Genomic DNA, 246,091 nt, shown 5'->3' on the forward strand with positions numbered 1-246,091 from the left:
AGTTACATTACCACATCTAATTTTGTTGGGTTTAGCCAATTCAACTATGTTCTTTCTACACAAAGTGTTTGTGTTGAATATTACATAGTAATTTTAAGTTAAGAACTAATTTCAGACATGTGGAACTACTGTCCACTACTGAATCAAGTTCAGCCAAAGAGCTTTTTTTTTTTTTTTTTTAGTGTACGTATCGAGCAGCATCTTTTTATGCTTCATTTTGTACTCCTATTGTATTATAGCAACTTTCAATTGGTCAATGATGTGAATTAGCATGTCCAGCAAACTTGAACCCCACACAAAAGTAGTGTTGGTAAATTTTGTCACCACCAAAAGTCAACCAACTGAAGATTTTTGCCTAAAGAAGGTTTCTTAGAAAAATTTTGATGCCAACCTTTTGAAACAGATATTGTGTTGGGTATGCAGTGACTTATAACAATACAAGATGCCAGTGATTGGGCAGTTAAGAGTGTGTGTTTATGTGTGTGTATTTGTGCTCCACATCTCTTCTGAGGCCTCCCATCTGGGCTGGAGCAGTTTCAGAGAGAACGTTTGGATTGATGTTGTCCGACAGAAGGGTCAGACCAACAGCCCTGAGCTCATGTTATATATTAATAGTTTTGACCCAAATAAGCAAACAACACAAAACTTTGGAACGGTTTATAGTACATAGCAGACTGAATTCTCTGTCCATCTGCAACAGTTTCTTGATTCTCTGCGTAGTTTTATCTTTATACATTATGGTTTGGCATTTCAAGGTCACCCTGAATTGTGATCCGAGCTAGTTTTCCAATGAAACCAATGCAATACTGTAAACATGAGTTTTTGCAGATGTTTATTAATATAATTTTATGCACTTTCTGTTGACATGCTGATGGAAATTGTCTCTAATGGTATCCTAGGCACGAAAAAATACACGTTTCGATGTTGCAGGTTTATCATGTTACATTTTGAACAACTCTGCTCTGCAATCTCATTTGTGGTTGTTTTTAATGCTAAATGGAATTAGTTCTTGCTTGTTTCATAACCAGTTGTGATGTGCCAATTTTGAATATTTGTAAGCATGTTCAAAGGGCCTCAGCAGTGGGGAAGATTGTTAGTGAATGACAATTTTGGTCTGTTCCATGCACAAATCTATCGTATTGTTTTCTGAAAATGTATATAAAGCACATGAGCTGTATGAGCTGTAATTTTATAGTATGTGTTCGGTGCTTTTTTCCACATTTTGGAGCTTCATAGTTTTTGTGTTCCAAGGAAGAAAGAATATCATATGGGTTCAAAACTGTTTTTTTTTTTTTTTTTTTTTTTTTTTTTTGGTGAATTATGCCTTTTAACGGTATGTTAATAATCTCATAGTCTTCAAGACCAAAGCTGTAAAGTCCCTTAGTTTTTATTGACTTTTCTGAATCTCTCTAATCTCATGTACAGGCCTCCTGTGCTTCTACTGACTGATTGTACTGTTCACACCTCTAAAAAGGTCGTTGTTTGGGGGGGTTTTTTTGCTGATGTTTTTAATCTGTTTGATTATATCTTCTGCTGAGGCTGTTTTATCTTGCAATCTCTGAGGAAATAATATATTGAAAATGTTTTTCTCTGTGTCTGATAAAACTACTGTACATTTCAGTGACCAAAATCTGGTTGACCTCAAATCTTGAGAGTAACCGCAGAATCAAGACATCTAAACAGACTTTTGATTAATAACATTTCTTGTGATTTGAAGCACAAAAGAGATTTTATCTTTTTTTCTTGAGTTTAAAAGCATTCAAAAATATATATTGTTAGTCAAGATTCATTAAATATTTGACAGTAAACATAGTAAAACAATATGATTCCCCTCTCCCCAACATCAGGGAACACCAAATGTTAACAGGTTTTTCTGATAATTTTACCAGCTTGTTTGAGAGATTGGAGAGAAGCTGTCACAATACAATTCTTGGCCCAAATTAAACCTTCATCTTAACCACTGCTGACAAGTCCTATGTCAAATCTATTCATGCTAGTTTGGATTTACATGAAGGGATGATGATGGTCTGAAGCTCTGAAGCACAGATGAATATATGCCAGAATGCGCGCGCACACACACACACACACACACACAAACGGAGCCATCTGTTCCTCCATGCCTCCTCCACAGCTGGTTTCTTAGTCTGGTTGTATGCAGCTGGATGGCAGCATGGAAAAAGAACAAAACTGGAGATATTGGTTGTCTTCAAATCTGGTGTACAACAAAGATTAATAAATGCTGTAAAAATATATATTTTTCATTGTTAGTTCATGATACCGAATGCATTAACTAATGTTAATGAATGGAACCTTATTGTAAAGTGTTACCAAAATATATTTTCATATAGTGCTTTAAAGTATAGTTTGGATATAGTTCTGCCTAATTTTACCCAGTATTTGTGTGTGCTATGTAGTTTTTTGCTTTTAAAGGCCGAAGTATACTTCAGCTGTGCACATGCCACTATGCAAGGTCCCTTTCAAAGCAAGTCAGTCCACTCCGTGGCCATCTTTGGAACACTCCCAGGCAGCTATTTTCTATGTAAACAAGCGGCATAAAAGTACATCTACTATTAACTTGAATGGGGAAAGACAGAAATCTCCAGAATGGTTGGTCATGATTACGACCAAAGAACATATTTCAAATCAGCAGTAAAATCTGACAACAATGGTATCATACATTGTGCTTCTTTTTTTTTTTTTTAAAAGCTAAGATCAAGCTAAAAAATTATATTTTCAGGCTGGTTCAGCTAATGTGTATGCCCGTTCTTAAGTTGACTGACAGGTGATGTCAGTATCTAAAAGGTTATTGGCTGTTTTACATGTAAGGCTGTACTTCCTTTTCTACATCCGTTGGCTGTTGAGCATTTCAATTTCACCCATTCATTTTAAAACCATTGGTTCGTCTCTGCTAAATAGTCTCTGCCGCTATGTCTTGCGCATAGTGTACGTGACGCAGATTTTTGTCATCAGCCCAGTATTGCCCAGTTTTTCTAGACACACGTACGTGCAGGCTCACAGTCAAAAGAGTATTCTTTGAAAGGCTAGAATGCTGAACTGTGTGCAAGATGTAAGGGCATGTAGAAAAGCGAAGTATACCCTATCCTTAAGTTTTAGCATGTTAGCTTAGCAACATGCTAATGTCAGAAAGGTACGTTTACATTAACCTTCTCATGGCGAAATTCTACGGACGAAATAGCCATCTCAATGGGAATCCACACAATCATGAATTTCACGCGATGGACTTCCGGTGGCGAAGAATTTCCCCTCACGCGTTTCGCATGAAGTTCAAGTTTGGTGAACTTTGACAGGCAAATTTGCTGTGTTGACCAATAGGAAGTTGTTTGGTTTGGCAGTGACCTCTGTGTGGACGGTGCTTTGTGCAGAGCTACAATGAATATTCACAGTGGACAAGGATATCATTTTTAACTTCACTCTCCCAGAGTATAAATTGCAGCATTGAAAAGAGGCTGCTTGGCAATACGTTTTTTGCTAGTTTCACATGCACTCAATGTGCACCCGTGTCTTCTTCACCCGCGGAATATCATGCTGCAGAGGTAAAAAATAAAATAAAATGTGGGACAAATTGCAAGGTTAAATATGGTGGTTGTAGGAAAGGATGTCCCACCTCTCAGATAAAAAAGCCAACTGCCTTTTTGAAAGAGACATTGCCTGCGTAATACAACTGGTGAAATCATAAGATATCATACAACATTTATTCCCATGTAGACCAACCAATCAACAAACAGAATTTCAAATTGACACAATAAAAGCATCACATTTTAGCTAGCCTCTTATCCAACACTTTATTTTAAGCATTGAAACATCAGTAAACAAATTTTGTTACTCATTTCATATTTATTTTTGCAACTAAAATGACTGATGTATGTTAATAGTCCGTAATTCACTTTCCTAATCATGTAATCTTGTTCCAACCCCCAGTGTTTTCTTCTTTGTGGCACACAACATGATTTTCCTATTACAATCATGATTAGGTTTAGAGTTTGGATTAGGGGTTAAACGTTACGAAAAATCGTAACAACATTTTTGGTTGGTTCGTTATTATTTCTCTATGGGAGTAAAAGTCATTTTTGTACAAGCCAACTCATACAATTTCTTACGATTTTTGCCATCTCATTCTATTATTAAGACTTGTCATGAGACTTGCCCGTTTTATTTAATCTAGAACGTTAAATGGACCATCCTGAGCAATGTAGTTTTAGCTAAAGGAAGCAAAATTTGTTCTCAGGCTTTCTTTATGATTTGAAATGTTTTTTGAAACCTGATCTTGGCAAACATTTTTGGAGATGTCGGTCTTTCTCCATTTAAGTAAATAGTAGCTGTACTTGTATGCCTGCTGCTAAGATAGAAAATGGCTGCCTGGAGGCAATTCCAAGATGCCTGTCGAGTGAACTTAAAGTGAACCTTTAAGGTGCTTTTCTGCATTAGTCGAGTATGTCATGTGGTTCGCATAACAAGTGCTATTTGCATGATGCGAGAGAGTGGCTGTTTGCAAAGATTCCCATGTCAAAAACTTCAGTTAAGTATGCAGTTGATGTAAACAGCTGCCCATGTGGGACAGCAAGTCACCATTCTAGGTTTTGACCCACAGCCATTGTCATTGTAAGTCTAGCGAAAGTGTTTCAAGGGAATCATTCAGACTGTATACGCATGATATAAACAAAGACAGCACATTTAAAAGTAGTTGGTAGTGTAAATGGACTATATGTAATGAATTAGAAGAATAGAAATATGGACTTGTGTTCTTTTGTGCATTTACTGTCACATGTCAGGCATATTTCTGTGACATTGACACGCTCCTTTTATTTGCATGGAAAATGTGGCTCTCGTCAGGATAATTAAGCTCCGTTAAATGATAGAGAATGTAAGTATTATTAATAATTTTCATCTACTGACACACAAATCATGGCTAGTATTAACGATTGCGACTGTTTCAGAATGCACCTCACTTCTGATCGATTTTATTAAATGTACTTATTGAAACACGAAAACATAAAAAAAATCTAACCAAATACAAACATTTTACTCTATCCAACTTCTACACTGGTGCCTTTTGCAGTGACTTAAAATCTGTCACTCTGTGACAACAGGTGGAAAAATACTAATACAAATTACATGAATACAACTGTAAATTTAAACATAATAATAATAATAATTGAAAAATAAACAATGACCTAAAAATTGTTTAATGCAAATATAATATTTGTTTCATAAAATGGCTACAACAGTGATGGTCAGGAACATTATTTGATGTTTCACTATATTTTCAGAGTTTGGACATTAATTTTATTAACATCTGCTGGTGGAATCTCCAAACTGCAAATGCAGGAACTTATTTTAGACTTTGCTCTGAGATTATCCATGCTTCTCAACCATCTTAATTTTTTTTATTTGAGGTAAGTCCCTTATTTTGATCTTGTTTTACCAGACCAAGTCCCTTGTTACTCTTGTTAGATCTGGCAACACTGCAACTGATACATCACCCAGCCTTAGCACAGAGTACTGTCATTTTAAAAAGAACGTTATTAACCATTCTTTTATTTCATTCTAACCGGTTACCAATTGGAAAGGAGGCTGAGGAACACCGGAACCGGAACGAAAAAATACAGTTTCTGCTCAGAACAAAGCAAAATGAAAAATATTTTGTTTTTAGTCACTGGTCCAGAAGTAAAATCTCCATTCATTTTCTATGTACCAATTGTTTTTTAACAATAACTTAAAAACCTTTAAATAGAGACGTACTGTGAGTATCTGTTGAAGCCATCAGTCTAAATTATTTAAACTTCATAAGAAAATAAAATAAAGAAATCATGTTTTTTAGTATAATTTCTGGTGAAGAACTACACTGCATGATCCTAAAGAGAAAATATTCACCAATCGGAGGATCGTGGCTAACAGAGTGCACCAAAAGACCTCTGCAGTGACCGCCCACTTCCATGATGCGAATGATGAAATCAAGTCAGATTTTTTTAAACCACTAATATGTTTATTTTAATATTTTACATTAAACAAAATATATTGTTCTATACTTATAATCAACAACTTTAAATATTTTTGTATACTTTTAATTCAAATACGTCATTCACAATGCTTAATGGGATTGTAGTTCATGCCCTCATGAAAGACGTTAAGTAGATTTTTAAATACTATTTTCACATCTGTGCTGGTTGGTTTGGTTCATGGCTTAGAATGCTTTTATGAAGGACCTTATGAAAATACTATGGAAAACATGAATGGAAAAAATATTTCTGGAACCTAGATGGCAGAAAAAGTGGGTGGACACCGTTGCACTCTATTACCGTGGAACGCACATTCTAATATAAAAATGTATGGTAACACTTACAGTAAGGATTCATTTGTTAACATTAGTTAACATGAACTAACAATGAACAATACTTTTACAGAATTTATTAATGTTAGTTATTGTTAATTTCAACATATACTATCTACAACATATACATTTTTTAAATCAAGAGTTAAGATTAGTTAATGCACTATGAATTAACATGAACTAACAATGAACAATATTTTTTATTAACTATCATTAACAAAGTATAATAAATGCTATAAACAATATATTGATAATTGTTTGTTCATAACACCTAATGCATTAACTAATGGAAGCTTATTGTAAAGTGTTACCAAATGTATAGCTTGAGTGCACTGAAAGTAATGCTAAAAAGCTAGCTATCAAAGTTCTCCTTTGATTCAGCACACTATGGATGCGAAAGAAATGCAAGATTGTTATTCCTTGCAGCATTTGTATTCTGCACCAGTGTAGTGGAGAATGAGGACACACATTTTCTTTAGGAGGAAGTGCCCCGGAAAGTTGTTGATTGACCAGAGTAATTAACAGGAAGTGAGGAGTTCAGGTTGTTGGATGAAGAGCAGTGGCAGTCGTTACGATGATCAGTCATGCAGGAGGCAGTGAGCTGTACAGGTGAGAAAAGGTCCTGTCTGTTTATTTCGTGCAGAGTAGAAAGTGTCGACAGGGTCAGTCTAGGTGTATTATGTAACCTCTAGCAACATGCCCTTTTACAGAGGCTTGATTAAATTATCAACAAACAAAGAGATAAGAGAATTTGTTCTACATTCAACTTTGTCCAGCCTTCTTATATCAACAATTTTAGAAAGATGCACACAGATGGCTAAATGCGTACATGCACAGATTGCGGTTACAGCGCTCTGCATATGCGTCAAGCGCAAGGAAGTGTAATCAAGCTTCAAATCATGATCGCACAAAGGGGACTGCAGATGTCAAGATTTAAAGTGAAAAAAGGAGTTACATTTTCATTTGTTTCTCACTCAAAACTGATCATATCACTTCAGAAGACATGGATTAAACCACTCGAGTCGTATAGGTTACCTTACGGGACCCCATTGACTTGCATTGTATGTACAAACACATCACATATCTAACAAAAAAATCTTTGTATGTGTTCTGCTGAAGAAAGTAATCTGAGTTTGAGATGACATAAGGGTGAGTAAATGATGAGAGAATTATCATTTTTGGGTGAACTATTCCTTTAATTACATTCTATTTTACCCAAGTCAGGTATGAAGTGTTTAAATGCCAAGAAATGCTTAAAGATAACTATAGACTGTCCAACAAAGATTAAAATGCCCAACGGATGAAATAAGCAGGGTGTAGAGTTAGGAAACGGTCACTGTGACTGAAGGAACTCCCTGCCTCCGCCCCTCAGAATGACACTGTTAATTAATCCTGCAACACGTTACCTACAGTATTTCCAACATGAGTATTGCTTGTGACTCAAGAAGGTTATGTGCTTTGACAAACTGTGCCCTTGCAGCACCAATAATCTGCGAAGTTGATTTGTTGAAAAGCTTTGGAGACTCTGAGCCCAGGCCTTGTTTTATAGTCATTATTTATGGCTGCAATGTAAAATGTTTGCCTGTCTGAAAATCCTTTACTTCGTTTTCTTCATCTGCTACTTCATCCATGCTGAAGAATGTGGATTTACGCCCGCCATTCTCGTCCAGCCATCGTGGAAACCGATACTCTGTATTGGTGCCCAGGGCCAAAGGAGGACATGCAGGTTAAATCATTTCTAATACAGGCTGGCATTCCATAGATTACCCTTCAGTTTCGTAAGTTCGTTTCAGCAAAGCTAACTGCTCTACAGAAAACCCTTGGAAAGTTCTGATTTAGGCGTTTTGCTTCGACCTTGTTGTCACATTTGTTTTGATGCCAAGTCGAAAGGAAAGCTGATCGAAAAGGTTGTAGGGCAGAGGTACTCAACCCTAGCCAGTTCAAGAGCCAAGCTGACAAATGTAACTTGTTCGCAAGTGTCACGGTTTGAAATCGCTCTCTGAACACATACACTGAATGTTGGGTGCCTGTTTCATGGTGTTGTTTAATATTAATCTTTTAAACTCAATGAAGAAAATGTGAGTGGTGCTTGCCTGTGCAAAACTCACTGCCTTGATGCTAGGGTGTTGCTGGGTAGTTGCAAGAGGGTTTGGGTGGTTCCTTGGTTGTTGCTTACTGTCCCAAGTCAAAATAGCCCTCTGTGAAATGATCTATTCTGGTATCTATGGCTCAATGTAAATCTATGGGATTTTTTCCCCGCTTGTTTTATCGTCCACCAGGGAAAACATTTTAAGTGTGATTGCTTAGAAAAGTAGAAGCATACCTCTCCTCATAAAGCTGGATGATTTGCAGTATCATTCATGTTTGTATAGGTGAAATACATATTATGTGTAGCGAAAAGGATACTTTGTGATTTTGTGTTTTGTACTAACACAATTGAAAATATGCTGAAATGTTTGAAAAAAGTGTATTTTTGATGATCTGTTGTGAGATTTGTACTAAGAGTTTTGAAAATGTACCACTCATTTGTGAAAATTGCACCAAACCAATTAAAAAAAAACTAAGTACCACAAAAAATGCGATTAATCTAATTTTATTTTCAATTCTGAATTTGACTTCCAACGATTATGAAAACAAGATAATTGAGATAAAATGATTATTGTGCCGCATTCCATTTTGTAATGAAACACGTTATATCTTTAAAGCATCCTTAATTAAAGTTCAAATAATAAGGAAGCAGGTTATGAAAATAAACTCAGAAACTGGCATTTCTCTGTGCGGTCAGCGTCGCAGACCACAGAGTTGTGTGAAGTGACCGGGGAAGAGATTGAATCTTCTCCCGGCTGATGGACACTATGGTGCTGGGACGCTTGTCACTCACACGCATTTGCTGCAGCTAGATTGTAACGTGATGGCTCGCGACGTAGTGAATCATAATATATGTGTCACTTGCCCAACCGGACAAGCAGACTGATTAAAATGTCAATAGCAAAAAAATAACCGGCTATATTTGTGATAGTCTAGGCCTGTGTCACTTATTAGAAAGTTCTTATTCTGCGTTGAAAGTAATCCAGAGTGCGTAATTCGCTAGCGATCTAGTAACAGCTGCGCCCTGTTTGATTGACAGTCGGCGTATGTGTGTGTGCTGAAGTCTTACTCAAAGACATGTAGTGCCCCTAAAATTACTTGGGCACTTAAAGGAATAGTTTACCCAAAAATGGCAATTCTTTCATCATTTACTCACCCTCATGCCATCCCAGATGTGTATGACTTTTTCTTCTGCTGAACACAAACAAAGATTTTTAGAGAATTTCTCAGCTCTGAAGTTTCATACAGTGCATGTGAATGGTGACCAAAATTCTGAAACTACAAAAAGCACATAAAGTGAGCATAAAAGTAATCAATAAGACTCCAGTGGTTTAATCCATGTCTTCTGAAGCGATCCTATCGGTTTCATGGTGAGAACAGACCAAAATATAACTCCTTTTTTTACTAAAAACCTTGACATCAGCAGTCTCCTTGGCTATCATGATTTTTAGCTCAATTAGCGCTCTGTGCATGCGTCAAGCACTAGGAAGTGTAATCGAGCTTGGAATCATGATCATGCCTAGAGACTTTAATGGCAAGATGTACATGTAGATGCGCTTCTGCTGTATTTCTTTACAATAAATGCCACTTGTTTTTATGTGTTATGTAATGCAAAGACATTCACAAATGAATAAGTGTTGGTTAAAATCTTATAGTTTTTGGGGGCCACTTTACACAAAGTAAACAACAATCAAGTAATCAACTGTCAGTCTCTTCTTGCTTTGGCCATATCCTTTCATCTCTTCAATGAAATGTTAATGCATAACAAGTTAGTGATGCAGACAGACAAGCGCACTGATCAATAAAGCCAATGCCTTCCTCCTGTAAAAGGAAGAGAAGAAAAGAGTTCATTAAGACACCGGTAATAGCTTACAGCTCTACCGAATGACCAAACGTCACTGTGGAACAAATACAAGGAAACATAACATGATGAAGCTCCTATCAATATTTTCACTTTCTCAATGCCCTTGGTGGAAAATCAATTGCAATAATTTCAGAATTTTCAGTATTACTATAAACTAGATTTTTACACTTAGAAAAAAATTGAGTGGTGCTTGCCCATAATAAAGTCGTTGTCACATTGCCACGGCATTGCTATACATCTGCTAAGGTGTTCAGAGTGATTTTTAGTGTGTTGCTACTCGGTTGCTAGGCCATAGGTGGTAGCTAGTGTGTTCTGGGTGGTTGTTAGGTGCCTTAGCAATAAGTATAACTATATTTCTGAAAACATTAATAGGGTACAGTATAATGTTTATCTCAAAATGCATATTTCTTGTTATATGAGATAAAATATATAGCCGTATGTTTGTTGAAAATTTTATTTTGCTTTAACTGCACTGGCATACAGATGAACCCTCTAAATAGAGGTGTCTGTGGAATGAAAAACAGTGCCCTTGGTAATAAGATTAAATTAGATTTGAGACCAGAGGTTGCTTTTGTATGTCAAGGACAGATAAGCTAATCAGAACACATATGCACGCATGTTCATATTCTCTTCTGCCTAGGTGCTTAATATAATGAATTCAGTAGCCAAATGCTTGGTAAAAGAAATTTACATTAGAGATCTTGTCCTTTAAAGGCAATCAATGACACTGAAGCTTACTGACCAACAAATGTTTCATTCAAACATCTTATGGAACATAAGCTGTGGTTTTTGGAAGAGTCTCCTCTCTTGCGAGAGAAAGAACTTTGCAATTGGTTACTTTTTCAACAACAAAAAATCATTTTGGCTTTTCTGACATAAGTTGGATTTGTGGTGTCAGATAAATGCCTGGGAAAAAGTCTTTCTGCAAGCAGAATGAAACTCTTAAACATTTTATAGGATATTATGTAATTTCCCTGATGTCAAAGCAGTAAATGTTTTCGCCGCTAATATTCTGACCGCTCAATTTCTAACCCCCCTTTCTGTCTAACTTGTAGTAATTCATGGAATTACATTAGATTGATATAATGAGTCTCTTAAGGATAGCTATTTTGCTCTTCCATAATCACTTAATGTACGAAAATTATTCAACTCTTTAAATAATGCTTTCATGACATGGCATAAAAATATCTCTCCATAGAAATGAGCCATTTTAGGTAATTAAACAACCATAACCTAAATGGCCTAATTCATCATTTCATGTTTGTTTACTCTTCTTATGCAAAGCATTCTGTGTATGGAGAATTCTGGTCATAAAACATCAATATTTACACATTAACATAATGATACTATGTGGAGCTCCTGCGTGCAACAGGAAGCGACCTTTTCGTTGAGATCTTGTTTGGCGAGACTTGGCGAGAACATTAAGAAACTAATGATTGTACATTTAAGTGTTTAGCAGAGCCTCTGAGGATCAGGTGTGATATTGAGATGTATAGATTGTCTCTATCCAGTCCTAGTTCACATCCCTGCCAAACTAATGAAGTGATTAACTGAATAAGCCTTCATCAGGTGGCGATGATGATATCCGCTCATGTCAAGACAAAGACAAGACCCATTTCCTTGTCTTTGACCATTTTAAGCCTGTCAGGTGTAGGCTGAATAAATCCTCTAATTTGAAGAGGTGTTTTGGGGAGCTGGGGAATAATTAGAGTTTTAAAGGAGAGCACAAGTTTGGAGAGACTGGTTCTGTTAGTTGCTTTTTATTTTGAGTTGGTTAAGTGGGTGAAGTGCTAAATGCTCTTGAGGGAACAGCTGTGCATGGATCAATCCTTGGTGGTGTTAGATTTTTATCGTGATTAAAAGCTCAAAGGTTGGATATTGATTGTCATTTTGTGTACATTTTATGTAATGCAAATTTGACTTTAAATATACAGCTGTCTGTCTGTCTATCTACAGTATCTATCTGTCTATCTGCAACCCCAATTCCAAAAAAGTTGGGACAGTATGCAAAATGACAATAAAATTTTTTTTTTGTAATTTGTAAATTCTATTCACTCTGTGCTGTGTTGAAAGCACTACAACAACACATTTGATGCCCTAAAAAAGTTGGGACAGTCGAGCGTTTACCACTGTGTAACATCACCGTTTCTACTAATAATACTTATTAAGCATTTGGGCACTGAAGACACAAGATTAAGTTTTGCAAATGGAATTTTCCCCCATTCATCCATTATGCAGGTCTTCAGCTGTGCAAATGTATGGGGCCTTCAGTGCCATATTTTGAGCTTCATAATGTGCCACACATTCTCAATTGGAGACAGGTCAGAACTGCAGGCAGGCCAGTCTAGTGCACACAGCCATGCACTTGTAATCCAGGCAGTATGCGGTTTGGCGTTGTCCTGCTGGAAAATGCAGGGACATCCCTGGAAAAGACAGCATCTGGATGGCAGTATATGTTGCTCCAAAATTTTTACAAATATTTCTGCAATAATGGTGCCCTCACAGATGTGCAAGTTACCCTTGCCATGGGTACTGACACACCATGACAGACACTGGCTTTTAGACCTGACACAGCTTGGATGGTCCTTTTCCTCTTTGGCCCTAAGAACACAATAGCTGTTTTTTCCAAAAACTATTAGAAATGTGGACTCATAACACGATTCCACTGTTCTGCTTTCCATCTCAGGTGAGACCGAGCCCAGAGAAGTCGGGGATGCTTCTGGACAGTGTTGATGTAGGGCTTCTGCTTTGCATAGTAAAGCCTTAACTTGCATGGATACAGTGGTGAACAGTGTTGATTGACAAAGGTTTACTGAAGTTTTCCGGAGCCCATGTCATGATATCCATTAAATATATTCATCTATATATACATCATATATTTTTAAGACAGTGATGTCTGAGGGATCGGATATCACACACATTTAGAAGTGGTTTTCGGTCTTGCCCCTTATGCACAGAGATTTTACCAGATTCCTTGAAATTTTTCACCATGTTGTGTACTGTAGAGGATGAAATGCCAAAAAATCCTACCAATCTGTTTTTGAGGAATATTGTTCTGAAAGTGCTGGATTATTTGCCGCCACATCTGTTGGCAACTTGGCGGGCCTCGACCCATCCTTGCTCATGAAGGAATAGGCTTTTTTGGAGGCTCCTAATATAATATAACATAATTGCCTCACCCATTTCAACTTTTTCATATCACCTTGTTATTTCAACTTGTCAGAATGTTATTAGTCCTAAACTGCCCCTGTCTCAACTTTTTTGGAATGTGTTGCAGGCATTATTTTCAGAAATTACATATATCTTGAAAAAGCAATGCAGTTGATTAGGTAACGTACGTTGTCTTAATACTGTTTTTGTGTGAATACAAGTCAAAGTAAATTTACAAATAACTCCTTTTTGTTTTTATTGTCATTTTACATACTATCCCAACTTTTTGGGAATTGGGGTTGTATCAATCTGTTGGTCGGTCTGTCTGTCTGTCTGTCTGTATACAGTTTCTGTCTGTCTGTCTGTCTGTCTGTCTATCTATCAATCGATCTATTTAATTACTTATAAAAAGTACAGACAAACACGATGTGCTTAAGCTAACAAAACACAAAATTCACACTAATGTGAAAAAAGTAAGTGAACCCTTGGAGTTAATAACTGGTTGACCCTCGTTTGGCAGCAATAAACAGAGGTCATTCCACAGCATCTCTATTGGGTTAAGGTCTGGGCTGTGACTGGGCCACTCCAAAAGTTTGATTTTCTTTTTTCGAAGCCATTCTGTAGTGGATTTACTTCAATGTTTAGGGTCATTGTCCTGCTGCATCACTCAACTTCTACTGAGCTTCAGCTGGTGCACAGCCACCCTGACATTATCCTGTAAGTTATCTTGATAAAATTGGTGATTAATTTTTCCCTCGATGATGGCTAGTGGTCCAGGCCCTGGAGCAGCAAAGCAGACCCACATCATGATGCTCCCTCCACCGTACTTCACTGTTGGGATGATGTTTTCATGTTGGTATGCAGTGTCCTTTTTTACAGCCATACGTAGGGCTACGTGTTCTTCCCAAACAATTCAACCTTAAGTTGATCAGTCCCAAAACATTTGGAAAACTTTAGGTGTGAAGCAATGTTTTTGTTGGAAAGCAGTGGCTTCCTTTGTGGTGGCCTGCCATGGACTGTTTAATGTTTTCTATATAGTGGACTCAGGAACAGAGATGTTAACCAGTTCCAATGATTCCTTCAAGTCTTTAGTTGTCACTCTAGGGTTCTTTTTTACCACACTGAGCATTCTGCAGTGTGCCCTTTGAGGCATCTTGGCTGGATGGACACTTCTAGGGAGAGTAGCCACAGTACTAAATTGTCTCCATTTACAGATAATTTGTCTAACTGTGGACAGATTCATATCTAAGCTCTTCAAGATAACTTTGTAACCCTTTCCAGCTTTATGCAAAACAACAATTCTTGATCGTAGTTCTTCTGAGATCTCTTTCTTGCAAGGCATGGTCCACATGAGCAGATGCTTCTTGTGAATAGCACCCTCAAAATGCTTGAGTGCTTTTTATAAGTCAAAGTAGCTCTAACCCACACCTGCAATCTTGTTTCATTAATTGGATGCCAGGTTTGCCAACTCCTGACTCTAATTAGCTTTTGTTGACATCATTAGCCTAGGGGTTCACATACTTTTTTCAACCTACACTGTGAATGTTTGAATTATGTATTCAATATGTACAAGAACAATACAATAATTTGTATGTTATTAGTTAAAACAGATTGTGTTGGTTCATTATTGTAATGTAGATGATCAAACCAGATTTTAAGACAAATTTATACACAAATGCAGGTAATTCTAAAGGGTTCACATACTTTTTCTTGCCACTGTAATTATCTATCTATTGATCTATCGTCCATCCATCTGTCTGTAGTACACACTTCACCTTTCACATGGAAGAGGTACGATTTAACACTATACGCTTGCTTGTGTTGTGCCTTGTTAAGACAAAGTTAATGATGTGTGCCTCATCCATTCTTTGCATTTCAACACCTCCTTCCATTAAAGCCTTTTCGATTTGCCAGAAGACAACTGATCCTCCTTCCATTCCTCTGTCTCTCTTAACCACACAAGTCTGAGCCCCTCTGTGGTCTAGGACCAGGCTGAGAGCTTGTTCGCCTCTTAATCAAAGCAACAGCTGTGATTAGTCTGGAGTGGGTGGCACAGTCTGCTCTACCCCTGGGTAATCAATTTGCAATAGCAGATGCTCACTAGGGTAAAACTTGCATGCTGCACAACAGCTGTTCACAAATAAGTCTTGCTTTGAACTGGGGTCAGTAGTATATTTTACTTTGTAGTCAAACATTCTGAGATCAGATTGAAAATGGATGCCTGGCTGTCGAGCTGGTTATGTCACCCTACCCAGCTGCTACTCCTAATGTTTTGCTCTCCACAGCAGGGCTGCATTAATGTGCAGACTTACCTGAGCTTTAGCTCTGGGCCCACAGGCTTTCTGAAGAAATGTATGACATTAAAATTGAGAAGTACAGTTTGTTGGCTGAGTCGTAACAATTTTGCTGTTATCACTTTGGTTTGAGTGTGTGGATGTGAGAATGTGGGGGTGGGGGTTTGGGGGGGGGGTGTATGAAGTTTAGCATTTAAAAAATGTGGAAACTGTAAACTAGCTGTGATGATTTGAGACTCTTTCGGTTGTCTAAGAAACATACTTTTAGTTCCTGCTAGAACTGCAGAAATAAAGACCTGGGGCGGTTTTAAGGCTCAGTGGATATCCGGGGCTTGGCCCAAACCTCTGTGGATACTAGGGGTGTAACAGTACATGTATTCGTCCCAAACCGTCACGGTACTGACGTCATGGTTCGGTGCATGCAGTCAGACGAAGAAAACATCTGACACAGGCGATCCACACTCCAATTCAGAAGGGGGCGCACGCGGTAATGCAACACTGTTTGCTAACTGCCACAACAGGAAAAAGAGCAGAAGAAGAAGAGACCATCTCTGCACCAACCCAAAACAAGAATGGGGGGGGGGGGGTAGTTGCTGCTTTTGCCAAAGTTTGCAAGGTTTGTGTCATTGTCTTAATAAGGGTTTTGAAAAAAAAAAAATGTTCTGGCTTGTGACTTAAAGTTTGCAAACCCCTTGAGCACATCTGTATATTACTCTCTGATTTCAGGGTTATATCTAAATCTTTATTACTTATTGCATCTGGATGGATGAAGTCCAATACCTCACCAAGACAGGTATTTTGACCATTCACACTGGAAAGCAGCCGCCAGACAGCATATGGTCGCTACACTGAGTTGGTCAAGAGAACACTGCTATTTTTGCACCTACAAAGTAAAAGTTTTCCCGGACTAAAAATTTTGATGAATGGCACCGGTAATTAAAACAACAATAGATTGATGGATAAATTAAGAGGAAACGATGATCAGGAATAAAATCTTCTCAGTGTTAGAGTTCTCATTCATGATTATGATGAATGGAAAGGAAGTGTGGGCATGGCTTTGCTCTTCGAGCAGCTGCTGATTGGAAAAGAGACATCAGCGTTGAGTTTCACACAATCTGGCAAGTTACTGCCAGCACTGCTTACCTTGGCTTACTGGAATTTTTAGCATTACACTAAAATGCAATTATTTCTACTTTGCTTGTCAAAGCACAGCAAGAGTTTGACAAATGATAGCAGGCCATTTGCAACAATGTTCATCCATTTTAATTAGGGCATTGGGCTTGTGAAATGGCACTTTAGTTGGACACTAGTCGAGGAGAGTGTAGTGGCACAAAACCTCTGCCCAGTCAGGAAGAATGTCTCAATGCAGGAGTTTGGGACAACTTGTACTCTGCTTTGTCCCCCATAAAAAAAAAAAAAAAAAAATACAAAATTCATTTAAATCCAGCTTTTATTTTGGCAAAAAACTGAAGGAAGCCATTTTAGTTTCTGTGTGTTTTGGAAGATTTTTCACCTCTTTAAGCAGGTCGCTACATGACCCAGTGTGATTAATAAACCGCAAAAAGTTTGCAGTTTAATTAAATATAGTCTGTATGTGCTTTGCGCTAAAAAGTGAATGAAAGCTCTGCTCTCTGTTGATTTCTCTCTGGTATTCTTAGTGTAAGAGGGGCTGGCTTCACACATTCATTTTGACTCGTGCAGCACATGCAGACTTTATTTAATTAAATTGCAGCCTTTGTTGTTTAATAATCACATTAGGACACATCATGATTTTAATTTGATTAACTGTGCATTCAAACCTTCATTTTTATTGCAAATATATCAAATTCCATTTAATTTAGTATTTTATAGTTAATTCAGTTTTTAAGACTGGTTTCTGAAATCATAGAGCCCTATATGACTTCTTTCCTCTGTGAAACACAAAAGGAAAAAAATCTCCTTTTTCCAAATTGAATGGTGACTGAGACTAACATTCTGCCTAAATTCTCCTTTGTGTTCCACAGAAGTAAAGTCATATGGGTTTGTTACAACATTACAATTCCAAAGGGTTCACATACTTTTTTTGCCACTGTACGTAGTCACCATATTTGATTTAAGTGCTTTTTAAAGGATTTTATTTTATTTGATAGTGAATAACATCTTAAGTTTCATTCTATTCATCATGCAAAGTGATCAAATGACTTAAGAAGTCTTGGAAAATAATTCACACCAACTACTTTTATGACACTTTTGGGTGCTTTTTTAAGCTTTAAATCCTCTAGTTTATTCTACTATGAATATGTTTTGTATGGTTCTTCAATAGAAAACCAGGTTCACTATTCAGCTCAGGTTTAATGTCAGAGATGTCACCAGCTTTGTTACCTAGAGTGGGATAATAAATTATTTATAAAAGCAGAAGAATCACAAGGTTTAGCTGCCATAAACGTTCTCAAGATAAAAAGAAAATGAGATAACCAAAAATGCCACTTTTCAGACTTCCAGTAAAACTTGATAAAGTTTAACAGAGCCTGTGACATTGGTGTTTGTTTTATCTCTAACTTGTGTGCTAGTGCTTTTTTTTACCACGCAATCTCAGGGTTGTCAATAATAGCAACCGTCACTTTCTAGGAAAATTGCATCATGATACATCTGTCATTGAAACTGACATCCCAATAAAACTACATGCCTAGAGGACAGATATGCCATCCATTTATATCTAGCTATGTTGTTTTATGTCAAACAGTCTGAGATGGTACATGATGACACAAACAGAAGACATAAGTTTGTGCTGTCAGTCAAATATAATGCCAGTTTTAAAGGAATAGTTCACCCAATATTGAAAATTCGGTCATCATTTACTCACCCTCACATCGTTCCAAATCGTTATGACTTTATTTCTTCCACGAAACACAAAAGAAGACATTTTAAAATCTCCAAATATCAATAAAATATCGGTTGATAGTGACTCACTTTGAAGCTTAAAAAGCAGCACGCAAAAGTGTCTTAAAAGTAGTCAGTGTGACTCGTGCATAATATTCCAAGTCTTGTGCGTCTCCTGATCATACGTCATGTTGAAAGGACGTCATTGATGTTTGGTCACGAGGGCGCATGGACCAATGAGGTTTGATATTATCTACAGTGGCAAGAAAAAGTACGTGAGCCCTTTGGAATTAACTGGTTTTCTGCATAATTGGTCATAATATGTGATCTCATCTTCATCAAAGTCACCAGTATAGACGAACACAATGTGCTTAAGCTAACATCACACAAACAATCATAATCTTTCATGTCTTATTGAACACATCCCATTAAACATTCACAGTGCTGTGGAAAAAGAAAGTTAACCCTTGATTTTAATGGTCAATCCTCCTTTGGCAGCAACAACCTCAACCAGGCATTTCCAGTAGCTGTGGATTAGACCTGCACAACGTTCAGAATGAATTTTGGACCATTCTTCCTTACAGAACTGCTTCAGCTCAGCCATATTCTTAGGATGTCTGGTGTGAACGGCTCTCTTGAGGTCATTCCACAGCATCTCTATTGGGTTAAGGTCTGGGCTCTGACTGGGCCACTCCAAAATGGTGCTGGTGTAGACAGTGCTGGTGCTCTCTACAGTGCTGGTGTAGAATCGTTTGAGGATGTGGCGGTTCATTCCAAACTTCCTCAGCCGTCTCAGGAAGAAAAGGTGCTGATGAGCCTTCTTCACAATGGTCTCAGTGTTTACAGACCATGTGAGTTCCTCAGTGATGTGGACACAGAAGAACTTGAAGCTGCTGACTCTCTCCACTGGTGCTCCATTGATGGTGATGGGGCTGTGTTCTCTTTCTCTTCTCCTGAAGTCCACCACAAGCTCCTTTGTCTTGCTGACGTTGAGGGAGTGGTTGTGCTCCTGATACCAGCATGTCAGAGTGTGCACCTCCTCTCTGTAGGCTGTTTCATCATTGTCAGTGATCAGACCTACCACCGTCGTATCATCAGCAAACTTAATGATGGCATTGGAGCTATGTGTTGCTACACAGTCATGTGTGTACAGGTAATACAGGAGTGGGCTGAGAACACAGCCCTTTGGGGCTCCAGTGTTGAGGGTCAGTGATGAGAAGTTACTGCCCATTCTAATCACCTGGCGTCTGCTTTACAGGAAGTCCAGGTCCAGCTGCACAGCGAGCTGTTTAAGCCCAGAGCCTGGAGTTTCTCATCAAGCTTGGAGGGCACTATGGTTTTGAATGCTGAGCTGTAGTCTACAAACAGCATTCTCACATAAGTGTTCCTTTTTTCCAGGTGGGAGAGAGCAGTGTGTAGTGTAGATGCAATGGCATCATCAGTGGTGCGGTTGTTGCGGTAAGCAAACTGCAATGGGTCCAGTGAGGGAGGCAGCACAGAGCAGATGTAATCTCTGATTAGTCTCTCAAAGCATTTGCTGATGATGGGGGTCAGAGCAACAGGACGCCAGTCATTTAAGCAAGTGATTTTGGATTGCTTTGGTACAGGCACAATGGTGGATGTTTTGAAGCATGTGGGGACCACAGACAAGGAGAGGAAAAGGTTGAAAATGTCCGTAAAAACACCAGCCAGTTGGTTCGTGCATGCTCTGAAGCGGCCCAGAATGCCATCTGGACCTGCGGCTTTACGGATATTCACCCATCGGAAGGATTGGGTTACATCCGTTACAGAGACGGAGAGTGAACTAACCTCTGTAGCTTCGGCCGCGAGAGCTCTCTCTGCGAGGGCTAGCATAAAAATATTTAGCTCATCCGGGAGAGAGGCAGCGGTGTTCACGGTGGAGTTTTTATTCCCTTTAAAGTCCGTGATGATATTAATTCCCTGCCATATTCTTCTAGAGTTGGTGGTGTTAAACTGTCCTTCAATCTTGTCCCTGTACTGGCGTTTGGCTGCTCTGATGGTTTTGTGGAGGGCATAACTGGCTTGTTTATGCTCCTCCATGTTCCCGAATTAAAAGCGGAGTTCTGCGCAACAAGTGCCACGCGAACATCACTATTAAGGTTTCTGGTTATTGTTTTGGTCGGAATAACATCCTCTATGCACTTTCTGATGAAACATGTTACATTATCAGCGTAAAGCTCGATGTCGTCATCAGAGGCGGACCGGAACATCTCCTAGTCCGCGTGATCAAAACAGTCTTGTAGCGTAGATTCTGATTGGTCCGACCAGCACTGGATCGTTCTGAGGGTGGGTGCTTCCTGTTTCAGTTTCTGCCTGTAAGCGGGCAGAAGCAGAACGGAAGAGTGGTCTGATTTGCCAAATGGTGGGCGGGGGAGGGATTTGTAGCCATCCCAGAAGGGAGAGTAGCAATGGTCCAAAACCCGGTCCCCTCGTGTGTTGAAACTGATATGTTGGTGGTATTTCGGTGTGACTGATTTGAGATTGGCTTTGTTAAAATCCCTGGTCACAATGAACGTGGCCTCAGGGTGCGCGGTTTCCTGCTTGCTTATACTCCCATACAGTTCCTTGAGTGCCTTGTCTGTATCGGCTTGTGGCGGGATGTACACAGCTGTGATAATGACCGCTGTGAATTCCCTCGGTAGCCAGAATGGTCGACACAGAAGCATGAGAAATTCCAGATCAGGAGAGCAGAAAGACTTGATAGAATGTACGTTCCTCTGATCACACCAGGATTAGTTGATCATAAAACATACACCGCCACCTCTGCTTTTACCTAAGAGGTCTTTCGCTCTGTCCGTTCCCTGCGGGTTCGATGGCTGGGTCTGGAATCTCCGCAGACATCCAATTTTCTGTTGGGCAGATAATGCAGCAGTCCCTCATCTCTTGATGGAAAGAGATCCGCGCTCTCAGCTCGCAGAGCTTGTTGTCCAGAGACTGAACATTTGCCAGTAGAATACTGGGTAGTGGGGGTCGATTTGCTTGACGTCTTACTCTGATGAGAACGGCGGCTCCGTTTCCCCTTTTCCTTCTGTGTTTTTGTGGCCGGGCTGCCCAGACAAAGGGCTCCGCTGCAGTGTTTGTAAACAGCGGGGTGGCATTGAGGAATTTGAAGTCTGGTTTACAGTGTGTAATTGCAGAACCAATGTCCAAAAGTGTTTGTCTGTCATAGACAATAAGGCAGACAAAATCCAAGACAAAAAACATAAGAATTGTAAACAAAACAAACAAAAAACTACAATGTTGTGTCGGAGCTCGCAATGCAGCAGCCATACTCGGCGCCATCTTGAGTACACTCAAGTGGATTTAATCCACTAATTGGATTAGTGGATGTACTTCAATGTTTAGGGTCATTGTCCTGCTGCATCACTCAGCTTCTACTGAGCTTCAGCTTGCGCACAGCCACCCTGACATTATCCTGTAGGATATCCTGGTAAACTTGTGAATTCATTTTTCTCTCGATGATGGCAAGCGGACCAAGCCCCGGAGCAGCAAAGCAGACCCAAATCATGATGCTCCCTCCACCATACCTCACCATTAAGATGATGTTTTCATGTTGGTATGTGGTACCCTTTTAACGCCATGGAGTGCTGCGTGTTTTTCCCAAAACATTCAACCATAGTTTCATCAGTCCACAAAACATTTTCCCAGTAGCGTTGTGGAGTATCAAAGGGGTCTTTGGCAACTTCAAAGTTTTTGTTGGAAAGCAATGGCTTCCTTCGTGGTGTCCTGCCATGAACACCATGGCTGTTTAATGTTTTCTGTATAGTAGACTCATGAACAAAGATAACCAGTTCCAATGATTCCTTCAAGTCTTTATCTTTCACTCAAGGATTCTTTTTTTACCTCATTGAGCATTCTGTGGTTTGCCCTTTGAGTCATCTCTGCTGGACGGCCAGTTCTAAGGGAGAGTAGCCACAGTACTAACTCATCTCCATTGATAGATGATTTGTCTTACTGTGGACAGATGAATATCTAAGCTCTTCGAGATAACTTTGTAACCTTTTCCAGATTCATGTAAAGCAACAATTCTTGATCGTAGGTGTTCTGAGATCTCTTTCTTGTGAGGCATGGTCCACGTCAGCAGATGCTTCTTGTGAATAGCAACCTCAAAATGTTTGAGTATTTTTTATAAGTCAAAGTAGCTCTAACCCACACATCTAATCTCGATTAATTAATTTGATGCCAGGTTTGCCAACTCCTGACTTTAATTAGCTTTTTCTGACGTCATAAGCCAAGGGGTTCACTTACTTTTTCCACAGCACTGTGAATGTTTAATGGGATGTTTTCAATAAAGACATGAAAGATAATAATTGTTTTTAGCTTAAGCACATTGTGTTTGTCTATACCTGTGACTTTGCTGAAGTTGACATGACATTTTATCACCATTAATGCAGAAAACTAACATATTCCAAAGGGTTCACATAATTTTTCTTGCCATCCTATTTGATTTAAATGCTTTTTTGAAGGATTTGATTTGATTTGAGAGTGAATAACAACTTAATATTCGTTCTATTCATCACGCAAAGTGATCATGCCTTCAGAAGACTTGGAATATGATTCATATTGACTAACTTTATGACACATTTGGGTGTCTTTTTAAGCTTTAAAGTGAGTCATTATCAATTGCCATTTAATTGAAATCTGAGATCTAGGAGTGATTCCATGATTGCAGTGCCTTTGCGTCTCACTGACTTTACATTTGCCTGTATACAGTATATCTAAAGTGAATTTAAATCACATTTTAGAATTAACATACATGACCTTCATTGTCCATTTAAAAAAAAAAAAAAAAAAACACTTGCAACATATAACAACATTGCATCAGATTTTCAAACACACTTTTTGAAAGTTTTAATGTATATTTTCTAAGATTAAATGTTGATAAGTTCAGTTTTCAAAGAGTACAGGGGCCTAAATGGCACCACAATCATGGAATCAGCCCTAGACATTCTTTAAAATTTCTTCTTTTGGGTTCCGTGGTAGAAAGAAAGTCATAGGGGGTTGGAACGACATGAGGTTGAGTAGATAATGACAGTTTTCATTTTTGGGAGAACAATGCCTTTTTAAGATAATCATGCAGTAAAACTCTGGTTGGCAAAGAGCAGCTGGTCTGAAAGGAGAGAATCAAGATGTGCTTCTACTGATGAAGGTCAAACGTGGCTATGGCTAGAGAGAAGGGAATCATGGGAGATTTGTGTCTGATCATTCCCCACTGATAGGGAGGTATAAGCACTCTAATGGACCATTCCCTTAAAATGATTTCTCCAAGGGAGAACAGCAGCTTTTTCTCATAAAACTTCCCGGACCTGGTAAATGTTCATAATCACTTTTTACCTGCCCCGTTTTATCTTCTAACCTCTACCTTTCCTGCTCTCTCTACTCCTTTCGAAACTATCACTTTCCATTGGTGCAGTCAGGCCTTTTATGAGTCAATTTTCACATTTCAGCAGAAAGGTGGATCACCGATGAGGGGGAGTCATGTTGATCTCACAGTACAAACAATGGGTTTTCTCTGCTCTCATCTCACATCTTGCCAGGAGAGAAGAAAATTAATGTTGGTCTTCTGTAGAGCGGGTCACTTCCTTCAGGTGTGCGGCTCTTTATTAGGATGCTGTTCTGGCTAGAGGAGGCTGGAACAGAATCTTGATTAGAAGGGTGTGTGTTTCCCTGGATGGTACCTGGTAGATCCCAAACAAATCACCCCACGATACTGGACAAGAACTGTGTGTATGTATAAATGGGTGTATACTGGTCTCAGCTTTATTCATAGTTTTTTTTATTAATAGTTTTTCATGGCAGAGATATGGCAGGGTAATCTATATAACCCTACTTTTTATACAAGTGTTGATATAAAAAACAGCTTTAAGTCATAATTAGGGTTGCCACTTTTGAAGTTGTAAAATAAGGGACACTCAAAATGGTTTATCACAGCCCCTTACCACATCCTCCACAGTTTTAGCAATAAATGCATTATTAATAATAAATATTGCATATCTTATCTTGTATGTTAAATTAGAACTTTCCTTACCCATGACTTATATATAAAAAAGCATATTTTATTAATAAAAAAAAATAAATAAAAAAAAAAATATATATATATATATATATATATAATTTTTTTATTATTTATCTTCTTTATGTATACATTTTGGTTGGTTTATAAGTATTTTTTAAAATAATTTTTATTAATTTTATTTTATTTTTTCTTCACCTGTACTACTTGTCTTTATGGCTCAGTGATTGTATTCAGACATTGTTCGATCCGTGTAATTTTGTACATCTTATAGAACATTTATATAGAAAAAAATCCACAGTTTTAGCACAATGTGTGGACTTTTCAGACGGTCCCTTACCACACCCTCCACAGTATTAGCATGTTTTAGCACAATGTGTGGACTTTTCAGACAGTCCCTTACCTACTGTAGGCAAAATTTCCATTAATGTTAAATTAGCAATCTGGAATGATTTCACTGACCTGCTTAAGCACAGGACAAATATAAATACGGGACGCATCATTTCATCTTTTAGCATGTTGCTATGCAGTTGTTACGGTGTTGAGAGGTTTTTAGTGTGTAACTAGACAGTTGCTAGGCTGTTGCCACACAATTGCTTAGGTCTTCAGAGTGTTTAACGTGTGTTGCTATGTGGTCGTCAGGGTTTTTTTGAGGGTTTTTAAGGATGTTGCTATGAGGTTGCTAGGGTGTTCTGAGTGGTTCTTAGTGTTGCTATGTGGTTATTAAGGTCTTCAGAGTGATTTAGCTTGTTGCTATGTGGTAGCTAGGGTGTTGCTATACGTTTGCTAAGGTTTTCTGAGTGTTTTTTTAGCATATTGCTACAGGTACGCGGTTGCTAGGGTGTTGCTTGGGTTTTCGGAGTGTTTTTTAGCATGTTGCTATGCGGTTGCTAGGGTGTTTTGTGTGTTTTTTAGTGTGTTGCTATGTTGTTGCAAGGGCATAGCAGCCACAGGGGATGTGGGGGACATGTCCCCGCGCTCTTTAAAAAGGTGATTTTTGTCCTCCGCACTTTTTCAAGCTAAACCCATACAGAGTCCAAATGGTGGATGTCCAAATGGTGGATTTGCATCAGCATTCTTTGCGTTTTGTTACTTTGGGCTGATTGAGCAACCATCCAGCCAATCACAGATGAGTTTCATGAGCCGAAACAACCCTTACATAATAGGCCATCAGTCAGACAGTCTAATCAATGCGGCTCCGCTCATTTCTACAAAGTTGCTTTCAACTGCTCATTTATTCATGTTTTTTATCGGCATTAATGTTGATCTAAATGAATAATCTAGAGATGAGGAACACAAGCAATAGTTATTTATCGGCATATCTTTCTTGATTGGCAGCATTACGTGAAATGCACTGCAGAAAAAAAAAAGGACAATCCTTCTTTTAAGCACACATTGTATGTGGAGTTTATATCAGTGCATGAGTCTTCATTAAGTTATGCTTTTTACATTATGTTTGTGAGGTAATAGTTTGATCGGATGTTTTTGCCAATTTAAGCAGATTACTAGATCTTTGTTAAATATATAAAGCTATTTTTAATATCAGCTCCTGTTTTTTACCTCTGTGTTGGTGTGACATCGATAGTTTTTTAGGAAAAAAGATAGATCTGCTGTGTTCTTAGCACACTTATGCATTTTACTGAAGTGAAATAGATATGTAGACTTGCTTTTTTATACATGAAATCATAAGGACGTTATAGAAACTCTTAAATATTATAAGACGATTATTGTTGTCTTTTGATAAAAGTCATGCTCAACAGCTCACAAACTGTAGGGAAATTATAGATTTTCTTTATTCTTATAATGCTTAATGCCTCTCCTAACGTCTCTTTGTAGGTCTGTAGTAGGCCTGTCACGATTATTAAATAACCGATTATTGGGCATTCAAATTCCAATCACATTTTAATGTCTAAATAAGGGAATTTAAAGCTACTGGTAATATACTGTATAAATGACATGAATGGCGCGTTTGTGTGTCATTCAGTTGAACTCCGAGCCACTGAGCCGCACCTCAGAGGTCAACCAGCTCATGACCTGAAGAGCATGTGAAGCGCTCTGATGTTCACGCTGTCAGCAGAGGCTTGCCAAACTCCCACGAAAATGTAAACAAACAAGTATAAACTTTGATAAAGAACACAAAGCGCTCCGGTTTCACTTTAAACTATCGTGTAATGGCAAATGTTCAGTTGTCATTATTATAATTTATTCAAGGACCAGCTTGTCCTCAGTCTTTTATTGTCATGTGGGAAACAGAAGCAAGTGCTCCACAAAATGCCCTTTATTTTTGCAGCTAATTCATTTGCAATACTTGAATCTTTAAAATACTACAAATATTAAAAGTAAATAATACATATATATATTAATACAATACTTATAAGTATATATTCATATTACTGTAATATATTAATACTGCACTTTAAGTGTTGGGTCTGTGCCAGCCACTACTGTCAGCTGTCACCCCCAGCTGAGTGGTTGCCAGGTTGGCGGTGGTTGCTATGTAGTAACTAATGTCTTCTGAGTGTTTCTTAGCATGTTGCTAGGGGTGTTCAAAGTGGTTTTCAGTGTGTTGCTATGTAGTTTCTAAGGTTTTAGAGTGTTTGTTTTTTTTGTTGTTTTTTTTTTATGTGTTGGTATGCTAGGATTGTTCTGGGTGGTTTTTAGTGTGTTGTCATGTGGTTGCTAGGGTGTTGCTATGTAGCTGATAAGGTCTTCAGAGTGCTTTTTAGTGTGTCACTATGCAGTTGCTTGGGTTTTCTGAGTGGTTTTTAGTGTGTCGCAATGCGGTTGTTAGGGTGTTCTGGCTGGTTTCCAGGGTGTTGCTATGTAGTTGCTAATGTTTTAGAGTGGTTTTTAATGTGTTGCTATGCTTGGATTGTTCTGGGTGGTTTTTAGTGTGTTGTCATGTGGTTGCTAGGGTGTTGCTATGTAGCTGATAAGGTCTTCAGAGTGCTTTTTAGTGTGTGTCTATGCAGTTGCTTGGCTTTTCTGAGTGGTTTTTAGCGTGTCACAGTGCGGTTGTTAGGGTGTTCTGGCTGGTTTCCAGGGTGTTGCTATTTAGTTGCTAATGTTTTAGAGTGGTTTTTAATGTGTTGCTATGCTTGGATTGTTCAGGGTGGTTTTTAGTGTGTTGTCATGTGGTTGCTAGGGTGTTGTGGATTGATGCCAGGGTGTTGCCATGTAGTTGATATACTCTTTAGAGTGCTTTTTAGCATGTTATTATGCAGTTGCTAGGGTTTTCTGAGTGGTTTTTAGCATGTTGTTACGTGGTTGCTGGGGTGTTGTGAGTCATTGAGAAGGTGTTGCCATGTAGTTACTAATGTCTTCTTAAATGATTTTTAGCATGTTGCTATGCAGTTGCTGGGGTTTTCTGAGTGTTTTTTTAGTGTGTTGCAATGTGGTTACTAAGGTGATGTGGGTGTTTTTTAGATTGTTGCTTTGGGGTTTCTAGGGTGTTCTAAGTGGTTGCCAGGGTGTTGCTATGTAGTTACTAATGTCTTCTGAGTGTTTCTTAGAATGTTCAGTGTGTTGCTATGTAGTTGCTAAGGATTTAGATTTGTTTTTTCTTTAATGTGTTGCTATGCTACAATTGTTCTGGGTTGTTTTTAGTGTGTTGTCATGTGGTTGCTGGGGTGTTGTGAGTCATTGAAAGGGTGTTGCTATTCAGTTACTAATGTCTTAAATGGTTTTTAGCATGTTGCTATGCACTTGCTAGGGTGTTCTGGGTGGTTTTTAGTGTGTTGCTATGCTGTTGTTTTGGGTGTTTTTTTTTAGCATGTTGCTATGGGGTTTCTATGGTATTCTGAGTGGTTGCCAGAGTGTTGCTATGTAGTTAATAATGTCTTCTGAGTGTTTCTTAGCATGTTGCTATGCGGTTGCTAGGGGTGTTTCGAGTGGTTTTCAGTGTGTTGCTATGTAGTTGCTAAGGTTTTAGAGTGTTTTTTTAATGTGTTGCTATGCTAGGATTGTTCTGGGTGGTTTTTGGTGTGTTGTCATGTGGTTGCTAGGGTGGTGCTATGTAGTTGATAAGGTCTTCAGAGTGCTTTTTAGTGTGTCACTATGTAGTTGCTAGGGTTTTTTGAGTGGTTTATAGTGTGTCGCAATGTGGTTGCTAGGGTGTTTTTAGTGTGCTGCTATGTGGTCGCTGGGGTGTTCTGTGTGGTTACCAGGGTGTTGCTATACTGTAAAAAAATTAAACTTCAGATTGACTAAATTTTTGATTAACTATCTAATGTAGTAAAAGTTAGGTTACTTAAAACAATCAATAAAGTCAACTTTTATGCCATTTAAGTGAGAGCAACTTAACATTTTAAACAGTGAGCATATACAATGTCAAGTTTGGTGGTGAAGGTAGAATTTACAGGCTTATGAGCATGCTCAGTTTAATCACGAATGCTCAGTCCAGAGGAGGCTATTTGTGGCAGAAGTTCTTATACTATTAAGAGTAAGAATAAGGTCTATAAGGTCTTATTTTTATACCATATTAAGAATAAGGTCAGTTATTAAGTTTTATTTTGAGTAATTGTTATCTACACCATTTTCAGTGAAGTTGGACCAACTACTTGGTACTTTGGTGGGGCTGACACATGACCTTATGTAGAAATGTAGATCATCTTAATAAAGAATATATTTTTATATAAAGAAAATTGAAAATTATGGACAGCTGTAATTAAATAGTACAAGTTTATTGAACTTAGATCTACTTGTAGAAATAATATTTTTAAGGTTGCTGAACTTATTGTAAGTTCATGGAACTTACTTCAACTAGAACTAAGTTGGTACAACTAATTTGCTTGAAGTTGAGTAACTCAAAAAGGCTGTGCAGCTGGTTGCTTGACTTTTTTTAAAGTTTACTCAAGTTTTTAAATTTACAGTGATTTAGTAATGTCTTTTGAGTGGTTTTTAGTGTGTTGCTATGCTAGAGTGCTCTGGGTGGTTGCTCACTGACTAAAGACAAAGTAACCAACCCTCAAGTTTCTATGATTTTATAGTCACTCATTCAATGTCTGCTGTATTTTTTTTTTTTTTTTTTTTTTTTTTGGTGAAAATCATAAGTTTGATTGATTAAAAAAGGTAAATGCTCACCTGTCATCAACAAGCCACATTATTTGAAGAAGGCCTATCATTCACAAAGTTTAGTACTTAGGGTTAGGCATGTGTTCAAATCCCCAAATATCCCCCCAGCATAGGTTTAAAGGAATACTTGCACAACTATTTTACATTTGAATTCATTTTAGTTTCAACCTCCTAAATTACACTTTAAGGCCAGCCAGTGCAGCTTGTTAACTTTGTGAAGTGGAACAATGAGTCTGTGTGTTACAGCAGATTAATGTTTCTCCCAAAATATCATCGGCTGTATTTGGCCTTGTGAAAGAAATTAATGACCAAATTTATCTGAAGTCAACCGTATGTGGTGTTTAGCTATTGTATGTGTGTGTGCTAAAAGGTTTGTGTGACGGTTAGGTTTAGGGGTAGGGTTAGAATATAGAACATATCATTAGATTGAGTATAAAAACAATAACAGTCAATGGAAAGTCCGCACTTTGATAGAAAAACAAATGTGTGTGCATCCTGATTTGATGCAGGTGAGTGTAATCAAAGGAACTGATATGCTGCAGTCAAAAAATAGATTGATTAAGTGGAGTGTGGAAAACCATGCATCGGACAGTGTTGACAGATTGAAACATGGAGAGAGAAAGAGAGGTTAGGACTGTTTGTCCTATTAGTACAAGTAGTGTGAGTAATATGTTCACACGAAAAAATGCAAAGAGATATAAGTGTACTACGAGTACCCGGATGATGTATGTGTTTAACCAAAAACAAAGTGTGCAATATTGGACAATTTATGCACTTAACACTATAACACACTTACAGCTATCCCTACAAAGTAGAAGAGGAGGACAAAAATTGTAGAGATGGTGGATGTAGCAACTACTGAAATGTCTGTGGGAACAACTTCACCTAACAAATGTAAGGTGAATGTTTTACCATCACCCTACTTTATGTAATATACATTGATGAGCCAAAACATTATGACCACTTGCCTAATATTCTGTTGGTCCTCCGTGTGCCACCAAAACAGAGACGACCCGCCGAGGCATGGACTCTACGAGACCCCTGAAGGTGTCCTGTGGTATCTGGCACCAAGACATTAGCAGCAGATCCTGCAAGCCCTGTAAGTTGCAAAGTGGAGCCGCCGTGGATCAGACTTGTTAGTCCAGCACCTCCTACAGATGCTAGGGCAACACCTTGAACTCTTCATCATGTTCCTCAAATCATTCCCGAACAGTGTGTGCAGTGTGGCAGAGCGCATTATCATGCTGAAAGAGGCCACTGCCATCAGGGAATACCATTACCATGAAGGGGTGTACCTGTTCTGCAACAATGTTTAGGTAGGTGGCACATGTCAAATTGACGTCCACATGAATGGTCGGACCCAGGGTTTCCCAGCATGCAAGAACATCACACTCCAACCACCGGCTTGTCGTCTTCCCACAGTGCATCCTGGTGCCATCACTTACCCTGGAAAATGGAGCATACGTACACAGTCGTCCATGTGATATAAAAGAAAACAGGACTCACTGGACCAGGCGACCTTCTGCCACTGCTCCAAGGTCCAGTTCTGATGCTCACATGCCCATTGTAGGCGCTTTCAACGTTGGACGGGGGTCATCATGGGCACTTTGACCAGTCTGCAGATACACAGCCCCATACGGAGTAGGGTGCGATGCACTGTGTGTTGTGACACATTCCTCCAGTAACTATAATAAAAAAAAATGTGTGACTTGTTCCACAGTAGACCTTCTGTCATTTTTGGACCAAACAGGATAGCCTTTGTAGCCCTCATGCATCGATGAGCCTTGGATGCCCAACACCCTGTTGCCGCTTTGTGGTTTGTCCCTCCTCCGATCATTGTCTGTAGGTAGTCACCACTGCTGACCGGTAGCACCCCACAAGCCTTGCAGTTTCAGAGATGCTCTGACCCAGTCATCTGGCCATAACAATTTGGCCCTTGTCAAAGTCGCTCAGGTCTTTACTCCTGCCCATTTCTCCTGTATTCAACACATTAACTATGAGAACTGATTGTTCGTATACTATCTAATCTACCCAGACCTTGACATGTGGCCTTATCAGGAGATGATCAACATTATTCGCTTCACCTGTGATTGGTCATAAAGTTTTGGCTCATCAGTGTATATATAAAAAAAATTTTGGCCACTTGTTTCTAATTTGGATTAAGGTTAGCTAACGTGATAAAGCTAGCAACAATTCCAAACGAAAAGGCATGTGTTTGAAGCATAATTTCCCTCAACATAAAAACAGACAATGTTTCTGTGTAGTAAAAAAAACCCACTAGTGTTTCATTTGAGACAATATTATCCTTCGAAATTAATTTGTTTAATGGCCGTGTACTTAGTGTATAGTGTAAGTATTGTAAGTGTACAGTACATCATTTGAGACACAACTCATGTCTGTTTGATGCCTGTAGATATTATTTCTCAAGTAACGTATAATTAAACCATTGTAACACTTGAGGAATTTAAGAGTGGTCAAATTAAGTAAAAGTGAAATAACAGCTCTGGGTAACTAATGGTTGAGCATATTAAACAATCTGGTCTTGTTTACTCTCTGCCATAATAATTAGTGGGAACCACAATGTGTGAAGCCTGTGGATGAATGTCGAGGTGTTATTCACTTTATCACACTGACTGCGTAAATGTTTCGAATGTAGCCAGTGGCCGTAAGGCAGTTGTAGGAACGAGGTGGATCATTAAACAATCATTATATCTGCCTATCTGGAAATTAATCGCAGATCAGAATAAGATTTTTATAGGAGTGTAATGAAAAAACGAAAGCAAATGTTCATTAAGATGCAAGCAGCAATTACAGGCTTAAGAACTAATATGACAACCTGTACATTGCACCAAGCATGATCCAAAGGGCCCAGATAAGGCAGAACTACAATTTTATACAGAGCAGTTCAAAAGTTATGAGCATATTTAACACCTTTAGTAGGCTTGGCAGTCAAGAGCTTCAAAGAAACCATTCAGGCCGTGGACCCAAATTAGATTTCATGATGGTTAAGTTTATAATATATTTCAATTACCAACTCTCGATAAACATCTTATTATTTATATCGTTATTCCAGGAAAAAATCAATATAGCAATCCAGAAATCACTTTATTTTCTGTATAGTCACACAGTACAGATGCGATAACTCAAACCACGTCTCCTGTTGAAGTCACACAGCAGCTCGGCTCACCTCTCACACACACATAATGTGAAACAGGTGATACTCTTTGGATACTTTGTTGTTTTTTTTATGTTATTTCTGTAAAGGGAATTGGAAAATTAGCACAGTCCACTCAATAGCAGGCTAGCAGCTACAAGTTTGTTTGCTAATGGTGGCTGTCGACTCTTCGCATTTCTCATTGCTTTGTGCGTCATACGTGTTTGACCAATCACAAAAAGTAAAAATAAAAAAAGTCCCTATAAAGTCCCTCTAAACAGCTAAGATGGACTATAGTTCCGCATATGTGGAAAAACTATGAAAAGTACCGAAAATTGGCTTTAGTTCCTGCAGTGGGAAAGGGCCTATAAGCTGTGTTTGGAACCTACTACTCTTACTATTTTTGCTTTATCTCCAGCAGAAATAGAAAGAGTAGTATGGTAGCATGCTATTCCAAACACAGCAACATCATTTAAAAATATTAAGAAGCATTGCCTAGATTCAGCGTCATTTCCTGTTTGGTGGCTTCACCATCAAATTTGTTAAAGATTTTTTGGAGAAAAAAATAAATAAATACCTTTGGGGTTATTCTACTGAATGCCAAATCAACCAAATTTCAGAAACTTCCCAGGCTGACATTTTTGATTTGTTAATACTTTTTCTGAAGAAAGATGAACAAATGATGAAAGTCATAATATTAAATGCCATGGATCATAATTATTTTTACAAAGAGATAGGTAGATCTATTACTAAAATCAGTTGACTTCAGCACTCCTTGTTGCATTATGTGCCAATGGTGTGTGTCCAAACATATATATAAAAAACTTTTTTTTTTTTTTAAAAGTCGGCATGTCTGTACCTCCAGAAGTATTGAAAATATCTTAATATCCTCTGGTTCAGAACACACTTTACTTTTTGTATCTTTCTTTTTAAGGCCCTAATTGGTTAAATCCCAGAGATATGGGGTTCTCAGTGTGACTCCATCCATAAATTTTACCAATTTTTAATGGTCGAAAAACCATATGTGGGTCACATGGTTTGAAGCTAGTTTTTCTTGTCCAACAAAACAAAGGTCTGAAGTAAAAATAATGTTGAAACTAGAAATGTACCTTTATTTATTCACATAAAAACAGTATTGTCGAAATCTTGATTTTTGAGTGTCCACAAATACACTATTATTAAGAATAAGCAACACATGTGACTCTTCGGTTAGTACAATACCTTTATCTAGTTTTTGTATTTTAGAAATGTATATCTGCAAATCTCTGAAATTAATAGCGACAAAAAATGATTAAAAAAAAAAAATCGAGTGTTAATTTTGGTCACTGGTTGTGAATCTTGACTCGTGCATGAAAGCGAAGTGTTCAGAAAAAACAAAACAATTTGGCCAATATATTATCACAGTATCACAGAGTGAAGTGTCTACAATAACATAACCATGCATGATAATAATCGTGGTATACCATATTACCGAAGACCGGCACATGTCTAGATACAATAGGTAAAAAAAAATTATAATAAGTGAATAAATATACAGTATATAGTATGTACCCATGAATGTGGAGGGACATTAACATGTTTTTCTTAATCAGAGCTCCCTGTAATGATCGTACCAGGCTGAGTTGTGGTTGTTGGTGTATGACTTGGAAAAGATGGATTTAAAAGCTGGCGGGAGGATTTCTATCATCCATCCCTCCGACCTGAGCCCACCCCAGTCCATCAGTAGACACACATGTCCACCCATATAGGTATGTATGTATTTATGTATCCACGGTTCTCCACACTCAAAAGATTAAACCCAGTGGCCTTAGGCAGCTGGACGCCTGCCTGGTGTTAGGCTCTGTCATATGACCTGGAACAGTTGGTTGCCTCGGCGTTAGGCTTCAGTGCCACATAAGGACATTAGGGCTTCCTGTATCACTCAGCTAATGGTTTCCAGGAACCCCCGCTACGATGCTTTCAACTCAGACAGCATGGACTACAGAGATGATAAAAGTGAGCAGTAATTAGATTTCATGCTTACACTATGCAAATAGAAATCAATCAATTCTTACATCAGCGGGACTCTTCAGAAAAGTTCTATGAAGTCAGTAAGTCAGTGTATGCCATATTTAATTTGTCTTGAATGAAAACGAGACTGTGAGGGTAGATATACAGTCCATTCAGTACTGTATGTTGTACTGTTGTGTGCAGTTTCTCAAGAGTAAGTTTTTGAGACAAAATTAGTTTTTCCACATATTTCCAAAGAACAAAACTTCTGGAAATTAAATGAGTAGGACCATAAGGTAGTACTTCATTCGTTTTCATTCATGCACTAAGACACCTAAAAAGCGTACGGTTCAGGGCTTCCAGTTATTGTTTTGAGTGAATTATATTTCTATGGTATTTTTTGTAATAGCTTAATTGACCGGGATAAAAAAATAAAATAAAATAAATAAATAAATAAATAATGAATGTCACGTCATTGACCCCTTCCTGAGCAAATCTCCTTAAAAAAAAAAAAATCTACACAAATTATTTTTTCTCTGGCAAATTATTTCCTTGTCTCTGATTTTTTTTTTCTCTGAAATGTTCTTAAAAAAACTTCTCAAGAAGTAATACATTAGAATTTTTTTCCTGCTAGCTCACAATTACCATGTGTTACCAACCTTGGCCCCCAGGTGCCACTATCAGTAAGCGTGAAATCTTATGCTGGCAAGGTGACAGAATGTGATGAAAGTCATTAAACAATCAGAAATAACTGCCGTATGAAACCAATGTAACCTGAGGTATATTCATTTAATTGTGGGATTTCATGTATTAGAAGTCTTTCTAACATTTTTTTTTTTTTTTTCTTGATTTAAGTTTTGCAAAGCATTCTTGTTATTGTATTATAATTTAACTATAAATGTATAAAATCAACAGATAAAGTACCACAGACATTCTGTCATCATGTCAGCATAAGATTTCATGCTTACTAACAGTTGCACCTGGTGGCTGAGGTCGGTACCATATGCTAATTGTTAGCTAGCAAGAAAAAACAATTCTCATGTGTTGCCACTTGAGCAAGGGTGGGCAGCTATATTGGTACAGGGGCCACATTGGGCTTAAGTAGTGCACAGGGGGGCCACATTGTACTCCTTTTGTGAAACAATGTTCCGCATTGATTTAGTTATGTATCTTTTAAGCCCAGAAGTAGTTGTGTATTCAATTTTCTGAACTGTATATTTGACTGATGGGACTATTCTGCAGTTGCCTAAAGAACTGTATTGCTCTACAAAGGCAGATACTTTCCTATCAGCCATTAAAAAAAAAACAAAAAAACGGAATAAAGGCTGAGCATAATTATAAATTATTTATTTTACCATCTCTACGTCCCTGCTAATTTATTATTCAATTTAACACTTTCTACATCAGGGATCTGTTTTAATAAAAAATAATAATAATAATTTAAAAAAAAAATCGTGTTTTACTTATTTACAGTTTACTTATTTTATTCTCAAAACATTACCCATTTATGCGCTAAAAGGGTCATGATGTGGGTCTCGTCAATAGATGTATGCCCAAGGTTTGGCTTTCCACTCAGCACACAACTGAATAAAACAGGCTGCATGACGATGATAAATGATTACTGCAAGATTTAAATTAAAATACAAGTGTGACTCGCAAGGGACTTAAACATTTCTAAATTGCACAAATAAAAAATACATTTTCATCTCTCACTTACTTTTGCTCGCATGTCAATGATTAACCCTCTGTGTCGATGCCGAGATCTATGTTTATATATTTTATTAAAGTTTTTCACTGAGAAGGTTTGCTCGCAAACGCAGTAGCACCAAACTGCACAAGCAGCCTCAAGAATGGCACGAGGTGGCTGTATAACACTTTTCCTTGAGCAGAATATCGCACTAGAGATCGCTAAGTTTGTTCAAGGGGAAAGCGAGAGCTAGAAAGAGAACACTCCCATGCATGGTTGCCAAATTGCACAAAATACGTATAACATTAGGCGAAATATTACCAATTTGCATGTATAAATCTCTAACTGGGGGGTTTGCATCTTTTATCTGGCAACCCTGAGCATGTTAAACGCTTGTTGAGGCGCTAGGTCCCAATGCAACATAAATGAGCCGCGGGCCAGAGTAAACCATGTAGAGGGAATAATCTTTTTGATCATATCTTAAAATAAGCAGTGAATTTGTTTTTATATTAATATTTGAAAAACTTATCCACCAAATCAAATGGAGTAACCCTAAGAAAATTGATTGATATTTGTGACTAAAAAATATATTAAATGATATTTGAAAAAATTATTGTTACCTTGAAAAATATGTTTAAAAACATTTTTGAAATGTTTGATTAAACTGCCTACACTCACATGTGTTCAAGGTGCAAGGAAACATCAACACCACTTCACACAAACACCAACACCTCCTGCAACCCCCCTCCTCCCCCCTCCTGATACTCAAACTGCACTTAAGATCTGTGAAGATGATGTGAGCCGCGTCTTTCGGAAACAAAAGGCGAGGAAGGCTTCAGGCCCAGATGGTGTCTCACCAGCGTGTCTTCGATCCTGTGCTAACCAGCTGGCCCCCATCTTCACACAGATCTTCAATAGAGTCCCATGCTGCTTCAAACGCTCAATCATTATTCCTGTCCCAAAGAAACCAAAAATCACAGGACTTAATGACTACAGACCTGTCGCCCTGACGTCTGTGGTTATGAAATCATTTGAGAGACTGGTGTTGGCCCACCTGAAGAACATCACTGGACCCTTTCTAAATCCCCTTCAATTTGCTTATCGAGCAAACAGGTCTGTGGATGATGCAGTCAACATGGGATTGCATCATATCCTGCAACATCTGGACAGATCAGGGATATATGCAAGGATCCTTTTTGTGGACTTCAGTTCAGCTTTCAACACCATCATCCCAGCTATACTCCAGAAAAAATTACACCAACTCTCTGTTCCCATGTCTATCTGTCAGTGGATTACCAGCTTTCTGACGGATAGGCAGCAGCTTGTGAGACAGGGGAAACTCACTTCTAGCACCTGTGCAATCAGCACTGGTGCCCCCCAGGGATGTGTGCTCTCCCCACTACTCTTCTCCCTCTACACCAACGACTGCATCGCCAAGGACCCCTCTGTCAAGCTCCTGAAGTTTGCAGACGACACCACTGTCATCGGCCTCATCCGAGATGACGATGAGTCTGCATACAGAAGGGAGGTTGAACAGCGGGCTGTCTGGTGCAGTCAAAACAACCTTGAGCTGAACACGCTCAGAACGGTGGAGATGATTGTGGACTTTAGGAGGAACACCCCAACACTGTCCCCCTCTCCATTCTAAACAGCACTGTGGCAGCAGTGGAGTCATTCAGGTTCCTGGGCACTACCATCTCACAGGAACTGAAGTGGGAGACCCTCATTGACTCCATTGTGAAAAAGGCCCAGCAGAGGTTGTACTTCCTTTTCCAGCCGAGGAAGTTCAACCTGCCACAGGCGCTGCTGATACAGTTCTACTCAGCAGTCATTGAGTCTGTCCTCTGCACTTCAATAACTGTCTGGTTTGGTTCAGCTATGAAATCAGACATCAGAAGACTACAAAGGACAGTTCGGACTGCTGAGAGGATTATTGGTTGCCCCCTGCCCCTCCTTCAAGAACTATACACTTCCAGATTGAGGGAAAAGGCTGGAAAAATCACTCTGGACCCCACTCACCCTGCCCATTACCTTTTTGAACTGTTGCCTTCTGGCCGACGCTTCAGAGCTCTGAGCACCAGAACCGTCAGGCACAGGAACAGTTTTTTCCCTCAGGCTATCCATCTCATGAACAGTTAAATTGACCCATTGAGCAATAACTATGTGCAATACGCAGATTAGTCTTTTTTATATTTATCCAACACATCCAACCTCTTCTGCCATTTCATTCCTCTGAAAAAAAAAAAAAATGTGCACTGTACATAACAGATAACAGATTTGTATTAGATTGCACTACGTATGTGTATGTGTGTATGTATGTATGTATGTGTGTGTCTGTGTGTATCTGTGTGTATATGTACGTATGTGTATAACTATTTTTTATGCTGCTGTTTTTGTACTGTTTTTGTATTGTTGTACACTGGAAGCTCCTGTCACCAAGACAAATTCCTTGTATGTGTAAGCATACTTGGAAATAAAGCTGATTCTGATTCTGATTCTAAAAGTATTTTAATAACTTTTACTTGGTGGTTACACCACTTGACATTTCTAAAGTCTTTCAATAAATATTTTTATAGGAAATGCTATAAATGTTTTTTTTTTAATTATTATTAGATTTTTTTTATGAATCCAATATGGACACAAACATTATATTTCTATGAACATGACACATTTTTTAAAGTAGATTTTTAAAAGTTTTCTAATTTTCATCACCATAGACAACTTTATCAACGACCCTCGTGTCAAATTAAGTGCACCCAAAAAAATAAACAAATTCTGTCATTATTTACACTACACTATCATTCCAAACCTGTGTCTTTCTTTATTCCATCTTGGAAACTTAAAAGGAGATTTTCTCACAATGTATCTAGCTCTAAACATTTTGATCTGTTTCTCACACAAGGTTATCGTATTGCTTCAGAACACTTGGAATACAGAGAACAAATCATATAGGCAACTTTTATGATACAAAATTTGTCCTTTTTTGTTCCACGGAAGAAAGTCATGATAAATAAATGATAGCAATTTCATCAACTATTCCTTTAAATTATGCACCGAAAATCTATAAATGTAACCTTTGAAAGCAAGGATAGTCCACACATAGTCTTAACCATTACTGAACGTGCAGTGGTTAAAGCCCTGGCCTGATAAGCCAAAGGTCCTAAGTTCAAACCCTGGAAGGCGTGATATGAATGAGTAACCATGTGTTGCAAAGAAATGTTCATGCTCTATTTGCATTACAAATGAGGTGGACATTCTTGGAAGTTGTACAGATTCTCTCGGCAGACTCCTTGATGTGTTTGATTCATTGTGAATACATACAGTGTGTGTATATTAATCTTTGTTTCCTTCAGTTTGTTGTTTGCTGAACTTTACTGTCCCCTCCTCTTCTCGCATCCAAGCCTCAAGCTGTTTCTCTCTCTTTCCTTGCACACTCCTCCTCTACTGATAGCTATTCTCAAGGTGACTCTTAACATCTGGGAAAATTTATGGCGTGTGAGGTAATTTATTCAGGGAGAGGATGTGCGGGGAATGCTGCTTCATTGTCACCCCCTCTATGGAGAATATCAGTTATTGTATGTGTGTGTGTAGCTCTCTGTCTCATGGCATAGAGAACAATCATGAAATTAACATGTGATGAGATGACAGAAGATCACCAGGGTGCCTCTCAAATCCAATACATCAGAACAAGTGTTTAAAAATGCCACACAGGTTAACTGATGAAACTTCTGGTAAATTGACAGCATACCACTTTATGGAGGACATTGAGTTGCCAGTTTGGTCATTCATAGAGGCACAGCACACTGTACACTGTATAATTCTAATAGATGGATGTTATGGCTCCCATTAGTGTAAATTATATAATATATCATTATCGTACTAGGAATTTTTTTTTTTTTTACCCAGATTTTACATTGGACATCACATGGTGACCCAAAACAGTACCAAAATTGTTTATCATACCAAAGTAAAAAAAAAAAAAAAAAAAAATATTTATGTATATTACTTTGACCTTGCAGAGTTTTATTTTATTATCAAGGTTTTGTAGATGAAAGCATGTCATGCAATTTGGCCATGTTGGCATCTGCCTAATTTTGGGTGACGATCAACCAGTTAAGAATCACTGTTACATGGACCAGAGAATGGGTAACAGTACCTTCAATTATGAATTTATTTACATTCCTCATATTTTGCATATTATTTTGCTTAAAGGTGCTGTAAGCTATTTTAGCCATTCTACTTCCATGAGACTGGGCCATTGAATTAGCCATGCTCCTCTTTCCAAAACCCCACTCTACAAAGATACCAAATAAGCTTTATTGAGACCGACGTCGTGCGGAAACGGTTGTTAAAAACAACAGCAGCAAAATAGCGCCCACTGACAACTGTTATGAGCAACATGGCCTAAAAATGGCATTAAGCCTCAATAATTCGTTGCAACTACAATACTATGAGAATGTGCAAAATGATTGACAGGTCAAAAGCGTCAGAGACCATGGCCCGTGGACACATTTTTGTTTGCTGTTTACGGAGTCTAGAGTTGTCACTGAGACAGGTGAGATATCTTACGACACTTATTTCATTAATATCTTTCAGGGATTAGAAACTTTTTTTGCATTCCTTTCCATGAAAAAATAGCTTACAGCACCTTTAAATCAGCAATGAATTTATCTCAACTGCTATATATTACAATTTCTATCCAAACACCATTATTCCATCATCAGTGGTTTTTGCTAAGGCAAGCATCACTATTACTGTTGCTCATGTTAGGATTAGGCTGAACTGCCTGACCATAGTTACGAACATGAATGATACCTCAAATCATGTGGCTAGTTGATGAAAGGTATGCAAATTCTGACTGACAACTTTTGCATAGCGGATGACCATAAATCCCATAGACTTAAATTGAAGGACTAAAAAAAAACACTCTGGCCTAAGAAACCTTAAAAAAACACAACATGCTAAAAAAACAGAACATTTTAGCATCTGCATAGCAACACTTAAGCTTTTGGAAAGGCGCTATATAAATAAAATGTATTATTATTATTATTACATGCTAAAAAAACAACAACACTTTAGCAACCTCAAACTTATAAAAAGAAAAAACACTTGCAACCTCAATGTAACATGCTTAAAAAAACTCCGTACCGCATAGCAACATGCTAATTAACACTCAGAATACTTTTTTAACTGCATAGCAATATGCTAAAAACACTGACAACACTTTAGCAACTGCAAAGCAACATAATAATAATTAAAAAAAAACACTCTCTACCTCAATGCAACGTGCTTAAAAACACTCCGTACCGCATATACTAATTAACACTCAGAACACTTAAGCAACTGCAAAACAACATACTAAAAATGCTCAGGGGTGCATTTTTCCAAAAGCATCCGTACCAACATAGTTAAAAAATGTGGTGTTTCCTAAAACCATAGTTGTAACAAACATTCGCAAACAGCATCACATAGTTGTGTGGTTGGAACTACAGCTCTCAACATTTATAGCAATCACAAAACAACATACTAAAAACTCTCAGAAAAATTTAGCAACTGCGAAGCAACATGCTAAAGAAAAACTCTGTACCGCAAAGCAACATGCTAAAGAAACACTTTATCAACCGCAAAGCAACTAGAACTGCAACTAACAATAATTTTGATAATTGATTAATCTAACGATTATTAGAACGATTATTCAACTATTCGGCGATTATTGCAACGATTAATCATTAGCTCTTAACCAGTTATTCAGCTTGTGTCCCGAGGTTGTATTAAACGTGCTTACTAACAATAAAGAGGACAAAATCATCTTTTAAAAATACCTCTAAATGACATTCACTGAATTAATGGGGGAAAATACTTTTTATTAAGTTTAATACAGTAAAGAAATTCACTGCAAAAAATCCTATTGTTATCAAGTGTTTTTGTCTTGTTTTCCATTTAAAATTGTCTAAAAATCCTTAAAACAAGATACATTTACTTGAGAAGCAACATATAAGATATTTAGACTTGCTTTAAGAGAATGTATTTTGAATATAAGTGTATTTTGTGTATAAGTGTATTTTTTCACTTGGTTATACTTTTGCGAGTGCAGTAAAGACAAAATTTACTTATATTCAAGATCTATTCTCTAAAAGCAAGTCTAAATATCTCATATGCTGCTTCTCAGGTGAATGCATCTTTTTTTTAAAGGATTTTTAGATATTTTAAAATATTTGTATTTTTAATATTATATTCAATATTCTCAGATAACAATTTTTTCTTCTGCATTATAGCTGCTAAAGAAAATGTATGTTGTTTTAAATGAGTTTTAGATATTTATATTGAAAACAAGCCAAAACAAAAACAAATCAAAAATGTATTTTGTTACAGTGTGTAATAGGGCAAAGACTACCCTCTCTCACCTTTCTGTTCACTTCAATCCATCTTTAACTCACAAAAAAACAAACTCTCCCTTATTGATAAAGCTAAGTATTGCCAATTTTCTTCACGATAAGAAATGCATAATGATATACAGTATATTATGATTCAATAAGTCGCGAGCCATCACGTTATAATCTAGTTGCATTAAGGGTGTGTGCTCGAGGGATGAGCGTCCCCGCGACAGAGAGTGCATCAGCCGGGTGCAGTTTCAATCTCTCCCCCTTAGATCGGGACACTTCATGCAACTCATAGAAGAGGCACTGACCGCACAAAGAAATGCCAGTTTCGGAGTTTGTAGTTATTTACATGATCTGCTTCCGTATTATTTGAACTTTAATAAAGCTATAACGCATTAAATATAACTGCATTAAAGATGTAACGCCGTGGTGTTTCCTTTAAAGACACTTGACACGCAAGTTTTGTTTCAGCGGCAGCTCTAGCTCCACTTATTCCACAAAGAGAGTGCTTCTGTATTTACTTTTTTGTATTTTTGCATTATAATTCCCTCATACTTTGCGATCTACATCACCTGAAATCACCTAAAGCTGTTTGGAAAGTTTAGAGTGCATCTGGACAGTGAGCTGTGTAATTCTTCCTCTCCTCAGTCAGGCATGAACTGCAGTGCTGCTCTCGCGCGTCATCATTTGAGTTTCTCATGTTACGTTAAATGAAATCAAACGACTATTCAACAACGAAAATTTTTGTTGACAATTTTTTATTGTCGACGTTGTCGATAACGCCGACTAATCATTTCAGCCCTAAAAACAACATGCCAAAAACACTCTGTACCATATAGCAACATGCTAATTAACACTAAGAACACATATGCAACCGCAATACAACATGCTAAAAACTCTCATAACACTTTAGCAACCACAAAGCAACATGCTAAAAACTTTCAAAAAAATTTAGCAACCTCGAAGCAACATGCTAAAATACTATCAGAAAAATTTAGGAACTGTGAAGCAACATGCTAAAATACATTCTGGACACTTTAGAAACCGCAAAGCAACATGCTAAAAACTCTCAGAACACTTTAGCAACCACAAAGCAACATGCTAAAAATGTTCAGAAAAATTTAGCAACCGCAAAGCAACATGCTAAAAACTCTCAGAACACTTTAGCAACCACAAAGCAACATGCTAAAATACATTCTGAACATTTTAGCAACCGCGAAGCAACATGCTAAAAACTCTCAGAATACTTAAGCAACTGCGAAGCAACATGCTAAAACCTCTTAAAACACCCTAGTATAGTGGTGGTATGTTTTGCATGCGCAAGTTCCACTCACATTTTTTGAACAAAATCTTCTCATGCTTTAATCTGTCCAGTTTTTGCCATTTTGTTCATTATCCCAGATGCTCATCTTATATGAGAGAGATCCAGTTGAGTGACCAACAGAGATGAACCTCCCTATGGGAGCAAGACCCATCTGCAAGCCCATAATAATGGATGTTGAAGATCAGATGCCATCATGGTCCGCAATCTGCTGCTGCCCCCGTCCTTCCATTCACACCAGCTTTACTGCCCATGTGCCACCTAATCATGAGCTGGCCAAGATGTCATGGCATCTGCCCACAAAATCGAGGCTCATGCCAATCCCCACAGAGAGGGCAGTGGCTATAGTTTGCAGCCTGGGGTCTGTAAGCACCTGGGTGAATGCCAATCAGATTATGGATGAGGCCTTAACTACAGTATCTGCACTAATATGCCAGAGTCTGGCTTATATGGACAATTTTTGTTTTATATGTGATAAAGAAACACCTCTACACATAGAGCAATCCAAATGGGCAGTGCAAGACCAACAAAGAAAAGTTGTAATGCATATACAGTAAGAGAGTTTGGTTCAGAAACCTGTATACGTCAAGGTGCGTTTATACACAACAATTTGCAGCAGCAAGTGCAGCGATGTGGGCATGTCCAGTGTGATAAAGTTGAGAAAAGTTCAGTTATGCAGAAGAGTAGTGGCACAATGTGGCAACTACTAACTGAAGTGAAGACATTGGAGTGTACATCTGTCCTGGGTAAGATACTGTAGTCAAGTGCAGGAAGTTCATGTTACTTTGAACAATTTTCCTGTTGTATTGATTTGTATTTGCACCATATAATTCAATTAAATATAATTATATTTTTAATATAAAAATGTTACAAATTATATAAAATTAATATTTGATGATTTAAATTACATTTAAATAATGATTTATATCAAATATAATTATATAATTCATTTAAATATTGAAAAACAATAATTAAAAAAAAGATGCTACAAGGAAAACCATGTCAGAAATTGTTGCCATGCTAAATAGTTTGATTCATGCATTGATACTTGTTCGTGAAATGATGCATTATGCAGCGCTGCAATTTAAATACAAGTTCCCCTCCAGAACGTTCATTTATAGTGGCAAATAAACATATTAAAAGTTAGGTCATAAAATTACATTTACATTTGTGATCAAAAGCGATGGCTAGTTGTGCAGCCGGCCAATAACGTTAGGGCAAGCAGCAGTATGAATACCTGCTACGACCAAGAATGCAGCGATAAAATCGTTTGCCAATTTAATTTGCAGAGACAAATAAGCCATTTATAGCTTGATTTCCCTGAAAAGAGTCCAGGAAACTGCAACTCTATTTGGTGATGATAGTGGCGCAGAAATAGCACACTTTCTCTTTAATCTAAAAAAAAAAAGGAAATCTGTTGTCATCCGGAAATATATTTTCGACTCTTGATTAGATTGTTCGTAACATTGTAGCATTCACTCTCTATACAATAGAATTTAGCCTTCATTGATCACATCCTTAATGTCACTGCATTATCTATCTTGTCAAAAAACCCAGCCTTTCTTATTAGACACAATTAAATAAGGCCTCTTAAATCCATTATTCACCTCAGTGCAGTTATGAAAAATGATTGCTGATATAGGCTTAAAAATTGATCACCCCTCTAAAGAACAAATCAGTCATATCTCAAGCTTTGATAAATCTAATCTTTGAAGGGCTTTCCTTCCTTCAGAGGTTAGATGTTAAAGTGCCCCCATGTTTACATAGACACGTTAAAGAGACAGTTAACCCAAATATGAAAATTCTGACATCATTTACTGTACTTACCATCATATCATTCCAAACCTGTATGACTTCTGTTGTACACAAAATTATGTTAGGCTGAATGTCAGGGAATGACAGGCTCAGTCACCATTCACTTTTATTGCATCTTTTTTCCCTATACATTCTGCCTAACATCCTTTTGTGTTCTACAGAGCAAAGTTTTGCAGATTTGTAACTGTGTGAAGTAACTGTGTGAGTAAATGACAGCTTTTTTAGATGAACTATCCCTTTAATACTTCCTGATCGTGCATGCACATTCATGAGCTTCAAAGTCATCTAACTAGTCATTCCAGTGTCCACATCTGTCTGCCAATATCCGATTATTTATGTTGTGGCTCAGACAAACACCATCATGGGGAAGCATAGATCGGAGTGTGGAAATGAGAAGATAAAGCCTCCAAAGGATTCTCTTTACCAATTGCATTCTCTCTTTGAGATAAAACAATAAATCTTCCGATTGGGAAGTTGGTGGATAACAATTGTCTGATAACAATGCCTGGAAAAATGAATTGCACACATTCACAGTGCAAATCTCCTTTAATGAAAAGCCTATGCCATCAGCAGCTTTGAATGACAGTGTAACATACGCTATACCTGACTTTCAGCGTTTTTTTTACACAGTAGTTTTTTTGTTGTATTCAAAGTTTTTGTCTTTAGATGAAAATGTCTTTTAAATGTAGTCTATATTTCAAATTCTAGTCCATTCAACTAAAATGGCATATCATTTTAGATGATGAAAACCATATTTTTGTTACGTTATCATAAATGAAATTAAAAAAAAAACTTTCGTCAATTAACATTTCCGTGAGTAATTTCGTTGACAACATTAACACTGCTCTCTCCCACCACCAACTCTCCAAGCCCCTACACCAAGGTACTGCTGGAAGGAGAATTCAAGGTTTCATGCTTCATTCAAATGCCTTGTCTTCATGGTCACCATGTGCCTTTGTTACTTTTCCATCTTGTTCCATCTCAAGGGGACTAAATGAAGAAGGGGTTGATGCTATAGGTCGATATCGTGTCCCTGCTGATTGGCACAGTGCCCAGATATGCATCATCCTAAGCCAGCATGATTAAACATACTATTCTCCAGGGTCAATCAGCCCATTCGACCACCCTATATTATACTGACCTTTGCACTTTTTAAGGTGCAGAGCTGGAGCCCTGCCAGTCCTCCTGGGGCCCTCAAGAAGAGCTGAGACCATAGCAGTGCTTAACGGGACAAGATGAATGTTAGCAACCCACATCACATCTTAAAGACATAGGAAGGTGAGAGAGATTAAACTGCTCTTTGGAATCCTGCAACCACACTGAGTCAGCATTTAACTTACTCAACATGCGCCGACTACGCCATGGGCTGCTCCAAAAATAGGGGTCAGCAAATAAAAGACCAGTGCTTAGCGTTACATTGTTTGCTTAAAGGAATAGTGGATGACAAGCTCCAAAAGTGACAAAAAGCACCGTAAAAGTAGTCCATAGGAATCTTCTAAAGCCATACAATAGCTTTGTTTGAGTAACAGACTGAAATTTAAGTTCTTATTAGCTCTTAAATCTTGTTCTCGCTTGCTCGATATTCAAGCGTGATGCAATTGGTCAAGTTTCTTTTTTTGGGTGGATTATTAGTTACTGATTTCCATTCGGTGGTGCAGAATTTGCAGATGTAATAATACCTTGCCATTTTGTAAGTGTGAATTGTAATGCTTTTGCCACTGTGTAGAGGGAATCAAGAGTGAAATTGTATTCATGAGACATGTTTCCTTGGTCATAATTAATCTCAGCCTATATTTATGTGGCTATACAGTTGTCTAGACTCTGCGTTACCAAGAACGTAACATTGTGGGAGGAGCAGAACATTTAAAATTGAGTGTCTATAACATAGTTCACCGGTCACAGGATTAACAGTTAATTGCATTGCAAAATGAATGAGATTTCAAAAAGCTGTACATTTCTAAGCTAGTTTGTCTTTTTTAAAGCGTTCTTTTTTTGAGAGTAGATTTGTAAAAGCATGCCGTTTTTCACACAGTTATTAAGCACTGATGCCATTAATCTGTCTTTGTTCTACTGGAAATCAGATTTACACATTTCCTACATTGCAGCTTGCCTAACTCACTCAGGAATCCTCATTACTTCAAAGGAGATGAGATAGCACCTTACGTTGATCACAGAAGGCCTTTTGGGACATTGTCTCTGCAAGAAGGTGTTTGATCTTCTTATATTCCAATTGTTTGGCACAACACAACAAGATGATCAATGACTATAATGTGCTGCTAAGCTTGATTAATCGTTTCCAGTTTACTTTGGATTTTCTTTAGCTAAAGTCACAGACAGGAACAACAACAGTCTTTTCCAATTGGCCCTCAGGCCATTTCATCATTTATTAAACAGTGAAATAGCTGTGGAACTACAGATGGCGAATCACTTTGCTTTTGCATCATTCTTAAAATCAGAACTGAATTGAATTGGTGATGTAACGAATTTCTACAATTAATCATGGCTTTCTCAAACCCCTGGATTTATAAAATTCTTGGAAGACATTTTTGTGTGGATGTTAGAAAACTCTCCAGTTTATCAGAATCCAGATTTGTATTAAACCATCCTGATTTAAAGCTGCCTTAAGACATGCTACATCTGATTGTTTGCAAAGAATGAATGTAATCGGTATAATGGCATTTAAAAACAGTTTGAATAATAATCAATAGATTATATATTAAGAACAGTTAAATATCAATTTAACTCTTATTTTTTCAAGGTACACTTAAAGAAGTCTCCACAGTTATCACTTGTACATTCCCCCTGTTCCATCCCTGTTGTCATATTGTATTATTGCACTGAGATTGTATTATTCCACCTCTAGTCCTCCATCAACTTTTTTTGCTTGACTCTGTATAGCAGTTTCCAGTGTTTTTCTCTCACAGTTTGAGAGACACTGTCTTTGAGTCTGGAGATCTCCTCCATGGATTTCACACCTCAGACTCCAGACTTGACACCCTACCCCAGGGCCTTGGGGCATAAGGGCTGTGAACATTCCGTGCCACCAGAACCTGTCTGCGGTCCCTACGAACGGAAGAAACTGGCACAGTGTGCATTGACTCCTCATTTGATCGCCCAGCCCCATCAATAGCGGTGCTCTGGTACAGTACATGTCTGCTTCCTAACCGGGGTACCAGGGCAGCATTATCTGGGCAATGGTTGGTGCAGGAAAACAGGTGGCACATGTCTTTGGAGTGCTCATGAAAATAAGCGGGCCCCTGCGGTAGAGGACTCAAGTACACAGGCAGGTCCCTGTATGAGTTCAAATATGTCGAATATTGTCCTTGCACTAGTGTGGAAGAAGAACGACGCAAGGCTGCCGTATTTTGTAGAATTGCTTCCCGGTATGAAGGAAGGCGGATGGACTTTGAGTACTTGACCTTCTGGGGCTTGTATGGGTAGGAGCCCATGTGGGCTGGGTCTAGATAGGCTGGCTCCACCGCCATGTTGTAGCGAAGGTTATTACCAGCACTTCCATGCATCTTTGAAGGCATGGGATTCGTCACTACTACTCGAGGGAATAGGTCGGGCATGTTGATGCAACCGGTAGAAGATGCAGAGGTGGAGGGCTTCTCATCCAACTGTCGGATCCTGTCTCCACCCCAAGTGGCCCTGAGAAAAGAGGCACGGCGATTCGGTTTGTCCTTGCCCAGTAGAGGAACATCTTCCATGTCCGGTTCTAGGTACAACTTTGTGCAGGAGTTGCAGCTGGTATTCGGTCTCTGGTAGTGGCTTCGCATGCAAGGTGTAGTATGGGAATGGTTCTCCACAAGGTGGTTGCTTTTAAGCTCAGCTAGACAAGACTGAGGAACATCATAGTCATCTCTCCGGCGAGTTTCTGGAGATGCTGCTACATAGCTGTGGGATCTCTTTTTCCGACCCAGGCCTGCCATGTATTGTTTATGGCTTCTAGAAGCTTCCTGGTGTTCCACAAAGATGTCCGGTACCTGAAAATCATGGTAAGAGACGTAGCGAGAGGTAGGGTGGTGACAGGACTGATCTACAAACACGTGGGGTTTCGGGGCTGTTGGAGGTGGAGGGTCTCTTATCGCAATATGGGGACTGCTGAGGCTAGATATGGGTAGAGTTCGTTCATAAATATGGTGGTGGCTTGTGCGTGCGGGGAGAGTGTATCGCAGCGAGGTAGGCCGTGCTCCCACGTGAGGCTTCTCTAGCAGGTGCTGAGTGGTGTTATCTACGTTATGAGGGTAGGGGGAGTGGTTGCCTGTAACACTGGAGATGCAGGGCAGGCGACTGTGGCTAAAGTCAGCTCCTATGAGGCAGGTAGGAAGACTTGGTCTTGCTGCCTCCGGATCTCGTCGACTCCAGTTCTCTATGGTCTTAGTGGCATTGTCCAGGGAGTTTTCCACTCTTGCAGATGAAACAATGTCCTTTGCGGTTTGGAGCATCTTCAGCATGTTGGCTTGAGTGTAACTGGTGGTGACATCTGGGTTCTGCATGTTCCCTTTACGGTCCAGGTCCTCCACACCATTGAAGCAGCTGTAGATACCCTTTAAGAAGCAAAAAAGAAAACGAGTTTGGCAAACAAGCATCTTGGAGTGCATTCATCTAAAAAGTTCTTTGCTGAAGCAATAACAATTGCAAGTCTGATTTTCCACAAGTTTAATTTACTTTGCATTATTGTCTTCACCTCATATGACCATAAAAAATTCCATCTATTGTGAAAATTCTTAAACAATTGGCATAAATTCTGCAATGACCTAGATCAGGGGTGGGCAATTATTTGGAGGGGGAGGGGGTGGGGGGATACAATGTTCTGTATTGATTTGGTTCTTGTATCTTTTAAGCCCAAAATAGTTGTGTACAAAATTTTCTTAAGTGTATATATGACTTATGGGACTATTCTGCAATTGCCTAAAGCATTGTATTGCTCTACAAAGGTAGATAATTAAGACTCCCAACATCAAGGGTCTGTTTTGATAAAAAAAAAAATATATATATATATATATATATATATATATATATATATATATATATATATATATAGAAAATTAAAGAACTTTTCATGTTTGTCACAAAGCGGTCAGTTTACTTATTTTATTCTCAAAACATTGCCCGTTTACGTGCTAAAAGGGTCAGGATGCGGGTCTTCTCTAAGCTTTGTCCGCCAATGGTCTGGCTTTCCATTCAGTACACAACTTAATAAAACAGGCTGCATGATTATAACAAAAGATTACTGCAAGAGTTAGATTCACATACTGCTGCGAGTAAGTTAAACATTTCTAAATTACACAAACAAAAATATATATTCGTGAGGAGTCGCGTGGCGGCATGCAAGGTTCAGACATGTGAATGGCGAGCTCTGTGCACTTTTTAATACTTTTTGTGTCATAAACCGGTGAGATTCTATACACCCTGTTCCATAACTGTTCTATGTAGACAATATGTCAAAGAATTAATTTTTTTTCCCTTTTTTCTTTGTTTCTTTTTGTGCTGGTTCTGCCTAGCGGCTGGAGTTTGTTTTGTGGAAGAACACACCTTCGGAACAGTTATGTGGATGAATCTACACGTCTTTGTTTTTATCCCGCCTATTGGCTGGAGTTTGTTTTATAGATTATTTTCTGTTGTGTAATTCTGTCTCACAAAATTTGTACAGAAGCACTGGACATGAGCAATCCGACAACAAAGTTGTCGCGGGGGCTCTCGTAGGTGTAAATGGACTGTTTAAGTTTAGAGGGATAGACGCCGGTTGGAGCTGTCGTGCACGGGGTTAACGCACACATTTTTCTTTTTTCTGTTTGTTTGGTTCGGGGGGAAGTTCACCATTTGATTGTTGCACTAATGTTGAAATGTGGTCTTTATAATTGTATTTTTGACACACAATCTATTTTTTCTAAATGTCATAATGTCAAATGTTAATATGAGTGGATTGTCTCTCTCCACGTGGAATGTGAATGGATTGTGGCACCCCATAAAAAGAAGGAAGGTTAATTCTTTTCTTAAATGTAAGAAATATGATATTGTGTTTCATCAAGAAATGCATCTTTCCCCACAGGAAGCTAAAAAATTTGGGAAGACATGGGGTGGACATGTTTTCTTTAGTGCTGGCTCAAGTAAGAGAAGGGGAGTCATTACATTGATAAGAAAACATCTACAATTCAAATGTCTCAAACAGATTAATGATAAATTAGGAAGAGTCATTATTGTTTTAGCAGAAATTCAGGGGTAAAGGTTGAATTTGGCTAATATTTACACACCTCACGTTGATGATCAGGGCTTTTTTATAGATCTTGATGGGATGTTGCAAGCCGCTGGCACCCCTCATGATATAATATTGGGAGGACACTTTAATCTTTTGATGGACTCAGTCCTTGATCATAGTGAAGCAAAAGTGTGTAAACCCCCTAGAGCAACATTGACGCTTCACAGGATGGGTAAAAATCTTGGTCTCACAGATATTTGGAGACTTTTGAACCCACCTGTAAATTTTTTTCATCAATCCATAAGATTTATTCTAGAATAGTTTTTTTTTTTATATCTAAGTCCATCATTTCATCTGTTGTGGATTGCTCAGCTGGAAACATCTTAGTCTCTGATCACACCCTGGTGAGTTTAGAGGTGTTGCCACATACGGAGAAAAAGAAATCATATAGTTGGCACTTTAATGTATCCCTTTTGCAATATCCTGAATTCCAACAAATGTTAAAGGCTGAAATCAATGTTTATATGGAGACCAACTGGTCCTCAGTATCCTCTGTGGGCGTAGCTTGGGAGGCACTTACGTAAAGCGGTTCTTAGGGGTCGGATCATACAGTATGCCTCATTCATCAAAAAGTCCAAAGCACGAGAACTCGTGGAGTTGGAAGGGAATATTAAAAGTGCCAAGGCAGAGATGAAGCGCCGAATGTCATCTGATGGCATCAGAGAATTGACCCGATTGAAATAAAGATATAATACTATTTTGTCACGGAAGGTGGAGTTTTGGCTATTCAGTCATACTTTGAGTCGAGGGACAAAGCAGGGAAGCTTTTGGCTAGATATTTAAAGCAGAGAGAGTTTTTTTCTACATTCCCTCATTGAAATCTACTGGTGGTGAAATTTTTACCTCGGCTATTGATATTAATAATGCTTTTAAAGAATTCTATCTTGATCTTTATAGTTCCACATCTTCGTCTACTGATGAAGATATTAGAAACTTTGTGGAACCATTAGAACTCCCTAAACTGACAACTGAGAAAATTCTCTTCATTCTGAGATAACCTTGGAGGACTTAGCGAGGTAATTAAGGCCCTGCCTACAGGCAAGGCTCCGGGGCCAGATGGCTTTGAATATTTTAGATCTTATGCTACAGAACTGGCTCCACTTTTGCTAGAAGTTTATATGGAATCATTAAAGAATGGAAAGTTTCTGCCAACCATGACACAAGCCCTGTGTCTGATACTTAAAAAGGACAAAGATCTAAGCGAGTGTAAGAGTTACCGTCCAATTTCCCTGATCCAGCTAGACGTTTAAATGTTGTCAAAAATTCTGGCTAATCGATTAATAAAATTATGACATCTCTTATACATATAGATCAGGTGGGGTTTATTCGGAGCTGCAACTCTTCTGATAACATTAGGCGTTTCATCAATATTATGTGGTTAGTGGCGAATGATCAGACTCCGGTCGCTGCCATCTCACTTGACGCCGAAAAGGTGTTTGATATGGTAGAATGGGATTATCTTTTTAAGATTTTGTAAATATACGGGTTCGGGAATACTTTTATTGGATGGTTTAAGTTACTTTATAGACAACCGGTAGCGGTGGTACAAACAAATGGATTAATTTCAGATTATTTTACTCTGGATAGGGGCACCCGGCAGGGTTGCCCTCTTTCCCCATTATTGTTCTGTCTTGCCCTGGAACCATTAGCAGCCGCGATAAGAAAGGAAGATGATTTCTCATGAATGTCTCACATTTGCACTCAGTAGTGTTTAATTCTGACATTTATTTAAATGTTGTCTCAAGCATATGGCTGAACCCCAAATTATGTATTAATAAGTCCCCTTTTTGCTGGTCAGAGTGGATCGTGAGGGGGGATACTACACTCGGTGACCTATATGAGAGTGAAGTATTGAGATCCTGAGAAATTTGGTTCAACATTTTGGGATTCCCAGATCTCAGTTCTATAAGTATTTACAGCTGCGCCACCTGCTCTGTACCATTTTTGGGAATAGTTTACACCCCCTAAAGTGGCAGATACTCTGGGAGTGGTGAATACTGCTTTTGGAAAAGGTCATGAGGTATCAGTGTATTACTCCCTGCTAATTCTGAGTCTGGGGGACGGAGCTTTAACTTCTATCAAGAGATTATGGGAGAAAGATTTAAACTTGGTATTGGAGGAGGGAGTGTGGGCTAGGATTCTAAAAAACATTAAGTCTGCATCTAGAGATGCAAGGGTGTGCCTTATGCAATTCAAGATTTTACATAGATTCTATTGGACCACCGCTAGATTGAATAGGCTTGGTCTTAAAGACACACCCACATGCTGGTGATGCCAATCAGATGGAGACACAACCCATGTCTTTTGTGGGTGTGTTAAGATCCACGAACTTTGGTTGAAGATTCAGAGTTTTATGTGTGAGGTATTGGGCACTCACATTTTATTTTGCCCCAGACTCTGTATTTTAGGCGATGGGGCGGTCATCAGTATAGAGAATAAGCACATAAAAAACTGGGTCCTAACTAGCGTTATGATCGCCTGATGGATAGGTTTAAGGGGATGGAAGTCGGCTGGAGCGCCCCCATTTCAGGAGTGGTGCTTGGAGATGGGCAGGGTGGCAGCTTTTGAAGAGGGGTCATCCAGAAGACTGGGGAATTTAGACTTGTTTGTGGGGAAATGGGGCAAATATCTGGCATTTTTGGAGGGCTCTCGGGGAGGGACAGTGAAGAGAGAGGTGTAATGGATAATGTGTGTGATTATTATATATTGTTTAGTTTTTTGTTTGTTTGTGTGTCTATAATCATGTGACCACTGGGGTTGGGGGTCGGGGTGGGGTTGAGGATTGGAGGTGGGGGGTATTATTGGGGGTTAAATATTGATTCTGTTTGTATATGTTTTGCTTTTATTTGTTAATAGATTAATCAATTAACAACAAAAACAAAATGTTAATCATAAAAAGAAAAGGACAGATAAGTCAAAAAAGAAAAAATATATATTTGTCTCTCGCTTGCTTTTGCTAGCGTGTCAATGATTACCTCTCAGCATGTCAATGCCAAGATCTATGTTTGGATTTTATTCAGGTTCATTACTGAGAAGGTTTGCTGGCAAACTTAGTAGCACCAAACAGCACAAACAGCCTCAAGAATGGACACGGAGTGGCCATATAAAAACTTTGAGCAGAATATCGCACTAGAGATCGCTCAGTTTGTTCAAAGGGGAAAGTGGGAGCTAGAAAGACCACACTCGCATGCATGGTTGCCAGATTGCACAAAATAAATATTACATTAGGCGGAATATTTCCAATTTGTGCAAGTATCAATTTGGGGGTTTGGATCTCTTAGCTGGCAACACTGAGCATGTTAAATGCTTGTGGAGGTGTATTAGGTCCCAATGCAAGACAACTGAAATATCCAATGAAAAAAAAAAACACTTTTTAGGATAAATGAGCCATGCCCGCGGGCCTTATTAAACCATGTGGAGGGACGGATCTGGCCCGCAGGGTGTAATTTGCCCATGTTTGACCTAAATGAATAAATATCTTGCATGATTCACCTTTATCACATCCATTTTCGATATAAGCTCATGTTACAAACTAAGTGTGATTAATTACCTGGAGAACTGTCAGTGACAGATAAGATTGTCAAAACTAAAAGTGTCTGTAATTAGCCAATAGAAAAGTATCAGCCTAAGCATTTGTTTTTTGTTTTTTTTCCCTGACTGTTGAATTTTACCTTTAAAGCTGGTCTTAAATTAAAGATCTGCTTAAGAAAAAGCTTAAGCTGCTCTGCTATGACCCAGAGATCCAAATTTAAGTTTAATGGCTGTGCCCTTGACATTTGGTTCACGGCCTGGAGCTCCCACTGAAAATCAATTTTCACCAATATATATGTTTCTAAAGTCTCTGCTAAAATTTCAAGGTACATTTAACCATTCTTAATACAATTCTCATTGGCACTATTTTCTTGTTAGCACATTCTGTGGTAAAAAAAAATTGATGTTTATGTAAACATTTATGGGTGAGTTATTAATTATTATACACCAGGCAGTGGAATAATTTGTAATTGATTGTTGAACCTTGTTCAAAGTAATACACATTTTACATTAAAAAATATAATTAACATTAAAGAATAAAAGTGAAATTTCCACAGGATAACTTAAAAATGCTATAAATGTACCCTGCTAATGGCCAGTAAGAATTCCAAGCGTTCAGACTTGCGGACAGAATGTCGTAACTTCCAGTAAAGCAGATGTTCCCAGGCAAACACCAGCAGACTGAGACCCATAGCAACTAGAAGCATGTAGAACACTCCAGCCATGTTGTCTATGTCAAGCTTCGAGCTCATGACCTCCTTTTTCTCGTTACGACAAATACCAGTCAGCCATACCGTCTGCAGTTTCTGAGTGTCACCTGTGATACATAATACATCTCGGTCAGAAATCATTATGAAGCAGAGCTCTTTTAGCTGAAATGACACGGACAGAATATTTTAGAGGGAAATAATGGTGCGTCATCTACACAGTATTTTCACGTACTGTTCTGTCTTCAGAATTTCACCATTTGAATGTACAGAGGACCAAAATATGAATTATAAAAGACTCTTGTACGCTTTGTTGACTAAAGGCATTACAAAGCTCTGCGACCATGGAATTGGATCCAATCAGAGGAGCTAAGTGAGCTTACCATCAGCAAGGAACTGAAGAAGAGCTAGGTCTATGGGGCGCTTCCAGCGAGATTCTTTTTGAAGGGCGATACCATAGCCTGTGGTAGCAAATACCTTCCCGCTACCGATAGTCACAAGTTTACACCCTTCATCTTTACCAGCCATGTAATTAAGCACAGCTGCATCATATATGAAGGCATCCAGCTTCCTGTTGCAGTAAAGAAACAACACATTGTCAGATTCTACCACTGTTAAGTTACTAATACATTTATGTTTAACTTTAAGGTTACAGTCAACAACTGTTCAATGTGCAGTGAACATACCCTGTCTTGAGACTGTTGAGGGCATCTTCCACACCTTTCTGGTTGTACTTCACCATGTGGGAGTGCATCTCCGGATAATTGCTCCGTATGTTGCGCTCTGTGCTGCCATTGGGCACTGTACCAAACCGAAATGGAGGATACTGGTCTTGCGGTTTCTGGAACTGAAATCAAACATTTTAGCAAGTTAGCATATTTAGCTCAGAAACTGAACTTCATTGGAGGAATATTCTGGGCTCAATACAAGTTGGTTATGGGTGCAGAGCCAAAAAAAAAGTGCCTTTTGGTAAGAAACCTCTGTTTTTTCATTGAAACCTGTTTGAGTGTAAAGAGTAGCGTCTCTAGTTTTGTTTGATATGCCGCTTTAAAAAAAATCATTCATTTTTCCCGCACCAGCGTGCTGATAAACATGATGTCCACATACGTGGTTTGTGGGACATTTTTCTCTCAAAAGTTGAAAAAACATGCAAGTTATTTTGAATAACTTCCAACATTAACACATCTTTGGGTTATTTTGCTTCATTTTACTATACATTTTATTTTGTTATCACTGTACAATACAGTTCTATTCATTAACATTAGTAAATGCATTCCTATATATTTACTGTGCAATTTCACATTGAGAATCATTGGGTTCATCCAAAAATTTTGCTTTCAGAGGCTTTATATGGAGTTAGGATGAAAATAAGGTTCTGAGTAATAGAACTATTCCGAGACCAGTGCAGCCAGACAGCACATTGGAGGTTAAGTCATTCACTAAATAGGGAGCAAGGGAGCATCCTATTGCTCTCTATGCAGCTAAATGTATTCAATCCAAACTTCCAATCAAAAGTTCAGTTTCAGGCTGCAGATGATGTTTGGACCTCTCAACATGTTTGGCAGACATGGGACAATGGTAATCAGTACATGGATTCATAGACATAGATTACTTTGAATCAAAATTAATTATGCTAATTTCTGATGTAATGTCTGTAACATCTCAAACATATGAATAACCAACACTCCTGGAAACATCATAAACAATTTGATGAAAAAAAAAATTCTAGACTTTCTATAGCTCTATTTAAAATTTCACAGCTTAGTTCTGCTGTCCACATATGTGGACATACATTTTTAGGAAAACTATTTTCTCTTAGAATTATTATTATTATTATTATTGTTATTGCTTGTTTATTAGGTGCTACTAGTTACAAATCAAAAAGGGAAATGGAAAATGCACACAACAGTCACGCTCGGGTCTCAGGAGGTTAAACCCGGAATATTCATTTAAGTCAACATATTTCCTTAACTCATTTATCTGTTCTAAATGTGAATTATTCGCTGTTGCATGTTATTCCAAAGAAAGACATTGTTTGTTTTTTGTCGAAATGTAATATCTAGCACTTTAAAACCAACAGCCAAATAGCTATTTAGGCATTTTTTAACAAACTTGCAATTTCACAATTCAGTCAATTCCCAATGGATAAATTCAGTTCTCCCACATAATTTTTTCCTCATTGAAAATCCATATTTTACTTTGAAATACGTCACATTACATAATTAAAATGGGTTGTGAATGGTAATTTAGATTGTCTTTAAAAATGTACAGTCAAAGTGTGAGCTCAAGATTAGAAGTGGTAAAAAATGTGTTTTTGGATGAGTTACTAAGTTAAGAATTAGTTGAACATTTTAATAGATTTCTTCACTACTATTCGATAAAACAGTATAATGGCTTTGGCTGGGAACACTACTGTATGCTCCTGAAAAGAGTGATTAAGCTTTTCTTAAAGCTGGATTTCTGTATGTGAATTTCTCTCATCCAAGGATTCTCACAATTCTGTATCACCAAATGCCACATTAAACCCAATCTAAATCCAAGCAGCAGCAAGAATATGAGAAGGATTAATCCTCAGAAAAACTGGGGAAAAAATTGACTGCAGTGATAACTCGGACAAAAGCCATATTGGGTCATCAACGCTCTTTCTGTCTCAACCCCCAAGTGCTTCTCAGCCAATTAATTCCCTGCTCTGCTCAAATTCTGACATTTGAACCTCAACTTGTGTTGTACAACGAGTGGAAATGATCTCACCTACCTGGCCAAACAACCTGTCTTAAATCTCTCCTCATTTAGTTTTTACATGATTCCGGTCAAGTTCATTAAGTGCTGTTAATGTAATATCAAATAAATGCAATACACTTACTAAGACAGAACTTTAGGACTCAAGGCATGAATAATTGTTCTGTAATGTAGGTAACCTTGGTTTAGTGAATGAAGGAGAACAGTCTCTAAGGAATAGGTGGAAGTGATTGTATTCCGGCTGAGTGTGTATGACAGACTCCAGTTTCAGTGAATGCGTCATTCTAATAATTTTTGCTGTCGTTCAAGGGAAGAGAAGAGCATAAGTGTTCTTTTTTTTTATCTGTCTTACAGGCGCTGGCCACACCAAAAGTTATTTTGCTAACTAAGAAAAAGTATTGCAGCACAGAACTGTCTTCAAAGGCATTATGTGTCTCCATCTGTTTTGAAAGCACTGTGGTGTGCATTAATCTCATTTAGATTTATGCAGCATTTGAGTGATACATCCATGTCACTTGAGTTACCATTTTCTTCCCATGCAATAATAAGTGGTTTTTGCTAATACACTATTACTATTGCTAATACTTAGGTTTTAGACAATTAAACATTGGTGCATAACTTGTCCCGCACCATTTGTGCTACAGACATGAATGAATCCTCAAATTGTGTGGCTTGTAGAGAAAAGGTGTGCTGTTGATTTTCTAAACAATTGTACTTAAGATTTACGCCTGGCAGACCATAAAACAGGCAAAAACATCCCATAGAATTACATTGACAGTGGGATCCGAGTCATATCTAGGGACCAGAGACTTGTTTGGCTTATAAAAATCTATTAAAATATATAAATAATTAGAGCTGTCAGAATTAAAGTGTTAACGCATGCAATTAATGAAAGTTTAACGCATTAATTTTTCTTAATCGTGATTAATGCGTTTGCCATTAATACGGCATAGACACTGGTTGGAAGGGTGGAACCTTTGTAACGTGTCTTCCCACAGTCATTACACTGATGCACATTTCACAACACACACAACAGCGCTTTCATGCTAGTGATAAAATGATGGAGAAAGGACTTCCTAATGCTATTTGTTTTACAAAACAAGCCCAGATGGAACTTGTGATAGAAATCAAATATTTTTCTGCCTAAGTAAGGCGCATCTTAGTTAACACAAACACGTCAGGTTTTAACTATAATCAAAACGCAAACTGAGACGTTTTTGTCTGCAGACACTTTTCTGTTTGTATACGTACTCCGGGGGGGGGGGGTACTGTATAACAGCAGTATAACCAACCCCCACCCAAGCGGTCCTGCTAATATAGGGTATCAAGGTAAATAAAAAATATAATGAAAAAATGAAAAAACCCCATAAACATCTGCACAGTAGTACATAAGTTCTGCTACTTGGGATTTAATAACCTAGATACTGTCTCTACGGCATTACTCCAAGCTATTAAGGTTGAAGATTTTGCCTTATTGATGCGAGCAGTGGAAAGCTCCAATAAAATTATATCGTTGAGTTGTTTCAACCATTGTTTCAAACTAAGGGTATGTGGGAGGAGCCACCACTCTGCTATATATATATATATATATACAGGTGCATCTCAATAAATTAGAATGTCGTGGAAAAGTTCATTTATTTCAGTAATTCAACTCAAATTGTGAAACTCGTGTATTAAATAAATTCAATGCACACAGACTGAAGTCGTTTAAGTCTTTGGTTCTTTTAATTGTGATGATTTTGCTCACATTTAACAAAAACCCACCAATTCACTATCTCAAAAAATTAGAATACATCATAAGACCAATAAAAAAACATTTTTAGTGAATTGTTGGCCTTCTGGAAAGTATGTTCATTTACTGTATATGTACTCAATACTTGGTAGGGGCTCCTTTTGCTTTAATTACTGCCTCAATCCGGCGTGGCATGGAGGTGATCAGTTTGTGGCACTGCTGAGGTGGTATGGAAGCCCAGGTTTCTTTGACAGTGGCCTTCAGCTCATCTGAATTTTTTGGTCTCATGTTTCTCATTTTCCTCTTGACAATACCCCATAGATTCTCTATGGGGTTCAGGTCTGGTGAGTTTGCTGGCCAGTCAAGCACACCAACACCATGGTCATTTAACCAACTTTTGGTGCTTTTGGCAGTGTGGGCAGGTGCCAAATCCTGCTGGAAAATGAAATCAGCATCTTTAAAAAGCTGGTCAGCAGAAGGAAGCATGAAGTGCTCCAAAATTTCTTGGTAAACGGGTGCAGTGACTTTGGTTTTCAAAAAACACAATGGACCAACACCAGCAGATGACATTGCACCCCAAATCATCACAGACTGTGGAAACTTAACACTGGACTTCAAGCAACTTGGGCTATGAGCTTCTCCACCCTTCCTCCAGACTCTAGGACCTTGGTTTCCAAATGAAATACAAAACTTGCTCTCATCTGAAAAGAGGACTTTGGACCACTGGGCAACAGTCCATTTCTTCTTCTCCTTAGCCCAGGTAAGACGCCTCTGACGTTGTCTGTGGTTCAGGAGTGGCTTAACAAGAGGAATACGACAACTGTAGTCAAATTCCTTGACATGTCTGTGTGTGGTTGATGCCTTGACACCAGCCTCAGTCCATTCCTTGTGAAGTTCACCCAAATTCTTGAATCGATTTTGCTGGACAATCATAAGGCTGCGGTTCTCTCGGTTGGTTGTGCATCTTTTTCTTCCACACTTTTTCCTTCCACTCAACTTTCTGTTAACATGCTTGGATACAGCACTCTGTGAACAGCCAGCTTCTTTGGCAATGAATGTTTGTGGCTTACCCTCCTTGTGAAGGGTGTCAATGATTGTCTTCTGGACAACTGTCAGATCAGCAGTCTTCCCCATGATTGTGTAGCCTAGTGAACCAAACTGAGAGACAATTTTGAAGGCTCAGGAAACCTTTGCAGGTGTTTTGAGTTGATTAGCTGATTGGCATGTCACCATATTCTAATTTTTTGAGATAGTGAATTGGTGGGTTTTTGTTAAATGTGAGCCAAAATCATCACAATTAAAAGAACCAAAGACTTAAACTACTTCAGTCTGTGTGCATTGAATTTATTTAATACACGAGTTTCACAATTTGAGTTGAATTACTGAAATAAATGAACTTTTCCATGACATTCTAATTTATTGAGATGCACCTGTATATATATATATAATATAGCTGTTAGGCTGGCAAGCCAAATCATCGTTTGTATTTTAGAGAGGTTCCATTTGGAATCACCATTTAACAGGAGTAATATTGGGTCAACAGGAATAACAAAACCAATCAGCTCAGATATGCTAGAGCAAATATCCTTCCAAAAGACCTTGATATTTTCGCACTCCCACAACATATGTAAGAAACTACCTATCTGTTGGTGTGGGCATAAAGTACAGTAGGGACTGATAGAGCTGGGAATAGGTCGTCGTGAGACAGGTTATGAGTGAAGCTACCATCTGTGGCATTATGACTGAACTCCTAAGTCAGAATCCCCCCTAAACGTAACAATATTGCACTCTGATTGGCCTGGGATAGCCAGCCCACGAGGGCCCGGTGAGGAGAGCCATTCCAGACGGGGCCGGGGTGTGGCTAGATGAGTGCCGTCCCTCTCCCATCACCGCACGTTTGTGGAGAACCTGGTGTTAAATGACTCGTAGACGACTTGATTTTGGAGCGATTTCGTTTAAGTGGTGTCCAGTATGTCCTTATTATGACTGAATGCCTCTAAGTCAGAATCCCCCCCAAACGTAACGATACCGCAGCGCAGCGCGACTCCGATTAAACCGGGTTAGCCGGTCTGTGAGGGCCCGGAGTCGAGAGCAGTATGAGACGGGGCCGGGGCGCGGCCGGATGAGATCCGCCCCTCTCCCATCACGCACCGCACATTTGTGGAGAACCTGGTGCTAAATGACTCGTAGAGGATCGTGGAAAGTGGTTTCCAATATGTCCTGTGACATAAGTTAAAGTTAATTAATTGGTGATTGATGAAGTAAAGATATTTTCCCACACTGTCTCCCAACCTATACCACCCACCCCCACCTCTAATTCCCTTTCCTATATTCGAGGAAGATGCAAGCGCTTTTCATGTGGAGTTCAAAGCGGCGCTTGACGCTGGTGCTGTTGTCCTGACGCGAATCATGAACGCGGCTTTACAGTTGCTCTAACAATGTGCCTTGCCACAGTCTATTGGCTGATTAATATTGTGGAGGATGAGAGTTTAAAAGATTTGATGCCCATTGCAATGAATATGCAACATATGGGGAGACTAGTTCTTTCAATTTGTCAACCTCCCAATTAGACTTAGTGAAACGTTTAATGTTACTTTAATTGGTGCTATTTTTGTGCATTTCTATCTTTATATTGTGGAAGGCTTTGTTTGGAAAATGTAAATAAAGCATTTTATTGTTACATATTGTTTTCTTCATGGAAATATATGCATTTTGACAGGAAAAGATGCATATATAGTGTCAAATTTCAGCACTTTCAAAATCTGCGATTATTCACAATTAACTACGAAAAATGATGCGATTAATAATGATTTAAAAATTGACTGACAGCACTAGTAATAATGTTAAGATAATATTAATATAAAAATATTCTTGTTATATAATATAAAATTAATAAAATATAAAAATTAAAATGTGGCAGCAAAAAAACTGCTGCTATTATCAAAGTTTAAGCAGTTTGAAAGCAACAGTGCTACTTAACTGATCTGTAAGATTTCTTACCCTAGGGATATATTTTGCCTTTCAGGTATTTTGTTTAATAGTGCTTTCCAGGCATACAATTTTAATTGTAATTGCCGGTAAACAACTGGAGACGAAGGTAAAAACAACAGTAGTGGATGTGCACATCAAGAACACGTGTATGGAGGTAAATTCATGACTAAAGTCTTTTAAGCATAAAAGCATGTTGAATTGCTCTAATTGAAAAAAGAAATGCATTGTATTATCAGTGCTTGCATTTACAGTGCTTGCATTTTGGGAGACTGAAATTTTAAATTGTTGTATTTTTAAGCATTGAATACTTACTTTGGAAACATTTCACAACTAATTTCATTATTAAAAATTCAACCTTAAATATTCAGCATCCAAAGTTCATTTCCAAAATATTCAGTTCATTTAAAAATACCATCTAGATTTTTTGACAGGTAAAATTCAGCCTGCACAATTTTGAACTAGGCAATCATGCGCCCTATATTACATCTTGTGCGAAGAATCTTGGATTCCTGTTCAACAGCAGCCTCAAATATGATAAACAAATAAATGCTGTGGTAAGGTTGAGTTCCTTCCACCTTCGACGCATGGCAAAAGCTAAATCTTTTCTCTCTATGAAGAACTTTGAAATTGTCTTCATTTCATCATGAGACTATTCTAACTGTCTCTATACTGGCGTAAACCAATCTTCTCTATCTCGTCTTCAAATAGTCCAAAATGCTGCAGCTAGACTTCTGACGAGCATATGTAAATATGAACATATTTCCCCAATTTTGATTTCACTGCATTGGTTACCTGTTAGATACAGAATTCATTTTAACATTGTATTATTTGTCTACAAACCATTGAATAACAAGGTGCCTCCATATCTCTCTGATTTGCTGCACCCACACAATCCTTCAAGATCTCTTAGATCTGGGGATCTCAGATTGCTCTCTTTTCCTAGATTAAAATTAAAGCACAGAGGTGACCGAGCCTTTGCCATAGCCGAACCTAAGCTCTGGAACAGCCTGCCGCTCCCTATTAGAGCTGTGGCATCTCTATCGGTTTTTAAATCAATGCTTAAAACATATCTATTTTCATTGGCCATTAATTTAACTTGAACCCTTACACTGAAGTGTTTATATCACTTTTATCTTTCTGCCTGTGATTGACTATTATTGTCTCTTTTTATCTGCTCTTATCTATACCTGCTTTTGTACAGCACTTTGGTCATCCCTGGTTGTTTTTAAATGTGCTTTATAAATAAATGTGACTTGACTTGACTAATATGAATAGTCTATTAGAGGAACACATGGAATGGTGTTTCTACAAGAAACATGTTGACTTCAACATCTTTAAGCTTGTTCTCTTCAAGTCAATCATCTAGATAAAGGACTCACATGCAAGACTTGTCGGGCAAACAGAATAATATTTTGCATTTTATTTGAACGCCTCTCAATTTCTCTTGCTCTTGTTTTTGCGTACAGATCATTAAATTATGGATTGCGTCTCTTGAGCGCAGCGGCATGATAGGGTGCGGCACACAGCGCAGAGGGAACATTACATCAGATGCATTTCACACGTTTTTTGTAGCAACGCTGTCAATATGCCACATTGATGGATTTTCCAATATAGAAACAAAGATTATCGCTCACATGTGAATGGGTTCAAATTTCTAATCGTACATTTTTAATTGCAGATGTGAGCGCACTGCACTGCTCTGGGCCTCGTTTCACAAAAGCATCGTAAGCCTAGATCGTACAATACATCTTATGATTCATCTTAGTTTTGCCTCCCATTTCCCAAAGCCATCGTTACTTAAGTAGTACTTACAAAAGCACGTAGATTTATGAATGCTCTGGAGTAATCGTACAGAGCTAAGTGCATCTTAATAGACAAGGCCTGGGTTTCCAGATAACATTGCAACTTAAGCTTTAACAATCATCTAAACTAACATCGCTTGTTATTTTAAGATGGAGTAATGCCTGTTTCCCGAACCAGCATGTAGATCGCTTGTTATATAGTAGAACTTAAGTGCTTCGTTATGGGAGCTGTCCAGTCCAAAGGTGCTGATTACTTTGGCAAATATGTCCAGAGTTTGTCTTCTCAAAATGAAAATAATGTGGAAATACTGATAAACATTGAAGTTGTTTGTAGCATTGTCAAGGTGCTGAAATATATTACCTAACTATTACAGAATTTAATTAAATAAATAATTATAGCTTTAGTAAGACTGCGTTTCAGATGTATTGATGCTCAATCATAGAGATGAATGAAAGTGATTCAATACATGCATGTAACGTGAATGTATTCTATGTGAATCATAAGCGGCTCTCACGTAGCCTAAATATTTTTGGCTGGAAACTGAACAAATGTTCAGTGGATGTTTAATGTTCTGAACAAGTTCAGGTTTTAAAGAGGTGACTGTTACAATGTTTAACATTATTCCAGATTGTTCTGCACCAAGCAAAGTTTCAGCACTTGATACACGGCAATGTTCTAGTGTGCTGAAGGGCTGCCATGCCTTGTATGTTTACTGTTACTGTAACAAATGTTGCCTACGATGCTTACATAAAATACAGCCTTTTGCAACATGGTGAATGTAAAGTAAATAAGACAGAAATATATTACGATTGTATACAACAAATCCACAAATTAATAATAATAATAATACTGTTTCAAATTATAATGACAAACTGGATAACAATAAATAAATAAAACTATTGTTGGGTTATAATAATAATAAATAAAAACAGAATTCCAAAATGTTATAGAGTGTAGTAGATTTTGCACATCCTGTTCATTAAAAAAAAGAGTGTTTTGTAAAAATTATGTAGATAATATTTTTTTTTTTATCACTGTATTGTGGAAAACTGGAAAACATGCATTCATTGTCTTTAACTAGATTTTTATGTTTCAGTAAACATTTCGAATGTACTTGGGTACAACGGCTGATAATATTAATTTAAAATTCTGATTTAAAATGAGTTTAATGTTATTTTTTAAGCAAAAGCTTTTTATAAATGAGGCCCCGGGTTGGTTGGTTGATTTGGGGCCTCAGAAATCCTAAACCCGCCCCTTCTCACATATGTCTTCTTAAATAATCTGTTTAATAAGAACATATCGTCTTTCTATTGCCATTGTACTTATCAAAGAAGGCTAATATAATGTTATACTGCATTACGTGTCTTGTAAATTTAGACCTATCACGTCGCATGCGCAGACTGCAGAGACTGCCTATTGATTTTTCAACACTTTTTTTATCCTCTAAAATATTTTACTTTATTTATGGCTTTCCAATGATCAAAATATATTAATACAATTTATTAAATGTCCCATTGTCTTTGATAAACTGTGAAAGATGCCAGAAAGATACGTTTAAGTTGCACTTAATGGACTTAAGAGTGGTTCAAAGCTCTCGTTAATTTACAAACTTTTTTACAAACTACTTAAATAACGATGCATTTAGGAAATGCACTTTAGAGATTTAGTACCACTTAAGTGCTGCTAACGTTCTACTTAGTGCTTCGGGAAACCCAGCCAATTAATTTTCTCATCATCTCCTCTTCCTTTCTGACACCCAAGGGCACTCTCGCCTGCACCACGTATTGTGCAGCACCACATTTCTGTCACCGTTATCAGCTCTAGGAGTAAAGAGCAGACCTCTCGATTGGTGAATGTCCCTAAAGCACAGGTTCCACATGTCTCCTTGTTTGGTGCTCCACAATAACAAGGTGAGTTGTATTCAATTAATGTCATTGGCAGGACTATACAGCCTCCACTGTGTTCATTGATCCTGGAAGCTTTCATCTCAACCCACAGTACAAATTTGTGAAAATTAAACATTACAAATGCACATGAATGTACACCTGATGAACAAAACATTGACTGTGTAAAATAAATACACATTAGTTCTGCACAAATCTATTGCAAAAATAAATGTAATTATGTAGTTAATTAGGATGAATATTTAAGAAAATATCTTTAAAAATTTACAAGGAGGTAAATTGCAAATGTTTATAAAGTTACGCACAAATATAATGATGTTATAATGACGAGCAGCACTTAATGGTCACATTTCATCACCTCGCACATGGACAGCAACTCTCTTAAGTAGCACTTAAAACGCATCCTGGTGCACCCAATCAAATTTGCCAGAATATACTAATAGTTTGCAACTGCATTTTGTTCCATGAAAAATAGCTCACATGATAATCATCATATTCCTGTTACAAAATGTTGTTAGAAATTTTTTTTTTATTTAAAATAACAATTGATATGTTTTTGGTGAATTGAAATGGGTCGTGTCGCGCTTCTCACCGAGTCGGTTTGTTCCGCTCAGCAGATAATTGATCCACGTTTTGTCTCTATCAAAGTAGGCTACTTAACATCCAACACACAAACAATAGCCACATATGAGCAGCGATTGGCTAACCGCATCCTCTTTTACCTGAGCCTGTCCTTTTCTTTTTTTTTTTCGAGCTTCTGGTCGATCGTCTGGCATAATCAATGTTGCTGTCTACACGGCTCTTCGCGACAGGTGCCGCGAGAGAAAACAATATTTGATCTTTTTCTGAGCGTCTGCGGCAGTCATTGAAAGGTTTATTATTCACAGCCAGTCATACAACAATTTACTGAGCTCATATCAGATTGCTGAAAACATGGAAGAAAAGATACATGTCATTAAATATGAGTGCACAAGTAGATTTGCCAGGTTAAAATAAACTGCAAAATGAAACCTAATTTTAAAATTAACTGATTTCAATAGGTGACATATCATCAAAGCTAATCATAAACCATACCCAAAAATATTTCACTTAATTCTAATTGTGAAGTGCTGAAATCTGACCGGATAGTGTCGCTCATTCATAGATTTGTGCATAACTTTATAAATAATTTACCTCACCGAGAAAAGTTCAAGTTATTTTCTTAAATAATCAAACTAATTAACTACATAATTAAATACATTGTTTTGTAATTATTTTTGTGTTGGAGGCTACGATCTACTGTTTTTACACAATCTCTGCTTTGTTCATCAATGTTTCATTTATCATCTGTGGGTCGACCATCAGGGTGCAAGCTTCTAGGGTCTGTGAAGACAAAAAAAAAATATATATATAAAGAGGTTTACGTGTTGGCAGGCCTATTTCATGTGCACAAGAGGGCGGTGGAAGCACTAACATAGGGTAAATGTACAAACATTCACTGATTAAGCGGAGATCGGAGCTTTGCGCCCAAACTGATACATCAGTGCATAACAATGTGCATGTGACAGTGCCCTTCGGTGTCGGAGAGGAAGATGAGGAGTTTGTAAAGAGAAGGAATGTGGTAAAACGTGCCAAGATTCCTCTGTAAATACAGTAAAACATCAACATCATTCCTTCTTAATTTAATACAATATCATGCTGCCACTTTTTACCAACTCATGCACAAAGGTAGGCCTATTGTTTATTGATTTAGGCCTAATTAATTTATTAATTCATTCATTATTTTTATTGTAATATATTCTTTTATTTAATCTTCTTGTTTTTGCTCATTTCTTTTCAAATTGAAAAACAAACTATCAAAACCTACACAGCTGTTCTCTCTACCTGTAGTTTTGGTCTTCAGCAGTCAACACCCGATAGCATTTCACCACCTACTGGTGAGAATGAGTAGCATCAGTTGGAGATTGTGCATCGGTACTCTGCTGCTTTTCCTGCAGTTCCCGGATGTGGAAGGTTGAATTTCCAACTGAATTTGAACCACTGAATTTGAGAAAGCGAATTTTGTTAAGCGAAATAGAACAGGCTGAATTTTACCTGTCGAAAAATCTAGATGGTATTTTCTTATATATATATATATATATATATATATATATATATATATATAATTTTATCCCCTTTTTCTCCCAATTTGGAATGCCCAATTCCCACTACTTAGTAGGTCCTCGTGGTGGCGCGTTTAATCACCTCAATCCGGGTGGCGGAGGACAAGTCTCAGTTGCTTCCACTTCTAAAACCATCAATCTGCGCATCTTATCACGTGGCTCACTGTGCATGACACCGTGGAGACTCACACCACATGAAGGCTCATGCTACTCTCCGCGGATCCACAGCCAACTTACCACATGCACCATTGAGAGCGAGAACCACTAATTGCGACCAGGAGGAGGTTACCCCATGTGACTCTAACCTCCCTAGCAACCGGGCCAATTTGGTTGCTTAGGAGACCTGGCTGGAGTCACTCAGCTCGCCCTAGACTCGAACTTGTGACTCCAGGGGTGGTTAGTTGGTGTTTTCAAATTAACTGGATATTTTGGAAATGAACTTTGGAAGGTGAATATTTATTGTTGAATTTTTAATAATGAAATTAGTTGTGAAATGTTTCCAAATGAAATGAAATATTCAATGCTTAAAAATACAACGTTAAAACATTTCATCCTCACAAAATGCAAGCACTGTAAATTCAACGCATTTAAATGCAAGCACTGATAATACAATGCATTTATTTTTCGATTAGTGCAGTTCAACATACTTTTATGCTTCAAAGACTTTAGTCATGAATTTACTTCCATACGCGTGTGTGAGGAGGTCAGGAGATACCTGCATTTGTATAACTTGAGTCTAAAGGAATATAAAGACATCTTTATGGGTCTAAACTTCTGAAGAGAAATAGTCCAGTATCTCATAGCAGTGCACGCACAGTCAAATGAAGGATACTTTGAAAGGTGATGTTTTGACTGTATGCAGATGCTAAGCATTTGTGTCAAACCTAATTATACTTTGTGCTTTAGTGATTAGGTGTGCAGGAACTTGGATTTGATTTTCTCTATTTCCAACTTCAAAATTTAGTAATTCTTAATCACACTTAACTCTCCATCAAACTATATTTCATCAAGAAAGGTCACTTATCAACAGATTTGATAAGGTGCACATGTAGTTCCAACGACTGACAGTTTTAATTAAAAACCATGGCAGTAAAATTTCCATTTGGCTAAGAAAGAAGCTGGCAGTTTTACTGTTCTTACCTTTTTGTCGCTCAGTCCAGAGACAGTGTCGATGTATTGCTCCTGGATCATGAAGGCTGCCAGGTTGGCTGTGTAGCTGGCCAGGAAGATCACAGCAAAGAAGGCCCACACCAGCACCATGATCTTACTGGTGGTGCCTTTGGGGTTTTCAATGGGGACTGAGTTGTTGAAGACAATCCCCCACAGTAACCACACCGACTTTCCGATGGTGAACGTTGGCCCACCTGGATCTAACAATGAGAAAATGATACAACCTCAGGATACTTGAAGACATCAGTTTCATTTTAAAACTATATCTGCTGTATCTACTATCTATCTTGTCTTGTCTGTTCAAAGGAAGAGGAATGAGATATGTATCAACATTTACATTGGTAATAAAATTTTCTGTCAGGCTGGTCATGATTGATTAGCAGGCTTTTAGGTTGGCACTATTTCTGACAACCATCACATTTCCTGGAGTGTTAGCTGAGACAGTGAACACTGACCTTTGGCACTGGTCAGACTACGGTTGTAGCCCACAGGACTGAAGTATTCAAACACAAACACAGTCACTGCCACTACAGTAAGACACATGACGAACATCATCACCCACACCGCTGGGCTGTAGGGCTCTGAAAAAGAGCAGCAAATACACAGATGAAGCAAATTATGTAGTTGTTACTCAAGTAGGATTACAAAACCTTTTTAAATTCTGATTCTTGGAGTAAATAGAGGAAGTAAGATATAAGTTTTCTCATTATACTGTAGCTGCAGCAAAATGAAGCGCAAATTAAATATGCATGATTCATATCGCATTAAACAAGCGAAACACTGATTAAAAACAGTTTCTCCTGCACAGACGAATGAGCCTGCACTGTAAACAATTGCTGCAATTTAAGAATACAAAATACTGTATTAAATAATTAATATAAAAAATCTGTTTATTCTATTTTATTATGGATTCTAGGAGATTGTCAAATCTTTTATTAATTTTTATAGTTAAATTTACAGTAAGATCACAGAAAAATATGCACAAGAATTGATGGAATGGCTAATGGATGGCACCAACACTGGTTTATGCTACTGCAGCATAGTGGTTAAAGAACTGGGCTGGTTACCAAAAAGGTTGCACTTGCACTTGATCAAGACAAATTAACCTTAGGTTACTCCAGGGGGCACTGTCCCTGTAATGAATGTACTGTAAACAATTTGGATAAAAGGATGAGCTACTGTAAATGATAACCTATGCACAGGGTTGGGGAGTAACGGAATAATGTAATGGGATTACGTATTTAAAATACAAAATATAAGTAACTGTAATTTAAATCATTGGTAATTAGTTACATTCAAAAAGTATTTGGATTACTGAAGAGATTACTTTGCATTTTATTGTCATTTGTTTCATTTAATATTTAGTCCTTTCAGATAGAAAACATTTATACATATAAATGATGCGATCCAAAGTGCATTTGAACAGCAGTGAAACACTTTCTTAAGATGTGTTACATTCATACGAGCAGACAGAGAAGTACGTTTGAAGTTTGGAGCAGAAGAAATAGAAATAAACCTTGTGTAAATTGTCAGCTTTACGCTAAGCTAAAATGCTATTTCTAGCCATTTTACATGCACGTTACCAGGCACGATCATATTTTTTTATCAAGAAAATTCACGTTGGATCATAATTTCCTTTTTTCTAGTAAGACCTTTGATAATAGGGCAAAAATCTTATTCTTGATCAATTTTTTTTTTTATTGTTTTCCTGTAAAAATATCTAAAAATCCTTAAAACAAGATCAATTTGATTGATCTTGTTTTAGACACAACACTGCATAAGATATTTAGGTTTTTCAGAGAATGTATTTTTAACATGTGTATTGTGTCTTACTGTACTGGCAGAGTTTTTATAGTCAAAACAAGTGAAAAAATCTACCAGTGCTGAAGAAGTAATCCAAAGTATTTAAAATACGTTACTGACCTTGAGTAATCTAACGAAATACGTTACAAATTATATTTTACAGCATGTAATCTGTAATCTGTAGTGGAATACATTTCAGAAGTAACCCTCCCAACCCTGTCTAAACATTATAATTACTGTAATGGTAAATTGTAATTAAAATAATACGTACAGTATACAAATTACTTTATATTTACAGGAATACTGTTCAAGTTTTACACCTGCTGTATGCATTTACTGTAAAATCTTGACTAATTTTACTGTAGAGACAGCAATACTGTTTAAGGTAAGTGGGTAGTTGACAAACATGTTCATGAGGAAAGGAAAAAGAAGGAAAAGTGTATGTTTTAGGTGTTATTTGGGTGCTTTTTCAAAAAAATGTAAATGACTAAGCGTTTTTGCAGTCCTGTGGTGTGACAAATGAGCTGTTCAAATAGTTCACATAGTCTCTTAATTAATCAGTTAATAAAAATGGCATGTATACTAAATATAAAAACTGTACTATAGTTATAACTGTATATATAACTGTACTATACTATAAAAAAAGGCTGAAGTATGTAACTTTTTCTGTGTTAAAATACTTTCTCATATCCCAGCTTAATTATCAAAAAAAAAAAAAAAAAACATTATTATGTAAGCCATTTATAGGTTAATTTTCTCAGAAACTGTATACACTGTGTTTCTGTTGTGCAATGAATATTGCCCTATTTTGAGAGACCTTCTTAGACCCGCCCCAACTTTACTCTGTCTGACTTGTTTGAACAACTGCAGATGGGGTGCATATTCAGAAAGCAGAAAGCAAAGTTTATTTTGCAATTCTGTTTGGTGGCTCTAGTGTCGCAAAAATGACATACTTCAGCTTTAAGCTGTGTTATTCTATGACCTGCAGGTTTAATCTCTCTCGTGTCTCATTGAAGTGGTTATGACCGCTCTGAGAAACAACTATGTCAGAGTTTGCATGTATTTATATGACACATTTATTCATTAATGAACTATGGGCCATGATATGAATACACACATAAATCAATAAAAACTGTAGTGCAATATATAAATATATGATTGTATTGGCACAGCCCGGTTTTACAGTAATTTTATTGTGCAAAGTAGGACATTGTATTGTATTAGCTGAAAGTTCTTACCCAGGAAGGCTGAAGGAGAAACAGTTCCATTGCTCCGGGCCACCATCACACTGATGCCAGTCTCCACAAAAGGCACAGAGAAGTCAATGATCTCAGAACGCTCCTCATTTATGGTCAAAGAGCCAATGGCCATGTCTGCTCGCTTATAAAATACCTGAGAAGAAAAGAGCAACAAATGACAAAAAATATTGTCTAAGTTTGTTATGCAAGAGAGCCTAATTGTGAAATATCTAGATGTCTGTATTATATTATATATATATTTTTAAATATAAATAACATGCACTAATGACTTGTTTATAATAAACCAGAAAAATGTACAAGGTCAATTTGGATTTTATGTTGATGAAATGTTTTCTCACCTCTCCAATCATACCGTTCCAGATCCCACGCACGAGTTTGCCATGTTTGCCGTTAGTGACCAGATAAAGATCGTAGGAGAACTTGATGTTACGAGACAGCTTTTTCAAAATGTCGATGCAGAAGCCTTTGCAGCATAGTTTGGTGTAAGGTTCAGTGTGTCCGACAATCCTGTTGAAACAGAATGGAGAAGTCTTTGCTAAATTGCTGATAAAAACACTAAAATCATACACCATTCAAATTATATAGCTGTAAAACTCACCAAAAGTAATACAAGGCATCTTAATAATTACCAACAAAAACAACAAGAGAGCAACACTGGGATACTTGATCAACAAGCAAAGAGTTATCTCATCTGAACGGGTTCATATTATTACAGCATTTCTGTCTTAGGCTCGGTGTGGGCTAGTGGTTTAATAACTGGGGTGTTAACAGAAACATTAAACTAAAACTGTAGGTTCTATCTCCATTAGCGGCAATCCATAAACAATAGCAGTAAAATTAGCAGTACAAACATGACCAATCTGCAGTAAAGATAAAGGACATTGTTGTTTCACAATACCTATTTTATTGATTAAGTAGCAGGATAGTGTTGACAACATTTTCCCTTGACAATATTTCAGCAGTCAAGTTGTATGCCAGGTAATGTCTGTCAGCTTTTTAGTATCAAATGACTAGCGATGTCCAATTCCCGAATGAACCAATTCTTTTTCATCAGATCTTATTTCAGTTAATCTGTCGAATAATTTGGTGCATGAGTGAGCTGTCTAATTGAATCAAAGTGTACCCATTCAGTCTGAGTCATCCGTACACATCTGAGGGGACAGCTTACTCATTCACCAAGTAATTTGACCAATTCATTGAAAAGATACAACTCAAAGGATTCATTCAGGAATCTGACATCTCTAGTTCTGATTCTAAACATTCATAAGTGGAATATTTACAACAATCCATTGAAATCAAGCTTGCAAATGCATCTTGTCATGTTCAAGAGCTGAAGAAGACCCTTATATAGAATTAAGTTCAACACCTGTGTGTCTTGTTTCTGAATGACTGTAATACACTCAAAGGCATAGTCCATCCAAAAGAGTAGGAAAACAGTACAAAAAAGCACCATGACATAACCATGTTTTGTTTTTTGTATAACATGTATGACATGTTATTGACATGTTAATGGTAGTACAATGGTATTCTTTGAAGTACTGTACCTTGGAATACCATATAAATAAATACTATGGTACCTGAATATGCTAATCATTGTATATGATATCAGATATTGATATATCAAGAATATATCAGAGTACCATGGTATTCTCATCTGATACCATTGTGAAAACATCTTTTATAGATGTCTTTGGTAGTATGCATCTTGTCTTTTATTTACCACTCACTTTCTCTCATTAACATACACACAGTAGTGATATTATTCCCTACAAGCAACTTCAGCCCTTCGCTGTCATTAGTAAGGAAGAGCTAACAAAACTTACTAAAACATCAAAAGCAACAACATGTATGATAGACTCAATACCTTCTAAACTCCTGAAAGAGGTGTTTCCTGTAATCTCAGAAGCTAATCTTAATATTATTAACTCCTCTCTCATCTTTAGGGCATGTCCCAAGAAACTTTAAGCTGGCAGTTATCAAACCCCTTATCAAGAAACCAAAGGTTGATCCTGGAGAGTTGACTAATTATAGACCGATCTCAAATGTCCCATTTATGTAAAAAAAAAAATACTAGAAAAAGGAGTGTCCTCCCAACTATGTTCATGTTTCTCAGAAATATTGCTAAGTTATGACACATGCTCTCTGTTTCTAATGCCGAAAAACTAATTCATGCATTACTGGGAGGATGTCCTGCAGGTTCAATAAATAAACTTCAATTGGTTCAAAATGCAGCAGCAAGAGTGCTTACTGGAACCAAGTAATATAAACATATCAGCACCATTTTATCGTTGCTACATTGGCTACCTGTTAAATTTCGTAATAATTTTAAAATGCTGTTAATTACTTATAAAGCTTTGAATGGTCTAGCTCCACAGTATTTAAGTGACCTTCTATCATGCTATAATCCATCACGTTCCCTACAATTGCAAAATTCTGGCCTGTTAATAATACCTAGAATAATAAATTCCACTAAAGGAGGTAGATTATTTTCTTATTTGGTTCCTAAACTATAGAATAGTCTTCCTAGCATTGTTCGGTACTCAGACACACTCTCTCAATTTAAGTCTAGACTAAAGACTCATCTCTTCAGCTAAGCATATATCTAATTTATTCCTCAACTCAGGTCTGGCAGAACCGGAAACACTTTTCATATTCTATAAGTCTAAAATAAAGTGAATGGCATCAATGCTCCTACTGTATTATTCTATTTGTTTCCTGGTCTCAACCTCAAAATACATATTCTGAGGTTACTAGATCTTGCCAGATCCAGCTCAGGTCCTGCCTGATTTCCAACTCCCACTGCAACGTGTTGCTGATGACTAACTGCAGCCTGTGCCAGCCAGAAAGTCTACAATGATGGGCTTCACAGAGGATGAACTACTCCCAAATCCAACCGTAAAACATCATACTTCACTAGCCACTGCCTGAACCTTGGACTAAGGATGGACTTGAACATTGCCACAAGCTTCCAGTCAGATTGCATTGCCACTTACTGACCTCTGCCTGCATCATTTTGGTCATAGGATGGACTACACTCTCTTAAAATGGAACACATAGACAATAAATAAATTGCCAACTAAAGCCTTCATCAACCAAATAACAAAAGATAATCTGTGCGCTCTTCCGCAGTTAATTCAGGATGGACTTCAAAGACTTTGTCATTAATCTTACAGTTCATACAATGATGAATTTTAGACATTACAAACATTACAGCTTCATTTTCTGTTACAGCATAATTTTCTATACAAAAAATTACATGACTACACACACACACACACACACACACACACACTCAGAAACAGCAACTGGCAATAGGGTTTGTCTATTGTACTTAATTTGAAGATTATTTTTTATCAACTTACAGCTATTTTATTATTATTTCATATTCATAAACATATGAAGTAGCTACTTTCTCGAAATGATACCTTTCATCTTGGCTAATATTTCTGTAAAGTAGTCGGTAATAGCTTAGCTAGCTACTCACCCAGCACTGCCTGCAATCTGTAGCTATGCATACCAGTTTAGCCTTTTGTTAAATTTAGGATTTTGTGCAGCGAGAACTAGAGTTGGGATAATCGAGTTTGGACTTGGACTCGAGTCCGTGTCATGAGTCCAATCTTAATGGACTTGGACTTGTCACAGACTCGGATGCATTTTTACCAAGACTTGACTCGGACACGAGCCTTTGGGATTCAGGATTTTTTCCCTAGTCCAGCCGATTCCATGACATTTGTGATGCAATGAAATAAATAAATAAATATGTAACAAAACTGAAATTAACGAACACATCTCTGTCTGCATGCAGCTTTATTAGCCCCTAATGTCATAGACATAGCCAGAGTTGTTTTTCTGTGTTTAAGCAAACACACGCACACACACATACATTACGTGCACAGGCACACTCATCAGTCAACCAATACGCTTGAATGTTACTACAGAGACTACTGTATAACATCGACTACCAAGGTGGCTGGCACGACGAAAACATAAAGAAGGGTATGTATCCAATGTAATAGAAACTAAACAAGGCAGTTTCACATGACACGGGACCTGACAACTGGTAAAATTACATGTGCCGTTTGTGCAGCCAAGATGATGCTCGTATTGCGGTTTCATCGTGGTTAAAAACTTAAAATCAAGAACTTAATTGAGTCAAGTCACCCACATCATGTCTCTCACAGTTTACTAAAAACAGCACATCGAAATAAAAATACATAAATATAGTATTAATATTGGATATTAAGTCTTTTTAGGCGTAATGTACACATGTAGGCTTCTGTAGTCTCTTGTGGTCCACACGGTGTTGTCAGCTTGAACTGGTCCATAATAGCATGATGAATTAACTGTGTAACTTTTTAAATAGTCGAGGAAAAAAGCATTATTGCTAAAGCAGACAGCAATTCTAAATAGATAAACTGCACCTATTTATTATTGATTAACTATTTTCAAAGCATTGACGAGCTGCTTAAAATACATTCTTTTACAGCATTTGTCCACCATTCACAACATTCAACCATATTTTGGGCAGTGAAATGTTTTGTTTATAATTTAATTATAGACTATAAAATAAATGTATTATTCGATGAGTTTGTGTATGAAGCTAAACTTCATGTTACGAGATGAATTTAGTTGGTTATGACATTTTTATTTTTATTTTATTTTATTTTTATTGTAAACCACCAGGTAACTTATTCATGTCTTTTTTTAGCCTACATCTCTGACACTTTTGAGGGACAATTCTGTTAAATGTATGACTCAAAATTATTATTCTCCATGTTTTTGCAGTTAAAGAATAGCTCAATGAAAGTTTCTTTGGTTGGTATTTAAAGATTTCAGACTGATTGCAGACCAACAGGGCTGCCACTCAAGCAAATATAATAATTATTTTTTTTTTTATCTTCTGTGGCAGCTGCTGTGAGATGCATACGGACACATCAGGGATTTAGGTATATGAGCAGCACGCTGCCCTGCATTGTGTGGTTTTCCACAAATGAACTAGAAAATCATGTCCGTGACAACATGGCCGTCAGTGGGCTTTTCCAGTGTTTTTGGAAGTAGCATTTGCAGTCAAATCATGAGACGTAACTTCTCAGCTAGTGCTAATTACTACTGTGTTGACTCATTTGTACAGTATGTATTTTCTCAAATCAGTCGGCAGATAGAGAAAAAAGATTCAGAAAGAAATCTCAGTATAGACTATTATTTCTTTAGATAGGGATAATTAAAAAAAAAACGAAATTAAATTGAATTGACAAATTGAAAATGAAGTAGAAATAAGAACGAAATAAAAATTTGAAACAGTAACCTTGGTTGTAATGACTAACGCAACTTTCACTTTTTTTAGTCAATGTTTGAGTGAAGGGAAAAAGCAACAAATAATTGAAATGTCAACAGAATGCAACAAGAAGTGTGACAGTTTTGTCTTCATAAACCTAAAGCATATGCTTTCATTCTGAAACCATGAAGTTTGTTCAGCAGGATACTAATTATAAAATATATTTATGAAAGGCAACAGAGGTGTTTTTGTTACATTTATATTGACAAACCTTTTTTTTAAGATTAAAATTGTTATTGATTCATAGAAATGACAAAGAAAAACAAAACATATTTACAGTAAATCAACATTTAACTCCCATTACAACCCCACCCTGACCACCAATGAACATCCCCGTGGTCTCATATAAGTACACACACACAAAATAAATCGATGACCGCCCCATCGCCCAAAACACAGAGTCTGGGGCAAAATGAAACCCGAGTGCCCAACACGTCACACACAAAACTCTGAACCTTCAACTAAAATTCTTGGATCTCAGCACACCACCAAAAAACATGGGCCATGTCTCCATCCTCTGATTGGCATCGCCAGCAGGTGGGTGTGTCTTTAAGACCAAGCCTATACAATCTAGAGGGGGTCCAATAGAATCTATGTAAAATCTTGAATTGCATAAGGCGCATCCTTGCATCTCTATATACAGACTTGATGTTTTTTAGAATCCTAGCCCACACTCCCTCCTCCAATACCAAGTTAAAATCTTTCTCCCATCATCTCTTAATAGAAGTTAAAGCTCCGTCCCCCAGACTCTGAATTAGCAGGGAGTAATACACTGATGCCTTATGAACTTTTCCAAAAGCAGTAATCACCACTCCCAGAGTGTCTGCCGTTTTAAGGGGTGTATGCTACTCCCAAAAATAGTACAGAGCAGGTGGCGCAGCTGTAAATACAAGTTTAAAAAAAACTGAGAACTGGGAATCCCAAAATGTTGAACCAAATTTTCAAAGGATCTCAACACTCCACTCTCATATAGGTCACCGAGTGTAGCAACCCCCCTCACAATCCACTCTGACCAGCAGAAAGGGGACTTATTAATACATAATTTTGGGTTCAGCCATATGCTCGAGGCAACATATAAATGTCCGAATTAAACACTCTGGACACTTTTGTCTATACCGAGTGGTTAGTCTGATAGAAAGGCTTTGCAATTGCGAAATAGGGGCAAGAACTTCCTGTTCAATACAAAACCAGGGAGGGGCTCTCTCAGTTGGAAGCGACCAATGAGCCAAATGTCTGAGACCAAATGCTTAATAATAAAACAAAATCTTGGGTAGGCCTAGCCCACCTTTGCCACCTTTGTTACATGAAATGTAATCTGGGATGCTTACCATTCCAAATGAAGGACTTTGCTATGCTTTCAGATAGCTTGAAATAAGAGAAGGGGACATCTACAAGAAGAGATTGTAGCAGGTTGTTGAATTTTGGAGTACAATTCATTTTAATAACATTAACCTTCCCAATCATAGATAAATGTAATGAAGCCCACCTGCCCACATCACTCGAAAACCTTTTTAATTAAGGGGTCAAAATTAACTCTGACTAAATCACACAAATTTGCTGGGAATAAAATGCCCAAATATTTAATGCCCTGTTTGGGCCACTGGAAGACACCCAGCTGAAAAGCCGTTGCTGGGCAGTACGCTGTCAGAGCCAAAGCTTCGGACTTAGACCAATTGATTCTGTATCCTGAGAACTTAGAAAAGGAATTAATAATTCTGTGGAGGCAAGGCATAGATCTAATGGGGTCAGAGATGAATAATAAAATATCATCTGCATAAAGCAAAAGCTTATGTGCAATACCTCCCACCACCACCCCTGGAAAATCATCTTTCTTAACTTTCTTCCTTTCTTATCACAGCTGCTAATGGTTCCAGGGCAAGACAGAACAATAATGGTGAAAGAGGGCAACACTGCCAGGTGCCCCTATCCAGAATAAAATAATCTGAAATTAATCTATTTTTTGTACTGCCACTACTGGGTGTCTATAAAGTAAATTCATCCAATAAAAGTATTCCCAAACCCATATATTTCCAAAATCGTAAAAAGATAATCCCATTCTAACATATCAAATGTCTTTTCGGCATCAAGTGAGATGGCAGCGACCGGAGTCTGATCATTCACCACTGACCACATAATATTGATGAAACGCCTAATGTTGTCAGAAGAACAGCGGCCCCGAATAAACCCCACCTGATCTATATGTATAAGAGGTGCCATAACTTTACTTAATCGGTTAGCCAAAAGTTTTGACAATATTTTTAGGTCTAGCTGGATCAGGGAAATTTGACGGTATTTCTTACACACGCTTGGATCTTTGTCCTTTTTAAGAATCAGACTGATTCGAGCTTGTCATGGTTGGTGGAAGCTTTCCATTCTTTAATGATTCCGTATAAACTTATAACAAAAGTGGAGCCAGTTCTGTAGCATAAGATCTAAAAAATTCAGCGGCAAAGCCATCTGGCCCCGGAGCCTTGCCTGTAGTCAAGGCCTTAATTACCTCTCCAAGCTCCTCCAGTTATCTCAGAATCAAATGAATTTTAATGCTCAGTCATCAGTTTAGGAAGTTCTAATGGTTCCACAAAATTTCTAATATCTTCATCAGTATCTTCGTGCTCTAATATCTTCATCAGTAGAGGAAGATGTAGAGCTATAGAGATCACATTTTTTTTAAAGTATTATTAATATCAATGGCCAAGCTATAACTTTCACCACCAGCAGATTTCACTGAGGGAATGGTAGAAAAAGACTCTCTCTGCTTTATATATCTAGCCAAAAGCTTCCCTGCTTTGTCCCCCGACTCAAAGTATGACTGTCTTGCCCTGAATAGCCAAAACTCCACCTTCCGTGACAAAATAATATTTCAATCAGGTCAATTCTCTGAGACCATCAGACGACATTTGGCACTTCAGCTCTGCCTTGGCACTTTTAATATTCCCTTCCAACTCCACAAGTTCTCATGCTTTGGATTTTTTGATGAATGAGGCGTACTGTATTATCCGTCCCCTAAGAACCGCCTTAAGTGCCTCCCAAGTTACGGCCACAGAGGATACTGAGGACCAGTTGGTCTCCATATAGACATTGATTTCAGCCTTTAACATTTGTTAGAATTCAGGATTTTGCAAAAGGGATACATTAAAGTGCCAACTATATGATTTCCTTTTCTCCATATGTGGCAGCACCTATATCAGCACATATATATATATATATATATATATATATATATATATATATATATATATATCTATTCTAGAATAAATATTATGGACTGATGAGAAAAATGTATAGTCCTTACCAGATGGGTTCAAAAGTCTCCAAATATCTGTAAGACCAAGATTTTTACACATCCTGTGAAGCGTCACTGTTGCTCTAGGGGGCTTACACACTTTTACTTCACTATGATCAAGGACCTATTCCATCAAAAGATTAAAGTCTCCTCCCAATATTATATCATGAGGGGTGCCGGCAGCTTGCAACATCCCTTCAAGATCTATAAAAAATCCCTGATCATCAGCGTTAGGTGCATAAATATTATCCAAAATCAACCTTTGCCCCTGAATTTCAGCTAAAACAATGATGTCTCTTCCTAATTGAGCTTTAATCTGTTTGAGACATTTGAATTGTAGATGCTTACTTACCAATGTAATGACTCCCCTGCTCTTACTTGTGCCAGCACTAAAGAAAACATGTCCACCGACATTTTTCCTCAAAAAAGAAAAACGTGCGCATTAACCCCGCGCATGACAGCGCCAACTGGCGTCTATCCCTCCAAACTCAAACAGTCCATGTACGCCTACGAGAGCCCCCACAACAACTTTGCCGTCGGCTTGCTCAAGTCCGGTGTTTCTATACAAATTTTGTGAGACAGAATTACACAACAGAAAATAATCTATAAAACAAACTCCAGCCAATAGGAGGCATAAGCACAAAGAGCATGTAGATTTAACCACATAACTGTCCTGAAGATGTGTTTCTCCACAAAACAAGCTCCAGGCACTAGTGGAACCAGCACAAAAAAAAAGAACAAAAAAGGCCGTTCAGTTTCCTCGAGCAATCAAACGAATGTTCAGTGAGCCGGCTGTTACATGAGTGTGACAAATGACCTAATCACTCCAATGCAAGAAATTTTCCACCAAAAAAAAAAAAAAACTCCAGCCAATTGGAGGCATAAGCACAAAGAACATTCAGATTCATCCACAAACTGTCTATTCCACAAAACAAACTCCAGCCGCTAGGTGGAACCAGCACAAAAAGAAAAAAAAAGGCACTCAGTTTCCTCAGACAGTCAAGTGAATATTCAGTGAGTCAGGCCCACTCGGCTGCAACATGACCACCACAAAATAGCTTACTCACTCCATTGACTTGATAAAGGACAATGCTTGCTGTGGGCATGTAAATATTTTGCAGCCATCCTTAGTATCTATTCTCAATTTGGCCAGGAACATCAGTGCAAATGCGACCTTCCATTGATGTTAGAGTTTCTTGCATTCCTTGAATCGATCACGTTTCTCTCTAGTTGAATTCGTAAAGTCTGGGAACAAGAACATGCTGTGGTTCTTCTAAGAAATCCTTCCTTTACCCCTCACCTCACATAACACAAGATCTTTATCGGATGATCTCAGATATTTGGCCAGAACTAATCGGGGCCTGTCTCCCTCCGTGGATCTCCAAGCCGGAACTCTATGAACTCGCTCGATTTCCAGCTTATGGCCTGTTATGTCGAGCAGACTCGGGAAGAGCCCGTCAAGGAATTTCACCATATCTCGGCCTTCTTCATCCTCGGTAATTCCAACAATTCGGATGTTGTTTTGCCAGTTACGATTCTCCAAGTCTTCCAACTTTTCCCAGACATGCTCCAAGTCTGCCTTGGTCGCTAGCAGGTTAGCAGCTAATTCCCTCTCCGATGACTCCAGATAACTGATCCGTTTCTCAACATCCGCCACTCTTGTAACCATCTCAGTGAATTTCATCTCCATGGCAGTGATCGATCGACATATTACAGCAAGATCCTTCAAGTTAGCAACGACCTTCGTCAGCATTGCCGACACGTTCATCAATTGATTCCGAATTTCCTTTACTTCACCACCAAATTGACTCCCGGGCTTTCGGCCTGCTGCTCAGGGGCTTCATCGTAAGTGTCTTTTAATATCTCAAGAGCCCGAGCATTTTAATTCTTTGACATATTGTCTTCCTAGAACAGTTAAGAATCAGGGTGTATCAAATCTCACCGGTTTATGACACAAAAAGTATTAAAACTAGCAAAGTGCGTAGAGCTCGCCGTTTACACGTCCGAATCTCGCATGGTGCCGCGACACTTGACAACCCTTTTTTCTTAGTTGTGAAATTTAAAATAAGCTTAAAATATTAATTTTGAGTTTACGGTTAAAATTTTATTCAGATTCATGAACAGATTCATTCGGACTCTTGACTCGACTCAGACTCGGCCTGTGATGGACTCGGTCTTGAGTCCAACTCAGCCCCTTTTGGATGCGGACTCAACTCGGACTCGATTGTTTAAAGACTCGGACTTGACTCGGACTCAACTAAGGTGGCCTTGAGCCCAGCACTACCGAGAAGTTTCAAACAGGTCAACCATAACACAAGAACAAGATAAATCATTTGATTCCTGCATGCCACTAGTTACTCATGCTAGTTTTTTAAATTCTGTTCAGTACCAATCCATTTTCCACCATCAAGAAATAAATATAAATGAGTCCATTTTTGTGTAAATGTATGACATTTACACAAAAATGAGAAAATATCTCAGCAGTGGTTGTGCCTCATTAACATTACATTGTTTCCCCACTCTTGGCCTGTTTCCTCTTTTTGTTGATTATGAATGTCAAGTCGAACTCGCATCCAATCATGAGTGATTAACGAGAGCTCCAATAAATCCATTCACACTGTCTAATGGCAGTGATGGAGGCTGTCTGTGCTTTTCTATAGCCAGTCAGAGAATAGCACTGCATTCTGAATTTGTTATACAGAGTATTTATGGTGATGGGCTAGGTTTGGCTGGCCAATTTTAAATAAGCTTCACCCATACATGTATTAGAGCTTTTTTTACATCGAATAAATGTAAACAAGTTGCATTGTAAATCCACCATGCTCAAAAATCTGAGACACGTGCTTCTGAATACGAGCAAATGCAAAGATTGATGGCAAGACGTGAGAGGATGAGTGACGTCAGCAGTGAGTGGGCGGGTGGGTAGTGGCCGTCACGGCAGGTCCTTGTGTTTAGTCGCAGCTGTGACAGATGGAAGGACAGCCAGGCCGGGCCAAAACAAATCCAACTCAAATTAATCACAAACAAATAAAGGTGGGAGAGAAACAGCGTGCTGGATCACTGGATTTGGCCAGAGAAGGGCTTTAGCTCACACTGGATAAGAGTTGTTACAGTATAGAGTCTGTACACATACTGACATCAAGATGAACCTCATGCTCAAACTTAGGGCTCATGTTACAGAATGGGTTATTTGCTCAGTTATTTATATGTAAATAGAATTGTCATACTATAGCTATAGTCTGTTGGTCTGTCTGCATATCTTATACTTCCATATCCTCACTCTGTCTCTATTTTCCCTGGTTACTTTGTGTTCTCTCAGCCTTGTGGCATTGGCTACTTTACTTCTAAGTAATTTAGAAAAACTTTGGAGCTGTGGCCTAACAGTTAGTACATGGGTGACTGTGATTTCACCAAGACGTGCCTTAGAAGCAACAGTAATATCCCTGTATGATACGTTGAAGCCATATGGCAACTATTTATTTTCTTTCACTTTCTCACCTTTCAGAAAAAGCTAAAACATAATGCGTAGTTGAAAATAAAAGGGCAGTCTTTAATGTAACCAATAATATGCTGTTTTAAAGAAACATGACATTTGTTTTAGTCTCTAAGACTGTTTTTCTTGGAGTCACCTTTATAGGGGAGACATCTGCGGCATGCTCCACAAATTGCTCTTTTAAACAAATTTCTGTATGTATCTTCTACATTATGTTTTTGTTTCTGCATCTTTGATATGTTAGTTACATGTTGATGTTAACTGATCAACTTTAACATGTTTTTACAGGAAATTGAGAATATGAATGTTGTCATATGGTAATGCTGCATCTCAATGAAAGAATTGCTATGTTGCCACATGGAAACTACTACAATGTAATTGCACAAATGTATTTTCTCACTGGGAATTTTTTAAGATGATGTCATCTATTATATTATTGCATTTATACATTTATTTAGAAAGATTATTTATTTACCATAATTGCATTCATACATAACATCATGAATTGTATTTCTATCAGGAAGACTTGCAGACTTGAGTGAAATTCAAGATGACATTTATTTGATGAATATAAAACAGAAAATGGCGTCTCTCTTTGGCATAAGCCCCGTCTGGTGGTCCGAAGAAGTTGTACTCGGAACTGTCATATCCTGCCGGAGATAGGAGGCAGGGGTGAGGAGCCTACCCCTGTGCAGGACGGGACTTGACTGGTGGTGGTGGGGTGGTGGTGGAGTTTGCTGTGTTAGCACAACTGAAACAGCAATGTGATAGAATGTGAGCAGACTTATAAAGCAATGGCTTACATGTGATTGGCTAGGAGTTACCTAGTTAATGGTGCGATGATGTACAGCTGTTAGTCTTCCCACTAGAACTACGCTGCGCTTACATTTCTTCTTTACAGATGAAAATAAACACAGCAATGCTTTATGGAAAGGGCAAGATGAGTCCACAGTTAGTTCTGATTGACAACAGAGAGGATAAACTTGGCTTAAGTGACAGAAAATCAGGTGGTACACTGTAAAAAAAGAATTGTTGAGGCAAAATTATGCAGTAAGATTTTTGATTTCTCTCAACAACTGTCTTAATAATTGTCCTCAGTAACATTGCCTTAGTTTAGTCAATGTGAATTTGTTTGTTCATTAAATGCAAAAATTCTTGTTGAGTGAACTACTAATTTCAAGGTCAGCCAACTATCATTTTGCAATAAGAGAACTTTCATTTAGTCACCATTTAAATTCCTTTATATGAAGTTAACTGCAATCTTTTTCTTAGAAGAGAGGTACAGTGCATTCAGAAAGTATTCAGACCCCTTCATTTTTTCACATTTTGTTATGTTGCAGCTTTACGCTAAAATGCTTTAAATTATAATTTTTTTTTCACATCAATCTAAACTCCATACCCCATAATGGCAAAGCAAAAACCAGATTTTTGATAACCTTGCAAATTTATTAAAAAGAAAAAACTGAAATATCACATTGACATAAGTATTCAGACCCTTTGCTATGACACTTAAAATTTAGTTCAGGTGCATCCCATTTCTCTGGATCATCTTTGAGATGTTTCTACACTTTGATTGGAGTCCACCTGTGGCAAATTCAATTGATTGGACATGAATTGGAAAGGCACACACCTGTCTATATAAGGTCTCGTGCCTGAAAATGTATATCAGAGCAAAAACCAAGCCATGAGGTCAAAGGAATTGCCTGCAGAGCTCAGAGACAGGATTGTGTTGAGGCACAGATCTGGGGAAGGCTACGGTTTTGTTTTTTTTTTGTTTTTTTGGCCGCATTGAAGGTTCCCAAGAACACAGTAGCTTCCATAATTCTTAAATGGAAGAAGTTTGGAACAACCAGGACTCTACCTAGAGCTGGCCACCCAGCCAAACTGAGCAATCAGGGGAGAAGGGCCTTGGTAAGAGAGATGACCAAGAACACGATGGTCACTCCGGTTGAGCTCCATTTGAATACTTTCTGAATGCACAGAATGTCTTGCAAGATAATGCAGTACATACAATTTCTTAACATAGACAAACAATAGACCTCATAAATGAAGTCAATAAACAGCAAACAATAAGCCTATAACACTAACTGCATAATTTATTCATGTTACAGTGCAGGCTAGGATCTCACAATTGGGGGAATATTGTTGGTCTAACATGTGTTTTATGTAGATGCAAAGTAACTGACATTTCATAGTATCTGTGACTTAAAAACCCCTATAAGCTGGATAAAATGCAATTTCATTTTTTATAGTGTACATAAAGATGGTCAGAATGTGAAAACGTAATCAAGAAGCAGAAAGGGAAGGAGCAAGAACAGAATGGATATGGTGTGATGGTGCTGCAGAATGGCATTTGCTCTCTAACCTTCCCTGTAACCTCTTGACTAATGGTGTGTACCATAAAGGGGATTAGAGGCAATGAGTCACACTAAACACCACTCCAACCCACCCACATACTAGCATTACCACAAACCACACCACAACAACAGAAGTCCAGTTATGTGTTTGCCATACACAGAGACCATACACAAACAGCCCACTCTCTTCCTCCTGTGTCACAACAGCTGGCGGGATTCATCCATGAGGTTAACCCCAGCTTCATGCTCTGCATATTCACACACATTAGGTTGTGTTGCTTTTCTAATCCACGTTTAATTGTTGTATGTTTTTTTATTTAGGTGTCTCCTGGAGCCCAGCAGATTCATTGATTTAGCCTTAAAGTAATGAGTAGAATGTCCTGAGGGAACAATTCTTAAATAATATGTTAATGAGCCTATAATATAATGGTGTGTATTGGAGAGGGAAGGCGAACCCTGAGAGGTTTGAAATGTTGTGCTGACTGTAGAGAGTCTAGCATGGCTTTAATTAATCTACTAATTACTGCTCAGCTCTCATGAGGTGCAGTTTTAGCCATGAGAGGATACACTTATCTTTATCCAGAGCTGAACGCAAGCTTCTTTTACCACAGAGATTTTCCATTGGACAGCAAGTGGCAATGTAACAGCACCAAAATTGTTAATTGTACATAATTAAATAAAAATGTCAATAAAATCTGTCCGCAAAGCTATGATAACAGACACATCCATCTCTCTCTTTGTTTGAGGACTCAGTTTAAAAAGAAATAAGGCTGGGCATAGAAATGCATCAATTCTTCAACTACAAACTCTTCAGACATGTTTAGCAAGTTCTGTTCTCTGATTTGTGTGCTGCTGTGTTGTTTTCTTTTGTCACTATCGCTGTGGTGGACCTGTTTTTAGATAAACAAAACAAGTTTTTGCTTGAACGCCCCAATGTCATGAGGGTGCTGCATGAACTGTTGCTCTCGTGCCCTATCATGAATGTGCACAGGAGATCAATGGTCAGTGAACATTTTCACTAATAATACATTCGATTTTGGTTTGTTTCTCACCAAACCTTATTGTATACTTTCATAACAATCATGAGTCTCATGGAATAATTTATTAGACTTCTGAATTATACTTTTGTGTCCTTTTGAAGCTTGAAGAGGTGGTCACCATAAACTTCCATTGTATGGCTTCACTGAGCACAAAATGTTTCCAAATTTCTCCCTTTGTGTTAAGAAAAAGAAAGAAAGTTATAACAACACAGAGGTGAGTAAACAATGACTGAATTTTCATTTTTGGGTGAACTATACCTTTAACATACTCACATAGAGCATTTTTTTGGGCCTTGATGGGGTCATGACATGCCTTTTTTAAAATTATTTTAATATGTTCCTTGACTTATCCACAGTTTTCCTGAGCAATCACCGGGTGGTGCCATGATGATTCTAATTGCTTGTTTTCTGTTTCTGGTCTCGAGATGCAATGCAAAACTAACTGAAACAAGCAAATCAGATAGAGAACAACAACCATTTAAGTGTTATTTGGAGTAAAAATTAATTTCAGTCTCAACTTGTGCAGTTGTTGTCTGTCACAACAACTTAAAGTAGTTAATGATATCAACGTAACTAACTTAGGACTATCGCTTCATGTCATCTACATATATATTTGTAAAACATGATCATTTTCCTCTCTCATTCTGACCTTCTCTTAGAAACGCTTATGTGACAAATTTGTTAACTCTCTGCAAGGAGGAAGTGGGAGGCGGTGAGATCCAACTCAAAAGGGTCTTTATTTTCATACACTTTTCAGTGCTTCACATAACTCAAATAATGCTTTTCAGCATAACAAGAAATGATGATCACACATCAACACACTGCTGTGTGCAACTCTCTCTCCTCCTCTCCACTGGCATCTGGCTCACACTTTAAATCGTCTCCAACTCTCACTACAATAACAAACAGCTGTTAGAGGCAATCATTGACAGGTGATGATCCTCACCGTTCTCATCTCCCAATCTCGCTCTCCATTCACAAACCGGCATTCGACCACACCACCACCGTCACATACCCCCCCATTTCTGGAGAGGAAGTCCGCAACAGCCCGGACTTTGGATCACCTTGAACTTAAATGGCTGAAGAGCCAGATACCAACGGGTGATCCGCGTGTTGGTATCCTTCATGCGATGGAGCCATTGGAGCAGGGCATGGTTCGAACAGAGGGTGAAAGCCCAACCCAGGAGATAGTACCGAAGGGTGAGGACCGCCCATTTGATGGCCAGACACTCATTCTGAATGGTGCTGTACCTCGCCTCTCTCGCCGAAAGTTTCTAGCTACTGTACAGCACCGGGCACTCCTCCCCCTCGACCACCAGGGACAACACTGGCTCTGTCCGATGCATTGGTCTGTAAAACAAAAGGGAGAGAAAAATCAGGAGAATGTAACAATGGCCCACCACAAAGTGCAGCTTTCACCTACATAAAAGCCTGTTGGCACGGCTCCGTCCACTGGACCGGGTCTGGGGCTCTCTTTCTAGTGAGACCAGTCAGCGGGCTGGTGGTGTCCAAATAATTAGGCACAAACCATCTATATTAGCCAGACAGCCCCAGGAACTGTCTAACCTCCTTTTTGGTCTTGGGTCTCTTATCAGTTTGGGGATGTACCTGCCCGTGGCCCAAGTGGAACCCCAGATACCGTACTTCCACCCATCGCAATGAACTCAGAACTGCCCTCAGATGCTGCATATTCCGCTGCCAGTCATTACTATATATAATAATGTCATCCAGATAGGCAGCGGCATAAACAGAGTGCGGTCTGATGACTCTGTCCATAAGGCGCTGAAATGTAGCCAGGGGTCCGAACAAACCGAACAGAAGGGTCATGAATTGGTGTAAGCCAAATGGTGTGGAAAATGCCTTTTTTTCACAGGACATGGGAGTTAAAGGGATCTGCCAATATCCCTTTGTCAAATCCAGTGTTGAATAAAAGCGAGCCATGCCTAACCGATTGAGCAGTTCATCAATATGAGGCACTGGGTACACATCAAATTTAGACACCGCATTGACTTTTCTATAATCCACAAAGAACCGGACCGAACCGTCACTCTTCTGAACAAGCACCACCGGGCTGGCCCAGTCACTTTGGGATTCTTCTATTACCCCCATATCTAGCATGGCCTTTAATTCTTCCCGAACCACTATTTTTTTGTGCTTGGGTAATTGGTAGGGATGACTGAGTACCACTACCCCAGGGGTTGTTTCGATATGGTGCTCTATGAGATTCGTATGACCGGGAAGAAGCGAGAACATGTCTGAGAATTCTCCTTGCAACCTGGCAACCTCCGTGACTTGTGACGATGAGAGGTAATCTCCGCAGGTGACCGGGGTGACTCTATTGGTGGCTTTTAAGTTCACCTCCGGTCCGAGCTCCTCCCTCTCTGGAACCACAGTCGCCAAAGACACGGGGACCGCCTCCCACCACAGTTTTATGAGGTTGAGGTGGTAAATCTGATGTGCTCCGCCTCTATCCGTTCGTTTCACCTCATAATAAATTTCCCCACCTCGCCGTGAAACCTCAAAGGGTCCTTGCCACTTGGCGAGTAATTTAGAGCTCGATGTGGGGAGCAATACAAGGACTTTATCTCCCAGTGTAAATTCCCGTAGCAGAGTACCCCTATTATACAGCCAGCTTTGACGTTCTTGAGCCTGGAGCAAATTCTCCTGTGTTAATTGCCCCAGTGTGTTTAGTTTTGCTCTCAGGTCAAGAATGTATTGAATTTAGTTTTTGTTGTTCAAAGGTCCCTCCTCCCAATTTTCCCATAGGACATCGAGCATGCCACGTGGTCGATGCCTGTACAATAATTAAAATGGGGAGAACCCCGTGGAGGCTTACGGGACCTCTTGTACTGCAAATAATGGGCTCGAGCCACTTGTCCCAATTTTAAGTCTCTTCATGGAAGAACTTACGAATCATATTCTTTAGTGTTTGATTAAATCGTTCGACCAAGCCATCAATTTGGAGGTGTTAAACGCTGGTCAGAATTGATTTAATCTCCTATGATTTGTACAGTTCGCATAGTGTACGTAACATAAACACCATGCCCTGATCAGTGAGGATTTCTTTCGGAATCCCCATTCAGGAAATTATTGTGAAGAGTGCCTCTGCAACACAACAATGGAGGTTTGATTACAACCTAAATCTACCAAGTCTTGATATGTACCCCCTTAATACTCACAGGTATGCGGTACGTTCCAGCTTGATCAGGGGCGGCTTGCAGCACGTCTGGGACCCGAATCAATGTCCCCACCTTCATCATCGGTCAGTGGTCCTGGAAATGCCCGGGCTTCTCGCAGCTCCAGCAACCCGGCCCAGACTTCCCGCCCGTGCCGACAGTGGCAGATTCACCAACCTGAGAGTGAGAGCCAAGAGGGATAGGGTAAACTGGCGGGTTGTGCAGTCCCCGAAGCCAGGGAGCCGGTTTGGGAGGGGGAATTCCCCGTTTCTGGAGAGGAGGAACAGGACGGAAGGAAGGGGAGGGAAGCGAAGTAGGGGAGACAGGGGAGAGAGAGAGAGAAAGAGAAAGGATCCCGGGGCTCGCCGGCTCCCGAATAGACTTCCATATGGTCCTCTGCCAGCTGGATGGCCGTGTGGAGCGACACCGGGTGGTAGCACTGGACCCACTCTGCTGTTACTCTCAGAAGTCGAGCAATAAACTGCTCCAGTACCACCAGATCAATCACATTCCTGACGTTGTGTTGCTCAGCCAGCAACCACCTCTGGCAGGTGTCCCGGAGCTGCTGGGTGAAGGCAAACGGGCGGATATGCTCAGCGAGGGTCAGCACAAGGAAGTGTTGGTGCTGTTGCACTGGGGTCCGGCCAACCCATTGCAGGATGCCTTAAGTCTGCATACACCAGGAGGTTCTCCGCTGGTAACTGCTGCGCCGTGAGTTGGGCCTCCATGGACAGTAGTGGAACCAAGCGGACCGCCCACTGGGTGTTTGGCCAACAGCATGCCCCCGCCATCCACTCAAAGAGCTCCAGGAAGGCCTCCGGATCGTCTTGGGGACTCATCTTGACAAGCGGCACCTGAGGCGGGGTGGTCGCGGGGTCCAGGGTCTCAACGGCAGCCCCCTGCTGGGGTAGCAAGCTCCGGAGCACCTGCCGTCCTCTGCTTGGGCCTGGAGGAGTGCGATGAACCACTGCTCCTGCTCTGCACGTAGCTCGAGGAGGGCCTGATGCTGGGACTGGTGGATGCTGGCGAGGATCTTGAACCCTCCCTCCAGAATTGAGGCTTCCATGGCGGCGTTCGTCCTCCTTAAATCCTGGGTTTCGGCACCACTGTGACAGATCAGTTCTTAATGTGGAAAGGAGGAAGTGGGAGCCGGGTGAACAATCCACGTAGGACATTTAATAAACACATTTTAGTGTATAACAAAACAGGGTGCTTTTCAGCACCACATAAAAACATGCACTGCTCAACCAGCTATGTATAAACATAAAGACACACACACAGAAACAGGCTTCGTGCATTTCTCTCTCGAACTGTGGCTCCGGCTCCCCTTTATCCATCTCCCGGCTGATTGCGATCATTCTCCCCCAGCTGTCTGAGCTCTCTGCTCTTAACTGACCTGCTCTCTCTACTTGCCATCTCACTTCTCACTGCTACTGGGCAGGCTACGGAAGTCGTAAGATAAAGTAGGCGTTGATGTGTTGTTGTGGAGGTGGTCGGATGCAAATGTTTACCACGGTGTGACAGCACAATGTGGAGGAAGTAGAGAACAAGTCATTTTGGCAGCTTGGTTTCAACAAAGGAAGGAAGTTTTGAGTTCTGAAACTTATATGTCAAAAGATCAAGGAAAATTGTATTCTTCATGTCATGACCCCTTTAAAGTTAACATAATACTACCCAAGTATACCATTCTATTTTCCTTTTTGATGGAATTGGCATTCAGCATATTTAGTCTTTTCAGCATTATTTTCCCTTTCAGTAGATTCTGCTACTTCTGTCTAATATTGTTATATCTAATATATTAATACCAAAATCTGGCATCTCACAATAACTGGAACAGCTGGCCAATCACTAGAATTGCATCAAATAGAAATGCAACAATACAATTACACAGTCCTTCATTCTGTTCAGTAATATGCTAAAAGCTTAAAACACTTCAATTCTCATAAGACTAATGTCAGGGTTCAGGTCTCTTTAATTATCCACTGATAAAATGCTCTGGCAGTGTTGGTCATCAGTATGTGCTGCTCTCTGGTTAGCTGTTAATGACCATGATAATGCTTCCCAAAGGGTTCCGCGTTATTCCATCATTGTTGGCAAGATGAAAGTATAAATGAAATTGTCTTGCGTCATGTGCCTTTTGTTGTCCCCTTGAGCAAGTCACATGACCACCAGCTATTTCAGATGTGGTATAGCATTTGTTTAGTAGATACTGTCTTAATAATAATAAAAATGACCTACAGAACCCATACAACATGGACAATCCTATTGGAGCAATCTTAAGGGTCTTTCTCAAGGGTACAACAGTGGTAGTTTATGAGACAATATTCTGGGGTTTGAACGTACAATCTTTTGTTTACAAAGCCATATCTTTAACTACTAGGCTACACTAACCAAAGATCATTGACATAACATTATGTTTAAGAAGATCCAAAACTAGCTGTACTATCAAGTCATGTCAAGTATCAGGAAAAACAAAAACTTACGTTTCTGTCTTGTTAGATTGGCGTCTACAGGGGACAGTGTTGCTGAGGCAGGTGCCAGTAACAGGATCCACAGCCTCTACAATAACAAAAGGCCTTTCCTCCAATGTAGCGACTGTCAAGTGACGATTATCAGACACCGGCTCTAGGTAGGTCCCGTAACGCGGCCAGACTGGATACCTCATATGCAGTATACCAGACTCATAACTTCCCACCTGTTGAAAAGAGAGAGATTTTAAACTGTTAAAGATTGTAACACATAATTCAAAATAAGCTTAAGGCTCTGAGGTGTTACAGCAAAAAATATGCATTGTCCTAGTGTTGGGATCACAGTGACATCAGCTTTATATTTTTTGCTTATTGCTGATATATAATCTCATGGCCAAGAATGTGCACAGTCCCGAGCCCTTCACTTGCGACTACATACAGTATATACTGTATAATGGGTTGTTATTTAATTTCCTCTTAATAATGACGTAGCAAGCAAATTAATAAACAAGCTTAAAACATTGTTAGTTTTGTGAAAAATAAAAACAATATAAAAACGTTTTATTCAACTTAATCAGAGAAAACAAGATTGCATTTAAATGACTTCAAGCAGTTGTGATTTTCTGACTAAGCACTTTCTGCTGCTTGCCCTTTATTAGTGGGGATTTTTGTGTAATTATATTCATTAGATTTTATGGTGCTTAGCAATATAGACAAATTGTAATATATTGGCTAGCGCATGCCATCAATAGACATAACCACATAGCGAAACTAATTACTGTTTGTTATTTAGCATACGATTGTCCACACTTTTTTATCCAGTGCAAAATCTGTCAGGGGCGAATTCACTAAACAGTTGTGGAACTTTAGTGTGCAGTATTACAGTGCAAAATCCTGGGTCTTATTCACATACCATCCATTATCATAGTACTAGTTATCAGCGTAGGTTATATACAGTCCTTGTTACAGTTATTATAGTGTTGATTAACATAGTGGTTGTTATTATAGAGCTAGTTATCCTTGTGTCAGTTACAATGTTGGCTATCATAGTACTAGTTATTATAGTGTTGGTTATCAGTTACAATATGATAGTGTAGGTTATCATAATGCTAGTTATTATAGTGACAGTTATCATAGTGTTGGTTATTTTAGATACAGTTATGATAGTGTAGGTTATCATAATGCTAATTATCATAGTGCTAGTTATTATAGTGTTGGTTATTATAGAGTCATTATAGTTCTAGTTATTGTAGTACTAGTTATCACTGTTGGTTATCATAGTGTTGGTGCAAGTTATTGTAGTGTTGGTCATCATACTGTATTATAGTAGTTATCCTAGTGGCAGTTATCATAATGTTGGTTATCATAGAACTAGTTATTAAAGTGTTAGTTCTTCTATAGTGTCAGTTACTATAGGTCTAGTTATCATAGCACATATCATCAGTGTTGGTTATTCAAGTGACAGTTATCATAGTGTTGGTTATTATAATGCTATTTATCATAGTATTGGTTATCATAGTGCTAATTATCATAGTACTAGGTATTTTAATGTTGGTTATCATAGAACTAGTTATTATAGCGGTGGTCATCAGAGTGTTGGTTATTCTAGTCAGTTACCATAGGTCTAGTTATCATAGAACTTGTTATCAGTGTTGGTTATCATAGTGCTAGTTATCCAAGTGACAGTTATCATAGTGTTAGTTATTATAATGCTAGTTATCATATAATTATCATAGTACTAGGTATTATAATGTTGTTATCATAGAACTAGTTATTATAGCGTTGGTCATCAGAATGTTGGTTATTCTAGTCAGTTACCATAGGTCTAGTTATCATGGTACTTGTTATCAGTGTTGGTTATCATAGTGCTAGTTATCCAAGTGACAGTTATCATAGTGTTGGTTATAATAATGCTAGTTATCACAGTGTTGGTTATTCTAGTGCTAGTTATCCTAGTGTCAGTTATCACAATGCTAGTTATCATAGTACTTGTTATCATTGTTAGTTATCATAGTGCTAGTTATCATAGTACTAGTTATTATAGTGTTGGTCATCAGAGTGTTGGTTATTTTAGAGACAGTTATGATAATGTTGGTTATCATTATGATAGTTATCATAGTACTAGTTATTATAGTGTTGGTCATCATAGTGCTAGTTATCCTAGTGTCAGTTATCATAATGCTAGTTATCACAGTACTAATTTTTATAGTGTTGGTCATCATAGTGCTACAGTAGTTATCCTAGTGTCAGTTATCATAATGTTGGTTTCATTGCACTAGTTATAATACAACTTGTTATTAAAGTGTTGGTTATTCTAGTGACATTTATCATAGTGTTGTTTATTATAATGCTAGTTATCATAGTGTTGGTTATCATAGTACCAGTTATCGTAGAACTAGTTGGTTATCAGAGTAAATTATCATATTTATAGTTATCATAGCACTATAGTTATCATAGTGTTGGTTATCCTAGTGCTAGTTATCATATCACTAGTTATTATAGTATTGGTTATCGTAGTGCTAATTATCATAGTGTCAATTGTTATAATACTAGTTATCATCGCGCCAGCTGTCAGAGTGTCAGTTATCATACAGTTGGTTTTCAAAGTTTTATGAGTTTATTTTATTTAATAGTGAGTTTCTGAGTTTTCATAGCAACATGAAGCAACACAAAAAAAGTGAATAATCGATACAAAAATTGTGCAACTATGTGCATGATTTTCTGATAGGGCAGATTTTTTTTCTTACCCTGAAAAATAACCTATCTTTCAAAAATTCTGAGGGATGCAATGAAAATAAATAGTCTTGAGGTGTTAGCTGCTCTTTACAGCTTTACTATAGATCACAGTGCAGCACCTAAAGCAAGGCAAACCTTTGGCACTTCTTTCTTCATAATGTTCTTCTCTCACACTTGAGGTCATCTCACCAGCCTTCTGAAAGAAGGTGTCATCGGAAGATGACTCTAGCTAAGCCATAAAGAAAGAATTATCACCAGCTTTCACCCTCACAGTGTTTGAAAAGTACAATCTACTGATTAACCTGCCTAATAAATGACCTGCCTAGTAAATTACATCTGCAGCTCAATAGGCCTGGAGTGGCACAGCACTTTTTCAGACCAGCGGTGAGATAGATGTGCAAAATAGATATAGTGTTGTATATCACCCCACCTGAGGCAGGGTACATTGGACTTTGCCCTGAGAGACAGACAGTCAATGAGAATCAAGAAAGTTGCGCGTACACGACAGAGAGCTGCCGGCTCTAGACAATCCATTTCATCAAAGGAAGTTCATAATGCCAGCTGTCTTCATGTACCAAGCACTCTTTGAGAAAGCATGCAAAGGATGAAAGAAGGTTCATTCTTTGAAGAAAGTGACATAGCGTTCTTTGTTTATCAGACTCAAAGAAAATAGATTTAAAAAGCAAGAGTGAGTGTAAAATAAGGGAAAAATAAACGTTAAACCCAGTGAATGTGAGTTGTGTTTTGTTACTTGTGTGTAAATCAGTCTGGGTGCCTGACAGGGAAAGTGAGATTTGTAACTGGTTCTAGATTGAATACCACTGTCTTAATGGTTTCCCAGACAGAAAGAGAATGAGAAATACAGGGATAGTGAGATTGTAAAACTTGATGTAAGACACCAGTGACAGTCCATAGGAAAGAAAAAGAACAAATATCTCTTTAGCCTCTCAATTGTTTCTCCTAGACCGCAGTTAGCTTAAACTGGATTAAATGGAGTTCAAATGGTGACTTTTGCTTGAGTAAGTTCAAACAGTTCTCATCAAATTCTCTTAAAGGCAAATTATCTTACCTACACTATCCACAATTAGGTGTTTCATCAACTTTGGACACTTGTCTCATATTTCAGCTGAAGCATGCTCTTCACCGGCACTTTTGTCGACTTGGTAAAGAAGTACACTAACTTTTTAAACTTTGGGCAAAATTGTTTGGTGTGGTAGAAATTACGGCACAAGAGAGTAGTAAAAATTCCCTACTCTGTATCAATGTCTAATTGTACTACAGAGCCCCTTAGAAGACAGGGCGGGAATTTTTTTTCTGAAATAGTTTTGCGTGCCTTCGCAGTAAGTTTTGCATTAACTCGCAATAGTTTGCGTTCCCTCACAATATGTTTTTTGTTCCCTCGCAAATAAGTTTTGCGTGCCCTCGCAATAGTTTTGCATTCCCTCGCAATAAATTTACCATGGTTTTACTAAAATAACCATATTTTAACCTTAATATTCGTAGTAAAACCATAGTAATAATACAGAAAAACGAAAACTATGGTAATAAAAATTATAATTTTGTGGTTATTAGGATTTTTCTACAAATACCATGGTATTTGTAGTAAAACAACAGTAACCACGAGATAAACCATGGTCAATCTATAGTAAAATACAGTATCCTTTATCTAAATAGTAACCATGGATTCCAAAAAACATGCTTACTTAATTTACTTTTCATAGTAAATTCAATATTACTATAGTAAAACCATGGTTTCTGCAACAACAAAAAAGAAAAGCAAAAAACTTGGTTAGACTACAACAGTCATGGCTACTACAATATTACAACATTATAGAGAAAACACAATTTCCATCAAAAACTATGGTTACTATAGTCTACAATATTACTAAAGTAAAACCATAGTTAAAATATGGTATTTGTCTAGTAAAACCATAATAACCACAACATTATGATTTTTATTACCATAGTTTTCGTTTTTGTGTATAATTACTATGGTTTTACTATGAATGTCAAGGTTAAAATATGGTTATTTTAGTAAATCCATGTTATATTTATTGCAAGGTAATGCAAAACTATTGCGAGGGTGTGCTAAACTTATTGTGAGGGAATGCAAACTATTGCGAGGGCACGCAAACGATTGCAGGGAATGCAAAACTGATTGCAAGAGAATGCAAACTATAGTGAAGGAACACAAAACGTTTTGCGAGGGAACGCAAACTATTGCGAGAGCACACAAAACTTATTGTGAAAGAATGCTAACTATTGCGAGGGAATGCAAAACTTATTGTGAGGGAACGCAAACTTTTGGGAGGGAACGCAAAACTTATTGCGAGGGAATGTAAACTATTGCAAGAGAATGCAAACTTATTGAGGGAATGCAAAACTTATTGCAAAGGAATGCAAACTATAGGGAGGGAATGCAAACTATTGCGAGGGCATGCAAACTATAGCGAGGGAATGCAAAATTTATTGTAAGAGAACACAAAACTAATTGCGAGGGAACGCAAACTATAGCAAGGGAAAGGAAAACTTTTTACGAGGGAACAAAAAGTATTGCGAGGGAACGAAAACTATTGTGAGGAAACACAAACTGTAGCGAGGGAATGCAACACTTATTGTGAGGGAACGCAAACTATTGTGAGGGAATGCAAACATTTTTGCGAGGGAACACAAAACTTATTGCGAGGGCACGCAAAACTTATTGCAAGAGAACACAAACTTTGCGAGAGAACCCAAAACTTATTGCGAGGGAACTCAAACTATTGCGAGAGCACGCAAAACTTATTGCAAGAGAATGCAAACTATTGCGAGGGAACGCAAACATTTTTGTGAGGGAATGCAAAACTTATTGCGAGGGAACGCAAACTATTGCGAGGGAATGCAAAACTTATTGCAAGAGAACACAAACTTAGCAAGGGAATGCAAAACTTATTGCGAGTTAACTCAAAACTTATTGCGAGGGAACTCAAACTATTGCAAGGCAACGCAAAACTTTTTGCGAGGGAACGCAAAACTTATTGCGAGGGAACGCAAACTACTGCGAGGCAATGCAAAACTTTTTGCGAGGGAACACAAATTTAGCGAGGGAATGCAAAACTTATTGCGAGGGAACTCAAACTATTGCGAGGGAATGCAAAACTTTTTGCAAGGAAATGCAAAACTTATTGTGAGGGAACACAAAATATAGGGAGGGCACACAAAACTAATTGCGAGGGCAAGCAAAACTTACTGCAAGAGAACACAAACTTATCAAGGTCAATCAAAACATATTGCAAGAGAATGCAAAACATATTGCGAGGGAACGCAAACTATTGAGAGGGCACGCAAAACTAATTACGAGGGAACACAAACTATTGCAAGGGCACGCAAACTATTGCGAGGGAACGCAAAAATGATTGCAAGGGCGCACAAAACTATTTCAGAAAAAAAATTCCCGCCCTGTCCTCCAAGGGGCTCCAAGGGGTACGAATCACTGTGGAAAGTGACAGAATTGTCATGATATTCTGCCTTTTAAATAGCAAAACTCATTTGATTACACCAGTGCGTAAGTGTTCTGCACAGTTTAAGGACTGTGTTGATTTTGTCACCCTCAGTTCAAATCCAAATGGTCAACATCTCATTTGGAGCTTTGTTCTATTTTTCATGGCTTCCTCTTTCTTGGCTATCTATTGCATCAGTCTCTGCTCCTGATATAACTTTACTCTGCCTGGAGCAGAAAGCATGACCTCTGCCAGGGTGTTTAGGCAAAATGCCATACCCAATATGAACCTAGTCCTAGGCCTTAAGAAGATATCAATAGCGAGTAATTACTTAAAGATTGTTGGAGGCAGTTTTTGAGGAAATTAAAACAATCTGTTTGGCCTCTTTCCTGTTGGCAATGTAAACAGTGTTGGCATTGTGTGGAAGTATTTGCAATATCATTTTGTACACATTTGCATGAGGGTGATTTGTCAATTAGGGGCACGTTTGGCTATACTTGAAAAATGAAACTTTTTAAAACTATGTTTTATCTGGAATGACCTGGAATAAAGAAGTGATCAAGGCCTTGTGTAGGGAACAAAGGGGCTAAAGTCCCATCAGGGTAAAAGGCACTTTAAATGTATTTTCTCACAAAACACCAAATAGCAACAAAAACTACCACAGCACTTTCCTAAACACCTGTTTGTCACTACACATGGCAAAATGTTCCTTATGCATGCAATGTCCAAATTTTGAGGCAATTTGATCTAATATTTATTAACTTGTTTATATCTAATTTAATAACAGTGTTGCAAATTATTGTAGCTAATGAGAATCCCTGAAATTATCATATTTAATTTTGAGACAAAATACTTATTTGTCATTTTCAATTTTAAGGTCATTAAAACAAAAGTTTCTTAAAAAAAAGGTCCAAATAGTGAAAGGATATTATTTGGGGAAAAAAGCCCATCCTTTTGCAGAGGCTAAAGGCCCCTTTAAAACACACTGTTTTTCTTAAGTATGGCGAATAGATTTGTTGAAGAATGTTTAAAGTGGGCTCACATTGACTGATCTAATCACAATGGTGCTTAACTTGTAAATAGAACACTTGAAATGATATAAAATGCCAAATGTGTTTGGAATTAACAGGAAATTGTGTGGCCTTTTCTGAAGAGGTTATTTTGAATAAGTATTATCTTAATTTGTAACTCAAAAAGGCATCTTGCTGTCTCAAAAGTATTTGCATAACTTGACAAATTTTCCCCTAATAACTATTGCCCCTATATTTACATTACATGTGGGGGCCTTTTACCCCAAGTGTGCATGGGGTAAAATGCCCCCCCGCCACCTTTTTTGTAAAAAAATACATTTTAATCAAAACAACCTTTTGTTTATATACAGTATCTTTTCAAACAAATTATGTTGCTCCACCAATATAATAAAAGAAAATAAATCAAACATGATACACTTTGCGACCAGAAGAAAAGGACATTTACCTTAAGGTACAGTATTTCTTTAAACCGATGACATTGTTTCAGTTTTGGAGAAAATGTTAGATAAGCCTTGTATTACTAACCCAACAAGTTAACAAGCAACCTGTTTGGTAATGACACATAATAAATCTACTTTTAGATGATGCAAGGACTTTAAAATGAATGCCTTTCTGATATTTAAACTCTTATTCTGATACCCTATTAGAGATGTGTGCCCCTGTCACTCATTTCCATGACAATCAAAATACAATAGAAACTTTTTAGAAGAAACTCAATTGTTCTCTAAAATGCTTTAAATGCTTGGCATGATGGTAATGACAGTAGTATTGGGGACAGTGTTTTTTTGTTATAAAAAAACTGAAGTGATTTTTGGAAAAAAATACTTGATATGATGATGTGTACTCGTTTTACATTTGTGTTGCCTGTTATCGCTGGTGTATGAATTGGTGCCAAACACTGCTTGTGCAATGATTCAGGTTGACCACTATAAAAACATAGGCATCTGAGGATGTTTGGTCATAAAACCAGAAGATGTCATCCAGCTCTGATAAAAAAAAACATCAAGGTATAATAGAGAGTTTCCTCTGCCGATTTCCAATTTCAGAAAATGTACATAAAAAAAAAGAATATTTCTGAACATAAATTTGAAACGAGTGCTGCCACTTTTCACCCTAATAACACTAAGGTGTGTGTGCTATTTATCAATGACATTCTGACTGGCCTGAAGGCAATCAAAACTGCAAAAATGCATTGAAATACTGAGAAATATACTGTATCATGCCTTTGCCATTGGAAATGAAACCTTTTGAAGGGATAGTTCACCCAAACATGAAAATCCTGTCACAATTTACTCTCCTTCATGTCGTTTCAAACCCATATGACTTTCGATCACAAAAGTAGATGTTACACAGAATGACTTTAGTAATGCTTCAGTCAGTCACCATTCAATTTCATTGTTTGGAAAAAAGATGCAGTAAAAGTGAATGGTGACTAAAGCTAACATTCTTTCTTAACATCTACTTTTGTGTTCCATGGAAAACCGAAAGTCATACGGTTTTATAACAACATAAGGGTGAGCAAATAATGACAGAACTTTCATTTTTTGGTTAATTATCCCTTAAAGAGAAAATAAGAAGAAAATGTGTCATTTTACAATTAATCAACATCAGATGTTCTTACCTTATCCCACTGTCTCCCGCGGTCCAAAGTGATGATGATCATGGAAGGGTTGACCAGATATCCATCACTGTTGAAGGAAAAATCTGTGTTCTCCCAAGACACATTCAGCATATGCCTGTAAAAAGAGTCATAGAGGAGCTCAGTGTCTAATCATGAACATTTTTTTCTGAAAATTATACGGGGATCTCCATATTTAATAAAAATATGTCACATTATCAATCAGCCTGATCTCATGAAATGTACGTGTCAGTGGCAGCATTTTTGAAAACCAAAATTACATGCTTCATTACATATTTTGCTGCAGTTTACCAGGGAAATGTCCAGTGGGGGGCACCAAAAGCGAGTGAAATGGTGTCATTATCAGACGAGGTTTTTAAGGTGAATATTAGATTAATGTTTTAATGAGTAAAACATAACTCCCTAATCTAAAACTTTAACCTTAACCAATAGTGTCCTAAAAGATAAATGAGAGGTGAACAAAACAGACATCCTTACCCTTAACCTATACGCCTAAACCTAACCGTTAGTGTTTAAAAAGCAAATTCGACATGAAAGCACATTTACTGAAGCAACCACGTCATTTCATGTTGCTTCTATGGCAGTTTCACTTCGCTTTCAATCCGAGCATTCTTGGCTGGGCTCGAGGCAAGTCTGTAATACAAGCATTAAAATGTATTGTTTTTCAAATGATGCGTTAAAGTAAAAGTGTTTCGATATCATAACATAGTAGTGTGTGAGTGCAGGAGCGAAAAATAAGTGTTTATAAAGTCATAAACAGCCATAGTACCATAGTGATTTTTGTGAAAGTGAATAAAACGCACAGTTGTTGTAGCATCTCTAAAAGAGATGGGGACTTGAGTTAAAGACTCGGACTCGATTCGCACTCGAGTCGCATTTTAATAGACTTCAGACTCAGTCTTAAACTAAAATGACTTCAGACTTGACTCGACACAAAGGACTCATGAGTGTTTCTCGAGTCTTTTAACCTTAGCTATTAATATCTTAAAGGAAGAAATTGTTTTATTACATCTGCTTCACATTTCCCATGTGTCATGATCGATCGGACCCTTATCATAGAATTCGGTGATGTATTTCCACATATACCCCGAATTGTGATAAGATTCCCATTAAACTTGACGGCAGCTATCGTGCCATTTGTGCTCACATTTGGTTGAACCCTCAGAAGCAGAAACTTCAGGAAGAACACATTCTCAAGGTTAGTCACATTAATTAACACACAAAGCTAGCTAATATTTTACTGTCACAAACATTGGGTAGTGTAGCTACAAAGCTCATTAGGATCGCCCATGCCGACCAGAGGTTGCGTCAATTTAAACCTAGCACTTTTATTAATGTTTTCATAGTACATATGCCGCTTCTCCACTCCTGTGTGTGTGTGTGAGAGAGAGAGATTTGTCCCATATTTTAGCATCTTGCAATCAGCAAGCATACAGTTTTTTGTGGACTTAAAACAGCTGGCAAGTTTTGTCAAAATGATACCTAATGATATGGCTGGGCGATAAAGCGATATCGATATTTATCGGAGAAAAATCTTTTGGATATCGATGATAAACTTTTGAGTAATTTTTGATATTTACCAATGTTCTACATCTAGAGTAGCCGATCGAAACAGGTACGTGTCGCTAAAAACGCAAGCAGTTTGGCAAAGTAATACACACAACTAGCTAAATGAATCACAGACATGAAATCAGCCTGTTAGGAAGTATTATCAGGCTGCTCTGCTGTCATGGAAACCAATCAGGCTCGGTAGCAGCTAGCCATTAGCTAGCTATCCGGCTAATTTAATATCGTTGTGTACCGAACAACACATGCACAGACAAAGCAATACAACAGCTGTAGACTAAACACAACAACAACTCCGACATCACCATTACAGTTTATTTATGTACTATTAGTTAAACATTTTTTCATGATCCATAGTGCTGTCACAGGCAAGAAAGTTTTCTTTTGGTGATGTTTATATCCAGTTTATGCTGCATTACCCGCCACCTACTGAGCTGGACAGTGAAACGTCACAAGAAAGTCTTTCAGTGGAGTCAAACATAAGCTGAAGATAAATTTCATCAAAAAGAGGTCACACACCTTATGTAGGATTAAATCCTAAATTGAGTGTACTTTAAAGATAGCTTACCCTATGGAATTTACTTGTAAACAAACAAGTTTTGTTTAATTCATTCTTGAGGTCTAACATACATGTGGAATGCAGTTCTACCCCCATTAATGATATGAAATGTACAGTATATACTGTGATAAATATCGATATCAAACGATATGAAAAAATATTGTGATCATTTTTTTGGGCCAAATCGCCCAGCCCTCGCTTATGATATCGCATTACATTGCATTGCATATGTCATATTGCATTGCTTCTGTGCGCGTTCTGAGCCTTCTTGAACTGACCATGAAAAAAACTGTGGCACCTTTATTATAAAAAAAAGTCTGTGAAATCATAAAATAAAATGAAATAAATAAAATACATTTTTACAAGTTCAGGTAGAATCCTATTAGTATCCAAGATTTTTCAAAGATCATACATTTATAATTTTTAAGTAGATTATTTAAAATATATATAAAAGATGAAACATTTAGTGACTTGAGACTCGACTCAGACTCCTGACGAAAGACTCGAGACTTGACACAGACTCAAGTGTTAAAGACTCCAGCCTTGACTCAGACTTCAGATGAAAGACTTGTGAACATCTCTGGTCTCTAGTGTTAATTTCACCAGGAATATGACGCCTCAAATTGTGCGGCTTGTTTAGGAGAGGTATAAACTTGTTTTGCCTGGTGGACAAAAAAACAGGTAAAAAAAAATTAAAATCCCATAGACTTTTAATAAAGGCTATATTTAGGGATAAGAGTGTCATAGAGACTTTTCACATGGGACAATAAAAAAACACCTACAGTAGCAACTACCCAGAACTCCCTAGTAACCACATAATCTCCTTGCCTCTCAGAGTTTCACAACCATCCTTGTAATTATTGGATTGTTAGAGTAATTATTGGATTAGTCAGCCAAGCAAGATGCCATTGAGATGAATGAAAATGCTAACAGCTCAAGTAAAATTGATTACAATTCCGTTTAGTGCCATTAGTGGTGCGGAAATTAGGCCTGCACAATTTACTTTTAAATTAAGTTTTAAAACTTGTTACCTTGTTAACTCTCCAGCTCATTGCCATTTTCTTTGTTTGTACTCATGGTAGATTTTTGATTTTGTGGTTTATGTTTGTATCGGCTGTCTCCATAGAGATGGAATTGATGATTTGGGCTTTGAACTTGTTGGCTTTGGCTTTTCAGCCTGTTTAATGTTTATACATTTTTTGTGTCTTCTATTTTTGGTTTTAAACTTTAAACATAATTTCAATACAGCTTCTTAGTCATATACGTTACATATGTCAAGAAAAGTGCAATTTACACCTCTTAATACAAGGTAAAACCATAAGAATAATGCTATTTTCATCATCAAATGCACAATTTTTCAAAGCATCCCAGATCACGTGGAATATATCATCATTATAAATTCAATTAGCGCTTTCAAGGTCTGGTTTACTTTTAAAAACTAGACATTGCATCACTTAAATCAGATAATTGCATGCATTATAATTTCAATGTGGGAGGGATATTGGACAGCTTTGTTTCATCTAACCCTTCTATACACATTTACACACACAATACGTCCCAGCGGAGGTGATAAAAGCCCCCTGAGTATTATGGGCATGACTGAGTGTCATCTGTGTAAAAAAAAAATAAATAAATAGCGTAATCTGCTGTAATGTCATTAACAGGTAAAATGACTTAATCATAAGCACATTAAAATCAGACTTAATTAAAAGTGGCCCACAATAATGACCATTCTGAATAAGGTATTTTATCTTTATGCCCATAACCGATTGAGTAAAGACTAAAGAGACTAACCCCCCTCTAACACATGATCCAAAACTCTTTTTATTGGTCAAGGCATTTCTTCACCGGGCGAGGAAAAAAAAAATCGACACACTCACCATTAAAAAAACAATAACAACAAGCTTGAGGATGTTTGTATATGAGGTGAGAAAATTATGTTTTTGAACAGTGGTATGCTATTAATGGGTAAGTTCCCCCCAAAATTTAAATTCTCTCATTGTTTACTCACCCTAATGCCATCCCAGATGTGTGACTTTCTTTCTTCTGCTGAACACAAACGAACATTTTTCGAAGAATATCTCAGCGCTGTAGGTCCTCACAATGCAAGTGAATGGTGGCCAGAACTTTAAAGTTCCAAAAAACACAAAAAGACAGCATAAAAGTAATCCATACGACTCAGATCAATATTTAAGCCTTTCTTTACTATAAATTATCCTCCCTGCCCTGTAGGTGCCGATATGCATGAAGAATGCAAATTGCCAAAAACAAAAGAAGAAGAATGTGAAGGTACAAGTGGAGATTTAGTCAAAAAAGACTTAAATATTGATCTGTTTCTCACCCACACCTATCATATCGCTTCTCAATATATTGATTTAACCACTGGAGTCTTATGGATTACTACTATGCTGCCTTTATGTGATTTTTGGAGCTTCAAAGTTCTGGCCACCATTCACTTGCTTTGTATGGACTTACAAAGCTGAGATATTCTTCTAAAAATCTTAATTTGTGTGCAGCAGAAGAAAGAAAGTCATACACATATGGGATGGCTTTAGGGTGAGTAAATGATGAGAGAATATTTGTTTTTGGATGAACTATGCCTTTAACCAAATGTAAAGCCATTTAAAGAGACATTTCATACAAAAATGAAAATTCTTTCATTATTTAGGCTACTCACCCTCATGTTTTTCCATGTATGCTGTTTTTTTTTTTTAAATGAAAAACAAAGTATACATTTTTGAATCTTCATGCAGATCTTTTTCATACAATGACAGTTCATAAAAATTCCATGGAAAAATACAAATATGGGTTTGAATGATATGATGGTAATAAATAATGACAGAATTTTCATTTTTGGGTGAACTACCCCTTTAATAATGGTATACAGTGCACGCACACACAGATCTCGTGTACAGTTTACAACCCAATGACCTTGGACTGCACCAAAACACAGAGCACCTCTTTCCACCTCGGCCCTGCAAAACTCTTACTCCCTTTGGATGATTAAAACATTTTCTGACCAAATAGGATTTGTTGTGTTCCCTGGCACAGATGGCACCAGATTGCTCTTTTGAGCAGCCCTGGCAAGAAAGGGCACATCACACGCTATATCTTCGCCTCTGATCTCTGCATCTAAATCAGTACGGCACCAACTGGGCAGTGTGTGGCAAAGTGAGCACCTCGGTTTTTGGCACCATTACAGAAAACTATTGGCTGAAGTTCAAAGTTTCCTGTCACTTTATATCAATCCTCCTTAATTTTGCTTTTGCGATTCTGTTGAGTCAGAAGTTTCTTGGGACTTTTTGTTACCCTACCATAGATTTCATAGCATGGCACATTTGTACACTTGCATTTTTACAATACCCTCCTTTGCTTTTGATTTGTTCTTCAAAATCGCTTCCATAACATGGCTGCCTCCTAATTTGCTTACTATCGGAAGTGGCCATATAATGATAAACAGGATAGGACAGTAAAGAGGCTTATCAACTTGAGAAAAGAGAAAAAGCTGGTCACACAGAAAATCAGCATGTTGCTTTCGAAAGGTCAAGTACCCTGAAATCAACCCTTTTCATCCCCCAACATACATTTTCACATCAATTCAAGCGTGAATACAATGTTAAAAAAATCTGTTAAATTTACGATAAAATACTAGAAGCTGTGGTTGCCAGAAATTTACCAAAAAAATAAAAAAATACAGGGACCATGTTTCAGGCATTACGGGATATAATTTTAATGCCCGTATATTTTATGGGTCACTACCATTTATATTATTAAATGATATAAACTTAATAGACTTACCTTCTGGAACTATAAAAGTCTGCTTTTCACGTTAAAATGTATTGTTATTCACTGTAGTATTTAAAAAAAGGCCACATGATGACGAAAAAGAATACATGTACATTTACATTGTCATTTAGCAGATGATTTTATCCAAAGTGACTTGAAATGAGGAACAACATTTTGTGTAAGTATTTTCTTGTTAAACATAATATAAATTTGAACTGTTAATTATTTTTTTGCCAATATTTTACAGTAAAATTACATGTATTTTCTTGCTAAATATATTATAATTTTTTTACCGTATACCATCATTTTTTACCATATACTATACCGTATACTATACCGTATACCATTAACCAATTTACCCGTTAAAGTTTTTATTTTTTATTTTTTTACTGTAGCATTTTGACATTCTTTTACCGTTAAAATTATGGAAATTTTTTACAGTGTACATTTCCCTCTTGCAAAACTAATAGCATGTTGTGCAAGTAACCTCTGAGACACAGGTTGTGGCCCCATGGGAACCAGGAAGTAATCTTGTTCACATAAAAAATGGTGAACGAAATTTGGGGGTTGCATTTTCGCTCTAAAATGAAACTTTTTCTCCACTGACAGTTAGGTTTAGGGTTGAGGTTTGAGTTTGGGTTAGGACGTAGAGTTAATAAACTTTGCATTCCTGTGGACTGTATTACATAATTTACAACTCACATTTGGCACCACTCTGTGGTCATTTCACCCGGAAAATGATGATACGTGCACAAACATTTAGCAAGACTTCCATCTTCGGCCACTAGGTGCAGTGATTCGAATTTTGGTAAGCACAGTCTGATTTCAGAAGCAAAATTACTACCTACTGTTGTTGAATTCACAGTGTGATCAGTCTGAATGCTACAGTATTTTGCCACTAATTCATTTGTCACTTGCTAGAAGCTAGCTAAATTAGGCAGAGTCCAACATGGACAGGTTGATTGACATGCCCTCATGAAGAACCTATCCAAGGTAAAAGGAAATATGACCTAGACTTTATTGAATACAGGTTACTTTTGGTAATGTTTTTGGTTGCCACTTGTCCAATTTAAAATCTGAGTCCTGAAACAAAACCAGTTGAGAATCACTGCTATATATAATGCAGTATTATGACTGGTGTGTCCCAAATCATAGTACATTGAAAATAGTATATCAAAGGTGCCTGGCTGGTGCCCTATTTCTTGTGGACTTCAACCACTAGATATGCTTTGCAACTTCATACTTCAATCCAGCCCACGCAAGAATAATACCAATTCAATTGTTGGCACTTTATGAACACATTTTACTGGAAATTGTACTGTTCACGGAATTAACGGAATCTACGGAATCAATTAATTCCAATGCAACATTTGGTAAAGGTTGTCTGAGCAAAAAAAAGTTCAGGCGAAGGTTAGAGCTTAGCGAAGGGTCAACTCACCTGTAGAGAGTCTCATTGGTGGATGGCCGCACCAGACTCTGACAGTCCATATGTCCATCGGGAACAAACCCTTTCTGCTTGCGGAAGCTCTCAACCCCTTTCACCACAATGGCAACACCATCCCTGACCCTGTTTCTCAAGCTCATCTTCCAGCGATCTGTGATAATGCTGATCAATCCAATGGGGAAGCTTTCCGGAGGTGCTATATTGGGGTTTCCCACTGCAAGACTCGGGATAAACCAGATATACCCTGGACCAACTAAACCCACGTCCCTGGCCATGGTGAACAGGTATTGGGCCTCGTCATGGGAGCAGTACACCAGCAGCACCTGGGCGTCGATCTGTTGAAGTAACCGTCGGGCGCGGAGGTCATTCATGCCGTCAGCCGACATGTCAAACGTCAAAATATCCTGCATTTCCCAAAGGAAGTAGGAAGTATCGATGAAGGTGCGAATGTAGTCCACGTAGGAATCGTAGCCTGGGTACAAGCTAGTTACTACCACAAAACTGTCCCAGTTGTATTCCTCCATCATCTTAAACATTCCATTAATCTGCTGCTCAATGGAAGAGCCCAGCTGAAGGAATGTAGAGCCATCACCCTGGAAGAAAGAGAGGAAAGTGAGAGGTTGACCTCAGCAATTTCTTACAATCATAATAAAATAATGTCTCTAAATGGCTTTAGGAAAAACCCAAATCTGTACAAAAGAGTTGTATCAAGGAGAATGTTATAAAACTGAATTAAAACAGTATAAAAACATTTACATTCGTGGGTCAACGTAAGAAAACCTCTTGATTTTCATATTTGTTAAATAAAATATATTACATGTTTATTACATGTTAATTACATATTTATATACATGTATGTATGTCCAATTCCTTAATTGTAATCATGTCTTAAATCAGCATAAAAAACAGTAATTGGTTCTTTAATTTTGCTTAACGTTGCACAATTAATGAGTCCTGGCAAATGTGGTTAAAATCAAATTATGGCAATTAAAAAGCAATTGCTCATATGTGGATCATAATCACATTTTATAAATATTGCTAAGGTGAAAAGCGTTTTGGCTTTGACTTAACTATAAGAGAATATTATTAATTGTATATACTGTAGCACCCCTGTACCACAATTTTTACTAGCATACTATAAGTGACACTGTTTCTCCCAACCCTGTTCTTTTTCTAAAGGACAGTTCCACGTTCAATACAAGTTAAGTTCAATCAAACTGATTTCTGGTCTAATGTTTAAAAAAAGAAAGAAAACAAAATCGTGGTTACAGTAAGGCACTTACAATGGAAGTGAATGAGGCCAGTCCATAAATATTCAAATACACACTGTTTCGAAAGTATAGCCACAAGATGTAAACCTTGTACAGGTTATGATTTTGGTGTGATAAAATCAGCTGTACCAGCATTACGCCATTTACCAGATTACAGGGTTTACCAGCATTTCGTCATCATGACATAAAGTTGTAATATTGGATCATATATCTTTACACAGATAAGGTTTATAAGCAGTTTTATCACCCTAAAATCATGTTAACACATATAATGTTTACGTCTTGTGGCTATACTTTTGAAACAGTGTGCTTCTTAATGTTTTTGGACTGGCCCCATTCACTTCCATTGTAACTGCCTTACTGTAACTGTGAATTTTTGTTTTTATCAACAAAGGACGAGTTGAAATTTTTGTGGTAATCAATGCCACAAATGCTGTCGAGTGAGCTTAACTTGTACTGAACCTGTAACATTCCTTAAAGAGAATCTGGGTACATTTTTAAGCATGTTTGTGCATTAAGTGGCAAATCCTAGTTTAAGATTAGTTTAAGATTGAAGTGGCAAATCTTAAAGGAATATTCCACGTTCAATACAAGTTAAGCTCAATCGACACCATTTGTGGCATAATGCTGATTGCAACAACAAAAAAAACAAAAAAAATTGACTCGTCCCTCCTTTTCTTTAAAAAAAGCAAAAAGCAAAAATTGAGGTTACAGTGAGGCACTTACAATGGAAGTGAATGGGACCAATTTTTGGAGGGTTTAAAGACAATTCAAAAAGAGGTAATCACTGCACTCAGTTAATCCAGGTGCTATGGCCCAATGATTTACATTTATGCATTTGGCAGACACTTTGATCCAAAGCAACTTACAGTGTACTTATTACAGGGACAATTCCCCTGGAGCAACCTGGAGTTAAGTGCCTTGCTCAAGGACACAATGGTGGTGGCTGTGGGGATTGAACCAACAACCTTCCGCTTACCAGTGCAGTGCTTTAGTCCACTACACCACCACCACTCCACAATGATCAAGTCCATGCAAAAGAAACAAAAGTAAGACAGAAATGTGAAGCTTATAATTTTAGAAAAGCACTTATATTAAATCTTGTGTTAAAACGTGTGTATTATTTGAGCTGTAAATTTGTATAAATTGTCATTTTTAGAGTCATTTTAGGGTTTTAAAGTTTGTTGACATTACATAGTCATGGCAATAAAGTTGTAAAATTGGGAATAACTTTACACAGAAAAGGTTAGTAAGTAACTTTATCACACTAAAATCATGTTAACATGCATATTGTTTATGTCTCGTTGCTATACTTTTGAAACAGTGAGGTTTTTTTATGTTTACGGATTGGACCCATTCACTTCCATTGTAAGTGCCTCAATGTAATCCAGATTTTTGCTTTTTTTTTTAAAGAAAAGAAAGGGCAAGTTAAAATAAATATTTCTAAATAAATAAATGAATATTCCTTTAAGTAAAGTGGCTGATCTTAGATTAAATTTAGTGTGTAGCCTACAAACATCATTCATCATTTTAGATCAATGTGGGAGCTGAACCTAGTTTTTATCTACAACTTGACCGAGTTTTTATCTAGAAGGTGAAGGCAGACTGATACCATGAAAGGATATTCATATTGTTTGAACTGTTTCCTGAGAGGGAGTTTCAATGTTACACAATGTTGTCCTTCAGACAAAAGCTTTGAGAAAGTAGGGTAAGCCTGTTCATTAGGATCCTGTTCAGTGACCCCTTTAAATGCTCCAAAAATCACAATGCTTGAATGCTTTGCAACTGTTATAGGCAATATAATAGGTTAGATATTAATAAGTTGGTCCCATTACAAAATAACAAGCATTTTTTCATGAAACTATACAGAATCTCTGAAACTCAAACAATAAATCTCATAAACAAAATAATTTCCAAGGCTGTAAAATTTTGATAGGACCAATTTTAATATTTATCATTATAATGACCTATTTGGTCCAGTCTGTCCTCCATTTATATACACACACACACACACATATATATATATATATATATATATATATATATATATATATATATATATATATATATATATATATATATATATATACATATGTATTAGCCTTAAATGCTGTTTCAATCAAAATACTTTTTGGATCTCCTCAATTAGCTCCATATCAGTAGAGGCTAATTTCTAAAAAGGCTGAAACAGTATGCCAAAAATGTATAAATTAGCAAGTAGCTGTCAGTTGATCGTTTTAAGTTATTGATTCTGTCAATGAACTCCAAGCAAAATTATTTGGATGTAGCCAGGGGTTAAATTGGGTTCAGCAAAGGAATAAATTGGCATCTTGTTTTCAATCCATTTTATTTTCCTGTATGCTCCAGTCCATTTTGTGTGTGTGTGAGTGTTATTCATGTTTGATTGATTGATTGGTTTTCTAGCAAAAATATGAATATAGTATTAATACAACAGGGTTTTGACATGGATTATTATGCTTTTGGGGCATGGCTCACAGCTCCTAGACGGTCTTTACCTACACTATACCTACACATTGGCAAACTGATTTTTACTTGGCTCGTCGCTAAAATAACTACTTATATTACATAAGTAAATGAGCAGATTATCAGTTCATAAACACTTTCTTTCACCCTGTTCCTCACACAATGCTACCTTATGAAATCAAAATATTTTTACTATAGTGCATGACTTATAAGGTTATCCATTTTAACATAACCATATTTTTTTTTTTTTTTTTTTACAACTTTTTGAAACATAATCAAATTGTGCAGTAGCTTTGCATTGCACTTGAGAGAGCATTGCACTTGTGATGCAAAGGTGTGGGGTACGAGTCCTGGGGCTTCATTTATAATACATAATGTACGTACAATCAGATTTGATCCTAAATTTCATGGATTTGGTCCTACGTCAAAAGTGAGGAATAAATCGTGATTTGTAAAGGCAGAAACTGACAAGCATGCAAACAAACGTTTCCCAGTGCGCGCTGACTTGATTTTTTGACTCTCGTGATGCTGACTGAATTTAGTAATAAATGAGTGAGCACGTTTATGTGAACAACTATAATGTTTGCTTCATTTTGGATATCCACTGCTACAGAATATTTATTTATAGCCCTATTTACATGTTTCCATAATACATTTATTTTAAGACCAAGGAGATACGGGCAGGTGTAATATACGGTATGTAATATGTCAAGCAAATGTTTGGAGCGAGGAAGAGTGATTATAGTTTACCGCCCTTAAAACAGCTAAATTAGTATACAGATGTTTGAAAGCACCGCAACTGTCTCATATTTAAAACTGCTGTACATTTTTTTCATCAGTTCATACTTCAGCCTCTTTCTTCATCTGCTCCTGTTGAGGAAATAAATAAAAACAAATGACTTGACTAAGATACTAAAATGCAGTATAATCAATGGCAAGAGGGTGCAGAAGAGAATAGAGGGAAAAGAGAACACGATTGCCATGTAGACTATGTATATTTCTGTATGTAAAAGAGCATGTTAACCTCTTTTTGGAATTAAGGTTTAGCAAGAATATGGACACTGGCTGAAGAATGGTGTGAATTTACTGTAAATGCGGTCAATGAATGAATTTGTTATTGATAATGAAAATGAATAACTGATAATGAGTTGTTGAACAGGCTACATTATATACTGTATGGGCAGAAACCGGAAGCTGCATTCACTTTTTTAGAAAATCTTGCCAATGCCAATCTCTTAAGAACATTCCTTATGAATATATGAAAAACTTGCACATGTGCTTTAACTGTATTCTGTCTCATCATATTAGGATTAGTGGTGCACCGGTTAAGACATTTGGGGCTGGTACCGATAACCGATATATTAACACTATGTTCAGCCTATATGATCCGATCACCGATATTTTTTTTGAAGAGCCCTTTGCCACACTTTAGCAAGTTATATTCTGCAGTTATATGTTAATGTCCCACACTGTTAAATTGCATTCAGTTTACATTCATTGTGAAATGCTAACATTTATTTGAATTAAAAGCAGTTATGAATACTTTTGTTGTCACAATCAAATATAATTGTGTCAAACTTGCAACCAGTAAACACAATGAGAGCATCACACACACAACAAGAGAGCTATACCTATAACAAGCTAAAAATCTGCTCCAGTGAGAAATCATTAGTATTCATCTAGTGTTTTGATGTAACGCATATCACTAATTATTAAGCAACTGCGTGAAGACGCAGTGCTATTTTTGAAGGTTTAATTTTTATTGTTGTTATTATTGGTATTGGGACAAACATATCTGATTTCACACAAAATGGCACTGGGATAAGTGACTTATGAGAGATTGAGTGTGTGCATGTTTGATTGACACCGTGAGCACGCGTGTTGGAGGGAGTAAACCTGAGAGCGTGCATAATCACTCAAACTGTCGTTGCGTCCAAGTATTCATACTTCCCTACTATGTAGTATGCCAAAAACAGTATGCCAATGAGGTAGTATGTCAGAATCCTCAGTATTCATAAAACAGTAAGCGAGAAATACCCTGATGAAACACTATTTCCGGTGAGATTCAGAAGCACGGATCGACTGGACACTTTACAATCCCATAATCCCTCGGGAGCTGAGGAGACGTCACGTTCAAAACGCTGGATTTGTGAGGAACTGTGAGTTTAACTAATTTTTTCAACTGTAAGTGATGCATATAACATGAAAGTTGTTTATTGTGCTTAAAGGGATAGTTCACCAAAAATGAAAATTCTCTCATCACTTACTCTCCCTCATGCCATCCCAGATGTGTATGACTTTCTTTCTTCTGCAGACCACAAACGAAGATTTTTAGAAGAATATCTCAGCTCTGTAAGTCCATACAAAGTGAATAGTGAACAGAACTCCAAAAGCTTCAAAAAGGAGATTAAGTCAGCATAAACATAATCCACAAGACTCCAGTGGTTTAATCCATGTCTTCTGAAGCAATCCAGTTGGTTTTTGGGTGTGAACAGATCAAAATGATTTCAAGCTCGATTAAACTTCCAAATGCTTGATGCATGCACAGACAACCCGTTCTCATTCCCTAAGTGTCCAATTTTGACGCTTGTGCAGAAGCCGTCCACATCTGCATGATAATGCCAAAGGTGCCCACTGGTGTCCTCTCATTGTCATGGTGAGAAACTCCATTGTTTTAATGAGAAAATGTTGGTGTCCGTTATCAATCTTTGAATATTACTTTATGTGCCAAACCTCAATGTTTTATAATACTTATAAATACATTAGTGTGATATTACATTATACAATAATTTTTAATATTTTAGATCCACTAACCCAACCCCATTTCTAAACCTAACCAATTATCAACCATATAAAAGATGTAACAAACAGATCAAGTACAGTCACGATAATTTATTTTTAAAAATGCACTATAATAATATTCCAAACCGTACGATTGCATTGTGTGAGTAGCAGAGTGAAATTGAAGGTTTTAATCTGTGAAAATATTCCCCCTCCATAAAGGCACTGCCATCCTGATTCTACCAGCATATCTCATTCAAAAATGAATACAACTGAACTTGAGCTCGTCACAACCGGTCACAAGATACGTGAGAGCCAATGATATGGTTGCTGATGTCAAACCCGTGTCACAACACTAGAGGCGCAAATAATTTAATATTTTAGAATGAAACTTGTGCAGGATGTGTTACGGAATACACCCGGAATGAAACGGGTGACTTCAGCAGTGCATGATGGGTACAGACAGATTAAACAGACAGATAAACAACAGATTAAATATTAACCACTGTGAATAAATGTTGCTGATTTAAAATAAAATGAAAATCATTCCCCCAACATACAGTATTTCACGATGAGAAAATTGTACCCCAACGTATAATTAAACGATGCTAAAATTCTGATGCATATCGAATCAGTTAGTTGACATCAAAGGTTTCTCATTGAAGAAAACGCACTTGCCGGTTGTGTCAGAAACTGACACCAGAGGGCACTTTTGGTGTCTGTAGACTGACGCGCTGGGCTCTTGCACAAGCTTCAGTTTTTGATGCCTTGGAAGTGAGAACGTGTTGGTACAGAGTACTTGTTGGCACTATAGGACTTTTAATGGAGCTTGAAATCATGATCGCCAAGGAGACTGTTGTCAAGGTGTACAGTGAAAAAGTTACATTTTGGTCTGTTCTCACCTGAAACCAATTATATCGCTTCTCTAGACATGGATTTAACCACTGGAGTACAGACTACTTTTATGCTGACTTTATCTCCTTTTAGGAGCTTTTGGAGTTCTGGTCACCATTCACTTGCGTTGTATGGACCTACAGAGCTGAGATATTCTTCTAGAAATCTTCGTTTGTGTTCATAAACATCTGGGGTGGCATGAGGGTGAGTAAATGATGAGAAAATTTAAATTTTTGGGTGAACTAACCCTTTAAATGGTGCTTGTTTAACAAAACCAGATTGGATTATTTTTGCGGCTGTTGTTATTACATCATATACTCGGGCCATGGGTCAATACCTACATCTCTGGATGAAGTATGTCCGGAATCTATTCATACACCTCCAAATTTTGTGGTTGCTTCGGCAATTGCGTTTTTCATTTCACACTTGCTTTTTATGACACTGCCAGTTAGATTTAGATTTATGATTTGGGGTAGGGAGGTAGCTTTTGTTCATTTAAAACCCGATAGACATTAACCTTAAAAAGCCTCATCTGTTTGGGAGAAAAATTAACTCACTTTTAGCATATCTATATCATTTTGCAGAAATGTCACCACAGTCACATAATCCAGATCTCCTCTAGGCTACAAGAATCTCCACTAAATATTATGGCTCCCCCACTTTTTAAAATCCCAATTTAACCCATGGATGTAGCTGTTATTTGCCATTTCCAGGCTTGTGGCTGGCTTCCCACTGCAGCATGCTCAGAGCTAGTGACCAGAAGGTTGTTGGTTTGAGCCATTAACCATCACCATTGTGCCCATCACTGAACATTTATTTTTTACTGTAGCAAGCATACCATAAGTCACTTTATATATACAGTATATATATGAAAAACATTTTCTAAATTATTATTTACTAAATGACTTACATGGGACAACAACACAATCTGGCAAACACACATGTTGTGATGTTAAACGCCTCTCAACAGACTGCAATCTTAATTTGTATTACATAATAATGATAACAGTAATGATAAAGCATTGTCAGGGGGAATACGTTAAGCTTATGTCATTTTGAATGTCATCTATCTACATATTTGTTCCCACCTATTTATTTCTAGTATGAAGTCAAACTGGCTTTGTGTGTGTGCGAGTGTGCATATGTCAATAAGTGTGTATTGCAGCATGTTGCTGATGACTCAAAGTACTTGGCAACTCTGCCTTTTGGCTCAGTCTCCTCCCCCCTCTACCCCAGGCCCCTCCCCCCATGCTGACATCATATGCTGTATCTAAATGCAGGGCTTTGGAAAGGATTACCACCCTCATCAGCACCACATACGGACACTGCAGAGAAACACCGCAATGAATTCACCATCAGATCCTGTGCCGTACTAACGCATATACATATTTTGCACATGTATTACACAGTATTACCAACAGAGAGTAAATCCATCAGGCTTTTGGCACAGATAACAGACATGTTATATACGGATTTGACAATGTCAGTCTATACGGTATAAGAGTACTACTGTTGAGCTTCAAGCTCTGAAAATTGAGATTTTATTTTCATTTAAAGTGACTGTTCACCTAAGTATGAAAAGTCCTTAATTTATTCACACTCATGTTGTTCCAAACCATTAATAATTACTTTCTCTTTTCTGTGGAACACAAAATGTGGAATGTGGAATTTGCAGAATGTCCTTACCGCTTTTTACAATACAATGAAAGTGAATAGGGACTGGTGATATGAAGCTCCCAAAATGATTCAAAAGCACCATAAAATAGTTAATGCAACTTGTGAGCTATATTCCAAGTCGTCTGAAGCCATACGATAGCTTTGTGTGAGGAACACACCAAACCGATATGGAAAATCGTGTACATTCAAATATGGCGAATCAAGTCAATTTTGTCATTGGTTTTTGCGTGTCTTATTTACAGTGAATAACGACTTAAAATTTGGTCTGTTCTTCACACAAAGCCATCGTATGGCTTCAGAAGACTTGGAATATTACATACATAAGTCCTATGTACTACTTTTATAAACAATTTTTTGTTGCTTTTTTGTGTAATTTTTGAAGATCGACAGGCCTAGTCGCCATTCATTTTTTATTGCAAGGAAAAGAACGGCCAGGACATTCAGCAAACCAACATGAATTTTCATTTTTTAGACCATATTTGATGTTTGGCCTTGGTCATATAACTCTGGACAGCTCATATTTACTGATCAACTCATTTATACATAAATAATAAATATATTTTTAACCCAATTACACTGTATTTCACTCTTTCTCTCTCATTTTCTCTTGATATCACCTGTTATTACTTAACTATAGGTGCCCTGGTCCAGTCGAAATATAAATATAATAGCGTCGATGCTTGTGCATGCTTGATTTCCAAAGGGAAATTCTCTCTGTGTAAGAGAGACAGAGAGACAGTTGTGTTCAATTCAGAAAGACCTGTGGCTCTGTGTTCCGCCCAGATAAAGTAAATCTGTGTGCGGGTTTAGGTGGTTTACAAGGACATTTTTTTAGGTTACAAACTGGTAATTACAAGGGTATTATGCTGTAAATGTGGTTTATGAGGACATTTCTAGTGCCCCCATAATTTAAATCACTTAAAAAACATACTAAATGCTGTTTTGTTTTTTTTTGTTTTTTTTTATGTAAAACTTTTTGTGAGGATTAGGGTTAGGGGTAGGGTTAGGGTTAGGGGACAGAATCTATAGTTCGTACAGTATAAAAATCATTATGTCTATGGAGAGTCCTCATAATGATAGCTGTGTGTGTGTATGTGTGTGTGTATGTATGTGTGTGTGTGTGTGTGTGTGTGTGTGGTGGGTGGGTGTGTGTGACCAAGGAGCTTCTGGGCAAAGTAAATATTGAGAGCAACCCAATGAATCAATGTAACTTTTATTTTACTCTTTCTAGAACTCATAAAGTCATATTGGTGAAGGATATGTTCATTCTTCATTCCATTTTCTCATGCCTGAAACTAGTTAATGCCTTCTGCATTCTCTGTCCTTGTGTATAGTCAAAAACAGCTTGAATGCCGCATTGATCCATGATTGACTGAGAGGGAACACAATGATTTCATTTTCATCGTATGGTTGACGTATGAGCACTCACTTTCGTACAAGATTAGATTCTGTACACGGCCTGAGAGATGAACACAGTCCAAATAAATGAATTTTTGTCGACTAAATTGGATTCTGGTCACTGTATCGGATCAGAGGTGTGGTCATGAATATCTAAAGATGATTTTGTTTTCACCCTTGTTTTTCAAGGTAATCAAACAAGCCATACATATGACTGTTTTGTTCAGTATAGGGCTAAAAATGTATCTCGTTGTATATTGTTAAGCCTTTTCAAAATATTAAATATATATCACAATATTTATGTAATTGCTCAGAAATGGGATAAAGGGTTACCTAGTAGTTGATGATTAAAATGTGTAATGTAAGAACAAAAATAGCACAGAGTAAAAATAAAAGTATAAATAAATGTTTTTTCTCAATTAATATATCGTTTCACTTAGAAAAACATTACATTATGAAAGCAAAATGGGTTGCGAAAGTTGTTTCATGTTGATTTTAAAAGGGTCAGATAGAGGGTAGAAAGTGGTCAAGTAAAACTAAACTACGACAGTTTTTGGAAACCATGACTAATATTATAGGTAGACTTTAGAGATAAAAACTAAAATGCTATAAGAATATGCCCCCTTTAAAGGGATAGTTCACCCAAAAATTTAACATTTGTTATCACTTATTATCCGCCATGTCATCCCATACCCATAAGAATATCTAATGCAGAACACAAAATGAGATGTTTTAATGTCTTCTTATTAGAGTGGCAGTGGATCAGGTTTGAAAATTGACGATGATGACAGAATTTTCCTTGTTGGTGAACTATTCCTTTAACTGAGAATCTGTTCTCAGAATGTAATGAATTTGGCTACCAGATTTGCAGAGACTGAGGCTGATGGTGTTTCTCTTTGGTACTATACAGGAAAGGTGGGCAGCAGGGTGGCCATCTGGTGTAATGGTGGCATTCATCAGTCAGAAGCTGTGATAACTGTCAAACGTCCACTGGGCATCGCCATGCCAGCCTGCCAATGGCAGCTTATAATGAGAGGCATGAAATAGTAATTCTACCCTGTAAAACTCTCCTCCTGGGGATTCATGTCACACATACTGCAATGTGTCGATTCTAAACTAAGTTTATTTTGTAGACACTGTTGGTATTGCAGATCTTAAAGAGATAGTTCACCCAAAAATGAAAATTCTGTCATCATTTACGCATCCTCTGTTTTCTTTCTTCTAACATTCTGGCTAACATTTCCTTTTGTTTTTCACAGAAAATGAAAGTCACACAGGTTTGGAATAACATGAGAGTGAGTAAATGATGACAGAATTTCATTTTTGGGTGAACCATCCCTTTATGTAATCACAAGCTTGTTTTTGTCAATTTATTTAGATTTTCCCACTAACTTGGGAACTACTTTTATCTCAGTAAGCCCTCTAAATAATACAGAATATTTCTGTTCCCCAACAATCTGGATGGATGTTTGGATGGATGGATGGATGAACAGACAGACAAACGGAATGATGGATGGATGGAGGGATGGACGGGTGGATGGATAAATACAATGGATGGATAGATGGACAAACGGAATGATGGATGGATGGATAGATGAATGGATACTATGGATGGATGGATACTATGGATGGATGGATATATACTATAGATACTCTGTTGAGCCAAAACAGTACGAACACCTGCCTAAAATGCTGTTGGTCCTCCGTGTGCTGCCAAAAAAGCACTGACCCACCGAGGCATGGACTCTACAAGACCCCTAAATGTGTCTTGTGGTATTTGACACCAAGACATTATCAGCAGATCCTTCAAGTCCTGTAAGTTGCAAGGTGGAGTATCGGACTTGTCGGTCCAGTACATCCCACAGATGCTCAATTGGATTGAGATCTTGGGAAATTGGAGGCCAGGGCAATACCTTGAACTCTTCATCATATTCCTCAAACCAATCCCGAACAATGTGCAATGTGGCAGGGCGCATTATCCTGCTGAAAGAGGTCACGGCCATCAGGGAATACCATTGCCATGAAGGGGTGTACCTGGTCTGCAATGATGTTTAGGTAGATGGCACGTGTCAAATCGACGTCCACATGAATGGCCGGACCCAGGGTTTCCCACCAGAACATTGCACAGAACATCACACTCCATCCACCGGCTTGTCGTCTTTCCACAGTGCATCCTGGTGCCATCACTTTCCCAGGTAAATGACGCACACATACACAGCCGTCCATGTGATGTAAAAGAAAACATGACTTATTGGACTAGGCGACCTTCTTCCACTGGGCATGCCCATTGTAGGCGCTTTCAACAGTAGACAGGGGTCAGAAGACCTTCTGTCAGTTCGGACCAGACGGGATAGCCTTAGTTGCCCTCATGCATCAATGAGCCTTGTGCGCCCAACACCCTGTTGTCAGTTTGTGGTTTGTCCCTCTTTGGACCGCTGTCAGTAGGTACTCACCACTGCTGACCAGGAGCACCCCACAAGCCTTGCTGTTTCAGAGATGCTCTGACCCAGTTGCCTGGTCATAACAATTTGGCCCTTTTTCGCTGATTGTTCGCTTACAATCTAATCTACCCAGATTTTGACATGTGGCATTGTTAAGAGATGATCAATGTTATTCGCTTCACCTGTGAGGGGTCATAATGTATTGATTCATCATGTGCTGTAGAGGGATGGATGGATGGACGGATGGATATTATAGATGAATGGACGGATGGATGGTCAGACGGAAGGATGGATGGAAGGACGGATGGAGGGAAGGATAGATGGATGGATACTATGGATGGATAGATGGATGGAAGGATGGACAAACGGACCAGTAGACAGATAGATACATAATACTGTGTAACAAATTATTATTATTTTTTTTCATGGTTAGTAAGTGTTATTTCCTAATTGCTTATGCCTCAAAAGTATAGAAAATGGCTATTATTCCCTACAAAATTTGCTTTTGTGACCAGGACAGTGATATTTTGAAATGTATCTATTTCCAATGAGAAAATGGAATTTGAATTTGTGTCTTTTCATTCACATAAATTCAGAAAAAAACAACATATGAATCCAAATGAACATGTATTTATACTAAAGAAATATTCAAAGCCGTGCTGGTCCATAATGGTAACAAGTACCCGTCTCTTCCCCTGGCTCAATCGGTGCACCTCAAAGAGGATTACAACAGCATCAAGACCTTGCTGGACACCTTGAAGTATGATGAGTATGGCTGGTAGGTCATAGGATACTTCAAAATGGTGGCATTCCTGATGGGTCACCAAGGCAGTTTTACCAAGTTTCCCTGCTATCTTTGCCTTTGGGACAGCAGGGACACCAAAGCGCACTACCACAGGCGGGACTGGCCACAGCGGACCGAGTTCTCTGTGGGGAGGAACAACGTCAAGTGGGGAGGAGCAACATCAAGTGGGAGCCACTGGTGGACCCCCGGAAGGTGCTGATGCCACCACTGCACATCAAATTGGGCCTTATGAAACAATTTGTCAGAGCTCTAGATAAGGATTCGGCAGCCTTCAAGTATTTATTAATGTTTTTACATTTTTTGCATTTGGCAGACGCTTTTATCCAAAGCAACTTACAGTGCACTTATTACAGGGACAATTCCCCCGGAGCGACCTGGAGATAAGTTAATTGCCTTGCTCAAGGACACAATTGTGGTGGCTGTGGGGTTCGAACCAGCGATATTCTTATTACCAGTTATGTGCTTTAGCCCACTACGCCAACACAACTCCAATCACAAGTACCTTCAAGACTTCTTCCCTAAGCTGTCTGAGGCAAAGGTCAAAGTCGGTGTCTTTGTCGGACCACAGATAAAGTAGGATTTTGGATTCATATGTTGTTTTTTCTGACTTTATGTGAACGAAAAGACACAAATTAGCCCGTTTTCTCACTGGAAATAGATATAACTGTCCTGGTCACAAAAGCAAAGTTTGTGGGGAATAATAGCCATTTTCTATACTTTTGAGGCATAAGCAATTAGGAAATAACACTTACTACCCAGGAACAAAAATTGTGTTACATAGTGTAGTTATTCCATCATAGCTATTAAATTAATGTCATAGCACTGACACAAACAGCATATAAAGGGGAAAAGGCTAAACCCATTTACCTGTTAAGATTTAAGTAATAAATACGTTCATATCAAGATATATTGCTTTAGCTTTAGAAACAAGGAATATTTTGCTTGAGTGCCTTCAGTGCATGATGAGTTTTGAATCTAAATGCAGTCAGATGTTGAAATACTACATATTGCTACAGAATAACAAAGCAATATTTTCAGCTCTTAACATGAACTAAATGACAGCAGTCCATTTTATTGCTTCATATATTTCCCTAAACAACATTTTATAAACATGTATTTTGTGGAACGGTGCACTCTGTCATTGTTCATAGTGATTTGCATAGAAGCAATAAAACTGGGACAGGCTATCATCTATTGTCCTTTGCAGATCCATTTGGAATTGAAGCAAAGGGCAGCTCAAAACTGTTTCACTGCAGTGGTTTAAATACCGCAATAATGCACAGTTTCATAAAGGAGAGTAGTTTGGCCGTCTGGACTCTCATTAAAACTCTACATGTATAATAGTTTTCCAGTAGCAAGTCTACATTGGTCTCTTTCACAAATCTATTTTAGATGAGTAAGGTGTCTGCTTGAATTGGTTTACAATACAGTAGTTACAATAAACCTATTTGAATTTACTGGTCTCTTAAATTTCAAATTTCAACCTGTTCTGAGGCAAAAGACAAAATAAGATGTTTAGCAGAATGTTAGGGACTGACAACCTCAGTCACCATTCAATTTCATTGAGTGTTTTTTTCATACAATGAAAGTGAATGGTGACTGAGGCTGTCTGTCCCAAACATTCTGTATTTATGTTCCACTATAGAAAGTCATATGAGTTTGGCACAAAATGAGGGTGGGTAAATGACAGAATTTAAAATTTTGGGTTAGGGCTATCCTTTTAAATAAACAAATGGCATACTGCAAATAACCTTGCATCTTGTTTCAATCCCTTCTCAGGTTTTTTCTTCTGCCATCGTGCTAAACAAGGCACAAAAAATCCGTTGTACCCTTGCTTTCTCTCTCTCTCTTTCTCTCTCTCTCTCTCTTTGCTTGTGTGTTGAACGAGAGTTAATGATATGGAAAATGAAGAGTTCCTATCTGCTTCATGTAACTCTGTGTAATGGCAAATTAAAGCTTAATTATGTTTGTTGTGCAGAAAAACTTTGGAATACCATCCCAACAGCAAACTATATTTTCGGGCTGGGAAATCAATAGAGCCTCCAAATAATGATAACATAATGAATGATGATTCTTATTATCGTAACAATTTCCCCAGTTCTGTGCCAAACAGGGTTGGGTTTTCAAGAAATTATCATTGAGCTCAATGCTGTTTCCCAGGGTATTTCGGCAGTGACAGACTATTTTTATTTAATTGGACTTTTTCATTAGTTTACATAACAGGGACTCTGTATCCTGTCACTTAAACATATAAAAATAAGAATTGTTTTAACAAAGCCCCACCTAAATTACTTCACATGGAATTCACAGGTGAATTCATAATGGCCTATTAAATAAACCAGTCTCTACAATTAACGTTCGTTAAGGGTGAAGTTTTAAAAAATAAAAAACAACTTTTTTATTTTAATATGTCAAGACAATTTTAAGTAATCCATTCATAGATTGATCTTTTATATAATTAATCTTTTAAATAGTAGTTAGCTACACTACAAGCTACAAAAAACTACATTGAAGCTATTTAAAGGGATAGTTTAACCAAAAATTACAATTCTCTCACCATTTACTCACCCTCATGTCATCCCAGATGTGTATGACTTTCTTTCTTCTGCAGAACATAAATGAAAATTTTTGGAAGAATATCTCAGCTCTGTAGATCCTTATAATGCAATTGAATTGTGACCAGACATTTGAAGCTCATAAAGGCAGCATATAAGTAATCCATAAGACTCCAGTGGTTAAATGCATGTTTTCAGAAGCAATATGATAGGTGTGGGTGAGAAACAGATAAATTTTAAGTCCCTTTTTACTATAAATCTCCAGTTTTACTTTCACTTTCACATTTTAAAAGTGAAAGTGGATTTTTATGGTAAAAATATTGATCTGTTTCTCACCCACACCTATCATATCACTTCTGAAGACATGTATTTAACCACTGGAGTCTTATGGATTACTTTATGCTGCCTTTATGAGATTTTTGGAGCTTCAAAGGTCTGGTCTTCGTTCACTTGCATTGTAAGGACCAACAGAGATTAGATTTTCTTAATTTATTAGAAAGTCATACATTTCTGTGATGGCATGAGCGTGAGTAAATGATGAGATAATTTTCATTTTGGGGTAAACTATCACTTTAAAAGAAGAAAATATTTTAGATACAATCAGCTGAGATCATTTCATTATGCAATGATTGTCAAATTAAATAATAACACCTGATAGTTATATATTTAATTAGGGTGGCATTCCCTTATGAAAATTACCATGGTTTACTTACAGTTACCATAGTTTAATCATGGTATTTGTAGCTAGAAAAACCAGTAATCACAAAATTAACCATGTTTTTCACATTAATTGTTATTATAATTGTACGTCTAGTAAAATCATGGTTAATTTTCATAAGGATTAAATAAATAGTGTGACAACATGAAATAAACATAGATTTATACTTAATATACACGAATAAAATTAAATATATATATATATATATATATATATATATATATATATATATATATATATATATATATATATATATATATTATATAACTGAATTGAAATATAGTCATAAACAGTAGCAATTAACTAAATATTTCACTTTAAATAAGAAAGGTTAAGGCCTGGTTTACACTGACAGCGACTCACCGCCACAAAGTGACAGTAGACCATTAATTTTCAATGAGAGCTGGTGACTTCCGTTGACATGAGTGACAGTGCCCATTGGCAATTGGATGTGGATGTGTCAAAGTTGAGAAAAGTTGAACTATGCAAATGCAGAGCGATAGCGCACAGCGACTACCAATAGGAGTGAAGATGGTGAAGCTCAACTATTGTCACGCTACCTAAAAATTTAGCTAAGTTATTAGCGTGCGTCACTACTTTTAGTTAACTCCCCAACACTGTTCAAAACATCACTCTGGGGGCCTGGGTAGCTCAGCAAGCAAAGACGTTAACTACCACCCCTGAAATTGCGAGTTAGAATCTAGGGAGTGCTGAATGACACCAGCCAGGCTTCCAAAGCAACAAATTGGCCTGGTTGCTAGGGTGGGTAGAGTCAAGTGGGTTACCTTCTTCGTGGTCGCTATAAGGTGGTTCTCGCTCTCGGTGAGGCACGTGGTGAGTTGTGCATGGATGCTGCGATGAATAGCGTTAGCCTCCACACGCGCTAGGTCTACGCAGTAACGCACTCAGCAAGCCACATTATGATGCGTGGGCTGACTGTTTCAGAAGCAGTGGCAACTGAGATTCATCCTCTGCTACCCGGATCGTAACGAGTCACTGTGCAACCATGAGAAATTACAGCACATTGGGAATTGGGCATTTCATCCAAATTGGAGAGAAAAGGGGATAAAATCCCCCCCAGAAAAAAAACATTGCCCTGTTTGTTTGAGCATTCCGACCAGCCTATTTTTTTTTATTTTAATTAAAAAAATTTTTTGCAACAGGCTTTTTTTGTCATGACCAATTTCTATTATTGATGCAAACTGTAAATACATTTTAATACAAAGTGTCAAAGAACTTTGAAGGAATTCTCATCTCAGCATGAAACCACCGAAATCAGAGTTTAAACACCCCGGTCAAATGTATCATTGAGCCATCTCTAGAAACTTGCATGGCTCGGTGCCTGGCACCATTAGTGACTGACCTTGTGATGCAGGACAACAGCAGATCCCCCGCTGATGCCCACGATGGGCACTGCCGTCTGGGTAGATATGAAGTCCAGAATCTGCGCTACGGCCTCTGACCCAATGTTATCTTCAAAGACCACTCCATGCACTCTGTTAGCAGCCAGCGTGTCACAGATGCGTGTCAGTAGAGCGCGAGGGTTGGTGTTATTCACCAGCACAGTGATAGGGTTCACCTCCAGCGGCAGGTCCAGGAAGTTCTCCCGGCTCAGTCGCCCTTTGATCTCCATCTGGTAAGCGGAACCGCTGAACACCACCACCACGTTCACGGTGGGCTCAACCATCCCGAACGGTCGGCACTGGCAACAGGGGGTGAAGCAGACAGACAGCAGCAGCAGCAACGGCAGCCACAGTGTGTCGCTGAGACAGCCTAGATGAATGCCCATCTCAGTCGCCTACTGCCTGAGAACACAAAAATGGAGAGAAAATTGGTTTTTGAGGGTCTTGTAAGCCTTTTTGTACACATTTTATTACTAAAGTACTTCTAAAATATACAGTGGCCCCAAAAAGTACTTGGACACTTTTTGACACTTGAGTTACACCTAAAAAATTCTGAATGTCATTGCATTGGATGCAAAATATCAAACCAAGTGGCATCTCCAAACAAATTAAGCTAGACCTTATCTCAGAAGTAAATTTAATTTTCAGTCAATTTTGCAATTACTTTTAACCACTTTAACCAATTACTTTTACTTTTTTGTTGGGGTGATTTTTAATGGATATATGAAGTCAGTTCCCCTCAATGTCACACAGGTCTCTTAGCAGAAAGTGTAGTTCATCACAATGTTCAACTAACATTTGACAAACGGAAAGTGGCCAGGTATGTTTTGTGTTCATTTTGAACAATATATCTTTTTTATTATTATTATTTCAAACCTGTTTTTTAAAAAAATTTCCATAAAAAGTGTTTGTTCTATATTTCTTTAAAATTGGACAGGGATGTCACCAGCATCACAACCACTAAAACAAAATCTATGCCTCTCTTTAAATCTACACCTGCAAAACAATTATAAGGCACAAAATTATTCACTCAAAACAACAAATGGGGAAAAGGTAGCATAAAAAATATAATATATATATAAATCTCCAAATTTGACCAGCCCTGACCAGTAGGTAGCAATATGCATAAAGAATGCAAATCGACAAAAAAGAAAAGAAGAATGTGGAAGTAAAAGTGAAAGTGGAGATTTACAATGATTTGTTTCTAACCCACATCCATCACATCGCTTCTGAAGACATAGACTTAAGAGTCATATGGATTACTTTTATGCTGCCTTTATGTGGTTTTTGGAGCTTCAATATTTGGTTACCATTCACTTGTATTGTATGTACTTATAGAACTGAGATATTCTTCACAAAGTCTTTGTTTGTGTTCTGCATTAGAAAGAAAGTCATACACATCTGGGATGGCAAGATGGTCAGTAAATGATGAGAGCATTTTCATTGGGTGAACTATCCCTTTAAGAGGGTTTTGAACAATGTTTTTGAAACCAAAACACAAAACCTCTGCTAGAGAACTCACATTTGCACAATGGGACTTTTGACTCCATATCCTACTGTTCTAAGATCTAGCCCTTGTGACACCTTCCCCATGCAACAGCTAGCCCTGGTCTCCCCTATATGAAGTATATATGAAATGTCGCTATCTCAGAGAAAAAGGTGTGGTGATGTAAATAAGATCAGTTTTATATATAAAACAACATTGTCATAATACTTCGCAATCCGGAGTCTATTGTTGTCAGTCAGCATTATCATATCAGCAAATTATTCTTATATTAAACATTAGAGGCCATTAGAGTTGTTCAGAGTGCCCATGTAAAGTCATTCCCTTGCAGAGGCGGGAGTCACCGAGTTGCCCAGCTGCTGTCCTAAGAGCCGTTATTCTGCCAATCTGATCCAACAGATGGTGAGCACTGTGAGAAAAAAAAAAATTATTTTCTCAACAAATGGAGAACATGGGGATTTATGACTTCTAACTTGTGTCTTTTTGGCCCTTATTTTTACAGAGCTGTCTAACATAATCCCTGAAATGAAAAAGTCAATAGGCAATAAAGGCTAGAAATAGTGCCCTTAAAGTTACGTTATTGAATTTTAGATGCTAGTTTTAAGCCTCCAATATGGGTAGAAAAAAATCTCAGACATAAAATTGCGGTTAATTTCAGCTTTCAATTTTTTTCATCATCTTCCATTTATAACTCTCCCTGTCTTTCTTTATGATTTGAGTCTTAGATCCAAGACCAAAGCAGCAATCATTAAACAACATCGGTAATGATGTTTGCTGTTATCCGTCAGACTCAGTACAGTTTTTAAAAGGATTCAGGTCTTTGGATGGCTTTAGCCGTCCGGCCGCCTGGAGACAAGTGCTGCAGAGATGCCACTTTTAACATGCTGACCAAATTTAATGTGTCTCATGAGCCAGACACCATGTAATCCCCCTGTAATCCCCCCTTGCATGTCATGCTTCGCAGCCTGATGGTATCACCCTATCTAATGGTCTCGTGCGACACAGCTTGTCGTAATGCCTTTATTCCTGCACTCGCCCCTGAACAGCAGGTTCACATATTATGGAATGCTTTTGCAACTTTTGTACATTTATTTATAGTTTTGGAGTTTTATAGTTATGTTATATGATTGAACAAAGTTGTTTTAATGAATCTGACTATATATATACATATATATATATATATATATATATATATATATATATATATATATATATATATATATATATATATATATATATATATATATATATATACTGTATATACACACTATATTGCCAAAAGTATTCGCTCATCTGCCTTTAGACGCATATGAACTTAAGTGACATCCCATTCTTAATCCATAGGGTTTAATATGACGCGGCCCACCCTTTGCAGCTATAACAGCTTCAACTCTTCTGGGAAGGCTTTCCACAAGGTTTAGGAGTGTGTATATGGGAATTTTTGACCATTTTTCCAGAAGCGCATTTGTGAGGTCAGACACTGATGTTGGACGAGAAGGCCTGGCTCGCAGTCTTCGCTCTAATTCATCCCAAAGGTGCTCTATCGGGTTGAGGTCAGGACTCTGTGCAGGCCAGTCAAGTTCTTCCACACCAAACTCGCTCATCCATGTCTTTATGGACCTTGCTTTGTGCACTGGTGCGCAGTAATGTTGGAACAGGAAGGGGCCATCCCCAAACTGTTCCCACAAAGTTGGGAGCATGGAATTGTCCAAAATCTCTTGGTATGCTAAAGCATTCAGAGTTCCTTTCACCGGAACTAAGGGGCCAAGCCCAGCTCCTGAAAAACATCCCCACACCATAATCCCCCCTCCACCAAACTTCACAGCTGGCACAATGCAGTCAGACAAGTACCGTTCTCCTGGCAACCGCCAAACCCAGACTCGTCCATCAGATTGCCAGATGGAGAAGCGTGATTCGTCACTCCAGAGAACGCGTCTCCACTGCTCTAGAGTCCAGTGGCGGCGTGCTTTACACCACTGCATCCGACGCTTTGCATTGCACTTGGTGATGTATGGCTTGGATGCAGCTGCTCGGCCATGGAAACCCATTCCATGAAGCTCTCTACGCATTGTTCTTGAGCTAATCTGAAGGCCACATGAACTTTGGAGTTCTGTAGCGATTGACTCTGCAGAAAGTTGGCGACCTCTACGCACTATGTGCCTCAGTATCCGCTGACCCCGCTCTGTCATTTTACGTGGCCTACCACTTCGTGGCTGAGTTGCTGTCATTCCCAATCGCTTCCACTTTGTTATAATACCACTGACAGTTGACTGTGGAATATTTAGTAGCGAGGAAATTTCACGACTGGACTTGTTGCACAGGTGGCATCCTATCACAGTACCATGCTGGAATTCTCTGAGCTCCTGAGAGCGGCCCATTCTTTCACAAATGTTTGTAGAAGCAGTCTGCATGCCTAGGTGCTTCATTTTATACACCTGTGGCCATGGAAGTGATTGGAACACCTGAATTCAATTATTTGGAAGGGTGAGCGAATACTTTTGGCAATATAGTGTATGTTAGGGCTGTCAATCGATTTACATTTTTTATCAAATTACTTATATGGTATGCTTATTAATTAATTGAATTAATCGCAATTATCACATATACAAATATTTGCTAAGAAAGCCCCTCAAATAACAATAATTCAATATATAATGATTAAATACTTATAAACAGTTATATTTAAATAATTATACATAAAATACAGTATATATATTATAAAAAATTATGATATAATTAAAATGCATTACATCATTGTAGCACACGAGTAAAGATTAAAAAAGTTGGTGACACTTTACAATAAGGTTCCATTTGTTAACATTAGTTAAAAACATTAGTTTACATGAAATAACAATGAACAATACTTTTACTGCTTTTATTAATCTTATTTAATGTTAATGTCAACATATACTAATATATTTTTCAAATCAAAAGTTGTGTTTGTTAACATTAGTTAATGCACTATGAACTAATATGAACTAACAATGAACAATTGTATTTTTATTAACTAACATTAACAAAGATTAAAAAATGCTGTAAACAATATATTGTTAATAGTTTGTTCATGATACCTAATGCATTAATTAATATTAACAAATGGAACCTTATTGTAAAGTGTTACCAAAAAGACAATTCAAAAAGTGGCTTTAGTATGCAATATATTGTATATTTCCATATTATTGAACATAAGCCTATTATTGGCCTACAGTTCACAGCAATTCATTTTGCAGTTGTATTCGTCAGTCAGACCGAGATTTATTATGAGAGCTTTTCTAAGGATGTGTCAATGTACACCTGCGTCAGACTTTTTTAGAGCATCATAAACATACCATTTGAGATCGCTGTGTCAAGTTAAACATAGTTTGGTACTTAGAAGAACATGTCTTGAGATCCCTGCGTTCCGATTTGCGCTCCATCAAGCTGTTTGAACGCAAGAACGTGTTCTCATCTTGTGCTGTCTGCTGTTGGTGAGTGTGGTTTGTTCTCTGTATGAGTATGTTGCCCAAAACAGCTGAAGTTTTGCTTACTGCCCCCTGGAGAAAACAGGTGGTACTTCAAGCTTGAATTGCTCAGATGGAAGGAATATCCCTTATTACGGTCTGGACATGATTAATTGCGTTATTTTTTATATAATTCATCACGCTGAAGTAATGTGTTAAATCGACAGCCCTAATATATATACACTGGCAGCCAAAAGTTTGGTATAATGTACAGATGTTTATCTTATGGAAAGAAATTGGTACTTTTATTCACCAAAGTTGCATTCAGCTGATCACAAAGTATAGTCAGGACATTAATAACATGACAAATTACTATTACAATTTGAAAAAAACCAAAGAGTTCTCATCAAAAAATCCTCCACGTGCAGCAATGACAGCTGTCAGTTTGTCCAGATACTCAGGTGACATTTCACCCCACGCTTCCTGTAGCACTTGCCATAGATGTGGCTGTCTTGTCGGGCACTTCTCATGCACCTTACAGTCTAGCTGATCCCACAAAAGCTCAATGGGGTTAAGATCCATAACACTCTTTTCCAATTATCTGTTGTCCAATGTTTGTGTTTCTTTGCCCACTCTAACCTTTTCTTTTTGATTTTCTGTTTCAAAAGTGGCTTTTTCTTTGCAATTCTTCCCATAAGGCCTGCACCCCTGAGTCTTCTCTTTACTGTTGTACATGAAACTAGTGTTGAGCGGGTAGAATTCAATGAAGCTGTCAGCTGAGGACATGTGAGGCGTCTATTTCTCAAACTAGAGACTCTGATGTACTTATCCTCTTGTTTAGTTGTATCTGGGCCTTCCACATCTCTTTCTGTCCTTGTTAGAGCCAGTTGTCCTTTGTCTTTGAAGACTGTTGTGTACACCTTTGTATGAAATCTTCAGTTTTTTTGGCAATTTCAAACATTGTATAGCCTTCATTCCTCAAAACAATGACTGACTGACGAGTTTCTAGAGAAAACTGTTTCTTTTTTTGCCATTTTTGGCCAAATGTTGACCTTAAGACATGCCGATCTATTGCATACTGTGGCAACTCAAAAACAAACACAAAGACAATGTTAAGCTTCATTTAACAAACCAAATAGCTTTCAACTGTGTTTGATATAATGGCAAGTGATTTTCTAGTACCAAATTAGCAATTTAGCATGATTACTCAAGGATAAGGTGTTGGAGTGATGGCTGCTGGAAATGGGGCCTGTCTAGATTCGATCAAAAATGACTTTTTTACTGGCTGTTTTTTTACATCAATAATGTCCTGACTATACTTTGTGATCAGTTGAATTCCACTTTGGTGAATTAAAGTACCAATTTCCTTCCAAAACAGCAAAATCTGTACATTACTCCAAATCTTTGGCCATAAGAGTGTGTGTGTTATATATATATATATATATATATATATATATATATATATATATATATATATATATATATATATATATATATATATATATATATATATATATATACATATTTGAGTTTATCACATAGTAATAACATTGTAATAGATGACATTCTAACCCTGAAAATTCTATCAAATTAGTGCAAGAGAAAAGAAGGCTTTTTATCTTTAAAATAAGCTTTTCATACATTTAAACACATATAAATGTTTATTGCATAGTAACAATATTGTAATAGATGAGGTTTTAACAGTGCAGCATTGCAAAATTTGATCAAATTAGTGCAAATAGATTTGTTTTTCATCTTACAAACAGAATGGACACTTGATATAGGCTACACTTTTGTAAAAACATTGAAAATGTGATTTTAAAATATTTATTACATAGTAATAACATTATAATAGATGTGGTTATAACACTGAAGTGCTGGAAAACTCATATTTGCGCTATAAGGATTCTTTTCACTTTAAAATGGGCCTTTTATATGTGCTGCACTTTTGAAAAGACATTGACAATTAAAAATGTTTATTACAAAGTAGTAATATTGCAATAGATGATGTTCCAACAGTGCAGAGCTGGAAAACTCGATCAAATTAGTGCAATAAGGGTTGTTTTCACCTTAAAATGGGCTCTTAATATGTGCAGCACTTTTGAAAAGACATTTAAATATAATTTTTTTCTACATAGTAATTACACTGTAATAAATGAGGTTCCAAATGTGTAGAGCTGGAAAACTCGACCAAATTAGTGCAATAAGGGTTGTTTTCACCTTAAAATGGGCTCTTAATATGTGCAGCACTTTTGAAAAGACATCTAAATATTAAAAGAAATTTACATAGTAATTACACTGTAATAAATGAGGTTCCAACTGTGCAGAGCTGGAAAACTCGATCAAATTAGTGCAATAAGTGTTGTTTTCACCTTAAAATGGGCTCTTAATATGTGCAACACTTTTGAAAAGACATCTAAATATTAAATATTTTTTACATAGTAATTACACTGTAATAGATTAGGCTCCAACAGTGAAGAGCTGGAAAAATGTATCAAATTAGTGTAATAATAGTTATTTTAACTTTAAAATTACTTTTTTATTTGTGCTGAAATTCTGAAAACTGAAAAAGTTCTTCTGTACAAGGAATTATCAACATGCAGCAGAGTGCAGAATTTAACAGATTGGACAAATGTCAGTATGCCCATTTAATTCAGGTATATGTCAAACGGACAAATGAATCAAATTAAAACATGGTGGGAATTTGATTAAAGAACATTATTTGTAGATGAAAGCTATAGCACATGAACAGTTGAGTGTTTTATACAGCAACAGTGACAGATTTCAACACAGCAGTGGGCACAGATTGCACATGCTTACACGGAGGAAAGACACGCACAGTCCACATGGCCTTATTAACCTTGTGCAAATATCCATCAAGTGGAATAAAAGTAAATATGCAGACCTCATTTTGATCATTTGCACAAATGCGATGGCTTTGATATACCACTTCATTTCAATAGACCAGCTTGTCTGATTTGTTAATAGATTTGATTAGTTTGTTCACTATAACAGCTGTGAGAAATGTTCAGTAATTTACTGATATAAATTGCTACTATAGCTGATGTGAATACAGACGGAGGTGCATTATTCTAAGAAGTCGTCACTTAAAAGAAATTATTGCAAACAACCTCACCTTGATCTACATGAGTTCAAAAAGCTGCAAAATGAAACAGATTTCAGAGTTTACCAAAAATTAAGGACATTCCTACTGCATAATGGCATATTAAAGCCTAGAACATACTGTAAAAAATCAGAAGTTGAGAAAACTTTAAAGAAAATTAAGGCAACCAGCTTCAGGGCTTTTCTGAGTTTCCTTAACTTAAGGTTAAACTTGTTCAATTAAGTTCAAGAAACTCAGAAATAACAGTGATTATTACACATATACCCAAGTTGAAAAAGCTCTCATTCTTAAGTTTAGCTGAGCACAAATATAGTGTTTTCCTGGTGTAGAAAATAGTGCTTAGTAAAAATATTCTTTGTTAGCCAGACTACCATTTCCACTAAAGGTCATGAGTCAGACCCACCAAACAACCAATCAGTTGGACTGACTTATAAAGCAGTGAAAGTGATCACCACTAAAATTAAAAAAAAAAAACTTAAAAACTGAAGTTCACCAAAACGAACACTAATCACCCTAATGGTGACTTCAACTTTTTACAGCAAGACATCATTAAAAACACGAAATAAAGCAAAAATCATCGATTACTTAATAGATCTCATGAGAAGTCATACGAATTTGTACGAGTTGGCAAAATCTTATGAAATCGTAGGAGTTTGTTCATATGAATTTTAGACGTGCAAATACCCGCATGTGTAATGTGGGAGTAAGCGAAAGTAACGTGTGTTAGACATGTCACATGCTTATTAATTTTATGCCCTAACCCAAAACCCATCTCTAAACCTAACCATAGAGTAGAGTCTGTAAGGATGATTTGAAGCATAAAGAGTACTGTATGTTTTGTATGACGGAAGAAAGTAATTGTCACGTTTTAGAAGGAGATGAGGGAGACTGGCTGATTGGAGATAGGCATCTGATTCGCTATTGCAAAAGTCATACTAATTCGAACGACCCAACTCGTACAATTTCATACAATATAGCCAGCTCGTACAAATCTGTACGATTTCTCTGTGAGAGTGTGTTGGGAAATACAACAATATGAAATTCATAGTGTTTAGCCTAAGAGGGTTTCCATATCTTTTGAGCCATGAATTTCTTAGGACCTTTCCATGAATTTAATGGATGTTCATGACCGGAAAAGATCCTTAAGAGTCCTGGCTTAGACTTACAGCAGTAAACTTGAAGTTTCCACTTCCCAGAAGTTAACGTTTCCACAAAAAATCCAATTAATGGACAATCCTATGCAGTTATTTTGCATGATCTTATCAACTAGTAAGGTCAATAGAGCTATCAAACATCCTGTCAAAAATATTACTAAATTAGCAATATTTACATATCATAAACACATTAAGTAAGAAAATATTCATAGTCAAATCAAGCCAAACTAGCTGTGATAGCATACTAGTGGCAATGGTAAGTAAGGGGAATTATTCTGCCAAAAATGGCTTCCTCTGTGATCAAACTGAGCAAGCTCAAAAGCTTGCAAGTTTTACCTTCAAGACCAAACTTGACACTGTATGTTCTCGCTATTTAAAAATTTAATTTGACCATGCTGAATGCCATAAAAGTTACATTTGAATAATCTCAACTTTTTCTACAATAGATAGCTCAATCAACTTTTAACATTGAATTTGTCTGACAAAATTGCTTTATTGTAATGAAAATAATGTCACAATGCAAAAAAAAAAAAAATATATATATATATATATATATATATATATATATATATATATAGTGCATCCGGAAAGTATTCACAGCGCTTCACTTTTTCCACATTTTGTTATGTGACAGCCTTATTCCAAAATGGATTAAATTCATTATTTTCCTCAATTCTACAAACAATACCCCATAATAACAACGTGAAAGAAGTTTGTTTGAAATCTTTGCAAATTTATTAAAAATAAAAAACGAAAAAAAAAATCACATGTACATAAGTATTCACAGCCTTTGCTCAATACTTTGTTGAAGCACCTTTGGCACCAATTACAGCCTCAAGTCTTTTTGAGTATGATGCTACAAGCTTGGCACACCTATTTTTGGGCAGTTTCTCCCATTCTTCTTTGCGGGACCTCTCAAGCTCCATCAGGTTGGATGGGGAGCGTCGGTGCATAGCCATTTTCAGATCTCTCCAGAGATGTTCAATCGGGTTCAAGTCTGGGCTCTGACTGGGCCACTCAAGGACATTCACAGAGTTGTCCCGTAGCCACTCCTTTGTTATCTTGGCTGTGTGCTTAGGGTCGTTGTCCTGTTGGAAGATGAACCTTCGCCCCAGTCTGAGGTCCAGAGCGCTCTGGAGCAGGTTTTCATCAAGGATGTCTCTGTACATTGCTGCATTCATCTTTCCCTAGATCCTGACTAGTCTCCCAGCTCCTGCCGCTGAAAAACATCCCCACAGCATGATGCTGCCACGACCATGCTTCACTGTAGGGATGGTATTGGCCAGGTGATGAGCGGTGCCTGGTTTCCTCCAGACATGACGCTTGCCATTCAGGCCAAAGAGTTCTATCTTTGTTTCTCATGGTCTGAGAGTCCTTCAGGTGCCTTTTGGCAAACTCCAGGCAGGCTGTCATGTGCCTTTTACTGAGGAGTGGCTTCCGTCTGGCCACTCTACCATACAGGCCTGATTGGTGGAGTGCTGCAGAGATGGTTGTTCTTCTGGAAGTTTCTCCTCTCTCCACAGAGAAACGCTGGAGCTCTGTCAGAGTGACCATCGGGTTCTTGGTCACCTCCCTGACTAAGGCCCTTCTCCCCCGATCACTCAGTTTGGCCGGGCGGCCAGCTCTAGGAAGAGTCCTGGTGGTTCCAAACTTCTTCCATTTATGGGTGATGGAGGCCACTGTGCTCATTGGGACCTTCAATGCTGCAGAAATTTTTCTGTACCCTTCCCCAGATCTGTGCCTCGATACATTCCTGTCTCAGAGGTCTACAGACAATTCCTTGGACTTCATGGCTTGGTTTGTGCTCTGACATGCACTGTTACCTGTGGGACCTTATATAGACAGGTGTGTGCCTTTCCAAATCATGTCCAATCAACTGAATTTACCACAGGTGGACTCCAATCAAGTTGTAGAAACATCTCAAGGATGATCAGTGGAAACAGGATGCACCTGAGCTCAATTTTGAGTGTCATGGCAAAGGCTGTGAATACTTATGTACATGTGATTTTTTTTTTTTCATTTTTTATTTGTAATAAATTTGCAAAGATTTCAAACAAACTTCTTTCACGTTGTCATTATGGGGTATTGTTTGTAGGATTTTGAGGAAAATAATGAATTTAATCCATTTTGGAATAAGGCTGTAACATAACAAAATGTGGAAAAAGTGAAGCGCTGTGAATACTTTCCGGATGCACTGTATATAGACGTTTATTTTTATGTCATCATTATTCTTAGAGTCATCATACTTTTATATGCAAAAAATTATACATTACACCAGGTAATATATATATATTTACACATCTGCACCCCTGTGATCTGCTTTTTGATACTAAAATTAACTTCCAGCCACAACAAACCCTGCACACTTACTTAACGTTTATTGTAAGACGCTTACTTATAGTGACAACTACTGTATAAGTTAGCCTTTAATAGGTTGATTTCCCTGAAAACATTGCGTCTCTGAGGCACTATCAGAACATTATTTGATTGGGCATCCCGACCAGCCCGACACAGCAACATTGGCTCAACCAAAGGCCTGAGTTAGGGGCATGACTTTCTGTTAGTCCGACCAAAGATAGACAATTGCAATGTTGCAGAAAGCTGTTTAAAATCAGTCATTGCTTTTGCACTTCCCTCTGGTGACATTAGTGGCACAGAAATTACACACTTCACCTTTAAGAGAAGCAATCCAGTCAGCTTCCATCCATCCACACACCTCTTCTCTTTCACACTATTTTTTCCCCTCTCACTGGGTTTAATATGTGTCACTGTCCTTGTCTGTCCTGTGATTCTATCAGTAGGAAGTTTGTGTGTCTGCTCAGATTAGAGACCTCTCTGATTTGGCTTTCTCTAAGTCATGGCTGGCCTCTGAGAACATACACCAGATTAGATCAAAGTAACGGCCACAGATCCAGTCTGGCATAAAGCGGCAACAATGCACAGCTCTCTCACATATTCCAGTCCTTAGCAATCCTTATTCAGACATACAGTAGCTATTGTTTGTGCAAAATCTTAAAGTTAAGGGGGGGTTGGAGAAAAGATGGAAGTGACTGTATGTGTGCTGTAGGCTTGATCAAACCTCTAGCAGAGTAACTACAGCACTTCAAACCTCAAAGAAGAGTTCAGCACCCTCTAGTGGGGGAAAGGAAGAGAAAAGCTTTAATGGGCAGGAAAATTTCTTCACCAGCAAATAAATAAGGTCTTACTGATTACTATTTATACCATACCAGTTTTGGAAGTAATGTTACTTTATAGAAAGACTTTATCATAAATATTTTTCCAATCTCAATATAAAATCTGTTCAGCAGTAACTCATTAGAAATCATAAAACAATGTAATAACCTTGTAAGTGGGGGTGGGCTCTTTTGACTTAGGCCAGTAAGTAACACCTTAGCAACCTCCTATCAACTTCCAGACAACCACCAAGAACACCCCAGCACTGTGATGCCAAACACACGCAAGCACCACTCACATTTTTGTCAGAAAATTTTAAAATCTAGTTGCAGTTACAATTGGTATATGATACAATATGATATCTCTACAATATGAAAGATATTTGATTACTTATTTCATGTTAAAGCTAATGATCGACTGATATGGGTTTTTTAATGGCCGATGCCGATATCCAGAGAGCAGGGTGGCTGATAGGCCCATACAATACCCATATATCACACAATTTAATATAGTAACATAAACATAAAATGGTAACATAAAAATATATGTTAATATAGTCATATATAAAAAAAAACATTATTTAGCACTATATTTACTCAATTTCACACAAAAGTTTTACTTTGTAAAAAAGAATCTAAAAAAATAATATTGTATTTTAAATGGTAGATAGCAGATTCTTCTGATTTCTGTTTAGTCATCAAATTTTAGTAATTAATTTGCCCATTAAGAAATTGTAAATATATTATGAAGAAGGAAATAACAGTACACACAGAAGTGCCAGCAAACATGGATGGCATGTCCACATTAGCAATCGCATTTTCTCAAAAAATACTGAATCAAACAAACTGTACACAGTGCACAGTGAATAGGACATTTACTCATAGTGCACGTGAAGCGCTTTTACTTTGAAGTTGCACTCACACGCTCGTGCGGATCCAGCGCGAGCAGCAATCTCCTGACAGTTTAAACGGCATGGATCACCTGCTTGGATTGTCACGGAGTGACCGTCATGATTTGTGAATCAGAGGAACTTTTGATCCTGAAGTTTTTAATTCTGGCTGATGGAATACGCACTTCAGAGGAAGGTATTAGATGAGCACTCAATGGGAAGAAAACGCTGGATTTTCGTGAGGTTCATGAATTACGAAGTTGTGTGAGGTTGGTTTATTACATCTGTTTAAATGAGATATGCACATATTTTCAGACAGTATATGATATTAATATCATTGATATTTGCCTTTTTATCATTAGACAAGATGTCAAGATGGTGTTAACTCAACTTGATTTTTACTGCTTGATCAATTAACTTATTTAAAACAAGCTAATGCAACACAATTATTTACCATTTGGTCTCAACTTAATTTCAGTGTGTACAATCCATGTTCACTTAATCCAACTGTGTTGGAACTATGTAAATATTAACTGCATCAATCAATTGCTGAAACACCACAGGGGATTTCCAGTTCCAGCATGGTTTGCATGGGACTGGATTGGGAGAGTAAATTTGAAAATGAATTAGGAAAACAAGTAGGAGACTTGTTACTGTTTAATGTTCTGTTATGATGGGATTTAGAGGTGTTTCTGTCATGTTGATTTTTTGGGGGGGGTTACCATGGACCCTTTTCACATATCCGGGTTTGGAATGCAGAAGTAAACTATTGCAGGGTAAACTTATATAGCAGTGAATGGGAGACCACAGCAAATATAATTTTTGCTTACCTGTTTACTCCAACCACAAAAGAAAAAAGGAAACAAATAGAGAGCGGTGGATTACGATAGTCAGAAGCGAGAAGATGCCAAATTTACCGTCACTCCCTCGGCGACTGAATTAGAAACCCCATCGCAGTTGTGGTAACTAATATTTTTAAACTAGTTCCTGTTTATTATAAGACAATGCATAATGTTACAAATTTACACTACATGTTTTAAAGTTTGCTAGATTTACGCTGCTAAATAAGTTGGAAACGCTTCATCACAGTCTGTGAAAAGGGTCCATTGTGGAGGAGCTAATGGTTAGGTCAAGGTTAGGTACATAATTACTAAAAAAAATCAGTGTGTATTGCTTTTATCATGAAGTAAATACTGAGGGATCATCAGTTTACTGACTGATTGGGGATCTGTAAACTCTCAGCAACACTATACATGTTAATCAGTACAAAAATATATACACTGTATACAGGGTTAGGGAGTAACAGAATACATGTAAAGGGATTATGTATTTAAAATACAAATTATTAGTAACTGTATTCACTACAGTTACAATTTAAATTGTTGGTAATCAGAATACAGTTATATTCAAAAAGTATTTTGATTACTGAAGAGATTACTTTTTTATTGTCATTAGTCTATTCAGTTAGAAAACTTTTATAAATGATGCGATCCGAGGAGCATTTGAACAGCACTGAAACACTTTAAGATGTGTTACATTCATACAAGCAGACAGAGAAGTACAGTTGTGCTCAAAAGTTTGCATACCCTTGGAGAATTGGTAATATATGTACCATTTTTAAAGAAAACATGAGTGAGCAGGCAAAACACACTTATTTTATTTCTTATGGGATTCATATTCAACTGTAGGTTATATCAGAATGGCACAATCATAAAACAAAACATGGCAACAAAGAAAAAAATGAAATGACCCCTGTTCAGGTCTGCATAATCTTAGTTATTAATACTGTGTATTGCCCCCTTTAGCATCAATAACAGTGTGCAGTCTTTTGTAATAGTTGTCTATGAGGCCCCAAATTCTTGCAGGTGGTATAGTTGCCCATTCGTCTTGGCAAAATGCCTCCAGGTCATGCAAATTCTTTGGTCGTCTTGCATGAACCGCACATTTGAGATTTCCCCAGAGTGACTCGATGATATTAAGATCAGGAGACTGTGATGGCCACTCCAGAACCTTCACCTTTTTCTGCTGTAACCACTGGAGGGTCAACTTGGCCTTGTGCTTAGGGTCATTGTCATGCTGGAAAGTCCAAGAGTGTCCCATGCGCAGCTTTCGTGCAGAAGAATGCAAATTGTCTGCCAGTATTTTCTGATAACATGCTGCATTCATCTTGCCATCAATTTTCATAAGATTCCCCGTGTCTTTAGAGCTCACACTCCCCCAAAACATCAGTGAGCCACCACCATGCTTCACAGTGGGGATGGTATTCTTTTCACTATAGGCCTTGTTGACCCCTCTCCAAACATAGCACTTATGGTTGTGACCATAAAGCTCTATTTTGGTCTCGTCACTCCAAATTACAGTGTGCCAGAAGCTGTGAGACATGTCAAGGTGTTGTCGGGCATATTGTAACCGGGCTTTTTTGTGGCAATGGCGCAGTAAAGGCTTCTTTCTGGCATCTCGACCATGCAGCTCATTTTTGTTCAAGTATCGTCATATTGTGCTCCTTGAAACAACCACACCGTCTTTTTCCAGAGCAGCCTGTATTTCTCCTGAGGTTACCTGTGGGTTTTTCTTTGTATCCCGAACAATTCTTCTGGCAGTTGTGGCTGAAATCTTTCTTGGTCTACCTGACGTTGGCTTGGTATCAAGAGATCCCTGAATTTTCCACTTCTTAATAAGTGATTGAACAGTACTGACTGGCATTTTCAAGGCTTTGGATACCTTTTTATATCCATTTCCATCTTTATAAAGTTCCATTACCTTGTTACGCCGGTCTTTTGACAGTTCTTTTCTGCTCCCCATGGCACAGTATCTAACCTGCTCAGTGCATCCATGTGAGAGCTAACAAACTCATTGACTATTTATACACAGACACTAATTGCAATTGAATTAGCCACAGGTGTGGGAAATTAACCTTTAATTGCCATTTAAACCTGTGTGTGTTACCTTGTGTGTCTGTAACAAGGCCAAACATTCAAGGGTATGTAAACTTTTGATCAGGGCCATTTGGGTGATTTCTGTTATCATTATGATATAAAAAGGAGCCAAACAACTATGTGATGATAAATGGCTTCATATGTTCACTATCATTAAATAAAAGACTGTTTGTTTTTTTTTGAAGAAATAGTAATAAACCTTGTGTAAATTGTCATGTGAACAGTTAGCTTTATGCTAAGCTAAAATGCTATTTCTCGACATTTTACATGCACCTGTTATAAGGCACAATCAAATTTTTTATCAAGGAAATCCACTTGAGATCTTTTTTTTTTTTTTTTTAAATCTAGTACGACCTTTGATAATAGGGCAACAATTTTATTCTTGATGAGAATTTTTGCATTGTTTTTAAAACAATAACCAAACCATGTAAAAATATCTAAAAATCTTCAAAACAAGGTAAATTTGCTTTATCTTGTTTTAGAAGCAACTAAAGATATTTAGGCTTTTTTCAGATAATATATTTTTAACATTTGTATTTTGGCAGATTTTTTATAGTCAAAACAAGTGATAAAATCTACTAGTGCTGAAGAAGTAATACAAAGTATTTAGAAAACGTTACTAACCTTAAGTAATCTAACAGAATACTTTACAAATTACATTTTACAGCATGTATTCAGTTATCTCTAGTAGAATACATTTTAAAAGTAACTCTCCCAACCCTAACTGTATAATATGGTAACGTGAACTTATTTGAACAGATCAAATTTAAGTTAGATTAACTAAATTCATTTAGGTTTTTGTTACACAAAGTATTTGAGTAGAGCCTACAATTTAATTTTATATCAAAGAAACAAATTTTTTAGAACCAATATCCACAATTGGATTAAATGTGCTGTAGGCATTTTTCATGGAAAAGTATGCAAAAAATGTTCCTACTCCCTGAAAGATATTAATGAAATAAGTGTCCTGAGATATCTCACTGGTCTCAGCACTAGACTCTGTAAACAGTAAACAAAAATGTGTCCACGGGCACAGACAATAACGCTTTCTTCCTGTCAATAACTTTGCACGTTCTCATAGTGTTGTAGTTGCAGCGAATTATTGAGGTTCATAAGAGTTGTCAGTTGAGGGCGCTATTTTGCTGCTGTTGTTTTTAACAACCGTTTCTGCTCGATGTTGGTCTCAATAAAGCTAATTTGTTGTCTTTGGAGTTCAGGCTTTTGGAAAAAGGGGGCGTGGCTAATCCAACGGCTCAGCTTGACATCTTGTGGAAATTCTTGAACGGCTAAAATCACTTACAGCACCTTTCAGTTAAATGTTTTTTGTTTTTTTGTTTTTTCAGTGCAGAATTCAGTTCATGTATGTAAGCTCAATCAGTTTTTGAGCTGAAATCTGGTTTTATGAGTCTCTAGTCTCTCAAATAATATTCTAATTGGTAACCTTAAGGTCATTGTCACTGCAGGTTCAAACATATTTAAATAATCCCATTAGAAATTCCTAGCACATTAAGAAGAGCTACACATTTCTAAAAAAAATGTACAGCTCTTGCAAAAGTAATTCCATCCATACCTGAGATGATTATCTTATTCACATTTTTTAATTGGGACATTCTTGACTCTTGTTATGTAAAATGGAATTATATTTCATATCCAGTTCCATCACATTCTGACTCTGGCAGATTCCTCTCTGCGTTACGCTGATATTTAAAGACTCCTGTCCCATAACTCCTTCCTTGCCCTTACTTGACCAGGCACATCTCAAACGTGTGTCGATTTTAATATCAAAAGAAAAAAAAGGGGGAAAAAAAGCAATAATAGTTCAAAGTAATAATCCCAAGAGCAAAAAGCACCGCTTCTCTTCCTGTGCTTGACCTATTAGATTAATGAAATTGAATACTGCACAAGAATTACACCACCAAAAATTCATGTTACTTGCTTGAAAAGCAGGTACGGATACTGCGGATTTCTAACTACTTCAGGTGCCTGCGTTTCACATACTTTATAGCTTTACATGATATGTTCACTACATATTTTGGATAATGTGGTTATTACAGTAATTAGAGACAAATTGGAGCTTCAGTGTGGTGCTTTAAATTTAAAAGTGCTGTATGTAATTTCAATGTTAAAATACTTCCTCCTCCACTGTGATCCAGACACCTGAATCGGCTCTTTAAAATACAGAAAATGTGCTTGACTACACAGTGTTAGGATCTATGCCCAGCAATATCCATCATTTCATGAATTACTGCTGCCTTAATCAACAGAAATGTGTTTTTAAATCAATTCTATTTACTGCCTAGTTTATACAGGTAGTAATAATGCAAAGTTAATTGCGTCTGACAAATAGTGCTGAGTTTTGTGAATAAAGTATACAAAAAAGCCACTTTGCATAAAAAGAAGGTGCGCTGTTTGCGCTGAAAAGAATGACAATGACTTCATTTAAATACACACTTAACTGAAATACAAAGAAGTCTTTAATGAATTCGCCCCTCAGTCTCTCTCCACTGAAACACTTACCTTTAAAGGTAAGAGCATTTTTAAAAGACATTCTCGGTTCTTGGGGATAAAGTATTTTTTGAAAAACTGCTTTGCAGTTCAACATAAGTTTTAAGTGGTGTGTGGTGTGACCAAGCAGAATTACAAAAATAATGAAATCCCATACACTCCCCACTCTACCATTGGTTGGACAATCAGATAGTCCTGCCTTAAAGGTAAGTCACTGCTCTGATCCCAGCATAATCTCATGATAACACTTAATCATTCGTACGAGATGGCAAAATTAACTCATACGAAAAGGTATGACTTTTATTCTCATAGAGACCAACCAAACAACAAAAAGAATTTCAAATGGATACAATACAGACATCAAATTTTCCATATTTTTCATTTTATATTTTTATTTATGCAATAGGCCTACACACGACTGTTGTATGTCAGTAACCTTTAATACGCTTCCCTCGTCACATTCCAAACCCCAGTGTTTTCTTTCTGCCATAGTACACAAAAGTTATTTTTCTATTAAGATAATGATTAAGGTTTGGATAAGGGACTTTTGGACTTTAGGGTTAGGTTTAGGCTTGGGTTAGGGGTAAACTTAGGAAAAATCATAATAACATCATTCATTGGTTCGTTTCGTTTCTTGTAAAAGCCAGTGCATACAATTTCTTATTTTAAATGGAAAGTGGTTAGCCAAAGTCAAATGAGATGAAAGGTTTATGGGCATGAGTTAACTTTTCTGTAGATTCACTTTATAACCTGAAATTTTTCCAAAGGTGTCTAGCAATCCAATCAGTTCTGGTAAGCCTGTAAATGGATTAGACAAATACACAAGCATATCATCTGCATAGAGAGATACTTTATGTTCAGTGCCTCTTCTGTAAATACCCCTAATGGTAATCTGGTCACGCAAAGCTATAGCAAATGATTCCAATACTAACGCAAATAAAAGGGGCGATGAAGGACAATCCTGTCTTGTGCTGCATTGCAAAAAAAAAAAAAAAGAGAGATAATTTATTGTTTGTACATACCGCCACCATAGGGAATGTATAAAGAACATTAATACAATGGATAAATCTAGAACCAAACCCGAATTTCTCCAAAACGTAAAAAAGGTAATCCCACTCCACCCGATCAAATGCTTTCTCAGCATCAGGTGAGGGCAGTACCTCAGGAACATCAGATGGAGTGGGATCATAAAGAATATTAAAGTGTCCGCGTATATTAAAAAACAATTGTCAATTTTTAATGAATCCGGTCTGATCGCTGGATACTATGGAAGGCAAGACAGTTTCTAACCTACAGGCCAGCATCTTAGCAAGTGTTGTACTGTCTACATTAAGAAGAGATACAGGACGATAAGAACCACATTCAAGAGGATTTTAGTTTTTCTTAAGAATATACGATATAACTGCTTTTTGCATAGTCGGAGGTAGTGTATAAGAGAAAAAAGATTCTTCAAATAGGCTGAGTAGAAGTGGAGCTAAATCATTTGTAAATCTTACGATTTTACCATCTCTTACTAATTATTATGACTTGTCATGAAACTGAGGTTGAACCCCTCAGTCTCTTTCCTCAGAAACACTTCACCCTAAAAGGAAAAAGTTTTTTTTTTTTTTTTTGTAAAGATATAAGAAGAAATAAAAAATAAAAAAACAGCCTTTCAGTGCAACAAAAGTTTAGGGTGAAGTGTGTAATTTCTGTGTAAAACAATCATCACCAAACTGAATTGCAAAAATACTGGCACAATCAGCCTGGTCTCATGAAATTTACATGACCATGGCAACATTTTTGCAAACCATAATTACATGCTGTATTACATGTTGGGCAGCAATTTCCCACTGAAATGTCCAGTGGGGGGCACCAGTAGTGAGTGAAATGATGTTGTAATCAGACAAGGTTTTTAAGCTGAATTTTAGATGAAGGATTAATGAGTAAAACATATCTCCCTAACCTAAATCTAACTGATAGTGTTCTTGTCGCAAATGCGACATAAAAAGCAAATTTTCTGAAGCAACCATGTCATTTTGTGTCACTTCTATGACACTTTTATCTCACGTGTCAGCCTGTGTGCTTAACTGGTCTCCAGCCGCATTCCTCCAAGTCCAAAGTCCAACACTCTAACAGGTGAGCTACCATGAAAGTAAATCACACTCCAATAAGTATGTAAATGTAGGTGTGTCTGTCATAGAAGCATTAAAATGAATAGTTTTTCAAACTATGCATTAGAGTAAAAGAGTTTCGATAACATAACATAGCAGTGTGAGTGAAAGAGCCAACATTTACGTGTTTATAAAGTCATAATCAGCTGTTGTAGTCATGACTTGTGTGAAAGTGAATAAAAAGCACAGTTGTCGTAACGCTTCTAGTGTTCATTCCACCAGGAAGCTCCAGTGAAACGAAGAACATGGCACGTAAAACTCAGTTTGCAAAAATGTAGTTATAGTAATGTTTATTCTATGACACTAGGTTGGACACAAAAAACACTCACCCCTATTGGTCAAACAAACAGATATTTCTGCCCCAAACTCACACCACTGGTTGAGCCAAAGTTGCTGTCTCAGGCAGATCTGATGCTCAAAGAAACAGAGTAATGTTCTGAAAGTACCACAGAGTCACCAGAATTACACTGTTTTCACCCTATGAATGGCTTACTTATAGTTGTCCCTGCATATTAAGCTGGGATAGGAAAAAGTATTTTAACATAAAAAAAATTACACACTTCAGCTTTAAGCTTAAAACTGTGATTTCCAAGCAAGCTGCTCTCATAAAAATGCTCTTGGACATGTAGGGGACATTAAGGGGCCATTTTGAATTAGACCTACCTTCGCTGATCTCATTTTTAGACAGACATCCAAGTCAATAAACAGGCACCATTATTGTCACATCAGATCAAGGTTAGCACTCCATTTTAATCTTGAACTTCGTGACTGTGGCGCTGACAAATGTTTAAACTGCAACATTTATTCAGCTTGTCATCAGATTTTCGCCTCCTAGCTATCGTAACTCCATGTCTGGCTGTCTGTCATGGGTCCTGACAACCTCCATGCTCATGTATACTCTTGTTGTTTCTAATTCAGTGATGCCTGTCATTATAGCTTCATTATAAACATCGGTAACAAACTGTCATATGAATACTGTCAACACAGAGAACATACTTTCTCTTCTTTCTGCTTACATCCTTTCATAATGGATCTCTTACTACAGAAATTATGTTTACACTTTTAACCTCTTCAACTTAGCGGACCCGCCCTTGGGTCCAAAAGGGGTGCTATATCGCAAAAACGTTTAATATGCGTATTACGCTTAATATGTTCAAGTATCTGAATACATAAATCTGAACTTCTCATAGATAACCATCACTTCTGCACTTACATAAAATAACAAAACAAGGGGTCATGTGGTAGAAATGTTAATACGAATAGAGTTTATTTTGTTGCCCTAATACCACAGTTCAAAAGATTTTTAAAAGAATCACATAGTGAAATATGATATTTGTAAGACACCAAATACAAACGTCTCTTTTATGCGCCAATCACTGCTGCAGTAAGCCCCAAATAGCTAAAAACCTTACCTTAGGTAGTTTTCTAAAAAATGATCCCATTTTTACTTGTCTGTGAGCTTGCTTGTGTGAATAATCCTATGTCATATCTTAGATATCCAGAACAAAATATGTGCTCCAGCAGGAAAAGCATGCTAAACAAATCATCAGAAACATATGTTATACATCATATACATCATCGCAAAGGGGATGACACCTAGACTGAGTTTATGGTCCACTCAGAGGCCGAGATATTCTATTAAATAATGACGGTGGTGCATGAACTGAAAATTAGACTGAATGTCTGTGGACGAGCACATCTTTGAGGGCTAAAATGCGTTAGAGCACCAACTATATTTCAGATGGGTATTATGTGACATAAGGTGATAGAGGAAAAAAATCTTTTTTCTAGTACTTGCTGCCATCTAGTGGAATAGAATAAGACTTTTTGGAGCTGGAGTGAACAGAACAAAAATTCTATTCATCATAAGACTGTAAACATATACAATATTATTTATGAATAATTGGAGTCTTTTTTATGTAATTTTTCTGAAAAAATTAGACACATTTTTGGTCATTACAGTAGTCCACAGTATATGTAAATGGTGAGCTTTTAAATTTGAGTGTGAAAAATTGCTGGCGGAAGCCCAAAAATGTCCCAGAGTTGAAGAGGTTTGGAAAATCACCTACAAATAGCTTACTGTAAAGTAATCATTGCTGACTGTGAATAGTGAATTTCTACAATGGCATCTGTAACTGAAAACGACTGATTTTGAATAATACTGCATCCACGCCACTAGATGTCACTTTAAGTCCTAGATGACACAAAAAAGTTACTGAGTGCGCCTTTAAGGCAACTTTTAACCCTGGGTTAAGCAACATTTCACGCTAATTGGTGACCGTATTGCACTCTGCTTTTGTTAAATTGCATAAAGTCCTCTATCAGGAACAATAGGTTGCTGTACCAGAGTAGTCCGTTGACTTCCTCTGTAGTATTGTGTTAGACAGTGTATTTACTATGTGAATGTGCTTATAGGGCAGCCATTAAGGCTGCTGCATGACTGTGCCTTAATGAGCCATTAACAAGCCATTAAGACTCATTAAAGTCATGCTGTCTTAACATGACACTGACTGATTCTGAGTAGGACTGCAGGTCTGATTATCAGATGCCATACAAGGTGACTAGCCAAACATTTTCCAGCCTTTGTAGAACGTTCCTAAGTCCACCATTGTGGGCATTGCAGATCTTACTGAACTGAATCACTCTCATTTAATAGAGATAAAATGGATTGGTAGCTAAAAGGTAAGTGAAAACCTAAAAGAAAATGGTGACCACTTGTCAAAACAATCATTACATGGGGCATTTTCTGCCCACACATTTTGAATTTTAGGGGAATTTTCGTCCAATTTGGTAGCATTTTTTCCCATAGCCCCCCTTAATTTCTAACCGTGATGCATTCTGACTTTAGTGATTTGCATATTCTCTGGTAACAGTATTATTCTTGATCATCTTAAAGGACACAGAACTGGTCCAGGACCAGTGGCTGGGACATTCTGTATAGATCTCTAATAACCCAGAGTCCTACAAGGATGCAAAGAGTCCATCCATCAAGATCTGTTCTCCCCAACACATTTCTCACTCACTGTCAGCCCTCCTTGTACAACAAGCCGGTTTTCTTTTTTAGGTTCTGTTTTTGCATGCAAGCGAAGATTTTTTTCTAGCCTGTTTAACTGTAAAAACATCTGAAAGGCAGCAGATTACCCTGGAATTGAAAATGTGTTGCAGGGCCAATGATCCATTTTACTTGACACATGTAGCCATACACTCCATATATCTTAAATGGCACCACTGTTAACAGTAAGCTTCGACACATGTTGGGTTATGGTGCGAGGCAAAAACCATCTGTGGCTAGCGGGTTTTCTTGTATCCACAGATGCATATAGGCAGTTGACATCATGTTTTTACTGTCTCTTCATAAAAAGATATTAAAATATAAGTACATCTGGATTTTTAAAATGAACAATAAAAGACAAGAATTATTAACTTTCTCTATATGTCTCAATTTCACCCTGTAATTTTGAGTGGAACTGAGAAATATAGCCTTTCTTAGTTTGTCTCCAGTGTTGAATAGCAAATAAAAATCTAATTAAATAATAATAATTAATTTGTTACAATCAAATAGCCATCAAAAAGCATCTGGAATTATGTCTTATTGTTCTGTTGTCTTGAAGGATGACCCTTTGACTATATATGGTTGTTAGAAAGCATATGGTAGTTAATTTAAAATCCTTGAGTAAACTGTCTACAAAGCCTGATTTTTTGGACAGTTTTTTCAGGCACACCAACTCAATCTGACTTTGGACCTAAGCCAAGAAGTCTAACCTGAGAAGAACTATTTGTGTGAAAGTACGGCATGCTTTTGCCTTTTATATTATTTAAAAACAAATCACAGTTTTAATTTGATCTTTAACTTGATTAACTTAAAGGTCTCATTTTTACTATCCTACAATAGGGATGCTCTACTTTTACGTGGAATATTTGTACTGTTAAAAATTCATTTGTCACACCACAGGACCATTGAAATGAACAAGTGAAATACATTTCTTTGATATAAAGTGGTGAAAAACTTAAAATATATAAAAACATAAATTTTCACTTATAATAAATATTAACATTTTAAAGAGACAGTTCACCCCTAAAGAAAAATGTTGTCATCATGTTGACCTTCACGTTCTTCCGAAACCTGAACAACTTTCTTCCATGGAACACAAAAGGAGATATTAGGCAGAACATTAGCCCCAGTCACCATTCACTTTCATTGCATCTTATTTCCATACAATAAAAGTGAATGGTGACTGAGGCTGTCAGTCCCTAAAGACCCGGGTATACTTTGTTTTTCTGCATTACGTATCCGATCGCACCCAGTGGACCATGTTGCCTTTAAAAGTATACTAATTTGACTGTGAGTGAATACGAACACGCTCGACGCATGAGCACTACGACTGCTTTGCGCTGACGATACGCACAAACGAGGACTGTTTGCACAGACTGTGCTGATGACGAAATTTGCGTCATGCATACCGTGCGTGCCGTGATCAGCAATGTGGACAACCGAAGTATACTTTGGCTTTAAAGGAATAGGAATTAAAATAGTAGTTAGCTATACTACAAGCTACAAAATCTACACTGAAGCTATTTAAAGGGATAGTTCATCCAAAAAAGATTCTCTCATAATTTACTCAAACCTCATGCCATCCCAGATGTATATGACTTTCTTCTGCTGAACACAAACAAAGATTTTTAGAAAATATCTCAGCTCTGTAGGTCCATTCAATGCAATAGAATGGTGACCAGAACTTTGAAGGTCCAAAAGTATATAAAGGCAGCATAAAAGTAATCCATAAAACTCCAGTGGTTAAATCCATGTCTTCAGAAGTGATATGATAAGTGTGGGTGAGCAACAGATCAATATTTAAGTCCTTTTGTACCATAAATCTGCACTTTCACTTTCACATTCTGAAAGTGAAAGTGGAGATTTATAGTTAAAAAGGAGTAAGATATTTATCTCTTTCTTACCCAAAGTGATTGCATCACTCAGAAGACAAACAGTATATTAAACCACTGGAGTCTTATGGATTACTTTTATGTTTCCTTAATGTGATTTTTAGAGCTTATAGGTCTGGCCGCCATTCACTTGCATTGTATGGACCTACAGAGGTGAAATATTTTTCTAAAAATATTTGCTTGTGTTCTGCAGAAGAAAGAATGTCATACACATCTGGGATGGCATGAGGGTGAGTGAATGATTTATGGGTGAACTATCCCTTTAACAGCCCTAACATCTTGTTTGTGTTCCACAAAAGAAAGTCAAACAAGTTTGGAATAACATGAGAGTGAGTAAAAGATGACAAAATGTAAATTTTGGGTGAACTATCCCTTTAACCTAAAGTCTTGATGTTGAAAAAAAGTTAATGTCCATTTGTCAACTACCCATATGTGTGTGTGTGTGTGTGTGTGCTTGCTATTTGGAGTGCAGGATCACACTAAGACACCCTTAAGCTGAAGTTGTGGCACAGAATCACCCCCCATCCAGATGTCATCCCACTACTTTAACAGCAGTGTATCTGCTTTACACACATATACACACACACAAACACACACAACACTCGCTGTCTCTCACACTCCCACAAACACACTTTCACGGAGTAATCCGTGTATGAAAATACCACTTTGTTTTGTAATCTGGCTTGTGGATCTGACACCCACTCTCTCGGCTTGCTGTGTGTTGACAACACAGAAACTATGACATCTGTGTCAAAGACATCCGTCTAGTTGATTTTTACATAGAAAAACAATTGAAAAACAGGTGCAAATATGCGTTCGATGTGAACAACCCCTAAGGCAGAAAGATTGAATCTGTGACTGTCAACAAGACGTTAATACAACAGTTTTTAGACTGTCGCTCATTGTATTTTTGTCTATGAGAAATTCTGGTGTCCCATGCCAAACTGGTGTACCATACTTGTTAAATGTAAAGTGGAAATGTACATTTGCCAAGACGTGCACTTGTTTAGATTACATATTACAATACTGTTCCTTTTCAACTTCTCACTGCAGTATAGGGAGGACAGGGATATATGCTTTGTTATTTGTTGTAGTTTTCTTCGTATCCTACAGCGTTCAGTTTTCCTTCTTGACAGAGGACATTATTGTAGACAAGCTACACTTGGGCTGCACTCTGAAAACAAAAATAACATGTTTTGTTGATGGTAACACCTGAGCGCGCACATTTTTACCAGTGGTCGCAAGAGGATTGTTCATTTCCTGCCTGTTTCTCAAAGGAATTAGCCTGATTGATAGAACGTGTTGCCCTGGGAGCATGTTGATTGAGAAATGTATCATTTCTTCAGCTTGACCTTGGAGCAATCTTGCAAGCTCTGCTTTTCCATGGGTGTTATAGTTGTCATGTAATCTTGTTACCTTGTGCTTATTTGCATTGCTAACCTTTCTCTCTCTTTTAAAGGTTAAAAAAGTGCCACTGGCATGACCAAATGGACTGCAAAAATAATGACTATTTTCAAACAGGTTTCCTCGAACACTACCCCGTCTATCATTGGTCAAAAAACAGGTAGCTCTATTCCAATCTCACGTCACTGGTTGAGCCAATATTTCTGCGATATACTGATAATGCTCGAACAAACAACAATGCTTTGATAGCGCAACAGACTCACAGTGTTTAAATTTTTTTAGGAAGTCCACTTATAAATGCAACCTGGTCTCATGAAATCACTTTACCGTACCTACATTTTGACAAAATGTTTTTTTTGTTTGTTTTTTTTTTACGTTCTTTTTTGTACATATCGCGGCAGTTTCCTGGTGAAATGAACACTAGAGGTGCTACAACAACAATGATTTGTGTTCACTTTTACACAAATCACGAGTAAAATGGCAGATTATCAGTTCATAAACACTAAATTTTCTCTCTGTTCCTCACACAATGCTTTCTAATTAGATCAAAAAATTTTACTATAGTGCATAACTTGTAAGGCGATACATTTTAACGTTTGCATTACATAACCAACTACATTTACAAGCTTGTTCAAAAGGGATCAAATTGAGCTGTAGCTCAACTTATAGAGCACTGCACATGCGATGCAATGGACCAGGGTACCAGTCCTAAGAGCACGCAAGTCAACACGTGAGCCGAAAAAGTAATAGAAGCACCATGCAATGACGTGGTTGCTTCAACAAATGCATTTTTCACTTTGCATTTGCTTTTTATGACATTATCGGTAAGTTTTAGGTTTAAGATATAAGGTAGGGAGGGTGGTTTTGTTGGTTTAAAGCTCAATACAGCATTAAACTTAAAAACCTCACCTGTTTGGGAGAAAATGTTACTTGCTTTTAGCGCCACGCAATGGACATTTCACCTCAGAACTGCTGCGATACAATTAAGGATTCATGTAGTATCATTTTGCAAAAATGTTGCCACCGTCACGTAATTGTCATGAGATCAGGCACTATGAATGCTTACTTTTAGTTGTCTCTGCATATTAAGCTGGGATACACTGCAAAAAACAAATTGAAAACATTTCTATATCCTTAAAACAAGATATGTTTATTTCTAGTTTTTGGAGAAATCATACGTTTTGGGAGGTTTATGCTTAAAACAAGAAAAAAATATTTGCCAATGGGGTGAAATAAATCTTTTGATTAAGTTTATTTTTCTTATCCCATTGGCAAATGTTTTATTTTATTTTACTTTAACCTCGCAAAAGTATAAACCTCATTAAATTTTGTTAGATTTTTAACAAGACAATAATACTGAGTAAGAAAGTCATTTTGCAGTATAGAAGAAAGCTTTAAAATATATTTTAAAAAAATAAAACGCATCACCTTTTAGCTCTTATCCATATAAAAGTACATATAAAACAGTGCACTTTTGTTTGCATTTACATTTATGCATTTGGCAGTCGCTTTTATCCAAAGCAACTTACAGTGCACTTATTACAGGGACAATTCCCCCGGAGCAACCTGGAGTTAAGTGCCTTGCTCAAGGACACAATGGTGATGGCTGTGGGGATTGAACCAGCAACCTGATTCTGATTACCATTTATGTGCTTTAGCCCACTACGCCACACCACTCACAACCACAACCACTGTTTGTGTGTGAAACATTTCATTAAGCTAATGATCTTTAGGTGACAGGTCGTGTAACAGCTTGCTGACGAGGCATCGTCCTGCAGTGACACAGCTCTGGATGTTGTTCCTGACTGATCTCATCAAATGCTGTAAGCAGTACCACTCACTCTAAATGAACAGGTCACCCAGAAATTACAATTCTGTCATAATTTACTCACCCTAATTTTGTTGCAAACCTGTTTTACTTTCTTTTTTCATGGAACACAAAATATGATGTTAAGCAGAATTTTAGAGACTCACAGGTGATTTGAGTGTTTTTAGCACATTGTTATGCAGTTACCAGGGTGTTCTGGGTGGATGTTAGGTGATAGTTCATCCCAAGCCCATCCATAAGTTTCATAAAACTGGTTTGTGAGAGATTGTATTATGATATACGTTATAAGTAACAGAATGCAACAGTGCCCACACACTTTTTCAGCCATCTTGGTTCAGGAAGTATTTTTCCCATTCATTTTTTCCATAGGGATTTCATAAAATTCTTAATAAAAGAGTTCTAAGAAACAAACCAAACCAGCCAGCTCTGTGGTCAATCACAACATTACAAATTTTAATTTGAGGCAAAAATATCTGAAAATCAGACAAAAATGACAAAGGTTCAAGACTGTGTACTTAACGTCTTTCATGAGCGAATGAACTACAATCTCATGAAACATTCTGCAGAGCTCTTTTGCCGGGATAGGTTTGCTGCAATTTTCTGATTGGTGGATGCTTTCTCTTCAGACAATGGATAGTATAATTCTCCACCAGAAATCCTACTATCAAACACGATTTTTTGAAAATGAAGTTGAAATAACATGGACTGATGGCTTAAGCAGAAGCATATACCATTTATTAACAACCTCAGAGCTCACAGTTTTTCTATCTTTAAAGGTTTATAAGTTATTATTAAAACTATGGACAAAATGAATGGGATTTTTACTTTCGGAATCAGACTGTTGCGCACTATACAATATATATATATATTTCTGTATTTCAATATATATATATATATATACACAGATCAGCCACAACATTAAAACCACCTGCCTAATATCGTGTAGGTCCCCCTCTTGCCACCAAAACAGCTCTGACGCATCGAGGCATGGTCTCCACAAGACCTCTGAAGGTGTCCTGTGGTATCTGGCACCAAGACATTAGCAGCAGACCTTTAAGTCCTGTAAGTTTTGAGGTGGGACCTCCATGGATCGGACTTGTTGGTCCAGCACATCCCATAGATGCTCAAACGGATTGAGATCTGGGGAATGTGGAGGCCAAGTCAACACCTTGAACTCTTTGTCATGTTCCTCAAACCATTCCTGAACAATTTTTGAAGTGTGGCAGGCGCATTTTCCTGCTGAAAGGGGCCACTGCCATCAGGGAATACCATTGCCATGAAGGGGTGTACGTGGTCTGCAACAATCTTTAGGTAGGTTGTACATGTCAAAGTAACATCAACATGAATGCCAGGACCCAAGGTTTCCCAGCAAAACATTGCCCAGAGCATCACACTGCCTCCGCCGGCCTGCCTTCTTCCCATAGTGCATCCTGCTGCCATCTCTTCCCCTGGTAAACAACGCATACGCACCCGGCTATCCACATGATCTAAAAGAAAACGTGATTCATCAGACAAAGCCACCTTCTTCCATTGCTCCATAGGCGCTTTTGCCAGTGGACAGAGGTCGGCATGGGTATGCAGCCCCATACGCAGCAAGTGTGTCCTGACACCTTTCTATCATGGCCAGCATTACGTTTTTCAGCAATTTGTGCTACAGTAGCTCTTCTGTGGGATCGGACCAGACGGGCTAGCCTTCGCTCCCTACGCGCATCAGTGAGCCTAGGGTACCCATGACCCTGTCACCGATTCACTGGTTGTCCTTCCTTGGACCACCTTTGGTAGGTACTAACCACTGCATATCGGGAACACCCCACAACACAACTGTTTTGGAGATGCTCTGAATTTGGCCCTTATCAAAGTCGCTCAGTTACGCTTGCCCATTTTTCCTGCTTCCAACCCATGAAATTCAAGAACTGACTGTTCACTTGCTGCCTAATATATCCCACTCATTGACAGGTGCCATTGTAACAAGATAATAAATGTTATTCACTTCATCTGTCAGTGGTTTTAATGTTGTGGCTGACCAGTATATATATATATATATATATATATATATATATATATATATATATATATATATATATATATATATATTAGTGTGATATCAGGAGATATTTAAAAATTGATAAATAAGGCAAGTGGATGGACAGCTCTTTGGTGGTCATGTTGTGTGTAAGCTGAGAACTGACGCATTGATCGCAGAGTTTGCAGGCTCCACACTACAATGACTTGTTCACAACACAACAGTGTTTTTGCTTGCTAAGCATTTGAGCAAATCCCTAACCCAAAGTATTAAACTTCAGCATGTAACTCATCAAGCAGTGTTTGTGCTGCCGACATGAGTGATGCTTCAAATCTTGTGGCTTGTTAAGGTGAGGTGCGTTATTACTTTTCCAAGCAATCTAACATATAATTTATACCTGACAAACAAAACCAGTGGAAAAATTCCATAGACTCACATTGAGGGAGCTGGCACAGGCCATATCTAGGGACCAAAATATCATAGAGACTACGTAACCACCCAGTACACCCTAGCAGCACCCTAGCAACCACCTAAAACACCTAAGCCATTATCAACCGCATAGTAAAGCCCAGGTAACAACCTAGCAACATCCTAGCAACTATCCAAAACACCTTAGCCATTATCAACCGCATAGTAACACCCTGGAAACCACCTAGCAACACCCTAGCAACCACCTAGAACACCTTAGCCATTATCAACCGCATAGTGACACCCTGGCAACCACCTAGCAATGCCCTAGGAGCCACCTAGAACACCTTAGCCTCTATCAACTGCATAGTAACGTCCTAGCAATCCCCTGGCAATGCCCTGGCGACCACTCAGAAAACCACAGCCATTATAAACTGCACAGAAACACCCTGGAAACCACTTAGCAACACCATAGCAACCACCCAAAACACCTTAGCCATTATCAACCCCATAGTAACACACTGGCAATCACCTAACAATGTCCTAGCAACCACCTAGAACACCCTAGCCATTATCAGCCACATAGTAGCACCCTGGCAACCACCTAGAACACAAAAGCAACCACCTGGCAATGCCCTAGTAACCATCCAGAACACCTTAGCATTATCAGCCGCATAGTAGCACCCTGGCAACCACCTAGCAATACCCTAACAACCACCCAGAACACCTTAGCCATTATCGACTGCATAGTAACGCCCTGGCAACCACTTAGCAATGCCCAAACAACAACCCTAAACACTTTAGCCATTGACAAACGCATAATATTGCCCTGGACACCACTTAGCAATGCCCTAGCAACCACCCAGAACACCATAGCCATTATCAGCCCCATAATAAAACACTGGCAACCACCTCGCAATGCCCTAGCAACCACCTAGAACATGCTGGCCATTATCAGCCACAAAGTAGCACCCTGGCAACCACCTACTGTAGCAACGCCCAAGCAACCACCTAGAACACCAAAGCAATCACCTGGTAATGCCCAAGCAACAACCCTGAACACCTTATCAAATAACAAACACATAGTATTGCCCAGGACACCACTTAGCAACACCCTAGTAACCACCCTGAACACCTTAGCCATTAACAAACGCATAGTAACGCCCTGACAGCCAACCTAGTATGGTGTTGGTGACTTGCACTAAAATGTTCTTAAAAAAAAACAAAAAAACTTTTAAATATATAACTGCTGAACAGAATGTAAGATTGTGAAGGTGGGCTTCTCTCTGTGGCAGGGTGTCGACCAGCGCACACAGGTCGAATCAACAGTCAAACAGAGATTTCTAAACAGATGTTGTCTTAATCCTTACTATGGCCAATGTGCAACACATATCCACAACAAACAAACATTTTCTACACAAGCTACATATGCACACTGCAGCCACACACACAGTATTTATCTAATACAAACTTGCACATTAACACACACAAAGATGGTAATGGTACCCCCAGGCCAACGAACACACTTCAATAGTAGTTGGACTGACACATTTCCACAGTTGATTTGAGAAATTACATTATATTTATCTTGTCTAAAATCACCCAATGCCAAAGAACAACATTAAGTCTTTGTGCAGAGACACTTAAAGACACACAGCGCAAATTAATTGTGCACAGGGGCAACAGCTCTATTCTTGGTGGCAGTTTAATAGATGTTGGTTAATGAAGACGACAATGAATGCTATATTGGCAGCCCAGTGTATTAATGGCCAAAACATGACCAATCAAGGTGTAGTTCATTCAGGTGTGGCAATAAGCTTGCAGCCCCATCCTGTTCCTGTTAAAGAGATAGTTCACTCAAAAATGAAAATTCTTCCATCATTTACTCACCCTCGTGTAATTCCTAACCAGTTTGACATTTTTTCTTCCGTGAAACAAAAAAGGAAACATTAGGCCAAATGTTAGTCTCAAGTCACCATTCACTCTCATTGTGTGGTAAAAAGATGCAATGTAAGTGAATGGTGACTTGAGACTAACATTTGGCCTAATATTTCCTTTTTTGTTTCACGGAAGAAAAAATGTGAAATAAGTGGTGGAGAACTACCATTGTCCTGAGGAGAAAGCATCCACTAATCAGAGAATTGCAGCAAACCCAACCCGGCAAAATAATTCTGTAAAATGTTTCATGAGATTGTAGTTAATTCGCTCATGAAAGACGTTAAGTACACAGTCTTGTACCTTTGTCTTTATGTCCGATTTTCAGATATTTTTGCTTCAAATTAAAGCTTGTAGTGTTGTGATTGACCTTGGTGCTGGCTGGTTTGGTTCGTTACTTAGAACTCTTTTATGAAGGATTTTATGAAATCCCTAGGGAAAATAATTATGGGGAAAATACTTCCTGAACCAAGATGGCTGAAAAAGTGTGTGGGCACTGTTGCATTCTGTTACTTATAACATATATCATAATACAATCTCTCACAAACCAGTTTTATGAAACTTATGGATGGGCTTGGGATGGACTCTAACCTAACATCCACCCAGAACACCCTGGTAACTGCATAACAATGTGCTAAAAACACTCATATCACCTTAGAAATTGTATAACAACACTCTGGAAACCAACACCATTGCATTGTGTTGGTGAGTTTTGCACAGGCAAGCACCAAAAATCTAGTTTGACCACTGTATTCTTCCTGATTAAGAGAGTAAATGATGAAAGCTATATGTGCATTAACCTTCATAGGTTAACCTTGAGAATTGTAGTCATCTGTAAGTGTTTCTTAATAGTTCAGTAGGAAAAATAGAAAAAGTTGACATTTGGGGTCTTGCTTGATTTCTCTCCAGATCTACACAGGCTTATGCAGAATATAGTCATTCTTAACAAATAGAATATAGAGAGGACACATACTCTTGACGAAACATTCAGCCACTTGACATAACTGACCTACACTCTTCAAACGAACACTACGTCCTTCATACTACACACTTCTCATGCAATACTGCTGTGATGCAAATGTCGTCTCAACCCTACATAGATCTTCTGTGCATTTCTCTGCAAACTCACTTCACTGGCACGTGCCCACCTAGAACCAACCAACCTGCTTTTAACTGCAACATACAAAACACAGAATGCATTGAGCTTTAAAACAGATATTTTTTAACTTAAGACAAGATTCTTTCTTCTCGTTTAATTAAAATCATTTGTCAGCTCAGTTGCCAATGTGAAGGTCATATTTTAGTTCAACAAAGACTGTTGCAATTCTTCTTATAGTAATATGTATAATAACTCTGATGGCATTGTTCCGAAGGAGAACGAGGATGCAAGGGCAATCAGGTCATTTCCACAAGATCATTCAATTGTTCAGATAAACTGTAATACATTACATTTTGACACTTATGGTGCATATTCCATACATTTATTCAAAACAATTGTTAATTTTTACTAATCATCTCCTGTTTCACTACTGACTAATTATTCCCTTACATTTATCTAGATATGAGTGAAAACTGTTATGATTATGATTGTAATGATGTTTTTCTATTTGCCCTGGAGCATAGTTGGGATTCTTTTAATTTCACAACTGTCACCCACCACTGAGAATTCATAATAACTTGCCCTCCTCTTTTACCTGAACATTTTGTACCAGGTTACTTTTGATTTGGATCTAAAAACATGCTTTTCCCTTCAGTTGTTCTTTCTCTTTTTTCCCAAATATTCCCTCTTTTTTATTAATGTACCTTGCTTTTATGAAGCACCCTCTTTTCTTGCTAAGAAAGTGGCACATTATCACAGCTTCTTTGGGATCATTCCCAAATGCGTCAGTCGTGTGCTCCGTAATAACTGCTCCCAACAGTAATTACTGAAAGCTGTCATCGCTTCTCTTCCAAGATATCTTGGTTCACCTCTCGACGGAATTCAATCTCTGCTGCTTTAACATTCCCACACAATGACTTTAACTGATAAACACTCCGTCTGCAGTGTAAGGTACTTAATCTTTCTTTATAGTAGCTGCAAGTCGAGAACCACAAAGCTAAGTACTATAACAACAACATGCATTTTTAAACATTTTTGGAATGAATTTCTTCCAGGCAAACTTCACTGTTCCAACAAGCATACAACCTGTAGGTGTACCGACTTGAAATTAAAGAGCTGTATCACCCTGTCCTAGCAGACACTTTTACAATGATTTAAACACATACACACACAACACAATATTCCATATAGCCATATAGTTTGATGCAACCTATAAAGCTAGAGATATTTGTCTGATATGTTAATTACATAAAGCTACATACTGTATGTAATTAACATCTCAGCATTCGTTTAAAGCCTTTACACTTAAACTCTTTTTGTCTCTAAACCAAAGAAAGTTCATTTTATACCAACACAATTTCCAATTAAATTCGATTTAAACACAGTTTTACCATTAACACCCCACATTAACAGGTGTACAACCACAAATATCCCGTTTAAAGTATGTTCACATGCACGCATACCCCAGCAACAGTTGTGACATAAGTAAAGGTGATCATTTACCTGTTTTGGCAAACCACATCCAGCCCGGACTCCCGACAGCACATATCTCCTCCTTGACTTGTCCTGATTTTTTTCTATTCTTTTTTTTCCTGTCCCTCCTTCTCTTTTTCTCTTTCTCTCTGTCTCCTTTTCTCCGTCCCTTGCTTCCTCCTTCCTCCTGTTTGAGTCTATTTCAGTGTGGACAGAAGATCCCACTGTGACAGTAGCATGGTCTCTAGCAGTTTGGCAGAAGGTCACATCATCTTCCACGAGGGGAGGGTGGGACGGATGGAGGGAGGGGGGGAGGGAGAAATGAGGAGGTGCGTGCGGAGAGACGGAGGGAAAGAAACAGATGCCAGAGGAGAAACGACAGAGAGGGGACGGATGTCCACAACTGTCTTGTTGTAGTCAAGCATATAGGGATCCTTGTCCTAGATGGTCCCTGGTTAGGTAAACAGACGTGTCTCGACTCTGACTGGACGTGTCCAAATGAAATCTGTCCAAATCTGTCCAAATCAAATGGAAAAATTACCTTATGGATCAGTCAATACATTGCACAATGTATACATATAAAATTTTCAGTCTTTTCTATTTTAGGAAAACGGACAAAAAATATTGATGACTTATCTTGCACTTCACAGATTTTTGTTTAATCAAATGCTCTCTAGAATGTGAATGTCCCTGCCCCTTAGAAACCACTTGCAACCGACAGTATAGGTCAGGGTTAGGTATAGTAAGGGTTAGTTAAAGGAAGTGTTAGGGTTAGTAAGGGTTAGGGTTCAGTAAATCACGGATGTGACTTTGCTAAAGTCTATTGGCAATTTTTTTTAAAGGAAAAATTCAGTTTCAATAGGAAATGCGTCAATACAGGAGAGAAAACTGAACTTGAAATGCATGGTAACTTTAAGCATATGGAGAATCAAGAACTCTATTTCCTTAACTTTCCCTCAGCTCCATGTGAAAATGAACATTAAAGAAGAGTGTATTCCATTTTAGTGAGTTTCATACATATTTTAAAGTCCACAGAAACATTCAAAACTTTTGTTTACCTTGTTCTCTTGTTCCTGGCTCATGCTTCAAAAATAGTCCTCATTCCTGTAAAAAAAAAGAAAGAAAAAGAAAAAAGCCACAGATTTCTCTAAAAACCGCCAGTTTTTAGGGTCTGTCAGTGCTTGTACGAACAGGAGGCACAGGCTGACAGGTGGAGCTTCTTGTTTTAGTACCAGGCTGTTGATTCCTAGCCTAAATACATTTCTGCCTCTTTTTTTCCCCTTGAGATTTGTTTGTATTTTCTTTTTTCTGGTCGATTTAAATTGTAGAGCGATGCCATGTTCAGTTGTGCATTTTGGTTGAAGCTATTTTGTCCCTGGCCATTAATGGTTAGTTGGAGTTTATATGTTCAGTTGTAGCTGTAGAGTGCGGCTGCGGTTATCAGATTACTGTAGTTGTAATCCGGGCTCCTTCTGCACTCCATATCACAGGCAGGACTTGTGAGCCGTAATCATTATGTGGTAAGGATTTATTCTAACTCTCTCTCGCTCTCTCTCTCTCTCTCTCTCTCTCTAACTCTAACTCTCTCTACCTCCTTCCCATCTTGTTCTCTATTCCTCCAGATCTTCTATTTCTTTTTAATAACTCTTCTTAAACAGATGGCTTCCATGCTTGTAAGGCATTTTCCACTCGTATTCTCTGAAGTCCAGACATGATATTCATAGCAGGTGGCTTTGAGAATGAAATACTTCTGCCATCACTACCAATTTTATATTTCATAAGCTTATCTATAACAGTAACTTCTGTGTGCGGAAACTACTAAGGTTTTACTACCGGTTGCCCTTAAGCTGTAATAGGTAATTCAAATAGACACTGTTGCTGCTGAAGATGAGATAGAAGTAAATGCAGTCATTAAAGTGTAATTTCTCGGTGGTATTATAAAGCCCAGGAGAGGAAATATGTGCTGTGTTTACCTTGTTGCTTCCATAAGATATTGGACAGCAGCAGTATTAAATATTTGAGAGGCTCTCAAAATAATGGCAATCCTACACTTAGGTTCAAGTTTGGTCATGTCCCAATTCATTCCTCCTCACCTGTCTATCTACACTGTCATATGAATAAAGGCTAAAGATCCTATATTGGATGCGAAAAAATTCAATCTAGCAATAGATTAATCTAATTTAAACATAATCATATAGAAAGTAATTTTTCATTTTAGAATCGTTACTGTATTTTCCATTCAGGTATAATTTTGGGCTTGAACAATCTTTTAGCTAACAATTGGACTAAAATGTGTAACGTCTTTTACATGAAAATATTTAAGTTTACAATTAAGGCCGAAAAACATATTCGATGCAAGTATGTAATCGTAGGTGCTTCTAGATATGCATAGATATGCTTGATTTTGTGAGTTGTTGCATTCCAAAATGTATCAGACTGCAATTAATACAAAGCAAGTATGTGTTGCATTCTCAATGTTGCCACAAGGGGCGCTGTAGCAGACATTAGTGTGGACTGTCGGCTTCTACGGTGAGTTTTCTCTTTCAAACCAACTACTGTCATGGCGAAGCAACATTTTGAAGAGAGTATAGCCGAGTAAGTTAAAGTCAATATATTTATAGCAACTTACCTGAATAAAAACACATCAGGTTTTATGGCACAAACTTGTAAAGGTAAAAACTCTATCGCCTCCTTGAGTACTGATGTTTGTTACCCTCACAGTAACGCAAAAACATATGTTAAGTGTGTTCAACCAGACAGTGCATTGGCAAAGTGTTGGCCAAGCACTCGAATATGTGTACGCGTACTTGCATAAATTATGTTTCTGGTCTTACGCAGGCATATTCAAAAAGAGTGCCAAAGGTCTAGAAAAATACATAAAAAATACATATCACAAGCACCAACCTTACAAAAATCAAGAGTTCTGGTAAATTTGCCGAAAATTCCCCACTGATTATTTTCACATGCAAATGAGCTTTGCTGCAAACTCTTCATTGTTTCCACAGGTTTGTCCCTGAAGTGTTTGCCAGTAGCGGCAAATTGTCCACTGTTGCCAAAGGTTTGCTGCAGGTTGACCAATACTGGTGGGGAGCTGCAAAATTCTGGCAAACATTTGCGGCAAATCGCAAGCTCATTTGCAAATGAAAAAAATGAGTGGAAAATTTGCGGCAAGTTAGCCAAACCTCATGATTTTTTGTAAGTGTGTATAAAGCCACTGTATCCTGGATATCACCAAAATCTCTTGATTCTAAATTTGAAAAACGGCCATTTCATTTTATGACTTGTTTTTATTTTATTGCCCACTGTGGTCTGGCGGACCCTTAAACGGGCCAAAAAAACCAAAAAAACATAGGCTTACACTGAAGGAGGGACCCTAGCCATATCTAGGGACCAGAATATAGAGACTAGAGGGTGGACTCTTCTGACTTAGTTCCATAGAAACCACCTAGCAACCACCCAGAACATCCCAGCAACTGCATAGCAACATGGTAATAACCACATGGAACACCTTAACAACCACATGGCAATGCGCTGGAAACTACCCACAACACCCTAGCATCATGGTGACAACTTGAAATCAGGTTGATTAGTACTGCCTTCTTAGAATAATGCTACCTTCATGTGCTATAAATACGAGTTTCCTACTCGGAAGGTGCACATGAATGACCCCTCAAGTTGTAATTACAACTGTGAAACTAAGATAATTTTGATACCCCAGTTTCCAAGATGGGAGGAGTCCTAAACTTTCAACATGGCAGAGGAGAGTACGGTTTCTGTAGTGAATGACAGGTTTTATTCATTTTTTTAAATACAGCTAATTGTTAGCGCTTACCGTTTTGCTCATATGCATTTATGTATATCAGCAACCATTTGATGCATGTTGTACATTTTTATGCCATAAAAATAGCTTGTATTTTACCAAAATTCCATTATCGTCAGTAAGCTAAGTAATATTTTTTATGTTGTCAAAATAAACGTTTTTTCCGACAACAAAGCACTTGAACAGGACATATTCGTAATTACCACTTCAGAAGTGGGAAGTTGGATAATTCTGATAGCACATGAAGGCAGCATAAATACACAAAGAATGTTGCTGCTTCGAGGACTTGCTGTAGCAGTAACTGAGATCAGACGTCAGTGCTGATTGTGGCCGTTAGCACGTCAGCAGTACCTGTTGGCGAGGAATCGGAGATTAGCTCGAACGTTAGCGGAGCAACAGCAGAAGGCACACAGGAAGTCTCACGAGTGGCCATGGGGTGGAGGAGTACACACATGTCAGGATGAGAGATAGAGAGAGAGGGACAGATGGACATATGCTCTCGCTACATGACTTGGCCTCAACATTTCACATGCTAGAACTCCATACAGGGCAATATTAACAACAGAAGAGAAAGAGATATAAAAGAAAAGAGAGAGAGATAGTTAAAACTTATATCAAAACGGTAGAACTTTAGGTACTCCCGAAATTTTTAATTCGAATCCATTTTAGCAATATTTACTGTGGGAATATTTCTAACATACACTTTAAAAAGTGGGTTTGTGCAGACTGAAGTGTGAAATTTCTTCGCAGATAGCAGCGCCACCAAACGGAATTGGAAAAATAAATAACTGTTTTCAAACAGATTTCAGAAACCTCTCCCTGTCTTCTAATGGTTGGATAAACAGATAGTCCCGCCCCAAACTCATGTTATTGGTCAGGACAGTGTTGCTGTGTTCGGCTGGTCATAATGCGCAAATAAACAGAACAATGTTTTGATGGCGCCACAAAGCCACAGTGTTACACTTTTAGGTAAAATCAACCTACAAATGGTAAACTTATACTTGACTTATAGTATGCATATTAAGGTAGCATACGAGAAAGAAAATTCTAACAGTTGTGACTTCATTCCTTATAATTGTGAGCTTATATAAAATTGCAATTCTGTGATATAAACATACAATTGCAAGATATAAACTCTCAATTGCGACTGTATATCTCTTAATTGCGAGTTTATATATAAAGTCACAATTGTGAGATTTTTTTCTCTCTTCAGTGGCGGCAAAATGCACCATAGGTATCAGCCCGTGCAGGAGGGCTTCCAGGCTGAGTCTTGGTTCCTCCCAAAGTTTCTTCCTCTTCTTCAACAACTTGATTTTCCTTGCCACTCATGCCTTTGGCTTGTTCTGGGAGGTTTGTAAAGCCCTATTCTTTGTAAAGCTGCTTTGGAACAACATGTATTGTAAAAAAAACACTAAAAATAAAATGTAATTGAAATAGTTGAACATGCATCTAAAATTCTGACAAGTAAGTATGCTTTCCCTCTCTCTTTATGTGTAGAAGTTGGTATTATTTGACAAGTGTGTGATGGAAAATGGGAAAAGGAGGAAAAAATGCCAAATTTGGCATGGGCTGGATCTCAAGGGAGCCGCCAAATATAGCCAGACATCTCAGAGTATTGAACAACAGCTCAGCTTACGTCCTCAAACCTGCTCGTCCCTCTTTCTAATGCCCTCTCTCTCTCTCTCTTCTGCGATTTGTCTTTGTCTTCTACAAATAAAATCATAGGTATCTCACCCCTATTGTCATCTGAGATGACTAATGCTCAATCAAAGAGTGTTTTTAGCATGCATCAGTTCAGTTTGGAAGTACTCTTGTGTAGGTTAACAGGTGCACATAGCACTGTTTTAAAGAGCTCATGAAATCGAAATAGGAGTTTTGTCTCTTTTTATCCTTGGCTGTTAGTTTTGAGGTCATCTTCATGCTAGTATACTCCTAAAAGTTGACAAAATTAACTTTTAGCAGATGCATACATTTAAAATTTACAGTCTTTCTCTTCTAGGAAAATGGACATATATTGAATATTGATGACTCATCGTGCACTACACATATATTTTTGTCCAATCAACTGAAGGAGAGTGTCCCTCCACCAAATACCACCTGTAACTGACTAGCAAGTAGCAAATCATGGTTCATGTAAAGGGACGAGCCCTTCAATGTTTCTTGCCCAAACTTCCTGTTTCAATAGTAAATACATGCAAGAAAACTGCATCTGTCTTTAAGAGGGTCTAACACATCATAAAATAAAAACAGATCAAAAAACCATTGAATGAAAAAGTAGCCACTCCTTTACCCAGTGGTTCACGAACTCCCAAAAGTACTGCTATAATTCAAGGCAGGTTTGGTCTTACGTTTTCATATATATTGTAATGATGCACTAATCAGTGCTACACACTCTCACGGTGAAATCGTAAGGATGCACACGACTTTTCTACATTTGGCTAATTCGTATGATGTCGTAAAACTGCACTCGTATGAATTCGTACAACTTTCACTACAGCCAATGACGCCGCTGGACATTGTTTCCAGCTAATATGCGACAATTACTTGCTTCTCTCACACACAACAGCTTTCTATCATGTTTACACACTCTACTGATTGGTTAGGTTTAGATAAGGGGTTTGGGTAAGGGCATAATATTAATAAGCATGTCTTTAACGCCTCATCCCCGAAACTTGCGCTTACTTCCGCATTAGACATCCGGGCATTTGCACGTGATGAAATCACACAAATTTATATGAACAAATTCGTACGAAATCATATGAAATAGCCAACTCGTAAAATATGTATGTATTTTCATGAGACTGGGTTGATCAATGTGTTGTTGTCACTAAAAGTTGATTTACATTTATCTATCATACAGGGCTGCTGTGAGACAGTTTTTGTTATTCGTGTTTCAGAGATCCAGACATTGTCATCCAATTTTGTGTAATCCTGACAGTTATGTCATTAAGCATCTCTGCAGCATATTACAGTAGGGTGACCAGGCGTTCCCGTTTTCCGGGGACAGTCACGGTTTTTGGTGGTCTGTCCCCGACTGGAGCTGTCCCCGAAATGTCCCTGTTTTTCCAGAGCTAGCCATTTATGTTATCAAGTTATATTGTTATGTATTTTATAACAGGTTCTGAAAGTTTGGCCTTCATAATGTGGGAATTCCTGCACAGAATGCACAAACTATAACATGCTGGTGAAAAGCAGTCAAATTAATCCCCGCAGATGAACAAATAAAACCAACAATTTTATCTTTGTATTGGACTGTAAAACCAATCAGCGTGATAATCTCTCAGTGTGATCAGTGTAATATTCACATACTAAAGGAAGCACTTTCTCACATACACTATATGGCCAAAAGTTTGTGGACACCATATGTGCTTGATGAACATTTGATTTCAAAATCTTAGGCATCAGTTTCACCCTCTGCTGTAATAACAGCTTCCACTCTTTTGGGAAGGCTTTCCACTATACTGTATGTAGTAACATGGCTGCAGGGATTTGCTCTCATTCAGACACAAGGCTATAAGTGAGGTCAGGAACTGATGTTGGTCGATGGGGCCTGACTTACAGTTGCTGTTCCAGTTCACCCCAAAAGTGATCAGTGGGGTTCAGGTCTGGGCTTTGTGCAGGCCAGTCAATTTCTTCCACGCCAGACACAGTAAACCATTTCTTTATGGACCACACTTTGTTCACAGGGGCATTGTCATCCTGGAACAGAAAAGGGCTATCCCCAAACAGTTGCCACAAATTTGGAAGCACACAAAGCCCAAGCCATTACATAAAGAAACATTAAGATTTTTCTTTACTGGATTTAATGGAGTAACCAAATTGGTTAATTAGAAGGGGGTGTCCACAAACTTTTGGCCATATAGTGTATTTGCTCATTTGTTGTTTTAACATATACCCGAAATATATTTCAAAGAAGAATATGACATTGATAACATGGAAAAATAAATAAACATTTATAATAAAATATCTGCATTGAAATGTACAGTTAGTCAGTATATTACAGCATAGATTACATCACACCTTGCAGGGAAACAAGTGACTGAAAAGGAGCACCATAATGCATAAGACTTGATCAAAATAAAAGGTAGTAATTAAGAAAAACAGGTCCATATGAGACACACACACAGTTAGGTAAAATAGTAGTACAATAACAATAATTATTATTATTAGACCACTAATATGATCAACTTTACCTCTGTGTTTGAATTTCATTGAGACAAAGGCTACAGTATTCAATAGAGCATGATACATCACACTGTAATTTTATTTCCATGATTTGTTAACTTTATATTTTTTGCCAAATCAACTTAGATTCACTAAAATGTTTGGATAACTTAAGAATTTGTGTTTTTATTGAGTAAACTAATGGCACAATGGTAATGCACTGATATAATGTAAAAAATAAATAAATAAATAAAAAACAACGACGACAAAATTCCACTAATTGTTAATTACTATACCTTGTTATACAAATGATTAATTATTTATTTTATTGTATTATCAAATTTTGTTTTAAATGAGCTCAACATATTAAGGCAACCATGTTACTTTTTTTTTTTTTTTTTAAGTTAAACCAAATCATTGCATTGCAGTGCATAGTTCAGCACATCACCACAATCACCATGGTGAAGATACATAAAATCAGATTTGTCCCCTTTTTTATTAAGTAACATGACCTATTGACCACTGAACTTGAAATGTCCCCATTTTTCATTTCAGAAATCTGGTCACCTTATATTACAGCCAAGTTCTGATGCTGTATGGCAATGAAAATAAAACTATAGTAGATGGTCTGCGATTAAAATGAAATGTTCCTGGTTTGATAGTCAACTTTCCGTGGTGTCTTATGTCTAATATGCTTACTTATGTTCCAGCATGCATCATTAGAAACAAAATGGCTAAAAAAATAGCTCTTTGGCTGAACTTGATTCAATAGTGCACAGTGGTTCCACATGTTTGAAATTAGTTTTCTTAACTTAAAATTACTATGTAATTTCAACACAACACTTTGTGTAAAAAGAACCTAGTTGAATTAGGTAAACCCAATTAGACGTGCCACTAACTAGTGAAAGTGAATGTTAGCATGTTAACTACATGCTGGTTAGAAGCACTACAGAGTGTAGTTTAGTAACTATTGTATGGTTAGTACAGCAATTGCTCAATGAAGCGAGCAATCAATTTCATGTGTGACATCTACCTGTCCTCATCGTTAGCTCAAGCTCCACTCTTTATCATAAAGGAAACCCCCAAAACTCCAACATAACAGAAACTCATCTAAATCTCAACATAACAAAACATTAAACACTAACAAGTATCACCCTTTATATTCCTCTTGCACATAAACACATAAAAATAACACTTAATTTTAACATTTACTCTCCCATGCAAAGCATCTGGAAAATGGAAATCCCCTTCCCAGTTTCATCAATGCTACATTAGCAACACAAAAAGTATTCATGTAGTCCCAACTCAAATGGATTAAGTAAACTTCAATGGACGCAATGAAATCAAGTTGTGACAAAATGTTCTAGAATTGTGTTGCTTTCGTTCATTTTAATTAAGTAAATTGAACAAGCAGCAATAAGTGTATGTTTTGAATGGAATACTAGCTTACTACTTACTGAATACTGTGCAGTATCCACTGCATTTTGGAAATGAAAATGGTTATTTTGCTATTTTAATTCCAATTTTTGTAAAAAAAAATTATATATATATATATATCTTAACTTTTGGCAGTCTTATCAAATAATGGGTCAAGAAAATGATGTTAAAAAAATACCCACTGCTGTGTGCTCTGTTGCATACTGCACATTTTGTCAAATGTAGTAGGCTTTATGGGTATACAGGAAGTGTGCATACTATGCAGACTATTCATAACGCAGAAATAATAGTAGTATGATAGTATGCTATTCCAAACATACAGGAAGAATGATTCTTACACTTCTGTTGTTTAAATTGAACGTCAAGCAGTGTTTTGCTGCCCTCTATTGATTGTGAATGCAACTTTCCTAAGTAGTCATCTGCACTACTCCCTAGTATGGTTAGAGAATGGGTATAAAAATAATATATAGGCCTGCATAGATATTTATATACTTATTTTCCTAATATGTCTCAGATCCATCATTAATATGCTGAAAGTATATGCTGCCTTTTAGGCAAATATCTGTATATTTACAAACATTTTATGGTCTTTCAGTTTAGAGAGGGTTATTATATGCAGGAAACTATAAAAGATGTCCTCATTGTTCAGTACTTTTAACTTGCATCTGCGTATTAGGACACAGTTAAGGGGTTATTGAAAATACTGTCCTCATTCACTCACCCTCACGTCATTTCCAAACCTGTATTACTTTCTTTCTTCCGCTGAACACAAAAGGAGATGCTAGGTAGAAAGGAAATCCTTATCTTTGCAGTGGTTTGCAATACAATCTGAAATCACGTCAATCACATATTGTTAATGTTTGCTGGATCTATAACATACTACAAGGCTTAATATTATTTATAATGACACTTATAATCATCTTTTGACTAAAACATTTGTGATTCCTGAATTTTACATTAACATAGAATTCATTATTTGCGGGTCCTTATGGTTTGATTTTTGAAAGGAAGTGAGTTTACTTTATCTTGGTTCTCTGTGTGCAGTTTTGTTACTTATGATTCACACCGATATAATCAAATGTTTGCAAGGTGCGGCCAGAGCTGTTGAATACGGTATGCCTCTTTTTTTCAGTTAACTTTTGTTTTCTCGGAAATGTCTGTGAGGTAGGCAACGCAACAGTCTGACAGGAAAGTACCTTTGCAAGTATTGTGCAAACCGTCTTTCAATACCACGTGATGGTTGTGTCACGTTCGCTTTTTTCTTACAGAATGTCACTGATGTTAAGAAACTTCAGTGAAGTTATTAGTAAGAAACTGACAACTCATTATGACAACGTAATATGCTAGTGAAACTTTGCACATATTCATAGTGGCCCCAAAAATTATTTGGTCTCTTTTGGACGTGTAGGTCACACTTAAAAATGTATGAAATTCATAGATAGCTAAATATCAATTGTAAATCAATGTCATTTTCTCACCCTCATACTGTTCCAAACCTGTACGGCTTTCTTCCGTGGTACACAAGACCATTCACTTTCACTGCAATTTTTTCCATACAATGAAAGTGAATGGTGACTGAGGCTAACATTCTGCCAAACATCCTTTGTGCTTCACAGAAAATAGTAAGTCATACGGGGTTGAAACAACACGAGGGTGAGTAAATGATGACAGAATTTGTCTTTTTGTATTTTATGGGACCGCTGCAATTGAAGAAAAACATCGAACAAACTACAACTAGATATTCAAAACGGTTCACAATTTTAGAAATTATTAATTTATTCATATTTTAAATTAAAAACATGGATTTCATTTGATAACTCCAAAAGGCACAACCATTCCCATGGTTTAGATTACTCAAAACACTGCCACACGTTTATCTGCTTTTCTGTGTGTGGGGTTTTTTCTTTTTTTTTCTGAGCAAGAAATGGACTTCAAAAGAGTGAAAAGGGATAGTCACTTTGTTATGAAAATGGCTGTCCTACAGATTTGTGATATGTCTTCTTGTGGATCTACCAAGAGAATCAGAGGGAAAGAAAACAACATGCTGGTGTGAGATCAGTCAATATCTTGTGCACTGCCCCATTGCTCAGTATTCAAATCTACAATAGCATTAATCATAGTTCACATATACAGTATATATCCAACAGGAGGGGATGTAGTTTTAACATTCTTTAGGATCTCTCAAACTGATTTAATCGTAAAAGAGTATGCCACAACACAGGAAAAGTATCAAACAAATCAGTCCTAGTTATATAAAGACAAATGGGTTGATTTGTTTTAAAGGGGAAAGGGCTTAAAGGGATAGTTTACCCAAAAAATAAAAATTCTGCCATCATTTACTCACCCGCATGTTGTTCCAAACCTCTATGACTTTATTCAGTGTAACATAAAAGGTGATGTTAGGCAGAATGTGAGGCTGTCAATCCCTTTTTGGATTCCACAGAAGAAGAAAGTCATACAGTTTGGAACAATATGAGGTCAAGCAAATGATGAAAGAATTTTCATTTTTTGGGTGAACTGTTCCTTTAAGGATTGCTCTAGTTTTACAATTTCCTAGTTACTGGAGACCTTACAGGCAGTGGCGTCAAGTGTTTTAGAAGGATTCTAGTAAAATATCTTCACCTAAAATCTCAAATACACAGCAAACCATCAAATATGCACTAAACAGTGTGAGACAACGCTGTACACATAGAGATTGTCACTTTGTGACCATAGAAAAAAGTATGTAAGGACAGTAACATTTAATGTACCAAGTTTAAGACGACATATAGCGACATAAGGAAAAAAAGTGCAACAAAGGGAAAAAATAGGACCGTGAAAGGTTATAAGACCACAATGAATGAATGAATCTTAGAATGAAAAGAAATCTCCTTCTTTCTGGCTTCTTCATTAAGAAATGAAGACCACAGTAGTGCTAAATGGCAAACTGCTTTAGGTCACAGAGGTATGTGCAGAATAGCCCTAAAAAGTGTTTTTAAAGAGCTGTGCTGTTATATGATATAAACAGTAAATGACATGGCAGTCACAGAAGGTTTTGAAAACTCAAAAAAGGTATGTTTTTGAAAATACCACTGACAGAATGACTACCGACATTTCTCAAACCACAAAGGTCATTCACACAGGTACAAAAACACACATTCATTCTAGCCAATAAAACAATAAGGTCCCAGGTCACTCACCAACACAAAAACAACACACGGATAGGCAGAAAATATACGTCAACACTCAAACGCACACTTAAAGTCAATTTATATCTCCCTACATACCCTTATAGGCTGCGGGAGATTGACAATTTCAGTCAGTCACACAGCAAAAATAATCATTTTCTTAATCAGTATTTTAGTCTTGTATTCCGGTGATAATATCTAAACATCCTTAAAACAACATACATTTACATAAAGAGCAAAATTGTGTACGAAGACTTGTTTTCAGAGAATATGTCTCGAATTGAGTTTATTTGGCAAATAGTTTTTTCTTATTTTTAGTATGAAACGTAACCCTATTAAGAGGGGTTCATGCTTATAACAAGAAACAACTGTGCTAATTGGGTAGGAAAATTAAACTTTTAGGTTTAGTTCACCCAAAAAAATGTAATTCTGTTATCACGTACCAGGAATTTCATTTTTGGGTGAACTATCGCTTAAATTCAAGATATACTCTCTGAAATTCTCAAGTTGATCCATCTTGTTTTAAGGATGTTCAGATATTTTTACTGAAAAAAAAAAAGACAAAATACTGATTAAGAAACTGATTTTTATTTTAGAGTGTATCAGTAGCCAATCAGAGTTGAGTCCAACACAAACAACTTTGTGGGAACCAATTGCAGCAGTTTATGCATTTTCTCTTCTATGCAGCTATCCAAATCTGATTTAGATTCGAGAGCTACTTTTATTGACTGAAACACACACACACACTTTTAGTTTAGTTTTTAGTTTAGTCCTCCTGACCCTTTCTAAGGTCTCGATATGAGAGATCATGTAATGAGTGTGTAAGGGCAGCTTTTTCTGTGCCTCTGTGTTACAGTGAATGTTTGTGTATATGCTTAAGACATTGACAGGCAGGAAATGTGTGTACGAACATCCAACTGTTGTGTAAATGTGTAATCTGCAGCATTTATGCTTTATAGACACATGTATTGATTTTAAGTGCACAAATGATGGGTGATTATTGTGTAGGGAGTGCTTGTACATGAATATGTGTGTGTGTGTGTGTGTGTGTTTATATGCATGTGTGTATTTAAGTTCTCAGTTGTCCATGGATCCTGTGCTGAACAGCACCCTCTGGTCGGTTCGTGCCAGTTTGGCAGGCGGTTCCAGAGATTCATCACCAATAGTGCCACCATCAGACTGCAGCGATAACTCCTGACACTCATCTTCACTCTCTTCTTCCTCCTCCTCTTCCTCTTCTGAGAAACACACATACACACACACATGACAAGAATTAAACCAAAGCACATAAATCTGAATTTAGCAAAAAATAAATACTTATTGCCATCACTATGCTAGGGTGTTCATGATAGTTGCCGGTGCATTGCTATATACAGTAAGTGTTCTTGGTGGTTTAGTGCAGCGGTGCAACAATTGGGGGGTGGGGGGTGTTGTGTACAAAGCAGCTCACCTTTATCAGGATCCAGTGGGTTCAAACTTCGGCCAAGACTTGCAAACTTCAATAAAACAGAGAATTACCACATTTAAAATAAAAAACTGCATTCAAACACTTTCTATAGCATTTCATTCACAGTTCCTCAGATAAGAATCCTGTTTTGAGAGCAATGACGCACATTTGTTTCGTATTACTCAGTGAAATGAGAAATACGTCTGACATTGTGGAAGTATTTCTGTCTTTGAGTGTGTTTGTACCTCTCCCATGACGGCAATCGGCGTTTCACCCTTGGCCTGTGCGACTCTGTGCTCTATCAGATAATACATGTATTCATCATAGAGCAGACGGATTAGGTGAAAAGAGCCGAAGCTGGCTGCACTGCGCAGAGTCAAATCTCTGATTACCATAGAGCTGAAAATAGAATAAGAGATATACAGGAAGATTTAGAAACTACCATCAGACTCTACTGGAATTGTAGCATCTCTCATGTACTTCACACAAGCAGCACTATTTGTGTGGATTGTGTGAGTGACAGTCACTTAATGCACTTGATGGCAATGCGTCTAATATTGGTTCAACATTTTGAACTTCACCTGTAAAAGCTCCACTTCAGCAGGAAAAGTTTAGCTGCTTTAGGGAAGGCAGAACTGGACTGGTACGGCTTTAAGATCTGTGAGACCACACCATCCAGCCAGGCGGCCCACTGTTCCAGAGAGTTCTGCTGCTGGAGAGTCAGTTTAAAGTCCTGCTCCAACCGCTGCACCACCCGATCTTCACATCGGCACACCCATGAGGCCTGTTCCTACAGAGAGTGAAGAAAAAGAGACTCCAGAACCCAACCTAACTGGCCAAAGTTAAAAGAACCCACCATCAAGTCTCTACCATATTTTGGTCCCTAGTTATGTCTCAGGTCCCTCCTTCAACTTATGTCTATGGGATTTTTTTCACCCATTTTATTGTGCACCAGGTAGCTCAAATGGTGCAGGACAAGTTAATACTTTGGAGTTTGCTCAGTATGTAAGTAGTGCTCTTTTGAGTAAAGTTCTGAGCTGGTAACCGAAAGGTTATAGGTTCGAACCCGCCTGGGGCAATCTATAAACCATCTATAAAGCAAGACACAAGGGGACTGTCCCTATAATAAGTGTACTGTAAGATACTTTGAATAAAATCGTCAACTAAATGACTACTTGCATACTGAGTGAAGCCCCTGCTTTCAAATCACTTTCAAGACACAAATAATTTATGTTAAACATTCACATGAATGTCCTTTTCCTGACAGCTAGACCAACCACAAACACCCACCCACACCCACAAATACATGTCAAAAACAGTTCCTCCAGACGGTGCCAGAAAGCTCTAGTTAAACTCATGTAAGTACAGTGTTCACCTTCTGACTGGACGTGGAATGTCTAAACACATGCACACACCTGCACGTTGGCAAAGTCCACTCTGTTAAGATCACTGAGCATCTGGTTGATCTGCGCAGTGTTTTGCAGGACGGCACGAGCTGCCTGGGCCAGGTGGTTTAGAGAGGTGTATCTGCGCAGAGTCTGCGCAAATGCACTCGCAGAAGTCACCTAAACAGACAATGGGCCAATTCATAGAGAAAGGAGAAAGAAAGGCATAAATTACACGTTTTTTGTGGATATCTACAGTTTATATCCTGTAGTCAAAATATTTCTGTAATGTTAATTAGGAAAATTTCCAGGAAGAAAAGCACGTCAGATGATAATTTAAAAACATTAAAAAGGGAACTTTCTTAACCTCTGCATTATGACTTTTGCATTTACCATAGTGAAAGTCATTTGGGAAAGTCTTAATAGACTTTAAATTTACAAATCATCTCTGACTTTCCACTCTAGACGCAACCATAGTTTAGAATTGCACCTCTGACCATGTCTTACAAGCATACTATTTTGTAACTTCCTTTTAGACACAGCGCAGCAACTATTATTAGTCCTATATGAAAACTGAAGTGTTGTGGTATTGTTTGTAGTGACCATTGGTTCCATGAAAGTGAAAGGGTTTGGAACAGCGCTCACATCCACCTGCAAAGAGCCATCCATCGGCAGAAGAGCCATGCAGACATCCGATGCTCTCTACTATTCCGATATCACCACCCTCGCCCGGCGATCGTTCATCCGGTCCCACGGCGACTCCCGCTACTTATTGTGGCTTGGCTAAAGAATGTTGCAGCTTCCTGCTACAGCACTCACTGGGCATTGTGATGCAACCGCACTGATTCCTTACCGAACGATCGAAGGTGGCCTTCATCATTTTCCTTTGGTCCGGGCAAGCATTACAGTTGGCCACAACCACCTGGGAACAGGGAGGCCCGGTGACACAATCCAGTGATTCTTTTGTGGCACACTTCTGGGAAGTCTTCGCCTGTCCTGTCGGCGATTCCCACGCGGCTGAACAATTACATTGACAGGGTAAACGAACCATCACAGATTATGCTCTCACCTTCTGCACCCTCGCTGCTGCCAGCGGATGGAACAAGGCTGCGCTCCTCACATCGTATCAACAGGGTCTCAACCCCGCACTCGAGACTGTAACTTGCTGGGTACGATGATGCGATGGGGCTCGAACGCTTAATTCAGCTCTCCATCTGGGTTTCCAACTGCATGCAGACGTGCCTCAGTAAGCCCATACCACCTTGCACAGAGTCTCATACCTCCCCATTCTCTACTCTCCGCTCTTCTGAACCCTCCGAGGAACCTATGCAGCTCGGCTCCTCCCATCTTTTGAGCGAATTGAAAGGCACCTCTACCTGTATTGTGGAGCCTCTGATCATCTGGTGTCCAAGTGCCCGATCCGTCCCCCTCGTATGGTGGTGAGTTCTCTTTATTGCACCCCTGTGATTCACTCACGATTAAGTACTAACATATTGATTTCCTCTGCTGACACTTCTGTTATGGTAGAGGCCCTTGTCAACTCTGGTTCAGTGGGAAATGTAATCTCCCAGACACTCTGCAGAGAGCTCCACCACACCGAAATCCCATGTCCCATGCCACTACCCATCCAGTCCGTAGTGGGGAAACCTCTGGGTAAAGGACGCATCACCCATCAAACTGAACACCTCACCCTAAAAATTGGTGCAATCAAATGCCTTCCACTTCGCGTCCTCAAAGACTCTACCTTTGCCATTGTTCTTGTTAGGCCCTGGCTGGTTCAGCATCCCCTTGTCCTGTCCTAGACTTTCATGGCTGTCTTTTTCTCCCTCAGCGTCATCAAGCTACTCTACATTCATCTTCCTCCTCAGCTGCTCTGTCTGTCTGCACCACCTCCATCGAAAGTCCTGCCATGGACCACCCCATATCCATACCTCCTGAGTACGGCCACTTCAGCAATGTTTTCAGTCCCCAACGGGCCTCTCAGCTACCTCTTCACTGCGCCTGGGACTGTGCCCTTGATCTGCTGCTGGATGCACCGCTACCCTGGAGAAGAGTCTATCCCCTATCCTTATCTGAACAAAAGGCCATGGAGTATATCAATGAAGCACTCCAACGGGGTTACATTCGCCGATCTAGTTCCCCTGCGGCATCCACCTTCTTCTTTGTGGCTAAGAAAGATGGTGGTTTGAGACCCTGTATTGACTATCGCTCACTCAATGACGTCACAATTAAATACTGATGACCTCTCCCCTTGGTTCCTGCTACTCTAGAGATCCTGAAAGGTGCTACCATATTCACGAAGCTTGATCTAAAGAGTGCATATAATCTCATTCACATCCGAAAGGGGGACAAATGGAAGACTGCCTTCATCATCCCTACAGGCCACTATGAATATCGGGAGATGCCATTTGGGCTGGCCAAAGCCCCTTCGGTCTTCCAAGGTTTCGTGAATGAGATCTTCCATGAGTACCTCCACCATTTTGTAATTATTTACTGTACATTGATGATATTCTTTTATATTCTTCCAACCTAGCAGATCACTCCCACCATGTGAAACTGGTCCTCGAACGTCTCCGCGAGCACCAATTATTCATCAAGGCTGAGAAATGCTCCTTCCATCAATCTTCCGTTCAATTCCTGGGCTATATCATCGGTCCCGAGGGTGTGCAGATGGATCCTGGAAAGATTCAAGCCGTTCAATCCTGGCCACAACCCATCACCTCGAAAGAGCTTCAGGGCTTCCTAGGATTCTCAAACTTCCATCACCGTTTGTTCCGGAATTTCAGCTCCATCGTCGCTCCCTTAACTTCTCTCCTCAAAAACAAGCCCAAAATCCTTCCTTGGTCACAAGAAGCCACCAAATCCTTCCAGCAGCTAAAAGATGCATTTACAAATGACAAGACAGTCTGTAGATTTTGGAAATGAAGCAAGGTGGAGGTAACACTTCTTTTAATTGGCAAAGAAGAAAAAACTTTGCTACTGCGATTTGAACTGCAATATTATTATTAACATAAAAAAAAAATCCTAGTAAGTGTTTCCTTTTGACCAAAATTAAGTAATGTGCAAATAGAAATAGTGTTCAAGAAAGGTTGCTCACACTTCAGTCCCCTTAAAAAGAACCAGACTAAATAAATAAAAAATACAGTGAAACAGACAGAGGATAAAGTCTCAGCCCGCTTTTCATCATTATTTATTGGAACCCAATAATAAGTTATTATTAAGTTAACCCTTTAAAGGTGCACTCAGCAACTTTTGTCTTTGTGTCATCTTGGACTTACACTGACACCTAGCATCTTGGATGCAGCATCATTTAAAATCAATAGTTTCCAGTGTCAGATGCCATTGTAGAAATGTAGTATTCACAGTCAGGCATGATTACTTTAATCAATGAGTGAAAGTGTCAAATAGCAGGATGGAGATTAAGCGAGTAGTATTTGGCTGGCCAGGTGATTCTAACATGGCAGCCCCCATGTGCAGACCCTTTCCATGTAGAATAAAACAGCTTTTATAAGGTTACTGATATGACTGGAGTCTTCATTTTAATGTGAGTGGTCATGATTTCCAACATATATTGCAAAATTACAATTCATGCCTTATAAATTACTGAGTGCAACTTTAAGCTTTAAGGGTGTTTTTAAAGATTTACTTTACCAAGAAAAAAAAAACAAGGAGGTTTAAGTGTTTGGTATCTGTAACAGTATAAGGACGGGCAAGGAGGAGGCGGGAACCAGCAGAACAGTCAACATAAACTTTAATAAGAAACTCAACTTAAAACAAATGTAAACAAACGCAGACACACATGCAATGTGGCCGTGTGCGTCTCTCTCTCTCTCGAACCTGCGTCTCCGGCTGCCCTTTATCTCGCTCTCTCGCTGATCAGCTGGTTCAGCTGATCAGCGAGAGATCCCCGCCCGATTCAGGCCAGGGTGCCACCGGTCTGACCCTTTTTTTTTTTTTTTTTTATCAACATTATATATCTCAGAGTGTACATAAGGTAGCTCCGAAAAATTGTTAATGTCTCCTGTGAGTATCAATTTTGTGTTGATACAACAAAGCAATCAAAAGTTATAGAATAACACAAAATAATTTATCCTAGTGTCCAAAAACGTCTCCAAACAAATAAAACATAATAATTGTACATAAGAACTAATTACACATGCAAATACAATGACTAAAGGTATGCTCTCTCCCCAAAGCATGCAGGTATGCGTAACGAGATCTCATTCAGTTCCATTCTGTGTCATTTGAGCCATCGAGTCTGTGTCATGTATTTGGCGCCATCTCCTGGTGGCCATTTATAATTACATTGAACGATCCTCTCTGCTCATATTAGGATGACTTCCACCTTTGGTTGCAGTGATCTGTATCCTAGTATGATTGGTTTAGCGTTCCATGACACTGGACAACATACTACATAATTTCTGATCATAATGCCTGCATGCATTGTAAAGTAGAGCTTTTAAGCTTTCAAACGATACCTATTTTGTGTTGGTCAAGACTGTAGTTAGTAGTATTTTGATAATTATTTTTGTTTCTCGGGCTAAGTAATTATTATGAAAATCTATTTTTCTATAATATTAACAACAACATCATTATTACTATTATTATTATATAACAGTAGAATTTTTATGTAATATTTTCTTAACCTTTATTTTGGCAGTACCCTGGAGGAAGACATTTCTGCAGAGAAATGCTCTCATTCACTCTTCTGTCCACAAAAACTCGGTGTTATGAGGTTACTTTAGATTTGGATAGTAACTTTTCGTGGCCAAGCATATTTGGAATTACACAAATGTGCTATTAGTGAATCTAAAGCGCTGCAAATTTATGCTCTCAGCTTATTAGTCTCACGCGTGCTTTGAGGATGTGTAACACGAGCAGCAATTTGATTTTTAATTAAATCGCAACCTTAGCAGATTGATAAGTGCACTACGTCATATCGTGAATTAGATTTTGTTTAAGATCATTCAGCCGTAACATATTGCAAATTCATAAATGCACATATTTACTTTTACACGAAGTAAACATCTCAGTAATATACACATTAACAAATGAATGATAATAACTTGAGATCACTGACCTTGACACGAACCATCTCTTCAGGAATGTTCATCATGGCGTTAGTCAACCAACTCTCAAGACTCTTGGCAAAGTTCCGGATGGCTTGTGTTAAGGCACCTGAACAAAGAGTTAAGAAGATACTTCAGTAATAATTAGCTGTTTTGTTATGTATAGTTGTTCTGGATTATATGTGATGATGGATGCTTCTTCACCACTGTCGTCCCAGCCATCCTATTGTTGGTCCATATCCAAGTTGGAAAGGAGGAGGTGAAAATGGGCTACTGCTGGCAAAATCACCACCAAGCTCTGGCACATATTGTGCTGAATATTGATATGCAAAGAGTACATTGAGCAACTCACTGGGAATGGGTCTCAGAACGTCTGGGATGAGCATCTCCACCAGGCCCTGGTACAGTGTGTTATCGCAGTCGTGGCTCCAGCGAAGCACTGGATCATATTTACACAGCAGCACCAAACATGACTTCGGCAGCCGCTTCTCTGACTCATCATGCCTAACACATCAAAGGTATCATACAGGTGTGGAGATCATGTTTATTATTGCATTGTTCATAAACTCATTAACTTCTATTGATGCATACACTTACAAAGATAATGCTGCATCTCCTGTCTGACTTTCACTGAACCTCCAAAATGTTTTCCAAAGTGTTTCTACCAAAGGGAACTGCAGGTTGACCATCACATCCAGAATGGCCTGAAGATTTGTAACATCAAACATACGACATCAATAACAACCACTGACATGGAGTAGTTATTTCAAAAAACCAATCAAACAGAGAAGCCTCACCTCGCAGTGCTCTCTGTAGAGCAGCTGAAAGTTCTTGAGATGTTCCAGCTCAATACCCTCTGGCAAAGCTTTACCTTGTAGGTCAACATCTGGGAACTCTGGAAGGGATCGGGACGCATCTAAACATCAATAATAACAGAAATGAAAATTATTTGTTGTTAATAAAAAAAAATTGTAATTACATTTTTAATGAATCTTTTTCTAAACGTCATACTTCTAAGAAATTTAAAGGGGTCATGTCATGGGGAATCAAATTTTCCTTGATATTTTGACATAAAAGAGGTCTTTCTACTATAAAAACATACTATAAATTTCAGAACTCAAAACTTAATACCCAATGCAATAAAAGCATTTATTGAAACCAAGCTGTCGCACCCATCTGCATTATTTTTAATTGTTGGAGTATGTAAACATGCATTAGATGGACATCTTTGACCGTATTGATGTGTTTACGGCGATGTGCATTTCAGTGCATGATGATACTGGAAACTGGATGTGTATGCGTCTATTCACTGTGCTTTGGACTATGTATGTGCGTCATGTGGATGTGTCTTCAGCATATTTCAGCGTGGATTGCATGTTTTTTCGGTTTGATTGTGAACCAGTCATAAAACGATTCAAGCTTTGCAAAGGAACTGTTATTAAAAGATGTGGCAGTTAAAAACACTTGGACCCAACCACAAAACAGTAAGTAAACAGTTCCATTCATGAATATTTCAAATGTCATTACTGTTTGATAGTTTATGGTGCTGAGTGTTAACAGTTGTGCTTGAGATGAACAGTTTAATATATTTGGATGCAATATGTTGGGTGTGCGTTATGTGTAAACCATGAAATTTAGTTTTTAGAGTTTCAAATCTGCCTGTATTTGAGGGGCTGCACGATGTTAGTCAATCATAACAGTGGGCGTTTACTTTGAAGTTTAAAGGAGGACAAAACCAAGCATTTCAGACAGAGGGTCAGAGACAGGGTGGAAAATGATCATATATTACTAAATTATGACTGTTTTGGGTCAATAACTATACTAAGATAATAACTATAAAAAAAAGCATTTCATGACCCCTTTAAAGTAATGCTCATTACATGTTAAGCTAAATCGACAGCATTTGTGGTATAATGTTGATTACAATAACAAATATTTTGACTTGTCCCTTGTTTGTAGAAAAGAAAAGGCAAAAATCACAGTTACAATAAGGCACTTACAATGGATGTGAATAGGGCCAGTCAATAAACATTAAAATACTCACTGTTTCAAAAGTATAGCCACAAGATGTAAACACTATACATGTTAAAATTATATTAGTTTGATAAAATCAGGGATATACCAGTGTTAACCAGATTACTGGGTTTACCACTGTTACATTGTCATGACAACGAAGTTTTAATATTGAATATAACTATACACTGATAAGGTTAGTAAGTGATTTTATCACACTAAAATCATGTTAACACATAAAATGTTTACGTCTTGTGTGTATTTTAACATTCATCTACTGGCCCCATTCACTTCCATTTGTAAGTGCCTTACTGTAACCATGACTTTAGCCTTTTTTAATTTTTTTATTTGTGGTAATCAATATTATACCATGAATGCTGTTGATTGAGATCAACTTGTATTGAACCCGGAACATTCCATAAAATCTTCCACTGACTTACATTGATAGAATGTTCAGTATTTAAAATCGAACTGCCAGTGATGATGTCATGACTCACCCAGAAACTGCTGGTACTGCTGCACCTGTGTACTGATGTCCGACAGACCTAAACTCTGCTGCTGCTGCTGTCCAGATCCGGACAACATGCCGTTAGTGATTCCCTCCATCTTTTGTACCGGCTTCAACCTGCAGGGATACGGAATCAGAGCGGAGAATCAGCCGGACTGAGACATGAAGGAACCAGAGTGATGGATAGATAGAGAGCAGGTGTGTCCACCTCTGTTTCTGGGAGAAGGGCTGCTGTCTCATGGCCAGGTGTTGCTGGTCCTCCATCAGTCGGAGCAGGGACGAGCTCGCTTTGATCCGCAATCCATAATAGTGATATTTGGAATTCCCTCTGCAACAAACACACCAAAGCTTCAATGCATCTGATGACCCTGGACTAGAAGGTTATGGAGGCTTCAAACCATGATTTGTGTGTGTATGTATTCTGTTTGAGAGTGAAACTGTGACAATGAAACATTTGACAATCTGAGTAACTTAATCGAAAGTCATAGTGAGTTAAGAGTGATGAACAGATGCATTTATTGGTGAAGTGTGTAATTTTTTCAGTGTTAAAATACTTCCCCTATCCCAGTTTAATCTGCAGAGACAACTATAAGTAAGCCTAACCTAGGCTGAAGTGTAAACAATGTGTACACAAATGTAATCATTATTTTTGCAATGCCATTTGGTGCCACTAATGGCGCACAAATCAAACACTTCAGCTAAAGTAAAATGACAGTTTGATGAATTGGTGAATCATTTTATGACTTGCTTCACTGAAACAAGCCGTCCAAACAAACTGATTCGCTATAGTGAATTAGACACAATTTTCCAGTTGATTATTTATAACACTGAATTCTTAGCGACTCTTCAGCATTAAACTGATCTAAACAGTGCACTTTTCGAACCGTGTCGCCCGGTGTCACTGGCATATCAAGATTCAGCACACACAATATATTAAGGATATTACAATTAATAAATGTCCATTTTTCCCAGTCTTTTGTATAAGTATTTATTGCCATTATACATTTTTAAACATTTCCTGAATATTATTTACGTATTTAAATATAGGCTACTTGTTAATATATTTAGCCTAATGATTTTTTACGTACTGTATTTAACCCTTTAAGCTAGGATTGAGCAACAAACTAAATTATGTGTTATCTAGCTAAAAACACTTAAACTTGGGGGCCTGGATAGCTCAGCGAGTAAAATTTCACAATTTCTGCCAGGGTATGCAAACTTTTGAGCACACAAAACTGTATACAGTTGAAGTCAGAAGTTTACATACACCTTAGCCAAATACATTTAAACTCGGTTTTTCACAATTTCTGACATTTAATCGTAAAGAATTCCCTGTCTTAGGTCAGTTAGGATCACTACTTTATTTTAAGAATGTGAAATGTCAGAATAATAGTAGAGAGAATGATTTATTTCAGCTTTTATTTCTTTCATCACATTCCCAGTGGGTCAGAAGTTTACATACACTTTGTTAGTATTTGGTAGCATTGCCTTGAAATTGTTTAACATGAGTCAAAAGTTTTGGGTAGCCTTCCACAAGCTTTTCACAATAAGTTGCTGGAAATTTGGCCCATTCCTCCAGACAGAACTGGTGTAACTGAGTCAGGTTTGTAGGCCTCCTTGCTCGCACACATTTTCTATCGGATTGAGGTCAGGGCTTTGTGATGGCCACTCCAATACCTTGATTTTGCTGTCCTTAATGCATTTTGTCAGAACTTTGGAGGTATGCTTGGGGTCATTGTCCATTTGGAAGACCCATTTGCGACCGAGCTTTAACTTCCTGGCTGATGGCCTGAGATGTTGCTTCAATATATCCACATCATTTTCCTTCCTCATGATGCCATCTATTTTGTGAAGTACACCAGTCCCTATAGCAGCAAAGCACCCCCACAACATGATGCTGCCACCCCCATGCTTCACGGTTGTGATGGTGTTCTTCAGCTTGCAAGCCTCACCCATTTTCCTCCAAACATAACAATGGTCATTATGGCCAAACTGTTACATTTTTGTTTCATTACACCAGAGGACATTTCTCCAAAAAGTAAGATCTTTATCCCCTTGTGCACTTGCAAACTATAGTCTGGCTTTTTTATGGTGAGTTTGGAGCAGTGGCTTCTTCCTTGCCGAACAGCCATTCAGGATATGTCGATATAGGACTCGTTTTACAGTGGATACAGATACTTGTCTACCTGTTTCCTCCATCATCTTCACAAGGTTCTTTGCAGTTGTTCTGGGATTTGCACTTTTCACACCAAACTACGTTCATCTCTAGGAGACAGATTGTGTCTCCTTCCTGAGCAGTATGATGGCTGCATGGTCCCATGGTGTTTGTACTTGCGTACTATTGTTTGTACAGATGAATGTGGTACCTTCCCAAGGATGACTTGTGGAGGTCCACAATTTGTTTTCTGAGGTCTTGGCTGATTTCTTTTGATTTTCTCATGATGTCATGCAAAGAGTTTGAATGTAGGCCTTAAAATACATCCACAGGTACACCTCGAATTCAGCACACCTCCTATCAAAAGCTAATTGGCTAATTGTCTAAAGGCTTGACATCATTCTCTGGAATTTTTCAAGCTGCTTAAAGGCACAGTTAACTTAGTGTATGTAAACTTCTGACTTCAACTGTATGTCAAATCAGAAAAATAAGATTATTTTTTTTTTCAACAGTTTCTTAGGCTAAGAGTCTCATAATTTATCATAATCTATATTATTAATTTTTTTTTATTTTAACCTCTTTGTTTTTTTGGGGCATGCCACTGAAACAGGAAATCTTTAAAAACACCTTCAGAGCTAAAAGGGTTAAAATGGATATGTAATTTATTACCACTGACAGTTACGTGAAACAAAAAAGGTTTCAGATAAAACTGAAATGCACAGCTTTTCGACTCTTCTGTTTACAAATTAAAAAAGGCTGCTTACTGGATCAATGAAGGTAAACGTCATATTATGCAACTACACATTGCTTGCACAGCTTACAACCTACTACCATAGCCCAAAGTATTGCATTAAGAACAGGTTGTGCAACCAAATTAAGCACTGACTTGGTTACAAGTTAACTAGAAATTACTAAGTCCTTAATTTTAAATTTACACTCCAACTTAAGTTAGATTTACTCCCAGCTGGTGCAGCCGTACCCTGGTTCCTAACCCTATGAACACAGAGCATTAATTGTTTTTTGAACTGGTTCACTAAACCATCCAAATGAACTGATTTACTCAAATGAACCAGACGCTATTGGACAGCTGATATGGTCTTGTGACTTCATGATTTTTCTCACTGCTTACCCAGGTGTCTGGTCGCAAATATCCGAAATGTAGGATGGCAGGAGAAGAGTCATTTATATTCATGAGGAAAGCAATACCTGATAGGTCGGGGAAACTATAACCCAACCCCAACCCTAACAAATCAGATAGCACTTTGCTCATAAATATATGAATGACTCTAACCTGAATGGTTGTTAAGAACCAGTGTATTGAATCATTTGAAGAAACTGATTCACTAAAATGAATCAAATGCTATTGTTCAGATTGTATTTTCATGTAACCTTTTTACTCTTTCTTACCGTGTGCCCAGGCGTCTGGTCCTCAGCCCCATGAACACCGAGCGGATGAGTTTACCGAAGGACGCTGCGTTCACGGGCTCCAGCTTCTGTTCCTGACAGTGCAGCAGGTAGTGGCAGTAGAGTGTGGATCGGGGCAAACTCACCCCTTCTGCTGTCTCATAATTATCCAATAACCACTGCACCTGAGGGCCAGAGGACAGCTGAAAGGATAAGACACACACACAGCCACACACACACTCAGACAGAGAGCCCAGGCTAAATTATGTCCTAAGATACACGCAAAAGCCTAGATGCCAATATGTGTGTACATGTTCGCATGTAAATATGCAGGCATGAATAGTGTATGTTAAATAATTTAAAGTCAACTTGAAACGCCATTTGCAACCCATTTTACTTCTGTAATGTTAAGTATTTTAGAGATATTCGATAAAACAATGTAGAGTGGAACTTGATTTTTGTCTATAAAGTATTGATTTGGTCGTGGAAAGTTGGCATTTGATACCAGACTGTCTTTGGAATAATGTGGACTGATAAATCATGCACAATATGACCAGTGACATGCATTAAAGGAATGTTGCGGGCTCATTACATGTTAAGCTCAACCGACAACATTTGTGGCATAAGGTTGATTACCACAGATAATAATTTTTATTCGTACCAGTTTGATTTTAAAAATAAAGATCTTGGTTACAGTAAGGCACTTAAAATGAAAGTGAATGGGTCCAGTTTATAAACATTAAAATATATATTTTTTAAAAATGTTTACAGGGTTCCCATCCTTTTTGACCACTGAAATACCATTACTTTTCCAGGCATTTGTGATTACAGGATACGGATTTTTGAAAATCATTTTGACGACATCAGACGAATTCGTTAAGAAATCATTCAGACTAATTCGTGGGATGTTTTGACCCAACACCAGCCCAAGAGACCTATTCTCTCACAAATCAGACATCAGTATGGTTTACGAGCAAACTTTAGAGGCCATTCACACAAAACGCATTTTTGAATCAGTCTGCGCTGTTTTTCTATATTTTTCTAGTAGTTTTCTATGTAAACATGCGCTAGGTATTTGACCGTTGTGCCGCGTCTTGCTGTTTATTCAGTGTCTCGTGCAGGAGTGCCAAGTTTTTAGACCCAGTGTCAAGTAAAAAAGAACGGCACCTTTTAAAAATGCTTCTTGAGACACCTGCGTTCAGTCCTATTTGTAGCTTTTCTTGCGCAAGAACGTGTTCATTTTGAACGACCCCTTACTCTACACAAGAACAATATGTAGCTGATGAGATATGTGCATTCACTATACAAACTTCCATGACTTTTAATATTTTATCAATCTCCATGTCTCAAATCGCAATTAAAAAATTCCATAATATTTCCAGGTTTTCCTTGACCGTGGGAACCCTGATATTAACGCATATAATGTTTGCGTCTCATTGCTATACTTTTGAAACCTGCCGTATCTTAATGCTTATGGACTGGCCCCATTCACTTCCATTGTCAGTGCCTCACTGTAACTAGCTTTTTTTTAATAAATGAAGGATGGGTTGAAATAATTTTTTGTGGTAATAAACATTATGCCACAAATACTCTGGATTGAGCTTAACTTTTGAACTTGGAACATTCCGTTAAAGGGGTCATCTCATGGGGAATCACATTTTCCTTAATATTTTGAAATAAAAGAGGTCTTTCTAAAAACATACTGTAAATTTGCCCAATGCAATAAAAGCATTTATTGAAACTAAGCAGCAAAAATGCCTCGCTTTCTACTTCTGACTTCCCTGCATCTCTAGGGGGCCCATTAATTCATGACCACCTCTACAGCGAAAAACCATCAACGCCTACTTTACATCATCGCACCCTTGGCTCCTCCCACTGGTGCTTCAGTTCGTAAACTGAAAGAGAGAGCAGGACACACAGGCCTAGTGTGGCCTAACTATTCTTGAACACCAAAGGGGACCCATCTGGACTATTTCAAATTATTTTTGTATATAAACATGCACTAGACAGACATCTTTGACCATTGTCATGTATCTTGTGCCACTTTTAAAAGACACGGTGTCAAGTTACAACTCTGAAAAGGAGAGCCCATTTGGTTTCATCAGCTGCTCTGAGTCTTGCTGTTTTAAGCACAAACCTGTCATGAACGCTTTCTTTTGCTTATCTGCGCTATTTTTAATGATTGGTGTCTGTAAACATGCACTAGATGGACGTCTTTGACCGTTTTGATGCGTTTCCAGAAGAGCTGTCAGAATTAACGTGTTAACGCGTGCGATTAAATTAAAATGTTTAACGCATTCATTTTTCTTAATCGCGATTAACGGATTTATCTTTAATACATTATAAACACTGGTGTGAAGGGTGGAACCTTTGTAATGTGTCCGCCCGGAGTCATTACACTGACGCACACGCCACAGAGCCAGAGCCCTTCTACCAAGGAGAACCAACAAGCTTAGCATACGTGGTGGTCCTATAGACATTCTATGGGCGGAACTGTCTTAACACGCTAAAGTTGATGTTACGCTCTCTCCTATGATAGAGCAATGGAGGTTGTTATCTCATTAAATAAAATAATCTCTGACAGTGCTTCCCTGTCAGTGATAAAATTATGGGGAAAGGAGTTATTAGCGCTATCTGATGTACTAACAAGCCCAGATGGGACTTGTGACAGAAATCAAGTATTTTTCAGCCTATGTAAGGTGCATGGTGAGTTCAAAGCAGCGCTTGACGTTGGTGTTGCCATCCTGACGTGAATTATGAATGCAGCTTCACGATTACTGTAGGAAAGCGGATAGCTAGAGTCTACCGGCAGATTAATAGTGTGGATGATGAGAGTTTAAGAGATTTAATGCCCATTGCAATGAATGTGTAACCTATGTGGGGACTAGTTCTTTCAATTAGTCAAACTCCCACTTAGACTTCAGGAAACATTTGTTGAGACTTGAATTGGTGATATTTTAATGCATTTCTATCTTTATATTGTGGAAGGCTTTGTTTGGAAAATGTTAATAAAGCATTATATTGTTACATATTGTTTTGTTTTCTCCCTAAGATGGAAATAAATACATTTTGACAAGAAAAGAAGTATATATAGTGTCAAATTTCAGCACTTTCAAAATGTGCCATTAATCATGATTAATTACAAAAAATAAAAAAATTTAATCGACTGACAGCACTAGTTTCCAGTGATGTGATACTGTATGTGTGTGCGTCTGTTCACCGTGCTTTGGACTATGTACAGTATGTGCATTTTTTTTCAGCTCATATAAGCATGATTTACTTTTTTTTTGCTCATATAAGCGTGGATTGTATGTTTTTTTAGCTCATATAAGCATTGATTGCTTGTGAACCAGTCATAATACAATTCAAACTTTGCAAAGGAACTGTTATTGAAGGATGGGGCAGTTAAAAACAGTTGGACCCGATCACAAAACCGTAAGTAAACAGTTCCATTCATGAATATTTCAAATGTCATGACTGTTTGATAATTCATGGTGCTGAGTATTAACAGTTGTGCTTGAGATGAACAGTTTAATTTATTTTCATGCAATGTGTTGGATGTGCATTATGTGTAAACCATGAAATTTAGTTTTATAATGTTGTGGAGCTTGTTCATTCTCTTCCGATTGAGTTTCAAATTTGGCTGAATTTAAGGGGCTGCACGATGTTAGCCAATCATAACAGGGGGTGTTTATGTTGAAGTTTAAAGGAGGCACTTAGGCCAGAACCAAGTTTTGACGAGGAGGAGGGTGTGGCCGGGCCGTGAGGACACCTGCCCAGCACTGAACTGTCCTAATCAGCCGGGAGGGGGATAAAGACGAGCTGGAAGCGCCAGTTCGAGAGAGAGAGAGAGAGAGAGAGAGAGAGGAGAGAGAGACACGCGGCTGCTGTGTGCTGTGTTGATTTATGTCATTAAAATTATGTTGACTGTTCTGCCGGTTCCCGCCTCCTCCTTGCCCATCCTGAACCCTGTTACACAAGTATTTCAGAAAGAGGGTCAGAGACAGGATGGAGCATTATCATCTATTGCTAAATTATGACTGTTTTGGTGCAAAAAAAAACTTTACTAACATTATCAGTGGACCTCAGGGAGTATGCCATGACCCCTTTAAGAAATTAAATAGGGTAAATTTTGATTTCATGTCGACTTTATTAAACACAATGTTCCCAAATTTGCAACAAATGGCATAATTTCGTTATACTGTGAATGTCTTGGAAACATATACATACCTCCCAAAAAAAAATGTCTGCGTGCCGTGGCATACAATATGAGAATGCAACGAAGCGCTTAATGGAATGCCTCAATCCTACAAGAATTATATAATGGAGTATGCAACCAAATTTGAAGGGCATTTCTATGTATCAACAAAACAAGGTCATCAATTTATCATGAATATTATGATATAAAATATGGTTATGACTGAAATTCAATGTTTTCAGCAATGAACAAATCAGCACAGTGAAAGACAACAACGTCACACATCAGTTGGCCAAGTGCCGTCAAATATATTCAGACAGGAATTCAAAAGTCAATCTGATAAGCGTGAAACAGTTCATTCATGGAATAAAACTGAAAATGATCAGATTTGGATTTGTGACCGACGACTATGATTGAGTCACCACGCTCTTTAACTGTGCTCTCTGACATATGAACCATGCATCAATTTGTTTGCGTGGGGAAGTGGGGATTGGTGAGTGACGATGAGTGACGACTAAAGGGATAGTTTGCCCAAAAATGACAATTCTGCATTTTCTCACCCTCATATCATTTTAAACCCATAGGGTTTTGGAGCAACAGGGAGAGTAAATGATGACAGAATGTTTATTTTTGGGTAAACTACCACTTTAAGCCCCGCCCCTGCTGTCGTCATACCTTTTTGTCTGCCGACGGCATGCTATTGTCCTCGCCTTCGTTTATACTCACGGTGGTCGGAGAGGCACGGGTGGGGTGCGGATAACCATGTCCGTTTCCGCTGCTGCTGCTCCCACTGCTGGCAAGCATGTAGCCGCCCTGAATCACGTAACTCCCGCTGCTGCCGTTAGCCTCCCCTCCAGAATCAGAACCATTACCCGCCACCCCCGTGTTTGCCACTACAGCTGTAACCCCGCCCCCAGCGGCTGAAGTGGGACTGGTCACGATCTGCCCCGTGCCTGCCACAAACATGGACACCCCGGGCGATCCTGTGGCCACAGAGACGGTGAGGGGGGTGCCGGGGGATGTGGCCTCAGACCCAGAGGCAGGGGTGGTCTCATAGTATGGTTCAGCAGTGGTTTGGGTATACAGAGGGTTCTCTGTGTAGGGGAAACTGCTGGAACGACTGTACGAAAATAAAAAGGATTAGGAATTAAACTTTGTTAAGTCATTAAATATTACAACACAAAAAGGGGATGTGACAGGGGACTGACAACCTCAGTGCCATCCATCCATCCCAGATGTGTATGACTTTCTTCTGCTCATATAGAATATTTCAGCTCTGTAGGTCCTCACACAATGCAATTGAATGGGTACCAAAATTTTGAAGGGTTTTTTGTACGTTCTCCTTGTGTCCATGTGGGTTTCCTCCAGGTGCTCCGGTTTCCCCCACAAGTCCAAAAATATGCAGGTTAGGTGAACTGGAGACTCTAAATTGCCCCGTAGGTGTGAGTGAGAGTCCCCCAGCCACTAGGGGTTGTGTCAGGAAGGGCATTCAGCGTAAAACCTGTGCCAAGTCAAATATGCAGATCACGGATGGTCCACTGTGGCGACCCCTAACGGGAGCAGCCGAAAGAAGAAGAAGAAACATTTGGTACCCATTCACTTGCATTGTATGGATCAACAGATCTTAGATATTCTTATAAAAAAAATGTTTTGTGTCATACACATCTGGGATGGCATGAGGGTGAGTAAATGATAAGAGAATTTTCATTTTTGCAAATTTAAGAAATTCAAATCATTTTCATTTCATTTTTTAACAAAACAGAAAAATCATTCTGTTCCAGTATTTTAAAAAAAATAATAATAGTTCTCGGTACCCAACCTTAGCTGGGTTTGAGTGGTTGTTTCCATGAATACTCACATGGTGCTGGTGGTGTAGTTTGTGTCTCCTCCTTCCACATACTGCACCTGGTTAGCATACACATGCTGGACTGGAACCTGTTGGAGCTGCTGCTGTACCTGTGACATACACACACACACAACAGTATGCAAAATGAGACAGATTCCGACATACTGTATAGGCCTACCCTTCTGTAATAAACTCTCTTACAAATAAACATACTCGTCGCCACATTTAGTAATTCAGGACAAAAACCTGCATCTTATTCACTAACCAACTTAACCAGCCACTATATATGCTAGTTTAGCGCTGCACCAGGCCTATTTATATCAAGTCATTGTCTTTTCAGTGAAAACATGTCTCCTTTCTTAGGTGACTTAATATAGAATGCACCTTATTCACAAAAAACAAGTCATTCTTAGTGAACACCCCCCACTGTGTTTAATCTAAAGACACCTACACTATGGACAGAGGACATCTCATAGTGGTAAAACTGCATTTCTTTCACAGAAACAGAGCTGTAGGAGATTCCGTCCGTCTCCCAGCCCATTGACATGACTTGTAGGGGGAAGGTGACAGGCGAGTAGGCGAGAGGTAGGGATGAGGAAAAACAGGATGGTGAGGCTGAATAAGCCAGCAAACTTCTGTCAAAAGAGGCGCAAGATAAACTGTCTCTAAATATGTTATTCTGTTTCTCTAGAAGAGCTGCTACTGCTGCCCTATGCTCCAACCACTCTTCTATCTATCTCTGTCACTTCAATTCTCTCTCTCTGTCTGCAACACTTCCTGTCTGTCTGCAAAAAGGGCTCTGAAAGAAACCATCAGAAGGTTACATCTCTGTCTGATTAGAATTTAAAATGTGGGTCATTCCTACTATGCAGTAAATGTTCATGTCCCTATTAAATGTCTAAATATATTGGATAAATTATTAAAATCACAATATTCAAGGATGGAAATCCTATTAGTTTTCTAATTACCATAAGTGAACATATGGGTGAATTTTTACACAATTTTAATGCTTCGGTTTGAGCAGATGTTTCCATTTTTTGCCATGTCCCCAAGTGCTATGCACTAACTTGAAAAACTGGCAATTTATTATGAAATATTCCAGGGTTTTTCACAATTTTTTCCTTTCTCTAGCAGAACTGTTTCAAACAGTACATGTTTTTGTGGGACAATTTTTTTAATTGATAATCAGTTCCAATAACTGTTAGTTTTGTTAACATCTCTTTATTAGTTAGTTTATTACCTTCATTATGCTCCAGGAAGTGACATCATTTTGGAGGGAAAACAACAAAACAAACATTAGTAAGTATTAACAATGGATTTTGAGATTTTCTGTTTGCATTGTTTGTCTCACTCCAAAAAACATTAGATCCTGTTTAAAATGACAGAAAACGGTATTAAAATATCACAATTTGAACAGATGGTTAAAAAATTATTAGAATTAACTTTAAGTTGACTTTCATGTTTACTCTCAATGGCTAACTTTAGCTCTTTATTTCATCCTGTTAGGTTCCATCCAGCTAGGCATTCTGTTAATTTTCTTGCCATTGTGTAAATAAACAAGTTATAAATGGGGCTGTCGATGTTACATGTTAAATCAGTGCAATTAAATATATATATATACAGTTGTGCTCAAAAGTTTGCATACCCTGGCAGAAATTGTGAAATTTTGGCATTGATTTTGAAAATATAACTGATCATACAAAAAAAAAAAAAAAACTGTCTTTTATTTAAGGATAGTGATCATAAGAAGCCATTTATTATCACATAGTTGTTTGGCTCCTTTTTAAAACATAATGATAACAGAAATCACCCAAATGGCCCTGATCAAAAGTTTACATACCCTTGAATGTTTGGCCTTGTTACAGATACACAAGGTGACACACACAGGTTTAAATGGCAATTAAAGGTTAATTTCCCACACCTGTGTCTTTTTAAATTGCATTTAGTGTTTGTGTTTAAATAGTCAATGAGTTTGTTAGCTCTCACGTGGATGCACTGAGCAGGCTAGATACTGAGCCATGGGGAGCAGAAAAGAACTGTCAAAAGACCTGCGTAACAAGGTAATGGAACTTTATAAAGATGGAAAAGGATATAAAAAGATATCCAAAGCCTTGAAAATGCCAGTCAGTACTGTTTAATCATTTATTAAGAAGTGGAAAATTCGGGGATCTCTTGATACCAAGCCAAGGTCAAGTAGACCAAGAAAGATTTCAGCCACAACTGCCAGAAGAATTGTTCGGGATACAAAGAAAAACCCACAGGTAACCTCAGGAGAAATACAGGCTGCTCTGGAAAAAGACGGTGTGGTTGTTTCAAGGAGCACAATACGATGATACTTGAACAAAAATGAGCTGCACGGTCGAGTTGCCAGAAAAAATCCTTTATTGCGCCAATACCACAAAAAAGCCCGGTTACAATATGCCCGACAACACCTTGACATGCCTCACAGCTTCTGGCACACTGTAATTTGGAGTGACGAGACCAAAATAGAGCTTTATGGTCACAACCATAAGCGCTATGTTTGGAGAGGGGTCAACAAGGCCTATTGTGAAAAGAATACCATCCCCACTGTGAAACATGGTGGTGGCTCACTGGGGTGTGTGAGCTCTAAAGGCACAGGGAATCTTGTGAAAATTGATTGCAAGATGAACGCAGCATGTTATCAGAAAATACTGGCAGACAATTTGCATTCTTCTGCACGAAAGCTGCGCATGGGACGCCCTTGGACTTTCCAGCACGACAGTGACCCTAAGCACAAGGCCAAGTTGACCCTCCAGTGGTTACAGCAGAAAAAGGTGAAGGTTCTGGAGTGGCCATCACAGTCTCCTGACCTTAATATCATCGAGCCACTCTGGGGAGATCTCAAACGTGTGGTTCATGCAAGACGACCAAAGACTTTGCATGACCTGGAGGCATTTTGCCAAGACGAATGGGCAGCTATACCACCTGCAAGAATTTGGGGCCTCATAGACAACTATTACAAAAGACTGCACACTGTCATTGATGCTAAAGGGGGCAATACACAGTATTAAGAACTAAGGGTATGCAGACTTTTAAACAGGGGTCATTTAAGTTTTTTCTTTTTTGCCATGTTTTGTTTTATGATTGTGCCATTCTGTTATAACCTACAGTTGAATATGAATCCCATAAGAAATAAAAGAAATGTGTTTTGCCTGCTCACTCATGTTTTCTTTACAAATGGTACATATATTACCTATTCTCCAAGGGTATGCAAACTTTTGAGCACAACTGTGTATATATATATACACTATATTGCCAAAAGTATTCGCTCATCTGCCTTTAGACGCATATGAACTTAAGTGACATCCCATTCTTAATCCATTGGGTTTAATATGACGTCGGCCCACCCTTTGCAGCTATAACAGCTTCAACTCTTCTAGGAAGGCTTTCCACAAGGTTTAGGAGTGTGTTTATGGGAATTTTTGACCATTCTTCCAGAAGTGCATTTGTGAGGTCAGACACTGATGTTGGACGAGAAGGCCTGGCTCGCAGTCTTCGCTCTAATTCATCCCAAAGGTGCTCTATCGGGTTGAGGTCAGGACTCTGTGCAGGCCAGTCAAGTTCTTCCACACCAAACTCGCTCATCCATGTCTTTATGGACCTTGCTTTGTGCACTGGTGCGCAGTCATGTTGGAACAGGAAGGGGCCATCCCCAAACTGTTCCCACAAAGTTGGGAGCATGGAATTGTCCAAAATGCCTTGGTATGCTGAAGCACTCAGAGTTCCTTTCACTGGAACTAAGGGGCCAAGCCCAGCTCCTGAAAAACAACCCCACACCATAATCCCCCCTCCACCAAACTTCACAGTTGGCACAATGCAGTCAGACAAGTACCGTTCTCCTGGCAACCACCAAACCCAGACTCGTCCATCAGATTGCCAGATGGAGAAGCGTGATTCGTCACTCCAGAGAACGCGTCTCCACTGCTCTAGAGTCCAGTGGCGGCGTGCTTTACACCACTGTATCCGACGCTTTGCATTGCACTTGGTGATGTATGGCTTGGATGCAGCTGCTCGGCCATGGAAACCCATTCCATGAAGCTCTCTACGCACTGTTCTTGAGCTAATCTGAAGGCCACATGAACTTTGGAGGTCTGTAGCGATTGACTCTGCAGAAAGTTGGCGACCTCTGCGCACTATGCGCCTCAGCATCTGCTGACCCCGCTCTGTCATTTTACGTGGCCTACCACTTCGTGGCTGAGTTGCTGTCATTCCCAATCGCTTCCACTTTGTTATAATACCACTGACAGTTGACTGTGGAATATTTAGTAGCGAGGAAATTTCACGACTGGACTTGTTGCACAGGTGGCATCCTATCACAGTACCACGCTGGAATTCACTGAGCTCCTGAGAGCGGCCCATTCTTTCACAAATGTTTGTAGAAGCAGTCTGCATGCCTAGGTGCTTCGTTTTATACACCTGTGGCCATGGAAGTGATTGGAACACCTGAATTCAATTATTTGGATGGGTGAGCGAATACTTTTGGCAATATAGTGTATGTATATATATATATATATATATATATATATATATATATATATATATATATATATATATATATATAAAAATCAATTTACGCAATTACTCATGCTCAATTATTTGGATGGGTGAGCGAATACTTTTGGCAATATAGTGTATGTATATATATATATATATATATATATATATATATATATATATTCAAGATATATTATATATATATATATATATATATATATATATATATAAAAATCAATTTACGCAATTACTCATGCCCACTGACCATTGAAAGGAACGTTTACCTTTATGATTTTATAAGTCTCAAGTCAGCAGGGGACAGTAAGTTCAACTCCAGCTTAACAGGCAACCCGCAGCTGTACAACAAACAAAACACACGAATGCTGCTATCATGTGCTATCGGAATTATCCTTCTTCCCACTTCTGAAGTGATAATTACAAGTACATCGTGTTCAAGTGCTTTGTTGTTGGAAAGAACAGGAAGTACAGGCGATGCCAGGTTCAGTCATGCATTATTGAGGAACTTTTATTTTGACACCACATTACTCAATTTTGTTCAAATACAAGCTATTTTCACAGTGTAAAAATGTACAACATGCATCATATATTTGCTGATATACTGTACATAAATGAATATGACCGAAACAGCAAGCACTGACAATTAGCTGCGGATGCGGAGATGTCTCTTGACGTGGAAGCTCCTGCTCCGCCCTGCCGCGAGGGCCCATCCGCAGGTATGTCAAAGGAGAATGTCTGGAGGCATGGCAAGTGCTCTCCAATCCTTCGTGCTGGCTAATCAGGACGATCCGACTTGGCTATGCGATTCAGTTCGCCAGGTGCCCGCCCAGGTTCAATGGCGTCCGTTTTACCTCAGTAGCAGGCAAGGACGCCACTGTTCTACCTGCGGAAATCACAGTCCTTCTAGAGAAGGACACGATAGAGCCTGTCCCTCCAGCCAAGATGAAGAAGGGGTTTTACAGCCCCTACTTCATCGTACCAAAAAAAGGCGGTGAGTTGCTGCCAATCTTAGACCTGTGAGCTTTGAATCGGGACCTGCACAAGCTCCCGTTCAAAATGCTGACGCAGAAGCACACACTGTCATGTGCTCGGCATCAAGATTGGTTTGCGGCAGTAGACATGAAGGACGTGTACTTTCATGTCTCGATTCTGCCTCGACACAGACTGTTCCTTCGGTTTGCTTTCGAGGGTCAGGCATACCAGTACAAGGTCCTCCCCTTCGGTCTGTCCCTGTCACCTCGCTTCTTTACAAAAGTCGCAGAGGCAGCCCTTGCCCCGCTAAGGGAAGTGGGTGTCCGCATCCTCAATTATCTCGATGACTGGCTGATTCTAGCTCACTCTTGAGATTTATTGTGTGCGCACAGGGACCTGGTGCTCAGACACCTCAGCCGAAATGGGGCTTCAGGTCAACTGGGAAAAGAGCAAGCTCTCCCTGGTGCAGAGCATCTCTTTTCTTGGGATGGAGTTGGACTCTATGACGGCGCGCCTCACGAATGAATGCACTCAGTCGGTGCTGAATTGCCTGAAGTCATTCAGGGGAAGAACAGCGGTCCCACTGAAACAATTTCAGAGGCTCCTGGGGCATATGGCGTCCTCAGCGGCGGTTACGCCACTCGAGTTGATGCATATGAGACCGCTTCAGCACAGGCTTCAGACTCGAGTCCGGAGATGGGCATGGCGCCACTGTATGCATCGTGTGCGCCGATTTGTCACCGCACATTCAGCCCTTGGACGGACCTTGCATTTCTATGGGCAGGGGTTCCCCTAGAACAAGTGTCCAGGTGTGTCATTGTCACAACAGACGTGTCCAAGACAGGCTGGGGTGCCGTTTGCAACGGGCACGCAGCCTCGGGCTCCTGGACAGGACCTCGACTGCGTTGGCATATCAACTGCCTCAAGTTGCTGGTGGTATTGCTGGCTCTGCGGAGGTTTCGGCCGTTGATCCAGGGCAAGCATGTGTTAGTCCGGATGGACAACACGGCGACGGTAGCATATATAAATCGCCAAGGCGGTTTACGCTCATGTCGCATGTCGCAACTCACCCGCCATCTCCTTCTTTGGAGTCAGCAGCGATTGAAGTCATTGCGGGCCACTCACTTCTCAGGCGAACTCAATCGCTCAGCGGACGCGCTGTCATGATAGGTGACACTCAGAGGAGAGTGGAGACTCCACCCCCAGGTGGTTCAGCTGATTTGGAGTCGATTCGGTAAAGTGCAGGTAGACCTGTTTGCTTCCCAAAAATCCTCCCACTGCCCATTATGGTACACCCTGACTGAGGCCCCGCTCAGCACGGACGCGTTGGCACACAACTGGCCCCGGGGCCTGTGCAAATATGCATTTCCCCCAGTGAGCCTGCTTGCACAGACTCTGTGCAAAGTCAGGGAGGACGAAGAACAAGTCATGTTGGTGGCACCGTACTGGCCCACCCAGACTTGGTTCTCGGATGTCACGCTCCTCGCGACAGTCCCTCCCTGGCGAATTCCCCTGAGGAAGGACCTCCTTTCTCAGGGACGGGGCACGATTTGGCACCCGTGCCCAGGGACGGGACATGGAAGACCTATGTGGGCTACTACCGGCGGTGGTAGACACTATCACTCAGGCCAGATCTCCCTCTACAAGGTAGCTACCTTGAAGTGGTGTCGGTTTGCGAATTGGTACTCTTCCCGAGGTGAAGACCTACAGAGATGCGCAGTAAAAATGTATGTGGCCGCCATAGCGGCACACCTTGATGCGGTAGATGGTAAGTATTTGGGGAAGCATGACCTGATCATTATGTTCCATAGAGGCGCCAGGAGGTTGAATCCTCCTTGGCCACACCTCATTCCCTTGTGGGACCTCTCTGTAGTCTTGCCGGGCCTACAGAGAGCCCCGTTTGAGCCCCTGGATTCAGTCGAGCTAAAAGCCCTCTCATTGAAGATGGCCCTCCTGACTGTGCTCACTTCCATCAAGAGGGTTGGGGACTTGCAGGCATTCTCTGTCAGCAATACGTGCCTAGAGTTCGGTCCGGCATACTCTCACGTGATCCTGAGACCCTGGCCGGGCAATGTGCCCAAAGTTCCCACTACCCCTTTTAGGGATCAAGTGGTGAACTTGCAAGCACTGCCCCGGGAGGAGGCAGACCCAGCCTTGTTGTTGCTGTGTCCAGTACGCGCCTTACGTGTTTACTTGGACTGCACAGAGAGCTTTAGACGCTCTGAGCAGCTCTTTGTCTGATTTGGGGGACAGTAGAAATGGAAGGCTGTCTCCAAACAGAGGATTGCCCACTGGATTGTGGATGCCATCGCTTTGGCATACCATGCTCAGGGCATGCTGTGCCCCCAAGGAGTACGAGCACACTCCACTAGGAGTGTGGCATCCTCCTGGGCTCTGGTGAACAGCACCTATCTAACAGATATCTGTAGAGCAGCGGGCTGGGCGACAACCAAAACCTTTTTACAATCTCTGGGTTGAGCTAGTTTCATCCCATGTGTTAGCAGGTACGAACAGGTAAGTATGCGGGCAGCTGGCTGGTTGTACCGCTTGCACAGAGCGCCTTTCTCCACCCTGAGGGGATAATGTGCGCTTTTTTGTCCATGTGAGTTCCCAGGACCGGCAAACCCTGGATGTCTTTCTTCCCCCAGCACCCTGCGGTAGGCGAATTCGGTGGAGGAATTCGATGCCAGGCTCAGTACTCGTGAAGTATGCCCTATCAGGTCAGCCCGGATACTTGGTGTAGGTGCTCCATATGTAGTGGTTCCCTGTCTGTAATCCCATATGAGATGTTTTCCACGGTATGGTTTCCCTGACGGTACACCCATGTCTTCCACTGGGCAGAGCTCTGCTCTGCCACCAGTTGCTGTGCTTGTAGAGCTCCTCCCTTCCAGATAGGACCTACCGCAGGGACTCCTTTCCATGCGTGGTACTTCCCGGTTGGTAAGTCCATGTAATGTGTTCTCCACATGTTAACCTCCCTTCGGGCAGGATGTGGTCTCCGCAGTGTCCTTTTCTCCGTTGGGGAAAAGAACACCTTCCCCGGCGCGAATATATCTTGGTCCCAGCTGTGAATTTTTCATTTTCAAAGAGGAAAAGAGAGAAAAGCTCAAAAACAGCTGATGCGACCTATTCCCATTGTAAGTAGTCTTGTCCACCCCCTTGGGGTCCGAGGGACTATGCGACTTATGTGGGGCATTGGAAAGGTTACGACGGGGCTGTGTGCACTTGTTACTAGGCACGCAGTGGCCTGCCTGCATCTGCACCTCCGATCCGCGTAACACAGTTCAGCTGGTTGTGGCGTTTTGAATAGGGACCCCTAGTGTCACTACATCAACACAATGTCGAGTGAGTAACAAATAGGGAACATCTTGGTTACTGTTGTAACCTCCATTCCCTGATGGAGGGAACGAGACGTTGTGTCCCTCCTGCCACAACACTGAACTACCCACTGAAATGGCCGGGACACTGTTAACGACTTGAGGGGTCGTTCATGTGCAACTTCCAAGTGAGAAACTTGTATTTACAATAATTATGATAGCACGTGAAGGCAGCATTATTGAGAGCAGAGAGCACAAGATGAGGACAAGTTCTTGCTGGACGGAGTGCAACTCTGAAAGAAGGTTTCTCGAGTTGCGTTTTTCTCCAATTCAAACTACGTTTAACTTGACACAGCATCCTAAAAACGCTGTTTTCTAAAGCCAAGTGTACACTAGATGACTCCAGCTCGTCTCCTCTAATGTTTTAAGTTGCCTACTGGTCTGTGTCTTGTTATGTGCGCACTTCTGCGATATACAGAAATGAGTTTCAGATGCTACAACAGTTTTCAAAACAGCTTGATATCTAGATGTCTTGTTGTCAGGTGTGCGCACTGTCCCAATGAGCGAGAGACCAACAATGAGCCAAAGCCAATTAAATATAGAGCGTGTTATTAGGAAGCAGAATACAAAAAATAATTAGAAAATAAAACAAAACTTCACCCACATCTCCCTACCCGCTGTCTTTATTATTTTCCACTGTTTTTTATTCTTCTTTTGCAAATACGCCCAAAAATGGGCGAGAGCCATTCTTTCATGTTTTTTGACGTTATCAAGAATAAACCACGCGAGTTTGTGAGTGAATTTCGTTATCTTAGTTTTAAGATGCATTTTGGATGATCCATATGAAAAGGGATGCTCTAAAGACAGCTGTAATGGGCAGTTTTTCAACAGTTACGTACGTGTTTAAAGTACAATCGGAAAATGTAAAAAAAAAAGCGATTGCATGCACACGCACAGTCTGGACACAAATATGAGCAGCATGCACATTAGAAGCTCAATTACAGGTACTGCACTAAAATAACTCCAAACATCATGTGTGCACATTTAAATGCATAATTAAGTATAATTAAGAAAAACTGTGAGCAAGTTTTAAGCACTTTCTTTCTCGTCTTTTAATTTTTTGAGCTTTATTATCATTCAGTAAAACACAGACGTAATGATTGATGTATGTCCTCATGAAATCAGAGACTCTCTCCTCGAAATCCGAACACAGAGACATGATGTCTCGCTTGTACATTTGTAATCGGATCACCTAAAACGCATCTTAATACCAGTGCCCAGTCGAGGACGAATGGTCGTGTAGTTGATACACTACAATCCTGTGATGTCCAAACCAGCACAACGGAATACAAGACTGTTAGTTGCAGGGTAGTGTGGGAATACAAATTTTAGAGTTACTTTTAAATTAGTTGATTATGTGTTTTTTTTTTTTATATGTGTGCATTGTATCGGGCATTCAAGAAGAGCAATAGCATTAGCTGAATGATTATTTTAGACAGTTTCTAGTGGGAGGCTTCTGCCAATTCCTGTTCTCAAACAAGATGCAAACGAAGCATGGTAACTGAGGCTATCACCTTCTGACTGTGATGCCCCAAACCTATTCTGTAAATTGACGGCCAATGCCCATCCCTATGCGGTGAATGGGTGGCCGTTTTCTGATTCAAATATAAATGCATTGCCATAGGTGTGGACCCATCCTCATTTCTATGAAAATGAAGTCATCTGAGTTATACAGTTATGCTGATTTGATTAGGACTGGTGAAACTCCAGTCTGTGCTGGTTCCTATAACCGCTTTCTTCCACTGTATGCTTTAAATTCATTGCTTGAGTGCTTTGTCTCCACTTGGAAGGACTGCCCCCTATAATGTATGTAAAACTACAATGTATAGCTCCTTTCAGTCAGACTTGATGACTGCAGCTCAAGACAGCACTTTATGACGTGTAGACTGATTTTATCGATCTTCTACAATAAAGGATCCTGCTGGGGGCCTGGGTAGCTCAGCAAGTAAAGACGTTGACTACCACACCTGGAGTCGCAAGTCGAATCCAGGGGATGCTGAATGACTCCAGTCAGGCTTCCTAAGCAACCAATTGGCCCGGTTGCTAGGGTGGGTAGAGTCATGTTGCGTTAACCTCCTTGTGATCACTATAATGTGGTTCTCGCTCTCGGTGGGGCACGTGGTGAGTTGTGCATGGATGCCACAGAGAATCACTACAGCAACACGAGGACTTAGAGCACATTGGGAATTGGGCATGCAAAATTGGGGAGAAAAAATAAATAAATAAATAAAGAATCCTGCTGAAGCTTTATCCGAGTCTCCTGGTCTTCTCTTAAGAGTTTCCAACAGTACCGACTCAAGTCGTGTAGTGTACATTTGGCTTAACATGACCCAACCAAAGTGAGATGCTCCAAAATGTGAATATAGACACGTCCTTATAATTAATCTACCTTGGACCGATTGACGAATTCAATTGCAAAAGGGATTGCTGTGGACTGAAATATTATATTTAAAATCACTTAAATATAATTATTCATATATTCATTATTATATAATTATTTATTTAATAAATTTTATTTGGGGGCCTTTCTCTGCAAATACTAATGTGTGTGTATATATATATATATATATATACAGTATATGTATATGATCAATTGCATTTATTTAGATTATTTAATCAGCACATCATGTAATTCATTTGATTGAAAATTTGAATCGACTGACAGCCTGGTTATAATTAATCATCTTTAAGTAATGAGTTTGACCAGAGCATAGTTCTAAAAATCTAGTATACTCTTTTATAGAAATATGTTTTTAAATTATAACTCAAGCAATTTCACTTTTTAAACTACAAAAAGTAGTACTTGGATAAAAATTTACTGCATTACAGGAATGACCCAAGAGATGATTATAAACATTTCAAAATTAAACTTTAACAGAAAGAAAATTGCAGATGGGACTGTGTGAACTTGAACATCAAAGGCAACATTTTTTTAATGCATGTGGGTGTAACAGTAGTCTTTACTCACATAATGACACACATTTGTATGTGTGAGAAAACTCACCTCCTGTGTCAGATGCACGGATTGTAGGCTTGTGACATTCAGCTGGGTGCTCGGCTCTGTTTTTGTTGGCTGAGATGTGGCCTGAACCACTGACCTCTGTTAATAGATTACAGAGAAAATGAAAAATATTAGCTACTGTTACAAAAGCAAACCATCATCTATTTACTCTATATTTCTAGATATTTCAAGGAATATTCACGTTGCTCTTTTCCATACATTGTAAATATTAAAAACTGCCGCATCGAGACATGACAAGAAGGTCATAAAGGATGAGTAAATGATAACAAAAATGTCATATTTGGGTGAACTATTCCTTTATGATCACCATAACTAAGCGCCCAAGAAAAAGTTGTATGGCTGTAAACATTGTTTATCATTATGAAGAGGTTCAATATGCTTGAATGTGTAGTTCATTCTCTATGAATGGACAGTAAGTGATCTGTAGAAAATGTTATGGACAGGTTTCCCCAAACTAGCATTTAGTATATACACCAAAATGTGTCTCATCTGTCCATGGGACACTCCGAAAATGGTCTTTAGAGTTTAAAAATCCTTTTATGGGGGCCTGGGTAGCTCAGTGAGTAAAGACACTGACTACCACGCCTGGAGTCACAAGTTCAAATCCGGGGCATGCTGAGTGACTCCAGCCAGGTCTCCTAAGCAACCAAATTGGCCTGGTTGCTATGGAGGGTAGAGTCACATGGGGTAACCTCCTCGTGGTTGCTATAATGTGGTTCTCGCTCTCGGTGGGGCATGTGGTTTGTTGTGCGTGGATGCCGCGGAGAATAGCGTGAAGCCTCCACAGGTGCCATGTCTCCGCAGTAACGCACTCCACAAGCCACGTGATAAAATGCATGGATTGACGGTCTCAGACGCGGAGGCAAATGAGCTTCGTCCTCCGCCACCCAGATTGAGGCGAGCCACTTCGCCACCACGAGGACTTAGAGCGCATTGGGAATTGAGCATTCCAAATTAGGGAGAAAAAAAAAAAATCCTTTTGTAACACATCCAGTCTTATAATCTTCAACACTTCCTCTGAAGTCTGAATTGGGCCATGCAGCATTAAAAAAACACTTGATATGAGTTACAGACCAGTTCATGTCAAACCTACCCAAATCATAATGTGCATTAATTTGAATGCTTTAATTAATATTTGTAACTCTTTTTAATCCTTCTAGATATTTACATACTTTTTCTATCCACAACCTTGATTAATTTAAACCCGAAAAACCTTACTTTTTGTGTAAAGATATGGAAAAAATTTCTCATTAGGAATTTATTATTATAATCTTAGATCATAGAAAAAGATAATGTTTTAGGAGCAATATAATTCTAAAGGTTTCTATATTTTCTATCTATTTTTCTATTCTTATTTTCTTGATTTGAGGCTTTAGGCCACTACAGTGCACTATGCATGGTTGTGTTTGTTCAAATGAGTGATGTTTCACTTGTGTATTGAGTAATGTCAGAGACTATTTAGCAGAGACGGACCACTTGTTTTAAACTTTCCTATTAAAATGAATAGGAGAAATTGGATTGCCCAATTTGCATGGCGGATGCAAAAAAGGAAGTACCGCCCTACAGGTAAAAGAACCAATTGCCTTTTAGATACAGATATTGCCAGTCAGTCAGCTAGAGAATGCGCATTAGCTGGACCAGCCTAAAAAAAAAAAATCGCATTTTTAGCGTGATCTGAGCTAAAGAAGCACAATTTATGATACTATTGTTGTCAGATTTAACTGCTGATTTGAAATATGTTCTTTGATCAAAATCTTGGCCAACTGTTTTGGAGATTTCGGTCTTTCCCCATTCAAACAGATAGGAGCTGTACTTTTATGCCACTTGTTTACATAGAAAATAGCTGCACGGGGAGCGTTCCAAAGATGACGGCAGAGTGGAGAGGCTTGTTTTGAAAGGGTCTTTGGTAATGTATTAACTCTTAGGGTTACCTGTTGGGCGGTCTGAACCTGCTGCACAACCTGTGTGGGAACTCCAGTCTGTACTAGAGCTGCAGGAGGACTAGACTCAGACACAGAGTCATTGGAATGAAGAGATCCCTCTACAAGAAAAGAAGAGAGAAAATGGTTGAGGATAGGAGAAACAGAGGAGAATAGAGAAGTGATAAACAACTGATAATCTTGCCCGATATAAATTAATAAAAACATAAAAAGTAGACTGAACTAGATTAAACATTTTTAAGAAAATGCGAGTGGTGCTTGACTGTGCAAAACTTGCCACCCCAATGCCAGGTAGTATATAAATATTAGGGTCCTGTGGGTGTACAATGTGTTTACTCTCACCTGTAACTGTGACAACAATGTACTGTGGAGTATTCTGGGCGTTGCTGGACTGCGTAGGTGAGCTTTGAATCTCAGCTGTGATGTATTGCGTCTGAGTGGGTGGAGCCTGTGCGGGCGGGGTCTGAACAATTGCCTGGCTTTTCTGTGATTGTGTCGGAGGGGGCGTGGTCTGGTCAGCAGGCGGGGCAGCTGAGGCGGAGGCCCCTGTAGTCTGAAGTTCAGCCAGGAAGTGTTGTGGAGCTGCCGTCACGGTGGTTGTCTGCGCTGTTGTTGAAGTCACAATGCCCCCCTGAGGCTGGGAGGGCTGCTGCAGCTCCCTCACATAAGCTGGAGTTGCCATTGGTCTGAATGCAATCAGAAAAGAATCACAAGCTCACATTATTATCAAAACAATGACAAAACAAGATTTGTACAGAAAATATCACGGTGCTAGATGGGTGGTTGCTAGGACGTTGTTACGTGGCTGCTCACTGGCTCCCGCACCCACATCTCTATGATATGCTGGTCCCTATATATGACTTTGGTCCCTTCTTTTAGTCCTTTTTTACTATAAATCTTCACTTTCACATTCTTATTGTTTTGTTTTTTGGCAATTCGCATTCTTCGTGCATATCGCTACCTACTGGTTGGGGCTGGTCAAAGGTGGAGATTTACAGTAAAAAAGGACTTATTAAATATTGATCTGTTTCTCACTCACACCTATCATATCTCTTCTGAAGATATGGATTTAACCACTGGAGTCTTATGAGCCACGTTTCCACTATTGGGCCAAATAACGGCATGCTAGTATGTGCCAGGGCCAGTTGCATTCCCACTGTCACTTCTGGGACTTCATCGTGCCTCCTCAGGGGTTTCTCGGGGCCAACGGCCAATAGCTTTTGGCCCGTCGATTACCCATGGGCCAAATAAGGCCAACTGGGGATTGGGGTGGGGTCAATTTCAAAGGCGGAGTTTCGCTGAACATGCCAGTTTGTTTATCCAGCGCACTGTTGTACAGGTTTGGGAAAAATTGCGGGTAGAGTACAAATCCGTTAAAATGCACAATGGACAAAGAAAGAATTTTCCACGGTTCAAGATCATGGACATTGTTTTGGGACATCGTCCCGCTGTTAGTGGAGAGACCACTCGGAACACAATGGCAGTTACAATCGGTGAGTTGTCAATGCTAAACTACCTTCCTAGCTAGCTAATGCTTACATATGATATAAACTCAATATTTTAGATAACTAGATAACATGATACCAGCTTGAGTTTCTCTCTTGCTTGTGAAATGGGTGGGGTGTGTGACGTTGGCACCAGGGTGGCATATTAAGGGCGGGTTTTAATGCAATGCTGCAGGGGCTATTGGCCCCATGGTGGGAATGGAGATCGATTTTGGTCTCGTGGCTCAAGCTCTGAGGCTATTGGCCGCGGCTGGCCAGTTGATAGCCCTGGCTCGCACTGGCCCGATAATGGAAAAGCAGCTATAGATTACTTTTATGCTACCTTTATATGCTTTTTGGACCTTCAAAGTTCTGGTCACCATTAACTTCTGCATTGTATGGACCTACAGAGCTGAGATATTCTTCTAAAAATCTTAATTTTTGTTTTGCAGAAGAAAGTAAGTCATACACATCTGGGATGGCATGAAGGTGAGTAAATTAAGAGAGAATTTACATTTTTAGATGAACTATCTCTTTAAGTCTGATCGCTTAGAAAAGTAATAGTACATCTCTTCTCAAGAAGATGCACAGTTTGAGGTATCATGCGCATGAAAAATTAATACTTAGGTTTAGAGGTTTGAAATAATAAATGAAATAATCACTTTTACTAAGTACCGCCTTGGCACAATCATGCTTTTACTGCAAAGCCCTAAAGACTACAACCATTGTTGGGCCAGCAAGTTGAGGAAGGAAGGTTAGGGCAGAGCATTTGGTGTCCAGTTACCAGTAGCCTGATCACTGATGGCAAAATGCAAATGAATGAGGGCACACACCATTGTCAAGAACAAAGAAATGAGACTTAGAATGAAATTAAATGTTTAGTTCACCCAAAAATGAAAGTTCAGTCATTGTTTACTCACCCCTGTGTTGTTATAACCCCATATGACTGTCTCTCTTTTTCTTAGACAAAGAGAGAAATCTTGAAAAAATGTTGTGCTCAGTGATGTCATACAATGGGACTTTATGGTGACCACCTCTTCAAGATTCAAAAGGACACAGAAGTATAATTCAGAAGTCTAATAAATTATTTCATGAGACTCATGATTGTTATGAAAGCATACAATAATATTTGTTGAGAAACAAGCTGAAATTTAATGTATTATTTAGTGAAACTGTTCACTGACTTTTGATCTCCTGTGTGCGTTCATGAGAGTGCATGAGAGCAACAGTTCATGCAGCCCCCTTGCGACATGGGGCGTTCAAGCGAAAACTTGTTTATCTATAAACAGGTCTGCCACAGCGATAGCAACAAAAGAGCACAACACAGGTCCACACAAAACTGAGAGCAGAACTTACTGAACATGTCTGAAGAGTTTGTAGTCAAAGAATTGATGCATTTCTATGCCCAGCCTTATTTTTTTTTAATTGAGTACTCGGAAATCAAAAAGAAACATAGTGGAGGCTTCAGGCAGCCTCAGTCACACCGTGTCCTAACCTGACGGCAATCGACACGCGATAAAAGGTGTATTTTCTATGGTAATCCGATTTTTTGTCCTAACTAGCAGTGACGAGCGATGGTACATTCTATCAATCACTTGTTTTCTATTTTTGGCATCATGCGGGTAATTCCATCCACTGTGAACTGGCACCGGTCCAAAAACGTTCAAAAAAATAAGGCTTGGCATAGAAATGCATCTATTCTTCGACTACAAACACTTCTGAGATGTTTAGTAAGATCTGTTCTCTGATTTGTCTGCAGCTGTGTTGTGTTCTGTTGTCGCAATCGCTATGGAGGACCTGTTTTTAGATAAACGAGTTTTCGCTTGAACGCCCCAATGTCGCAAGGGGGCTGCGTGAACATTTGCTCTCATGCCCTATCATGAACGTGCACAGGAGATCATCGGTCAATGAACATTTTCACTAAATCATACATTAGATTTCAGTTTGTTTCTCACCAAATCTTATCATATGCTTTCATAACAATCATGAGTCTAATGGAATAATTCACTGGACTTGTGTGTCCTTGTAAATCTTGATGAGGTGGTAACTATAAACTGCCATTGTATGACATCACTGAGCAAAACATTTTTTCACAATTTCTCCCTTTGTGTTAAGAAAGTCATACAGGGTTATAACAACACAGGGGTGAGAAAACAATGACTGGATTTTCATTTTTGGGTGAACTATCCCTTTAATAAGGTGCCTTTCATCCATTAAGGCTTACACATTTAAAACTCCAATGTCATAAATTGAACAAGTAGCCTATTGATTTATCACAGGTACCAATCAGGTTGAAACACTGTTCTTCTAACATATGTATATGCACCCATTGAACATTTGCATCAATATACGTGCCAATAAATATAATATTTTTACCTCATTGCTATAAAAACTCACAGAGAAACAATGAATGGTTGTAAAGGATACAGGAAAAGCCGTTCATGTATTTAGACACTGTATCTGCGCAATCAAAATTTCAGGTTCATGCAACTATTTGCACTGTGCCATATTCTGTTCTGTTTACAATACAGGAGATGTTTCTTATCTAATAATCATCTATGGTGATCAGCGCTCTTTAAGGATGACAAGATTGTGAGAGTATATGGTTTATATCCAGGTTTGTCAACGTGGTCGTCGGTGTAGCTATGCCAACCGCGTTTATAACACCTGGCTCCATAGCAACACTAGCCGAACGCTATGGCAGGGTGGCTTTCCAGCAATGTGTCTGAAGACTCACGAATTATTGCAAACAACACCCGCCATTTTGTACAACCTATCAAGTATATCGTCATAACACCAAGCAGCTTTCGGTGAGCCCGGTAGTAACGGATAAACGTTTGCCAGAAACCTCCGGTTAGCACGCGACTCGACTGCTTAGCATTCCCGGTCACTATTGATGGTTATCGGACATCGATATCCGCTAACAAAAATACCATCAGTCCTCGCACCTGTTTTCGATAAACTGTGACTTGTTGTGAAATATAAAAAAAACGAAATCACCTCTTATTCCGAGTGACTTTTCCAGCGGGTACTTTTGACTTAATATGCGTTTTCAATGAATCGGGTTGTTGTTGTTATTGTTGATTCTCGTTGCTGGGTTCTTGTCACCACGACTACCGTGGCTATGGCGCTTCTTCCTCACCCGGGCAACTGTTGCTACCCACTATCTTTGCTCCCGCCCCCTTTGTTTACTTTGATTGGTCAAAAAAACAACAACTATAACGCCGCCTTTTCCTATTGGTACAACTAGGGAGCGAATAAGAGATATGACATCTCATTCGTCCCACATTCATGTCTATCAAACACGTGCATTGTGCAAACAGGCTGCGGTGCTACACTGATCAGAAATCAGCCGTGACGTTTTGTTCACTATTAAAGGGATAGATCACCCAAACATGAAAATTCTCTTATCATTTACGCACCCTCATGCCATCCCAGATGTGTATGACTTTCTTTCTTCTGCATAATACAAATTAATATTTTTAGAAGAATATCTCAGCTCTGTAGGTCCATACAATGCAAGTGAATGGTGACCTGAACTCCAAAAGATCCAAAAAGGAGATAAAGGCAGCATAAAAGTAACCCATAAGACTCCAGTTGTTAAATCAATTACCACATTTACATGCACTTAGGAAAACTGTTTATTTCAGGGTTTTTGCAGAAAGTGGTGTTCTTCAACATCATGTAAACAGGAACGCCGGTTTACGCCATTTAGAGGGGTCATGAAACGGAGAATCACATTTCCCTTCAAATTTAGACGTATAAGAGGTAACTGTACTATAAAAACATACTGTACATTTCAGACCTCAAAACTTCCTCTCCAGTCTAAAAAGAGCATTTCTAGTTGCCACCCTGCTGAAACGTCTGGTTTTGAAATCTGTTTGTTTTTGACACCACGAAACTTTGCTTATTTGTATTTTTCACATCCCACAACATGCGTCATCGCACCCTTGGCCCCGCCCATTGGCGCACAGTTCAAGTCAAATGAGCAGGCCTTTCGTGGCTAACTATTCCTAACATAACACCTAAGGGGACCCATCTGGACTATTTTGAAATATTTTGCATATAAACATGAACTACACAGTCTCTTTGACTGCTGCCATGTATCTTGCTACTTATAAAAGACGCAGTGTCAAGTTACAACTCTGAAAGGGAGAAGCAATTCTCTTTCATTCAGTTGCTGCCTCTTGTTGATTTGAGCTCAAACACGCCATGGACGTGTTCTTTCACCCATCTGTGCTACTTTTAATTGTTGGTGTATGTAAACTTAGGACGTCTTTGAAGATGGACGACTTTGACCGTTTCAGTGTTTTTCCGCCAACGTGCACCTCAGTGCGCCTTCAGTATGTGTGAATAATTTCACCGTTCTTTGGACTATGATGTGCTCATTTTTTTCAGCTCATGTCAGCATGGATTGCTTGTGAACATTCATAATATGATTCTAGCTTTGCAAAGGAACTGTTATTGAAGGATGGTGCAGTTAAAAACACTTCCAAAACGTGAGTAAACCGATTCATTCATGAATATTTCAAATGTCATTACTGTTTAATAGTTTATGGTGCTGAGTGTTAACAGCTGTGCTTGAGATGAACAGTTTAATATATTCAGATGCAATGTGTTGGATGTGCGTTGTGTGTAAACCCTGCAGTTTTGTTTTATAATGTTGAGGTCCATTCGCTTCTGAATGAGTTTGCTGAATTTGAGGGGCTGCATGATGTTAGCCAATCAGGACAGTGGGGGTTTACGCTGTTTTAAATTTTAAGGAGGTGCTTAGGCCAAAACAGAGCATTTCAGAAAGAGGGTCAAAAACAGGGTGGAAAATTATCATATATTACTAAACTGTGACTGTTTTGGTGCAAAAAAAAAAAAAAAAAAAAAAAAAAGCTTTTATAACATTATCATTGGACCTCAGGGAAGATAATAAAATTATTTTAAAAAAGCACTTCATGACCCTTTTAAGGGATTAAGAGAAATCGGTTTAAAACACCCAGGTTTCTCCTGGAAAACCGAGCTTAATGTGGCCATGTAAACATAAGCAGCGTGTTAATAGGTTTTTGAAGAGTGCGCATGTGCGTGAACAGACTGGATAACAAACGTCATAGGATGGAGCACAAAAACTCAACACAGTGGAAGGATTTCAACAGTTTTGGGACTACATTGGGAAAAGCACATACACTATAAACTATAACTATTTATACACACCAATGTAAAATATCGATGGTCCCTCACGTTCGCATATATGTGCTCATACATGAAGAGGAATCACAGGGTTTTGTGTAAGAGGGGAAATCCCACTATTGCAGCAATTTCGTGACAGTAAGTTAAGAAAACAAACACAGCAACTAATCCGTAAATAAAGCGAAGCAACAGCGAATAAAATAGTGAAGTCTTCCTCGGATATCTTGTTTGTTATTTACACAAGTGTTGAGGGGAAATTACGTTTCTATGGAGAAAGCTGTTTACTGACCAAGCCGCAGGGTTGGGGAGTAACGGAATGTAACGGGATTACGTTTTTAAAATACAAAATATTTGTAACTGTAATTTAAATCATTGGTAATTAGAATACAGTTACATTCTAAAAGTATTTTGATTACTGAAGAGATTACTTTGCATTTTATTGTCATTTGTTTCATTTAATATTTAATCCTTTCAGATAGAAAACATTTATACATATAAATAATGCGATCCAAAGTGCATTTGAACAGCGGTGAAACACTTTCTTATGATGTGTTACATTCATACGAGCAGACAGAGAAGTAAGTTTGAAGTTTGGAGCAGAAGAAATAGAAATAAACCTTGTGTAAATTGTCAGCTTTACGCTAAGCTAAAATGCTATTTCTAGCCATTTTACATGCACGTTACCAGGCACGATCATATTTTTTTATCAAGAAAATTCACGTTGGATCATAATTTCTTTTTTACTAGTAAGACCTTTGATATTAGGGCAAAAATCTTATTCTTGATAATAATTTTTGTATTGTTTTCCTGTAAAAATATCTAAAAATCCTTAAAACAAGATCAATTTGATTTATCTTGTTTTAGAAACATCAATGCATAAGATATTTAGGTTTTTCAGAGAATGTATTTTTAACGTGTATTTTGGCAGAGTTTTTATAGTCAAAACAAGTGAAATAATCTACCAGTGCTGAAGAAGTAATCCAAAGTATTTAGAATACGTTACTGACCTTGAGTAATCTAACGGAATACGTTACAGATTGCATTTTACAGCATGTATTCTGTAATCTGCAGTGGAATACATTTCAAAAGTAACCCTCCCAACCCTGCCGATCCGTAAGTATACAGGAGTAAAGAGCAGAGGCATCATGCCAATTCAGGGGGCACTTGCCCCCTCAGATATTTGATCGAGATGACCTGCGCTGTTTACATACTCTGTCTAGGGGAAACTGTAATGTGTCAAACAATGATGGCAATTGCGATAACTGGCATGATGAAGAAATAGTGTTCCATGTTTTCTTGGCATGTTTCAGAAGAAAAAAGACAAACAGATATGGTTTGCTTGGCAACATTTCCACAGTATTCATCCAATCACTGTTATTGTAAATGGTGGAGCGACTCTTTCGTCTATTGGTTCTTCTCTTATATAAAATTGTACATCCTCGTTCCCTTTCCTTGCATAATGTCTTCGTGAATTTTCTGTGAAATATATCAAGAATATTTGTATTATTTACTGTGAGCATTTTGGGCGGAACATTGTTATTTTCTTTTTGATTCTCTCTTAAATAATAAATAAAAATTATCTCTACGGATTACAAAAAGCTGGCATTTAAAACAGATTTCATTTTAACGTGGTGAGGCCTAAGTTTAAAATTATGTTTAAAAAGCTAAAGCTTTGCTAATTAGGCCTATAAACCGTTATAAATAATCATGCCATGGTCCAAATCACTGAGATCAAATTTTTTTCCCCATTCTGATGGTTGATGTGAACATTAACTGAAGATCCTGACCCGTATCTGCATGATTTTATGCACTACACTGCTGCCACACGATTGGCTGATTAGATAATCGCATGGATGATTGTTGGTGCCAGACGGGCTGGTTTGAGTATTTCTGTAACTGCTGATCTCCTGGGATTTTCACACACAACAGTCTCTAGAATTTACACAGAATGGTGCCAAAACCAAAAAACATCCAGTGAGCGGCAGTTCTGTGGATGGAAACACCTTGTTGATGAGAGAGGTCAACAGAGAATTGCCAGACTGGTTTGAACTGACAAAGTCTACAGTAACTCAGATAACCACTCTGTACATTTGTGGTGAGAAGAATATCAGAATGCTATTCTGAGATGCGGTTTGGCGCTGTTTTGGCAGCACGAGGGGGACCTACACAGTATTAGGCTTAATCACATTTGGCATTTTATAACATATAAAGTATTCTATAAGCAAATGGATCTCAATTTTGTTTGGATCAGTCAATTTGAGCCCACTTTGAACATTATTTATCACAAATATGTTCCTTCCACATAAGAGTGGGCCTTTTTATGGGCAACAAGTTTTTTTTTTTTACCCCAAATATTATCCTTACAGTATTAGACAGCTATTGAAAAGCTTTTGATTTAATCACATTGGACAAAACTTATAATGATAAATAAGTTGTTGTATCAAAATAAAATCGATAATTTCAGGGATAATCATTAGCTACATACATTTGCAACATTTTAAAAAGTTATTAAAGAGACTGTTTACTCCAAAATGAAAATTCTCTCATCATTTACTCCCCCTCATACTATCACAGATATGAATGACTTTCTTTTTTCTGCAGAACACAAATGAAGATTTTTATAAATATATTTCAGCTCTGTAGGTCCATTTCAACTTTCGCTTCCTAAATGTGAAAGAATGTGGAAGTGAAAGTGGAGATATACAGTAAAACAAAAGGACATAAATATTGTTCTGTTGCTCATACACACCTATCATATCGCTTCTATAGATATTGATTAAACCACTGGAGTCTTATGGATGTCTTTTATGATGCCTTTATATGCATTTTGGTGCTTCAAAGTTCTGGCCACCATTCACAAGCATTGTATGGACCTATATTCTTCTAAAAATCTACGTTTGTGTTCTGCAGAAGAAAGTCTTACACATCTGGATGGCATTAGGGTGAGTAAATGATGAGATAACTTTCATTTTTGGGTAAACTATCCAAAGGGAGTAGATTCCGGAATATATATATATATATAAAATCCAAAGTGCCTTTTACTCAGAGAGTTCTTTAGCCCTGCTTTACCCTATTTATTATTTTACTAATATTATATCCCACTTATGTAAACTAAGCAAATGTGTTACCTTGGTCATGTTACCTTCTTTGTATAAAAGGTGAGAGGTGAGATTTCCAATTGTAATATGTAAACTTATGACATGAAACACATTTTAGGTAACCAAACAAAATATTCAAGTGCTAATTCAAGTGGCCCCAAATTAATTTGAACAAGGGTCCCTTTCAGTTTCCCCTAAAATTATTTTTTACTGTAGGAACTTGCTAATCTTTGATCTGATTGGTCGCTGGGCTTTGCGTAGGCGACATGTGGGCGGAGTCTTCTGGTAAAGCATGCTTGTACGGTGACTTATGAAGTAAAACAGTGCAGGCGTGGACGGCGTTCGAGTTCAGTCATTTCGAAGCGGGGATATTTGCGACTAAATCGATTGAACGTAACATTTCCATAGATAGTAAAACATAAAGGAATATTATTCCGGGAAAGATGCCTGACCCATCATATAGAATGATGACTTTATTGTTATTGACGGATTTCTGAAAAGAAAAACAGCGAAAAAACTTTGTTTATGCGTCAGCGGGTCAGTGATGTTTACGTTGTCGCGAAATAAACAAGGCTTCACTGATCGTGGACTTTCCGTGACTGTGTAAGTGCTCGTATGACGTTAACAATACGTTGCGGTATAGTGGAATTTTGGCGTGTGCGAATGACGTGAGCGATGGGATGGGAAAATGTGAACTTATATTTGCTTATACCACTGCACATGTGGATGTGCTCTCAAGGTGAGCAAAAGTGTTTTCTCTTTGCAGTATTTTTATTTCAGTCAACTCTGTACAAGTGGCTGTTATGCATGATTTTGGCTAGAAAAATTATTTAGGCATAATATAAAATATACATGTACACTACCGGTTTTTTTTCTCCACATTTTAGAATAATAGTAAAGTCATCAAAACTTTTTTTTAATTACATTTTAGTTTTATAATGAAATATATTAATATGTTGGCACAATTATATTTTTGTCTACAAAACTAATTTCAAACATTTAAGCCTTCAGATCAAAAGATTTTTAAGATCATGAGAAACATTTCAGTCAAGTGTTTCAAAACTTTTGACCGGTAGTGTATATGTAGTCTATAATATTGTATAATAAATACACAAAGTTGCCCCCAAAAGTATTTGGACACTTAAGGGACCACAAGTAAAAACGTATGAATGTCATTGCATTATATAACAAAAATGTAAGTGCAAATATCAAGTGTGTCACATGCACACCTTTTAAGTAAAATAGGTTTGTTTGGTTTTACTTCATAAACAACAGTTCATAATTAATATAAGAAGCAGTATTACGACACTTTTTGTTCGGTTTGTGTAACATGTCCATAGTTAATGTTTTAAGGGGGAACTGACTTCATACATCCACTAAAATGACTGAGTTGGTTAAAAGAAATTGCAAAATGTCTATTAAAAGTGAATATAGTTGTGAGAAAAGGTCTAGTGTCATTTTAAATGTAATTTGCTTTGATGTTTTATCTAATGCAGTGACATTTCAGTATATTAAGTGTGACAAATACTTGCAAATTTGAATAATCCTTGAATATTTGAGTAGAATTCCAAACTTTATTTATGTAATTGGCATGGGACAGTCCTGCAAGCTCAGTATTCTTGTCCCAACCTCTTATCATCATTCTTTGTCTTTTTTTATGTGTTCAGCCTCGTTTGTAGTGAATGTAAACTGCTGGTGGAGTCAGAAGTTTCCTGTGGTGGAGAATGTGGTGTGCGACACCAGTGCACAAGGAAGCACAGACCGTTGTGAACTATGCCAGCTTTATGTTATCATGCTCGAGCAGAGACATCAGTTACCCAGTGCCTGTGCCAACACCATTAAAAATGTTCACATTCCTGTTGCATCAGAACATATCAGACATATTCGCTGTGAGCTCGAGTGCCAGGAAAATACAGACGGATTGTGCCATGTTACAGTAAGAGAAGGCTGTGAGTATCACTGTGTTATAGCATATCTGATAACATATAGGCTACAGTACTTCCAATGACCTTATTAGTTCACCCAAAAATGATAATTTTCTCATTACGTATGACTTTCTGTATTCTGCTGAACACAAATGAAGATTTTTAGAAGAATATTTCAGCTCTGTAGGTCCTCACAATGCAAGTGAGTGGTGGCCAGAACTTTGAAGCTCCAAAAAGCACATAAAGTCAGCATAAATGGTCATCTCCAGTGGTTAAATGCACATCTTTAGAAGCGATATGATAGATGTGGGTGAGAAATTCTCCTCCCTGCCCAGTAGATGGCGATATGCACGAAGAATGCGAATTGGTAAAAACAAAAGAAGAAGAAAGTGAAAGTGGAGATTTATAGTAAAAAAGGAACTTCAATATTGATCTGTTTCTCACCCACACCTATCATATCGGTTCTGAAGACTTGGATTAGATTACATTTATGCTGCCTTTATGTGCTTTGGAGCTTCAACATTTTGGAACCCATTAACTTGCCTTGTGAGGACCTTCAGAGCTGAAATATTCTTCAAAAAAAACTTTGTGTTCTGCAGAAGCATGGCATGAGGGTGAGTAAATGAGAATCTTCATTTTTGGGTGAACTGTTCCTTTAAAGGAATGTTCAGGGTTCATCACAAATTTAGCTCTAAATTAGCACAGGAAATAATTTCAACTCGTCCCTTAATTTGGAAAAATAAAGGAAAAATGGGTGCACTTACAATAGAAGTCTTGGGGGAAAGCCAGTGCCCGGGGATAACTGTTAAAATACACACTGTTTTGAAAGTTTAACCACAAGATCTCAACATCATAAGTATTATCATGAGGCTAATGATAAAATTGTTTACTAGCACCTGTGCAAAAGGTATATCCATTCTTACTAACAAGAAAATCTGCTAAACACGTTATCTTTCACACGAAACTTGAAAGGGTACCAAAAATAGACCCACACCCACTTAAAGAAAAGTTAATCTGCCTAGAAAATTATTCCCATTGATAAAAAAATGAATTAGACAACTTTACAGCTCAAATAACGCATATTTTTGTGCAATAGAATTAATGTGTTTTAAGAAAAACACTGAGATGCACATTCGTGCTTTAAAGCTTTTGTAATTTCTTGCCCCATAGACTTGCATTGTAAGTGCCTTACCGTAAACATAATTGTTTTTTTTTTGTTTTACAAACGAAGGGACAAGTTGAAATGTTTTTCTGTGGTGATCAACAAAAACATGTCACATATGTTATCAGTCGAGCATAATTTGTTTAAAACCCAAAACATTTATTTAAGAAATGCGTACGTGTCAAAGTGTTGCCCAAAATACAGGAAGAGAAGTGTTCACCCTGGTGTCTTACTTTCTCAGATTACCCGCATGACTTCCTATTGTCTGAAAATGAATGATGCTCTTATAGCACACTGTGCTTTATGGTTCTCTTCCTCTCCCTTGTTCTACATTCTTCCCTAAATTTTTAACATTCTCTCCTTGTTTACAGATCCTCCATTTGCACCATCCCGCCCTGAGTGTTCTATAGAAGAATTTGAGGAAGGAGACATTCATTGCTCTTGGTCTAGATCCAATGAGCCAATGATTACAACTGTTTACACCCTACACTGGCAAGATTGTGATGGGTATGTCACAAGTGTTGTCTTATTACCCCACCATTCAATTATGCATGCTCATGTATGTCGCCTTCAAACGTTTTTTGTGTGTGTGTTTATATACAGGAATGTTAACTCCAGAGAGAGTGATAGTGACAATGGAGTCATAAAACGAAAAGAGTATATGAAAAACACTGACATTAAAGTATGGGTTACTGCCAAAAACCCGCTGGGTTCTGCACAGTCTGAAGAGTCTGTCTTCAACACAGGCCATATAAGTAAGCCACTTTTACATTCTTGCAACTCACCAACTTTCTCAGAATTGTTTTTTTTGAGGCCTTATCTTTGAGCGTCAGGTGTTTGGGTTGTCTTATTAGTATCACGGGTCATTTGAAAGAACATCAGAACATACAAAACAGTATGGATTTGATTCATTATTTAGCATAAATCACATGAATCCATATTTTATGAACGGTGTGTTTCGGTCGTGAATGAATCAGTGTTTTTGAACAAATCTTTACATTTTTTCTGAGCAGCGTCAGGTCTGATCTCACCTAGCGCACCATCATTGAGTATCCCCATTATGTATGCACTAGAACCTTGCAATACGTATGCTTGCTTTAATATCTTTACCCCTTTAGTTCGGCCAGACGCTCCCTATATTATTAACCACACCTCTCAGCCACTGGAGATCTTCTGGAAGATGGACTGTTATTTATTTGGTTTCTCTGGCATGATGTGTCAAGTGCAGTACCATACGCTCGATGACATGGACTGGACTGAGGTAAGAGAAATAGAGGAGAAACTAGGGCTGTCTGTCAGCAATGATTTCCCGATTTGATTAGATTCTTAATTTAATTCGCTATAGACTTGCTATTCTTCAGGCTTGATGACATTGAATTTAGGGGGCCAGTTTCCTCTGTTGTGCTTTCCTTCTTTCAAAAGATGTGATTTGGTTAAAGTTCGGTACACAGCAAATTCAGCAGAAACTCTGTACTGTCAGTGCCACATTTGCAGGATAGGAGGTGTGCTACAAGTATTGACCAGTGAAAATTAGGGATGCACCAATGTATTAGGGGCAGTGGTGGCTCAGCGGCTAAGGCTCTGGGTTACTGATCAGAAGGTCGGGGGTTCAAGCCCCAGCACTGCCAAGTTGCCACTGTTGGGCCCTTGAGCAAGGCCCTTGACCCTATCTGCTCCAGGGGCGCCGTATCATGGCTGACCCTGCACTCTGACCCCAGCTTAGCTGGGATATGTGAAAAAAAGAATTTCACTGTATATGTGCAAATGTATAATGTGTGATAAATAAATATAATTATAATTATAAAATTATGTATCAGGGTGCGATATTTATTGGCCAATTATTGACCAAATTAAAACCATTGGCAAATCGGTTTTAAGCATGAAAATGAAAAACAGATTGTTCATTTATAATAAATTATCATCACACTTTGTAAAAAATCTTTGAACTCAAATGCACAATCCAGAAATAATGATAGCCACAGAATGTAGAAGGGTTGGCACTCCTAAGAAAATGTAATATTTAATTTTTATTCTTTCTCGTTCTTACATTATTGAGAAAAAAAAAAAGTTGTTACAGGCGTGACACTTGTGAAAGTGGCACTTGCCTATATATGATGAGGTAAAACCATCCAAAACACTTTGACTTCTGAGACATTGGTATAGTATCCATTAAGGCTAAACGACTGATTGAGTTAAAGGAATAGTTCACCCAAAAATGAAAATTTGTTGATAATTTACTCACCCTTAGGTGAGTTTCTTTCTTCATCAAAACAGAATTCAAGATTTTTAGGATTTCATTTCAGGCCTCCTCCTCTAAACAATGCAAGTAGAGAAGTAATTAGTAGCCTGCTCAAGCCTGATTTCTTCTCGAGATCGAGCCTTCTCTGTTGTCACCCCCAAACTCTGGATCAGTCTCCCTTCACACGTACGGTCCGCCCCATCTTTAGCCATTTTTAAATCTTTTCTTAAAACCTATCTTTACTCGGTATCTTTTAATGCTATTTAATGTGAAGATTATGTTTATTGGTGTTTAGTTCTGTTTGTTTTTATATTGTTTGATTATTTTTATATATTTGTGTACTCTATTACTCTTTTGTATCTAATTGCACAGCACTTTGGTTCAACTTTTGTTGTTTTTAAATGTGCTTTATAAATAAAGTTGGAAGTTGAGTAATTTGTAGTGGATTACTTATTTTGAGGAATCCTACTATACCTATAGGCTACATGATGAGGGAAACCATCCAAAACGCTTTGAAACCAGCAGACGTTGACTTCTGAGATATCGAAAATTATATATATTGGAAATTAGAAATATAGGATATTATACAGTATATATTTATGCATTCGTAAGTAAAAAGTGATCAGATGACAAAATAAGTTAAGTGGCAAAATATCTGTATCGTTATCGGGCAGTAGTTTTTGGTTAAAATTGGTATCAACCAAAAATGGTCATTTTCGTGCATCTCTCCTTTAAGAGTCTCTATCAACTGCCATTGTATTGAACAGATGGAACAGGATATTCGTTAAAACATTTTTTGTGTTCTACATAAAAAATTAAAAAAAGGTCATACAGGTTTGTAACAACATGAAGTTGAGTAAATTATGACAGAGTTTTATCTTTTGGGTGAACTATCCCTTTAAAGCTAATCATATTTTATGGAGTCAGAGATTTGGCAACTATTATAGTTATTAGCTTATGTCCCAATTAATGTTCATTAAACAGATTGTGACACATTTGAATCATTATTGTGCAGATGGATGGTTATCAGGTCATGTTTCAGTTGGAGGAACCGCAACCATTAACAGAGTACAGTTTTCGTGTTCGCTGCCGCTGTGAAGAAGAGGAAGTTATGAGTCACTGGAGTTCAGAGTATATAGTCAGAACGCCCCCTGCAGGTCAGAAAAAAAACTCTCACACACTTACATTCATCAAGGACATTTATTGCCCTCCAAGGTGTTATTTACTAACCGTTTTATTGAAGATGCCCTTAAAAGTTTGATTTCAAGTTGAAATCAAGATTTTTATGTTTCTCTCCCATGCAATTATGCTATAAACAGTATGGCAAAAAACAGTACAGTAAGGCATTTACAATGGAAGTGAATGGATCCAGTCCATAAACATTAAAATACACACTGTTTCAAAAGCATAGCCACAAAATTATACATTTTAACATAATTTTAGTGTGATCAAATCTCTGTTCTACATTATTTTAGTGTGATAAAATTGCTTACAGGGTTGATCGGTGTTGTGTCGCCATTGCAACAAAGTTGTAATATTGATTAGTATGGTTATTAAGCAATTTTATCGTACTAAAATCATGTAAACACATATAATGTTTATGTCTTGTGGCTATACTTTTGAAACGGTGTGTTTTTTAACATTTATGGACTGGCCTCACTGGAACCCAGATTTTTTACTTTTTGTAAATAAACGTGGGACGAGTCAAATATTTTTTTTGTGGTAATCAGTATTATGGCACAAAAGCTGTTGATTGAGATTAACATGTATTTCACCCGAAAAATTCCTTTAAAAACGCAAAATAACCACATTTATCACTGACATGATAATTAAAGTATTAGTTCACCCAAAAATGAAAATGCAGTCATTGTTTACTCACCCCTGTGTTGTTATAACCCCATATGACTTTCTTTCTTTTTCTTAACACAAAGGGAGAAATTCAGTGATTTCATACAACGGCACTTTATGGTGACCACCTCTTCAAGATTCAAAAGGACACAAAAGTATAATTCAGAAGTCTAATAAATTATTCCATGAGACTCATGATTGTTATGAAAGCATACGATAAGGTTTGATGCGAAACAAACCGAAATCTAACGTATTGTTTAGTGAAAATGTGCACTGACTGTTGATCATCTGTGTGCATTCATGATAGGGCACGAGAGCAACAGTTCACGCAGCACCCTCGTGACATTGGGGTGTTCAAGTGAAAATTAGTTTATATAAAAACAGGTCCTCCACAGCGATAGTGACAACAGAACAGAACACAGCTGCACACAAAACAGAGAATGGAACTCACTAAACATGTCTGAAGAGTTTGTAGTTGAAGAATTTATGCATTTCTATGCCCGGCCTGATTTTCTTTTTTTTTTTTTGAACGGATTACTTGGAAATCAAACAGAAACATAAGTGGAGGCTACAGGCAGCCTCAGTCACACCGTGTCCCAACCTGATGCAAACAACATGCGATAAAAGGTATATTTTCTATGGTAATCAGATTTTTTGTCCTAACCAGCAGTGATGAGCAACGGTACATTCTGTTGATCGCTTGTTTTCTAACTCCGTCCACTGTGAACTGGCACTGGTCCAAAAACTCTCAAAAAAATCAGGCTGGGCATAGAAATGCATCAATTCTTCAACTACAAACTCTTCAGATATATTTAGTAAGTTCTGTTCTCTGTTTTGTGTGCAGCTGTGTTGTGTTCTGTTGTCGCTATCGCTGTGGTGGACCTGTTTTTAGATAAAGAAAACAAGTTTTCGCTAATTGAGTTTCCCAATGTCGCGAGGGAGCTGCGTGAACTGTTGCTTACGTGCCCTATAATGAGCGCACACAGGTGATCAACGGTCAGTGAACATTTTTACTAAATAATACATTCGATTTCGGTTTCGCATCAAACCATATCGTATGCTTTCATAACAATCATGAGTCTCAAGGAATAATTTATTAGACTTCTGAATTATACTTTTGTGTCCTTTTGAAGCTTGAAGAGGTGGTCACCATAAAGTGCCATTGTATGACATCACTGAGCACAATGTTTTTTTCTCAATTTCTCCCTTTTGTGTTAAGAAAAAGACAAAGTCATATAGGGTTATAACAAAACGGGTGAGTAAACAGTGACTGAATTTTCATTTTTGGGTGAACTAATCCTTTAATCACCTCTGTGTGACTTAAACACACAACATTATTAGGATATGTGACAACAACAATGCATGCCACTGTTTGAAACATCATTGCAAACTGCATACTATTTTATATACTACTTTTAAAAAGATAGTAGTTGGTATAGAGTATAATTGTGTAGGATGCTTGTATTCCATTCCAGTCTTAGCCTGAGTGATATAATATGATCGGTAATGTTGATTCTACATCTGTAATATTCTTTTCAGCACCGGTTGGACAGCTGGATGTTTGGAGTGACTGTGCCCCTAATTCAGACACGTCTTTCTGTAATGTCTTCTGGAAGGTATGCTCCCATAATGCATCATTCTAATTGGTTGTTTTTCAATAGGCAAATCACAATCATGAACAAGCTGTTAGAATGTGACAGCATCATTAGTCTAACATTATTCTCTCCTTTGGCCTTGTCTCTGTGTTCTCCACAGGTGATGCCCCTGTCTCAGGCAAGATGGGATGTTAATAACTATGTAGTGACTCTGAAGCTCTACAATGGTAAGGAGAACAAGCTGGTTACCAGGCAACAGAGAGATACTGAAAATCAGCCTCCTGACGAAAAGGGCTGCCAGAAGCTCAGGCATTTCCCACTGCAGCCGGGTGTTATGGGAGTATTTGTGTCGGCCAATACTTCAATGGGGATGTCAGACCCAACATTTATGGCATTTCCTGTGATGCGTATGTATGGCAAATTAACTTAACCTTTCGTTTTATGATTAAAGGTAACATTCTTTCAATAAAGAATCATAGTGTTTACACTTTTTAGGATGTCAACCCACAAACCTGCACTGTAAAAAAAAAAATCTTTTCAGGTAACCTAAAAATTTGCTTCATATGGTAACATCTAAATTAACAGTTTTAATTCAATTAAAAAATGTTGTTTAATCTGACAAAATTTACCTGACAAATTAAGTTTCATTTTAAGGGTTAGATCAAGTATTCATTTACTCAACTTTAATGCCAACCCAGATGTGTATGACTTTCTTCTGCTGAACACAAATAAAGATTTTTAGAAGAATATTTCAACTCTGTTGGCCAATACAATGCAAGTGAATGGTGGCTAGAACTTTGAAGGTCCAAAAGGCACATAAAGGCAGCATAAAAGTAATCCATATGACTCCAGTGGTTAAATCTGTCTTCTGAAGCGATATAATAGGTGTGGATGATAAAAAGATCAATATTTAGGTCCTTTTTCTATAAATCTCCACTTTCACTTCTATATTCTTCTTTTGTTTTTGTCGATTTACATTCTTTGTCCAATTAATAGTAAAAAAGGACTTAAATGTTGATCTGTTTCACACCAGCACCTATCATATCACTTCTCAAGATACGGATTTAACCACTGGAGTAGTGTGGATTACTTTTATGCTGCTTTAATGTGCTTTTTGGAGCTTCAAAGTTCTGGCCACCACTCATTTGCATTGTATGGACCTACAGAGCTGAAATATTCTTCTAAAAAGCTTTGTTTGTGTTCAGCAGAAGAAAGAAAGTCATACACATCTGGGATGGCATGAGGGTGAGTAAATGATGAAAGAATTTTCATATTTGGGTGAACTGTCCCTTTAAGGTAACAACTGCAGGTGTTTCCCTTAGGAAAATCCAGAGGGAACCATGGCGAATTAGCCTTCCGGGCTTGCCAACAAATTGACGTCATAGCTGAGCAGCTCTATTTTACTTATTACACAGCTGTCTGGAATACTTGACTCTAACTGGTCTATCACAGCATTCTGTTGCCAAATATTTTTGTATAATGACCTCTAAATTGTACAGTTCTAACCAGTTTCCTACAAACAGTAGCTGTGCTAGTTTCATGTCTCTCTTTGTTCTCACATCAAAAATAATGGCTATGTTACCCCTAACTTATATTATACTTTTGTCATATTTACACTCTGCAGGTCATACAACACCAGAGGTGAATCTGAGTGTAGTAGGAGAGGACAACAAGCTGTTTGTCAAATGGTCCGTACCTTCTCAGATCTCAGAGAGCACTCTGGAGTATGTGGTGCAGCATGTGTCTGTAGAACTATCTCACACTCCCTGCCTGAACTGGGTCAGAATAAACCGAAACCAGAGATCTGTCACACTCACAGGTGTGCGGGTGGGTGGGTGCGGGTGGGTGTGTGTGTGGGTGAGAGAGGGAGAGAGAGAGAGAGATGGACGTCTGCCTAATTGTGTCAGTGATTTTGAGTTTGTCTCCATCTACAGGTAACTTCAGGAACTACACAGCATATAACGTGTCATTGTTTGCTGTCATCAACAATCACAGCACTTTCCTCAAGTCTGCAATTGCATACACACTTCAAGGAGGTATGTAATGTTTTCCACTACAAGATTCATAAGACATTTGCTCATTTAATCAGCAAACATAAAGTGTGTTTTGTAAGATTTTCTCAAAGCTTAGTGTAAAAATAACATGCTAGAAAATGCAAGATCTTGTAATTCGGGTTGTTAGTCATCTAGACTTTTCATCTTACCTTAATCTTCGTCTCCCCCTTTCAGTGCCTCCTGAAGTCTCACAGTTCCAGGTGAAGAACATCTCTCACTCATCTGTCACTGTGATGTGGAGCCCTATTCCATTGCATGAGAGTAATGGTGTCATCCTGCAGTACTCAATTGGCCTCAATGAGACAGGTAACAGGGAAGGATGTCTATTAAACGCAATTAACATTCACTGTTTTTGTTTAAAAAAAAAAAAAGGATGTGAATTTTAAGATTTTTTTTTTTTTAAGACAGGTGGCTCCTCCTTTTTTACAAGCCCTGCTTATTAACTTTAAAAGCGCACTATGTTATTTATTTTATTTTTGCTAATTGCTAAATAGTTATAATAGAAAAGGATCATTCCGTGTCAACTCAACCAGCGATCTCCGGCTCAATTGTATTTTTGATATTTTTTTTTTTAAAGGTGAAAGATACGAAATGGAAATATGTGTATGTATATATGTATATGTATATGGAACATAAATGAAAGAAAAGGATCTGTATGTAATGGTGAGGGTTACCATTACATGGATTTGGGCTGTTGTATATGTGATGTTTTTCTCTTTTCTGTATTTATAGGTGTTTTCTAGATGTTCTCTGTTTATTGATTGTCATTGATTGTGATGTCATGGTCATCAGATGTGTTGATTGGTCATGACACATTTAAAATTTGGTGCTGTTGCACTCTTAAATGTTCACCGAAATGTTGCTTAATAAATCTTGATCATTTTTTGCTAGACAGGATAGTGTGCGGGATTTTTTCCATTTCGATGACTTTGCTGAAGTTGTGTCCTACGCACCTATTAATTGCTTCTCAGGTGTGCGAGGTTAGTCAGGTGAAAGATAAACATAACTGATGATGAAAGACACAATATTAAATGCCATGGAGTAATCTATGATTTTGTAGAGGGAAGACAAAATGACAATTTTCACCTATGATTTTGGAGCAAAACTACAGGTCAATTTTTTATTTTATTTTTTTTATTTATTTATTTTTTAGAAAGGTTGCAGCTTGATTATTTTATTTTTACATTGAGATAGGTCAGTCTATTTCTAAAATCAGTTCACTTCGGCAGCCCTTGTTGCATTATATGCCAATGGGGTGAGTCCAAAATTGGAGGAAAAAACAATTATTAAAGATACCTTAATATCCTTTTAGATTCTAGTTCTGAACAAACTCTCCTTTTTGGATTTTCATTTTTTAAAGCCCTATATGTCTAAATGTGGCTTCATCTGAAAATTGCGACACTACCCATTTTCAATGGTCATGAACCATTTGAGTCACATTATTGGCATATAATGAGTTGACAAATTCAACTAATTTTAGCAATAGACCTACCTATCTCTGTATAAAAATAAAATAATGAAGCTGCCATCTTTCTAAAGTTATTTTTTTTTACCTGTAGTTTGGCTCAAAAATCATAGGCATTTTGACCCCCCTCAACAAAATGTATTACTCTGTAAATATTGATCCTTGACTATTAATATTTTGAATTTCTTCATCATTTATGTTATACTATAATATAATGGTAGTGACTGAGGTGATTCACTTGTTCTCTTTGTAAAATGGCTTTGGGTGTAGTCAGAAAAGTGCTATAAGTGTAAAATTCATTCATTCAAAATATGTAAATAGGAGTGTTTTTTATCTTCTTCAAAGCAAGCAATACTTCAGTTTTATATGCTTAATTGTATAACATAAGATCAACATGAAAATAGCACTTTATGACTCCGGTTCTGAATATCTCCCAGTCATGATCACACACAGGCGATGTCAAGGTAACCTCAAATCATGAGATTCATCCGCCAGAAGAGCTGTGCCGAAACACGACTGACGTAATGTGTTCTTCCACAAATTGCTTGCAATTTAAAGTTTTGATCACAGATGTCGCTAGAGAGCACAAAGTTACATAGTGCAGCTTTAATCAAACTGGCCAATATATAATAAATAGATCTTGATAATCTTGTTTAACAGGAGCTAATGTGAGCAGTGACTCAACCAGTTTCCAGCTGTCAGGTCTGCAGCCAGCTCGGCAGTACCAGGCCTGGGTCAGCGCCGTGACCTCTGCTGGTGAGGGAGTGAGGAGCATCACTACCTTCTCCACCATGGATAAACCTGGTAATTGCTCATTTCCTTCACTCTGTGCTCTGACCCATATTAATGATACAGGATGGGGTCTTTGTTTCAAAATGTGTTTGTGGTTGTTCTTATACAATCTGTGGGTCAGAAATTCTGCTTATCCAATATATATGCAAACCTGACTCTCCATTTTATCACGCAGGTTATGTTACCCCAATGCTGTTGGCTATAGTCATAGTCCTACCATTGTTTGTGCTGACACTTTTCATTGCTTTTGTTGTCCTGTAAGTATTGTATCATGTTTATACTTCTTTCAGTGATACAGTTTAGCTGGCAGCCTTTTACTAGATTACAACATACACTACATGGCCAAATGTTTGTGGACAGCATAACAGGTTTGGCTAATCCTTTCATTTTAGTGAAGGAAAATCCATTTTGAAATTAAATGGCCATCAACCACATTTGGGTGTCCGCATACTTGGTGGTCATATACACTCACTGAGCAATTTATTAGGAACACTATGGTCCTAATTAAGCCCATCCATGTGTTGTGCATTCTGAGATGCTATTCTGCTCACTTCATTTATGCATTTACATTTATGCATTTTGGCAGACGCTTTTATCCAAAGCGACTTACAGTGCATTTATTACAGGGACAATTTCGCCTTGCTCAAGGACACAATGGTGGTGGCTGTGGGGATTGAACCAGCAACCTTCTGATTACCAGTTATGTGCTTTAGCCCACTATGCCACCACCACTCACTATAATTGTACAGAGTGGTTATCTGAGTTACTGTAGCCTTTCTGTCAGCTCAAACCAGTCTGGCCATTCTCCGTTGACCTCTCTCATCATCAGTGCGTTTGCGTCCGCAGAACTGCCGCTCACTGGATGTTTTTTGTTTTTGGCACCATTCTGAGTAAACTCTAGAGACTGTTGTGTGTGAAAATCCCAGGAGATCAGCAGTTACAGAAATACTCAAACCAGCCCGTCTGGTACTAACAATCATGCCACGGTCGAAATAACTGAGATCAAATTTTTCCCCATGCTGATGGTTGATGTGAACATTAACTGAAGCTCCTGATCCATATCTGCATGATTTTATGCATTGCACTGCTGACACACGACTGGCTGATTATATAATCACATGAACAAGTAGGTGTACAGGTGTTCCTAATAAAGTGCTCAGTGAGTGTATATATTATGTTCCATTACTGTATGCTGAAAAAGTCATTCCATTACATTTAGCATCAAATTATGTTTTGATTTCCCACAAATCTTGTGCACAAATTTATCAAATATATATATATATATATATATATGTGTGTATGTATATGTAAAAAAAAAAAATTTTCCTCCCAGTTTGGAATGCCCAATTCCCTATGCGCTTTTAAGTCCTCGTGGTCATGTAGTGATCCGCCAACCCACGCATCTTATCATGTGGCTTGTTGAGCGCATTGTCACGGAGACATAGCACGTGTGGAGGCTTCACGCCATCCACCACGGCATCCACGCTCAACTTGCCACGCGCCCCACCCGAGAACGAACCACATTATAGCGACTACGAGGAGGTTACCCCATGTGACTACTCTCCCTAGCAATTGGGTCAATCTGGTTGCTTAGGAGACCTGGCTGGAGTCACTCAGCACGCCCTGGGATTCGAACTAGTGAACTAGTGAACTCCAGGGATGGTAGCCAGTGTCTTTTACCACTGAGCTACCCAGGCCCCCAAATTTATCAAATGTATACTGTTTAGCAAAAATGTAAAGTGTAAGAGCTACTGCACTGTTACAGAAGGCTTATTATTGGTAAATTAGACATATTTTCATAAACTAATATCTGCATCCTGCTGTTGTGATTCAGGTTACCAACATGGTGTTTTCCAAAGATTCCAGACCCTTTAAACAGTCAATCGTTTAAACATGCAAACTTGCAGGTGAGTCTTTTGGCCTAAATTTCAAATTAAAGGTGCGCTCAGAAGTTTTTAGCTGGCTCTAACTCATCCCATCGGTTCCAGTAGTAGCTGTGGTTTTGGACTCTATACTGACACCTATTGTCCTGGATACTGGAAGTTTGTTTACTGAGTGCTGCCGCCTCACACCAAAGATGTTTGTTTCTCTTCTGTTTTGTTACTTTTAGTCTGTGTTTTTCTCTGTCTCATACTACACATATCCGTATAATGAATGGAAACAATTTTGCATTCAATTTAAAATAATTTTTGTGCATTGTTGCGCTCTGGACTGTGACCGGTCAGCCGCGACTCGTGAGCTCTCTGGCAGCTGAACACCGCCATGTGCTCACACTTGTTGCTTAATTTCGCTCTCTATCCATGATTCGCACTGTGAGAGCTGTGGGTCGTAGCAAGTAGGTATAGATGCAGGCTGGAGATCTCCAAATGGGGTTACTTCAGAAGGGGCGGGGTTACTCCAAAAGGTGGTTGCACCAATTCCACAAGGGGGCGTCACTTACACTGTTGGGTTTAGTGAAAGGGTTAGGTTAGGGGCTCCCTATATCTTTGCTGGTGGATTGGACCTCCTGCCCCTTTTCGGAACTCTGGCTGCAGCTATATCCTCGTAGCAGTTTGTTTCATCACTCCAGCAGAGACCTCTTGTTTGGACTTGTTTGTCTTTGGACGTGCACTTATTCTGTTTGGACTGTCTGGTGGATCACACTCCTGCTGATCCATACGATCAATCTGGACTAAACTGTTGACTTGTGCACCGTTGTTGTCTGTAGTAAGTATATTGTTTTTTTTGTTATAGTGTTTGGTTTGCTTGTTTTGTGTACATGTACTTTTATGTCTGAGCATTGGCTGAAAGCACTATATAAAGTAATCATCATCATCATCATTCAGCTGCAAACAGGGGTTTGCAGGCGCCAAAAAAAAATTTCCCACTCCATTCTGTTTGCAGCCATTGCTCGTAACTCGCTGGTTGTTGGCGGTGTCTCGTGATTTATCAACCACCCGATGTACTTAACATATGACGGACCTCTTCTGCCAGGTCTTCTCTTGGCTTTACGCTGGCTCGTAGAGCATGTACTGATGGATAAGTTCGGTTGATGGCTTCCTGATACAGTGGCTGACATACCTCAGTTGGCGCTGCTGTACGGTGTTGGTTAGGGGCTCGGTTTTCAATTTGGTGTAGATCTCAGCGTTCGATATCCTGTCCATGTGTCTTATTCCAAGCATAATTCTGTAGCAGCTGATGGTGTAGCTGTTCAGACTTGCTCTGAGCCATTTGGTGATGATCCAGCTCTCGCAGCCATATAGCAGAATTGAGAGACAAGCTGCCTGGAATGTCGCGTTTCAATAGCTTGAGATTGTGCGTGAGCAAAAAATGTCCTTAATTTTCCAGGAGGCCCATGCTTGGCCCTTTTGTACTCTGATGTTGGATTTGCTCAAAGCGACCTGGGGCTCTGCTCTAGTGGCGACTGGCAGCAGGTGTTCGTCATCGTGGTGTTTCATGTTATTGTGTTTCTTTTAAACGTATTTTATCATTTTTATTTGTGTTGCAGCAAGTGTATGTTAAATGTTATTGCACAAGATCGGATATAATGGAGCTATTTTATTTGATTATTTTGGCAATTTGTACTAGCGGAGTTACCTGCCATCCGTACTATTAGCAAACAAACAGACTCTGGTATTCTCTGGAGTTTTTATTGGGATTTAAATGGAGTTCACGGGATTTTGATATCCCGATGGATGAATCCCTGGATTGTCTGTTGTTTTGGGCTAAAACTGACTCGTCACAAAGACATTACTAAACCAAGAGAAAGGCCTTCTCGATATGAGTCGAGTAGGAGTAAGCGTGGTAGGAAAGGAGGTGTGCAGGAGCGTGTGAAAAGGCTACAGCGGATAAACCGCATACCGCTTCCAACAATAATCCTGGCAAACATGCAATCTCTGAGAAATAAAGTTGACAAACTGCAGGCAAACGTTAACCCTCTCCGAGATTACAAGAACGCAGGCTTAATCGCACTTACTGAGACTTGGCTTACTTCCCAGGACCTCGATTATTCTCTGGAGTCAGTGGATTTGGTGCCCCGCCTCATCTGGACAAGGATAGAGAGGTAACGGGGAAGAACCAAGGCGGGGAGCTTGTCTGTACTTTAACCGACGCTGGTGTACCAACATCACAGTGAGAGAAAGACTGTGTCTACCTGATATTGAATTACTTTCTGTGTCATTAAGACCATTGTGAATTCCCACAGATATTTATCACAGTGGTGTACATTCATCCGAGAGCAAACAATCATGTTGCAGCGGAGACTGTTAGAAAAGTAATTCATAAACTGCAATTAATTTCGCCAGATGTGCCAAATTTTATTCTTGGAGATTTTAATAACTGTAATTTACACTAGATGCAATAAGACACTAAATCTCTGTTATGGCTCTATTAAGGGGGCGATGAAATCTGTTGCCGACCCTCCTCTTGGTTTTTCCAATCATAATATAGTTAATCTTCTCCCTGTTTATAAATCGGTGTTACGTATGGAGAAGGTGAAGAAAAAGAGGGTTCAAGTTTGGACAGAGGACATTTCCTTGACCCTACAGGGTTTTTTGGGCTACCGATTGGACTGTCTTTCAAGCTGCTACGGAAAATATCGATGAACTCACTGAGGTTGTGTGTGGATATGTTTCCTTTTGTACTGAATGTGTTGTTCCTTGTAAGGTGTTTAAAGTATTTCCAAACAATAAGCCTTGGATCTCAAAAGGCACAAAAGATCTTTTGTACAAAAAGAAAATAGCTTTTCAGCTGGGAAACTTAAAGTAGGAGAAATCAGTAAGGTTGAGAGAGAGCAGAAATGAATAAAGATAGGTTAAAATATAAAGACAAGATTGAAGATCATTTGGGTGGTAACAATCTAAGATTAGCATGGCAGGGAATGAAATGCCTATAGGGAGGGAAGAGGTGTTGAGGATGCCATTCTTTGTCTTTTAAATCTTGTTTTTAAACATCTTGAAAAACCTACAGCATATGCAAGACTTCTATTTATCGACTTTTCCTCCGCTTTTAACACCATTCAGCCTCATTTGTTAATAGAGGAAATTATTTCCCTTTTTAATCTTGATTTGAATGTTGCTGGATGGATTTCTGATTTTTCAACTGGAAGATCACAGGGTGTTACAGTCAATGATGCATATTCTAAACAATTATCTTGTTCTACTGGTTCACCTCAAGGATGTTGCTTATCACCTCTTTTATATATTATGTACACTAATGACTGTCGTAGTTCGTATGAGGATAGACACATTATCAAATACGCTGATGACTGTGATAGTGAGTCTTCTTCAGGCACAGGATCAGGGGAATTGTCCTGTGCTGGGCGATTTTGTGACGTGGTGTAGTAAATTCTATCTTCAGGTAAATGTGAAAAAACAAAGGATATGGTAATTTTTGTTGTTGTTTTTGTTGGATTTTTTTCCCCTTTTTCACCCAATTTGGAATGCCCAAATTGCGGTTGGAGATGGAGATCTCCATATGGAGATTTTTTTATTTATTTTATTTTTTTTTTTTTTATAGAGGTTTAATTTCACAGCAGTGGCAAACAATGTCGAAGTTTAGGGCAAACATTATCCTTACCTGGCTGTAGACTTCGATGTTGCTCCTCAGGGCGCTCGTTCTGCATGCGTTAACTGTGTGGAGGCTGTGACAAAGTATGTCAAAGAGGGGGAGGGGCAGGGGCTTGTGTGGTCTCGCAGAATTACAACTTAAATGCAGATCTTGGGCATACGTTTAATTGAGAATTGATGCCAAGGGCTAAATTTAAATAAAAACTAAAATATATATTAAAAAATAAGAAATGACTTGCAAAAAGGGCACTTATCTAGTGAAAGAGGGCGGGTGCTTGAGCACCACTTGGGGTCTATCTGTGCACGTGACTGCCTGCCTGAGTTTCTTCGACAGTCAGAGGCGGCACAAAATTTGACGGAGGCTGCCGCCTCATAATTCTCTATGCAGGAAAAACTAAGGGGGACAATAAAAGCAAACTAAACTAACTTAACTAAACCATTGATCCTTGATACTTGATGTTGTTGACCCAGGCGTTTTTATTGTTTTTTTTTTCTCATCTAGGTCAAGATACTAATGCTGGTCTATTGGTTTGTTCAGGCTGACATGTTTGTGGTTGGTGTAGGGTTCAGTCTTCATGTTGATTATGAGTTGGACTTCTCTTGCTAGTTTTGCCTTGAGATTCAATGCTGCCTGGGCTCTTTCAAGAATTACTTCTAAGAGAGCGATGTCATCTGCAAAATCAAGGTTGAAAATAGACGTGGCTGGATTCCTTGACGATTGTCTGGGCTTGGTGATAAAGCCGCAGCTGCCTTGCATCGTGTGCTATTTTTCAGCTCTTTTGAGGACGTAGTCCATCACGATGATAAATAGGAAGGGAGCAAGCATTTCACCTTGTTGAATGCCAGTTGTTACATCAAATTCCTTTGATTTCTTACCTTTAAATAAGACAGCACTCCTCGAGTTGTTGTAGAGGGTTTGTATTGCTCATATGATCTTGCTAGGAATTCCATAATGTCATAATACGCCGAACATAGCAGACCTCTTGATTGAGTCTAATGCTTTCTTGAAATCAGTGATTCAACGTATAGAGGGAGGTTTTTGTCGTTGGCCCCTTCGATTAGGCGTTTTAATATGTGGACTTGATCGATGCAGCTGCGTCCTCTTCGGAAACCGGCTTTGTTTGCTTTTAGAACCTTGTTGATACTTTCCCTAATCTTATTTAAGAGGACTTTGTGGCCAAACGAGAACAGTGCTTGGTTGTTTCCTGGAATGGGTGCTTCAAATTGTGCGTTTCGGTGTAAGATTTGTTATGAGAGAAAAAACGGGTAACAAGCCCTGTAATTTCTCTGTACTGGCCACACCGGTTACATAGTACGGCAGCAGAGCTTGGTGTTCAACTGTGGCCAGACATCACTCCTCATTTATCCGGGTTTGTGATCGGCTTTTGCGTCTCTTGCCATACTGTAGATTATAGATCTTCCCCGAGGTTTCCCCTAGTGTATTAATGATCTGTAGAGATACTGGCTCAATCCACAAAAGGCTGAGTTAAAGTAAAATATTATTACTGTCATTATTAGTGGTAGTAACTAAGTCAGTTACAAGACACAGTGTCATTTGCTGTCAACATGGCAGCGCCCAGGAGGGAGCGACCTGCTCAATGTCAAATTAAACAGCTTTTATTGGGTTACTGAAATGACTTGAGACTTTATCTAATCTGAGTTTACATCATTTTCATCATATTTCTAAAAAATGCTATTCATGTCTTTGTGTAAAACTTCTAAGTTGCAAAAACTTACTGAGTGCACCTTTAAACCTTGTACACACTACAAGGTAGAAACTTATTTCCTTGCACACATTTAAATACTCACAATTTCTTGTTTTTGGATGTTGTTGAAGCTATTTAGCATTCTACAGTTAACTACAATCCCAAACTTCTGTTTTCATACAAACTCAAGTACATTGCAACAAGAGTTGATTCTTGACAATATGGTGAAAGTTTATGGTCTGTTTTGTACTGATGTGCATATAACACATAAAGAAGATAAAGAGTTGATTGTGATACTTCATAACGTAAATTGCACTGGCAGGATTCCGTGTCCATGGACTTTTTTTATCAACATCAAAATTTTAGGTTAAAATGTATAAAAATGTGTAACTGAAAGTATACTGTATATCCAGCCTGATCTCATGAAAATTAGATGATTGTGCCAATATTTTTGCAAAATTCATTTATGTGGTTCATTACATAAATCACGGCATTTCCGAGGTGAAATGTCCACTGTTTGGCGCTAAAAGTAAGTTAAATGTTTTCCCAAATGGATGAGGTATTTAAGGTTAATGCTCTATTGAGTTTTGAAAAAAACCTACCTAATTATCCTAAACCTAACCGATAGTGTCATAAAAGCGAATGTGAGGTAAAAATGCAATTGCAAATTTTGTGGTTCCTCTATGACACTTTCGGCTCACATGCTCAGCTGGACTCGTATCCCAGTCCTTTACATTACAAGTGCAATGCTCTATAAGTAGAGCTACTTCATTGTGTATGAATAAGCTTGTAAATGCAGTTGGTTATGGAATACAAATGTTGAAATATATCTTTAAAAAACATCAATTATTAATCATTCACTATAGTAAAAGTGTTTTGATGTCATAAGATAGCATTGTCTGAGGAACAGAGCAGAAATTAAGTGTTTATTAACTGATAATTAATTTTACATTTGTTCATGACTTTTGTTTCCAGCATGTGTGGCCTGGCATCTGTTCTCCTTCAGAATTATCTTTAAAGATCTGTGAGCTGGAGATTGTGGAGGAACTTGTCCCCACTGCAAATGCCCATCTCTCAGAAACTGAACTAATGGATGTGGAGCCCCATCAGAAACAGATAGCTGATAGAGTGCACAGAAAAGATGGAGATTTAATTCAGCGGCTGGAGTCTGAAGAGTCAAACAGAGGAAACGTTTCAGAGCATGGCGGTTGGACTAAGGACTACAGTGAAATTGTGGACACTGATGAGGAGAGTGGTGGTGGTGATGAGGATTGGGAGAAGCAAAAATGTTACTCGGACTATGAGACGCATTTTATGCCGTCTGTTGAGGCAATTTAACGATTACTTTTCACACTTGTGTGAACTGTACTGTAGTGCTTGAAAAAATTATCTGAATTGCAATTGTGGTGCTGAAGAACAGGTTGTGTATTTTACTCTTTTAATATAAAGGTTCACACGGGTATGGAAATATCAGGGAATTTTGAAATGGAAAAAGTCATGGAAATGTCTGTAGTTAATATGCATTTTTCTAGTTGTACTCTGCTCTAAAAATTTAATTGGCTATAAATTGCTCTTTTGTGAGTGATCTCTTAAAAATCCTTATACAGTAATTTGAAAAATTAGAAAAGTCATAGAAGCATCTTGGACATTAATTGGTCAAAATGTGTGGAAATCCTGAAATATGAAAAGAATATTGAAAAGTCACGTTGTTTAATTGCAGAATTAGCACATCATTTCATGTTTACAATTTTCCAAAATACTCCATACTAGCTCCAACGTAGAAATAACAATAGATTTTTACAGATAGATACACAATTTACACATACATGGACAATTATTTCATTCTAAAACTGTATATAATAAAAATGTTACACAAATGTCTTATTTGTAGCTATCAGTGCAAGATTCTTTTAAGAAATATACCTATCTATCTTTTTCTATTTATCTTTTTTCTATCTATTTATCTATATCTTTTTTTCCATACATCCATCTATCTATCTTTTTTCCATGCATCTGTCTGTCTATTTTGCCAGTTTATAAGGTCAACAGGTTCATAGAGGAGATCATTAGTAGTGTTAAATATCTTTAGACTGCCTTGGTTTGTAACATTGAGGATAAAAACATATCAATAGAATTTAATTTTGAATTTGAGCCTACAGCACTTTGATTTGTTAAAGGGATAGTTCACCCACAATTAATAATGCTTCATAATTTATTCACCCTCATGCCATCCCATATGTGTATGACTTTCTTCTGCATAAAACAAATTAAGATTTTTAGAAGAATATTTCAGCTCTGTAGGTCCATACAATGAGGTGAATAGTGCCCAGAACTTTGAAGCTCTTTAAAGCATATAAAGGCAGCATAAAAGTAATCTATATGACTCCAGGGGTAAAATCCATGTCTTCAGAAGCGATATGATAAGTGTGGTTGAGAAACAATCAATGTTTGTCTTTTTTTTTATTTTTAAATTTTTTTTTTTTTTTTACCATAAATCTCCACTTTCACTTCCACATTCATGTAAATTGCCACCTACTGGGCAGGGAGGAGAATTTATAGTAATAATAATAATTTAAAAAAAGGACTTAAATATTGATGTTTTCTCACCCACATCTATCATATCACTTCTGAAGATATGGATTTAACCATTGGAGACCTATGGATTATTTTTATACTGCCTTTATGTGCTTTTTGGACCTTCAAAGTTCTGGTCACCTTTCACTTGCATTGTATGGACCAACAGAGTTTATATATATATATATATATATATATATATATAATCTTTGTGTCACACACATCTGGAATGGCATGAGGGTGAGTAAATTATTTTTGGGTGAACTATTCCTTTGATGCTGCTAAATGTAAATTAATTATTATTTTTTGACTATTTATAGGGCAAATGTTCAAAGAGGAGAGGATCGGAAGATATTTAGACTGCCTTATTATTTTATTGTTTTACAAGTACATTGAGGACGGGAATAATATAATATATATGTAGGTTTTATCTGTAGGTAACTGTACCAACACAACACCCATCCCCCATGTAGCCTTGCAGCTTGCATTCCACCCTGTGAAAAAAGACTCCAACCAAGCATGCATTGCTGCCTTCCGGTCCTTAATGTAGGGGGGCGCTCAAGAGCCGCTGACTCGCGCATTCAGGCCGTTCTAGAGATACAATCAGAGCAGACGGGAGGGGGAAGAGAGAGGGGAAAAAGGAACTGGCTGAGCTACCCTTTGTTTCTCGATTTGCCAAAGAGAACGGGGAAGAGACCGGCGAAAAATCACACACTCTGTAAGTCACACTCTCAACATTCCGCAATGATCTTAGAACACCTGACGTCACAAAGGAGTTTTAGAATCAAACGGATACATTGTGTAACAATAATAGAACGCGAATACATTGTTTCTTTCGCCGGTTGCGTGTTTGCTAGGCCTGCAACAGCGGCGACAGAATGAATGAAAAAGTTTTGGAAAGTGTAACTAGAGCGAATGACCGGGCCAAGGGTACGGCATGCGGGTTGGATCAATCAACTAATAAAAAGATTCTCGCAGTATTTACTTCTGTGTAACTCAAATGATTCCACATTAAAAGCACACACAGCAACGGGCAAGCACAGCATGGCCGACTGTA

General features: G+C 38.3%; 4 protein-coding genes across 7 annotated transcripts in view; 2 read left to right on the top strand and 2 right to left on the bottom strand.

The window, feature by feature from the left end:
- Positions 1 to 48,414: 48,414 nt before the first annotated feature.
- Positions 48,415 to 167,386, bottom strand: LOC127451111 (glutamate receptor ionotropic, NMDA 2C-like). Its single transcript, XM_051715542.1, has 14 exons — positions 166,970 to 167,386; positions 165,942 to 166,426; positions 129,879 to 130,320; positions 111,486 to 112,084; positions 104,119 to 104,233; positions 95,267 to 95,478; positions 74,438 to 74,606; positions 74,079 to 74,232; positions 71,493 to 71,618; positions 71,008 to 71,237; positions 57,244 to 57,404; positions 56,941 to 57,128; positions 56,435 to 56,667; positions 48,415 to 50,607 (listed from the first exon to the last, which is right to left on the bottom strand). Exons 3-14 carry the CDS (start codon positions 130,302 to 130,304, stop codon positions 49,027 to 49,029), a joined length of 4,194 nt encoding a protein of 1,397 aa, XP_051571502.1. The 5' UTR covers positions 130,305 to 130,320; positions 165,942 to 166,426; positions 166,970 to 167,386; the 3' UTR covers positions 48,415 to 49,026.
- Positions 167,387 to 177,083: 9,697 nt separating this feature from the next.
- Positions 177,084 to 217,000, bottom strand: LOC127451626 (MHC class II regulatory factor RFX1-like). Of its 4 annotated transcripts, none has more exons than XM_051716446.1 (18): positions 216,853 to 217,000; positions 212,711 to 213,054; positions 212,360 to 212,469; positions 210,411 to 210,506; positions 198,537 to 198,634; positions 197,405 to 197,798; positions 192,484 to 192,665; positions 189,130 to 189,249; positions 188,911 to 189,038; positions 187,198 to 187,316; positions 186,998 to 187,104; positions 186,753 to 186,904; positions 186,412 to 186,509; positions 181,362 to 181,511; positions 180,528 to 180,736; positions 180,192 to 180,345; positions 179,950 to 179,995; positions 177,084 to 179,737 (listed from the first exon to the last, which is right to left on the bottom strand). In XM_051716446.1, exons 2-18 carry the CDS (start codon positions 213,048 to 213,050, stop codon positions 179,577 to 179,579), a joined length of 2,664 nt encoding a protein of 887 aa, XP_051572406.1. In that variant the 5' UTR covers positions 213,051 to 213,054; positions 216,853 to 217,000; the 3' UTR covers positions 177,084 to 179,576. The 4 variants fall into 4 exon arrangements, with proteins under 4 accessions (XP_051572406.1, XP_051572405.1, XP_051572404.1 ...); XM_051716445.1 differs by having other exon boundaries at positions 192,484 to 192,683; XM_051716444.1 differs by having other exon boundaries at positions 192,484 to 192,683; positions 197,354 to 197,798.
- Positions 217,001 to 222,438: 5,438 nt separating this feature from the next.
- Positions 222,439 to 244,337, top strand: LOC127451439 (interleukin-12 receptor subunit beta-2-like). The gene is made up of 15 exons (XM_051716152.1): positions 222,439 to 222,867; positions 223,796 to 224,077; positions 225,587 to 225,722; positions 225,819 to 225,970; positions 226,334 to 226,476; positions 228,470 to 228,611; positions 230,842 to 230,918; positions 231,058 to 231,304; positions 232,522 to 232,716; positions 232,832 to 232,933; positions 233,126 to 233,257; positions 235,077 to 235,220; positions 235,384 to 235,465; positions 237,043 to 237,115; positions 243,436 to 244,337. The coding sequence occupies exons 1-15, from the start codon at positions 222,804 to 222,806 to the stop codon at positions 243,796 to 243,798; spliced, it is 2,334 nt and encodes a 777-aa protein (XP_051572112.1). The 5' UTR covers positions 222,439 to 222,803; the 3' UTR covers positions 243,799 to 244,337.
- A 1,292-nt stretch (positions 244,338 to 245,629) lies between these two features.
- The window catches only part of LOC127451693 (transcription activator BRG1-like), a 26,413-nt gene continuing 25,951 nt past the window's right edge, over positions 245,630 to 246,091 (top strand). The window contains exon 1 of the mRNA XM_051716572.1: positions 245,630 to 245,752. The gene's annotated coding sequence lies outside the window, so the exon portion shown is untranslated. The remainder of the gene's footprint in view (positions 245,753 to 246,091) is intronic.

The sequence above is a fragment of the Myxocyprinus asiaticus genome, chromosome 14 (assembly GCF_019703515.2).
Source record: "Myxocyprinus asiaticus isolate MX2 ecotype Aquarium Trade chromosome 14, UBuf_Myxa_2, whole genome shotgun sequence".
In the NCBI taxonomy this organism is placed as follows: Eukaryota; Metazoa; Chordata; class Actinopteri; order Cypriniformes; family Catostomidae; genus Myxocyprinus; species Myxocyprinus asiaticus.

What these genes read in the sequence shown, in the direction of transcription:
- LOC127451111 (XM_051715542.1), bottom strand. Translation starts at nt 130,304, where the DNA reads ATGGGCATTCATCTAGGCTGTCTCAGCGACACACTGTGGCTGCCGTTG. An exon ending in GCGGGAGACAGTGGGATAAG is followed by an intron (nt 95,479 to 104,118) that starts GTAAGAACATCT and finishes TCTTTTCAACAG; the next exon opens with GTGGGAAGTTATGAGTCTGG. An exon ending in CTCAACAGTCTCAAGACAGG is followed by an intron (nt 57,129 to 57,243) that starts GTATGTTCACTG and finishes TTACTGCAACAG; the next exon opens with GAAGCTGGATGCCTTCATAT.
- LOC127451439 (XM_051716152.1), top strand. Translation starts at nt 222,804, where the DNA reads ATGGGATGGGAAAATGTGAACTTATATTTGCTTATACCACTGCACATG. An exon ending in CTTCAACACAGGCCATATAA is followed by an intron (nt 225,971 to 226,333) that starts GTAAGCCACTTT and finishes TTACCCCTTTAG; the next exon opens with TTCGGCCAGACGCTCCCTAT. An exon ending in TATGGCATTTCCTGTGATGC is followed by an intron (nt 231,305 to 232,521) that starts GTATGTATGGCA and finishes TACACTCTGCAG; the next exon opens with GTCATACAACACCAGAGGTG.
- LOC127451626 (XM_051716444.1), bottom strand. Translation starts at nt 213,050, where the DNA reads ATGGCAACTCCAGCTTATGTGAGGGAGCTGCAGCAGCCCTCCCAGCCT. An exon ending in GCAGTACCAGCAGTTTCTGG is followed by an intron (nt 187,317 to 188,910) that starts GTGAGTCATGAC and finishes ATTGATGTTTAG; the next exon opens with ATGCGTCCCGATCCCTTCCA. An exon ending in CGATTGCCGTCATGGGAGAG is followed by an intron (nt 179,996 to 180,191) that starts GTACAAACACAC and finishes GTTTTATTGAAG; the next exon opens with TTTGCAAGTCTTGGCCGAAG.